Source organism: Oryctolagus cuniculus, chromosome 9 (assembly GCF_051225735.1).
Source record: "Oryctolagus cuniculus isolate XC-2025 breed Fujian yellow rabbit chromosome 9, ASM5122573v1, whole genome shotgun sequence".
Classification (NCBI taxonomy): domain Eukaryota; kingdom Metazoa; phylum Chordata; class Mammalia; order Lagomorpha; family Leporidae; genus Oryctolagus; species Oryctolagus cuniculus.
Window position 1 is genome coordinate 127,681,160 of NC_142875.1, and position 228,168 is coordinate 127,909,327.

The following is a 228,168-nucleotide window of genomic DNA, read 5'->3' on the forward strand; positions in this document are numbered from 1 at the left end:
ACCAGGAGACACAGATGGGAATGCTTAGTCGTGGGAAACTAATTTATTTCTCTTGGCCCAAGTCAGATCAAATGAGCAAAATAAGAATGTGTACAAAAAAGAATAAAAACAATAAAATAAAAACAATAAATAGAGTGTTTCTTTTAAAGTTTTCATATTCCCTACTTCTGGATATGACAGAACACACAGATACCCTTCAGAACAACTATAAATCCAGACACATTTTTTTAAACTCCTATTTTCTTACACATCAGAGAGCTGCAAAAGCAAACGGTACAACAGGGACTACAATTCCCGGGGCTCAGCTGAGAGCCTTTTATAAATGCCGCGAGAGGGTGCAGCTGACTCCTGCAGCCAACACCTGCTAGTTCTGGAGCAGGCTGAGGCCACAGCATCTGGAGTTTGTGCAGTCTCCGCTGAGGGGGACAGAGGCTAGCGCAGCTCCGGGTGGTCCTGCGGGATGAGAATGACAGAACTGAAAACCCGAGGCATGGAGCATTCAGCTAATCCCAAAGATGGGCTTGGTAGGAGACTACAGTGCTAACTTGAAAAACCTCTGGAAGGAAAACCAGATTCCCGCAGCCCACTGGTGCCAAAGAGACAAAGACCTGCCCATCTCTTGGCTGGGAACTGCAAAGGCCGACACCGCAATTTGACCTCAACACAGCCCAGGCAAAGGCTGGATAAAAATGAGTGCCTCCGCCCTCTTCCGCCTGCTCTAATGTCTTAGCAGAGGGAGATGTGAACTTGCTCTGAAGAAGCCAATATCTACAGGAGCTGCCAATCAAAAATTACTAGCATGCGAAGATGAGAATACGAACAAGCAAGAGAAAAGTCAACAATGCATAGAGAGGCTAGTTAAGAAACTCTAATCCCATCTTTCTCAACAAAATGGATGCAACTGGAGACCATTGAAGTTAGTGAAATAAGCCAAAAAGACAGATCTATGTTTTCCCTGATTTGTGGTAACTACCATAGAATACAAAAACCCATAGTCTATGCGAGCAAAGTTGACAGTTTGAAATTTGATTACTGTTTACAGCCCTTGTATATACTCTTGAGGAACAGTGGTTTTTCTTTTAAAATTTGCTGTATTCTGTTCCGTGGAGGGCTCATCTTGTGATTATAAAGTAAACTGAAAGTATGCCATTATAAAAGTTAAAAGAAAAATAAGAAAGGGGGCCACTGCTGTGGCGTAGTGGGTAGGGCTGCCGCCTGCAGTGCCAGCATCCCATATGAGCGATAGTTCCAGTCCCGGCTGCTCCACTTCCAATCCAGCTCTCTGCTATGGCCTGAGAAAGCGGTAGAAGATGGCCCAAGTCCTTGGACCCTTGACCCACGTGGGAAACCAGGAAGAACCTCCTGGCTCCAGATTAGCGCATCTCCGGCCATTGCAGCCAACTGGGGAGTGAACCAGCAGATGGGAGACCTCTCTCTCTCTGCCTCTCCTTCTCTCTGTGTGTCACTGTGCCTTTCACATAGATAAATAAATTTAAAAAAGAAAATGCCCCTCTTGAGAAATGTGACATTCATGATCATGAGGTCTGAGCTCACCAAGGCAGCCAGATCCCCCTACAAACCCCTGTTCCACAAGTGAGCAGAGCTGCACCGAGCCTGTGTCCAAGTCAGTACTTGGAACTCATGGCCCACATTGTGCCACAGCAGGTTAAGCCACTGCCTGTGACACCTGGATCCTAGATGTACCAGCTGCACCACTTCCAATCCAGCTCCCTGCTAATGCACCTGGGAAAGCAGCAGAAGATGGCTCAAGTCCTTCGGCCCTGCACCCACGTGGGAGACCCAGAAGAAGCTCCTGGCTGCAGCCTGGCCCAGCCCTAGCAGTTGCATCCAACTGGAGAGTGAACCAGCTAAGAGAGTATATCTCTTTCCTTTCAAATTAAATAAGTGCATATTTTAAAATCATAAATCAGGGGGAAAAATCATTAAGGATAATAAAATATCAAAGTTTATTGAGAATGGTTTCAATTACCTTTAAAATGCTTTTTGGTTGGGACCAATGCTGTGGCACGGTGGATAAAGCTGCCACCTGCAGTGTCAGTTTTGAGTCTTTTCCATTCTGGTTTGCCTTTTTTTTTTTCCCCATTTTTCTGCAGGGTATCTCACACAGACTTCTTCACTGGAGCTTTTTCTTCCATTTCCTCCTCATCAAAATTGTCATCATCTTCATCTCCATCATCTTCTTCATCAGCAGCAAGCCTGGCTTTGCTCTGTGGTGCCCTGCCACCGTCTCCAGGGCAGGTCCCTCCCCAGGTGTACTTAGTGACGTCACATCCTCCCGCTCTTAGTCTTCCCTCTCTGCGTCTCCCTGCACAGCTGCTAGGTGCTGTCCACGAATATTCACACTTCAACCTTAGAGCACCTGCGGTGTTAGCTCAAAGCCCCCCAGGGAAACTGCTGGCTGTACATTTTCAGAGTTGCCACGGGGACTTTAATTGGACTGCTTTCATAATTCACCATTGACTCTTCCATGGGGCGAGAGAAGGGTGGGAGACTTTTCCATGGGTGGGAGAGAAGGCGGACAGAGATAAGGTGCCCACTGTGGCCAAGAACAATCACGCAGGATAGTGTCACACCACAGCAAAGAGCCAAATTTTTCATCTAGCTTTAACAATCATGAACATTAATAGCCCTTTAACTGTAAGAAATGTCCCTGGATACATTTAAGCAAGGAAGTGGCACAATGATATTTCTGTTTTAGAAAGGGGACTCTCTGGGAATGTGGAACGGAGTTTGCAGGAGGAGAACCCTGGCGGGAACTTCACTGGATCATAACCCGTTACCCACAGAAAACCCTGTCTTCCTCCCTGGGGAGCTCCAAGCAGTGAGCAGAGGTGCACACTCCCGCGTCCCTCTTGTTAAAGGCCAGAGGACATACTAAGGGTTCCAAGTTCTCGAGTGCATCACAGAACCATCCAGGAACATGTGTGGATAAATTACTATCCTCAGTGCTAGAGACAAGCAAAGCCTCCCCTCTCTGCTTGGTGTTAGTAACAGAGAATGAAGACGGCCTGCAGAGCAGCCCAAGAGTGGGACTGCCCCTCTCCTCCACGCGCAAGTGAAATACAAGCTGGTCACGGTCCAGCTCACGGCCATGTTCTCACGCGTTCACTTTTTTTTTTTTTTAAGATTTATTTATTTGAAAGTCAGAGTTACACAGAGAGGAGAGGCAGAGGAGAGAGGTCTTCCATCCAATGGTTCACTCCCCAGTTGGCCACAACGGCCGGAGCTGTGCCAATCTGAAGCCAGGAGCCAGGAGCTTCCTCCAGGTCTCCCGCGCAGGTACAGGAGCCCAAGCACTTGGGCCATCTTCTACTGCTTTCCCACGCCACAGCAGAGAGCTGGATCGGAAGTGGAACAGCTGGGTCTCAAACTGGCACCCATATGGGACACCAGCGCTTCCGGCCAGGGCATTAACCCACTGTGCCACAGCGCCAGCCCCTCATGTGTTCACTTTCAAGAGTTCTTCCCAAATAGATCAAGTTGCCTTCTCTATTTCTGCAAACTACTCTGCATTTCCACAGCATTGCAGAGAGGGGAGTTACACAATAGTTCCATTCCCTTCCATTTTGAATACATTTTCTCATACACATGTGTTGGTACACACCAGTGTATATGTACACACACCAACAACTGCTTCCAAAAGTTCATGGAAAATGGAATTAACAGGTAAGTTTATTTTTATATAAAAATTTTTGAAATCTGTGTATAGATTTTTCACAATAGGCATTTCTATGAAGTTTCTGAAGACAATTTGCATGTTGCTAAACTCCATACTTAACTTTTGCTTTAAAAGTACCAGAAGTTCAAGGTTACCCTGAGGAACACATTTGCAGTTCTACACAAAGTATGCCGCGAGAAAATAAATCCACTCAAAAAATGTGCTTTACAGCATTTTCTAAAACCACTTCTTTAATTATTAGGGTATATGCTCATTCATGCTTAGTACGACTGGATCTTGCTTTCATTCCACTGGAAAATCGCAGTAGTTCAGTCACACCTGAGTGACAGCACAATCCATTACTCCAACTTAGCAGATCTCTGCATGGCACAATGAAATTAACAGGGTCACCAAACAGCCATTGCCAAGTAACTGCTCCACAAAAGCCCCAGAAGCCAAAAGCCCATGCAATTATATTATGTGAACAATCCTGTTCTTGTGTTTAAACCCACGGTCAATCGTAGAGCCAGACGTCTATCAAAATGAGGCTTCCAATTTGAACATAAGCAGAGCCCGGGGACAGAGAGGCATGGTCAGCCTCGTGGCAACTAAGGACTGAGTCCCAGAAACAGCTCTGCAGCAGCCCGATTGTCGCGCACATTGGATTGATCTTTCAAGGAACTGTCTCAATTGAGCGAGTGGGCAGAGCACTACGCAGGGACCAGTGCTGTGGCGTGGCAGGTTAAGCATGCACCTGCAGTTTGAGTCCCGGCTGCTCCACTTCTGATCCAGCTCCCTGCTGAGGGCCTGGGAAAGCAGAAGACGGCCCAAGTGAAAGATGCCCCTACGACCACGCAGGAGACATAGAAAACATGAATAAGCTGATGACCAAGGGAAACCAGAACTGGTAATAAAGACGCTCCCAAAAAATAAAAGCCCAGGACCAGATGGCTTCACTGCTGAATTCTAACACATCTTTCAAGCACTAATTCCAGTTTTTCTCAAACTATTCAAACTGAAAGGGAGGAAATCTTCCAAAACTCATTCCAGAAGGCCAAAATCACTTTAATTACAAAACCAAAAAAGATAAAACAAGAGAACTACAGACTAATATCCCTCATGAACATCTATGTAAAAATCCTCAACTAAATACTGCCTAATTGAATCCAACAACACATCAGAAAAAATCATTGACCAGACTGAATGACACCTATCGCTGATATACAGGGATAGAAGATATCTCTCTCTCTCTCTCCCTCCCTCCCTCCCTCCCTCCCTCCCTCTCTCTCTCTCTCTCTCTGTGTAACTCTGCCTTTCAAATAAATAAATATTTTAAAAAATAAATGTAATACATCTATTAATGAATTGACTAAGGGCCAGCATAGTGGCATAGTGGATTAAGCTGCCATCGGCAGTGCTGGCCATCCCATGTGAACACCAATTCAAGTCCCAGCTGTTCCATTTCCAACCCAGCTCCCTGCTACTGTGTCTGGGAAAGAAGTGGAAGATGGCCCAAATTCTTGGACCCCTTCACCCACATGGGAGACCCTGATGAAGCTCCTGGTTTTGGCCTGGCTCAGCTCTGACTGTTGTGGCCATTTGTGGAGTGAACCAGCAGATAGAAGCTCGCTCTCTCCCTCTGTCACACTCTCTCACACTCTCTCTCTCCCTCTGCCTTTCAAATAAATTAATAAAAATTCTTATTAAAATATTTCTACAGCGAAAATTAGAGAACATTAAGGAAAATAAAAAAACACCAAAAAAATAGCAAAACCTTCCATGTTCATGGATTGGAAGAATTAATCTCATCAAAATGCTCATATTTCCTGAAGAAGTTTACAGATTCAAAGCAATCGTCCAGATTTGGAAAAAATGACCCTAAAATTAAATGCAATCATAAAAGACCCTGCATAGCTAAAGGAATCTTAATAAAAATAAAGCTGAAAGCAACACAGCATCATATTTCTTTTTTAAAAAAAACATTTATTTAGTTATTTGAAAGTCAGAGTTACACAGAGAGAGGAGAGGCAGAGAAAGAGAGAGAGAGAGTCTTCCATCTGATGGTTCACTCCCCAGATGGCCACAACAGCCAAAGCTGTGCCGATCCAATCCAAAGCCTGGTGGCTTGCCAGGAGCTTCTTCTGGGTCTCCCATGTGGGTGAAGGGGCCCAAGGACTTGGGCCATCTTCTACTGATTTCCCAGGCCTTAGCAGAGAGCTGGATCAGAAGTGGAACCGCCAGGTCTTGGACCAGCACCCATATGGGATGCCAGTGCTTCAGGCTGGGCCACAGTGCCAGCCCCAACAATATCATATTTCACAGCATAATACATGACAGTTATAATCAAAACAGCCTGGCACTAGCACAAAAATAGAGATATGGAGCAGATTAGAGACCCCAGAAACTAACCCATGCATCTACAACCAACTAATCTTTGACAAATAACAAAAATCACTCCCTGGAGAAAGGATGGTGTCTTCAACAAATGGTGCTGGAAAAATTTAATCTCCACATGCAGATTTATAAAACAACAGCCCTGCCTTATACCCTACACAGAAATCAACTCACAATGGATCAGGGATCTGAATCTATGACCTGACATCATCAAAACACTAGAGGACAACAGGGGAAAGACATTGATCTAGGAAAGATTTCTTGGACAAGAACCCAGAAGCACAGACAATAAAGACCAAAATAGATAAATGGGATTACATTAAGCTAAGAAGCTTCTTCAAAAAGAAAACACTCAAGAGGCAACTGACAGAATGAGAGAAACTATTTGGAGACTATACATCAGATAAGTGATTAACACCAAGAAACTCAACAACAACAAACAATCCCGTTAACAAATGGGCTAAGGATATGAATAGGCATTTTTCAAAGGATGAACTACAAATGGCCAACAGACATATGACAAAATGTTCAGGACCACTAATCAGGGAAATGTCAATAAAAACAATGAGGTTTCACCTCACACCAGTTAGAATGGCCATGACCCAGAAGTCAAAGATCAGCAAATGCTGACCAGCATGTGGGAAAAAAGGTATCATCAAACACTGACAGTGGGAATGCAAACCAGTACAACCATGATGGAAGACAGTATGGAGACTCCCCAGACAACTGGAAATAGACCTACCATATGACCCAGCCATTCCACTCATGGCAGTTTACCCAAAGCAAACAAAATCAGCATATGAAAGAGTTATTTGTAGCCCCCTGTTTACTGCAGCTCAATCCACATTAGCTAAGAAATTCAACAACCCAGATGCCCTTCGACTGATGACTGGATAAAGAAATTGTGGTATATACACATGACAAAATGCTACTCAACCATAAAAAAATCCTTCTTTCACAAGAAGGATGTGAAAGAAACTGTTAGGCTTAGGGACATAACCCAGTCTCAAAAAGGTAAATATCGTGTTCTCCGTGATTTATGGTAACTAACGCATTGAATACAAAAGAGGGATGTATGAGTGAAATTACATTTTGAGATTTTATTATTGTTTATAGCCCTTCCGTATACGCTTGAGGAACAGTGGTTTTTCTGCTTACTGCTTGTTATATGCTTTATACAATGCAGGGTTAAGCTTGTGATTATAAAGTAAATTTAAAGTATGTCATAGCAAAGATTCAAAAAAAATAAGAGAAGAAAGGGAAGGAAGGGTATGGGAGTGGGAAGAAACAGGAAATATCATTATGTTCTTAAAATTGTATTTATGAGGGGCCGGCGCCATGGCTCCCTTGGTTAATCCTCCACCTGCGGTGCCGCCATCCCATATGGGCACCAGGTTCTAGTCCCAGCTGCTCCTCTTCAGTCCAGCTCTCTGCTGTGGCCCGGGAAGGCAGTGGAGGATGGCCCAAGTGCTTGGGCCCTGCACCCCATGGGAGACCAGGAGGAAGAACCTGGCTCCTGGCTTCAGATTGGCATAGCTCTGGCTCTAGTGGCCATTTGGGGGATGAACCAACGGAAGGAAGACCTTTCTGTCTCTCTCTCTCTCACTGTCTAAACCCTGTCAAATAAAGAAAAAAATTGTATATGTGAAATACAAGATATTTGTTTCCTTTATATAAATTTTTTAAAATTTTTAAGAAATAAAACCTATAAATTGGATAACATCTTTTCATTGTAGAATTTTTGCACACTACAGAAATTGTAGCTGGCATTGTGATGCAGTGGGCTAAGCCACCATCTGCAACATCAGCATCCCATATGGCACCAGTCCCATTCCCAGCTGCTCCACTTCCAATCTAGTCCCTGCTCATGTGCTTGGGACAGCCGCAGAGGATGGCCCAAGTGTTTGGCCCCTGCCATCCAGGGAGACCTGGATGGAGTTCCTGGCTTCCAGCTTCAACTGTTACAGCCACCTCTGTGTCCGCCTCTCCTTCTCTCTCATTAACTGTGCCATTCAAAAAAATAAATCAATCTTCAAACAAAAATTTCAAAAGTTGACTAAGGGCTGGCGCGGCGGCTCACTAGGCTAATCCTCCGCCTGCGGCACCGGCACACCGGGTTCTAGTCCCGGTCGGGGCACTGGATTCTGTCCCGGTTGCCCCTCTTCCAGGCCAGCTCTCTGCTGTGGCCCGGGAGTGCAATGGAGGATGGCCCAAGTACTTGGGCCCTGCACCCCATGGGAGACCAGGATAAGTACCTGGCTCCTGCCATCGGATCAGTGCGGTGCGCCAGCTGCAGCGGCCATTGCGGGGTGAACCAACGGCAAAGGAAGACCTTTCTCTCTGTCTCCTCTCTCTCACTGTCCACTCTGCCTGTCAAAAAAAATGGAAAAAAAAAGAGTTAACTAAGAACAAGCCAGTGCAAGTGACAGGGGAAAGCATGTGTCGCAGAGAGCTAATCCACGACTTGGACACTCACATCCCACAGGGGAGGGCTCCTGACCTCCGGCTCCTCAGATTCTGATCAAGCTTCCAGCTAACGCTGGGGGCGGCTTGGGTCCCTGCACTCACGTGGAGACTCGGATGGAGTCCTAGGCTCCTGGCTTCAGATTGGTCCAGCTCCAACAGTTATGCGCATTTCAAGGGTAAACCAGTGCTGGCTGGCTCAATTCCTGGCTACGCCCAAGTTTCCAATTCAGCTACCTGCAGCTGTGCCTGGGAGGAAGCAGATGACAGCACAAGTATTTGAGTTCCTGCCACCCACAGGGGAGACACAGATGGAGTTCTTGGCTCCTGGCTTTTGCCTGACCAGCCCCGGCTACCGCCGGCATTTGAGGAGTAAACCAGCTGATGGAAGGTTCCATTGAAAGCAGACAACCTTGACCATTTCAGGAAAATTGTTACTGCGTTCATTCTGCAGTTTTAACCTATTGTAGGATAGTAGGGCATGAAGAAGCTTGGAGATCGCCTGCGTACGCCCCCTGTCGTGCGCCAGCACTTGCCCTGCAGGGTGCCGGTGTGAGCACTGTCTGGGTGTGTTCCTAACAGCTCCAGGCAGAAACCTTTACTGACACAGCAGTGAGTTCATGACCCTGGTGAACAACAAAGGCGCTACCTCCGAGCCTCCATGATCCTCGCTGTAGTTCAATACGCAACAGTGATGTTTTCTCGTGCTTGCTTCAAATGAGAAGCCAACATTCTCATGCCCACATTGGAAACAGTTAATCCTCTGTCTTCTGTTCCCTATTTTTTATTTTTATTTAATTTATCTGAAAGGTAAAGACAAAGAGGGGTTTCCCATCCAGTAGCTCATCCCCCCAAAATTTACAACAGTTAGAACTGGACAAGGCTGCAGCCAAGAGCTCAGAACTCAACCCACATCTCCCCCACGGGTGGCAGGGACTCAGCACTTGAGCCATCACCCGCTGCCTCCCCAAGTGCACAATAGCAGGAAGCTGGAATCAGAGACAGGACTCGAACCCACGCACTGGAATGTGAGATGTGAGTCACGTATGTGACACCTTAACCACTGCTCCCAATACCTGTCCCTCACCCTCCACCCTTCACCTTCATCCCAGTATTTCCCACAGATTGCTACAATGTAACAATTTTGCACAAAATCCCATCTCCTTAAAACAGTACACATCTTGAATCCGGTCCCGCCAGGAGTCCATCAGTAGCAAAGGAAGACAGAAGTGACCTGGACTTTGGTTTCTTGATAGACATTCACCTCTGGAGACGGGCGCAGGGCTAAAGGGGCAGCTGTGAAATGAGCAGACTGAGCATCAGCCCCAGTGTGCGATCCACCCCCACCTCGGGACGGCTACAGCCGTGTGGGGAAGGCGACCCGTCCTCAGGAAGCCACCAGTTTCCCTTCCACTCGCACCCACACTGGCTGTACAAAGTGCTTCCGGAAACCTGGAGGCGAGGCAGTGAGGAGCTTCCCACACACACACTTTCTCCTTGGAGCACTGCACATGGAGGAGCGCAGCCTGGCTCCCCTCCGGGGGATGCACGAGTGGAGCCCCGTGTTCCGCGTCCCAGCTGACAGCACAGCCAAGCCCTGCACAGGCAGCCCCCAACCAACCCACGAAGCACTGTGAGACAATCAGTCACTGTTGCTTTAAGCTGCGGACTCTGGGGGTGGGTACCCAAGAAAGGCAAACTGAAACAAGGCAGAGCGCGAGCTTACCAAAAACCTAGCGAAAGCGGTATTGGCTTAGGGACCAGGCGGCACGCTGAAGGCAGAGTTAGCCGGAGAGCTACTGCCAGAAGCTGGCAAAAGCATGGCCCATGTTCCAATCTGGTGGGAAAATGGACCCAACTGTCACTCACGCTAACATCGAAGCTAAAAGCCAGATCTAACAGGTGCAGCCGCTCACCTACCGGGTTGGACAGCCACGCCCCACCGCAGAGAGGCTGGGCTTTAGATCCAGCTCTGACTCCAGCGTCCACCAATGCGCACCCTGGCAGGCACGGGCCTGGCTCAAGTAATTGTGCCCCTGCCACCCAAGTGGGAGACCGGGACTGACTTCCCGGCTTCGGGCTTCAGCCCAGGCCTGGCTACTGCAGGCATCCGAGCAGTGAATTAAATGAAATGAATTAAACATCTAACAGACTGTGCATCTAGCTAAGGAGATGTAGCAGCAAAAATCTAAACCATCAGCTGGGTATTTTAGCTGTTTGAGACGCCAAACAGCAAAACAATCATCAGATGACACTGATGTTGAATCACAGATGTGGCTCTAGCACATTGCAGATATTTAACACAGCACCCTGTACATTCCTCCCAGCTAGATAAAAGACCTCGTAACAATCCTCAAATAGGGGCTGGTGCTGTGGCGTAGTGGGTAAAGTCGCCGCCTGCAGTGCCGGCATCCCTTATGGGCATTGGTTCAAGACCCAGCTGTTCCACTTCTGATCCAGCTCTCTTCTGTGGCCTGGAAAGGCAGCAGCAGATGGCCCAACTCGTTGGGCCCTTGCAATTACATGGGAGACCCGGAGGAAGCTCCTGGCTCCTGGCTCCTGGCTCCGGATTGGTGCAGCTCCAGCCATTGTGGCCAACTGTGGAGTGAGCCACAGTGGAAGACCTCCTCTCTCTCTGCCTCTCCTTCTCTCTGCGGAACTCTGACTTTCAAATAAATAAATAAATCTTTAAAGAGGCTTGTCTCAAACAATTTTCACTGTGGCTCTGGGTCTGCAGCGAACCCAAGTCTCTCGAGATAACTGTATTAAGGAGGGCACAACTCATGTGGACCGAGCGGTTCAAACGGAAGAGGCTGGACCGGAACCTTCTCCCGTTGGCAGACACGTTGCAAAGGCTGCACAGTGACAAACATGGTCCCTTCGTCACTGCACAGGAGAAACATCTCAGAAGGCACCACCATTCTGCAATGGAACCAAGAACAGGGCGGGGAGGTGGGGAGGCGGTTGACAGTATCGGCCGAGCAACCCGAACTGTGCTCCTGCCGGGTCCCCCAGGCAGCCAGCGAGTCTGGAAGTCCTGTGGACTGGCGCTGCTGGGTGCCCTCCAGGCCTCGGGTGCTTGCAGGCAGCGTGCAGTGCCGACTTCCCCCGTTCACGCCTCGTCTCTCCACACCCACCTAGCGCAGGCTGTGAAACCAAGGACTCGGGCTCAGCGGCTGCAGCGAGGCGGCTCTGGGAGGCTTAGGAAGCAGCGGGGAGGGAGTGTATTTTGCACATGCGAAGGACCTGAATTAGGAGGGGGCAGGCTTGTAGATCTTACCCTACTGGCTCCCAGAAGTTCAAACATCCTGTGTCCGCACCCTCGTGAAATGGGACTGCGCCACTCCACCAGCACAGGGCGGGCCCCGTCTTTGTCCCTTCTGTGAAGGCTGTCTCTATTTTGTTCAGTGACACTGCTACTTCAAAGGCTTGAGCAAGACAAGGCACACAGCTTCTATTTGCACTCTTGGGCACACGGCCAGCATTGTGGCAAAGAGCGTGCTCTTCCCTCTTGAGGGCCAGAGGGGCCTGATGGACGCAGATGAGCCCACCCCCAGGGAATCACGGGACTAAACCCAGCATCAAGAGCAGGCCCTCAGGGTGCAGCCGCAGCCCCACCTGACCCAGCCACCCACCAGGGAGGGACAGAACACTGCTATTTTTGAAGTCAAGAAATTCTGGGGTGTTCCGTCCCATAGCAAATCTCCAAATAAAAATAACCAAATCCTGTTTGAAACAGATATCTGACTTCCAACCTCGTTCACCAGGTTTCAGAAGGGCGAAGTTCCCCATCTCTGCTGTTGCTGCTCAGCCCTAATGCAAGACTGGTCCCACGACCCTCACGCCTGCCTTTCAGAAACAGCTAGAGAAAATGCGGCACACTTCTCCCCAGCCTGTCTCCTCCCAACGCTTACTTACAGTTCTTGCTTACTGTTGCACCTCGTGGGGTGGTGATGGCTCAAGGCCACTCAGGAAGTCACTACGAAGCCATCAGCCAGCAACGCGGTTCAGCCCAGGCACCAGGCACCAGGCACTGACCTCCAAGTCTACTGGCTGCAGGCTTCAGTTCCGAACGGTGCCAGTAGGGGCGCTCAAGACACGGCTTGCACCCCAGCCGGTGACAGGGAGAGGGAGCACCAGGATGGGAGTCGCAGCTTTTCACGCCCTCCCCCTGGAGAAGAGGCTCCCCTGGCTTCTCCTGCATGCTGGGGGCACCACAGTCCAGGCATACGGCAGTAAAAAAGGGCAGAGCTGCGAGGACGGCCAGGATCCCTGGGACATCCAGGGAGCCCGCCACCCTGGGCATGTCTCCCACTGCCAGGAGCCCAGCGTGCTGTAAGCCAGCGCAGCCAGCACTCATTCACGTAGAGGGGGGTTTAATCAAAGGATCTTGGTTTCTCCCAAAACTGAAAGGGAAGCTCACCTAAGCCGTTTCAGTCAGCAGTTTTGACCCAAGGTTAAGTTGCAGCTTGGGGCACCAGCATCTCCTCTCAGTGTCTGGGTCCAAGGCCAGCCCCTTCGTTCTGGTCCAGACTCCTGCTAATGCACACACTGGGAGGAAGCAGGTGCTGTCTCATGCACTGGGCTCCCTCCCACCCACATGCAAGACCCAGACTGGGGCCAGGCTCCTGGCTTCACCCTGGCCCAGTCCTGGTATTGTGAGCATTTGGGGAGCAAACCAGAGAGTGGAAGATCTCTATCTCCCTCTCTATCTCCCTCTCTGTATAATCTGCATTCAAGTAAATTCCTAGATTAATCTGAAAAACAGCTTACAAAATAGCAGGTCATTTGCTGAACCAATATGTTAACTTAAAATATAATGTTTTACATGCATTTGGATACTGTATTGAAAAGTGCATTAAATAAAACCCAGAGCATCGAATAAACATGAAATGCTTCATTTTTCCTTGGCAGCGCCTTCCGAAGTCTGAGCCTTGTCTTCCTCAGGCTACGCCTTCAGGTGGTGGCAGGGCTGCCGGCGCCCGGCAGCACGGGGAGAGAACCAGCTTGGAGGAGCCTCCGACCACCAGCTCCACAGCCAGCCACAGGGGCTCGGTGTCTCCGGCACCCCCTGATTCCAGGCTTCTAGCCCCTCCTCTTTGGCTTTTAAGGAAGCTGTGGTTACATTAGGCCCACCTGGGTAACCTGGGTGTCGGGTCAGCTGATAGGCAAACGGAGTTCTCTCGGGAACGTTAATCCCACCTGCCACATAAGGCTGCATAGTCACAGGTCCCAGCAATTAGGACAAAGACATCGGTCAGGGAGGGGGAGGCATTCAGCTTACTATCGCCTGGACTACAGCAGCCGAGGGAAGCACGGCCAGCAGGGACATAGCAGGTGGCAGGAGCAGGAGGCCACAGCTGCTGAGCCCTGTGTGCTGAGACAGGTTGCAAACCTATCAGATGCAGGACGTTGAGACAGTAAACCGTCACTTCAACATGTTTCTTTGGTTTGTTGTTGTTGTGGCAGATAAAATTCTATGTCTTTATGTGTGCAACAGAACGCTTGGAAGTATATATCCTTCGTGGCAGGGCTAAATCTAGCTAGCCAAAGCATTTCCCTGTGTGTGCTCATTTTTATGGTGAGAACACTTAGTGTCCATCCTGGCTGCATTTTCTGAGGCTATGGCATATCCTTGGCTAGGAGAGTCACCACACTGCCCACCACGTCTCTACACGACTCCCCTGTCCACTGGAGTCACATGTCCTGGACCAACACCTCCCTCCTACCGTCCGCAAACCACCCCAGCTTCCGGCAACCACCGTTCACGTTTCTTTGAGATCAGCTTTCCAAATTCCAGACACGTGTGAGATCCTTCTGTCCGTGGCTAGTTTTCCACCATGTACACAGCCTGTATTTTATGCGTCCACTCATCCACTGATGGACACACAGGTTGATTGCACACCTTGGCTATTGCAAACAGCACTGCAATGAACAGGGGAGTCCAAATGTCTCTTGGACATTGACTTCATTTCCTCTGAACACACACCGGGAGTAGGATTGCCAAATCATAACTTTCTCCTTGTGATTAGTGATACTAAACATTTCCTCATATGCCTGCTAGCCATACGCATGTCTTATTTTGAGAAATGACCATTCCGATCTTTTGCCTGATTTTTATTGTTATGGTTTGAATATGCTTTTTCCCCCTGGAACTCATGCAGGTGAGTCCCTAGTCCCATGTCAGTGATACGAAGAGGGTGAGAATGGGAGTGGGTGCTGCTGTACAGCAGCTAAGCCACCACTTGGGGCACCCACATCCCATACAGAAGTGCCTGGTTTCAGTCCCGGCTTCTCTGTCCATGCAGCTTCCTGCTAACGCACACCTTGGGAGGCAACAGGTAGTGGCTCAAGTGCCTGGGTCCCAGCCACCCACGTGGGCTGGGGTTCTGGCTGCTGGCTTTGGCCTGGGCTGGCCCCTCAACCCTGGGAATTTGGGAGTGAAGACGGCAGATCTCTCCGCTCTACTGCTCTACATTTCAAATTACTGAATTAATTACTGAAAGGACACTTGATCTGGTATTGAAGTGGGCCATTGTGGTAATGGAGATTGAATCAGGTAGTTGAGGTCCTGGCAGCTTTAGAAGGAACAGGGAAAGGCCCGGCATGGACAGACACAGCCCCTGCCCCAGCCGTGTGACGCTCTGGGCCACGTTAGGGCTCAGGCAGCAAGCAGAACCCCCTTTGGAAAGCTAGCCTGCCTCAGGCAACCGAGCGAGTCAGACGGCCCAGGCTTCCTTGCACTGCACCGAGCTGCTGGTGTTTGTGCACACCCAGCCCTCCCGGCTGCACAGCTGGAGACGTTCCTCGGGCTCCGCGAGTCCTCCCTCCAGCCTCATTTCGCCGGCTGCGCAGAGCCTTTAGTTGGATGGAATCCAGCGTCCATCTTGCTTTTGAGGTCGTGTTCGGAACGTCATAGAGCTTTCCTCTATGTCTTCTTCTAGGAGTTGTATAGTTTCAGCTTTTACATTGAAGTCTAATCCTTTGTGAGAACATAAAGACATAACTTCATCTTGCGTGGTTCCCCAGTTTTCACAACACCGTTTACTAAAGAGTCTGTTATTTCTCCAACATAGTTCTTGATGCCTTTTTTAGTATGTGGATTTATTTCTGGGTTTATTCTTTTCCAATGGTCTATGTGCCTGTTTTTAAGCCAGTATTATGCTGCCTTGGTCACTATATCTTTGTAGTATGCTTGGGTTTTTTGTATTTTTTTTTTCCAGTAAAGATCTATTCGAGTGAGAGTGCGCCAAAGAGAGCCAGAATGACCCTCTGTCTGCTGGTTCGGTACCCAAATGACCACAAAGACCAGGGCTGGGCCAGGCAGAAACCAGAAGCCAGGAACTCCATCTGGGTGCCACACCTGGGTGCCGGGGCCCAAGCACGCGGTCCGTCCTCCCCTGCTTTCCTAAACGCATTCGAAAGCAGCGGCTTAACCTGCTGTGCCACAGCACCTGCTCCTGTGGCCTCACACCAGGTATCGGGATGCGTCCAGCTGTGCTCCGCTAGCTCAGGAGTGCTTCAGCCATTCGGAGTCACTTGTGGTTCCCTGTAAATCTTAGCAAAGTTTCTCCCATTTCTGAAAGATTTTTGGTGTTCTAATGTGGACTGCACTTTACCTACAGATTGCTTTAGGCAGTATGGATATTTGAACAAGCTCGATTCTCCCAGGGCATGAACGCGAGGGCTCTTTCCACTTTTGCTGTGTCCTCTTCAGATTCTCTCATCAGTGTTCCCCAGTTTTCGCTGTTCATTTCTTACACGTCGGCGCTTCAACTTCATTTCAGCTATTATAAATGGGATTGCTTTCTTGGATGCACCATCGGTATAGAAATGCCATTTTTGTATTCATCTTGCATCCTGCAACTTTGCTGAATCCCTCCTAACAGTGCTGACAGGTTTGTGGTGCAATCTGGGTTTTTCTATATTCGGGATAACATTGCCTGGAAACAGTTTGACTTCCTCCTTCCCAGTTTTAATTCCCTTCATTTATTTCTCTGCTCTGCCTTAGACTTGCAGTACTGTGTAGCCTAAGAGTAGCAATAACAGCGTGGGCTGGCACTGCGGCACAGTGAGTTAAGCCAGCGCATCCAATACTAGTATCCCATACAGGTGCCTGTTGCCCCACTTCTGGTCCAGATCCCTGCTAATGGCCTGGAAAAAGCCGCAGAAGATGGACCAAGCTGCATGGGAGACCTGGATAAAGCTCCTGGCTCCACCCTGGCCCAGCCCAGGCTGTTGTAGCCATTTTGGAACTGAACCAACTGATGGCCGACAGAGTTTTTATGATGAGATGTTTTAGTTTAAGAGTTTTATTCATTTGAAAGGCAGGGCTAGAGAGGGGGAGGAAAATGAGAGCGCGCGCACGAGCAAGAGCGAGCGCTATCTTCCAACCACTGGTTCACTCCCCAGATGGTCACAACAGCCATGTTTCAGCCAGTCGGACGCTCAGAGCCAAGAACCTCCTTCTGCTCACCCACATGGGGGCAGAGGCTCAAGCACTTGGGCCGTCTTCTGCTACTTTCCCAGGCACCTTAGCAAGAAGCCTGATGGGAAGAGGAGGGGCCAAGACTCACAGGATGCCAGCATCGCAGGCAGCAGCTCTACCTGCTGTGCCGCAGCAGCCCAAGATACTGAGTTTTACTGAACACTGTTTGAGTATTTTGAGATGACTGGCGGTTTGTGTTCTTCTGTTGATGTGTTGTGTATGTTGAACCGTTCTTGCACCTGTGGGATAAATCCCACTTTATCATGATGTGCCATCTTTTTGATGTGCTATTGGATTCAGTTTTCTAGTAGTTTCTTGAGAATTTTTGCATCAAGTTTCATCAGGGATATCGCTCTAAAGATTTTCTGTCTGCTTTTGGAATCAGGGAAGTGCTGGCCTCAGTGAATGAGTTCAGAATTCCTCCTGGTCAATATTTGGAAAATGTGTGGTAGCAATTCAGCAGTGAAACCATCCGGCCTGGATTTTCTTCGACGGGAGGCATCTTCTCGATGGACAAGGACACATTACAGCTGATGGCACACAGTGAAGACCACCAAGGACTACAATGAACAATTACCAACTGGATCACCGAGAACTCCTAGAAACAGGCAACCTACAAGACTGAGTCAAGAAGAAATAGAAAGGCCAGCAACAAGTAAGGGGGCTGAACCATCATTTCAGAACATTCCAAAAACAAAAAGCCAGAGAGCCCACTGGAAGAACAAATCCGTAAATGCCAGGCACTGGTCACAGGTAGTCGGAATGTTACAAGGAAGTGGCACAACATGGGAGAGTCAAGAAACAGCCAAATTACTTGAGGAAGTAATGAGCCGTTACAGATTTTTTATTCCTAAAGCCTAAGAAGTCTCAAGTCAGGTTTGTGATACAATCAAGACCTGCATTTTGAAAAATCATCCTATTAATTGTGGGAATACTAGGTGAGGGCACTAGCACACAAGATCTTAGATTTGGGGTACAGCGGCTAAAGCCACCAGCTGCAACTCCAGCATCCCATACCAGCGCCAACTGGAGTCCCGGCTGCTCCACTTCCAATCCAGCTCCCTGCTAGAACACCTGGGAAAGCAGTGGAAGACGGCCAAGTGTCTGGGCCAGTGCACCTACCTGGGAGACCTGGATGGAGTTCCAGGATACTGGCTGCAGCTGGGCCCAGCTCCAGTCCCAGAGGCCATCTGGGAAGTGAACCAGCAGGTAACAGCACACTTCGTCTTGCTCTCTGCCTTTCCAAGAACTAAATATTTTAATTCTCAGATTTAAGGACAGAACATTCTAGTAAAGAGATGGTGGAGGTTTGCACTAAGGTGATACGGAAAGAAGTCGACTCCAAACATTCTCAGGGGGAATCGGGGGCACTGGGGGGGGGGGGGGAGGAGATGGAGTTAAGGATGAACGAACAGAGGGTGAAGCTGTGGGCCAAAGGAAGGAATGAATAGCAGGAGTTCCGAGACAGGAGACAAGGGGAGGAGAGGCCTTGGCGGAGGGAGGCGGGACGGCACCGCCTTGAATGCTGCCGCCCATGAAAACCGTGCACTGCATCTGGTGGCACGCCCAGGGCCCAGGGCTCCACTGTGTCTCGCTCCAGCAGCACAGACCCACACCACACACTCCTCTCCTTCTCAGGGCCAAGTGCCTCCACATAAGCTACCTGTCTCTGGGCTCTCATCTGTGGACTCCAAGCTCACTCGAAGACGCTCCGATCTCCACAGGCCACCAGATGCAGGGCATTATGAAGGCTCAAAACATGGCTACATGTGGCAGACGGCGCTGTGGTGTGGCAGGTACAGCCACCGCCTGCAGTGCCAGCATCTCATATGGGCACCAGTTCAAGTCCCAGCTGCTCCACTTCCCATCCAGCTCTCTGCTATGGCCTGGGAAAGCAATGGAAGATGGCCCAAGTCTTTGTGCCCTGACACCTGCATAGGAAGTCCTACAAGAAGCTCCTGGCTCCTGACTTCGGATCGGCACAGCTCCGGCTGTTCTGGCCTTCTGGGGAGTGAATCTCTCTCTGCCTCTCGGTAACTCCCAGAGTTACTAAAGCAATCATGTGAGCGATTCAAGGGCAGACCAAACACAGGTGCTATGGGAAGGAAAGGATTCTCATTCATTAGTATGTGTGCGTAAAGCCAACTCCAGCGAAGTCAGACCATGGAAATACAGGGGTCAGATCCAGGACAGGGAGTGCCGAGAATGTCTGGCCAGGAAGAGAACCTGCAGGTCACTTAGTCACTCACTGGACAGGAGTGGAGGGACCACGGTGAACTCCTGAGAGCTGTGTGCCGGACACTGGGCCTCACGTATGGTACCCACCTTCCCAAGGTTTCCCCTTCACACAGGGATTGGGGTGGGGTGTGGGGAGTCTGCACAGGGTCAGTCCTGCCAGAGTCGCTGTCCACCTCTGCATACGAAAGCCTCCACTCCCAAGACCCGAGAGGCACGCATCCACCTGCGGGGCGACCTCCAAGGGGAGCTTCCTCCCCGGTCCCTGAAGGGAGCCTGCGCACCGCTCCTGCCGCCCAGGCACACATTTCCTGGGGCTCATGTGCCTCTCTGTGTGCCATGGGACCAGGCCTGCGTGCCCTGGTTCTGCTTCTTCCTCAGGTGCAGCCCAGCCTTTGTTCATTGATCCTGAAGCCTTGCCCGCTAGCAGACCGCCCAAAGAGTTCCCAACCCACCGAAGTCTGCACAGTGCCCCCGTCTCAGTGGACAGATGAACCACGTGGACACACAACACACACACGCACACAGAGGGTCCTCAAGACGTGGCCAAGCTCCCCTTCCTCTGGCCAACACAAAGCTCTGTTCTGATTCACTGTATTACTGACGTGACAATTTTAAGCACCTGTTTTCTACCTTGGGGATTTGCACGGATTAACAAAGGACTGGTGCAGTGTGGTCTTCACCTAACAGGGATGGGGACAGAGACCGCCTGTCCGGTGCTCAGAGCTCCTGGTACAGTTCCGTGAGCTGTGCTACACAGAGCTTCCACCACTCTGCTCTGGACACCCTGGTTAGGAGGGGGCTCCGGCCCCGAGCGCTCCCCGACACGGAGCCCCGCCTGACGAGCCTGGGGCCCTCCCGGACCCACGGCCACGTCGCTCGGGTCCCGGGAGCTCAGGAACGCACAGCTTCAGAGAAACACATCACACGAAGGCTCAGGATCCGGGGAATCAGCCCGCACTTTATTGTACAGTACATTCATGTGAGTTCCTGCATTTGCAAGGGGACCAGGTCACATTCAGGTTAGCACTGCTGGTAAGAGTCCCACACTCCCCTGGCTTCCGCAGCAAGAGCGCGTGCTGCACCTGCACTTCCTCCCCTCTAACTGCAGAAGACAGCACACCACAGAATAAAACCGCAAGGCCTCTGCGCTTCAGACTCCAGTGTGAAGGCGTAAGACTCGTGTGAAAACTAAACCGCACGGGACCCAGCCGGAGCACAGAGCTCCCCAGCTCTCTACAACGCCCACCGCCCGGCTCTCTCCCACCCACATGCAGCTCCAGTGCTGTGGAGGGCAGGGGGTCGATTCCCTCTGAGACTCACGGCCTTCTAGGAGAGTTAACTGAGGGATGCACCTGGGAAAAAATTCCTCCAGCCACGGATGGGAAACTGAAGCTGCAGGCCTTACAGACACGGACAAGCTGCGCCACAGCCAGCAGGAGGCTGTGCGCCGAGAGACTCGTCACCCTGAGGGGTGAACGGGCGGCAGCCCAGGTCTGGGCCTGAAGCAGCTGCAGCACCTCCCCCAGGCTGTCCCACAGCAGTGCCGTCTCAGAGTGCAGCGGACGGGCACGCCCACCCCGAGAACTGCACTACAGTCAACACTGAAACCCACTAGGTGGGAGGAAACACTCCCGGGTGCGAACATCCCAAGTCAGATTTGCTTGGGTTTTTCACTAGATAAAATCATTATAAAATGCTTTGGACCCTGGTCCGCCACAGCTGGAATGGTGAGTTAAAGACACAAACTCCCACCCAGAGACAGGTGCTTCTCAGGTAGCACACGTCTCCCAGAGTTCAGTGTGCTTTAGCGAAGATCAGCGACCCATTGCATAATGAACTCCATGACTCAGAATCCACCTGGAGGCACAGTGAACCCCAGGGACTCACGGGCTGCCGAGTCCTGCACTTACCAGGTTGTGGTGGAACTGATATGCATAATACTGACCCCAAAGCAATCTTCAAGGCAGAAAACGTGACTGGGGGAGGGAATAAGACACTTGTTAAAAAGCCACAACACATCTGAAACCCCAGAGCCAGTGCCTGTGTTGCACCCCTGAAGCGAGCCCCCAGCAGGCCGAGCTCAGGGAGCCGTGATGTCTTGGAAACCAGAGTGACTTGCAGCTGATGCCTAAATTCAGAGTCCAACGCAGAACAACTTGACATTTGACCAAAGTTTGCATTGTATCTAGAAATATGTTTTTAAAAAAAAATGGCAATGCACACCAAAAAAAATTTGTGTGTGGTAATTCATGTACAACAGAAGGCACTGTTATCCGCGTAAAACCACTGAGCCTGCACGGGCAGAACCTGAGACGGGCGAGCCGACGCCCGGGCGCGCAGCCTTGCGGGCTCACGGTTCGTCCTGTTCAACCCAGCCGCCGTGCCGGACCTCACACATGACAGTAGCCGCTCAGGAGGCAGACCTCAGGGGGAGAGAGGTCCGAGCGGGGCCAAGTGCTGCTGCCCAGAGCCAGCGGCCGGCTGGTCCGGCAGGAGGGGCCCTCCAGGGAGCCCGCGCTCCTGCCCTCAGCACTCACACCCGGCGCGCCTGCTCCTTCAGTGGCTGCTGGGCACGGCGCTGAAGTTGAATGCGGAGAGGACTCCTTTGCTTTCGAACGTGAAGCCTCCCTGCTGTTCAATCTTCTTCTTCGCCTCTAGCATCGTCCGAAAGAAAGAAGGAGAGAAAGAGAAGCAGATAAGGCGACCAAGTCAGAAATACACCCAGAGCTGGGCCTCCGTGCACTGCGTACAGGGAGGAGTGGGCCTCGCCGCACGGCTTACTCCTCCCAAGTGAACGTCGGGTTCAGGGAGTGGGCGAATGGCACCAAGTCCCCAAGGCAGCTTCACGGTCCCCACTGCCCCAAGAGCCGAGGACTCCCGCGAGGGGCTGGCACGGAGCCGTGCGTGCTGGAAACCAGGCTGGCAGAAGGCACGGAGCTGCAGCTCCAGCTGCCAGGCCCACCGTGTTTCCTACTCAGAGATTTCAGCAGTCCCAGAGTCTTTCCCACTGGTAACTGAGGAGCGACCACGATCAACATTCAGTATTTCTAAGCCGGCGCCGCGGCTCACTAGGCTAATCCTCCGCCTAGCGGCGCCGGCACACCGGGTTCTAGTCCCGGTCGGGGCGCCAGATTCTGTCCCGGTTGCCCCTCTTCCAGGCCAGCTCTCTGCTGTGACCAGGGAGTGCAGTGGAGGATGGCCCAGGTGCTTGGGCCCTGCACCCCATGGGAGACCAGGATAAGCACCTGGCTCCTGCCATCAGATCAGCTCGGTGCGCCGGCCGCAGCGCGCCAGCCGTGGCGGCCATTGGAGGGTGAACCAACGGCAAAAGGAAGACCTTTCTCTCTGTCTCTCTCTCACTGTACACTCTGCCTGTCAAAAAAAACCATTCAGTATTTCTGCCAGCTTCCAAACTGGCCAGCAGCAGGAAGCCCACAGACCTAGCCTCAGCTCCAGGAACACAGGCTCCTGGCGGGCCTGGGGGGCCTTGGCATCTGCGGCAGGGCACGGGATGTCACTCACTCCCCACCTCTGGCTCAACCCAGGCCGAGGACGTGAAGCCTCATTCACCAGGAAACCCAGACGCACACGTTTCGGCCTAGAGGGACTCGTCACAGCTATCGTACGCTAAAAGCCGTTCTCACACCACGGAGGGCTGGCCTCCAACAGCTGTCGAAGTATTTAGGTGCCGTGTGGCTCATCACACAAGGCTGGCTCCCGGCACGGTGCCCACGCACCCACCTGCCACCGTCCGCCGGTGCTCCGCCAGCGTGTACACCTCCTGCAGCGCTCGCCTCTGGTCCTCGCTGAGCGGCGCCGTCAGCAGCTGGTACCACGCAGCGTCCCGACTCTGCACAGCTGGGGCGTTTCAGGGGCGTGCAGGAGGAGGAGGGAGAGGGGAGAGAGGCCAGTGAACACTGCGCGTCCAGAGAACTAGTGGCTGACCCAATCGCAGTGGGGTGGTCTCAGACAGTGAGAGACAAGGTGCCAAGGCCCACGGGTCCTCAGCTGTGTGGGCGTCACAGGCTCATCTCTGGTAGGCCCGGTTCTAACTTCTTCCCGAGGTTTTTACCTGTACTCAGCTGGAACAGAACAACTTCCTGGGGGATGTTCATCTTACCTAACTTCAAACACTGCTCCTATACCAAGCACTGAATCTGTACCTTCAGGCAAAGCTTCCCCCAGGCCTCTGGATTTTTCCAGTTAAATAGCTCACTTCCATCAAACTCGGCTCAACTAAACCAAATTTCGCATTTTCCTCCCAAGCCCCTTCCGTCTCCCCAGGCCCATGATGAGGTCTGTTCATCTCCCAGGCAACCACTGTAACCCTAACGTCCTTGACCTTGCCCTCTCCACACCCCATCGCGTGCTGCTGTCTTCATGACCTTGGCCTCTGGGCTCCTCTCTCTCAAGCGTCATCCTCCCACTATCAGCGCCCTGTTACTTCTGTGTGAATGCACTCATCGTGTAAGGCCTGGCTCCCACAGCCAGCCCCACTCAGATCTCCTAACTTACCCGGAGTACACGCCACCACATCTGTGGGGTCAAGTCCGCACAGAAAACCATCCAGCAACCCTCTTGGCAGTGGGAACAGACCACCTCAGGACAGAACTCAAGGCTGCTGCAACCCAGCCCTATTTATTTCTTTGCAGAAATTGTAAGGAGCAGCCCTATGGGCTGGTCCAAAGCTAGCAGCCTATTACTTGAGGACTTTTAAGATTTCTTATTTTAAAGACAGAGGACAAAGAGGGAGAGAGGGAGGGAGATGTCCCATTCACTGGTTCACTCTCTAAATGGTCCAACAGCCAGGTCCGGGCCAGGCAGGCTGAAGCCTGAACTCCACCTGGGTCTCACACATGGGAGGCTAGGGGGAGGTACCCGGCCGACTTCCACTGCCTCCCGGGAGCGGCCCGGAGTCAGACCAGCGCTCCTTTACGGGAAGCCAGCATCACAGGCAGCAGCTTAACGGACGGAGCCACCAACAGCCAGGCGAGGGAGGAGCGCTTCTTCAACACTGCGCGTACCCGAGGCCCCAGCCAGACCTGCAGGCTTGCTCGCCGAGTCTGCTGCACAGCCAGCTCTGGAAACCGGCGCCCTGGGGCAACTCCAAGCACCTCCGATCTCCCACCCGCCCAGCCTGGGGACAGCTCCCCCCATGCCCTTACTGGCTTTCATTGCCTGCATGCTGCCCCCTCTGCCTGTCCCTGCTACAGTTCAGCACAGCATGTGGTGTTTGTCTTCATTAATGGTATTTTTCCAACACTAAGCAGTGCCATTATGCTGGTACTGCCTTGTTGGTAACAGTATTTTATACACCAAGGGGTCCGTGTTAATACACTTCTAATGGCAAAAAATAGGAAGTAACCCTCAATGTTCTGTAAGTCATGGTATAACTGTAAATAAACACTATGTGAGCACACAGGAAGTGAAGGTAACAGGATTCATCTAGTAACAATTTTCCAGGGCCTGCAGGTTAAGCAGCCACTTGGGATACCCAGGTCACATCTTGGAGTACTTGGGATCAGCGCTACCTCCACTTCCAGGTCAGCTTCCTGCTGCTGTACCTGGTGAACAGCAGGTAACGGCTCAAGTGTCTGTGTCCCTACCACCCATGTGGGAGACCTGGATGGAGTACCTGCCTCCTGGCTGTAGTCTAGCCCAGCCCTGGCGGTGTGGGCATTTGCAGAAGTGAACTAGTGGATGGAAGATCAATCTCCCTCTCTCCGTCTCCCCCTCTCCCTCCCCCTCCGTCCGTCCGTCTCCCCCTCTCCCTCCCCCTCCGTCCGTCCGTCTCCCCCTCCGTCCATCCGTCTCCCCCCTCCCTCCCCCTCCGTCCGTCCGTCTCCCCCTCTCCCTCCCCCTCCGTCCGTCCGTCTCCCCCTCTCCCTCCCCCTCCGTCCGTCCGTCTCCCCCTCTCCCTCCCCCTCCCTCCGTCCGTCTCCCTCTCCGTCTCCCTCCGTCCGTCTCCCTCCGTCCGTCCCCTCTCCCTCTCCCTCCGTCCGTCTCCCTCCGTCCGTCTCCCTCCGTCCGTCTCCGTCTCCCTCTCCGTCTCCCTCCCTCTCCGCCTCCCTCCGTCTCCGCCTCCCTCCGTCTCCGCCTCCCTCCGTCTCCGCCTCCCTCCGTCTCCGCCTCCCTCCGTCTCCGCCTCCCTCCCTCTGCCTGTCTCCGTCTCCCTCCGTCTCTCTCCCTCTGTCTCCCTCTGTCTCCGTCTCCCTCTGTCTCCCTCTGTCTCCGTCTCCCTCTGTCTCCGTCTCCCTCTGTCTCCGTCTCCCTCTGTCTCCCTCTGTCTCCCTCTGTCTCTGTCCCTCTCTCCCTCTGTCTCCCTCTGTCTCTGTCCCTCTCTCCCTCTGTCCCTCTCTGTCCCTGTCTCTGTCTGTCTCTGTCCCTCTCTGTCTCTCTGTCTCTCTGTCTCTCTCTGTCTCTCTGTCTCTCTCTGTCTCTGTCTCTGTCTGTCTCTCTGTCTCTCTGTCTCTGTCTCTCTGTCTCTCTGTCTCTGTCTGTCTCTGTCTGTCTCTGTCTGTCTGTCTCTGTCTCTGTCTGTCTGTCTGTCTCTGTCTGTCTCTGTCTCTGTCTGTCTCTGTCTCTGTCTGTCTCTGTCTCTGTCTGTCTCTGTCTCTGTCTGTCTCTGTCTGTCTCTGTCTCTCTCTATTGCTCTGCATTTTCTACTAAACAAAAAAAAAGTCAATTTTTAAAAAACAGACTCCAAATCTTAAAGTTGCAATAATTTTTTAAAGTATTTTCATTGATTTACTGCCTTTTCTTTGCATTTTCTATTCCTGTCTCCTATTTCTACGCACGGGGTTACTGGTCTTGCTCACTGGCGGCAGGCCTTTGTCTACTGTGTATCTTATGCCTACGATACACAGGTGCCAGGTATTCTCCACGTCCTCTAAGCTACCCGTGCGTCACAGGGCACCCGCTCACGGGCACTGTCAATCACTAACAGGTTCATGGTTGCAATTTTTAAGCAACATACGAAGCCCGAACTTCTTTCTGTTCTGTAAAACGCCCGCGCGTGTACACGTTGAGGATGGACAACACACGTGATGCTCCGCCTGACGTCATTCCCGAGGACGGCCTCCTGGCCTGCAGCCGTACCATGAAGGCACACGAGGGCTCCTTTCCCTGGGCATCTGTCTGGGAACTTCTCTCATAAAACAGACGCGTTTTTAGAAGAGTCTAGACCAACCTCAGGGTGGAAACCGAAACAACCTGTGACCGGAAGAAGACAGGCAGAGTTCAGAACACGCATCTGCAGGTGCAGGCGGTCGAGGCTTACTGAGCAGAGCCTGGGTGAAGAACTGGTATTCATCCACACTGTTGTCCAGGTCCAGAGGCGTGCTGAAGCCCTCGAGGGCGGTCTCCTCCAGCACCTCGTCGGCCCAGTCGTCGTCGTCCTCCTCCTCGTCTTCTCCTCGCCCGCTGCTCGACTGCACGGCCTGAGAGGCCACGTTCGTCTCCTCTTCGTCGCTCGAAATCTCCTCTGTGGATCCAGTAGTTGGGGGAAAGAAAGCAGAACACAATGATAAGACAGAAAATGACGGGGGGAACAAAAGACATTCTGGAAATGAGAAAAAACACGTAATTCTAGCTGAAATCGTAAGAAGACCTACCTCATTTGGCCCACTGAGAGCGGCTGTGTCCTCACTCAACACAGTGTCCCTGTCTACGGCCCAGCTGCCCACTGCTCCCTACCATGGCTGCCTCGGCCTCCCTGGTAACTGCACATTCCCAATTTCATTTCCCATCATCAACAAAGGTCAGGACATGTGTCCAACCTAACAGTGGCCTCCCATCAACAATTCAAGTGTGGGTTTTTTATTTATTTGAGAGGTAGAGTTGCAGACAGTGAGAGAGAGAGACAGAAAGGTCTTCCTTCCCCTGGTTCACCCCCCAAATGGCTGCTATGGCCAGCGCTGCGCCTATCCGAAGCCAGAATCCAGGTGCCTCTTCCTGGTCTCCCATGCGGGTGCAGGGCCCAAGCACTTGGGCCACCCTCCACTGCCTTCCCGGGTCACAGCAGAGAGCTGGACTGGAAGAGGAGCAACCAGGATTAGAACCCGGCGCCCATATGGGATGCCGGTGCCACAGTCTATTTATTTATTTAATTAAATGCTACAGACAGAGAGCGAGAGAGAGGTCTTCCATCCACTGGTTCACTCCCCAGATGGGCCCAACAGCCAGAGCTGGGCTGATCTGAAGCCAGGAGCTTCTTTCAGGTCTCCCACGCAGGTGCAGGGGCCCAAGGACTTGAGCCATCTTCTACTGCTCTCCCAGGCACAGCAGAGAGCTGGATGGGAAGTGGAGCAGCCGGGACTCGCACCAGCGCCCAGATAGGATTCCAGCACTGCAGGCAGCGGCTTTACCCGCTGCGCCACAGCGCAGACCCCAGCAATTCAAGTCTTCAGAATCAACTAAGTCAACGATGAACAGCTGAGAAACAGCTAAGTGAGGAGGGCACCGCTGGAAACAGTAACACAGCGAGCAAAGCAGCTGCAGGGTGAAGAGACGTGTGTGTACCACCGCAGACTCCATAGCTATATTCAGCGCTGCCCTGCTCCAAGCAGGTAGATCAGTATTGGAACTGGGTGGAATACAGACGCAGAAATGTCAAACCATCATCAATAGAAGAGGAAAACCTGGAGTAAATCCAACCAGCATTACTCATCTGGAACCATACATACCACACCAGAGTGGCAGGACCCAAGATTTACAGGGAGGCAAGAAATACAAGGCAAAAGTATCTTTGCTAGTTAACCACCCCATGGTGTAACAGAAAGTTCAACAAGAAAGCTTGAGTTATTACTAAAAAAACTTCTATCTAGTTATTATATATTATATAGTTATTATATATTATAGTTCTATCTAACCCAATAATTAGTTAGCAAAGCAAGAAATAAACAAAATCATAATCATTTAAAATTTAAAAATTCTATAATTGTTGTCATATACTTAGCAAAAAAAAAAAAAAAAAAACCCTTGGTTAAGAAGCAATAGCTGGGCCGGCACCACAGCTCACTAGGCTAATCCTCCGCCTTGCGGCACCGGCACACCGGGTTCTTGTCCCAGTCGGGGCGCCGGATTCTGTCCCGGTTGCCCCTCTTCCAGGCCAGCTCTCTGCTGTGGCCAGGGAGTGCAGTGGAGGATGGCCCGAGTACTTGGGCCCTGCACCCCATGGGAGACCAGGATAAGCACCTGGCTCCTGCCATCGGATCAGCGTGTTGCGCTGGCCGCAGCGCGCTGGCCGCGGTGGCCATTGGAGGGTGAACCAACGGCAAAGGAAGACCTTTCTCTCTGTCTCTCACTGCCTGACTCTGCCTGTCAAAAAGAAGTAATAGCTCTGGGGGTGCACAAACCACAGTGGAGTGCCTGGATGAATCCCAGCTACTCCACTTAGAATTCCAGTCTCCTGCTAACGCACATCCTGGAAGGTAGCAGATGATAACTCAAGTGGCTGGGCTCCTGTCACCATGTGCACAGCTGGGCGGTGTTCCACACCCCTGGCTCAATGTCTGGCCCAGCCCTCGCTGGTGTGGGCGTCTGCACTGTAAATTAAAGCATGAAAGAGACACCTATCTCCCCCACTAACATGTGGGGCATGCACATGTGTGTGTGTGTGCATGTGTTTGTGTGTCCTCTCTCTCCTGTCAAATAAAAAATGATTTTAAAAATATGCTACTTCAAAACACCTATATAGAATTTAGAACAATTAAGAAGCTGTGATGTATTTTGGGAGAAGGATGGATTACTATTACTTGTATTCAAACAAACTGGAAGGTGTTTTAAACCTGTACCTGTTGGTATCACAGAATTCAGCATGAAAAACAGAACTGTATGCTTTCCGGGAGGAATTGTGACTTTTCTCAGTTGAAGACATGACTGTTTTTAACCAGAAGACGATGGGTGAAGCTACTTCCTGAGCGCCTAGCGATTCACTGCATTATCTCATCATTCAATAATACTTATTCTAATATTCTTGACCACTCAGGAGGTGGGCAGGTACGGCGGTGCAGGGGGCTTAAGCCACTGCTCAGACACGTGCATCCATATCACAGCGCCAGCTCAACTGCCTGCTCCTTCCTGGGCTGCAATCCAGCTTCCTGGCAACACATCCCAGCACGCAGCAGCGAACGGCCCTGTGCCCACAGGGGAGACTCCACCTGAGTTCCCGGCTCCCAGCTGCGGCCACACACACTGAATCAGCAGATGGAAGATCTCTATCTCTCCCTTTCTCTGTCACTCTGCCTTTCAAATAAAATAAATCTTTAAAAATAAAGGTAAAAACAGACACTCCACTAATGTGCTATCCCAACTCTTCTGCCCTTTGTTTAATGGCTTTTCTTAAGGCAGCACAGACCCAGCAAAGCAACGCGACGCTGCAACTGCAGTCACACTCACTCGATGCTGTTACAAATGTACTTCTCAACGAGCAACACCACCCATCAACGGCCGTAACAAATCATGAAGCATTTCACGTGTCACGAAGCACACCAAGGGGCTGGCACTGGAGTTAAGTCACCGTCTGCATTGCCAGCATCCTGTACGGGCACCAGTTCAATGCCCAGCTGCTCCACTTCTGATCCAGCTTCCAGCTAATGTTCCTGGGAAAGCAGCAGAAAATAGCCCAAGTCCTGGGACCGCTGTACCCATGTGGAAGACCTGGAAGAAACTTCTGGCCCCTGACTTCCGCCTGGCCCACCTCTGGCCACTGCGTCCATTTGTGAAGTGAACCAGCAGATGGAAGACTTGTCTCTCTCTTTCCCTCTGTACTTTACCTCTCACATAAATAAATAAATCTTGTTACAAAAAATAAAGAGGGAAAGAAAATACATGCTCAAACAAGAACCAACTCTAGCACTCACGGCAATGAAGACTTTACCATTTTCATCCATGTCGGCTTGCTCAGTTTTTGAACGATCTTCCCGGTTTACCAGCTGTCTAGTGGCACAGATCTGCTTCAGGCCAAGGAACAGGAAAAGAATCGAGGGAATGATCTGCCCCACCACAGCATCCACGGCAGGAGGTCGGTTTTGCAATTCCAAAAGGATACTCAGACCTATGATACACATCTTCCGGTCATGATGCCTACAAATTTTGAAGGAAAAAAAAAAAACAGACTTGAAAAATATAATAAAAATAAATTCTGGAGAAACCACATTCACTGGAGTTACACAGTTATCCCATCAACCATTTTGCACCACATAAAATCCTAAGAAAATCAGATTCTGTAACCCAATTGTTAACATCAAAGCCCCAGGGGAGTCTGCAGTTAACACAGCGAATGCTATGTCACCCAGCCCATGACTGCCTCGTTCTGTGTCCTAGCAAAGCAGGAATGCAGTATTTGACAGCGGAGTCGCTGTATGATGGGGAAGTGCAGAGTTCCGCAGACTTCTGTCGTTACACTGGTCCACGGGTTTCCTGGCAATCCAAGACGCACAACGAGAACCCAGAAGCTTAGCACGTGGTGAGCTCAACTTGGTGGCCACCAATCAGCCTATTAAAGGCCCCTGCTGTAACAGATAATGAGCATTTCTATCTGAAGGAAAAAAATGTTTGGCTAGTATACACGAGTCATAGTTTGCCAGTGAATATTTCCTATAAGCTATTGAAAACCCAAAAATATTAAGAGTTAATAGACTACTGTGTATTGGTGCAACACTTGTAAAATTCCAGGCATGAACCAAAAGATCACTTGCAGTGATTCAACTCATTTAGCATGCGTAACTGTCGATGATGACTGTATTACAGCTTCCTTGACTACTCTTCAGGAGTTGGATTCCCGCCCCGTTGAAGTTACAATGCCAGAGCAGAAGGCTCTAACAGGAACTGTACTTGGCCTGAAGTCTTTCTCTTCTGCTCCACCCCTAACTCGCAGGGCACAGAGCTGTGCAATGGATCTCGGAAAGGCGGCAGACCAAGGATGCCAAGGACATGCAGTCCCAGCGGTCCGGTCCACACACGGCTCAGAGACGGCCTCTCCACCTCCGAAAATCTGCCTGCTGGTGCATACCAACTGCATAGCTGAATGACCACATCTCTGCTTCTTAAGTCTTCACCAGAGAAAGCCCCTACCTCTGTAAAGTACCCTTCCCTTCAAGGCTTTAATAACAAATCTCACTGAAAGACAAACTCCAGCCTCCACCTGGCAGAAAACCAGAACACATGCAGCAGCTTGCCAGTGTTCCCCAGTCCTCGCCCTGCATCCCGACTCAGTCCACCACCCTCACACCCACATGGCAGCATCCTAACTCTTTCTGCAGGAAGTCCATGTCCCCGGGGGCAAACTCTTCTCAGTGTTATGACACTTAGCAAGAAAACTAAGTGTTTTAAAACAAACTCAGACTCTAGCCTAACAGTCACTGCTACGTGACTTGAGCTGAGCACATAGGCATGGCTTGGCATCGCACTCATCCCACGTCTCAAAGTGAGGAGAGCGCTTCCGATCAAGCCAGAAGCTCCCGGACCTCACGTTCCAGAGAAGCTCCCCTGAGACCCGCAAAGAGCTCAACATCGTGGGACAGTGCACTCTATCTGTGCCAGCGAGTGCTTCCTCGGAAACCTGACCCTGTTTAGAATGTGCGCCCTGCAGCCGCACAGCAGACCGGGCACCCCCGACACTTGATTCTTGTTTTCTAGGTATCCGCTGATACACAGCCGACAGCAAGTGGGGAAGACCCACACCTCATTTCAGAGCCTGCGTTCTTCCCACTAGAGTAGACTCTGCTGAAACATACTCTCCATTCTCTCCAATGTGAACATTATGGTAACAAACACAAACAGTCATTCCCAGGAAGTGAAAATTATCTTTCCGCACACTATTACACTGTATATACTAAAAAGCAAACGTCCCAGAAACGGAGAAGCATTATAAAATCCAAAAGACACATACCCAATAAAATAATCCGTGTCATTCATCCACTGATTGATAAACTGTACAGTGATAGGTCCCGGGTTGTGCGGCAGCTGCACTCGCTCTAGAGTATGCAGCAGCAAGTCAGGGCTGTAGTACAAGGCAGCGATTGCCACCTGGAGACACATGGTACGCAGCTCGCTGGTCTTGACCCCTCGAGTTAACCTCTCCAGAACAAGCTGGACAAAGAGCGGAATGCACTACAGGGCAAAAAAGAGAGACAGAGTCAGCCACCCACACGGCAGTCACCTGGTGTGCACAGGTGGCAAAGACTACTATGTAAATCGTCTTCAGAGTTACGTAAAAGACGCACATTCTCAAAAGACCCATCAAAGTTAAATAGACAAAAAGAAGTCCCATAGCAGCGCCAGACGCATCCTCCCTATTTCTAGGTGCAGATGAGAGTCAGCCCAAGACTGTCCTGACAGAATCCACACTTGAACAGCAGCAATAATCTGACCTGGACCCAGCCACTTTCACGGTTAAGGTACCATGATGGGGGTGGGATTTTTCTTTGACAAATCAAACCGCAAATGAATGGGACTACAAGTAAGTGTGATGTCATCAGAAAGTCTCCTAGGACCAATTCCTGTTGACTTACATGAAAAATGAAAAAGAATTGAGAAAAATGTGATGGACCCTTCACAGTCAACTAAGATCATCTGAATCCAACTCTAACTATGGATTTTGTCTGATTCTTACCTGGGGTATTCTGTGTTCTGATTTCAAAGCACAACACGCATGAAATAAGCAACATTCGCAACCACCATCATCAGATAGTGACTGACAGATCAATAAAGCTCAAGAAAATGTAAAGCCATTAAGAATACAGACAAGTTTTCAAACAAGTACAACTGAAAGTATCTCTTCACAGTCTATGAACACAAAATCGATTACAGGGACTGGCTGGATAAACAAACTACAGGGGTCTACAGAGAGCCCTAGGTAGTGAGAGGAGGATCGCGCACTCGCTCCCCATCCCAGTGTGCAGCATCGGCCTGATGCGCCCGCAGTGATGTACGTGCTGAACTGAGGGACCCGAAACTGCGGGGACAATGCGGGAGGAGAGCAAGGGCCCAGGGGAGGCCGGAAGCTCCATTTCCAGGAATATACTTGTTTCGGGAGATACATTTTAAGCAACCCCTAAAAATTAAGATACCAAGAAATAAATGAATCAACCAAACAGAAATGACTTTAAAGACTTTGAAATTGAATTATGTGGCTGCATGTTGGCTGTGTGTTTATCTCCAGATTCTAAACTGCACAGAATAATGAAAATACTGGGATTTTGCTGTTAGGCAACTCAGAAGATGCTGGTAGTTCCCCTATAAACAGCAACAAGCCAGGCCAGCAGGTCATCCTGCTAAGGAAGGCAGGCACCAACAGTAACCCTCCTGGGGCTGGGACAAACCTCCACGACAGGCTGTGAACATTTCAAATCCACCACTATGGAGAATTTTACAAATAAAGGAAACCGTTTCTAAACTAAACAAAGTCATAATGACATCACCTCAAAATGCCAATAAGGATACATACATTTTAATTTTTTGTATTATGTGGCTATCTAAATGATTTCATTTAGGGGTGTGTGTGTGTTTGTGTGTGTATGGCTTTTATTTTTTTCCCAAAGAAACCTTTTATTTAATGAGTACAAATTTCCTAAGTACAACTTTAGGAATATAATGATTCTTCCCACTATACCCATCCTCCCGCCCCCACTCCCATTCCACTTCCTCCTCTCTCCCAATCCCTGTCCCATTCTCCATTACGATTCATTTTCAATTAACTTTATACACAGAAGACGAGCTCTACACCAAGTAAAGATGTCAACAATTTGCATGTGCACACGCACAATAGTTGAAAATATTTTTTAAAAAACAATTTTGGGGGGCCGGCGCTGTGGCTCACTTGGTTAATCCTCCACCTGCGGCGCCAGCATCCCATATGGGCACCGGTTCTAGTCCCGGCTGCTCCTCTTCCAGTCCAGCTCTCTGCTGTGGCCCGGGAGTGCAGTGGAGGATGGCCCAAGTGCTTGGGCCCTGCACCTCCATGGGAGACCAGGAGGAACCACCTGGGTCCTGGCTTTGGATCGGCATAGCGCCAACCATGGTGGCCATTTGGGGGGTGAACCAACGGAAAAACGAAGACCTTTCTCTCTGTCTCTCTCACTGTCTAACTCTGTCAAAAAAAATTATAAAAGAAAATTTCCAAAACGTGACAATAAACAACCCACACATCCAAGAGGTTCACAAACTCTAAGCATCAATGCAAAGATATTCAGAGACTTATAGTAAAAATGGTGAAAAAGAAAAAAATCTTGACAAAAGAGAAAAACATACATCATTATAACAAACCAGAGAATCTCAGTGAAGTTACTAATCGTTTTGTATCAGAAACACCAGGAAGTGATGAGATGGTATGTGCATAAGATGTGCTGGGGAAAAACAACTACAAACCGAAAATCCAAAGTTATCTTTCGAAAATGAAGGCTACGAGCGGGTGTTGTGGCAAAGTGGGTAAAGCCACGGCCTGTGACACCAGCATCCCCTATGGGCATCAGTTTGTATCCCAGCAGCTCCTATTCCAATCCAGCTCCCTGCCAATGTCCTGGGAAAAGCAGTGGAAGATGGCCCAAATGTTGGGGCCTTGCCACCCACATGGGAGACCTGGATGAGGCTCATGGCTGGGCCTGGCCCAGTGCTGACCACTGTGGCTATCTTGGGAGTAAACTAGTGAATGGAAGTTCTGTGTCTGTATGTCGGTCTTTGAAAATAAATAAATAAATCTTTTAAAAAAAAGGCAAAATAAGGGCCAGCGCCGTGGCTTAATAGGCTAACCCTCCACCTAGCGGCGCCGGCACACCGGGTTCTAGTCCCGGTCGCTCCTCTTCCAGGCCAGCTCTCTGCTGTGGCCCGGGAGTGCAGTGGAGGATGGCCCAAGTGTTTGGGCCTCCGCACCCACATGGGAGACCCAGAAGAAGCTTCAGGCTCACGGCTTTGGTCTGGCCCAGACCCGGTCATTGTAGCCATTTGGAAAGTAAACCAATGAATAGAAGATCTATCTCTACCCCCATCTTCTTTTCAAATAAATAAATCTTAAAAATATACGCATAGAAATGTGACATACTTGACATTAACAATATCAAACAAGGTTGTACTGAAGTAAGGAGAAGATACCAGATGGCAACCAGGATCCTCAGGGACAAATGACAAGGACCAGAAACAGTAACTTAGAATATTATAAAAAAAAAAAAAAAAAAAAACCTCCCAAAACATATGTACTTGGTCACTTCTTTTCTCAGCTTCTTTCTTTAACAGATATAAAATTAAGACGAGGAGGAGCAGGGGTCAAGACACCATTCAGATACCCACAACCCATATTGGAGTGCCTGTACTCAAGTTTCCCTTCTACTTCCACTTCCAGCGCCATGCTATGGTGCACACCGGGAAGCAGAAGGTGATGGTTCAAGTAACTGAATCCATGCAACCCAGGAGGGAGACCTGGACTGAGTTCCAGGCTCCTGGCTCCTGGCTCCGACCTGGCCCAGCCACACCATTGCAGGTGTTTAGGGAGTGACCCCGCCTGTTTACCTTTCAAATTTTTTTTGAAAAATTTAATGAATACATTTACAAAAAGGAATAATTATAAAATAGTGCATACAATATACATAATAATAAATTGTAAAAAGCAAGGATGCAAGCTAAGAATACATAGCACAGGGCCAGCACTATGTCTATCAAATCCCAGCCTGGCTTCTTTACTAAAGCCGGCAGGCTGATGTTAACATTCATATGGAAATTCAAGGAAACTTGAAAAGCCTAAACTATCTTTCAAAAGAACAAAGTTGAAGGACTCAGACTTGCTAATTCCAAAACTAACTACAAAGCAACAGTAATAAAGACAGCATAGCAAAGAAATTAAGTAAAGCAAGTAGAATGAGAAAACAGAATAAAAAGAAAAAGAAACTCTCAAATTTGTAGTCAAGTACTTGACAGAGTGCCCAGTCTTTCCAACAAATGTCATTGAAGCAATGCACTATCCACATGCAGAAAATGCATCTGGACTCTATCCACATTCCAAATACACAAACTCAAACCATAAAGCTGTGGTACAGCAGGTTAACACCCTGCCCTGAGGCGCTGGCATCCCATATGGGTTCGGGTTCAAGGTCCAGCTGCTCTACTTCCAATCCAGCTCTCTGCTGTGGCCTGGGAAAGCAGCAGAAGATGCCCAAGTGCTTGGGCCCCTGCACCCTTGGAGACCTGGAAGAAGCTCCTGGCTTCTGGCTTCGGATCGGCACAGCTCAGGCAGCTGCGGCCTATTGGGCAGTGAACCAGCAGACAGCAGATAGAAAACCTCTCTCTTTCTCTCTATTAAAAAAAAAAAAAAAAGAACTTTTGAGTTTCAAAAGACACCACCAAAGTGAACAGACAGCCCACCAATTGGGAGAAAATTTCACAAGTCATATCTGATAACAGAGTTCAATCTAGAAAACACAATGAACACCAAATACTCTAATGCATAGACGAACAATACAACTAAAATTAGCGATGGCAGCCAAGGCGCAAACCAGAGGTTCCGACATCCGTGTCCCCATCGCAGAGCCTCAGCCTGATTCCCGGCTCCGTGTCCTGACTGCAGGCAGACGCTGGGTTCCTGCTGTCCACATGGAATACCCAGTACATGTTCCTCTCTCACTGCTGACATCTGGGGAGGGAACCCACAAATGAGGGAGCACCGTCTGTCTCAGTCTCTCTCTCTTCCCCCACAAATTAAAAGACATTTAATTATGCTTAACGTAATTAGCCATGAGAGAAATGCAAGTAAGAACCACAAGGAGGCACCACTCCACACCTACCAGGAGGCCGAAAGGAAACAACCCCAGCGTGGCTGAAGACATGGCGACGCTGAAACCCTCATTGACTTCCAGCAGGAGCTGACCAGAGTGCAGCCACTGCGTAAATACAGTTCCTCAAATGATTCAGAATTATCAAATGACTCAAAAATTCCAGGCCTACCAAATGAAAACATGTGCATGCAAAGACCTGTACACAAATACTCCTAACAGCTTCATTGACAAAGCCAAAGAGTGGGACCAACCCAAATGTCCAACAATGGAGAAACAGATGAATGTGTTCTATCCATACGATGGAAGAGTATTCAGCGATCGAGAAAATAAATTATCAATACACAATAACAGTTGGAAGTGAGAAAGCCAGACACAAAGCCCACGTGCTTCACCAATAGGCGATGTCCAGAGTAGGCACATCTACAGAGAAGAAATGTTCTATAAGGGTGGTACGTTACACAATCTTGTGAATACCCTAAGAACTGTTAGAACCTCTAAGGCCATGGAGGCCTGACAGACCCCATTAGGTTTTGGGGCCTGAACCCCCAAGCCCACCGAAGCTGGGCACAGAAAGCTAACCTCGAGGCTGGTGAGATGTGTACTGCTCTGGACAGCCCTGCACCTGGGACATTCCAAACTGCCAAGACAGTGCACGGTGAACCTCACTGAGGACTCTCTGCAAACCCCCACCCAGCTCATCAGGGTCCACACAGTGTTCTGCGCCTCCTCCTCCAAGCAGCTCCGACGTCACGAAGCCTGCTTCAAACCCCCTGCCCTCTCTCTGCGCAGCCTCAACCCCTACTCTCTACCCCGTCAACCTGTCCCCCATAAAATAAAGCCACCTCCTCATCTTCAAACATGAAAATCCTAAAATCTAGCAAGAACCACTTTAGAGTACTCTTTAAATCAATGAAATGTATGGTTTGCAACCCATTTCATTAAAGCTATTACAAAAGCCGCATGGGAAAATACAAAACTGAAAGAAAAAGTAAAATTCACAATTTCACTCGATTGCTTCAAGATTTTTTCTAAGTAATTGATCACACCACAGTAGTATCAAGAACTGAATTAATCTTGAGAATTTACAAGTTAACACCATCTAAAAATTACGATGTAGAAATGGACACTTTTAAAATTGTCCAGAGAAACCTTTTCTTCGTAGTATCTGTTTCTGGCTGGAAAACAAATCTGGGAATATGTCAACAGCACAAAAACAAAGCAAAGTGCAAATCACTGGGGCTCTGAGTAGAACTGACATATTTACTTGTAATTTTATTGATAGCTTCTTAAATTATTACATACTTCCTGTGCATGCCTTTCTAAGCTGAAATGCAAGCTCAGGGTTCGAAATGCTTGCCTTTTCTTACTGTCATTTAAATGAAGTTTGCACCGACAAGCACACACTGCAGGCTACTTTTTAGTTTCCCAAATCTAACAGAAGCAGAATGCCAACGGGGCATGCGCATTTTAAACGAGCCGCTCCCACACAGGGGTCACCTGATCGATTCCCCTTCCTTTGCATTGCAGAATGATGACTTCCAGCAGTTTGGCCGCGTGGCACTCTGCGTCTTCTCCCGCGTCTCCGCACAGCACCTGCAGTAAGTACAGTTCAGCTCAGTGGTGAACGACGCTGCCCTGAGTTTAACTAACGCCACACAAAGCAGAGCCCACAGCAACGCGGGGAAGGAGTCACGGCCGGGCTTGCTTTCCAGGTTTACCTTCCCATTCCAGACAAGGAGGTTACCATAAGCCATTCTATCCTCTCTATCTACTCTGATTTCTTCTAAGGTATAACAGCCCACACTTATGTGACTTCAGAAGTAAGCTATGTAAGTTCACTGTGCAAATGAAGCTTCCCTCTAAGGGCACCAAAACAATAAAATGATATTGACAGGAAACAAAGTAACTTTTAAGTGATAAACAATTTGTATGTTCCTGTTTAATTCTTACCCATATGCCCTTATGTTTTTCATAATAATCCTAATGTGGTATTACACATCTTTCAGACTGCATAATTACTAATAGTTCCTATGGAGTCAGGCATTTGGTGCAGCCCAGGCCTAGTGCCAGCCCTTGCAGCCATTCGGTAATTGAACCAGCAGATCGGAGCACTCTGTCTCTCTCAGTCTCTCTTTAGGCAGAGTTACAGATAAGGAGGGAGAGACAAAGAGAGAGCTCTTCCATCCCTCGTTCACTCCCCAATGGCCAAAGCTGAGCCCATCTGAAACCAGGAGCTTCTTTCCAGGTCTCCCATGGGTACCCAAGTCCTTGGGCCTTCTTCCACTGCTTTTCCAGGCCATTAGCAGAGAGCTGGATAGGAAGTGGAGCAGCCGGCACTCAAATTGGCACCCATATGGAATGCCAGCCCCAGCACTATGTAGTTTGACAGTAGATGACTGTAACAAAGTTACCGGACTGTTTGCTGCACTCAACTCTGTATCTTCACCATTGTAAACAATTCTGGAGTGAGCACGCTCACATGCAGGTTGAAATGCAGGCGTCTTGTAAGATTCCCAGAAGCAGGGATGCTACTGAAGAGCAAGCTCATGTTAGAAATTAAGAAAAGTGGAAAAATTAATAAATTAAGGACTAAACACAGACATAGGAAAAAGGTGAGAGCAGGAAAAAAAAAGTAGTGGGGCCACCACTGTGGTGCCCCAGGTAGGGTGACCACTGCAGCACCAGCATCTCAAACGAGCAGCAGTTCGAGTCCCAGCTCCCTGCTAATAATCCTGGGAAAGCAGCTGAGAGCCCGAATACTTGGGCTCCTGCACCCACGTGGAAGACCTGGAACTGGCTCCTGGCTTCGGACAGGCCCAGCTCCAGCCGCTGCAATCATCTGGGGAGTGGACAAGCAGATAAAAGACCTCTTCCGCCCTCCCCCTCTTCTCTCTCTCTCACCCTGCTTTTTCGATTAAATAAATAAATCTTGGGGAAAAAAAAAGTAGTAACAGAGGAATTAAAAGCAGATTCATTGAAAAGACTTAATGCCAAAATATTAAAAGAGAAAAGGTAAGAAGATACAAACAGCAAACAAAAAAAAGTACAAGTTGGAGTACAACAGAGAACAGTAGATCCTTAAAATTTGAAAACTCAGATGAATGTTTAATTTCCAAGAAAAATGTAATTTAAGAATACTGAACTGGGGTCAGCATTGTGGCACAGCAGGTTAAACTGCTGCCTGCAATGTAGGCATGCCATGTGGGCACCAGTTCAAGTCTCAGCTGCTCCACTTTCAATCCAGCTCCCTGCTAATGTGCCTGGGAAAGCAGCTGCCGATGGCCCAAGTGCATGGGCCCCTGCACTTACATAGGAGACCCAGAAAAGCTCCTGGCTCTTGGCTTTGGCATGGCACAGCCCCAGCCACTGCAGCTATTTGGGGGGTAAACTGGCAGATGGAAGATCTCTGTATCTTCCTCCAGATAAAGATGACAGATTGCACATTCTCATCTAATTTCATTTCCTCCTAAAAATCCACTAAAATGACAGTAAAGATAATTTCTTTAAAGATTTATTTATTTATTTGAAAGAGTTACAAAGAGAAAAGAGGCAGAGAGAGAGAGAGAGGTCTTCCATCTGACGGTTTACTCCCCAATTGGCTTCAACGGCTGGAGCTGCAACAATCCAAAGTCAGGATCCAGGAGCTTCTTCCGGGTCTCCCACACAGGTGCAGGGTCCCAAGGACTTGGACCATCTTCCACTGCTTTCCCAGGCCATAGCAGAGAGCTGGACAGGAAGTGGAGCAGCTGGGTCTGCCCATATGGCCAGGGCATTAACCCACTGCGCCACAGCGCCGGCCACAGCAAAGATACTTAAAAGGCATACATCCTCAAAAGCACAGAAAAGGAAACACAGCAATATAAACTTTGAAAGCTGGAAACCAACAACGAGCAGAGCTGAGAGTCGCCTTCTTCAATAAATGTAAACTCTACCTCCAGAGCAGAGAATCAGAATCCACTTCTGAATGCGAGGGGGAAACCGCAGCCCTGCACCTATCAGCTATGTGTAACCCAGTTCTTCCTCTCCCCGTCCACATGATGAGAAGAGCAATAGCACATCCCTCATGGGCTTGTGGGACAGAAAACAGAATTTTCATTCTCTTCTCGTGCAACAACATTTACTTGAGTTTTTGCTAGTGGTGGTTTTGTTTGTCTTTAGTTTGCCAGAGGGAAATGAAATCAGGAATATCTTGTAACTTAAGCCAAGGGCTCTTGAGGAGCAGACATTCAGCCTAGGAGCTGAGACGCCTGCATCCCCTATCAGACACCCAGGCTGTGACTCCTAATTCCAGTTTCCCATTAGTGACAGCAATTAGGGCCAGCGCTGTGGCACAGTGGGTAAGGCCGCTGCCTGTGGCACTGGATTCCCATGAGGGCACCAGCTCAAGACCCAGCTGCTCCACTTCCAATCCAGCTCTCTGCTATGGCCTGGGAAAGCAGTAGAAGATGGCCCAAGTCTGAGTCCCTGCACCCACGTGGGAGACCCAGAGGAAGTTCTTGGCTCCTGGCTTCCGATCTGCGCAGCTCTGGCCGCTGTGGCCAACTGCGGAGTGAACTAACAGATGAAGACCTCTCTCTCTCTGCCTCTCCTCTCCCTGTGTAACTCTGACTTTCAAATAAATGAATCTTAAAAAAAAAAAAAAAAAAAAAGACAGCAATTACTGGCAGCAGGTGATGGTTCCTACAGTTGGGTTAGTTGGGTTCCTGCCACCAGAGTGGAGACCTAGAGTGAGCTCTCAGCTCCCAGTTTTAGCTGAGGCCCAGTCCTTGTTGACATCTAGGGAGTGAACCAGCAGATGGGACAGCTATGTCTCTGTCTTCAAAATATATTAAATATTTTTAAAAGAAGATAGATGAAGATAAAATCAATTGAACGTCAAAAGTAAACTGTGGCAAAGACGACACAGTAGACAATCATGTTTAAGCACAAATGTAAAAATGTAACAGTTGCCATTATGCACATTATTTATGTCAGCTAAATGATTTCTTCACAACTATTACAATTTTTTCTTTTATGGTTAAATTACCGACATCTAGTAGCTTCCAATATACACATTCAATTAAAAGAAAAATCAGTGCCATCCCATCACTGACAAACTGTGTGTTAATTTTCCTAGTATTTTTGCTTTGAAAGAACAAGAGAAGCACTAGCATCTGTGGATTCACCCCACCATGGACTCCAAGTGTTTCCAAATAAAAAGAGCTCCCTGCGCTGTATTCAGCACGTACTGGCTCCTTTCTGGTCTCTATTCCCAAACCCATACAGTGCAACAACGATTACAGAACATGTACATCGTATTCAGCATGGTAGGTGGTCTAGTGATGATTTCAAGTACACAGGAGGGGCCAGCTTCGTGTCCCAGCTGCTCTGCTTCTGATCGAGCCCCCTGCTCACTGTGCCTGGGAAAGCAGCAGAAGACGACCAGGTACGTGGGTCCCTGCACCCACATGGACGATCGGGACACAGTTGCAGCCACTTAGGGAATGAATGATGAAAGATTTCTCTCCCTGTCTCTCCCTCTAACTCTTTCAAATAAATAAATAAATCCTTAAAAAGAAAATTCAGGTGTCCGGGAGGACTGCTAGGCCACATGCGAACACTGCCTCGTGTACAGGACTTGAGCAACGTGCACACTGAGGGAGCACTACTCCAACATTTACCAAGAACCCAGATTACAACGTGGCTAACATCCCCAAGCGTAACACACAACACAACCTAGACGTTACAGCCACCCCAGGCTTGCCTTTGGGAACACAAACGATGGAAGACACAGAGAACGATGTGCAGAGAAACACGGAGACTGCTCACCCGTTAGTGAGGCCCACTGCCGCAGAGGCTTACCTTCCTGCACATCGTGAAGAGGATTTCTAAATGCTTTGGGTTGGACAGGAAAGTAGTTGTGTCAATGGTCACGTAATTGTGTAGGAGAGGCATCATGTCTGGGGAACAAGAAATTCAAAATCCCAGTGTGACGGGAGCCCCAAGAGTAGAGTAAGTTCTTCCCACTGAGACTGCACGCGAGAGGCACCCACACGTTACCATCCTCACCACTACCCCCACCCTGCAACCACAAAACCCCAGCAACTGACCAAGTTCACCTGTCCCCTACACGTGAGGGAGTGTGCACCTGCGAGGTAAAGCGGCCCACCGTGCTGGAGCTTCCGAGCACTGCCCTGCCTCGCCGCCCTCACACCCTGGGCGTCTCGGCCCCGCTTGCTGGGCTAAGTGTCTCCCTGCCCCCGCTACAACGCAAGCCTCAAGGGGCAAGCGCTGCCTGCGGGGTTCCCTGTGACACCGCTGAGCTCAGAACAGTGCCTGGCACGGGGGTGCTGCTCTGAGAACACGCATTCAGTTAACACACGCGCATACACTGTCTGGACGAGACCTGGAGGCAGCACAGTCACCGGGAACTACAGCCCCCTCCTCCGCCTGTGCGGCAGAAGCCCTGCGACTGACTGGCACTGCAGTTTCGAGACGCAGAGACGCAGACGCTGAGCCAAGCCGTACCTGTGAAATATTCAAAACAGCCCTGCTGAAAGATCTCGTACAGGATTCCGAGGAGCTGCCACATCTGAGGGGAGACAGTGCGGCAGGTCAGACTGTACGCCAGCGAAAGGATTTCTTCGTAGAACTCTAGGAGGAAGAAAATCCCCGGTCAGACAGCGGGAAAAGAGCGACGGTGAAGGGCAAGGGCCGCCCCACACACTCCCAGAGCAGCACTCGGCTGCCTCCTCCGCCTTCCACCTCTTACCAAGACCTGCCCTCCACTTAGTTCTCACTCAGCGTTCTTCTATCACTGGAAAATCACAATTTGTTTCTATTTCAGGATACACAAATGTAATTTCTAAAAGCTGTATTAGAAACAAATACAGGCGAGCCGGCGCCGTGGCTCAATAGGCTAATCCTCCACCTTGCGGCGCCGGCACACCGGGTTCTAGTCCCGGTTGGGGCGCCGGATTCTGTCCCGGTTGCCCCTCTTCCAGGCCAGCTCTCTGCTGTGGCCAGGGAGTGCAGTGGAGGATGGCCCAGGTGCTTGGGCCCTGCACCCCATGGGAGACCAGGAAAAGCACCTGGCTCCTGGCTCCTGCCAGGATCAGCGCGGTGCGCCGGCTGCAGCGGCGGCCATTGGAGGGTGAACCAGCGGCAAAGGAAGACCTTTCTCTCTCTGTCTCTCTCTCTCACTGTCCACTCTGCCTGTCAAAAAAAAAAAAAAAAAAAAAAAAAAAAGAAACAAATACAGGAAAGAACAGACTATCGCACGTCTCCCACCTATCTCAGTGTTTAAAAGAACACTGGGAAAACTGGAAATCCACACGTACAAGAAAAACAATGGGAAGCTCATAATATACACAAAATCAAATCAAAATGGGGTAAAGAGGCATTCACGGAGACCCCCAATCATGGGCCTACTGGAAGAAAACACAGGGCCAACGTCAGTGACTCCAGTGTAGGGAACAACTTTCCTAGACACAACCCCAAAAGCACCCCAGTGAAAACTGGCAAATGGGATCACACCAAACTAAGACGCTCTGCAGAGCAAAGGAAACTATCGACAGACTGAAGACACAGCCTCCAGCATGGGAGAACGATACTGCAAGGCATGTATCTGATAAACTGAAAATACAGAAGGAATGCAAACCCAGCAGCTATAATAAATAACTCGATAAAAAAAAAAATAGGCAAAGGGCCTGAATAGATATTTTTCAAAAAAAATACTTAAGTAGCCAAAAATGCATATGAAAAGATGCTCAATATCACTTATCACATACACATTGACACCACAATGAGATACAGCCTCACACCTGCCAGGACAGCCATCCTCAGAACAAAACCAGAGATCAACTTGAAGAGCACATGGAGAAAGGGAGCCCTTGTGCACTAATGGTGGAAATAAACTGGTGGAGTCACTAAGAAAGCAATATAAAAACTGCTCAAAAAAATTGCCAATAGAACCACCACACGCCCCAGCAATCCCACTGCTGGGTACACACCCAACAGAACGGCATTCCCACACTCACTGCAGCATTAGCCACAAAAGCCACAACACAAAAAACCTGAAGGGACAGACATGACAAAGGAAGCGTGTATACGGGGCTGGTGTGGTGGCATAGTGGGTAAAGCCGCTGCCTGCAGTGCCAGTGTCCCACATGGGAGCCGGTTCGAGTCCCAGCTGCTCCACTTCCAATCTAGCTCCCCGCTGATGTGCCTGAACAAGCAAAGGAGGACCCCTGGAGAGGCTCCCGGCTTCAGATGGGCCCAGCTCTGGTTGCTGCCGCCATTTGGAGTGAAGATGGAAGATGGAAGACCTCGTTCTCTCCATGTCTCTACCTCTCTCTGAAACTGTTTCCAATGAATAAAATAGATCATAAAAAAATAGTGAAAGTCTGTACACAACTGCAAGTAATCAGCCAGTTGCCCTGCGTCTTGCTGGGAGCTACACAGCCTGCATCTGGTCACGCCCACAGCACTCGGGGCAGGGTGCTCAGAGCACCTGGATGCTTAGCCAAGTCACCTCCACCACAAACCCCCAGCCGCCCCTAACACGTAGCAGCTTCTGTGACACCACCAGCTCCGAACTCAGGCGCTGTAATAGAGAACAGGACAACACCTAATTCACACTGCTGGTGAGAAACATGCCTGTTGTGAGCCATGAACATTCTTCAACTCCAGGTTAAGTAGCCTCAAAGAAACCCCAAACTAGCTCCTCATTTCTGATTAAAGTAAACTGTCAAATTCTCTAGTCTTTAAAATTTTCTACGACCAAAAACTCTCAAATGGATATTTGAACATCATCAAGCATATCCAAACTCAGAGGAAATACACATTTATCTTTCTCAAAACTGTCACCTTGTTAGATTTAATGGGCTAAAAATGCATTGTGAATTTAGTAAGTATGAGAAGAACATTCATCCCACCTTTACACTTACCAATCACATGCTTCTGTAAAACCAGGTCAATGATCCGTAGACAGATATTCTCTAACTGCTGTGTAATCTAAAGACAGATTTTACATATTTAGTTCAAAGTCGGTGACACTTTTATTCCACAATTTTCATGTTGCAATGTAAAATATCAACAGGACACTTCTACTAGAGAAACTTCACAGGTTAATTCTAAACTTCATGTGAAAAACTCAACATGCAAGAATAACTATGAAAAAATATGGTAATAGAAATAAATTCATAATGAAATTACAGATTAGCTTAGTTCCTTATTTCATATTTTTTATCAAAATAAATTTCTAACAGATTATTTTGATGTGAATAAACCATAAACATACTATAAAGTTTTTTTAATTCTTGTATAATGCTGAAGAGACAAAGTGACTTCAAGCCCAGAAAAACAAAAACTCAAAACTTCTGACAAAAATTAAAAATTTCTAGGGCCAGCACCTGCGGAACCAGCATCCCATATGGGCGCCAGTTCAAGCCCCAGCTGCTCCTCTTCCAATCCAGTTCTCTGCTGTGGCCTGGGAAAGCAGCAGCAGATGGCCCAAGTGCTTGGGCCTCTGCACCCAAATGGAAGACCAGGAAGAAGCTCCTGGCTTCGGATGGGCACAGCTCCTGCCGTTGCAGCCATTTGGGGAATGAACCGACTGAAGGAGGACCTTCCTCTCTGTCTCTCCCTCTCACCTGTCTGTGACTCTACCTCTCAAATATATAAATATAATCTTTAAAATAATTTTTTTCTGCACAGGGCAAGGTAAAGTTGAAGACTTCAATGAAATCCTTTCCAATGTTATCAGAGATAAAGATCAAATTCTTCTACCATGGAGCCAATAACCCCACAGAGCAATAAGCAAAGGTCATGAAAAAGTAACAGACAGACCCTGGCTTACCAAAAAAACGTTCCCAGCAACCCAGCAGCAGCCCAGGCCCCAGAGGCAGCACTCACACGCCTGACCTATCAGGCTGGGAGGGACCCAAGCACTGGGCTGTGCAGACTTGCAGATGCATCAGTGGGATCTACTCGGGTCTACACTACACATCCAGGATCCCCGAGTAACTCACCCACACCCTCCAATCCAGCAGTCTAACCCCAAGGATCCCGAGTGCAGAACCAGAAGAGACCATGACAGCAATGCTGCGATTACTAACAACCGACTGTCCATTTCAACAAGGGCAGTTCAACAGCATCCATTAACCAAAGGCGGGTGAAGCAAATCTGACACCTGCCATGAGCAAGTATTAGGCAACCACTAAGAATATTTAACTTTATTGAAGGAATGGAAGGAGCACTAAGCTATATTAGGTAAAAAACCAGCAGATAAAAACAGTGCATCATATGCTGTGGTTTTCCTAAGAAAAAAAAAATAGAATTCTTTGCTTGTAGGTTAGTAGAAAAATCACACTTGTATTAAATATTTTCTAAGCAAATAAAATTAAAATCTACCCTGAGTTGCATTTTTCATCTAAGTGTCTTATTTCAACTTTTGAATATACTCTAATATCCAGCTTACGTTAGTGTGTGTCTTTAAGATACAAAGTTTCCAAGATTAAAAAATTTTCAGGGCTGGCATGTGGCTCAGCAGGTTAAATGGCTGCTTCTGACACCAGCCTTCCATATAAGAGGGCCAGTTCAAGTCCCAGCTGCTCTGCTCCGGTCCAGCTTCCAGTTAATGCACCTGGGAAGGCAGCAGAAGATGGCCCTATGCCTTGGGTCCCTAGGGGCCAGTCATGTGGGAGACCAGGATGGAGTTCCTGGCTCCTGGCTTCAGCACTGCACAGTCCCAGCCACTGTGCCTATCTGGGTAGTCATCAGCAGATGGAAGATCCGTCTCCCTCCATCATTGCTCTGCCTTTCAAATACATACATCCACAAATAAATCAACATGCTTAATTAAACCCATTAAACAAAAATATTTATGCTTAAGCACCTATTTCAGATTTTCTTTTAAGATTTTTTATTATTTAAAGTCAGAGTTAAACAGAGAGAGAAGCAGAGGCAGAGAAAAATAGAGGTCTTCCATCCGATGGTTCACTCCCCAGTTGGCCACAACAGCCAAAGCGGTGCCGATCTGAAGCCAGGAGCTTCATCTGGGTCTCCCAAGTGGGTGCAGGGCCCTAAGGACTTGGGCCAACTTCTACTGCTATCCCAGGCCATAGCAGAGAGCTGGATCGGAAGTGAAGCGCTGGGTCACAAACTGGTGGCCATATAGGATGCCAACACTGGAGGCGGCGTCTTTACCCACTACACCACAGCACTGGCCCCCCCTATTTCAGGTTTCTAATATTGCTTTTTATACATTAAGTATTTGGACAAGTATTCACATTTAAGGAAATCTTGCCTTCAAAATTTGCTTTTAGCAAGTCAAATTTCAAAATTTAGAGATATGCAGTCCAGAGACCAAGATTCTAGTAGATTTTGCCACCAATTATTCCTGACCTTGGTAAAGCTATGATTTAGCCGAATGCTTTAAGTTTTTCATCAGTAGGTGAGAAAGCTCGATTTCATTGTTGTTTCTCAATTTTAACTCATTTCTCCGTTGAAAATCACAATATATTCACATCCTCCCTCAACATTAGAGAAAATTCAAAATAAATTTCTATTAACAAAAATTAACACAAAAGGGGACCAGCGCTGCGGGGTAGCAGGTAAAGCCGCTGTGTATAATGCCGGCATCCCATGAGCGCTGGTTCGAGTCCCAGCTGCTCCACTTCCGATCCAGCTCTGCTGTGGCCTGGGAAAGCAGTGGAAGACGGCCCAAGTCCTTGGGCCCCTGACCTTGCGTAGGAGACCCGGAAGAAGTTCCTGGCTCCTGGCTTTGGATCAGCACAGCGCCGGCCATTGGGTCCTTCTGGGGAGTGAACCAGCGGATGGAAGACCTCTCTCTGTCTCTCGCTGCCTCTCTGAAACTCTTTCAAATAAATAAATAACTGTTTAAAAAATTAACACAACAAAGTGCTATTTTGTTTCAAATTAATCCTGGAGCTCATTCTATCCTCACATCCCCACACACACAACTGGAAAAACTGGGCCAGGTGACTTCTAAGATACCTCCAAATGTAAGTTCCCAACAAGAGGTAAAAGAACTACCCTGAAATGTGTTTGTCATGTAATTTGGAATATCTCACCATTACCCCAATGATCACATGGTTTCACAGTAAGTCCTTTATGTCAAGGAAGACAAGTTGAGAAGAAAAATATTGAACCACCTGGAGGTGAACCTAGCAGGCAGAGTGCCCACATCTCTTAAGAATACCTAAGTTTCACTCCCAGCTCCAGCTCCCAATTCCAGCGTCCGCCAGTGCAGTGGTGACCGCCCAGGTGACTGTGTCCATGTCTCACACCTGGGGGACTTGGATTGCATTCTCAAGCTCCTGGTCTCAGCCTGGCCCAGTTCTGGCAGGCATTTGGAGAACTGACCACAGATAGAAAAGTTTTCTCTCTGCTGTCACTCAGACTCTCAAATATTAAAAATTAACAAGAAGAATACTTAACTATTTGGAAGAATCTAGTAGCCTTCAACCATATGTGATAAACACAAGATTAATCATCCTCCTAGGTCCTCAGCACACAATATAGGAGCTGCAAGGGCTGGTGTAGCAGAGTAGCAGGTAAAGCCACTGCCACAATGCCAGCATCCCTTATGGGCACTGGTTCTAGTCCCAGCTGCTCCTCTTCTGATCCAGCTGTTTCCTATGGCCTGGGAAAGCAGTAGAAGATGGCCCAAGTCCTTGGGCCCCTGCACTGCCTGGGAGACCTGGAAGAAGCTCTTGGATCCCGGCTTCAGATCAGCACAGCTCTGGCCACTGTGGGCATTTGGGGTAAACCAACAGATGGAAGACCTCTCCATCTGTCTCTCCTTCTTTCTTTCTCTCTCTCTGCCTCTGTAACTCCAACTTTCAAATAAATAATTTAAAAAAAAAAAATAAACTCATCTTGTAATTCCACTTTTCCACAAAGGCTTCAAAGTACCCTCATATACTTCTAAATAGTCCTTGGACTATTTCCCCTCAGCCATTTTAGTAAGTTTATTTAAAAACTAAAGGCCACTTTCCAACCCAAGCAATAACTAAGCAGCATATAAATTACAGTCAGCGTTACTACTATGGCTAAACCAAAGACATCTCACCTCTTTGTGATCTTCTACAACTGTTAAGATGGTATCAATGGTATGTAGGATACCCATTGCCATTACTGTCTTGTCTTCTACTTCTTCATATTCATCACTTTGAAGAACTTTCCCAAATATCTCAGCCTACGAAATAACATTAAAATATGAACAGTTAGCACTCATACCCCATTATACAAGTTATCAAAAGGGCAGTTTCACGTATCTCAAACCTTAAGTTCTGCATTTTGCTAACTAAATCAACTTTTTAAAAAATATGTCATGCTTTGAATAGTCCTTTTTCCCTTTTTACTCACTGCAGTGGAATACATACTAACATTTAATCCATTTCTACATCAGGAAATGGAAATAAAAACTAAAAAAGCAGGGAAAAAACTAAAAGGAAATAGAAGACGTTGCCCCAAACAAAGAAATGAGTTTCCAGAATCAAAGCCCAGAAAAGAGAGATTTAGAAGGCTCACATCCAGGCACATCACCACAAAACCTCAGATTATACATGCTAAGTGGCTATCCTAAAGGTTACTGGACTAATAAGCTTCAGAAATCTTTTTCTATTCGTAGTTCAGTTACAAGCAAAGCTGTGCTCCAAATCCTCGAGTTTCGTCTATTCAGTTTGCTCAGAGCTTCTATGTTAAACCGCGTGTGCCCAGGCTCACCAGGTGCTGAGTCATCTCGACCGCAATGGAGGCCACCTCCGGACTGTACTCGCAAATCATCTTCTGGATCACGTTGGTGACGTCATCGTTCTCAGTTTCTCTGACGATGTGCAACAGCTCCTGCATGATGGGCCTCACGTGTGGCTTCATGAATTCCTTAGCTAACGCAGTAAAAGACACTGGTAAACATAACCCATTCATAGGTAGTGAAAGCAATTACCTTCGTCACAGCTGAAGTGACACAGTGCAGTATCTAGAGAAGGTGCTACGTACACACTTGCTCTTTGGTGAACAAGTTACAAAGCTGTGCCAAATAGCATTCACCAGCAGGTCAACTTTCCCACGAGTAACACGGGGATAAGCAGTCCTGCACAGGAAGAATTGCCCTGTCCAAAATCCTAACATTCTAGTTAGAGTACCCATGCGGTCATCAGCGTAACTTGGGGAACGTATTACATCACTCCTGATGACAAGTCTGACAAGTCACTTACACCAACACGCCAATACTGATGCAGCCCAATTCTTCCCAACCCACCCTCCCTCCTACACACCCCGACAGGACAGTCCTCCCGAGGGCGCACTGTGGGGAGTCCAGGTAGGTCCATGTTCCTCAGCAACCGCTGACTACCACAGGTCTAACCCAACTCTGACCCATGTCTTCACTCAAGAGACACACACCTGCTGCCTGCAGAGCTGCAGAGTCCTGGACGCCTAGGACTCAAAGGAATCCTGAAGCCGCCTGGTCCTGCTCCTACACCTGAGCCTGGGGAGCCTGAGCCCTGATGAGCCCTGTGCCCACCAAGGCCTGACCCTGATGAACCCTGTGTCTCCCATAGGCCTGACCCTGATGAACCCTGTGTCTCCCATAGGCCTGACCCTGATGAACCCTGCGCCCACCAAGGCCTGACCCTGAGGAACCCTGATGAACCCTGCGCCCACCAAGGCCTGACCCTGAGGAACCCTGCGCCCACCAAGGCCTGACCCTGAGGAACCCTGTGCCCACCAAGACCTGAGCCTGATGATCCCTGATTAACCCTGTGCCCACCCAGGCCTAACCCTGATGAACCCTGTGTCTCCCCAAGGCCTGACCCTGATTAACCCTGCGCCCACCAAGGCCTGACCCTGAGGCACCCTGCGCCCACCAAGGCCTGACCCTGAGGCACCCTGCGCCCACCAAGGCCTGACCCTGAGGCACCCTGCGCCCACCAAGGCCTGACCCTGAGGCACCCTGCGCCCACCAAGGCCTGACCCTGAGGCACCCTGCGCCCACCAAGGCCTGACCCTGAGGCACCCTGCGCCCACCAAGGCCTGACCCTGAGGCACCCTGCGCCCACCAAGGCCTGACCCTGAGGCACCCTGCACCCACCAAGGCCTGACCCTGAGGCACCCTGCGCCCACCAAGGCCTGTGTGCCAAGACAGCCTTCCTGGAATCCAACAATTACTAACGTGGGTCCCAGCCTAAAAATTTTTCTGGAAACCACAATCACTAACAATTCGTGAATTAGTCAAGAATAAACCCCAGTGAAATTCGGAGGGGGCAAAAGCTCAGAAATCCAAGCCCTGGACCCTCAGATTTTAAAATTTTTAAACTTGCGACAGGGATTTTGGCTTTACCTTGTATCTGATTAGAGATTAATGACTGGAGAGCAAGAGCGGCTTCAACTTTAACAGGCATCTCCTTATCTTCGATCAGGCTCTTCTTGGCTAATTCAACGGCATTTCTCAGGTTGAGCTCATTGTGAAACTTCAGAGAACTAAATGCATGGAGTACCCAGCACGACTGTATTGTAAGAAGCAAGTAAGTAGGAAGAGATTGGGATTATGGCATTCTGCAATGACGTCACACATACAAGAACTTCTTAGTGAAATACCACCAGGTTTACCAACAATTGCTTGCTTTAGTTTCCTCATTTCTTTTTAAAAATTTATTTATTTAGGAGACAGGGAGGGAGAGACCGAGCTCCCACCTCATGGTTCACTCCCTCACTTCCTGCAGTGGTGAGGAATAAACGGAACTATAGACAGGAGCACCAGACTCAACCCAGATCTCTCCTGTGAGTCGGGGAACCCAACCACCTGCGCCGTCATGGCTGTTCCAACAGGAGGCTGGAATGGGAGCAGAGCCAGGGTTTGAACCCAGGTATTCCGACCCGGGATGCAGGAGTCTTATCCAACTTCTTAATCAGAAGGCTACTTCCGAATTTCTTGTTATGAAAAAGTAGTTTCATTATTTCTAAATTACCTGTATACAGTGATATTTTTCCTAGGCAAGAGAAAATGAAGCCCAATTCAAACATCCCAGGAAAAAAATCCTACTTATGCTTTAAATAAATAAATATTATGATTTGTAACTAACTTGTTTTAAGTAAAAGCTTCTCCATTTGCTGGCTTCACATTTAGATGAACGTCATTTTTTCTCACAAACTTGGAAAAATTCTATTCTCACGTAAGTTAACAAGAACATTAAAACTTGTCTAGATGATCAAGTGTTAAGCTATGAGAACACAGACTCATTGCTCCTTTACTTTTTCCTCTATGTGCATGACACACAACAGAAGTTATTTGTGTTTCTGAAGGCTGGAGGAAGAGAATCTCACCCGTGCCCTAGGCCTTCCTAAATGACAGCTGGACCAGGAATTCTCCACTGGCTGTCACGTTTACAAAACACAGGCTGGCACACAGACATGGCTAACGTGTTTTTAGCATGGCATTTTCTGTGTGGAGCTATTTATAAACACAGGCTCTAGAAATAAACTTCCATTTCTATTTCGCCATAAAATAAATGGATTCTAGAAATAGCACTTAGAACATAAGTTCACACTGGAACGTTACTAAGTTGCCAAACATACTGGAAATCTCAAGTTTGTAGCCCAACTAGAATTTCACGCCATTTTAACTAGATGCCAATTGTTTATGAATTTACATCATACCATTGCTGTAAAATCAACCCTCAACACTGCCTGTTTTACCTATGTGGCCAATGAGGCTCAGCTGATAAAGGAAGTGAACTCAGTAGGAAATAAAATCTACAAGTCTTTTTCTTTAGTAACTCATTCTTGATTCAACTGATGTGACCATAATAAACATTCTCAATCATTCCACTGGTACAAGAACAATTCATCCCTAAACATTTATTCAGTCATTATCTTGCAGATGAAGATCTCATGAAACTTAACAAAAAGGTGAGAAACTTACTCTAGCTCGAAGATATCCCAGGTGAGACAGTAACAATGGGAACACATGATTCTGCAGAAACAACTCAATTTGGTCCTTGAATAAACTCTTCTGTGAAGAAACAAATTACATTTCCACTTTTCAATGTCTTTTTCATGGTTAAGATTCATTTCCTAACAAGTATGTTTATGATGACTTGCATTTACTGTACTTCTATTTGAAGTTTTGTAAAATTATTTGGCCTACAATATAGCATATCTTACAACATGGCACAACTATTACCTTAGATCAATCTGATACTGATTTTTGCAGAATACCAAAGTCCTTCTGTATAGCAATGGTTTCAAAAGGAAAAATTGACCCAAAAAAGTGATCATTTTTAATTAAAGAAATCAGGGACAGAGGGCATATCCAATCATCTTGATTACCCACAGCAGCCACCAGTGTTCAATGAGCCCACTCAGCTGAACTGAGACCACCCTGACCTTCAGTAAAATCTCAGCCAGGGAGCCAATCACGTGCAGGGCTCCGTCCTTCTTCCTGGGATCGACGCTCGGGTCTGTGAGGACTTGGTAGCAGAACGCCATCATTTTTGGCAAGACCTGAAGAAACACAAGAGCCCACTTCAGTCTACGTGAACTTGTGCTGCCTCCCTATGGCATCAAGTGTACAAGTTTTCAAAAAGAAAGCTAGTTTATTGTGTTTTATCAAAGATCTAGATGCTTAATAAGAAATACTCAATTTGCCAAGAAACGAAATGATCAATGCTACTTTTGCCTTTCCCCTTTCCCCTTGCTGGGACAGAATAAAATATCCTGAAGCTGACGGCTACAATCATCTAACTTCTCCAACACTGGCGGTGTACTGGCGCATCAGCACACCACCAGCTGCCTTCATGTCTTGGGTGTATGAAGGTACCCACGTACCTCTTTCCTTTTCTTTGCAGCAGTATACAGCAGAGTCTGGGCTGCTGTGGTGGGAGAAGCATAATCTTCAAAAATATCTAAGATTTAAAAAGGTTAAACCATCTTAGTAAAGGCATAGTAAGTAATTATAGACTTGAGCCCTGACCTACTACTGTCCTGAGCCAAGAAATCCGACAGTGCACACCACACCGACTGGCAGCATAAGCCAGCTCCGGACATGTCACTCACTGTCACCACGACACCCATGAACCAGGCTGCCCCTCCAAAACTCCGCCTGGAAACCAGCACCCGGGAGGCCCCGCTGTTTCACGGAGGACAGGAATAGGGCTTGCTCTCTGTCGGGACACAACCACCACTCTGCCATGCTCACTCGGCGCCAGGCTCTGCCCCAGGCTCTGCAGAGTCCCGGATGAAACAGAAATGCTTCTATGAGGCTTATGTGGTCAGAGGAGAGACCCATGGGATACAGATGTTTGCTCAATAGGTCAGGCAAGGAACAAAAGTGAAGTGGGCAGGACATGGTGAGAAAAGGGGCTGCTACTTGGGGGAAACCTCCCCACAGGCCCATCAAAAGCTGCCATGGGGACCAGCATGGTTGTGCAGTAGGTTAAGCCTCTGCCTGCAGTGCTGGCATCCCACATGGCTCTCGGTTCGAGTCCCAGCTGCTCCTTTTCCGATCCAGCTCTCTGCTATGGCCTGGGAAAGCAGTGAAGGATGGCCCAAGTCCATGGGCCCCTGCACCCACATGGGGGACCCGGAGGAAGCTCCTCACTCCTGGCTTCAGGTTGGTCATTTGGGGAGTGAACTAGCAGATGGAGGACCCCTCTCTTTCTGTGTCTCCCTTTCTCTGTCACTCTGCCTCTCAAACTTCTAGATATCTTAAATAAATACATAAACAAACAAAAACATTGCCCATGGAAATGTAAAGACAAAGCCCTGCAAGCCGAGGGCAGAGAAGGGGGTTTGTGAGGATAAGGCCCGGCTCTGCCTACAGGAGGCATTCCATGGGCACGTGCTCAATGTTAGCCCCTTTAAACTCAACATACCACTTGATCCGAATCCGAGTCGTCACCTGACAATGTAAGATACACACGTAACGATTTAACAACTGCACCATCTTCTTCCCTGGGTACTGTCCCACTTAACCCTCCCAGCACTGTCATGATGACCTGTTGACTGCGACAAACATTCCACTTCAGAAAGGTTAAGTAACTGCTCATGGCTACACAACAATTAAAAAACCAAACCAGTGTTTGTATGTAGGCTGTCTTAACACCTAAGTCTTGGCTCCTATCACTTTTACCTAAACATCATTACTGGAGAAATCAGAAGGTGTTGGTTAAAGGGAACACAACAGGAAAAATAAAGAAAACATTATTATTAATATCAGTCAATACATTTAGATAGGAGTGTTCCATTCATACAAATAGCTGCAACTGACGAAAAAAATTTTAAAGGAAAACACATTAACTGTTCTTCCCTATAGCTATCCAAAAGTAAAATACATAAATAATTGTCACTGCATTCTAGTCCACAGGATAAAGAAAAAGCACTTCAGGGCCAGCGCTGTGGTGTAGCGGGTTAAGCCACCAGCTTTAGTGCCGGCATGTCATATGAGTGCCAGTTCCAGTCCTGGCTGCTCAGCTTCTGATCCAGCTCCCTGCTAATGGCCTGGGAAAGCAGAAGATGGCCCAAGTTCTTGGGCCCCTGCACCCATATAGCAGACCAGGAAGAAGTTCCTGGCTCTTGGCTTTGATCAGCACAGCTCCAGGAATTGCAGCCACTTGTGGAGTGAACCAGCAGATGGAAGACCTCCGTCTCTCCCTCTCTCTAGCTCTGCCTTTCAAATAAATAAATCTTAAAAAAAAAAAAAAAAAAAAAAAAAAAAAAAAAAAAAGAAAGAAGCATTCCAGCTAGTCTTAAGCCACCCATAAAATATTTTAAACAAATAAAATCCAAATAGCCTATTAGTCAACATACACAGCTCTTTATTATCTCAAAACTGAGATAATATCCTATCAGATAGGAAGAATCAGTAACATATGGAGCATTTTAACATGCTGTATATTATAAAAACACATAAGTATTATAGAAAAGCAAACACTGAAAAAATGTCTTCAAACAAAGACGAGCTCAGGGGCTGGCACTGTGGCTTAGTAGGTAAAGCTGCCGCCTGCAGTGCTGGCATCCCATACAGGCACCAGTTTGAGTCCTGGCTGCTCCATTTCTGCCTGGGAAAGCAGTAGAAGATGGCCCAAGTCCTTGAGTCCCTGCCTGCGTGGGAGACCTGGAAAAAGCTCCTGGCTTCTGATCGGCACAGCTCCAGCCATTGCAGCCAACTGGGGAGTGAACCAGAGGATGGAAGACCTGTCTCTGCATCTCTCTATAACTCTGACTTTCAAATAAATAAATAATTTTTTTTTTTTTTTTGACAGGCAGAGTAGACAGAGAGAGAGAGAGACAGAGAGAAAGGTCTTCCTTTGCCGTTGGTTCACCCTCCAATGGCCGCTGCAGCCGGCATGCTGCGGCCGGCGCACTGCGCTGATCCGATGGCAGGAGCCAGGTGCTTCTCCTGGTCTCCCATGGGGTGCAGGGCCCAAGCACCTGGGCCATCCTCCACTGCACTCCCTGGCCACAGCAGAGAGCTGGCCTGGAAGAGGGGCAACCGGGACACAATCCGGCGCCCCGACCAGGACTAGAACCCGGTGTGCCAGCGCTGCAAGGCGGAGGATTAGCCTAGTGAGCCGCAGCGCCAGCCAATAAATAAATCTTTAAAAAAAAAAAAAGACGAGCTCACCATTCCACCAAAGCAGGAAAACAAAGTCACAAGAGGAAACAGTAAACCCTCAATGTGAGTGATGACTTCCAGAGGAGGAAGACAGGACAGAGAGAGAAAGCAGAAGCAGAGGGCAAACGTTATTCACCTCCATTTGTTTTTCCTGCGCTTTGTCACTAAGGCAAGAGGCGCCTCCCCCCTTACTGCATCAATTCATGCCAACACCAGGCAGTGTCCAGACAGTAAGTCTAATAAGTTCAAGGCAGGCAGCTACAGACCCCCCACTCAACACAGGAAGCACGGCCGCCGCTCTGAGCGCCCTCGGCGGCGCTGCTGTGAGCAGCACTGGTTCACCTTCACTGAAGGCGCAGGGAGCCAAGCACCAGCCCAGACGCCAGAAGGGATGAAGAAGCAACGCAGGGAACAGCGTTCCCGCCCTCAGACTGCGAGAGGCAGAGGGACGTAAACTAACATTCTGCTATGCCAGCTGCTCAGTCCATCAATCCATTAATGCCAACTGGACAGGCCCGGGAGGGGGCAGTGACTCGGGCAACCTGCACAGTTCAGCAGCTTCCAGGAAGACCCACGCTGAAAGGACCCCCAGAGAACCTAGGTCAGACAGCGAGGCCCTGGCAGGGAGTTCTATTCCCTCGGGGAATCCTGGTCCCTAGGGTGAGGAGGCAAAGCTAACTGGGATGCTCCTAAAATGTCCTCAATCTCAAGGATCTCCCAGAATTGAGAAGAACCCCATTCATAAACAGGTGTCCCGGCAGCCTGGTCACAACAGGACAATAACACACAGCCCACAGGTGCTGCGGCACCCTGAGGGCTGACTGGGGGCTCATCACGGCCAGATCCACGGCCCCAGCTCTGAGCTTCAGCAGCACAGCCAACTCCCGAGTTTCACGGTCAAGTCACAACATCCGCTTAAAAGTACGCATTTGGTTACATTGCTTTACACGTGCAGAGACCACGGGGCCCACAGCACATGCATTACCAAACTTCATCCTGATGTACTCGTGCGGATCTTCCTGCCACAGCTCCTCATCCTCGTCTCTGTAGCACATCACTGGGAAGATCACATCCTCCGATATGTTCTACGACATGGAAACAAACAGCTCGTGGGCACGGCCGGCTCCAACCGGGGCCAGCACCCGCTCGCCACGCCCGTGGGTGCTGCTGTCCCGATTTTCACGTTAACCTTCCCTCTGCAATGTGTACACATGTTCCTTTGAAGAAACAAGGTAATACACCTTTACTAACAAATGGGTGTTTCTTTCAGGTATAAACAGCATTGTATTATGCTGGAATGAACGCATCTGTAACTCCATCTACCTCTAGGTTTCCCCACAGGAGTGATAAACAAGGAAAAAACCTTAAAATGATAAATTATTTTAAAGTTTTGGATTTGTCCACAGAAAATCTGCACAGTTTAATCGCCTACTTGCAGCAATGTGTGTTTGTTTACACCCTAGAATTCTTGTGTTGGTGATGGTAAGGTGTTTATTTTTATTTTTATTAAAGGCATACGAATTTCATGTATTTCATATAAACAGATTTAGGAACACAGGGCATAAAAATATCAAGCCAAGGTTTTTACTACAATACTTTTTTGTCCACATGGAAATAAATCAACAACAAATTTTCCTTCTTTCATTTTCAAAAATACCATTTTCTACTCCACAAAAACAAATTTGGAGGGAGGATCCTATCTACACTCTCCATAAACCCACTCCTAATGGCACTGAATTCTTCAAATTTTTTCATGTGAATTAACAATTTATCTATTAAGGGTCCATAATTTTCCATTCTGATTTGTTTAAATAATGCTGAATCCTATATTAAAGACAGAGAAGTTTTAACTTCCGCCATAGAAGTTAATGATCCAAAGAAAGAAAGAGAACTTGCTGCTCATACCTGGCAGAGCAAACAGCCACGTAGGCGGCTTCACTCACTGCACAGCAACGCTGGCCCAGCAGAGCCCGCTGCCAGCTGTCACCACGCATTCTCACAGCTCGTCCCGGCCCAGCAACCTCGCAGGAGACGTTCTCTACCCTTACAGAGAAGCTGGGGCAAACAGACCCTAAGCGGAAGGCACCCCTCTTCCCTGATGCTCGGACTCCAAGCCCTGCAGGCCGGGTCTCAGACTGCACTCACTGGACAATGTTCATGGATACAGAAACACATTTCATGTAAGACGTGGGATCAGGGACACCTCGTCAAGAAAACTTGCTTATCACAGAGCGGCTCTCGGACGCTCACCTGCATGTGCGGCTTCATCTGCTTCCAGGTCACAGAGTGGACCACTCCCTGGTTCAGGTAGTTGAATGCCTGCTGAAGAACACGGGGGGCCACGTATTCTTTCTGTCTGTACTGGTCTAAAATTTTTAGTAGTACCTATAAGACGAGAGGAAGAGAAAACACACAGGATCATCAACAACCCGCAGGTTAAGGCACAGCAGGGCAGGTGGTCGGTGTGTGTGATGTCTTGGGCATGACAGAAAATCCAGAACTCGAGAAGACCAACATCAACAGACTTAGGGGGAGAAGAGTAATTAAAGAGAAGGCTCACACAGTCAGTTTTAATTATTACACGGGTCTATGTTATATTAAACCACAGAGTGTCACACTGTAATTTCCAGGCCCTAGCCTATGGAACTACTCCAAATAAGCCTAAACCCTATTCCACTACCAGAACCTCAAAATGAACTAAAACTCCTGTTAAAAGTATCTGTCTAACAGGCATGGAAGTTGCGGCACAGCAGGTTAAGCCACCACTTAGGGTGTCAGCATCCCACACTGGAGTGCCAAGTTCAAGTCCCAGCAACTCCACTTCTGACGCAGCTTTCTGCTGATGCACACCCAGCAGAAGAGGACCTGGATCTCAGGCACCTGAACCCCCCGCCACGCGTTTAGGTGATCCAGACTGAATTCTGGGATCCTGGCTTGGGGCCACGGCTGGCATTTGGGAGGGAACCGAAAGATAAGGTTCTGTATCTCTCTGTGTCTTACACACACACACACACACTTCCTCTCCCTCTTTCAAATAAGCAAAACAGATTTGAATGAATAAACATTAACAATTTCCAGACAGCAAGAGGTGGCACTGACTGGCCCTCTGAAAAAAGAAATTAAATTAGTTCCCTATGCCTGAATAAATTTCATAACAAAAGAAACCCAAATGGGAAAGTATTTCAACAAAAATAAAAAGATTCTTAGAAAAAAATATGGAAGACTTAGACTTTATCATTTCAGACCACAGAAGGACTATCTTTGTAAACCTAACACACAACTGAGAATTTTTTTTTTTTTTTTTTTTTTTGACAGGCAGAGTGGATAGTGAGAGAGAGACAGAGAGAAAGGTCTTCCTTTGCCGTTGGTTCACCCTCCAATGGCTGCTGCGGCCGGCGCACCGCGCCTAACGGAAGGCAGGAGCCGGGTACTTCTCCTGGTCTCCCATGGGGTGCAGGGCCCAAGCACTTGGGCCATCCTCCACTGCACTCCCGGGCCACAGCAGAGGGCTGGCCTGGAAAAGGGGCAACCGGGACAGAATCCGGCACCCTGACTGGGACTAGAACCCAGTGTGCTGGCGCCGCTAGGTGGAGGATTAGCCTAGTGAGCCATGTCGCCGGCCAAGAATTATTTCTAAGTCACAGATGAGAACAACGGTTTCTAAGGAAGGGACCGTGCAGAGCCATCGTGACTGGTCAGGGGCCATAGGCAGAAGCAGCACAGCCACAAACCCCAAGTGTTCCTGCACCCAGGCCTGCTCTCCAGAGCACTGCCCTGTCAAGTCTGTGATAAATAAAAATGGTTCTTACCAAAGTTACAAATCAGAACATCAGTTCCATTCAAGTTACATGAAACTCAGGTTGACGTATTTGTCACGAGTCCTACGGCTAACTCAAAAGCCCTCCTGTGACACCAGCTAAAAATGGAAGATTCTGCTTGACTACTTCCAATAGCAGCGTGGCCCCTGGACAGCAGGGAGGATGGAGCACATGTGAATACATACAGACACATGCGTGTCTCTGTGACACGAGCAGAGTGCAGAGCACAGCTCCAGGGGACATCGACTTTAGGATGCTTAATGGGGTCAGAACAGCTTCCCAGCTCGGAACCCATGTGCACTGCTGAAGAGATGATCTCAGCCATATTCACTGCACGCTGAATCACAGGCCAAGAAAAGAATGCGTGACAGAATCGTAACTACAGCTTTCCTGAACCAGGAAATGGTTCTACTCCGCCCTCGGCTCTCTCCTGAGACACCTGCCTGGTCTTTCAGATGTACTCTCCTCATTAAACTGGGTTAGCACGCTTACTGCTGAAGAGGCACCATTCTGGCTGACAATAAAGACACGAAAATCTGCCATCGCTCTATCGTTAACTCTCTGCTTATGTCTTCAATCTTTGCTTCCTCAGTAGGTTCCCGACACAGCAATCATCAGTAGTAAGTTCTGTTTAGGATACAAACAATGTTGGGGCTGGCACTGTGGCTTAGTGGGTAAAGCGCCTACCTGTGAAGCCAGTATTCTATATGGGCACCGATTTAATACCCAGCTGCTCTACTTCCGATCCAGCTCCCTGCTAATGTGCTTGGGAAAGCAGCAGAAGATGGACCAAGTCCTTGGGTCCCTGCCACCCTTACAGGAAACCTGGAAGAAGCTCCTGGCTCCAGAGCGACCCAGCTCTGGCTATTGGGGTGACTTGGGAAGTGAACCAACAGATGGGAGATCTCCCTCTCCGTGACCCTCCCTCCCTCTCACCCTCTCTGTAACTGTGCCTTTCAAACAAGTAAATCTTAAAGAAAAAAAAGAAAGGGCATAAGCTGATTACCTGCTGAATTCCTACTGCATAGGTTTTCAAAAAGAATTCAGAAAATTCAAAGTATTCTTTTGTGACATTTCCTGGGCTTCCGTATCTTAAAAAGAGGAAAAAAAATTAAATTACTGTAAAGTTTAACAGCAAAGCATGCTCACTAGTGTGAAAAACAGACGCTTGTTAGCAAGATGCACTCTTCCGGGGCAGAAAACAACCTTGCAGCTGCCTTCCACAGCCATCAAACAAGATCATGGTGAGCTCTGCCTCTGTGCCATCCTTACAGCTGCAGACAGACTTTCACCCACTCAGCCAAGAGCCGTGAAGGGCCAACACTAGGGATTCAACTGCCAACTTTGTTCTATAGTAGTGTTGAATCATTTTTAATTAAATTTGACTTTAAGGAGTGGCCATGTACCTTCTTGCATAATTCCTGGGTATTCCCAAGGAAGTGAACTGTATTATTTTTCTATGTTTTCCACACAACTGAAGAGCCAGCCACGGCTGCCCCCTTCTTTATGATCTCAGACGTAGACCTCCACTACACGGAGGCCCACGCCTTGCCTGCTGTGGCTTTAAGACCAACAGTGGACACCATAGAGCATCCCTACAACCGCGCTCTGCTCACGCGCAGCACGGAGATGGCTGTGCGGCGCCACGGGGACCGGCAGAGGATTACCGTTCAAAGAGACGGGCCACGATGTGCAGCGCCCACTTCTTACACTTCCACCACACGAGCTCGGGCCTGTCATCCTCGTCGATCTGCAGGGTCTCCTAGGAGGACAAGAGCACCCCGATGAGGCTCCTGCCCAGAGGACTTCCTGCACAACAAGGCAGGCCTCTGCACATTCTCTCACACCGAATGTCAAGTCGGAGTGGGACACAGGCGCAAATTCTTACTTTATCATTTGCAAAACAGATTTCACCCAACCAAGGCTGTTCTTCACATTTACTTCCTGTCTTCAAAAAGCGCAAGCAAATAGAAAATACAAACCGCGTTGTCCCAAGGAACCGACATAAAGGTTCTACCCTTTGACCTGGTGATGGTTAACACAAGTGTACTGTTGTCCGAGTCACTGAACTGCCCACTAGCTTCTTTGCTTCCAGGTTCATAAATGACAACTCAAAACACTGTTCCCAAGTGCCAGTTCAAGTCCCAGCTACACCTGGGAAGCAGACGATGGTCCCAGCACCTAGGTTGCTACCACCCATCTGGGAGACCTGGATGGAGTTCTTGGTTCCTGGCTCCGAAATGGACAAGCCCCAGTTAACTACAGCAATTTGGGGAACAGACCAACAGAGAGAAAATAACCCAACATCTCTCCCCCTCTCTGTCATCCTGCCTTTCAGATTAATAAATTTTTAAACAAGTTTAAATTTTAAAATATACGTAGTTATTTTGAGAGCTAAAAAAAATACATCCTTGATATTGCAGATCAACATGAGACAGCTTCAACCATCAACCAAGCACAGTAAAACCTAAGTGTGTATGCACACAGGGATCTTCAGACCAGGGCACTCTTCTTGGAAGCACCTGGCAAGGTCTTGCAGAAGCCTGAAACACTTCCGTACATTTGCCCAAAGAAAAGACTAATGGATGTGCACAAAAATTTAAATACGATCTTACAAATACTAAAAAATTTAAAGCGATCTAAATATCCAGCAAATGAAGTGAAGCATTCACCAAAATTTAAACCATATAAAAGTATTCATAATAAGAAGCCCCAAGTTTTAAATGAAAAGTGATTTTCACAGTATCATCTACATATATTTTTATAAAGTATTATTGCATATATATGCACAGAAAAAAAAGCTAGAAGATCAATATCAAGTTGCAAAAACAGTTTTTTGGGGGCAAGCATTTGGTCTCACAATTAACACGTCAGTTAGGAGACCCACGTCCCAGTCCAAGTGCCTGGGTTCAACTCTTTGGCAAGAAGCTGGAATCAAGAGCTTGACCGAAGCAGACCATGGCAGTCAGCAGATAACAGCTCAAGCAGTTGATTTCCTGCCATCAGTGGGAGACTCGGATCGAGTTCTCAGCTCCCTGCCTTGGCCTGGCCTAGCCCAGCCCCAACCTTGTGGGATATGAGGAGTAAACCAGTAAATGGAAGATCTCTGTCTCTCTCCCTCTCTCTCTGCCCCTCAAATAAGTAACACACACACATTTGTATTTGTAAATATTTAAAGCAAAACGGATTTCACCATTTTAATACAATTAAATGTAGCTCTTATTATTTTTGCCTCTGAGCTTTCTGAAATGAATATATAGTATAAGCTGTTTCTTTTCAAGAGTAACTTATTCTCAAGCAGCAGACTGGCAAGGAAGGCGTCCACCAGTGCTCCACACCCGGTTCCCAGCGCGTCTTACGGGAGGGACTGTCCTGTCGACGATCGTGCGGAAGATCTCCATCCACGTGGTCATGGTCTGGTTACTCACCAGCTGCAGAGGCAGCACGTACTGGAAGACAGGCAACAACATTCAGTGACTCCTGCCCTCAGAGAGATCTAGAAGGGGTTCACAAAGGTCACGGACTGGGCGCCGGGAGACACTCCCCAGGGGTGTCCAAGTCTTCCGCACCCCTCCCCCCAGGGGTGTCCAAGTCTTCCGCACCCCTCCCCCCAGGGGTGTCCAAGTCTTCCGCACCCCATCAAAATCCTGCACTAGAGTTTCCCCAGGAGCTTTCTGAAGGGCTTTCACGTGAAACAGCTAATGTAAGAACGTAACGATGGCAACTTGGTGTGGTTCAGCCTAAAACCTAACTTACAATGGATCCAGAAGCCTGTATCAAAGGGATCTTTGGAAAGTTTACGGAAAATGCCTACTATGAAAAATCTATGCGCGACTTCAACATTTTTACACAAAAATAAGCTTCTTTCAATTCCATTTCCCATGAGCTTTTTGAAATATCCTCACATAAAGTTTTGAAATTTTGAAGCAAACATTCCATGATTTGATTCACTAAGCTACTTTTTAAAACAAAACCAAAAAAAGCCAAAAACAAACTTGAATAGCGTTAGTTTCTTGACCGTCCAGCATGAGATCCTAGAAAAGCGATTCTGCCCCTCGCTCCTTTGTGTGTCTGATTTTTGATTAGCACGCCTCAAACACGCAGCTCTTATTTTTCACATGTTTTATGTTTTTGGCACAAAACAGTTTCAGAGAAAAATTTTGGACTTAGCCTCCCAGCAAGCCAAGCAGAGGCAGAGGCTCTGGGAATATGACGTCATCCGCTTCTGTGTTAAGTCTCCGTTACTGGTGGTCTCTCCCAGTAAGAAAGGGCAAGCCGGCCTCCGAATGAGCCGATATCGCACCTACTAGCAAAGTCCTCGCAGCATCAAGTAAGTCTGCCTCAGGCTAACGCAGCCCAACTCAGGCAAGTTTCTACACAGTGCTTTAACAAAGGCACCAAACATCTTCCTTCTTCATTAAGAAATAAGAAAAAAAAAAAAAAAAAGCAGGGGCCAGCACTGTGGCATGGCAAGTTAAGCCACTGGTATCCCATATGAGCACGAGTTTGAATCCCAGCTGCTCCACTTCAGAGCCAGCTCTCTGCTAATGCACCTGGGAAAGCAGAGGAACATGGCCCGAGTGCTTGAGTCCCTGCACCCATGTGGGAGACCCAGAAGCAGCTCCTGGCTCTTGCCTTCAGATCAGCCCAGCTCTAGCCATCATAGCCATTTTGGGAGTGATTTCAGAGGACGGAAGCTGTCTCTCCTGCCCTCTAAGTCTGCCTTTCAAATACATAAATAAGTCTTTAAAAAAAAAAAAAAAAGCAGCAGCAGGGAAATATGAAATACGTTTTCCACGTATCCTAGTTCTTCTCTCTTCTCAGATATGCACCTTTCCCTGCCCCCATAAAAAGGCTGACCTGGAAAAACATACCTGCCTCAGGCTGTCTCTATTGAGACTTTAAATAAAACCTAAGTCGGCGGTGAGCTGACACATCCTGACACTGCACAAGTCCATCAAGTCGGACACAAGGCGCAGGACAGGCCCAGTGCCCCTCTGGCTGAGACGAACGTCACCAGGAGGCAGCGCCACGGCCCATCCGGCTCAGCACCCAGCAGACCAAGCTGACAGCAGTGGTCCGCCTCCGCCCACACGCAATGACCCACCTGCATCTGTCAAGGACTCAAGGTTCAATATTTTATATGTCAAACCTATGCCCCACTTTGTCTATCTACTTTCTAGATTCCCATTTAAGAAAAACATACCATTTTAAACCAAAGAAAGTGAACCACTAAATCATGTTAGCTTTAAGTTGGGTCAAATGCAGAAAATTGCCTCCAATCTATCTCCCAGCGAAACAAGGACTCTCTGCTGCGTTTCCCTCCTTCTGGACAATCCTGTGACCCGTAGCAGAGACGGCATGCTCAGAGCAGCCACACACAGGTTTGAGGGCAGCAGCTACCCCAGTTCCTCCCACCCAGGACTTCAGGCACGGGGCGCAGGCACCCCAGGCCATCTCTGCTCGGTCACTGAGACCATCTGGAGATAGCAGAACGCCTGGGATGGAGTCCCGCCTCCACTGCCAACGCAGCTGCCCGCTGACACCCGTCCTGGAAGGCAGATGGCAGTCCGAGCACTTGGGTCCCTGCCACCCACATGCAAGACCCAGATGGAGTCCCAGGCTCTCGGCTTCAGCCTGACCCAGCTCTGGCTGCTGCAGCCACGAGGGGAGTCCACTGATGAGCGGCTGAGAGATGGATCTCTATGCCCCTCCCCTCTCCGCCACTCTGCCTGTCAAAGAAATAAACACATCCATCTTCCTAGTAAAAGACGACCCTGGTCAGATGAGCTTATCTACAGGCCTGTTTCTCCCAGGCCTCTTTAAAGACGTCTGTGAGAACACACAGCTTTCTGTCCTCACTACCAGCTCCTCCGCACTTCCCTCGTGCCCGTCAGCAATGCCAGGCTCCACACCGGTCTGCAGTGGAGACTGACCTGGACGAGGGCGTAGAATATTTTCAGAATCTGCTTCTGCAGGAGCACAGAGTAGTGGCAGGGGTCGGGAAGGAGCTGCACGATTTGCTGCTGAATGCGGGGCAGAAATATGTGCATGGCTGCTATCAGAGGTTCTCTTTCTTCCGCCTTCTTGTATCTACAGAAAGACGCAGAGAGAAAAGTCATCCCCCCGCAAAGAGCTACGAACAACGAGTGAAAAGGATTCGCTTCCAGCTATCTAAAACTAACAATACAAAAACACTGGCTTACGTTTTCTGTTCAGGTTGCCAGAACGAAGTTACAGACAACCTGAAGAGAATAATTCCTGTGTTAGGCCGAATGCCTAAACTCTCTCCAGAAAGATTCACAATAGTTTACAAGAAGCCAACACTAATTTGCAGCTATTCTACCAGAATCATTCCTTTATCAATTTTCATCAGATGATTCTCCTTATAAAATATGAATTCATAACAATACTTGAAATAGATATTCGGGGCCGGCACTGTGGCAGAGCGGGTTAACGCCCTGGCCTTAAGCGCCGGCATCCCATATGGGTGCTGGTTCTAGTCCCAGCTGCTCCTCTCTGATCCAGCTCTCTGCTCCAGCCTTGGAAAGCAGTAGAAGATGGCCCAAGGCCTTGGGCCCCTGCACCCGCACGGGACACCCAGAAGCTCCTGGATCCTGGCTTCGGATTGGCACAGCTCCGGCCATTTGGAGAGTGAACCATTGGATGGAAGCTAGCTCGCTCTCTTTCTGCCTCTCTCTCTGTCTCTCCTATCTCTGTGTAACTCTGACTTTCAAATAAAAAAATCTTAAAAAATAAATATTCATATGATTTAACATAATGGGGAAAGAAATATTTTTCTATCAGCCAATATTGTGCTCTTAGATCACTTTAATTGCCATAAATCTAAAATATTATGTCATAATTTCTTCCAGAGTATCAACTAACCAGTTTAAAATAGGGAAAATTACAGAACTTTGTATGCAGAACCAGCAACCTTCTCAGAAACCAGAAGCACTGCTCTCCAATGCAGTTCTATTCCAATTCATCAGCTGCATCTACTCCCCCACCTCCCAGGTAACTCACACCCAACAGAACAGCACCCAGCAGAATGTCTACCTCGCACCCACAAAGGGCAGTGCTTGGTTTATTTACCAATATGCCCACCAGGGGACAGACGTTAAGGTGCCCCTGGGTCAGCATTCCCAAGAATGCAGTAAATAACCCAGCAGGGAAGCTCGAGAAACACCGCGCATGGTATCACCCCCTTAGAGACGAGCGATGTCTACTGTAGATCAAGGTTTCTGTAGCTACAGCCAACAACCATGTTCACCCGTGCTGAACCCAGCACTTCCCAGACTAACTCCTCGTGCAGAAAACCCAGGGCAGATCCCTCCACTCGCCGGGCACCATCTCGGCAAGCCGGCCCGGCCAGCTTACTCGTACGTCTTCACCAGCTGATACAGACACAGCAGACTGCCCAGCCAGCCGCTCGTGTCCTGCGACTGCAGGTAGCAGCTGATCTTGTCCACCACCGCCGGCCACTGGCCCGGAAAATCGTGTTTGATGATGACGCGCAGGCACATCGTCAGCTGGACTCTGGAAGTGAGAGAGCCAAGTAGAAAACCTGAGTGAATGCTAACTCCAGGTTTCACAGAACCCCAGTATTTTACTCCAAGTCCTCCGAGTCCTGTTCACCTATATTGTAGCATCACATTGGGAACACAAGGGCTATCCCATCACTGGGTGAGCACCAGGGGGCGCACACACACTAAGATGGCTACTGCATCACGAGGCGAGTCCTCTTGCGAGACCATCATCACACCTGTGGGTCACGCTGACGAGACTCGTTATGTGGCGCACCAACGCATCCAAGCGGGACAGGAGACCAACAGCGGCCCCAGGAAGAAATATCATGAAGGGAAGGCACTGCGTCTCAGCAGGATAAGCCTCTGCTTGCAATGCAGGCATCCCATACTAGAGCACCGGTTCAAGTCCTGGCTGCTCCACTTTCAACCCAGCTTCCTGGCAATGTGCCAGGGAAGGCAGCTGAGGACGCCCCAGGTGCTTAGGCCCCTGCCACTCACATGGGAGACCAGGATGTGGTTTTAGCCTGGATCCTGGTTTTAGCCTGTTCCAGCTCATGCTGTTGTGTCCCTTTGGGGAGTCAAACAGCAGGTAGTTCTCTTTCTCTGTGTCTTTCTTCCAAATAATTTAATTCTTTTTTAGTAAAAAAAAAAAAGTGTAGGGGCCTGTGCTGTGATGTCACAGTGAAGCTGCTGCCACCCCATTTGGCTGCAGGCTGGAGTCCTAGACGCTCCAATTCCGATCCATCTCCCTGGCAACGCTCTTGGGAAAGAAGCAGAGCATGAACCCAGCCCTCGGATCCCTACACCAACATAGGAGACCCAGAAGAAGGTCTGCTCAGCCTGGCAGCCTGGCCCAGCCCTGGCTGTTGCACATTTGGGGAGTGAACTAGCAGATGGAAGACCTCTCTCTTTCTCTCTCCCTGTGTAACCCTGTCAAGTGAGTATTTTTTTAAAAAAAGCAAAGAAAAGCAGATGGTGAAAATGTCAACAAACTGTGACAAAGAACACAGGTTATTTGCAAAATAAAGAACAGTTTCTGTTTAAGCCTATTTTTTACCTCATTTCTTCTTGAATCAACTTATGTTGAATAGAATTACAAATGCAAAGACAAATAAGGGAAACTACCTTCTGCGTGCCCATCTCCATCACGCTACATCATCATACAGACCCCAGCGGCTGGGGCTGAACCGCCCCACCCTCGCCCGGTGCACTGGGCTGCTGCCTCCCAGGGATGGCACAGCTGGGGCCCAGACGGGCACAGCCACCTCACCAAGTCCGGGGAGCAGGTGATGCCCCCCACCCCCGCCGGGCACAGCGCACCTCACCAAGTCCGGGGAGCGGGTGATGCCCCCCACCCCCACTCCTGCCGGGCACAGCACACCTCACCAAGTCCGGGGAGCGGGTGATGCCCCCCACCCCCGCCGGGCACAGTGCACCTCACCAAGTCCGGGGAGCGGGTGATGCCCCCCACCCCCGCCGGGCACAGCGCACCTCACCAAGTCCGGGGAGCGGGTGATGCCCCCCACCCCCACTCCAGCCGGGGCCCTGCCAGGCACAGCGCACCTCACCAAGTCCGGGGAGCGGGTGATGCCCCCCACCCCCGCGGGGCACAGTGCACCTCACCAAGTCCGGGGAGCGGGTGATGTCCCCCACCCCCGCCGGGCACAGCGCACCTCACCGAGTCCGGGGAGCGGGTGATGCCCCCCACCCCCGCCGGGCACAGCGCACCTCACCGAGTCCGGGGAGCGGGTGATGCCCCCCACCCCCGCCGGGCACAGCGCACCTCACCGAATCCGGGGAGCGGGTGATGCCCCCCACCCCCGCCGGGCACAGTGCACCTCACCAAGTCCGGGGAGCGGGTGATGCCTCCACCCCCACCCCAGCCGGGGCCCAGCCGGGCACAGCGCACCTCACCGAGTCCGGGGAGCGGGTGATGCCCCCACCCCCACTTCAGCTGGGCACAGCGCACCTCACCAAGTCCAGGGAGCGGGTGATGTCCCCCACCCCCGCCGGGCACAGCACACCTCACCAAGTCCAGGGAGCGGGTGATACCCCCCACCCCCACTCCTGCCGGGCACAGCGCACCTCACCAAGTCCGGGGAGCGGGTGATGCCCCCCACCCCCACTCCAGCTGGGCACAGCGCACCTCACCAAGTCCGGGGAGCGGATGATGCCTTCCACGATGTGGTCGCGGATCTGCTGGCGGTCGTTCTCGTGGATGTTGAACGGAAACACTGCCTCTCCCGGATGGGGCTCCCGGTCCGGCCAGTACTGCGTCACCATGTTCTTCAGGTAGATGGCGGCTACGTGTGAGAAAACCACTCGTGCGGCAGGCTGCCAACGGGGGCTGCTCTCCGCTACACAGAGCTCCAACGGCTGACCCTTCCGTGTCCACACCAGCAGCCAAGCCTCACTCACAGGCGTCAAAGCCAAGGTGGCGACGGGCCAAGGCTCAGGAACCCAGCACAAACGTGTCCTCACACAGGCGGGAGCTGGCCGACAGCAAAGTGCCCGAGCAGCCGGCAGCCTGCTCTCACGCCGAGTCCCAGCCGGCCAACCCGAGACCACGCGGCGGCAGCCTGAGAGCACAGAACGAGCCAGCCCTGCGTGGGCAGCAGGTGTAACTGCCTGCCCTCGCGTGGGAAACTCCTCCGTGGGTGCTACCCCAGGCCTCGCAGTCCCCAGCTGCCGTCTCGCACTAGCCTTTCACAGTTTGGGGGATTTTCACTTAACTTTTTACAGTATTTGTTACGTGTGAATCCATCAGCCTTCAAATATTTTTGGAAAAAGAGAGATGTTTTACCTGCTTGTTTCCATCAAAGCACCAGTGGATTTTCTGCTGTGTATCTTTTAATGATCTTCAGCATTCAGCGAGGACTTGGGGAAGAGATGAGCTGAGGCCCATCTGCAGGGTTCTGAGAGGGAAGCTGGCGCCCTCCAACCGTGCCAGCTGCAGACTGAGCCGAGCCAATGCTCACTGCGTTCCAACCTCTCTGGGAGGGGCAGGCCACGTGACACAGCCTGCACACCATACTGCAGTGCCAGGTCTATTCCCAACTACTCAGCTTCCAACTTGGCTCCCTGCTAGTCTGCCTGGGAAAGCAGCAAAAGATGCCCCAAGGGCTTGGGCCCCTGCCAACCATGGGGGAGACCTGGATGGAGTTCCAGGCTCCTGAATTTGGCCTGGCCCAGCCCGGGCTACTGCTGCCATTTGGGGAGTAAACCAGCAAACAGAACATATCTCTCTCCCTCTGTCTCCTTCTCTCTCTGTCTCTTTCCACTCTGTGTGTTATCTCCAGCTGTCTGTAACTATGCCTTTCAGATAAATAAAATTAGGAAAAAAAAAAAAAGAAAACAAAATGGGATTGGGGCCGGCACTGTAGCACAGTGGGTTCATGTCCTGGCCTGAAGCACTGGCATCCCATAACAGCACTGGTTTGAGACCTGGCTGCTCCACTTCCCATCTACCTCTCTGCTATGGCCTGAGAAAGCAATGGAAGATGGCCCAAGTCCTTGGGCCCCTGCACCCGCGTGGGAGACTGGGAAGAAGCTCCAGGCTTCTGGCTTCAGATCAATGCAGCTCCAGCTGTTGCAGCCAATTGGGGAGTGAACCAACAGATGGAAGACCTCTCTCTCGCTCTGCCTCCCCTCTGTGTAACTCTGACTTTCAGAAAATAAATCTTAAAAAAATAAAGAAAATGGGATTAAAAGCTAAGCTTATCTGGGTGTAAAACACTTTGCGATGCACGCACACTCGTACTCGAGTGTGGGGAAAGCAGTGTCTGCAAAGCACTGTGACTTCCTCCCTTTGAGATGCTCCTCTCCCTTTGCCCTCCCTGCGAGGACCCTCATCACTGCTTAAAAAAAAAAAAAAAAAAAAAAAAAAAAAAGATTTATTTCGAAGGTAGAGTTACAGAGAGAGAAAGCAAGACACAGACAGAGAGATCTTCCATTTGCTGGTTACTCCCCAGACGGCTGCAAAAGCCAGGGCTGAGCCAGGCCAAAGCCAGGAGTTCCATCCAGGTCTCCTGCATAGGTGCAGGTGCCCAAGCACTTGGGCCAAATTCTGATGTTTTCTCAGGTGCATTAGCAGGGAGCTGGAGCAGAAGTGGAGCAACACCCATATGGGAAGTTGGCATCACAGGAAATGGCTTATCCCACTATACACAATGCCATTGCCATCCCACTTTTAACATAAAACTAAACTAACTGACAAAGGACGGCACCACACATTACAACCCAACATGTCCTACAATTGCTAAACCCTAACAAACCTGATGAAATTATGAACTTCTTGTACTGTAAGCTGTTCTTTCCCAAGTTTGGGCTAAAAAAGACCACTCCAACTAAAATGTCAATTCATCTGCTAAACACAGGAAGTATTTGGGAAGGGGTGCACTTTTGGGTGGTTTTTATTTTTTCATAATTGTTTTTAATTTGTAAAACGTAAGCTCTGGAGTAAACACTACCTTTTATCCCCGTACAATTATTATGTCCTAGAATAATGACTGGCGAATAGCAGACATTCAATAATAATGAGTAGATGGTTGGCCAGCGCCGTAGCTCACTAGGCTAATCCTCCACCTTGCGGCGCCGGCACACCGGGTTCTAGTCCCGGTCGGGGCGCCGGATTCTGTCCCGGTTGCCCCTCTTCCAGGCCAGCTCTCTGCTGTGGCCAGAGAGTGCAGTGGAGGATGGCCCAAGTGCTTGGGCCCTGCACCCCATGGGAGACCAAGATAAGTACCTGGCTCCTGCCATCAGATCAGCGCGGTGCGCCAGCCGCAGCGCACCGGCCGCGACGGCCATTGGAGGGTGAACCAACAGCAAAGGAAGACCTTTCTCTCTGTCTCTCTCTCTCACTGTCCACTCTGCCTGTCAAAAAATAAATAATAAATGAGTAGATGGTTCAAAAACAATGTAATGAACCATTTAAGTTTCAGACCAACCAGTCGGCCGTTCACACTGACTTCAAGGGACTAGTCTTTGCAGAAAGAAAAATCAACATGTACACAACCTCATTCAATCCCTACAGCACTGATCTTGAAGACATAGACAAGCAACTTTCAGAAGGCAAAGATGCAGACAGTATAGAGTCATGGACTTGCGATTTAATCAATAAATGCTGTTAATTCTTTACAAAATGGTGGGTTTTTTGTTTTTGTTTTTGTTATTTTTTGACAGGCAGAGTGGACAGTGAGAGAGAGAGACAGAAAGGTCTTCCTTTTGCCGTTGGTTCACCCTCCAGTGGCCACTGCAGCCAGCGCACCGTGCCAGGCGCCAGGTGCTTCTCCTGGTCTCCCAATGGGTGCAGAGCCCAAGCACTTGGGCCATCCTCCACTGCCCTCCCGGACCACAGCAGAGAGCTGGCCTGGAAGAGGGGCAACTGGGACAGAATCCAGTGTGCCGGCACCACAGGCGGAGGATTAGCCTATTGAGCCACGGTGCTGGCTACAAAATGTTTTTATTACAGGGCACTGTACGAGATAGCTTTCATAAACAGCATAATGATTGGTGGTTGGGTAAATCAACATACAATTGGCTAAAATAAAACAATTTAATTTGCAAAGAGTATTAATAACTCTTAAAGATAACCATGCAGCTGGCGCCGCGGCTCACTAGGCTAATCCTCCGCCTTGCGGCGCCGGCACACCGGGTTCTAGTCCCTGTCGGGGCACCAGATTCTGTCCCGGTTGCCCCTCTTCCAGGCCAGCTCTCTGCTGTGGCCAGGGAGTGCAGTGGAGGATGGCCCAAGTACTTGGGCCCTGCACCCCATGGGAGACCAGGAGAAGCACCTGGCTCCTGCCATCGGATCAGCGCGGTGCACCAGCCTCAGCGCGCCAGCCGTGGCAGTCATTGGAGGGTGAACCAATGGCAAAGGAAGACCTTTCTCTCTCTCTCACTGTCCACTCTGCCTGTCAAAAAAAAAAAAAAAAAAAAAAAAAAAAAAAAAAAAAAAAAAAGATAACCATGCATCAGCAAGGGTAGCAAAAAGAATACCTAAGATAATTATAATCATAATAATCTAAAACCCTCCTTATAATCACCCAAGAATGATACATCTTTTGCAAGCATTTAGGCATAATTATAACTCTTTGAGCACAGAGGTCCTGCATGGAGAGTTAGTGCACAGTGACTCCTGTTGTTAATTTAGCAATAAAAACTCTTATGTATGGTGTCAGTGATCACCTGAGGCTCTTGACGTGAGCTGCCTAGGCTATGGAAGCCTTTTAAATCCACATTATTTAAACAAGGCCATAAGCAAAATAGAAGCTCTCTCCTCCCTTCAGAGCAAAGTACCTCCTCCTTTGATGACCATTCCTTTCCTCCGGGGTCTCACTAACCAGGTCCTTCGTGTAGGACACTTTTTGCTACACTGTCTGCGCTCTCCATGCCTGAAATGTTCTCATGGGCTTTTCAGCCGTGCTGGTTGTTTTTTAAACCAAAGATCACAACGTTCTTTTTTTAAAACTCAAGCTAGGAAACTGACAGAACGGGAGAAATTATTTGCAAACTATGCAACTGTTAAAGGATTAGTGACCAGAATATATATAAAGAGATCAAGAAACTCCACAACAACAAAACACCCAACCCAGTGAAGAAATGGGCCAGGGATTTAAACAGCCATTTTTCAAGAAAGCAAATCCAAATAGCCAACAGACACATGAAAAAATGTTCAGGATCACTAGCCGTCAAGGAAATGCAAATCAAAACCATGAAGAGTTTCCACCTCAACCCCTTAGAATGGCTTTCATACAGCAATCAACAAATAACAAATGCTGGCAAGGATGTGGGGAAAAAGGTAGCCTAATCTACAGTCGGTAGGAATGTAAACTGGTACAGCTACTATGGAAGTCAGTTTGGAAACCCCTCAGAAACCTACAATATAGACCTACAAATTTGCCACAGCCACCCCACTCCTGGGAATTTACCCAAGGCAAATGAAATCAGCATATGAAAAAGTTATCTGTACCCCCATGTTTACTGCAGCTAAATTCACAATAGCTAAGAAATGGAATCAACCCAAATGCCCTCAACTGAAGACTAGAAAAACAAATTATGAGAAGGGCTGGTGCTGTGGCACAGTGGTTAACGCCACTGCCTGAAGTACCAGTATCCCATATTGGTGCTGGTTCAAGTCCCAGCTGCTCTACTTCCAATCCAGCTCTCTGCTAAGGCCTGGGAAAGCAGAAAATGGCCCAAGTCCTTGGGACCCCACACCCTCATGGGAGACCAAGAGGCTCCTGGCTTCAGATTAGTGCAGCAGCTCCACCCATTGCAGCCATCTGGGGAGTGAACCAGCAGATGGAAGACTCTCTCTCACCCTCCCTCCCCCTTCCCCTCTGCATAAGTCTGCCTTTCAAACAAATAAATTAAAAAAAAAAGAAATTATGGGATAAGTACACCATGGAATACCACCAAGTGGTAAAAAAAAAAAAAAAAAGAAAAGAAAAAAAAAGAAATCCTGTTGTTTCCAACAAAATGGATAAAAATTAGTAAATAAGGCAGTCTCAAAAGGACAAATACTGTATGTTCTCCCTGATCGGTGATAACTAATAGAGCACCCAAAAGGTAATCTATAGAACAGAAAGTGACACTTTCAGTTGCAATGACTTTGAACAGCCTGTGTCTCAGTTGTTGAGCAGATCTTCATAAAAAGTAAGAATGGGAATAGGAGAGGGAGGAGAAAGCGGGCTGAGAGTATGGGTATGGTGAAAAGAATCACTATGTTCCTGAAGTTGTACTGAAGAAATATATCAAATTTATATTCCTTAAATAAAAGGTTTCCAGGAAGAAAAAAAATTACACAGGAAGTATGCAAAATATATACATCAAATTACAGTTCACTCAGACTGCCTTTGGGGACATTTTAATTTTTCCCACTTACAAGAAGCATGGTGCTAGAATGGTTTTGTTGTTGTTCTTGGTGGTGGTGGTGGTGTGGAGTGACACTGTGAAGAATAAAGGTATCTTTTTTTTTTTTAATTTTTTGACAGGCAGAGTGGATATTGAGAGAGAGAGACGGAGAGAAAGGTCTTCCTTTGCCGTTGGTTCACCCTCCAATGGCCGCCGCAGCCGGCGCGCTGCAGCTGGTGCACCGCGCTGATCCAATGGCAGGAGCCAGGTACTTATCCTGGTTTCCCATGGGGTGCAGGGCCCAAGTACTTGGGCCATTCTCCACTGCACTCCCTGGCCACAGCAGAGAGCTGGCCTGGAAGAGGGGCAACCGGGACAGAATCTGGTGCCCCCCGGGACTAGAACCAGGTGTGCTGGCGCCGCAAGGCAGAGGATTAGCCTAGTGAGCCGCGGCACCGGCCCAAAATAAAGGTCTCTCTTATCTTTAAAAAAAAAAAAAGCTCATCTAATGGGCCGGTGCTGTGGCATAGTGGGCTAAGCCTCTGCCTACAGTGCCAGCTTCCCATATGGGCACCAGTTTCAGTCCCAGCTGTTCCACCTCTCATGCAGCTCTCTGCTCTGGTCTGGGAAAGCAGTAGAAAATGGCCCACGTGCTTGGGCCCTGCCCTGACATGCAAAGACCCAGAAGAAGCTCTTGGCTCCTGGCTTCAGATTGGCCCAGCTCCGACTGTTGTGGCCATTTGGGGAGAGAACCTGCAGGAAGAAGTTCTGTCTCTCCCTCCAATTCTGCAGTCAAGCCATTATGATAAAGAACATAGTGTACATATACGCACTGACAGAACAGTCCCAAGGACACACGGTTGAAATTTAAAACAAAAAAGGAAACTACACAATAGCACACAGAATAGAAACAGAAAGGAACTGGAGCACCACACACCACAGCAGACTCAGCTCTCTCGTTTGCAGATCATATTAAGAAGACAATACTGGGGCCGGCACTGTGGCACAGTAGGCTAAGCCTCTGCAGTGGCAACAGCATCCCTTATGGGCAGCAGTTTGTGTCCTGGCTGCTCCTCTTCTGATCCAGCTCTCTGCTATGGCCTGGCAAAGCAGTAGAAGATGGCCCAAGTCCTTGGGCCCCTGCACCCATGTGGGAGGCCTGGAAGAAGCTCCTGGCTCCCAGCTTTGGATCAGCCGGCATTGAAACCATGTAGGGAGTCAAACAGCAGATGGAAGACTTTTCTGTCTCTCCTTCTCTGTCTATAACTCCACCTCTCAAGTAAATAAATAAATCCTAAAAAAAAAAATCACCGTAATCAAGTATTCCAAGATCTTTAAAAATACTATTTCTAAAAAGCTTCGCAGGATTATCACAATAGCCCTGTAAATACTTGGCTTATTGAAAAGACTTCCATTCAGCCATCTGTTTTGTCAGAACAGCCCTATTCTTTAAAACCAAGATTAAATTTAGAATGGCAGGTGCAAAAAAAATTTAAGATTTACAAGACTTTTGTGTAAAGTTAAAAATAATTCCAGTACCAATGCTTTTTCTTTATCTCAACCACAAAGGGATCTCTCCAGACATCACATACAACCTGAGCCATGTAACATTTCAGGCGACAGAACGCATACACAATAGGACAAACCACACAGCCTGGGCAAGCAGCTGGCTACCCTACCTGGGTTTGCGTAACTACAGTCACTTTCAGATCCTCACTCGTGGGCTGGCGCTGTGGCGTAGCAGGTAAAGCTGTCGCCTGCAGCGCCAGCATCCCATATGGGAGCTGGTTCGAGTCCCGGCTGCTCTACTTCAGACCCAGCTATTTGCTCTGGCCTGGGATGGGCCCCTGCAACCATCTGGGAGACCCAGAGGAAGCTCCTGGCTCCTGCCTTCATGTTGGCATAGCTCTGGCAGTTGAGCCCACCTGGGGAGTGAACCAGCAGATGGAAGACCTCTCTCTCCCACTCCCTCCCTTCCCTCTCCCTCTCCCTTCCCCTGCCTCTCTTTCCATCTCCCTCTGCCTCCCCTTCTCTTTGTGTGTAACTATGACTTTGAAATAAATCTAAAAAAAAAAAAAAAAAAAAGTTCTTCACTCAATAGCACACATTCCAGAAGAGAAAAGAGAATCCCATCATTACGTGACACACGACTGTGCATCACTACAAATGTTTGCTCAGAGCTTAACAATTCCTCTTGGCTGGAGGTCCCCGACTAAGAAATCTTGCTTTTAAATCTTTGTTTTGTTTGTTTTTGACAGGCAGAGTGGACAGTGAGAGAGAGAGAGAGGAAGAGGTCTTCCTTTGCCGTTGGTTCACCCTCCAATGGCCACCGCGGCCGGCACACCGCGCTGATCCGAAGGCAGGAGCCAGGTGCTTCTCCTGGTCTCCCATGGGGTGCAGGGCCCAAGCACTTGGGCCATCCTCCACTGCACTCCCGGGCCACAGCAGAGAGCTGGCCCGGAAGAGGGGCAACCGGGACAGAATCCGGCGCCCCGACCGGGACTAGAACCTGGTATGGTGGCGCCGCAAGGTGGAGGATTAGCCTAGTGAGCCGTGGTGCCAGCCTGCTTTTAAATCTTTAAATATTGCTTTTCACTGTGCCTTATCCACTTGGAATTTCTTCCATGTCGGACAAAGAACCGAGATAATATTTTCTCTGCTGTTTCATCATAGCATTTTAGTGCCGTGACTCACATAACAACTCCAACACGTGGATCCTGCTCGATTTTGACTCCAGCCAGCATCGGATCATCCTGCCAGATGCGTACTGTCAGGATCCGAAGTGAGGTAGCCGGCGCTGTGGCCTGCAGTGCCGGCACCCCATATGGGCCCCACTTCAACTCTCAGCTGCTCCTCTTCCAATCCAGCTCTCTGCTATGGCCTGGGAAAGCAGTAGATAATGGCCCAAGTCCTTGGGCCCCTGCACCCACGGGTGAGACCCAGAAGAAGCTCCTGGCTTCAAATTGGCCCAGCTCTGGCTGCTGCAGCCATTTGGGGAGTGAATCATCAGATGCAAGACCTCTCTCCTCCTCTGTCTCTGCCTTCTAAATCAATAAATCTTCAAAAAAAATTCCTTATTGCACAGTACCCCACAAGAATATACACACAGTCCATGTTAATCAGAAACTTGCAGGATGGGGCGGGCGTTTGGAGTGTTGGTTAAGATGCCGCCTGTGCTCCCATATCCCTTATAGGAGCGCCTGGTTCTAGTCCCAGCTCTGCTTCCCCTTCCAGCTTCCCGCTAAAGCACATCTGGGAGGCAGCTCTGTTGGCTCCAGAAGCTGGGTGCCCACCACCCACAAGAGAGACCTGGACTGAGTTCCGAGCTTCTAGCTGTTGCAGACACATGGGGGGTCAATCAGTGGATCAAAGATCGATCGATCTCTCTCTCTCTCTCTCTCTCTCCCACTGCAACTCCTGCTTTTGTGTAAGAGGATGTGTAAATAGTATTGCATATCTAGACAGCCCATTCCTTACCTACTGCAGTTGGAGAGCTTCACTTTCCACTTCGGTATCTGACTGCTAGTTAATGCGATCCTGACTGTCCAGCTAACAGTCTGCTGTTTCTAGGTATGGGGTTTTTGTTTATTTTTCATTTGTCCAAGTTTTGATGTTCACACATCCATGACCCATAATCCATTTATGCATCTCAGCTACTTGTTGCTCTGATGAGCAATCACAACACCAGGGTGACAGGCAGGCAACAATGATTCCTGGGGCAGGACTCTGGATGCCCACTTCCACCACCAGAGTGCCGGTTCCCAGCTAGTGCTGTTCCACTCCAGAACCCCGCCAACACACATGGGAGGCAGTGGGTGGTGGTCCAAGCCCTGGAAATTGTGGGCATTTAGGGAATCAAACAGCAGATGGAAGATCTCACAGTCTTTCCCTCTCTGTCACTCTGTCTTTCAAATAAACAAAACTTTTTTTTTAAGTGCTAGTGCCCCTACAACCGACATGGGACCTCCAGAGGGAGCTCCCGGCTCCTAAGTTCAGCCTAGCACAGCCTAATCTGTTGCAACCATTTGGGGAGTGAACCAGAAGACAGAAGAGATCTCTCTCTTCTTCTCTGTTCAAGTAGATGAAAGTTAAAAAAGAAACATTTTAAAAATATTAACTCCTTACATTTTTTAAGAAAAAACAAAAAGATTTACTCATTTATTTAAAAAGCAAAGTTACGGAGAGGCAGAGGCAGACAGAGGTCTTTCATCCAGTGGTTCACTCCCCAGATGGCCTCAACAGCCCAAGTTGTGCCAATCCAAAGCCAGGAGCCAGGAGCTTCTTCCAGGTCTTCCCACGCAGGTTAAGGCCCCTAGGACTTGGATCATCTTCCACTGCTTACCCAGGCCCTAGGCAGGGAGCTGGATCAGAAGTGGAGCAGCCGGAACTCGAACTGGCACCCAAGTGGGATGCCAGCACTGCAGGCGGTGGCTTTACCTGCTATGCCACAGTGCAAGCCCCACTCTTTACTTTTTAGTTCAATGTCCCAAATGAAATTGCACATTTTATCAGCACAAAGCTCACTGTCCTGTTTCTGTCAGACTGTCTGTGTACCCGCTACCCGCACACCTGGGAAGACCACAGTGCAGGTCGGGACGAGGAAGGCCACGCTGAGCGACGCATGCCGGGTGCTTGCTTTCTGCTCTCCTTCCCTACGTGCAGCACCAACTAGGCTGCACACACAGGGTCCGGGGCTCACGACTTCCCCTGCTTGATGCTCAGAGCGGCACATCCTGAGCCAAGCCCAGCTGCACACGGCCAGCCTGCTGCCCTCCCTGGGCCGGCGACAGGCCACAGCGGCTCCGTCAGCCCCCGTCTCCCGTGTGCTCGGGGCTGGGCCGCGGTGCTGGGGAGGCTGGGGCATTTTCAGTTCAGAGGTCTGTTGAGCTGGGATCTCCTCCTCCTGAATCGTGTGTATGTGTCACTCACATAAAATCAGCTGTTTTTAAAAATAAGTCTATTTAACTATCACTTTATGCCCATTAGCTTATAATCAATTATCTTCTCAGGACTTACAATGTTCCAAATCTTTCTCAATGTGCAACCTTCTAGGCTCTTAGCAAGCAGTCCATAAACACACACACACCCCACCAGTCCATGAACATACTCAAGCAAATTCCCAGTCTATACACACATTCTCATACATACAGTCTATAAACACACACATATACACACTCACAGACCCTCACACATATAGTCACACACAACCAATCCATACACTGACAAGCACATTCACGCCTACACACACTCACACATGACTAGTCCATAAACACACACAGTCCATAAACACATTCACAACCAGTGTACACACACACACAAACACACACGGAACCACAGGAGTGCCCACAGAATTAACAGAAGTGCCACGTGGGACACAGGAGGGTGCGCTCCCAGATCACCTGGCTAGGAGCATCCCTCCGATCCATTTTCTCCACACTCCAACTCCAGAATGGAACTCAAAGTCACATACATGAACTTGTGGCCCCAAAGGTATAGCCAGAGTCCCCCACAATGGGCACAGTAAGCCCTGACAACTGAGAAGGCTGCAGGGAAAAGGAGCCGGAGGCTGCAGGCAGAGACAGAGCAACAGCAGGGGGAGCTGAACGCTACGCCAAGAGGAAGGGCGCTTCGTGCCATCAGACACACTCCGTGTGCGTGGCCTACTTCTGCAAGGAAGTAATTCCACAGTAAAATCAAACTCTCCTCCTACTCACCGGCCTGGCGTACTGGGAATTCCACATGATCCGAGACGATGATCCGCAGTAAACTGGGAGCAAAATTGATAATCTTGTAGGACTGCAATCACAAGGAAAGGTGGACAAAGCAGGGCCGTTAGTGCCTCGCCATGAAAACGCGCACTCCTGAGCACTTCAAGTCCGAAAGAGGCCTCAGCGTGAACGCATGAATACAACATCGTGAACACTTAAGATTTTCTGACACATAAGGGAACTTCAAAAAGTTCGCAGAAAAGGGAATTAAAAGACATACTTACTCTGCTATCAACTATATTCTGAAATCCATGCAAATGAAGGGATTTTCAAAAATTTCATGAAAATGTGTATCAGGAAGAAATTATACATGGACTTCAAATGTGGAAGAGACTATCTTTTTTAAAAGTCTATTTTTATTTAAATAAATAGAGAAACAGAGAGAGATCTCCGACCTGCGGGTTCACGCCCCAGATGCCTGCGACAGCCAGGGCTGGCCAGGAGACTGGAATTCAGCCAGAGTCTCCCAAGTGGGTGGCAGGGACCCAAGCCCTTGAGCCACCACCTGCTGCCTTCAGGGGTGCAACACAGGCAGGAAGCTGGGTGGGAAGCAAGACAGCCAGCCCCCCAACCTGGTACTGCAAGAAGGGACCCCAAGGGGCAACCGCACGGCTATACCATGTGCCCTCCCGAAACTCATCTTTTACCTTCATTTTTCCACAAACTTGATGAAGTACCCTTCAGACTGCCAAAATCCTCTCCTGGAAGGGCTTTCTGACTTCCTCACCCAACAGCGGTGCACGGGAATCCACCCTCCCAATGCGGGGGTCACCACTCCTCTGAAACCTTACACACTTATTGCTGTTTCAAATAACATTTCCTCGATTGCTAAGGAGGCTGCGTTTTCCCATTTGTTTGCTATTTGTTCTACAAATTCCTTACTCCACTCCATCCTTTTGTAAACAGAACACTGGTTTCATTCTTAATAAAGTCTAAGATCTCTTTGTGAATTTCAAATCCCAATCTTTAATTTGATCTACACAAGTGTTTCTTTGCAGGTTTCTCTACCGCATCTTTGGCAGAGAGCACAATGTGGGTTAGGAAACAGGAGCTCCCGCGAGCTTGGTAACTCCTGAGCCAAGGGGCTCACAGGTGCTCACAGCCATCACCACCACCTGCCTGTGCTGCTGCAGCCTCCACTTAGCGGCACCTGAGCGTCCACCCAGCTGCCGCCCTGCCGCCCCGGCCGCTTCACCCCACAGCCCTGGCCTCCTCCCGTCTGCTCCTCAGTGTGGCCATGCAAACCCGTGCGATGCCACAAAGTCCTCTGACCACGCTCTGTCCGGATGCCTGGAACCCAGCAGAGCCACATCCCGGGGGGTCTGTTCAGCTTCCCTCCCTGGGAGCCTGGCTCTCTGCCGGCATCAATCCATACACAGCAGGGGTCTGCACACCAGGCACTTCTTGAATGTTAAGGTCACTGTCTGATTAAAAAGTTAATTAAGAGTAAACAGCCATCTTGAAAATACTGACGCTGTCCACCCAAGAGCACCGTGTGTTCCAAATCACCGTATTCTTCAATCAAGTCTCCTCTATCCGCTTTATTTAATGTAAATTCTCATTTGCACATCAATGAAAGCCCTTTAATGTAGTTTTTCAGAAAAACAATCTTCTCAAAGTTTACAGGAGGGAAAATTAACAGACTGAGCCCCATCTTCTCGGTCTTCTACATACACATTTCAAAAGGATGCAGGTTTCTAACACGTTGGATACCAAAGGACTTACAGCGGAGACTAAAACACCTCTCAGGCTCTCAGGTTTGTTCTGATCCTTAGAACGGACCTGTTACTCTTCAAACAGCTTACTGCGCAGAAACACAAAATAACCTTTACACGCACTCGCTACTTATTTCAAAGCGCTTCTGCCGCAACACTGTTGCCATTGCGCACGGGTTGCAACTCCGCTCCCTGGAACTGCTCGCCGCTTTAAAGGACTTTTCAACCTGCTGTTCTCGCAGCGTGGAGCTGCCAGGTGCCTGGAGCAAGAGCGGGCAGCGCAGGGGTCTGCAGCCGCGCGTTTCCCCAAGCCGCGCCCACCGGGCGCTGCTCCGGCCCGGCCCCGGCAGACCCGACCCCGCACCCGCTCATCCCGCGGAGCCGGGGCCACGCTGCAGGCGCCGGGTCCGCCAGGGTTCACCGATGACACCTCGGCCTGGGACTCCTGGAGCCCCCAGAAAAACGCGGCGGGCGTCCATCACGGCGCAGACCAGCTCGCAGAACCCCGGCGCCGGGCGGCCGACGCGGGCGGCGCAGGGGCCGGGCCGGGCGAGCTCGCCGCCCCGCAGGCTCCGCACCCGCGCCCGAGAGCGGGGTCCCCGGCACGTCCCGGCCGCGAGCTCGGCCTCGTCCTGCTCCGGCGCCGGCCCGGGACGCGCCGGACACGGCCGCGGTCGCGCACTCCGCCGGCTCGGGACGCGCCGGACACAGCCGCGGCCGCCGCCCTCCGCCGGCCCGGGACGCGCCGGACACAGCCGCGGCCGCCGCCGCACGCCCAGGGGGCGCCTGCCCTCCGCGGGGCCGCCGCCCGCCCCGGCTACCCAGCGCGTTCCCGCGGCTTCGGGACCCGCACGGCCGGCCGGCCGTGTGGCCGAGCTCCGGCAGCCGCGAACCGGGAGCTTCGCCGGAGCCGGGGGTCCTCCCGCTCCCGATCGCCGGGGAGCCCCGCACCGTGGAGCCCCGCGTGCCCCCTGCGAAGCCGAGCAGCGCAGCGCACAGGTGCCCAACAGGTGCGCGAGCCGCTGCCCAGCCGGGCGCTGTCCCCGGGCCGGGCCAGCCGGCGGGCGGGCGAGACGAGGACGCCGAGCGCCCCGAGCCCGGCCCCGGCGGGGGTCGCCGCGGCCCGCGGCCCACCTGGTTGAGCTCGTTCTCGGCCGCGATCCGCAGCTTGGGGTCGATGGTGCCCTTCAGCGCCTGGATGATCCGGTTGAGGTCCATCTCCCGGGGTGGGGACTCCGCGGCCCCCGGGCCAGCCGCACAGGCTGCAGTTCGGGTTTCCTGCCCACCCCCTCGGCCTTCTCCTCGGCGTCCGCCGCGCTACCTCACTCCGCGCCCGCCGCCACCTGCAGCCACTTGCTGCGCCACTCTGACTCCGTGCCCCCTGGCCTCCCTTTTTCCCCCCCACAACTCGCACTCCATTCACCCTTTTACGACAACCGGTGGGAGGCGGGAGAAGTCAGTAGAGGAAGCGGCGCCTCCTTTACGGCAGTCTTTTCCTCCGGGCCGGAGGCAGCGACCGGCCCACGCAGGCGACCGCCATACTGCTGTACGGAAAATAGCGTCCCTCCTATTTGGGGCTGGGGGCGAGAGGTGGGATGGTGTTTCCAAGCCCCGAAGGGTGATCGCCATGCTGCTGTATGGAACACGGCGTAACCCCTCTTTCCGGGGTGTGTGGGCGGCTAGGGTGCTCCCGAGCTCCGGCGAGGAGCCGCGATGCTGCTGTGGGGAAACAGCTTCCCGCTCCTACTCAGGTAGAGACGGGGTACCCGAGCTCCGGCAGGTAGCCGCCATGCTACTGTACGGAGAGCGGCCTCGGGCTCGTGCCCTTGAGGAAACTGCGCTTCCGACTCCCGCACTCCGGCCGCCATGCTGTTTCACGAAGCACGTGGCGGCCGCCATGCTGCTGTACGGAACACGGCTTCCCGCCTCTTCCCAGGTGGGACAGCTTGAGCGGCCCGGGGTCTTTACAGCTGGCGGCCGGTTGAGCGATTGGGGCCAGGTGATTCTTTCTGTTCGTTCTAGAACTGAGTCTGTTCCAGGCCGACTTCTTGGGATCCGGGAGCAGCCAGTGAGAAGTGAACCTTAAATATGCATTTCTGAACCAGAGGACTAGGGTTCGTAGGCACCACTTTCTAACAAGATGTATGGAGTAATTCACCATCCGGGAGAAGAGAAAAATCATAACGGGGGTGGCGGGAGTTTATTTCCCGAGTGTGGAAACACAGAGGCGAGAGGAACGAAGTGCCTGGGAGTTTCTGAAAAATCCCCGGTCCTCCTCAGAAACGCGGTGGACGGGCCGAGCGCGTCCACACTCGGCGGCCCCGCTGCCCCCGTCCCCGTGTCAGCGGCAAGGAGGGCTGGGGCTCCCCCGAGCGCCGTGGGGAGCGACCTGTCCAGAAGCACACGGTCCGTGACCGGTGCAGTGACCGGGTGCAAGATGGGCAGGAGACACGCCCGCTCTTCAAACCCGGGCCGCCGGCCTGGGGAAGCTTCTGGAAGCCGGAGACTGCCCTCTGTGGTCCGAGACAGACTGCCAGCGGCCGGGGAGCCCGCGTGCCCGTCGCCAGCCCTGTTGCAGTAGCCCACTCTCAGGGCACCCCGCTCCCCTCTCCCGCCGGAACCCGGACTGCCGCCCCCTCCAGGCCCCAGGCCTCGGAGTCGCCCCCGCTGCACAGTGGACCCTTCACACGCCCAGTCCTGTTCCCGTCTGGGTCGGCATCACCGTGCGGGCCCCAGGCTGCCCCGGCCCTCAGGACCCAGGCCCCGGCCCCCGTCTTCCAGAGCCCTGGGGAGAGCCAAGGTCAGCCGACCAAGTCCCAGCCTCTCCATGTGGCCGCGGGTTCCAGCCCCAGATGCTTCCTACGCGTGCACTGGGCAGGCAGCTCGGGCCCCTGCACCCACGTGGGAGCCCCGGAAGAAGCTCCTGGTCCGGCCTGGCCCAGCCCTGGGCCTGTGGCCATTTGGGGAGTGAACCAGCAAATGGAAGACCGACAGATCTCTCTCTCCCTCTCTCCCCCTCTCCCCCTCTCCCCCTCTCTCCCCCTCTCCCCCTCTCCCCCTCTCCCCCTCTCTCCCCCTCTCCCCCTCTCCCTCTCTCTCTCAGCCCCTCATGTCTCTGTAACTCTGCCTTTCAAATAAAAATTTTTTTTTAATTATTTTCCTACATCTTCAGCCTCTGTAGTGACTGACCCTCATCCGTAAACCACCTCCCCAGTTAAAGGCCGCTGTCTCCAGGAACGCTAATTACTGCGCTTTCTTTTCCACCCCTCATTCCAAGGCGCAGCTCCACCTGTTCTCTTCCTTCCTTGCTGTCCGCGCCTCGTCCAGCTCCGCCGGGCTTCCGTCCTCACACCCGTTACACTGATCTCTTCCACACCAAGTGCACAAGACTTCTTGGTTCTCGTATCGTCCGCTCTGACACTGTACTGCATGCTCTTCTTTGTTGCTCAATACCTCTCAGTGTTTTAAAGATTATTTATTTGAAAAGTAAGGCTGGCGCCACGGCTCACTAGGCTAATCCTCCGCCTTGCGGCGCCAGCACACCGGGTTCTAGTCCCGGTCAGGGCACCAGATTCTGTCCCGGTTGCCCCAGCTCTCTGCTGTGGCCAGGGAGTGCAGTGGAGGATGGCCCAGGTGCTTGGGCCCTGCACCCCATGGGAGACCAGGAGAAGTACCTGGCTCCTGGCTCCTGCCATCAGATCAGCGCGGTGCGCCGGCCATTGGAGGGTGAACCAACGACAAAGGAAGACCTTTCTCTCTCTCTCTCACTGTCCACTCTGCCTGTCAAAAAAAAAAGAAAAAAGAAAAGAAAAGTAGAGACAGAGAACTCTTCCATCCACTGGTTCTCTTTCCAAACAGCCACCACAGCCAGGGCTGGGCCAGGCTGAAGTCAGGAGCCAAGAGCTCCATCTGGGTCTCCCGCCCAGGGGACAGGACGAGGTACCCAAGCCATCTTCCACTGCCTTCCCAAGTGCATTAGCAGGAAGCTGGACCAGAAGCACAGCAGCTGAGGGCAGGTGCTGTGGCACAGTGGGTTAAAGCCCTGGCCTGAAGTGCCAGCATCCCATATGGGCGCCGGTTCAAGTCCCAGCTGCTCCTCTTCCAATCCAGCTCTCTGCTATGGCCTGGGAAAGCAGAAGATGGCCCAAGTTGTTGGGGACTCCCACATGGGAGACCTGGAAGAAGCTCCTGACTTAAGATCAGCTCAGTTTGGCCATTGTGATCATTTGGGACGTGAACCAGTGGATGGAAGACCTCTCTCTCTCTCTCCGGCTCTACCTTTTTCTATGTAACTCTTTGAAATCAATAAAATAAATCTAAAAAAAAAAGGGCCGGCGCCGCGGCTCACTAGGCTAATCCTCCGCCTGCAGCGCCGGCACCCAGGCTTCTAGTCCCGGTCGGGGCACCGAATTCTGTCCTGGTTGCGCCTCTTCCAGTCCAGCTCTCCGCTGTGGCCCAGAAGGGCAGTGGAGAATGGCCCAAGTGCTTGGGCCCTGCACCCGCATGGGAGACCAGGAGAGGCACGTGGCTCCTGGCTTCAGATTGGCCATTTTGGGGGGTGAACCAGTGGAAGGAAGACCTTTCTCTGCCTCTCTCTCTTTCTCACTAACTCTGCCTATCAAAACATAAAAAATAAAAATAAATAAAAAGGCAGGGCAGCTGGGAGTCAACACAGGATGCCGGCATCGCCAACCGCAGCTTACTCCCCTGTGCGGGCCCCTTCCTCCTGGGCCTGGCTGACCACCTGGTCACCGCGCCCTGTGCCCCGGGGCTCCCCACACCTCCATTCTCAGACCCCCTTCCTCCCCCCGCATTCTGCCGCAGTTACTTCATCCGCTTACCTAACGCAGCAGAGACAGCTCCCCTAGCTGGTTCTAACAGAGATCTCTTAAACTAGGTGCTCCTAACGCCTGCTACCTTCCTCCCAGGCATACCTCCCCACCCACATCATTTAATGTCTGAAAACGAACTCTGGTCGCACTCGAGATGATGTGCAGTGGGGACAGTCATCATTGCAGTTGTTCCAATAATGGAAAGCAGAGGCGAAATTAAAAAAAAAAAAAAACCACGACTAAGATCCAGAGAAAGCAGATCACTCACACTCTGGTGGTAGGACTGTGAAACGGTACAGCCACCCTGGAAAAGTTTGTCAGCTTCCTTAAAAAACTGAACCCACCACTCTTACATGGTCACTTAGCCCAGAGAAATGGGTACCTGGTTCTTCACCAACGTGCACAGAGTGTGGGCACTGGTGCATGGGTTAAGACTGCCTGGGACGCCCACACGCCAGGTCAGAGCGTGAGGGCTCCCGTCAGCTCTGCTTCCACTCCAGCTTCCTGCTGATGTGCACCCTGGGAGGCAGCAGCGATGCTTCAACGGTTAGGTGCCTGCCACCCAAGGGGGACACCGGGCCTCAGTCAGCCTGCTCCAGCCCCAGCTGTTGCAGACATTTGCAGAGTGAACCAGCAGAGGGAGGCCCACACTCTGCATTAAAGAATGTTTTCTAGAAAACGTGCCCATGAGTTTTTTGTTTTTGTTTTTATTTTTGACAGGCAGAGTGGACAGTGAGAGAGACAGACAGAGAGAAAGGTCTTCCTTTTGCCGTTGGTTCACCCTCCAATGGCCACCGCGGCTGGCGCACTGCAGCCAGCGCACCGCACTGATCCAATGGCAGGAGCCAGGTGCTTCTCCTGGTCTCCCATGGTGTGCAGGGCCCAAGCACTTGGGCCATCCTCCACTGCACTCCCGGGCCACAGCAGAGAGCTGGCCTGGAAGAGGGGCAACCAGGACAGAATCCGGCGCCCCGACCAGGACTAGAACCTAGTGTGCCGGCGCCGCAAGGCGGAGGATTAGCCTAGTGAGCTGCGGCGCCGGCTCCCATGAGTGTTTGTATCAGCTCTGTTTGTCAAAGCCCAAACTGCCGACAGTCCAGGTGTCCATCCGTGGGCAAACGGTTAAGTAACCTGTGTTGTGTACAATGCACGGAACACGAGTGAGCATCAGAAAGAATGGCCACACGGGTACAGGAAACCAGTCCCAAGAGGTCCCATACAGACTGCACTTAGAAAACATCCTCAAAACTAAAAGAAATCACAGAAACACCCAGATCTGCAGTGGCTAAGGGTTAGAGTGGGGTTGCAGCCACGAGGCAGTGCATGTGGCCACGGAAGGGCAGCACAAGGATTCCGGGGGCGAGGGAAACGTTCACCCTCTTCACGGTGTCCACGCCAGGTTCCTGGTTGTAATGCGCCGCTGTAGCTTTGCAGCGACCATTGAAGGAAACTCGCTGGAGTCCGTGGGACGTATCACGTCTTAGGACAACATGTGCATAGCTGGAGTCCATGGGACGTATCACGTCTTAGGACCACATGTGCATAGCTGGAGTCCATGGGACGTATCACGTCTTAGGACCACATGTGCATTGACAGTTACCACAAAAATTTAACATAGTGCAAGAGCCAATGCTGGGGCTGGTGTTGAAGCCACCGCCTGTGACGACAGCATCCCTGTAGGCGCCAGTTCACGTCCCAGCTCTCTGCTGATGGCCTGGGAAAAGCCATGGAGGATGGTCCAGATGCTTTGGCCACCACACCCACCAGATGGATTTCCAGGCTCCTGGCTGGCCCAGCCCTAGCTGTTGCAACCATGTGTGGAATGAACCAGTGCATGGATTCCGTGTGTGTATGTGTGTTTCTCCTTATCTCCATGTGGTTCTTTCAGCTTTAAGTAATTTTTTTAATTAAAGAAAAAGAAAAAGCCAGTGTCCCCAGGAAAACTTTACATGCCTTGGACACTCAAGACAAGTTACTAAAAGCAACACTATCAAAAGAGGGTTTCCAAGACAACAGAAAAAGATCAGGGGAACACACAGACTCCCAGGCTGTGTTCTCTGATGCCTTTACAAGTGTTTCAGCGGCTTGCCCTACACTGTCATCTGTTTAACTGACGTCGGGCTGTTTCTGGGGCCCCTGTGCTACACTCCTCGGGTGCCAGGGCTTCTTCCTGCCGCGACAAGCTCACCTTGTTGGAGGGAGAACGTGAGCCGGCTATTTCAATCTCGGAGTGTCGCAATGTGCGTGTACCTCGCCCCTCTGTGCCTGCTTCCCAGAGCTGTCAAGTCAGCTCCCTGCCCACGGGACAGGCTCAGGAAGCGCTATTATCCTTGAGGTCTGTTTCAAAGGAGACACCCCTCAGTCAACCTTCAGCGACTAAGACATAATGAGGGGGGCTGGCGCTGTGGCGTAGAGGGCCAAGTCTCTGCCTGTGGCACTGGCATCCAATAAGGGTGCCAGCTTGTGTCCTGGCTGCTGCTCTTCTGATCCAACTCTCTCTTTATGACCTGGGAAAGCACTGGAAGATGGCCCAACTGCTTGGGACCCTGCACCCAAGTGGCAGACATGGAAGAAGCTCCTGGCTTTGGATCAACCCAGATCTGACCACTGCGACAGTGGATGGAAGACCTTTCTGTCTCTCCCTCTCTCTCTAACTCTACTTCTCGAATAAAGACATGAGATATAGTCTCTCATTGGTACAAAAAAAGCAATGTGCGAGCACTGGTTGAATGTATAATCCAGTGCAATTCTGGACAAGGGCTCTGAAACAAGGCATCCACAGTAGGAAAGAGAAGGTTTGAGACCCATCACAGGTACAATCAACAGCAATTATGATTAAGTAACCAAGTAACCAAGGGAAGTCAGGAAGTATTCTAACGTCCCAAGCTTTGATGACCGATGAAGTCATTAACCAGGGAAAATGCAACGCAGGTCTGGCAGGGAAGGTGAGCTTTGCCACTGGACATGTTGAACCGGACACACTTGGAGTTCACCCCCGCGAGATTCCCCGTGATCCTCTGGCACTCCTTCGGGAGCTGGGCGAGGGAAGCATAGGGCTGGGATGGAGAACTGGGTGTCACCTGTGTACACACGGGAACCAACAGCATCACCCCAAAGTTAGCAGAGGGGGTGACCTGCATTAGCGCTCAAGGTGCAGGAAGCAGTTTTTACTCAGAGCCCTGCGCCGTCTTGAGATTTGCCATTTACGTCATCGTGGTGTAATACCAGGCAGCTGTTCCCCCGTCTGCCACACAGCTCATCACCTCTCGGCGTTAGACTTCCATCTAGTCCAGACGGTACAGAGGAGAAGTTAGGAACCAATGCACAAGGGTGGGCATTTGACACAGAAGTTCAGAGCCCACCTGAGACATCCAATGCCGTATCAGAATCCCCAGGCTTTCAGCTTCCGGCTAATGCACACCCTGGGGGCAGCAGGTGGTCACTTAAGCTCCTCCCAGCCATGTGGGAGACCCAGATTGCATTTCAGGCTCCTGGCTGCAGCCGGGCCCAGCCTGATTGTTGTGTGGGTGTTTGAGAATCACCAGCAGATTCAAGAGCCCTCTCTCTGCCTTTCAAATAAATTTAAAAAAAAATCAATGCATAGAAATTCCTGTAAGTTTAATAACACATCTTTTAAACCATGTTAAATTATCTGTGGTTGAAGGCTGTATAGCTGGTAACGGTATACCTGCATTCTAAAGTATCTACATTGTCGGAGTTCACTAACAGAGCACCTAAATTCATGCAAAAGCAGACAGATTTCTTGCAAATGAAGCATCTTCAGTATTTTGCTAACGGAAGTCAACAGTGACCTTTTAAACAGAAAACGTGAGGTGCTACAGTGTATGGCACCAGCACCCCACATCCGAGCGGCGGTTCAAGGTCAAGCTGCTTCACTTCTAATCCAGCTCCCTCCTAACAGGTCTGGAAAGGCAGCTAATGACAGCCCAAGTACCTGGGTCCCTGCCACCCACATGGGAGACTCTTGGCTTCAGCCTGGCCCAGCCCTGGCTGTTGTGGCCATTTGGCAACTGAACCAGCCAATCCAAGATCTGTTACTATGCTTTTCAAATAAATCTTTAAGAATAAAAAACGGCTCATGCGAGGTGTGCGTTTGGCCTAGCGAGTAAAATGCCCCTGACCCGGGTCTGACACCCAGCTCCCGCTCCTGACCTCAGTCTGCTACCAATGCAGACTCCGCGAGGCAGCCGTGATGGCTCAGATGTGGGTCTCTACCACTCACACAGGAGCCTGGGAGCGAGTTCCTGGCTCTTGGCTTGGGTCCTGGCCATTGCAGGTATCATTTAGGGAGTCAAACAACAGATGGGAGCTCTCCCAAGAACGTGACAGATCTCCTGAAGACTTCTTACAGAACCGCCATCAGTGACCTATGAGCCCCAGCACAGGAGGGCAGGGACAGCATCACAAGGCTCCTGCGCGGGGGCCTGAACCCCCTGCTCCCCAGTGCCTCTGGCAGTGTGGACGGGAAAGCGCTGGAGACAGCTGCAGTGACTGGCAATACAGACCGTCTCCTCTCACGTCTCTTCTTCCAAATGCTGCTTCTTCACCTCCCGGGCATCCCACCTCCCACTCGGAAAAGCAGGCCACCCCAGCCTCAGCTTCAGGACCACGGCAACCTCAAGGGAGCACAGTTTACCAAGTACAGAGCTGGCCACAGCCCAGCTGAGAGCACACCAAGGCGCGTGTGTGTTTGAGACAGCACTGGGGACCACGGGCGGGCAGAGGCACCGGGTGCCAGAGGACAGAGCAGGCTTAGGAACCAGGGCAGCCAGCTCCGTCCAGGCCTCACAACCCCACGGAGAAGATGAAGGAAGGTGACAGTGCAGGCTACAAGGGGTTTTGTGAGCATCAAGCGCTGTGGCGGTGCAACCCCTCCGCGGGAGCTAGCGCAGGCCTGACGGTCCTCACAACACTCAAACCCTCCCCAGAGACCAGGCAGGGCAGGCACCGCCGCTGCGTCCCGTCTCCTCTGACTTGAGAGGTTTTCACCACGAAGCGATGCACGCATCTCACGCTCCACAGCACGGATGGACAACGCTCCCTCACTCCTCAGACAGCCCCAAACCCTCCAGGCCAACACCATCAGCTCCCCCGTGCGTCGTACCAGGAAACAATCGATGCAAGCACTCAGAGGTCTGAGACTGCACTACCAGTGACCTCTCCCACACGGCGCGCTGAGCCCTAGCACATCAGCCACGGAGCGGCTCAGCGTCTGCTTCTGTAACCAACGCTACGCAAGCCCTCTTTCTGCACGTCGCCTGGCCCGATTCCTCAACTCTGTGTCAATTCCTCGCCGCAGGATGTCTGGCTTTCTCGCCTTGAAGGCTACTGTGCACCGACCCTCCCAGAACAGCCCAGCTCTACCCCTGAGAATACATGGGCTTGAGGCTCATGAGCAAACCGCGTGTGGCTGCAAAAGTGCTTTGCACCAAAATAAACATTTTTAAATTCCAGTTCTGCCAACATGTTCAGGAAGCCCTGAATCTGAGCGCCTGTTTCTCCACGGACAGGTGAAGCCTGCTCATTTGTGCACGTAGGTGTGAGCTGCTTCTGCATTCCCTGTCTGCTACTGACTCCCACTGCACGTGCTTCTGACACTAGCATTTCCCTGCACAAAGGTCACGCGGCAGACGGATCCACACTCAGCAGCATCCGGGTCTTGCATCGCGCAAACTCTTCCGTCTGTGTCCTATGCCTCTCCACAAACCCTGCCTCCACGAAGCCCAGGAGCAGAGTCCCAGCTACACAGAGTTCCCGGAAGCTTTCTGGTGCCCCGTTCGTAATTGAGAACAGTCGGCAACTACCACAAGACCCACGGCCAATGTAATCCAGAGAAGAGCCTGGGGGGGGGAGACAAGGCACCGGGAATACACCACGCAGAGGAGCAAAGTGAAACAACTTTCCACCACACAGTGCCTGACACTCCTCACGTGCCCCGCGTGCAGGCGCCAAGGGCGGGCCGAGGCACCCGGGTGGGGTTTCACCTGCAGGGTTGCACAGAGCTGCGCCCCCGCTGCCAGTTCCAAAGCCGAGCGCGTCTTCCTTCCAAGACAAACAGCGAAACCTTCCCAGCTGCTCAACAGCCGCTCCAGACACCCTGGCCCGGGCAGCAGCGGCTCCGCGCGCGCGCTCCGCACTGCTCTGAGGATACCTCGCGCCTCGCAGGCGTCCCTCTGCTGCTGGGTTTGTCTCCGAGTGTTACTAACTCCACCTGAAACCGATTCAAGTGCCACTGCTTGTTTAAAAACCAGAAAACCCAAAAGACTTATCCTTTAGCAGTCAGAAAACAATGTATCCTAAGTCAACAGGATATATATATCTGGAAGCTAACAAGTATGCTACAAATTTTAAATGTTAGCAGTGATTCCACACACGGTAAAAATACCAGCAAGACAAAACCAGGACAATCTCCCGGGAAGTCAAGCTCAAAAGTAAGACAAAGGTTGAAAAAGTTTCAGCTTCTAAATAGGAACACTTCCAGACAGAAAGACAAAAAAGGTGTGACGGAAACCAAGGAAATAACCAGAGATTCGGTCCCAGAGGTTGACCCTGTTACACCTGCTGTGCCTCAACACCTGAAAGTCTCTCTTGTTTGTAAGAGTCAGGTTCAAGCCAGTAAGCCAGATACTGAAGCGACTAAATTCATTACTGGCAAGGTACAGAACGTGTGAAATAACGCTTGACCAACACCGAGCCTGAGGCCTCCTGGTATGGATAAGAGATGACAGTATTGTATAATCCAGCAGTTACTATCTTGCATTGCTAACTAATGAGCTATGCAATAATCACTGTCAATCCTTGCCCAAAAGCTAAAACAATGAGTACAAAGGCACCACGGCCTCATCACTAAGGAGGTCAGTGGAACACCCCAGGATGGGTGGAGGCGCAAACACAGGAGCCAGAGACATAAACTGAGTTTTTTAAGCCAAAATCATTTAAAGTATTTGGAGGGAGGGCAGAGGAGGAGTCATATGGGAAAAGTCTGGAGCACCTAAAAGGAAACCTGTTGAAGTGAAACAGACACTAGGAGCAACTAGGACTTGATCAGCCCTTGTCCTGTCGAGGAACAACTTACTATTTTATTCCTTTTAGTATTTTTTGTTCTACTTAATACCATTGGTTGAACTCTTTAACACACAATTATTCTTAGGTGTTTAAATTTAACCAAAAAGTGATCCCTGTTAAATGTAAGAGTGAACATAAGAGGGAGGAGATGTACAGTTTGGGACATGCTCAATTGGACTTGCCCCGAATGGTAGAATCAGAAACGTGCCTGGGGATTCCAATTCAATCCCATCAAGGTGGCATGTACCAATGCCATCTCACTAGTCCAAGTGATCAGTTTCAGTTCATAATTGATCATAATGATACAATTAAGAGTCAAAGGGAACACATAAACAAGACTAGCGTCTGCTAATACTAACTGATTCAATTAAAAAAGAGAGAACAATCCAACATAGGAAGTGGAATACACAGCAAACTCATAGAATGGCAGATGTCCTAAACAACACTCTGGCCTCAGAATCAGTCTTTAAGGCATTCAGATCTGGCTGAAGAGCCCACGAGAATATTTTAGGCATGGAAAGCCAAGACACTGTGGAAAAAAAAAAAAAAAAAAGCCTAAATGAAAGATCTCTGTGTGTCCCAGCAGATAGAATGGGCCATCAAAGAAGGAGGTACCTTTCTCTGAAGGGAGGAGAGAACTTCCACTTTGACCATGGCCTTGTCTAAATATGATCAGAGTTGGCGAATTCAAGAGGTTTCCATAGCCTTGGCAGCTCATGACAAGGGCCTCGGGTGATTACTGACACCATAAATAAGAGTGTCAATTGTTAAATCAACAACAGGGAGTCACTATGCACCTACTCCCCATGTAGGATCTCTGTCCTTAATGTGCTGTACTATGTATTAATGGCATAACTAGTACTGAAACAGTACTTTATACTTTGTGTTTCTGTGTGGGTGCAAACTGTTGAAATCTTTACTTAGTATATACTTGATTGATCTTCTGTATATAAAGATAACTGGAAATGAATCTTGATGAAGAATGGGATGGGCGAGGGAGTGGGAGATGGGATGGCGGCGGGTGGGAGGGTGGTTATGAGGGGAAAAAGTTGCTATAATCCAAAAGCTGTACTTTGGAAATTTATATTTATTTAATAAAAGTTTAAAAAAGGAAAAGTCTGTATGCACACAATTATTTCAACATAAAACACATAAAACTTCATCTGGTAGTTATCCCGGGATCATAAAAGAACATCATGTCATTAAAGCAAAGATTTTAAATTTATCTTTGCAAATAGGAAATAATGGTAGAAACATCACATACGTAATGTGAAAGGATTAAAAAATACAGCTGTCATGGAGCTGCGTAAGTTAAACGAGCAGCACGGCTGAGAGACCACGGGGTCCGGGGACCAGAGTGAGTCACACGTGCTCTGCACTCGCGCTGCTCACCCCATCAGAGCCGACGGGAGTCAAACACTCAAAGACTGAGGGTGGCAGCCCAGAACTCAGGGGACACCCGGGAATCAGCGTCGCTGTAGCTCCCCTCCAACTCCTCCTCCCACAGAAGAACCACGTGTCTACAATCACACGCAGAAAGAATGACACACATAGCCTTTCCACTTCAGTCGCACCTACAAGATCTGCCCAGTGAAACTCGCGTTCTTCCCACAAGCTCTGCAAGTGGGCCTCGCGTATCTACTCCCCACTCCACCTCCCGCACACAGAAGTGAAATCTGTTCATGGTCCCTTGTCTGAAGCTACGCGAGCTTCACTATGACTTTCCAGAACTATCTTCAAAAAGCAATCTCACATCACAGTGAAAGATCTTGTCCATTCATCCTCCCAAGTCTGAGAATAATGTACAACACAAAATCTTTAAACCTGGTAAAAGAGAATTTAAATAGACTCCTACAATATGACTGGTAGCATCAGTGGGCCCCCTAGTTAATTAAGCTCTTGTTTGACACTTGTCATAAAAAAAAAAAAAGTTGTCTACAATACTTTAAATGATTACGTGGGGGAGGGGGGGATTAAGCCAAAGACAACTGGTAGAAAATGTAACGGTCACAGCAACATGATGAACTTGATCTCCAACTGTTCAACTTCTGGGTTCCCTATTTTTTTTTTTTAAAGATCTATTTGAAAGGCAGAGTTATTGGGGGTGGTAGTGAGTGACAGTGAATGAGTCTGGAGCTTCACCTGGGTCTCCCATGTGGGTGGCAGGAGCCCAAATACTTGGGCCATCTTCCACTGCTTTCCCAGGTGCATTAGCAGGGGGGCTGGATGGGAACTGGAGCAGTGGGGCTCAAACCAGAGCCCAGATGGGATGCCTGTGTAGCAGGCTGCAGTTTAACCCACTGCACCACAGCACCGCCCCTCAACCCCAAATCTTTTCATCACACCCACAGAACACTGGATGCTAAAGCCATGAACTAGTTTATTTAGGTGGAAAGCGAGCATCCCTAACCCAGAAAGCACCTACCAGAACCGAGGAGGTTCTGCCAACAGTGGCCCCTACGTCCCCTCTGGAGAGAGCACCACAGGAGGGTCCTTCCACAGGCTCATGGGAAAACGCGAGTGCAACACCCATTTACTGTGAACACACACGCAAACTGAAATCCAGGCAGTTCTCTTCTAACACGGAACACACGCTTGCTGTGAACTTTCTCAAGACTCCCTAACAGAGAAGGTATGGGGGGCGGGGGCGATGTCAGCCTCACAGGTAAAATGATTTGCCGAAGATCAGTTACCAAGCGGCAGAGTCGGGACTCAAAACACAACCCTGACCACAGAGCCTGTGCTTTCTGCCTATTCAAACGAAGCATTCACTGTGAAGGCCACGTCTCACCGAGAGTGGGCCAGAAAATCACCTGTGTGCGTCCTACCATACCTTGTGTCGTGGCAACAGGTACCCAAAGATGCCCAACTGAGAGACAGAATGGCTTCAAGGAGACTGCAGGACTGAGTCCACAGGAGAAATCAAATCTTTTTTACTGAACGAGATGTTTAGTATGTGTGGTAATAACCCAGGGGAAAAACAGCTTTATAGAAGTCTTATTTTAAAACAGTAGCAGGAACTTTAAAAATTGGCTATGTCACCTCTCAACGCAATGTTCAATGAACAGGACCACGGCGGGTGCAGGTAACCTTTTTATTGAGGCACAACAAGGCATTGTAACCCGCCTGTACTGGAGGCAGTCAGTTTAGTAAGCTGAACGTTAATACAGTTAAGGATTAAGTGCAAACAATTATACATTCACAGCTTGACTAGCGAGGCTACATCACAATTTATAAAGTGCCAGATTAGTGCTAATTGTCATTCGGCCTGAAATTTTTCACCTTGGGGAGGCAAACAAAAAATAAGGCTCTCCTCCTTCCTCTGGGAAAGAAGACATTTTCCTACACCAACCAGTGCCAAGGACAGGGACTACTCCTCCCTTCAGCCCACTCATGCGAACACCATCCTCTCACTGCCGACGCCATACTTTCAATCCTGATAGAGCAGATAGCCGGAAAACGTGGAATACTTCCAACTGCTGCCGTAGATGGCTCCCCTGTGCAACCGCAGCCAGATCTGGTCTCCCTGGAAGAGCTGCAGGATGGCGTGGTTGCTGGCGGTCTCGTGGTCGGGAGCACCGTCGTTGGCGTAGGCCGACACCAGGACCTCCTCGTTCTTCATGAGGTTGACGTACAGCGGCACGTTCACCGCCAGCTTCAGCATGTGGAAGATGAACACGTACGTGCCGTTCACCGGGCAGTTGAACCGACCGAGCTGCAGGTCGAACGTCTCCCCCAGGTTGTTGAGGAGCAGATCAAACACGATCGGCTGGTCCAGCGTCCCAGGGGCCAGGTTGGAGGTTCTGGCCGCCGAGAAGGCCACGCGCATCTGCTGAGGCAGGGGGTAGACGTGGACTGGCAGTATGGTGGCCGCCGGATTGGTCACGGGCACGTCCACGGGGGTCATGCTACGGGAGTCTCCTTGGCCGGAGTCGCCACTGTTGAAGGTCTCGTTGTCCCGCTCCGGGCTGCTGACCTGAGAAGAATCACTCCACCCTGCTGTTTTATTAGCAACAGTGAGTTTCTCATAAGGAAACAGTTAGCTTTGAACACAACATGTAATATGAGTCGGCTACTGAAACACAGATTCGAGACACATTTTTATAGTCCATTCCAAAGCAGAAGCAGTGAAATACCACTAGACTGCACTTTGCTGGGAATTTCTGGTGCTGGGCTTTCACACTCCTACTCTACAGCCAGGGAGATCTAGAGGGTAAGGAACACTGGGTGACTTCCAGAGGCCGTCTGTATTCTTACCTGAGGCACAAGGCACCGCCCCCGCCTGCACCTGAGCCAGTGTGCTAAGGCCAGCGTTAACACACACTGGGTAACTCAGCAAAGCTGGTTAGAGGCAGCAAAACTAAAGGACAGGCTTGCATGCTTTCTACTCCTTCCTCACTGAGTTCACTTCTCAGCGATGCATCTTCCACTCCAAGTGGCTGCTGTAGGGCAGGTGTCTGGACAACACCGACACCCACGTCCCTTACAGAAGTGCCTGCACTGGAGACCCGGCTCCACTCGCAATTCCAGCTTCCTGCTACCGTGCACCCTGACACGCAGCAGGGGATGGCTCAAGAACTTGGGTCCAGGCCGGCGCCGCGGCTCACTAGGCTAATCCTCCACCTTGCGGCGCCGGCACACCGGGTTCTAGTCCCAGTCCAGGCGCTGGATTCTGTCCCGGTTGCCCCTCTTCCAGGCCAACTCTCTGCTGTGGCCCGGGAGTGCAGTGGAGGATGGCCCAAGTGCTTGGGCCCTGCACCCCATGGGAGACCAGGATAAGTACCTGGCTCCTGCCATCAGATCAGCGTGCTGCGCCGGCCGTGGCGGCCATTGGAGGGTGAACCAACGGCAAAGGAAGACCTTTCTCTCTGTCTCTCTCTCTCTCACTGTCCACTCTGCATGTAAAAAGAACAACAACAACTTGGGTCCATAGCTGGCGCCACGGCTCAATAGGCTAATCCTCTGCCTGCAGCGCCGGCACCCCAGGTTCTAGTCCCGGTTGGGGTGCTAATTCTGTCCCGGTTGCCCCTCTTCCAGTCCAGCTCTCTGCTATGGCCTGGGCAGGCAGTGGAGGATGGCCCAAGTCCTTGGGCCCTGCACCTGCATGGGAGACCAGGAGAAGCACCTGGCTCCTGGCTTCGGATCAGCACAGTGCGCTGGCAGTAGCGGCCATTTGGGGGTGAACCAATGGAAGGAAGACCTTTCTCTCCGTCTCTCTCTCACTGTGCAACTGTCAAAAAAAAAAAAAACTTGGGTCCCCGCCTCCTACAAGGGACACATACACTGAGTTCCTGGCTCCTGGCACAGCAAGCATTCAGGGTGTGACCCAGGGGATGGGAGATCTGTCTCTCCTTCTCTCTCAAGTCAGCAAACCAACAATTTTTCTGGATCGGCTCATGTAGAAGAACTCAGGAAAACTGAGCTTAATAACAGAAGCCAGCTTTCAGGACCACTGGCCTCGAGCCATTCAGACACTGTGGGCTGGTTTTAATTGCATGATGAAAGCCTGCTTTTCAATTCCAAGTTATTGTGACATCATCTATGTGCAGTATAAAAACACTAGCCAGAAATAATGCAAACACATAATGACTACTACATTTTCTTATAAAATAATTATCTTCAGCATTTTTTTTAAGTTTATCGATTTCTTTGTGAAAAGCAGAGAGGGGGGAGGTATGGCGGGCAGGGAGAGATTATCAATCTTTCATCCACTGGTTCAGTCCCCAAAGGGCCACAACAGCCAGCTCTGGGCCACGCGGAAACCAGAAGCCGTGAACTCCATCCTGGTCTCCCACGTGGTGCAGGGCCCCAGCCCTTGTGTCACTCTGCACTGCCATCCCAGGCGCACTCGCAGGAAGCCCAACAGGAAGTGAAGCAGCTGGGACTGACAGCACTGCTCTGACTCGGGGTGCCAGTGTTCCAAGCGGAGGCTTAGCCACTGTGCTGCGACACTGGCCCCTGCAGTAATTACTGATCTTCTCAGGTCTGCTCAGTCTTGCCTCCTCACACTTTAAGAAGTGCTGGGGGCCGGCACTGCGGCTCACTAGGCTAATCCTCCGCCTTGCAGCGCCGGCACACTGGCGGGTTCTAGTCCCGGTTGGGGCGCCGGATTCTGTCCCGGTTGCCCCTCTTCCAGGCCAGCTCTCTGCTGTGGCCAGGGAGTGCAGTGGAGGATGGCCCAAGTGCTTGGGCCCTGCACCCCATGGGAGACCAGGAGAAGTACCTGGCTCCTGCCATCGGATCAGCGCGGTGATCCAACGGCAAAGGAAGACCTTTCTCTCTGTCTCTCTCACTGTCCACTCTTCCTGTCAAAAAATAAAAAAATTAAAAAGAAGTGCTGGGGCTGGCACTGTGGCACAGTGGGTAAAACCGCCACCTACAGTGCCGGCATCCCATGTGGGTGCTGGTTTGATTCCTGGCTGCTGCACTTCCAATCCAGCTCTCTGCTATGGCCCGGGAAAGCAGTGGAAGATGGCCCAAATGCTTGGGCTCCCGCACCCCACCCAAGTGGAACCCAGAAGAAGCTCCTGGCTCCTGACTTAGGATCGGCGCAGCTCCAGCTGTTGCAGCCATATGGGGAGTGAACCAGTGGATGGAAGATCTCTCTGTCTCTCTCTCGTCCTCTGCCTCTCAGTAACTCTGGCTTTCAAATAAACACTTTTAAAAAAAGTGTTCTACATATACTGCTTTTTGAGTCAGTGTGTCTGAACTGTTGATTATTCAAATTTATCAGAGTAATGACAAGAAACTGTAAGTACTTCTTATTTAAAAATAAACTATCAGCCTGAAACACACAAAACTGTGCAGTCAGCATCAGGAGTATGTATCTAAGATTAAATTATGCTCTGGTGTTCAATTAATTTAGGTAACATACACCTCTAAGTAAGCTGACCACGGGATCCATAGCTCCTCTAGTCATGTCACACCTCCCCTAACAAGCAAGCGGAACACCAAGACAAAGGCTGAAAGTGCGCGGCCTGTGGAGGGCGCTCGGCAGGCGTCCAGGGCAAGCAGAGCACTGGTCACCGGCCCTTACCTCGCGAGTTTGTCCGAGGACCGCCAGAAGCTCCTCCTCGCTTGTAACACTGCTGGAAATTATCCTGAAAGCAACACAGGACATCCCCTTCTAGGACTGCAATTAGTGAGTGCCCAGGATTACCGACTGGTCAGTCTAAGATTATCCAGCTCCTCCTAGTGCTCCATCCTGCCTCCCCCAGCAGCCACACACCTGGGAAACCCATCAGCCAGGGGCAGGAACGGCCATGTTGGCTTCTCCTGGTAACTAACCTGCCCAACTAGCTATGTTCACACTTGTAAACCAACGAAGCACTCGGAGAACTCCGTGAAAGGCACAGTGCCAGGGCCGGCACTGTGGCACAGCCGGTGAAGCCGCCACCTGCACTCATGGGGGAGACCCGGAAGAAGCTGCTGGCTGCAGATCAGTCCAGCTCCGGCCATTGTGGCCATTTGAGGGGTGAGCCAGTGAATGGAAGGTGTGTCTCTGTCTCTCTCTCTCCCCACACCCAGATCTAACTCTGCCTTTCAAATAAATAAATAAATCTTACTCAAAAATTCGTAGCACCTCACACCACTGAAGCTTCGCGTGACTGGCAGCCACGTACCCTCCTCTGGGTGATAAGAACGTCCAATTCAACCCTCCCCAGGACTTACAAGCAGTTCCAAGACTCCGCCATGGTTTAATCACAGCCTGGCAGCACCACCTGCCACACTCCCCACGTGGGGCAGAGACTCTTACCCTTTGGGAATAAGGAGTTCCAGGATAATCTCGCCCCTGGAACTGCAACTGGCTGTAATTCCCATTGGAAATTGAAGGGGGTCCTCTGTAAGCATCAAAGCCTAATGAATAAAAACACAGCAAGTTAAACTCAGCCATGGTGAAAACTAACTCTGTACTGCCTTAAAAATTCCACTGATCCTGTAAGGCCATCAGCAGCCAGGCCTTCCGCAGGAGAAGACTACTGACATCGCTTCCACAGAGAAACACACATCTATAAAACATCGCTGACTCTGAGTAAGCTGAGGTTAGAAATCTGCAACTGAAGAAACGCAGGAAGGGGCTGAATGTGGTGCTGTAAGTAGCTGCTTAAGGCCCGTGAAACACTGAACAACCGTAACTAAAACCTAAGAGATATCACTACAGTCTCGACTCCATGCTCTTATCTGTGATATAATATGATCAGTAACAACTAGTTTTACCAAACTCAATTAACTAAATAAAAAAAGCAGTTACTCAAACACGAGGATAAATTCATGCCATCCCAAGCAAGATGGAAGCAGGCCGCTGCGGTGCAGTGGGCTGTGCTTCTGCCTGGGACACTGTAGCCCGCCCCGCAGTGCCACTTCAAGTCCCAACCACTCCAGCTTCCCGCTAACGCGCTGGGCAGGCAGCAGATGACGGCCCAGGCACTCGAGTTTCTTCCACCCACGTGGACTTTCCAGATCCCATCTTTGGCCTGGCCTGACCCAGCCCTGACTGTTGGGGCGTGAACCAGCAGATGGCCGATCTCTCTCTCTCTTCTCTGTCCCTATCACTCTTTCACAGAACTAAATTTTAAAACAAAAACCAACAACAGGCCAGCATTACAGCAGAGTGGATTAAGCCCTGACATCAGTAACCCCTATCAACACACCTGTTCAAGTCCCAGCTGCTCCACTTCAAAGTCTGCTTCCTGACAATACACCTGGGAAAGCATCAGATGGCTCAAGCCCTTGAACCCCTGCTACCCACGTGGGAGACCAGGATGGAGCTGCCAGCTCCCAGCTTCAGTGTGACCCAGCCCTGGCTACTGTGGGCATTTGGGGAGAGAACCAGCAAACGGAAGATCTCTCTGCCTCCCTCTCCCCCTACCACTCTGCCTTGCAAATCAATAAATAAATCTTTAAAGCTCAGTCAACCTTTCACCTTCAGCCAGTCACAGAACCTATGCGCTTTCCTACAGAAAGGCAGTTCCTAGGAAAGAGAGGACAGGCGTATTAAAACGACTTTATTACTTACAAATAAAGAATTCTCTACCACATTACCACTGGCAATGACAAAAGAGAACAAGGTAAGGCAGTAACAGAGCAGGTGTAACTGGGGCTGGCCCAGAGCCTACCTTTGTAGCCTCCAGGGGAGCGGTAGGAGTTGGCCAGCAGCCTGCCCCCACGGGCGCACCCTCGCACAGAGCCCCGGCTCCCGACGAACGGCTGCGCAGGTCTGGGGAACACGCTCGTCTGTGCTGGGTAAAAGGCAAGGCTACCATTGCTTACTTGAACAGCTCCATCAGGAGGATGACTGGCTGCTTAAGGAAATAGTTCAAGAGTCCGAGAGTTAAATGGCAACAAAGGGCCAGTGCTCCTGAGATTTAAAAGTCGAGATATATCCGAACCCTCAGACACTGGCTCCCTTTACAAAAAAAACCCAGAGGTGTGTGTGTGTGTACATGCACACACAGAACATATCAAGTGAGCATCATTTGGCCTTCAAAAGGAAGCTATTCTGGCACATGCCACAGCACGGGTCGCACTGTCAAGACATCATGTCACGTGAAATAAGCCAACCGCACAGGGACCACGTTGTGGATACCACGTGTGTGAGTACCAAGGGGTGTCAAGTTCACACTCCGAGAGAACGGCTGTTGCCAAGGGCTGGAGGAGAGCAGAGGGTGGAGTTAGTGCAGAACAGGGAAGGTGCTGATGACTGCACACTTTGGATGCAGTTAATGCCACCGAACTGTAAAAAGGGTTATTTTTGTGTTATATATATTTTGTAATTTTTTTTAAAGAGTAGGGCAAATACTCCAGATCAGGAAATGTAAGGTAAAGAATTTTAATCAGAACCCGTAACTGGGAAGACATGATGAAAACCTCCTTTATGCAAATCACGCAGCCCAGCCATCAGGAGAGAATGCAGTGACACCACCTGTGGCCGCCAGGGATCCACATGGACTCAGCTGCTTAACTCAGGACTCTGAACACTCGGTGAATTCACTAAGAAGTCGCACAAAGCTCTAGTTTTTTTCATGATTGAGAACAGCATGAAAGATCATAGCGGTCTCCTATCCCTGGGCGAACAGTTCTGTAAGCACATCAAGTTATACCTTCACACTCACAGCTCTGTGTCAACTACGAGGGAAGACGGGCAGGACGGTGCATCATTTAACTGTAGCTCGGGACTCCTGCAGCCCATACCAGAGCCTGGATTCCAGTCCTGGCTCAACTTCCACTTCCGGCTTCCCGCTACCACGCATCCCAGCATGCAGCAGGAGGCTCAGGCAGGAGGGCCCCTGCCACCCACGGGGAGACAGAGAGGGAGCGTGTGCTCCTGGCTTCCGCCTGGCCCAGCTCTGGCTGCAGCGGCATTCAGGCAATCAACCAGGGGACACAAGAGACTGTTTACCTCTGCCTTTTAAATAAATATTTAGAACAGGGAAAAAAACAAAGGCCAGATAATCATTCTTCTGCACTTTGTAAAAGCACTAACAGAATGGTCTCAAAATCTGCACAGAAGCAGGACAGTGCTTCAACCTCAGTCACCGTCTAGGGCGATCAGAGCAACCAGTCTGCAGATTAGGTCCAGCACCTCAGAACTGCCAGTGCAACAAGTAAACGCCCAGGTGAACCTAACCACAGAGGCAGTGCTCGAGGAACACATGGAGACGTGACACGTGCTCGCCCCTCCAGCTGTGGCTGCCCCGGGCACACGTCTTACCAGTCTCTTGAGAAAGGACAGTTTGTTCCACGTGTATGGCTGGCAGCTGGCACTGGGGTGGCGTCTGTGTGCTCGCTGTCGTGAAACTCTGATTGTAGCCCGCTGAGTAAGCGGATTCTTTCATTTCTTGTTCTTTCCGTGGAGGCAGAGGTGCGTTAACATTAAATACCTTAAAAGACAAGGGTGCACTCAGTCACTTGTCAAGACTCACGCGTTAAGCTTGAAGGTGGCATCCCCTTCAACTCTCCAACATTCAAACAAGCCTTTAGCATGGGCCAAGGACCTGGACAGACGACACATGGCAAGTAAGCACAGGAAAACCCTCTCAGTAGGATTAGCCATTAGGGGAATGTCAATCAAAACCGCATTAAGATACCTCTTCCTACCCATTAGGATGGCTGTCATCCAAGAGACAGAAAATGAGTGGTGGCGAGATGTGGAAAAACTGGAACTGCCTGACACTGCCAGGGGTGCGATCCCGGGGGAAGACATGGTGGCTCCTGACCACGCCCAGAAGCGTCACCCTATGACCCAGCAACCCCACTTCTGGGGAAATACCCCGAGAACGGAAAGCAGGGACTCACACAGAACTTAGTACACCAAGGTTCATAGCATCATCACTCAGCACACTCAAAGGTACAAACAACCCACGTATCCGTCACCAGATGGACAGAAAGAGTAAGGGGCATAAATGAAGTGGAATTTTATCCCGCCATAAGAAACAAAATCCTGCCGCACACCTGTAAACTCCATGCTAGGTGAAATAAGCCAGACGATGCGTGGTTTTACTTAGATCAGGTACTTAGAACACACAAGTTCACGGCCACCAGGTAGTACAGAGGCCACCAGAGGCTGAGGCAAGTGGGAAATGGAAGTGATGACGGTTGAGTGGGTAGTTTCCGCTTGGGATCATGACAAAGACAGTGGTAATGGCGGCACAACACCGTGAATACACTCAGTGCCCCCAAGTGCACAAAGCGGCAGACCCTGTATTAGGTACAATATACCGCAGAGAAAAACCCCAACCTTTGTGAGGATACTTTCGAAGTTTGTATACAAGGGAAATTAAAAGATAAACTGATTTTGGTGCAAAAAAAAAAAAAAAAAAACTAGAAATGTATGCATGTTTTTGTGACATGGATTCTTCATGAACTTTTAAGAGTCCTCCTATCTGGGTGCTGGCAGAATTGACACCCAAGAGTAAAAGCTAACCCCCCACTATCATGCCTTCACACTCGTGTCTGCTCAGAACAGGGAAGCGGAGTAGGGAACGAGGGTCTGTCTCCAGTAACTGGAGACACAGCAGTCCACCATTCACTGGACTTCTCCATGTGGAGGCTGCAACCTGTGAGACCCTGGCACTTCAATTAGCCAGCTCCTCACTCTGCTCTGTCCTCCTTACTGCACACAGCCCAGCACATGACAAGCTCCCGTCTCCCCAGATCGCCAACCTCCCTAGGAAAATCCAGCGTCCTGAGTACAAAGTCTCTTCTATTTCCCAGGGCTACAACTCCAGTGACTGCGAACAGGGCCTGGCTGCACAACCTCCTGCCTACCAAAGCAAAGACGAGTTTGACTTGGGTGGCGGTCAAACAGGCAGGCATGAGCAAAAAGGAACCGTGACAAGCATGCAGACGGCTGGCCCAGGGGCCCAGTCTGGCAGCTCACAGCTGACTGCAACACTGTCTGGCTGAGGACTCTATCTCATTCCGCCGGGGACCTCTGCCTGCTTTTAATCAGGCTACACAAAAAGTCGGTAAAACCAGTGTGGCAACACTGCGCAGGATCGCCAGACAGGGAGCGATGGAACAAGGCGACTAACACGTTCCATCAGGGCCAGCATCACGTGGGAAGGCGAACGAGCCGTGGGGTCAGTGGGCAGCCACGTGCCGTGGCTGCGTGACTGGCCCCACCCCCCACTGCGGGACACTGGGCACCAACAGGAGAGGCACCTGTTGGCTCACTGAGATGTTTCTTCCCCCAGAAGAACTACTTTGTACGTGTCTGTGCTTAGAGAACACGCATACACATCTAGCTTTATCAGTATAGCATATCTAAAAACGCCACACATCTGTCCCAACGATGAGAGAACCCCTCAGTGTGCATCTGCACCTCGTGTTCCGGGGGCTGTGGGTCGTCCCCAGGGTGACGTTAGCAAGCACTACGAAGCTGTTGCTGCACAACCATGCTCCTGACCCACACATCTCACTGACTGCATACGGGCCCGCACCCCAACCTGCTGGTTTGCTGGGAGGGAACGGGCTCTCATCAAACACCCTTCGAGAACCAGAGAGGCTGTGCACTGAACACTGATTCCCATGGGACCAATGCCAAATCCACCACCCCCAGTGACCCTGAGACCGAAGGCGGGCTCTGCCCGTGATGCCAGCGATGGATGCAGAGAGCCAACAGTTCTCCGGCAGCAGTGAGCCACGGCCAGCACCACGCTTCATACTCACTGTCTGCAGGGCTTGGAAAGGGGCTGTGTTAATGGTCACAGAACTGCTACTCGCTGGGGGTGACTGGAAGCCCTGCTCAGAGCCCTTGGCCATGGGCACGGCGGGAGAAGACGGTCGCTTGCTGGCGGTTACAGCTGCCTGGGGACGACAAATGCAGCATCAGCCAATCACCTGCCCCGTCACCAGCAGTTAGCTCCCACTAAACCCCAAACCGGTGGAAGTCAGCAAGTTCTTTGGGATGGCATTTGGACACAGGAATGCAGAAGAATGGCTTTTGCTTACCATTTCAAATCTCAACTGCTGAGGCGGCACGGCCCTATTTGCTTTGCACAACCTGCTGACTAAGGGAAAGCGCCTTCCCAGTGAGCGGCGCGGCCGGGCGAGCAGACCAGGGGCTCGGCCACACGGGCAGCTCGAACCTTTCCAACCCTGAAACGCCATCTCCGCCCGAGAACCCGGCTCCGCCCCCAAGCACACGGCAGGACGAGGCTTGGGGGAGGCTCCCTAGGTACACCTCCAGTTTCTCCGCTTTCAGTGCGTACTCGTCGGTTTCCAGGTCCGCTTCTCGGAGAAGAAAACTGACCCTGCCCTGATTTAAATCATCCTCACCTGAGGGAGCCAAGTCTTACCAGATCATAAATCCAAAAGCCACCAGAAACCGCCCCAATCAGAGTGTGCAGCACACAGAGCTGAGTTACCTGACAACCATCACTTCCTCCTCTTACAGGGAGCACCCAAAACTACCCTGAGATCAGCATCCCATGACCTGTTAGCTGTGTCTGCTTCTACTCTCAAGGGAATGCACATGCCTCCACAGTAGTGAGCCCTCAAAGTAAAACCCCAAAGTTGCTCAACCAATGACCCCACCCCTAAAAATTCATGTTCCGTCACTGCCTCTGTCTGAAGCATCTGCTGCAACACAGCGGAGACTAAACTCAGAACCGAATACACCAACACCGTGTTGGAAGAGGCTTTCTGATGAGCAGTCAGCGCTCACCAACACGACAAAGCGACTCAACGGGCAGCGGCCAGATGAGTGACTTGCGCAAAGCAGTCCTGTTTTTTCGCGTTCAGACTTGGCACATCTATCCCACGAGATACGGCGTGAAATCCACTTCATGGCAAAGCCACAAGAAAGCCAGCAGTGCTCGTGTCATGACCGGAAGGAGCAGAGGGCAACGCCTCGGTGACTGAGATGGGCACATCGTGGACCCGAGCACGCCGGTCCCTCCCAAGAGAAGCCGCCTCTGCTACCTCTACAGGAAGCAAAGAACCCAGAGGAATCACTCGTATTACCTCAGGGGTCTCTGAGGTCATAAACTCTGCTTCTGATCCCGAAGACACCTGGTCGGCAGTGACCAAGCCAGCGTTGGTGCTGCGGGTGCCTGGAGAAGCAGCCTGCACATGGGAAGACAGGGAACAGCATCACAGCCACGCCGTGCACACCGGCACCTGCACCTGGCGCTTTCTGGGCCCTGGGTTTCTTGACACCTAACTTTCTTTATCAACCTAAGCACTTTACACGTGCTACACATATTCACATATTTAATCCTAACAATAAAATCCCTGAATGGTTGACCAGCAGGCAGAGCCAAAGAAAGGTTAAGTGACTGCCCCCCGCCCCAACCTCCATCACACTAAAACCCAGCAGCACAACTAAGGTGGGAGCTCCAAACCCAGGCAGCCCCATCACCCAACTGGGCGGCCCCCAACTACACCCTCCCTTTCGAGACCCTTGGCCCTAGAAAGTCGGGTGCACACTCCAGGCACGGGCACCTGCACAGAAGGAGGGAGCAGGAGGTGAGGTGACAGTAAGTTAGGCGTTTCTGACTGGTTGGGTCAACAGGTGCAGTCTTTCCCTGCCCAAAGCTCACCAGTGAATGCCAACAGGGCTCCGCGATGCTAGGGCAAAGACGGAGCAGCTGGGGAGCCAAGCACCGGGAGGAAGCGCCCGGGGACGGAGCCTGCAGCAAGTGTGACCCGCGCGACACTCACAGAGCTCTAGGAAGGAAGCCCAGAACACATACGCAGCCGCAAAAACTGAGAAACACGCAGCCAACAGCGTCCTCTGCCCCACGTTTCAGGTGGTTCTGAGGCTCAAGCAGTGCAGTGGGGAAGGGTTTAGAATTTCTAAGAAACTCAAGTGTCTGTAGAACTAGGCCTTTCTTCTCGCCAACTAAAATAATGAGATGACTACTGGAGCTGCTTGGGGACCAGCTCACCCTGCTGCTGAGCGAAGACTCAGACGCCAACTCGGCGGTCATGCCTAAACACACACATGCTTAGGTAACACCCCTAACAATTCTGCTCCAGTAGGTCTCAGCTAATACCTAGCAAGACGCATTCTTACTGAAGTGACCAGCAGACTCTCTGACACAGCCATGCCACAGCCTCTGCACCAGGGAACAAACTGCATCTATGGCTTCTGAAAACCCTGGTCACTGGACAGCCTTGTGTAGACTGGGGCAACAGATGCTAACTGAAGTAAGGAGTAGAGTGGGGGACCGCGGGGTAAAACCCCACTGGTACCCCAGCCCGCAGACACAGTCTGAAAACTGAGCCTCATCTTAGCAAGCTACGTCCAAACAACCATGAACAAGCGGCATCACGGGTAAGCTCTTGGAGGGGAAAGACTGCACCTGTCGAACCAAGCGGTGGGAAACACCCAACGCGCCGTCAGGGCAGCCACTGTGGAGAACACTGTCACACGGTTTTCAGAGGGAAGCTGACAACGTTTTTTGACAAGTTCAGAGACCAGAAAACTAGTGAGCCTTGAGCAGACCCCAGAGGGAAATGCAACACGACATTCAGAAACCTCACTGCTCTGACGGCTTGGCCCCGCTAAGTGCAACCTGGGAGAATCAGTTCCTGACGGCGTCAACTATTAAGCAGGGAAGGAGACTGCTGAACCACAGGCCACTCGAAGCAAGCTTCTTTCTCGGGACCCTGACTGTTCTAACACAGCAAGTGGCTCACGTGGCTCGACAGCACTCGGGCAAGGTCCTCAGAATCCCTCGGGCTTGCTTGCCCCTGACTAGTGAAGTAACTACTGCAACAGATGTCATCAGAAGTCACTATAGGGCACCAGTGTTGGGGCACAGCAGGCCAAGCTACCGCCTGCGATGCCGGCATCCCATAGGAGTGCCGGTTAGGGACCCAGCTGTTCCACTTCTGCTCCTGCTCCCTCCCTGTGCACCTGGGAAAGAGGCAGCAAACAGCCCAACTGCTTGGTCTGCTGCACCCTTGTGAGACACCGAGACAGGGCTCCAGGCTCCAGCCTGGCCCAGCCTGGTCAGCCATGGATAGAAGTTCTCCCAAACTCTGCCTTTACAAATGAGTAAGTCCATCTTTGGAAGAAAAACAAAGTCATTTTCGGACCAGTTGTGCTTAACTTTAGAACGAGCTAGACCCTAGAGATACTTTCAGAAACTTAGGGACATCACAATCAGTCACCCTCATCATTCTTGCCAAAAGCAAGCGGCTCTTCCACAAACAGCCAGGGACAGTAAGTGAGAAACTAACTTGGAAATGTTACCTGCAATGGCTCTTGAAGAAAGTCACTCTGACTGGACAGATTCTGCTCTGTAGATGCTGCAAAGAGGGAATTAGGAGAATGTTACTGAGGCTGGAGAGGGTCACTGCGCATCACCCAGGGAAGTCTCAAGTCCACACATTGTCATGCAAGTGTGAATGGGAGAGCTGACACTGCGGCATAGCAGGTAAAGCCGCCACCTGCAGTGCTGGCATCCCATATGGGCGCCGGTTCAAGTCCTGGCTGCTCCACTTCCCCGTCCAGCTCTCTGCTATGGCCTGGGAAAGCAGCAGAAGATGGCCCAAGTCCTTGGCGCCCTGCACCCACGTGGGAGATCTGGAAGCAGCTCCTGCTTCGGATTGACGCAGCTCCGGCTGTAGTGGCCAACTGGGAGTGAACCAGCAGATGGAAGACCTCTCTCTCTCTCTCTCTCTCTCTCTCTGCCTCTCCTTCTCTGTGTAACTCTTTCAAATAAATATTTTTTAAGAAAACTGAATGGGAGGGACTAGGTTTCACAGCCACCCACACGTGCTCTCAGACCTTTAAAGACAGCAGACTACAGAAGAGTCGATGCTAGCTCCATCTGTGATGCACACAGACTTTAAGGGTAAACAGAAGCAGAACTAAAGGCAGAAGCTGCACTTCAAGGCTTCCAGAAGAACCCAGACTTCAAAAAACAACTGGTGACAGTCACCTGCGAGATGAAACCCGAGCTGTCACCAACACTAACGAACGAGCCTTCAGTCTCAGCTGCGTCCCTGTCTCTCTAGGTTTTCTTCCTCTCTGGTTCCATTACGAATACGCTTCTCAGCGAGGTTCTTGTCCACCGCTCTCTGGACTCTCCCTGCTTCACCCGGGATTGAGCACACCAGTCTCCCGGCAGGGGTCTGCTGCTGGCTGCAGATACGCCCAGCTCTCCGTCAGTCCTACCCTGAGCAGCAGCCGCGGTGCACAAAGCCCAAGCTGGGAAGCATCAGCGCAGACTCCAGTCCAGGCCCCACGCTTGGCCGCTGGGCTCGGCACTGTACTAACACCACTGCAGCAGCCTCACTCACAGTGGGGATCCACGAGCCCCAGCACCATACAGAGTCCAGGGCAGTCAACAAGCTCTTGTCCGAATCCACCCCCAAGAAGACAGAAAGCTGCAAAAAACTGTTGTCAACTTCACTCACCCACATGGGACTTTCCCAAAAAAATCCAAGTCAAAGGACCCTTACCTCCTAACGCGATCTACCCATACGAAACTGCTAACAGATGGACAGAGCTGAAGTGGCTTAACAGACGTAATTCAACCCTGAGGATACCTCGAGTGCCATCATCTGTGAAACCGACCGACAGACACCAAGCGGTCCCCAGACTCCCTACACTGCCCACTCACCTCCTGGGCTGCCTGGAGCAGTTGAAGGCGGCTGTGACGATGGAATTGCACTTGAAGGTTTGTCAAAATCCAGAACAGATTCCTAAAACGAGATTGTACACGACAAACAGGAACAAAGATTCTTCACTCAACAGCTCTCACCATTAATCACAGTATTCCCACAGCCCAGCCAACTAAAGCAATAGCTCTCCAGCTAACAACCATCTCACAGTGCTAAAAAACAAACTGAAGAAATCCAGAGTTTAAATTAACTGACAGACCCCAAGCCTTGATCAACAGTTCAAACTACAATAGTAGAATAAAACACATAGGAAAAAAAAAAAAAAAAAAAAAACAGCTGCATTAGTAACTCAGAGTGCAAACTTGGAAACAAAGGCCTGACTCAAGGTCCTGGGCCTAAGCACCCGTCCTGGTCCAGGTGGAGCCCTCACGGCCACTATTCCCAACAGTGAGGGCATCGATTTCCCCTCCAACACTTACTAGCCCGCCCTGTTCAACACTGTCATCGTGAGAACTCAGTCTCCTCTACCTAGGTTCTCCCTCAAGATTTCAACACTTTACACACATTCTTAGTTTTTTTTATCTTCCAACAATGTGAAGAGACTGGTTATTCCTTCATTGTGCAAATCCATGGAGGGCTGGAGGTTAATTAACTCACCCCAACTTACACAGCTGGTTAAGAAGTACAACGGGGATTAAAACCCAGGCCTAAAGCCAACGATCAAGAACCACTGTCCTCAATTTTCAATTGAAGAAACTGAAAATCATTTGCCTAAACTCTCGGGAGCAGGCAGAGCCAGGACCTGTACCCATTCAGGACACCAGCATCCTCGCTGTCAACCAGTCTCCCTGTAATGCTTTGGATCCCGATAGCAGCTGCACGTGTCCCACTGGACGCTTCCTAAAGTGACTCATACTTGCATAAAGTTACAGGTTCCTTGAATCTGGGTCATCAGGTCCTGCAGTTTTTCCTTCCTCAGCGCTGGATCCTTCGGGAGGGCAGATGAAGAACCTATGGGCTGATGCATAGGGTTAGGCACCTGCAAGACAGACCCACACCCGGGACAAAGAAATTCAACTTCCAGAAGAGCGCACACTCAGCAGATTCATCTCAGGTGAACAGCTTCCACTTCAATACACTTCCCAATCAGCTAAGCCAACGTTACAGCTTTTCCCACTTCCAGACAGCTTTAATGGAAATCCTTCTGATTCACAGAAAATGTTCTTTTCTTATTTAAAGATTTTATTTATTTATAGGAGAGGTAGAGTTACAGACAGTGAGAGGGAGAGGCAGAGAGAAAGGTCTTCCTTCCGTTGGTTCAAGCCCCAAATGGCCGCTACGGCCAGAGTTGCGACGATCCGAAGCCAGGAGCCAAGTGCTTCTTCCCAGTCTCCCACGCAGGTGCAAGGGCCCAAGCACTTGAGCCATCTTCTACTGCTTTCTCAGGCCATAGCAGAGAGCTGGATGGGAAGAGGACCAGCTGGGACTAGAACCAACGCCCATATGGGATGCCAGCGCCACAGGCGGAGGGTTAACCTACTGCGCCATGGTGCCGGCCAGAAGATACTCTTTTTAAAGAGAGGCCCCAGAAGACCGCAACTTCCTTAAGTTTTCATTTCAGACATAGTTCCCACGTAGTCCTCTGTAAGATGTCACGGACTACTGGGAAATACAAACCACTTATTTTCTTCCCAGGTAAAAATGCATCCTACCACGTTAAACACACAAACCGTTTCATAGATGTCTGAGTTTAAGCTGTGTGTGTGTATATATATGTATGTACCCAACACATCCTGGAAGTGAGGAAGTGAACAGCTGTATTTGCCTCTCAGCTAAGTACACTCTGGAGGGCTTACTGGTGTTTCCAGGGCCGTTAGTCCTCACGCTCATGTGATTGAAACTCCCACAAAGTACACCTAATTTGCAGTCACTCCTTCCAGCTGTGGGCCTCTTCGCCACCTGCTTGCTCACTGAGGAGTCCCACAGGCTGAGCTGACACCAGGTGCATGGGGGAGGGGCTCTTTCAGGGAAGAGCAGGAGCGGTGGGACTCCACATCACCCCTGCCTACGCTCGGGCACAACCCAGGCAGTTGGCATCAGCAGCCCCGAGAGCCCAGGACAGCTCTACAGAGTGCGCCCTCAGTCACGGAGAAACCCTACAACCTCAGCCTTTCCAGCAAAGCATCCCCCGTTTTAAATCCCAGCCAACAAAGAGCAAGTTATCAACACTCTGGTGCAGCCCAGGCTCAGCACTGCTAAACTCAGGGCGGTTCTAAATTAAGTTTTTTAAACAGCTTTACTGAGTTATCGAGCTTTTAAATCTAGGTTTCTCAAGGTGGTTATCGTATTACAATCACTGATGTGCGCTATCTGGAGGGTCAGGAAGATGAAGACGGGAAAGGAGACAGAACACAAGTAACTCACAATTCCTTCTCGCAAGGCAGAACGGAGCCAGGATGCACCTATCTATAAAATGCAATGCTTCGCCTTCCCCCAACCACAGCTTCTACTTGGCTGGAGGACCCAAGACTTAGCAGAAAGCCTTTGACTAAAGCTTCAGCAAAGTACATAGAAAACTACTGCAAAAATTGGGGGTGGGAGATTCACCGCCCATTTCTCAGCTAGCAAGGTAACAAGTCTGCATTTAGCAAAAAGCACAGCCGAACTGTTCGCAAGGGTCATGCCCCGCAGGGCTCACCTCCCTGAAACAGGGTCTTATCATTAACACGTAAGGCCTTATTTACCAGGTAGACTTCACACTCCCACATCTGAAGATGAAATATTTAAAGTCTGCAGCTCACTATTCCTAGAAAAATTCTTATATTGCAACAGAAAGGGTCCAGTACTGTGGCACAGTAGGCTAAGGGCCCGCCTGCAGCATGGGAATTGCATACGGGTGCCAGTTCATGTTCCAGCTGCTCCTCTTCAGATCCAGCTCTCTGCTATGACCTGGGAAAAACAGTGCAAGATGGCCCAAATGCTGGGGTCCCTGCACCGAAGTGGGAGACCCAGAAGACGCTCCTGGTTTCTGGCTTTGGATCAGCCCAGCTCCGACCGTTGCAGTCATCTGGGAAGTGAACCAGCAGATTAAAATCTCTCTGTCTCTCCTTCTGTTACTCTGCGTCTCAAATAAATAAATCTTAAAAACGACAACCACCAAGTAGAGAATAATTTGAAATCTTCGCCCAGCCACATGAGTATCTGTAGCCGCATTGTACCTTCTGCTAAGTGTCAGCTACTCTGAGGAGCTGCAAATGGGCAAAAAGGAAGCCCAGGCCCATGAATAGTCTAACTCCTGCGAGAGCCAGCCGCGGGCAGACAGCAGGCACATGGCAGACAGCCCCGGCCAGCCCCCATCCCTTGACCACCAGTACCCTGCTGACTTACACTTCTCATTGTGCCTGACATCGCACTGCGTCACTGCAGCTACGACATTCAAACATAACTTTAAAACCTCATCTTAGGGGGCTGGCACTGTGGCGCAGTGGGTTAACGCCCTGGCCTGAAGCGCTGGCATCCCATAGGGGCACTGGTTCTACTCCCAGCTGCTCCACTTCCCATCCAGCTCTCTGCTATGGCCTGTGATAGCAGTAGAAGATGGCCCAAGTCCTTGGGTCCCTGCACACACGTGGGAGACTGGGAAGAAGCTCCAGGCTCCTGGCTTCGGATCGGTACAGCTCTGGCTGTTGCGGCCACCTGGGGAATGAACCATCGGATGGAAGACCTCTCTCTCTCTGCCTCTCCTATCTGTGTAACTGAGTCAAATTAATAAATAAGTATTAAAAAAAAAAAAAAAACAACTCATCTTAGGTTACGCACCCAGACACCTTAGGTTAACTTCCAACTTTCCAGGGAAAATAAATCTACCTGTTAAACAGTTAAGTCAAATACTTCATGACTATTACATTTTTTTGTTACTGTTTTTAAATAGAACTAAAAAGTTACCATCACTATAGTTCCTTTATAAAAAGAAAAATCAAAAGCTGTTTTCATCTACCTGAAAGGCAGAGCGGGAGAGACAAAGAGAAAGACCTTCCATCTACTGGCTCTTGCCACAAATGCTCCAGGCTTGCGGAAGCCTGGAGCCCTGAGCTCCGTAGGGGTCTCCCACGTTGGGTGGCAAGGACCCCAGGACTTGTGTGCTCACTGCTGCCTCCCAGGAGCAGAGAGCTCGGACTTGAACCGGCACTCCAATGCGGCGTGTGGGCGTCCGGGGCTGCAGCCTAACCCACTGCGCCACCACCTTTCCACCAGTTCTTTCTACGTGCCTGTGGGACAGAGGCAGGCAGACACAGAACTACTCACATCTTTGGGTTCGGTGTTGAACTTCCTGGGCAGGAGCTGCTCATTTGGTACGAGGCTCGCAGCAGCTGCACCCCAGGACTTTGGAGACGTCTGTGCCTGCGGCGTTGAAGAGTGCTTCTGACTCTCCACACCGTTTTCCCAGGTCTTTGGGGGCTCCAGAGGCTTTGAACCCTGGTCTTCGCACACGGCGGGGCTCCAGGACTTGGACAGGTTCTGTTCACTCTGCACCGAAGGCATCCAGGACTTTGGGGGTTGCTTCTTTGGATCCTGCTCTTTCTGCAGCTGGCCTGGCCACGGCTTTGGGGTCTCCTGCTTCTTCTGCTCCTCCTGGGCGCAGCCTGCCCTGGCCTTGGGCACTTCCTGCTTCCCCTGGCTGGGGGCCGCCTTGGCCTTGGAGACGCCCGGCTTCTTCAGCTCGTCCTGCAGGGAGGACCTGAGCTTCGGGGCCTCTTGCTTCCTCGGCTCAGAGGACACCACAGGCTTCGAGAGCTCCTGGTGCTTGGGAGACTCCCAGGATTTGAAGGACTCCTGTTTCTTCTCCTGGCCATCTGGCTCAGTGAGCACATCCCAACATTTGGGGAGATTTGGTTTTCTAGCGTAATCTGCTTCCCACGACTGCTCCTCCTCTTGTTTGCCTGAATAATCCACTTCTGCCATATAGCGTCTGTTAAGAAACTAAGCCAGAGAAAGAACGTACTGGTCACAAATTTCAAACCAACTGTTAGTATTCCTATACCCAACGTGCAAAAACTCGTTTTCTTTTTCTTTCCAAATGTGCAAAGGAGACAGGGAGGAGAGGGAGAGATCTCCCATCTGCCAAGTTCACTCCCCCAGTGCCTGCAGAGCCAGGTCTGGGCCAGGAACTGAAGTCACGTGGGTAGCAGATGACCAATTACTCGAGCCAGTGCCTGCTACCTCCCAGGGTACACATTACAGGAAGCTGGGTGGAAAGCAGAGGCAGGCAGTGAACCCAAGCACTCCCAGAGTGGCACGCAGGCATCCCAAGCTGCATCGTAACCACTGAACCAAATGCCCACTCATAGCACCCTTTTCTCCTAACTTTAACAGAAATGTGCAGTTTGATACTTCAAAAGCAATCATGTGTCTAACTCGCTCTAGACTGACAGGAAGTGCACACCGTGGGGCCACACCGAGTGGACCAGACGGCTCTTCTGCCCTTCCTGGCCTCAGGCCCTGCCACCCTCCACACTCCCTTCAGTTAAGCCAGGGCACAGGTCAGCGACAAGCAGTGCTGCTGCTGCACCCTCCGCTGGAGTTTCCTACATCATCAGTCTTTCCTGTTTCCTGGAGACATCAGTTATACCACGCTTCTGCTTCCCCCGTTCTGGTCAGCTCCCACACATTTAAATGTCAACAAAAGCCAAGACCCTTTCTACTAGCAGTGCATGTAAAATCTGGACACAGCAAAATCCTGCACCTCTTTAAATCCTAACAGAAAGGTCCAGCAGCCAACGCTGGAGCACTTACTGCAGAGCAGACAACGTTCTAAGTAATTCAGAATCAGGGAACTCCTTTAATCCCCACAATAAGCCCACAAGACAGACAGTATCTCCAGGCCCATCTTACACACGGGGACACCAGACACAGCCAGGCCTGAATTCCTGCCGAAGTCACTGAGCTCGGAAGCTGCAGGCTCAGGCTGTCTGGCTGCAGAGCCTCTGCTCCTGACCGGGACACCACGCGGAAGTCTAAGAGACGCCATCAGCCAATCGCCTCTCGGCATCTTACCTCGCGCGGCTGTATCTCTGGCTGTGCGAGTTCCATAAGAGACTCTGGGAAGATAAGATAATAGTAAATAATCATTAGGTCATCTAGACGCTTGAATACAATTTGGAAATAAATGTATTTATCTGAGAGACAGAGACACAAGGAGAATGCTCCTGTCTAATGGTTCACTTGTCCCAGAAGGCTCCAACTGCTGGGACGGGCGGGAGCCACAAGCTAGAAACGAAATCCAGGTCTGCCAACTACGTGAGCCATCGTCACAGGCACCTCCCAGGGTGTGCATTAACAGGAGGCAGGACACAGAAGCCAGAGCCAGCTATCAACGCCAGTACTCGGCAATGGGACGTGCAGCCCTCACTCGTCAGGCCAAACGCCCGCTCTCTAAGTTGTTAGTCTGATTACAATTCCATCAACGTATTTCAGATGATTCAGAAAAGCAATTTTTTTTAAAAAAGCATAAATACAATGTTGGTCAAAAACATGTGTCCCAAAGCTAGTTGAACCTAGGAGGATGAGGCTTCAGAAAGTTCATGCAAAACTAATTTTATGAAAAAATAAGGAGGCCAGCATTGTGGCACAGCAGGTTAATCTGCTGCCTGCAATACCAGCATCCCAAATGAGCGCTGGTTCAAGTTCTGGCTGCTTCACTTCCAATCCAGCTCCCTGCTAACACTTTTGGGAAGGCAGCAGATGATAGTCCAAGTGGGCCAGCACCGCGCCTCACTAGGCTAATCCTCTGCTGTGGCGCCGGCACCCTGGCTTCTAGTCCTGGTTGGGGTGCCATATTCTGTTCCAGTTGCCCCTCTTCCAGGCCAGCTCTCTGCTGTGGCCCGGGAAGGCAGTGGAGGATGGCCCAGGTGCTTGGGCCCTGCACCTGCATGGGAGACCAGGAGGAAGCACCTGGCTCCTGGCTTCGGATCAGCACAGTGCATCGGCCACAGCCGCCATTTGGGGGGTGAACCAACGGAAGGAAGACCTTTCTCTCTCTTTCTCTAACTCTGCCTGTCAAAAAAAAAAAAAGACAGTCCAAGTATCTGGGCCCCTTCCACTTGTGTGGGAGACCCGGATGGAATTCCAGGATCCTGGCTTCAGCCTGGCCTAGCCAGCTGTTGTAGTCATTTGTAAAGTGAACCAAAGAATCAAAATTCTCTCCGGAATTCTGCCTTTCAAATAAATAAATAAAAACACAAAACAAGGAAAACAACCTGAATTTCAAACACTTTTGGACCAAAGTAAACTTATCATTTAATTCCATTTTCCAGGGGCCAGTGCTGTGCCAGCATCCCATAAGGGTGTCAGTTCGAGTCCAGGTTGCTCCACTTCTGATTCGGCTCCTTGCTAATGGCCTGGCCAAGCAGTGGAGGATGGCCCAAGTCCTTGGGCCCCTACACTCACATGGACGATCTGGAATAATCTCCTGGCTTCGTCCTGGCCTAGCTCTGGCCACTGCAGCCATTTGAGAATGAACCAGCAGATGGAAGATCTGTCTCTCCCTCTGCTTCTCTGTAACTCTGCCTTTCGAATAAATGAATAAACCCACCTCTAAAATAAATTTCCATTTTTCCATGAATGTTTTGAAGTACCCACTGGCTCTCACATACAAGACACTTTGCTTTAAGTTTCAGTTAAAAACTGATCTCTGCGGAGATGCTGTCACTCTGAACAGCCTTTGTCTCTACTGTTGAAAACAGTTTTTTCCCACAGTTCAACTATTTGTTGAACTCTTTACTTAGTATAGAGCTACTCATGTGAATACAGTTAATTCAAAATAGATCTCAGTAAAAATAAGAATGGGAATAGGAGGAGGAAGAGGAAGCGGGCTGGGAGTAGGGGTGTGAAGGCGGGCACGGTAGGAAGATTCACTGCTTTCCCAGTTCTTCTTATGAAGTGCGTGAAGTCTGTACTCCTTAGATAAAAGGTTTCTGGGGGGAAAAATACAAGTGATTTCTGGTAGAAAATACACTGTCTCTTCTTTTTAGAAACTATTCTTTTCCCCAATTGGGATCACAGCTCAGATCTCATGGAGTAACAGGGAGTTGTCTCCACTTGAAAGAGGACTGTAAACACCTCCCACAGGGCATGTTAGGGTTTGCAGAGGACCAAGCACAGGCCTGGATACTAAGAACTAAAGGAGAGAGGATGTGAGCGATGACTTGGCTTTTACCGGTGGCTCCAAGAACCTGCCTCCAGGGCTGGCACCGTGGCATGACGGGTGAAGCCACCACCTGTGGCACCGGCATCCAACATGGGCACCAGTTCCATTCCCAGCTGCTCTACTTTCTATCCAGCTCCCTGCTAATGCACCTGAGAAAGCAGCAGAGGATGGCCCAGGCTCTTGGGCCCCTGAACCCACATGAGACCTGGATTAAACTCCTGGCTTCAGCCTGGCCCAGCCCTGGCTGTTGTAGCCATTTGTGAAGTGAACCAGCTAATGGAAGATCTCTCTCTCTCTCCCTGTTTCCCTCTCTCTCCATCACTCTCTCAAATAAATAAATAAACCTTAAAAAAAAAAAATACAAACTAGGGGCCAGCGCCCCGGCTCACTTGGTTAATCCTCTGCCTGTGGTGCTGGCATCCCATACGGCTGCCAGTTCTGGTCCTGGTTGCTCCTCTTCCTGTCCAGCTCTCTGCTGTGGCCCAGGAAGGCAGTAGAGGATGGCCCAGGTGCTTGGGCCCTGTACCCGCATGGGAGACTGGGGGGAAGCACCTGGCTCCTGCTTCGGATTGGCATAGTTCTGGCCGTGGCGGCCATTTGTGGGGTGAACCAACGGAAGGAAGACCTTTCTCTGTCTCTCTCTGTCTAACTAGCTGTCAAATAAATAAATAAAATAAATACAAAAATACAAACTGCCTCCACCACCTCCTGGGCAGAGATATTTCTTATTTGATGGTATTTGTTTAGGTTAAAAGTGCCAATTGCTGCAAATATTTCTTTCCCCATTAAATGCTAATTTGAAAATCATATTTCCTTTAAAAATTTTGATGACTTTTTCCCCTGAATCAACATTCTACTATAATATTGTAATCGCTAACTTACATATTAAATAATTTTAAATGGAATTATCTTACCTATAGTTTAACAGAGAGATTCACTCAAATTTCAGACACACTTAATTTTAACCCATGCATTATACTGGAACAAAGTTGAACCTAATGTTTCCATTAAGGTTCACTCCATAAACCATGGGAATAGGGACTAGAGATGTTCTCTAAACTTAAATTTTCTTGCCCGTTTCACCTGCATGTAGAACCTAACACACTAAAACAAGGCCACAGGGGCAGGCGTTGTGCCACCACAGCTCAAGGTTCTACTTGGGATGCCCACATCCACGCTGCAGGGTCTGGTTCAAGTCCTGCCCACTCAGCATTCCCGACCCAGCTCCTGCTAATGCACCTGGGAGCAGCAGGCGACGGCCCAAGCACTTATTTTCTTGCCACCCATGTGAGAGCCCCAGTTTACTCAAACTCCCACCTCCTGGCTTCAACGTGCACTACCCCAGCTCTTTCTGGCATGTGGAAAGGGAACCAGCAGATGGAAGACAGCTCTCACCCTCTCTCTGTCTCTCCTCCTCTGTCACCCTGCCTCTCCAATAAGTCTTAAAAAAAAAAAATCATGCCATCATTTCAGGATGATTCGACTCATCACACAACTACTAGACAGAGTATCGACAATCACAACAAACCTGACTCTTTGACAGGTTCAGTCTTCAACAACTGTTTTTTCTTTTCAGACTGTATCAGCAGTTCTTCCTCCAAAGATACTTCTTTCTCTTTAGCATTTTTGGGAACTGGGATACTTTCAAAATAGCCTGAGTTCAGCAGTTTAGACAGTAGATCTTTCATGTGTTTATCTAAGAAAGACGGATTAAGACTTAGTATCACATCAACTACTAGTCCACTGAAAATTAAAAGGAACAGAAACCTTAATTCTAGTTGCATCATTACAGTACTTTTGGGGAGACTCAGAAAACTGGTCGGTTCTATGAAAAGGACATGTACAGTCCATCTTGGTTTTATGGTTCGTAATACAAAATTTTAAACATCCAAATCCAAAAGTTCAGTGCATCATTTAAGTCTCTCCGGATTTATAACTAAAAACCAAAGGTCCTAATCAAGAACTCCAGTATGTCACACGAGAACTCCCTCCCTGAGCTGTTAAGTCCTGTTCCTCTAAGACGTCACAACTAGCAACTTCTCCACCCCCCCATCATGAAGGGCTTGGAGCAGGGAAGAGCACTGCTCCGCTGGAGGAGTGCCCGTCTTAGAAAACTGCCAAGTCTGTCCAAACTGCGAGATGCCTTGATTAAGATTTCAGTCTTGGATTGTGATCTGCATCTCTCTTGGCACATCACCATTTGATGATCAAGAAAAATCTTAACGTGACAGTCAAGTCACTGCACTAAACACAGGCATGAGGGCCAAGTCATTCTCCATAGCCAGTAAGAGCTTAGTGGTCCTCCTTTCGCAGAAGTACCATGTCACGTGAGTCCGTTCATCAGCTGATGCTTCACCAACAACATGCACCGATTTCAAGTGCACGGCTTGTACAGATGCACCAAGTTTCCACCAGAACCGTGATGCAGATCATCGTCACCAGCCATCAGAGCCCCTTCGGAGCCCTGTGTCTACCCAGCCCTCCCCAGTCCCTGGCAACTAGTGGTTGCCAACTGCTCTTGGCAGTTGCTCTTGTTCTAGCATTGCCGTTCCTACAATTTCATGCAAATACAATAGGGACTCATTTTGGGGGGCAGGGGGTCTGCCTTCCCTCACCCAGAGTAATTATTTTGGAGATTCATATGTGCAGTTATGGGAATCAATTTTCACTCCTTTTTCTAACTGCTGAGCAGATTCCACGGTTACACATTTTGTTTGTCAGTTTTCAGTTGATGCACATCTAGGCTATATCCAGTTTGGGGCTATTATAAATAAAACTGGTACATTCATGTACAAGGACTTATAAACATGTTTTCATTTTTCTTGGGAATTAGAAATGTAATTGTGGGGGCTGAAGCTGTGGCATAGTGGGTAATGCCACCGCCTGCAGCGCTGGCATCCCACAGGGGCACTGATTCAAGTCCTGGCTGCTCCACTCCCAATACAGCTCTCTACTATGGCCTGGAAAAGCAGCAGAAGATGGCCCAGCTCCTCGGGCTCTTGCACCCACATGGGAGACCCTGAAGAAGCTCCTGGCTCTTGGCTTCGGATCGGCCCCGCTCCAGTTGTTGCAGCCACTTGGGGAGTGAACCAGCGGATAGAGGACCTCCCTCTCTCTCTCTGCCTCTGACTTTTAAACAAGTAATTGTTTATTCATACTAAACACATACTTAATTTTACAAGAAATGTCAGGGGCTGACAAGGTCGCATAGTAGGTTAAGCCTCTCCGCCTGCGATGCTAGCATCCCTTATGGCCACCGGTTCGTTTTCTGGATGCTTCACTTCCAATCCAGCTCTCTGCTTATGGCCTAGGAAGGGAGTAGAAGATGGCCCAAGTGCTTGGCCCCTTGCACCTGTGTGGGAGACCCGGAAGAAGGGCCTGGCTCCTGGCTTCAGATCGGCCCAGCTTGAGCCGTTGCTGCCATGTGGGGAGTGAGTCAGTGGATGGAAGACCTCTGTCTATAATTCTGCCTCTCAAATAAATAAATCCTTAAAACAAAGAAATTGTGAAACTTTTCCCTGATTTTCCTAACCAAGAAAGAATTTTTAATTGATATTTAAATTTGAAAGGACTTAGAAATCTTAGAACAGTTAAACATACTTGGATTTTTTTTTTAGAAAGGAAACAATCACTAGTTAATAAAACATTCTGCCAGCTCCTAGTGACTTCTCATTATCCTAAGCGAATACAACAAAGCTATGTACTTGATGCCCGGCCCTTGGTACTTGGTCATTTGGCCAAAGGCTCTCTAGGAAGGCAAAAGGACTCACTCCCTGCACTGCATTTCCAGACGGAGAAAAAGCAATGCTCCCCCAGCAACACCGCTGACCTATCATACTCTGTCTTGGTCTGATCCGGTCACTAAGCCCTCACGCTGAAGATGTGTGGATGTAGCATTCTTGAGTAGAGTAGGTTTTACCATGCAGAATAGAGAACCGAACCCCAAAACATTCAAGGTAGGATTGAAGCCAGAACTGGTGCTGAGCTCTTGTCCCCAAACCACACTGATCCGCCACTTCCAAGCTCTCTCTACATTCTGTTTTTGTGAACAATATTATACGATTAATTAAACCAAGGGACCCCTCTCCCAAAGACTCCAGTCTTGTGAGACCCGTAAGCTCTGATGGACACGGTGTAGCCCCTCTGCTTCGTACTAAACCTCCAGACATCCCTATATCCAGAAGAGAGGAGACTCACATGTCGTTCCTACTACTGCTTTCTCGCTACCTTCCAGAAGGTCCCAGAAGTACAAGGACGACTGCTCCATCTGGTCTTCAACACTGACAAGGAAAAGCAGCAGCAGAACACAGTGGCTTCAGAAGCACATAGAGCGCCGGGCAGCACAGAGTGCAACGCGGCCCTTCAGTTACAACATTCCAGCGTTAACTTTGTCTTTTCACTCTTTGGAAATAACCAAAATTTATAAAAGGTGACAATGCTCATTTATGCATTTCAAATGAGATACTTTTTCCTTAAAATACCTAAAACAGAGATTTTACCAAATACAACCACCCAGCAATAGATGAACAAGAGGGGACAGCTGCCAATGCGGCATCATTAGCCACCACGTGCGCGTCCCAGACACAGCAACGGCCGAATGGACACCTGAGCTGCATTTCTTAAAGAGACCAGCCTACTTTGCTAATTGTTTTTCTTATATGTCACTTGTTACAGTAAGCTGCACCCACCTAAGTGAGAAGGAACCAGCAAGTGATCCAACAGGTAATGATAGAGTACACACGGCCGAGCCCGGTGCTGTGGCATAGCGGGGTAAGCTGCCACCAGCAACGCCAGCATCTCAGGAGGGCGCCGTTCACGTCCCGGCTGCTCCACTTCAGACCCTGCTTCCTGCTAACGGCCTGGGAAAGCAGTGCAACACGGCCTAGCGTTTGGGTCTGTGCTACCCACATGAGACACCCAGGCGAAGCTCATGGACGCAGCCTGGCCCAGCAGTGGCCGCTGCAGCTATCTGGGGAGTGATCCAACAGATGAGGAGCCCTCTTCTCACTCTCCCTCTTCCCCTCTAACTTAAATTCATTAAATTAAATGAATAAATCTTAAAAAAAAAAAAAAAAAAAAACGGCCATGCACAGGTAGCTCAGTTTCACGAGGCTTCTCTGTGAATGACTTCCAGTAACAGCTCAAGTCTGACTACTTAACCACGGCTGGCAGATGCCAATATGGAACAACCTGGGTTTCACAAAGCTGAAGTAGAAAGATCCATTCAACTCCACTGAACAAAAACAGCTTATGGGAAACCACAGGGTAAAAACTGAGGGCATACAATTTGCTAGACTTATATTTTAAATGATCAGAAGGCTGTCTCAGCATTGGCTCACAGCACAGTAAACACACAAAATAATCTTAACTATAATTTTGGCCAACTTAAATTTTCTTTTCCTCTACAGAAGTAGAGCAGGTACACAAAGCCAAAGACTCTGAAATTAAAATAACGTTCTATGGGCCGGTGCTACAGCAGTGCACGTTAAGTTGCCACCTGCAGCACAGGTATCCCATATAGGCGCCGGTTCAAGTCCCAGCTGCTCCACTTTGATCCAGCTCCAAGCTAATGCACCTGGGAAGGCAGTGGAGGATGGCCCAAGTGCTTGGGCCCTTGTGCTCACATGGGAGACATGAAAGAAGCTCCTGGCTCCTAGTTTCAGCCTGGCCCAGCCCTGGCCATTGCACCCTTTTGCGGAGTGAACCAGTGGATAGATCTTTCTCTCTTGAGGTCGGCCAAGTGGCATAGTGTGTAAAACTGCTGGCATCCCATATGGGCATCGGTTCCCATCCCAGCTGCTCCCCTTCTGATTGAGTTCCCTGTTAATGCTCCTGGGAAAGCAGTAGACGATGCCCCAAGTCCTTGGACCTCTGCGCCCACATTGGAGATCCAGAAGAAGCTCACAGCTTTGGACTGGCCCTGCTTGGAGCAGATGTGGCCATCTGGAGAGTGAACCAGCAGGTGGAAGATTTTGGTTCTATCTCTCCGTGTGTGTGTGTGTGTGTGTGTGTGTGTGTTTCTGTCTCGCTCTCTCTGTTCCTCTTTCAAATAAATTTACACCTTTTAAAAAAAAACTCTCTGCCTCTAACTCTGCCTTTCAAATAAATAAATCTTAAAAACAATGTTCTATGAATATTATGTATAACAGGACTTCTGTATGGTTATAACCTGATCAGACATTATTAAACTCAGTTTTATAATTAAAAAGCATGATAAGAGACCATTCAAATTCACATGCCTTCTAGACAATCTGTCCACTCTATTGAAGTATGAGCCAGCCAGACTTCCCAAACTGATCAACGCGGTCTCAGTTAACTCCTAACTTCATGCGTAACTACACAGTCCAAGTGCTATGTGACCAACTTCAGGCAAACCTTCCCCAAGCTTACCTCAGACTTTCGTTCCTCTCGGGGCAGGTCAGTTTTGAAAATTTAATGAGGTAGTCGAGTTCTTTTGAAGGCAAATACACTGCCCCATTCAAGCCCCCTCGGAAGTCCTTCTGCACGTGCTCCTGCGTCAGGTTCTGCAGCACGTACTGCACCTGCAGGATGGTCCGCAGCTTCTTCTTCTCGGCCTCCAGCTTGATCAGGTGCTCCCTCCTCTGGGCCTTCTTCTGCGCTTTCAGCAGCTGTGGAAACCGACAGTCACTGAGCGGGACAACCCTCCACCCGCTTGGGAGCCACGGGCGCTCACAAAACCCCACAGCTGGGCCAACAGGCCACTGAAACCACCGATCAATGAACGGCTGAGTCTCGGGGACCCAGGGCACAGCGAGCCCCGACAACCGACTCCGCACCCAGCACCTCCAAGCCCCCAGGAAGGCGGGAAGCAGAGCATCCAGCTGTGGACTGCACGCTGACCTCGAGTCTACCTCTTCCTAGGAACGTGCATCAAGCCTTCGCAGGCCAACTCTGTTAGCAAGTGCTTTGGCGTCAATGTGGGGTACTGTTCATGTTTCAGAGGAAAAATGTCAACTCAAATGGTCTATTTCCAACTGACCAAAGGTTTCAGGCTAAAGCATAAGGAAACAAAAACTAACAGACCTGTCTCACGAGTCAATGCAGAAAACCACAGCAAACGTGTTCTTCAAAAGGAGGAAAAGTGGAGATTTTATTTTGTAAGTTTGCCCTCCAGCCTGAAGACAGCTGTAGCCTCTAATACTCAGCTAACGACAAGGATATGGAAAATTAGAGCCACTTAGGTTTTCCCTTAAATACTGTGTGTGTGGTGACAGCAGCTCTGGGTCTTCTCCATGCCACAGGACAACAGCACAGTAAAGCCTTGTATCATCAACACTGTCACACAATTATGCCACCTTAAAACCTCGCATCATCCCAACTCTGCCACCTTAACCCTCGCCTAAGGCATGGGCCCAGGAACGGCCACCACTTAACGACCCCACACCACAGCTCGTATGGCACCAAATGGCTTCATTCTCGTATCCGCACCCATGTCACTCACCAGCCCGACACCAGCGCCTGCCACGCAGCAGCCGGACACGCAACAGGACAGAAGATTCCTGGCCAATGACTCAAGCACCACAAAGCACATCATGTCCCACATCAGGATCGTCTGTCACAAAAAGCCATTTCCTTACCGAGGCAGACCCTCACATGAAAGCGTGCGTCTTTCTTCTAGCTGAGGATACAGGGAATGTTCTGCTCCCAAGCAACACGACTGCCCAACAGAATTCATTTTCTGACCCACGACTGAGAACGAAGAACCCCAGCCAATGAATGGCAAGCTTCACACCAACACAAGGAGGACACCATACGGGCGCCGGTTCTATTCCCGGCTGCTCCACTTCTGATCCAGCTTCCCACTAATGCACCTGGGCAAGCGGCACAAGATGGTGCTTACGCTTGGGCCCCTGCATCCACACAGGAGACGCCCCATGCTCCTGCCTTCAGCTTGACCCAGCCCCAGCCATTGCAGCCATCTGGGGAGTGAACCAGCATACGGAAGACCTCTGTCTCTCCTCAACTCTGCTTTTCAAATAATTAAAATAAATTAAAAAAAAAAAAAACCTCAGTGGGGAATAATAAAAAGTGGCAAGCTGAGAGCTACCTCTACACCCCAGAAGAACTCGGGGTCCTACCCTGCCTCTCCCACTCAGCGACACGTGACTTTCAGTAAGACCCAAGACTCGGGAGCCTTATCTGAACAAAGACTGTTTACAGTCACATCCCAGACTGCTGTAGGAATCACGTGGAGTGACCTAAGTGCCTGGCACAGAAACGAGTTTCAATATAAAAAGGAGTTGGTGCTGGGCACAGCGGTGAGGAGCCTGCTTAGAATACCCACATCCCGTCCTGGAACGCCTGCCGCAGATCCTGGCTCCTCTGCTGACCCAGCTTCCTGCTAATGGGCACCTCGGGAACCAGCAAGTGGTGGCCTCAGATACTGGGGTCCCTGCCACCTAGGTGGAGACCCAGACCGAGCTCCTAGCCATTTCTCTCTGTAACTCTCTCAAAAAAATCAATTTAAAAGGGGGGGGGGGCAGTGCCATGGCATACTAGGCTAAAGATCCACCTACGGTGCTGGCATCCCATATCAGGGCTGGTTTGTGTTCTGGCTGCTCCTCTTCCACCTCTTCCAAGCCAGCTCTCTGCTACGGCCTAGAAAAGCCGTGGAAGATGGCCCAGGTCCTTGGGCCCCTGCGTGCAAGACCCAGAAGAGGCTCCTGCCATCACATCAGCTCAGCTAGCCACTGGGGCCACATGGAGAGTGAACCTACAGATGGGAGGTCTCTGTCTATAACTCAACCTCTCAAATAAATAAATAAAAAAAAAAATGTTCCTGGCTCCTGGCTTTGACCCTGATGGCTGCAGGTATTTGGAAAGTCAATCAATGAATGGAAGATGTCTCTGCCTTTCAAATAAATATTTAATAACTGTGCAATTAGCAAAAAACTAAAATAAAGTGATAAATGTGTGAGCTAAAATAGGCTGTGGTTGACAGGAAAAGCTAGCGTCTTGGACCTGCATCAACAGAGCACCAAGCAAAACAGCTTGATGGCTCCGTGTGATTCCACCATAGATCCGTGTGCTACCTCTTATCCCCTCCCAGAAAACCCAGAACTGTACTATACTCCACGGACTGTGATGACAGACGTCTTCGGCCTAGACACCATTCTTTGTATTCCAGTGGAGGAAGACGGAAGAGATTCTTAGACCACTGTAAACAATGGGTAAGACTCATGGAATGCCCTCCCCCACCACTGGCAGAAATCATCAAGAAACTTCTTCAAATTACTAGAACAAGACTTTTAAAGGGCCTTTTTTTTTTTTTTTAAGATTTATTATTTATTTATTTGAAAGAGCGAGAGAAGGAGAGGCAAAAAGAGAGAGAAAGACAGAGGTCTTCCATTCGCTGGTTCACTCCCCTATTGGCGGCAAGGACCAGAGCTGTGCCAGTCCCAAGCCAGGAGGGAGGAACTTCCTCTGGGTCTCCCAGGTGGGTGCAGGGGCCCAAGGACTTGGGCCATCTTCCACTGCTCTCCCAGGACATAGCAGAGAGCTGGACTGGAAGTGGAGTGACTGGGACTCGAACCGGCACCCATATGGGATACCGGCACTGCAGGCAGCAGCTTTAACCTTCACACACTGGTAAGGGCCTCCTAACGCTAAGACCCTGACCCAGGAAGAACACGTCCTCAGTGAAGAACGCGGCTCCACTGTAACTACTGAGTGACGTGGTTAGAGGTCGGAGTCTGACCGCCAACACGGACCACCTCCCAAGCAGTGAGGCCACACTTGAGCTCTCCAAAACATGCATCTGGAACTCCTGGTAGTAACTCTTCACGCTTCAGAGGAGTGCAAACCCGGTGCACCCCCCACGGGAAGCCCGTATGATAAAGCACCACCACCACACATAACACTTCCCTCAGGACTAGTGGTTACAGCGACCAAGAAGGCAAAGCAAACACACTCACGTCTTGGCTTAGTCCAGAAAAGGTTTTCTGTAGCTCCTTGGCGAATTCCAAGTTATGCAGCACTTCTTCGTATTTCTCTACGGCTTCCTACCACACAGAGAAGCAAGCATCAATTCCATGACGTTCTGAGCATGAATACGTCAGAATCAGTGCTCCTTCAACACAGAGCCGACACAGCAAGGTACTTACCTTCCACAAAACAGTTAGTCCAAGTTACATAAAGATGAACTTCAAAACCGAACTTTCATGTGGAAATTCTAATGTTAGAAATTCAGGGGCCGGCGCTGTGGTGCAGCAGGTTAAAGCCCTGGCCTGAAGCTCCAGCATCCCATATGGGTGCCGGTTCGAGACCCGGCTGCTCCACTTTCAATCCAGCTCCCTGCTATGGCCTAGGAAAACAGTACAAGGCTCAAGTCCTTGGGCCCCTGCACCCACGTGGGAGACCCGGAAGAAGCTCCTGGCTTCGGATCAGTGCAGCTCCGGCTGTTGCAGCCAACTGGGGAGTGAATATGAGATGGAAGACCTCTCTCTCTCTCTCTCTGCTTCTCCTCTCTATGTAACTGTGACTTTCAAATAAAAACAAATTAAAAAAAAAAAAAAGAAATTCAATTTAACTTGGCATTTTGCTCTTTTAACTTAATAGCCACAATTCGTTAGCTCATTTACTTTGATTTATCTGAAAGGCAGAGTATCAGCAAGAACAAGAGAGGTATCGAGGGACCTCCCACCTGTTGGTTCACTGCCCAAATGCCCCCAACAGCCAAGGCTGATCCAGGTAAAGCCAGGAGCTGGGAACTCCATCTGAGTCTCCCACGTGGGTGGCAGAGGCTCACGTACTTGGGACGTGAGCAGGTGGTCTTCATCCCAGAGATTCCAACACGGCATACGGATGTCCCAAGTGGCAGCTTAACCCACTGCGCCACAACACTCACCCCACAAATTCAGTTCTTGGGGTAGAAATCTGCCCCCTCTATGAAGTCAAGGTCTGAAGAAGGTAGCTGTTAAGATCATTCAGTCAGCAGGATTCGTCTCTCAATATTCACTACTCAGGTTTATTACGCAAGTACCACCATGAATCACAGATGAACAATTTCAAAATGATTAGGAAAAGATGTGAGAACTAAGTATCTTAACATAAAAAGTGTGCAATGTCCTACCAGAAAATTAAATGAGCAAATTTTGGAACTGGCAGTTGCTGTACCCAAGACACTACTTGGGACCCAAGCATCCCACATTAGAGTACTTGGTTCAAGTCCCGGCTCTGCTTCCAATTCCAGTTTCCAGCAAACGTGCACCACGAAACCCAACATATGATGGCTCAAGTACTTGGATCCCTGCCACTCAAGTGCAAACCCAAACTGAGTTCTGAGGTCTTAGTTTCAGTCTAATCCAATCCCTCACGTGTTGCATTTGTCGAGTCCATCAGCAGATGGAAGATCTCTCTACACATCTCTGCCCCTCAGATAAAATAAAATTTTTAAAAATATTTGATTTATTTACTATTTGAAATGCAGAGTGAGAGACAGAGATAACTCTTCTACCCAGTGGCTCACTCCTCAAATGCCTCCATCAGCCAGTGCTGGGCCAGGCCGAAGTTGGAAGCCAGGAACTTCATCCAGGTCTCCCACATGGGTGGCAGAGGCCCAAGTACTTGAGCCATCATCTGCTGCCTCCCTGGGATGTCAGGAAGAAGCAGGATCAGAAACAGAACAACCAGGACTTGAGTTGGTACTTTAAGACGCAGGCATCGCAAGCAACACTTTAACCCAGTGTGACACAACATCTATCTACCCCAAATAAAATCCAAAGTCAAAGAAGCTAGATGTACAAGACTTTATATGAAATTTCCAGAATAGATAAATTTATATAGAGAGAATCAAGACAGAGTATAATAGTGAGTTTTTCAGGGTGATAGAACCATTGTAAACTGGTTGTGATATGCACCATTATACCTCTTCACAGTTATGGGGAATACAATCCGGGGGCAGTCAGCACGGCACTGGGTGACACCATTGCTTGGGACGCCCACATCCCACGACAGGGCTGGCTACTGTCCCAGCACCTCTGTTTCCAAACCAGGCTCTTGTTAATTTCCCCTGGGAGGCAGCAGAAGAGGTTTCAAGCGCTTGGGACCATGCCACCCTTGCAGGAGACCCAGATGGAGTTCTGGGCTCCTGGCTATTGCAGGCATTTGAGGAGTGAGCCAACAAATGGGTGGTACCTCCTTCTGTCTCTGTCACTCTACCTTTCAAGTAGACAACAAAAAACAACTATTAAAAAAAATTCAAATATTGCACATATACATTTATAAAAACAAAAAAGGCAGAAGTTTGATAATACTAAGTCTGTGTGACACTGTAGAGCAATACCTTCTCCTGTGAACTACCAGTATCAGTAACCGCCAATACGATGATTCCGGAGAACAGTTTTGGCATTTTTACCCATTAAGTTAACCAACGGGCATATCCAAAAGCCCAACAGTAAGCCAACTCCTTAACACAGCTCCAGGTCAAACTGTTCATAACACCAAGAAACTTAGAAGCAACCAACGCATCCACCTTTCACGCACTGCTACTGAGAGAACAAAACACAGCTGCCTGCACTGAGATAACTAAGAAAGCCATCTTTCATCTGTGTACCTCTAACAGTGGAACCTGCAGGTGACAGACGGCTGCCTGTGTCTGCTCACTCCCCACCTGCTCACAAGCTGTCCCCGCGGGTTCTAACCCTACCACCAGACACAGGACCTCCTAGAGGAGGTACCGAAATATGCTTAGGATTCTGATCGGATGTTAAAACTTTTCAACCGAACCAGACACTAACACTTCTGTTCCAGGGAAGGGATGCTCGAGGCCACGGCAGTGAACTGGAAAACAAAGTCTCAAGAGAGGAGATCGAGTAGAAGGCTCACGTGACATTGAGGCGACCACCTCTGCAGAAAGGGAGAAGCACAGAGGATGTCATTCTCCTCAACGGGGTTATTATCACAGCTCAGCACTAAGGAATTAATACCAATCCTAACTCATTTTATTTCTCACAATGTTTTTTCTTAATTCATCTCACAGAGGGAGGCAGAGAGTGCTCCCCTCTGCTGCTTCACTCTCAACTGCCTACAATGGTGGGGAGAAGGGGCCAAGGGGAACCCAAACCTGGAGTCAGAAACTCAATCCAGGCCTTCCAGGTGAGCGGCAGGAACCCAGTCCCTCGAGCCATCACTACTGCCTCCCTTAGCAAGCTGGAACGGGGAGCCAGAGCTGCAACTTATCCCTGGGCACTCAGGGGCAGGACGTGGGCATCCTCACTGGTGGCTTAACTGCTCCGGGGGCTGAGCTTCTCTGCCAAGGGGCATCTACAGATTCACACCTTCACTCACAGACATCAACAAATTATCTGCTTACAAGTCAGCCTGCTTCCCTGTTAGAATGGCTTTCATACAGAAACCAACAAACAACAAATGGGGAAAAAGGTACCCTAATCTACCGCTGGTGATGTAAACTGGTACGGCCACTATGGAAGACAGCACGAAGACACCTCAGAAATCTGAATACAGACCTAACATATATCCCAGCCATCACACTCCTGGGAATTTACCCGAGGGAAATGAAATCAGCATATCAGAGCTATCTGCACCCCCATGTTTATTGCAGCTCAATTCACAATAGCTAAGATAAGGAATCAACCAAGATGCCCATCAACAAGACTGGATAAAGAAATTATGGGATATGTACACCATGGAATTCTACACTGTGGTTAAAAAAAAAAATGAAATCCGGTCATTTGCAACAAAATGGATCAATCCGGCAAACATCATACTTAGTGAAATAAGCCAGTCCCAAAGGGACAAATATATGTTCTCCCTGATCTATGGTAACTAATACAGCACCTACAAGGTCATCTATAGAAGTGAAATCGACACTTTGTGATGCAATGACTTGGAACAGCCTTGTCTCAACTGCTGAAGAAGTTTTTTCCTCCCACTGTTTGTTGAAAACCTTTACTTAGTATAATCTTATATGCATAAAGTTAATTGAAAAATAGATCTTAGGGGCGGCGCTGTGGCACGGCGGGTTAATGCCCTGGCCTGAAGCGCCGGCATCCCATACAGGTGCTGGTTCGAGACCTGGATGCTCCATTTTCCATCCAGCTTTCTGCTATGGCCTGGGGAAGCAGTGGAAAATGGCCCAAGTCTTTGGGCACCTGCACCTGCATGGGAGACCTGGAAGAAACTCCTGGCTCCTGGCTTAGGAACAGCGCAGCTCCGACTGTTGCAGTCAGTTGGGGAGTGAACCATCAGATCGAAGACCTCTCTGCCTAACTCTGACTTTCACATGAATAAATAAATTTTTAAAAAAATAGATCTTAGGAAAAAATAAGAATGGAACAGGAGAGGGAGGAGGAAAAAGGGTGGGATGTTCCTCAAGTTATATTTAGGAAATACATGAAGTTTGCAGACATTAAATAAAAGATTTCTGTGGGTGGGGCAAGTTAGCCTGCTACAGATTTATTGAATTTCAAATCCCATCTACAGCGGCCTTAGATCTCGCACGCTAGATACAGTCCACGGGTGGGCCAGCCGTTCCCCACCCCTGCATGAGGCCCAGTGCCCACCTCCTTCTAACTGTTTCTCAGAATTTCTGAGTGCCCCCTGCCAACAGCTCAAAACACACTCGAATCTTGGTTCCACATTTCCAATTGTGATCCAATGAAAGCAAAATTAAGTTTGTGAAAGACACAAACTGTGAAATTTCTCCTGGGGCTGGGTGTCGTGACACAGGGGGTCAAAGCCATCGCTTGGGACACCTGCATCCCATAGCATCCTTGTGGTGCCAGTTCCCGTCTCAGCTCCTCCACTTCCGATGTTCCCTCATGCTAATGGGCCTGGGAAAGCAGAGATGATGGCCCAAGTATTTGAGTTCCTGCCACCTACATGGAGACCTTGACTGAGTGCCAGGTTCCTGGCTTCCATCTGGCACAGCCCCCGTGGATGCAGGCGTTCAGGGAGTAAACAAGTGGACCTAAGACCTCTCTCCCCCTCTTTTTCACTTTGCCTTTCAAAGACACAAATATTTTTACACTATCTTTCCCATGAACAATACCGAAAGTGCAGTATCAAACCTGATACAGCTAATGTGATAAAGGAAAATTCACTGTCTTCAAAGAACTTTAGAAAACGAAATTGTCATTAGAAAAAGCAAATAAACCGAATGAAAGCAAAAAGCTAAAGTGAGTTGAAAAGACAAAAAAGTGGAATAAACCAAAAAAGTTTATTATTTTCAAGAAGTTTATAAAAATTGCCTCCAAAACAAGAAATCTAAACACAATGCATTTTTAAAGAAAAACAGATTATTTCCCAAGAGCTCACTCTGAAAACAGATTACAAGAGGAGGAGCAGACTCCGATGGTTTCACACAGGAAACACAGCCCTGGAGCCAAAGGAAGAGGGGAGGGGGAGGGGCAGGCAGAGCGCAGGGTCTTTGGGGAGAGAACTCCACTTTACACTGCCACTGCACCTGTCAACACCCACAAGGGGCATCTCTCAAGGGAACAGCATGGAGCAGACGACCTGTCAGGGCAGGTTCATCACACCTAAACCTGCTATTCTAATGACAGACGCTGACAGCGGAGGCGGATGCGCCCGTGTTAGGTGCAGGATGCCCCAGTTCTCTACTTCCTGCTCAACTGTCCAATAAAACAAAGCTTGAAGGCCGGCGCTGTGGCTCACTAGCGGCCTAGCGGCGCCGGCACACCAGGTTCTAGTCCCGGTCGGGGCGCCGGATTCTGTCCCGGTTGTCCCTCTTCCAGGCCAGCCCTCTGCTGTGGCCAGGGAGTGCAGTGGAGGATGGCCCAGGTGCTTGGGCCCTGCACCCCATGGGAGACCAGGAAAAGCACCTGGCTCCTGGCTCCTGCCATCGGATCAGCGCGGTGCGCCGGCCACAGCGCGCCGGCCGCGGCGGCCATTGGAGGGTGAACCAACGGCAAAGGAAGACCTTTCTCTCTGTCTCTCTCTCTCACTGTCTACTCTGCCTGTCAAAAAAAAAAACAAAAACAAAAACAAAGCTTGAGGGGCCGGTGCTGTGGCGCAGCGTGTTAACGCCCTGGCCTGAAGCACCAGCATCCCATATAGATGCCAGTTCAAGACCCAGCTGCTCCACTTCTGATCCAGCTCTCTGCTGTGGCCTGGGAAAGCAGTAGAGGATGGCCCAAGACCTTGAGCCCCTGCAACAGCGTGGGAGACCCGGAAGAAGCTCCTGGCTCCTGGCTCCAGATTGGCGCAGCTCCGGCCATTGCGGCCAACTGGGAAGTGAACCAGCAGATGGAAGACCTCTGTGTGTGTGTGTGTGTAACTCTTTTAAATAAATAAATAAATCTTAAAAAAAAAAAAAGTACATACAGTAAGATGAGAACCAAACAGGGTAAAGACAGGGCTGAGAGGAAGTGTTACATCTTCTTAAGTATTTCCTCATTTCAGAACCATGTACCAACTTTAAACACTAAACTTCGAGCTTTTTAATTAAATGCTGAAATATTTACATCAGTTCTCACGTTTCTTCTCACCTTAAATACACCTTAAACACACACTGCTCTTGAACGGGGATGTGCTTTCTCAAAGCAGCACAAACTACACGGTCAATCACATCCAAAGATGAAATATTCAGTCACTTTACACTTAATCAATCTGTATGCAGCAAGCATTTTAATGCCTACTAGATGCAGTGCACCAGGCATATAGCAGGAACACACAAAATCCTACTATCACAGAGCTTGTACTGAGAAAGACAGAGATAAACAAAATAAAACAGAATTTCACCGTTTCTCGGAGAAATGCTAACTTCTGCTACAAAAAGGAAAAGGATCTGAGGCGTATGCACAGGGCGTGGTGGTCATGTAGTCACGCAAGGCCTTCCTGAGGTGACCTTCAAATACAAAGCTGCAGGAGGGGCCGGCGCCACAGCTCACTAGGCTAATCCTCCACTTTGTGGCACCGGCACACTGGGTTCTAGTCCCAGTCAGGGCGCCAGATTCTGTCCTGGTTGCCCCTCTTCCAGGCCAGCTCTCTGCTGTGGCCCGGGAGTGCAGTGGAGGATGGCCCAAGTGCTTGGGCCCTGCACCCCATGGGAGACCAGGAGAAGCACCTGGCTCCTGCCATCGGATCAGCGCGGTGCGCCGGCTGCAGCGGCCATTGGAGGGTGAACCACTGGCAAAGGAAGACCTTTCTCTCTGTCTCTCTCTCACTGTCCACTCTGCCTGTCAAAAAAAAAAAAAAAAGAAACAAAGCTGCAGGAGGGCAACACTGAGCCACTGACACACCGAGGAAGGGCCCAGGCAGTAGGACGAGCCCCCAAGTGTGCCTGGGGCATGTGAGCAGCATCAAGAGGGCCACAGCTGCTGAACGGACCTGGCAACGGAGAGCTGGGTGGCAAACGCAGCTCAGACAGACTGCAAAGAGGGAGCACACTTTGTAGGGTCTGCAGACCACACTCAGCACACTATGCCATCCTAATGGGAACCGGTGGGGGAATTTTTTTCTTTTTATTTGAGAGGCAGAGAGACAGAATAAAGAGAAGTTGGCAGACAGAATTCCCATCCACCAGCTCACTCCCCAAATGCCTGCAACAGCCAAGCTGGAGCCGGGCCAAAGGCAGGAGCCAAGGGCTCAATGCAGGTTTCCATGTGGGTGGCAGGAGCCCAACTGCTTGAGCCATAACTGCTGCCTCCCAGGGTCTACATTAGCACAAATCTGGAGCCAGCCCCTGGAGCTGGGAATGAAGCCCACGTCCCCTGACATGCCACACAGGCATCTTAACTGCCAGGCTGAACGCCTGCCCCAGTGGGGACTTTTAACTGCTAGGCTTAACAGCTGCCCCAGTGGGGACTTTTAAGCAGACAAGTGACTATCTCCACAGGATCACTGAGGTTACTATGACAAGAAGACTTACAAAAGAGGAGAAAGGGAAAAACATTTAGAGAGCTTTGACAGCAATGTGGATGGAAGATGACCTCACTTGGACCAGGATAACACAAGTGGAATTAAAAAAAATGGTCAGTTCCAGTTATTTTGATGGTTCAAACCGTCATATTTGTTGATGAGACGCATGCGAGATACAAAATTAAGATGAGAAATTCTCCAACGTTTTCAGGCATCCCTTCCTTGTAGTTGATTAAGCCACTGACTTATGTAGCCAAAATTAAAGGAAGGAGGTTTGGGAAAACAGCAGGAAAGCAGAAACAAGGGGCCATCAGCCAAAGTCTGATAGGCAACAGGACACGGGAATACAGCGTGCAGGGGACTCATCCATCAGTAATACGAAGCTGGCAACTGTCAACTTACTGCCCAACAACTGAGGCTCAGGGCCAGCATGGCGGCACAGGAGCTCGAGCTGTTCCTTGCGATTCCAGCGTCCCAAATTGGAGTGCCAGCTACTCTGCTTCCAATGCAGCTCCCTGCGCATGAGACCAGCAAGGCAGCAGCACACGGCCCAAGTACTTGAGGCCTTCCTTGCAACCCACACGAGACCAGGATGCAGCTTCTGGTTTTGGCCTGGCCCGGACCTGGCTGTCGCAGCCATATGGGGAATGACCCAGTAGATGAAGATCTCTTTCTCTGTGTCTGACACTCTGCCTTTCAAATAAATCAACTTTTTTTTTTTTTTTTTTGACAGGCAGAGTGGACAGTGAGAGAGAGAGACAGAGAGAAAGGTCTTCCTTTGCCATTGGTTCACCCTCCAATGGCCGCCGCGGCCAGCCTCAGAGCGCCGGCACACCGCGCTGATCCGAAGGCAGGAGCCAGGTGCTTTTCCTGGTCTCCCATGGGGTGCAGGGCCCAAGCACCTGGGCCATCCTCCACTGCACTCCCTGGCCACAGCAGAGAGCTGGCCTGGAAGAGGGGCAACCGGGACAGGATCCGGCGCCCCGACTGGGACTAGAACCCGGTGTGCTGGCGCCGCAAGGCAGAGGATTAGCCTAGTGAGCCGCGGCGCCGGCCCAGATAAATAAATCTTAAAAAGAAATCCAAGTTCATATTTTTATTACAGAAGCAGTATGTTGTTATAAAGACAGTAATCAAACACAGAGACTGCAGCTTGCCTGGCTGCAGGTCTCAAACAGGGCATGTGCTTGGCATTTCTTACAGAGCCACCATGAGAACCACCGCCTGCCCCCTCCCTCCTTTCCCCAAAAAAATCAAGAACACAGCTGTACCAGAATCCTTCCTTCAAGGATCCCTACGCAGAGAGAAGCTGTCCCACTCTAAGAATTACCGGACACACCATGACAACTGAAAAGCAAAGCCAAGTCCAAACGCTGGGTGTTCAGCTGAGCGAGCACACCACTCTCGGAGCTCACACAATTCAAACGTGCAGCTCAGCAAAAGCGCACGCCACCACGTCACCAGAATTCTGGGTCAGTGGAGAGGGGAGCCCGCAGCGCAGGGCAGCAGGCCTTGAATGCCAGCAACTATGACACACAGCCAAAAATCTCGGCTGAAAAAGGCGAGACAATGAACTCACAGGCTACATCAAGTCACTTCTAAGTGAGTTTTGCCCCTTCTCAGCCAGGACATGTGATCAGGTCAAAAGGGCATTGATGAACCTTTTTTTTTCCCTACTGTAAAAATTCTTCGTCAATTAGATAAAATCTGCCCCTCCCTATTAAATGTATCACGGACAACTTACAGAATGTCATACAGCATTGCCAAGAGTCTAATACTCGGAGTTGTTCCTTAGAAGGCTACACACCTGTCAGATAACACCCCACCACCACCACTGAGACGGGGTACAGCAATGCAGGGCAAGACATCGGGAAATCAGGAGAGGAACTTGAGGAAATGAACTGAAAACTCGAGGCAGCCAGGCCAAATATTCGCCGATATTCCAGAGCACCAAGGCACCCACGCCGGAACCCCCCAGGGACGAGTGGAACGTGGGAGGGTGCCTGCTCCCCTCACTTCTCCTGAGTTTAAGCCTAGCTTACATCCGTAGCCTGACTCCTGGTGAACGTCTATGCTGCCACTCGTATCTGACTACTTAGCCCCCATCCACCTAATCCCAACAGCCAAGACTCATTCATGAGATAAGACTATGTGTTCCGAAAGAATCCCGGAGATTCTAACCCATTTTGTGGCCTATCAAGTCTCCAGCCTCACTAAATCCACCCAGAGCTTTCTGAACAAAGGGAGACCGGAGCCCGACAAAGGATCACGGGACACTCACCAACTGGTCTGGATTCAGCTGCTCTCCATTTTTCAGGCGATCCTTGTAATCTTCCAGTTTGAGCTACGAAAGAGAAACATGTGTCTACTACAGTCTGATACAGAACTCGACAGCGAGAAAGCTCAATACCAGGTCTTGCTTCCCATGAAAACACGATTCTCAAGTCAGCAGTCTGCAGGAACGCCAGTGACAGGGAACAGGCTCATCAGACACAGTAACATTAGTCTGGAACTCTACAAGTTCAGCAGTGATAAAGCCTTGATCTCTTCATTTCTTCTATTTACAGTTAGAGAGCTTAACAGACCTGGACTTACCTGGTGCCACTAACCCAGTGGTGTCCATCTAGGCCAATTCCGTCCCCCAGAGAAACTTGGCCGGGTCTGGGGATACTCTGGTCACCGTGACAGGAAGTGGGAGGAGGGGAGGGGTGGAGGTCAGGGCCACCGCCCAGTGCACCCAGGTGCCCCGGGACAGAATTCCCCATCAGAAAATCACCCAGCACGAAGCGTGTGGAGGTTCAGAAGTTCCACTCTAACCTCTAGCTTCAACTGTTAGTTCAGTTACCTGCTGAATCACGTAGATTTTCCCAACAGGAAACTTCCTAACGGAAGTATTAAGTGGGAAGGCAGACAGACCTCAGCCTCCGTGTGCTCAAAGGGTCTCAGGAACAGAACCGGGATTCTGTTTGAATGAGGGAAGTAATGCAGAACCACGCCCGGGAGGCAGGCCAGCACTTGCACCCCGAAAGTCCTGCCTATGTTGGGGGGGGTAGACAACTTCCAGGGGCCAGTAGACCCAGTGACCCTGTGTTCATTCCCAGGAGGAATTTCATGAATTCCATGCCCGGAAAGCTCTGCACCCAGCCCCATCCCAGAAGAGGAAGGGTGGGGGGGAGGGAAGCATGGGCTGTATCTATAAAAACTGCAGGGTGCATGCAGACTGCACTCTGGGCTCTCCACTGGCCTGTCAAGGGTACTCTTCCTCAACTGCGCTACCCTGTTTACGGCTACTGTGTCTCACAGCTGCAATTCTTCTCTTGCAGGAAGACAGGGTCTCTGAGCAAGCCATCTCCAGTCACAGAACCACAGCAATGTCACAGACTTCTAGGACTGTAGTAACCTCAACTCGAAGCGGTTTTTCACAGAGCATTTGGTAGACAAAGAAATCCAGCAAAGCTAAATTAACTCCACCAGCCCCATAGCAATGGCATATACCCACTACGGTGGTATTCTTTTAATATTATATTTATTTATTGGAGATGCAGAGAGACAGAGAAAGGTATTCTAAAAGCCTTTTTTCAGGCTTTTCTTGAATTGGCTTCATAGTCTTAAAATGCTTTCTCAGAATCTTGAAACAAAGATTGTTTCCAATTCACAGAACCCATAATGGAAGCCGGAAGGTTTAAATGCACACGAGGTAACTACACTACAATACAGATGCAGCTTCCCCGCCCCAGCGAAGCCCTTCCACAGACCCTGCTCTGGGAGAGGGCTGAGCCCAGCGGTCGACACCCACGCTCCCCATCACAGTACCTGGGCTGCACATTCCGCCCGCGCCCCTGACTCCAGCTTCCCGCTAACGCACACCATGAGCTGGCACGTCCCCACTCCAGCACTCGGGTTCCTGCCACCCACGTGGGAGCCTCGCACTGAGCTCCAGCTCCAGGCTGGACTGCGGGCATTTGGGGAGTGAAGCATCAGATCACAGTCCTGTCCCTGGAGGTCCCTCACTCTCAAATAGTAAAATAACATTCAAAAATGAAAGGGGAAAAAAAAAAAAAAAAACCCCAGATGCTGCTTTGACTAGTTTCCCTAGGGCAGCGCAACTGTGCTGACCCGGCCACACTCCCCTTGCCACAAGTGCACGTTCCAAAGACAGACGGGGAGAGCTGCAGCAACACTGCTACACGGGCCCTTCTCATTACCTTCCTAGCTTAAGGGGAAATGGAAAACGCAGAGAAACAGCATCAACCAGACTCTTAAAAACCTCCCTTAAAAAAGACAAAGAACGGCGATTCTCTGGACTCACTGCAGTCATGTTGAAGAGCACCAGGGTCCCAAGAGTTAAGCACACGGCCTTCGCCGTCAAAGCAGGGAAGAGCCGTGACACAACACAGCAGCGTGCAGCAACGTTTCCCGGGCTACATGACTCAGGAATTGAGACACGGCTGGGATCCTGACATCAGCTTCGACTGTACTGTTCAGCACCAAGACCCCACGCGTGAGTCCCTCCCCAAGGCTGTGCAGCACACTTCCACCTACTCTTCAACCATCGCCTCCCAGAACAGAATGCAGGGCCACCACATGGCCTGGCGGTGCCACAGTGAAGCCTACGGACTGCAGCAGCCACACTGCAGTACCAGGTGCTGCACAAAGTCACTGCACAGCAGCAAGCTCAAAACCCGGCTGCCCTTCACCTCGGGAAGGAGGGAGACAACACCCAAGCAATCCACCCGGCTGGAACACCCAGCCCTACAAGCCTTCCCACAGCAGGCACCGGTTTCGCCAGGTAGAGTATCCTTATTCCCTGTGTCGACAAACGAAACACAATGTTGGATACATCCACTATTCAGCCTGCCTGCTTAATTGTTCTCAGGCAGTTAAATCCCAAGGTTAATTAGGAAGGAACACCCACAGCCCAGCTGTAATAGAGACCTCGGCTGCTTAACCCCTTGTTGAAGTTCATGCATTTTCAGGCTTGGAGAGACAAAGAGGGGGGGAAAAGGTTACCTTCTTTTTCTCGATGTTTCTGATCTTGTGTTTAAGGCATATGAGTCCGTTGTCGATATAGGTCTCGTAAGCCTGGGAAGGAGACGCAGAACTGACGGTGGGCTGCAGGGGGCTCATGGCCCGCGGGCCCTCCCCATGCGGGCTGTGGTTCAGCTGGGGCTTGGCCGCCTTCATATTCGCCACCGTCCCCTCCTCGGCGAGGCCTGAAGGTGTCTGGTAGCCAAAAGCGGACGAAGACAGCTGCACCATTGAAACAGAGGAGGCTGAAGGGCAGAAGGGGGACCTTAAGTGCGCGAGTGAATGCGGGCACAGCCCCGCTCCCCCGGGGAGCACGGGCGCACTCGCCCAAAGCCCCCTCCCATCTTCCACCCAAGGCCGGGCTGGCGCCGCGCTCCGACGGAACCACTGCCAAGCCCGGACCAAGGCCTCTCACAGGCCAAAGGCTCCTCCAGGGGACGCTTCCAGAAACAGCACCGCTCATCCCGCAACGGCTCGGGAGCCGCTCTCCGGTCGGAAGCGCAAAGCACGCTCCGAGCCATTTCCAAGACCCGGGGGTGAGCTCGAGGCAAGCTGCCCACGCCCGACCCTCCCCACCAGCCCAGGCCTCGACCCCAGCCGACCTTTCCGGGGAAGCCCCCAACGCCGTCGGGGCCTCAACAAGAAGGCTCACTTCCCTCGGGGCCTACGGGGCGCGACCCTCGCTGCCGGGCCCCCCGGGGCCGGGGCCTCCGCAAGGTGCCAGCGCCCCAAATTCATTCTCCGAGGCGCCCCTGGACTAACCCGTAACTAACCCATAACCCCCAGCCCCAGCCGGTCTCAGGGAACCTGCGCCCCGAGCCACGCAGCTCAACACCCCGCGCGCATCTGCAGCAAGAGCGCAGGGCAGGTCCCGTGCGCGCCGCCGCGGACGCCCCGAACCCGCACCGCGCTCCGAGGGCACCCGCCGGCTCCGTCCGCCGCGCAGAAACACTCGCCACGCCCCACCCGGACACCGGGCCCCTCTGCGCCCCCGCGCCCAACTTCACCTCCCCAGGCCGCCGAGGCCACCGCCGCCGCCGCCGCCGCCGCCGCTGCCGCAGCCTGGGCCCGCCTCCGAAGGCCGGCGGGAGCCAGGAGAGCTGCGGAGGTGGACCCGCGCCACCCGGCACCACGTCTCCGCCTCCCGGCCGCTCCCGCCGCCCCGCTCCAGCCCGCGCGTCTGCGGCGCCGGGCGCTCCGCCGACCCCGCCGCGCGTGCCCAGGCCCGCCCTCGCCGCCGCGCGGGGCTCATATAGGCCGCGCCCGCCCGCCGCCCCGCCCCCTTCCGACGCGCCCGGCCCGGCCCGGCCCGCGGGGCCTCCTCCCGGCCCAGCTGGGGCGGCGGCGGCGCTGCGGGAGTGGGCGCGTACGCTGCGACTGCGCGCGGTATCCGCGGCAGGTGCGCCCGGGCGAGGGGACGCGCGCGGGCGCGCGGGGGGCGCCCAGCGGCCGGCCGGGCCCTGCTGATTGAGCGCGGCGCCCACTCGCCGCGACACCTGGAGCCGATGACTTCAATCACTGCAGAAGCGCAGCGCGCCTCGGCGGAGCTGCCCAGCAGACGTGGGGCGCTCTTGCAGGGCAGGGCGCCGCTGGCCCCGGGAGAGCATCGCTCACGGCAGGAACGGGAAAAGCACCCGTAAGGGACCCGGTTTGCGGGAGCAGAGCGGCCCGCAGCGGCGCAGCCGTAACCGGAGGAGGTGACTCTGCAGCCTTCAGTACTGGGGCTGTGTCTGTTAGGCTGGGCTGTTCGCTGCTGTGCGAAAGATGGATTCGTTGGCATCCAGAGGAAGAGCTGGCTAGAATCTTAGTAAGGTTGCACGAAATTAACAGAAAAAGCTGGAAACACTTAGGATGGCGCGGCTCTTGCAAAGCCTCTGTTTTATAAGGAACAATCACTACCTCGCCCCCAAGGTGCCCAGCTATTTCATCACATAGAGCTGTTCTAGGTCGTGTTCCTGCGCTCCGATAAAAGTTACTTAAGACTAGCAAGAGGAGGATAGAGAAAAATCAAGCGATTGACCAACAAAACAAAGGCCAAGTCTGCAAGTCTGGCCAGATCCACACAAATGTGACTGTGATGTTAATATTTTGATACAGTATCTGCCCCCTTCTTTTCAGTCCCTGGTGCTATTTGTACCTCGATGTTGCAGTTTCCCTTTGGGTCTCTGAATCCCACGTGAGACCTTGAAGGTCAGACAAACCTTAGCTTGTCCTTTTGTCTGTTTGTAGCCAGATCAAGAACAGACGTTGCAGAACGTGAGGGCAGGCACACCACGCCTTCACCCTTGGCAATGCAGAAGTCTGGACTTAGTAAGAAATAATGTGAAGGGCACACTTTTGGATCAATGATGTGGCACAGTTAGAACACAGGCAATGCCTGTTGTAGCCTGAGCTACAATGAACTTGAAACAGGTAACTGGGCAAAACCCAGCCCTTGGGTCATACAGATCTGGCCCTAGATCCCGAACATTCCACTGAGTGCAATAATTCTGAGTGATTGTATACAGGCTGACTTCCCACCATGGGCCGTGAAAATGAATCAAGAAAAAACGAAAAGGTAAAAGTAATTAAATTTCAAATCCAGGAAGGGGCAGCGTGACTTCTGAGAGAAAACGTCTCACAGTAGACAATGCTGCAGAAATGTTTTCTGAAACAGTGACAAGGGTGACTCGGACAGGAAAATGCTTTCCTGCTGGCCGAGAACTTTGAGGCGGGTGCCCCTGGCCTGTTGTGACAGCATGTGCCCCCACAATCTTGGCAGTCAAGGCTCCTGTTCATTCCCTTCCACCCCTCCTCCACTATTCTCCCCAATGCCTGCATTTGTCTTGGCCACCATGAGGCAGTATTTGTGGCATGCCACCTCCAAGCTTTGCACGGATTTACTGTATTCGGAATGTAATTTCAAATATCCTGAATCGGTGAGGGACGAATGCATTCATTCATTCAACAGCTATTATTGGGTAATAGGGCAATACCGGTGCATGAGGCAGTGTAATCTCTGCCTTCCTGGGACTGGAGTGGGCAGTCAACAAAAGCTGCAAGGTGTAAATGGAAAGAAGAGAAAAACAATGAGAGAGAAAGACAAAGTCCTAAAGCGTTATAATGCATGGTTTGATTTTTGCAAAAGCAGCCAGACTTGACATCCTTTGGAAATCTGGTGATCTTAATAAGCATTGTCTAGCAAACACAAGGTTCCTGCAGTGATGGTTAAACCACAGTTCCTTTGTATCAGCGCAGTTTCATGTTGTTGGACCTGGAAAGATTAATTCACCAAGGGACAAGAAAGCCGGTAGCGTATGATGGGAGATGCTGGAAACTGTCTTGCACATCTTGTCATGGGTGACAGACATCTGCTTCTAGTGGCTCTAAGACAGTTTATGGAGCAAAATAGTAACCCCCAAAAAATGTACAGTCCCAGGTAACAGGTAACCTAAGGTTGTTAAAAATGATGCGTTTTTGATGACCCAAGTGTTTCGGCCCCTGCACCCACATGGGAGCCTGGAATGGAGTTCCATGCTCCTGGCTGTGGCCTGGCCCACCCTGGACACTGTGGCCATCTGGGGAGTGAACCAGCAGATATAAGATTCTCTCTCTCATGTTCTCTCTCTCTCTCTCTTTCTCTCTCTCTCTCCCCCTGTGTTTGTGTGTGTGCCCCTGAACTCTGCCTTTCCAATAAATAAGTCTTTTAAAAATATATTGCAGTTTCACATACTTTCAGATTCAGTCTTTTCAAATAGTTAAGGGGAGACTTTTCTTGAAAGTAAAGAGCTACGCAATATAGACCTGAGCTAGGAAAAAAAAAAAAAGTTGTCGTAATAGTTTAGAGCATTTTTAAGAAAAGTTCTAGGGACCAGTACTGTGGTGCAATGGGTTAAGCTGCCACCTGTAGCGTCTGCATCCCATATGAGCACTGGTTTGAATCCTGTCTGCTCTACTTCTGATCCTGCTATGACCCCTGCCACCCATGTGACAGACCCAGAAGAGGTCTGGGCCCCTGAACACAACTTGGCCCAGCCTTGGCCATTATGGCCATTCAGGGAGTGAACCAGCAGATGGAAGATCAATCTCTCTTTCTGTAACTCTGCCTTTCAAATAAATAAATCTTAAAAAGAGATAATCACTAGTTTCTAATATTAATATTCCTGTGAGTTTATATTTTTCATGAAGTTGAAATTACACGTTCCTAAGAGTCTCGATTAGAATTCATCATTGTTTTGGCCTGGGAATTAGTGTATTAGTGGTGTTTAAATGAAAGGTGCTAAGGAGAGGGGTCCGCGTAGCTGGCTTCATCACGCACACTTCCTTGGCCGCCTCACCTGCAGGGCCCCTCCCTGCTTGCTTTCCCAGGATGCTGCAGCTGCCCACGCTGATGTGGCCACCAGGGGATTCTCCGTGAGTAACATCAGGCAGAAGCAAGGTGAGCAGGCTCCACCTCCCAGAGGATTGTGCTATTTGAATGCCCTACGTCTGTTCCACGGGCATCGTTATGCTGGTATTTTTCTGGCGATTGGAGAGTAGCCTCTTCAGAACCATGCAGTGTTAATTAGAGCTTTCAAGCAGATGTCTGGGCCAGAATAAATCCAGTGAATTGCTTATTTTAAAAATAAGAATATGTCCCTTAATCTCAGCGGGAATCCTGTAGACTGGCAAGAAAATGATTCTGAGGCCCGGGAGGAGGCAGGGAAAGGTTGATTGCCACTGGAAAAACAAAAAGATGCAAACTTGAAAAACCTACTTTTTTTTTTTTTTTTTTCAAAATGTCAAACAACTGATAGGTAAAACAACATGGCGGTGAAGATGGGGGGAGGGGTAAGACTGCATGGGCCTGCACTGTTTCTGCCTTGAGGCAAATTGTTTTTTCTAGGAGAAATTTCCCATTGGATACAACAAGGGGAGAGTTCCATCTCAGGGTAAATCAGCATTACCTTGAAAATGGGCTAATAGGGTTGGCATTGTGGTACAGCAGGTTAGGCCACAGCCTGCAGACATCAGCATCCAACATGGGTGCTGGTTCCAGTCCCAGCTGCTCCACTTCCAAATCGGCTCCCTGCTAATGCACCTGGGAGAGCAGCAGGAGATGGCCCAAGTGCTTAGGCCCCTACCACCCATGCGGGAAACCCAGAAGAAGCTCCTGGCTCCTGGCTTCCGCCTGACCCAGCCCCAGTCATCACAGCCTTTTGCGGGGTGAACCAGCATATAGAAAGTCTCTCTCTCTCTCTCTCTGTGTCTCTCTCTCTTTCTCTCTTTATCTCTCTCTGCCTTTTAAATAAATAAATCTTAAATAAATAAATAAAAAAATGGGCTAAGAATTCACAGAAGTGTTGTAATGGCTAAAGGAGCTGATAGATGTAAAGTATTTAGCCCATTGCGCAGCCCATAGCACAATGATTGGTAGTGGTTCTTAGAAAAATTGTTTCCACTGCTAAAGCCATTCCCTGCTCCTAAAGACTGGTGAGGAGCCAGAGAAACACACGTCGCAGGGCAACTGCTGACTGTGAGGACCACTGAGGAGCGCTCAGGCAAAGAACATGGGCACTACATGAAGGGCCGGCTGCTGCATTTCCAGTCCAGCATCCTGCTAACGCCGCCTGGGAAAGCACCAGAGGAATGGCCCAAGTGCTTGGGCCCCTGCACCTGCATGGGAGACCCAGAGGAGGCTCCTGGCTCCTGGCTTCAGATTGGCTCAGCTGTTGCGGCTGTTTGGGGAGTGAACCAGCAGATGAAGGACCTCTCTCTCTTTCTCTCTGTCTCTACCTCTCTCTGTAACTATTGCAATAAATAAAATAAACCTTAAAAAAAAAGTGCATGAGACAGAAAGTCCACATCTCCAGAACTGCAGATCAAGGGACAGCACTGCCTCCTTCGCATGCCTCGTGCTGCTCAGCTGCTGCAATTCACAAACAGGGTCCCGGGGGCAGCACAGCAGCTGGAACATGGAGGAACAGGCCGGGTTCCCTGCCAACGCTATAGCAGGCATTTTGCTAAGACAGCTGCTTTCTCTAACCCACCTACCACCATCACTAACGATGCCACCAACTACAAAATCATGTTTGAGAGTTACAGCCATGTCACTTCCGTAGCAGCCTGTGCTATGTTTGTTGATTCAAAAAGAGTGAAAAGAGAGGGGGAGGGACAGAAATAGAGAGATCTTCCATATCTGGGTCACTCCCCAGAAGGCCACAAGAGCCAAGTCAGGGCCACGCTGAAGCCAGGAGCTGGGGACCCAATTTGGGTCTTCCATATGGATGGCAGAAACCCTAGGGCTCGAGTCATCACCTGCTGCTGTCAGGGGTGCACATTAGCAGGGAGCTGGAGCAGAAGTGGAACAGCCGTGACTCAAACCAAGCCTCTGATAACGGATGCAGCATCACAAGTGGAGGCTTGACCTGCTGTGTCACCGCACTGGTCCCTGATGGTCTGTTTAAAACAAAACTTGGAGGTGAGAGATAGAGGGCAGGAAATGAAGGCTGGGATACAATGTCCTGTCGATATCATGGCACATGTAAAGGTCCAGTAGAAAGAGAACTGGCTAAGAACCAAGAAGGCAGAGGCCCAATTTGTGACAGTTTGCGAACCTGGGCAAACGACTTCACTTGTCTGTGAACAGCCACACATACATTACCAGCAGGTGCTATCAACTGTACCTCCAAAGCATATCTCAGTTCTGTCCACTTCCTGTGCATACCAGCACCCAACTCACATCCTCATGTACCCATTCCTTCCTGTGTACACCAACACCCAACCACACCCCAATTCTATTCACTTCTCCCTGTGTGCAATACCACCTAACTATATCCTCATCCACCCACTCCTCCCTGTATACACCATACCCAAGCCACATCCCAATTCTACCCACTTCTCCCTGTGTGCACCACCACCCAACCACATCCCAATTCTACCCACTTCTCCCTGTGTATACCACCACCCAACCACATCCCCATATACCCACTTCTTGTGTATACCACCACTGAACCTCATCCTATTCTCCCCACTTGTTCCTGTGTACACCACCACCCAAGCCACACCCCAATTCTACTCCCTTCTCCCTGTGTGTACCACACCCAAGGTACATCCTAATTCTACCTACTTCTCCCTGTGTACACCACCACCCCAGCCACATCCCGATTGTACCCACTTCTCTCTGTGTGTACACCACTGCCCAAGCTACATCTTCATCTAGCCACTTTTCCCTGTGTGCACCACCACCCAAGTCATATTCTCCCCACCTCTCCCTGTGTACACCACCATCAAAGCCAGGCCACTGTCTTCTCTCCAGGACATAGCAATGTCTTGTCTGGATTTCTTGCTGCCCTCCTGACTGCACTACAGTTTCTCCCAGACACTGAATTGGAAGGATATTTAAGAAGTTTGAATCTGCCGGCGCCGCGGCTCACTAGGCTAATCCTCCGCCTTGCGGCGCCGGAACCCCGGGTTCTAGTCCCGGTCGGGGTGCCGGATTCTGTCCCAGTTGCCCCTCTTCCAGGCCAGCTCTCTGCTGTGGCCTGGGAGTGCAGTGGAGGATGGCCCAAGTGCTTGGGCCCTGCACCCCATGGGAGACCAGGAGAAGCACCTGGCTCTTGCCTTTGGATCAGCGCGGTGCGCCGGCCGCAGCGCGCCAGCCGAGGCGGCCATTGGAGGGTGAACCAACGGCAAAGGAAGACCTTCCTCTCTGTCTCTCTCTCTCACTGTCCACTCTGCCTGTCAAAAAATAAAATAAAAAAAATTAAAAAAAAAAGAAGTTTGAATCTGAAATAATCCCCTGCTCAGAACCCCTAAAGACTTTCTATCCTACATAAGAAAAAAAAACCTTACTATTTAAGATGCTCATGATATAAATTCTCCCCCTCCCACACCTCTCTTTATTGTGGCAGACAGTTAAAGTGGCCCCTCAGTCCCTACCTCTAGGTACTCATTCTGTCCACTCCTCTCCCTCTGAGTGGGCAGGACCTGGATGTGTTTCCATGCAGGGTACCCCAGCAAAGGTGGCCAGAAGTCACCTTCATGATAGCATCCCATCGGCTGTAACCCAGCCTGGCAGGGACTCTTCCTCCCATGCCAGCTTTCGGAAGCCAGCAGCCGTGGTGGGACGGTCCACACGGCGAGCTAGTGAGGGCAGCCTCCAGATTACCGGCAAGAGGCTGCGGTCTCAGTCCCACAGCCTGCGAGAAACTAGATTCCCCTCCAACAACTGGGGTTTGGAAGTAGCACCTTGGAGGAGCCTGGGATGGGTCTTCTGTCCTGGCCCTGGCCAGCACCTTGGTCACAGCTTTGCGGAGAGCCCAGCTAGGCTGTGCCTGGGCTGGGGACCCACGGGAGCTGAGATAGGCAGTTGTTCTAAGCAGCTTAATTTGTGGCAATGTTGTTCCATAGCTGCAGATAACTCTTCTGCCCCCACATTTCTCCTCATCCCCTGTGGGCTCCTTGCTGCTCTCCCTGGCACCAGGGTTGTTTCCTCTGGGGTCTTTGACATGGAAAGCCCTCTGCCTAGGAGGCTGCTTAACCCAAGTCTTGATTCAGCTGACGTTTTCTTGTCATGCTGGATCTCAGCTCTAACGTTCATGTTCATCTTCCTAACCTGCAGAAATGCTCTGCCAGGAGGACTTAGTAAGGGTTTACTTCTCTCACAGGGCTTTTGCTATTTGCAAATAAATAAATAAATCCTTATTCTGTTCTCTTGCGAGAATCTGAGCTCTTTGAGAGCCAGGACCTCACCCACCTTGTTTCCCACTGAAACCTAACACAGTGCCAGCACCGTGTGAACGTCCAGCAAACACTCGCTGATTCTCGCTGAATGAACACCGGGCAGCCTGTGAGTTCCTTCCTGAGCCGAAGCCGACTCCGACCCACAAGCGGAGACGTGCACGGAAGCTCACAGCAACAGCGTTTCGGGTACAGTGAGTGGGAGATACTGCTGCATCCTTCACCGGCAGAGCAGGTTAGTGAAACGTGGGTGCACACTAGGTACAGCAGTCAGAATCGACAGATCACGTGCACACCCTGTGACGTGGCTGACTCAAAGCATAGTGCCCGAGAGCAAGGTGCATGAGACGCACATTTTTATTAACATAAATGCATCAGATTAAGCCACCGCCTGCCACCCTGGCGTCCCATAGGAGCACCAGTTCTGGTCCCGGCTGCTCCACTTCCAATCCAGCATCCTGCTGATGTAAAAACCTGCAGAGGCAGCAGTAGATGGCCCAAGTGCTTGGTCCCTACTCCCAACTGGGAGACCTGGATGGAGCTCCAGGCACAGCCATTTGGCTATTTGGGGAGTGAATAAGTGGATGGAAGCATTTTCTCTTTCTAACTCTGCCTTTCAAATAAATAAATAAATCTTAGGAACAAAATAAATAACAAAACAAATAAATCTTAAGGAAAAATACATGTAAACAAAGACAGCTGTTCTCTAAGAACCACACACACAAACAAGGAAGCAAAGCCACTTACATAACATCAAATAGATTGGAGTGGATGCTTCTAAGCAGGGAAGGGCGTGCATATGGGAAATGGGGTTAATGAGGGATAAATAAAACAGGAGGACCTGGCACTGACGAGTAACGATAATATCCTAGTAATTAAACTCTGTGCTTAGCCCAATCTTCTGCATCCGAGAGCCGAAATTCAGACAAAACAAAATGAGTGATCCAGAGATCCTAGAGCTATCATGGGACACCAGCAGCCCAGGGGTGGAGAGTACTGCATTAGATGCTGGAGAATGACATTCCCGGAAGTGTCACTACCATCCTTGACTCTGCCTACCCCTCCCCGCCCTTATGGAAACAGACATCCGGCTGCTTCCTCACTGTATCCCAAGTGAGTCTCCACTATCTTAGGTGTCCATCATGACACACAGGTGCATTTGTCATGACACCGCTGCTGCACAGGTAGCATGGCCTTGTACTGAGAAGTACGTAACAGGTGGTTGTCCCTCTCTTTGCAATACCACAGCTACACACGCCCGAGGGCACCAGGTTCTTTGTCAGGTTTCTTTGCTCATTTGGATGATCTGAGGCGACTTCTCTATCATGGGAACAGTCCCTGAGCTCTTCAATGTGCATAACTGGGGTGGGCGTTGAGGCACAGCAGCTCAAGCCGCAGGTTTGGATGCCCACATCCCGTCCCAGAGTGCTGGTTTGAGTCCCAGACGCTCTGTTTCTTTCCATTTTTTTTTTTTTTAAAGATTGATTTATTTATTTGAAAGGCAGGGTTACAGAGAGGCAGAGGCAAAGAGAGAGAGAGAGAAAGAGATTCTCCATCCACTGGTTCACTCCCCAAATGGCCACAACATCTGGAGCCGAGCCGATCCAAAGTCAGGAGCCAGGAGTTTCTTCTGGGTCTCCCCTGTGGGTGCAGGGATCTAAGCACTTGGGCCATCCTCCACTGCTTTCCCAGGCCATAGCAGAGAGCTGGATTAAAAGTGGAACAGCTGGGACTCGAACCAGCACCCACATGAGATGCCAGCACTGCAGGTGGCCGCGTTACCAGCTACACTGCAGTGCTAGCCCCTAGATGCTCTGCTTCTGATCCAGCTCCCTGCTGATGCACCTGGAAGCAGCAGCTGATGGCCCAGTGCTTGGGCCCCTGACATTCACCCTAGATCAGAATGCAGCTCCTCATTCCTGGCTTCAGCCTTGCCCAACCCTGGCTGCTGCACGCCTCAGCAGATGGAAGACTTCTCTTCTCTCTCTCTCTGCCTTTCTAATAAACAACCTTTTTTAAAATATTCATAACATGGGCCAGTGCTGTGACACAGTTGGTTAATGCCCTGGCCTGCAGTGCTGGCATCCCATTTGGGTGCTGCATCGAGACGCAGCTGATCCACTTCCAATCCAGCTCTCTGCTGTGGCCAGGGAAAGCAGTAGAAGATGGCCCAAGTGCTTAGATCCCTGCACCCACAGGGGAGATCCGGAAGAAGCTCCTGGCTCCTGGCCTCGGATCAGTGCAGCTCCGGCCATTGCGGCCAATTGGGGAGTGAACCAGTGGATGGAAGACCTCTCTCTATATATATATATCTGCCTCTCCTCTCTGTATAACTCTGACTTTCAAATAAAATAAATAAATCTTTTGAAAAAAGAAAAAGAAAAGGAGGTTTAAAAATTGTCAAATGTCTACCTACTTTTCTAGGCAACAAAAGAGATTGGTGTTGGCTGGCACTGCAGCTCACTAGGCTAATCCTCCACCTGCGGCCCCGGCACACCGGGTTCTAGTCCCGCTTGGGGTGCCGGATTCTGTCCTGGTCGCTCCTCTTCCAGGCCAGCTCTCTGCTGTGGCCCGGGAGTGCAGTGGAGGATGGCCCAAGTGCTTGGGCCCTGCACCCGCATGGGAGACCAGGAGGAAGCACCTGGCTCCTGGCTTCGGATCAGCGCAGCGTGCCGGCTGTAGAGGCCATTTCGGGGGTGAAGCAATGGAAGGAAGACCTTTCTCTCTGTCTCTCTGTAAAAAAAGAGAGAGAGAGAGAGAGAGAGAGAGAGAGAGAGAGAGATTGGTGAGATTCACTTCATCTTTGGAAAAAGTTTTCAACTGTCCTGTCACCCCCGAACTCTGAGCCTCCATGTGTGAAGCCCTGTGGGCACCACAGGCATTCAGCATCCCAGCCATGCCCTCCCAGGGCTTTCTAAGCTGCTCTTGTCCCAGCGGCTGCCCCCCAGCCATGCTGCTCAGCCGCCCTATGACACTGCCCTTCACCATTTGCCTCAGAATCCATAGCCCCTTTTTCATAATGGTTTCCTGGGGCTGGCATTGTGGAATAGTGGGTAAAGCCATAGCCTGCAGTGCCAGCATCCCATATGTAGATGCTGGTTCGAGTCCAAGCTGCTCCACTTCTGATCCAGCTCCCGGCTAATGCTCATGGGAAGGCAGCAGAGGATGGCCCAAGTGGCTGGGCCTCTGCACCACATGGATCCTGGCTTTGGCCTGGCCCGGCCCCAGCCAGCCATTATGGCCATATGGGGAGTGAACCAGCAGATGGAAGATCTCTCTCTCTCTCTCCAACTCTGCCTTCCAAATAAATAAATCTTTGGGAAAAAAAAGGAAGTAAGCATATTGGACTTCCTGCTTTCTAGATCTTATGTTAATCCTTTTCCTGTTAAAAAAATTTTATTTATGTATTTTTTTTTTGACAGGCAGAGTGGACAGTGAGAGAGAGAGACAGAGAGAAAGGTCTTCCTTTGCCGTTGGTTCACCCTCCAATGGCCGCCGCGGCCGGCACGCTGCTGCCGGCGCACCGCTGCCGGCGCACCGCGCTGATCCAGTGGCAGGAGCCAGGTGCTTTTCCTGGTCTCCCATGGGGTGCAGGGCCCAAGCACCTGGGCCATCCTCCACTGCACTCCCGGGCCACAGCAGAGGGCTGGCCTGGAAGAGGGGCAACCGGGACAGAATCCGGCACCCCGACCGGGACTAGAACCCGGTATGCCGCGCCGCTAGGCGGAGGATTAGCCTAGTGAGCCGCGGCGCCGGCCCTATTTATGTATTTTTTTAAGATTTATTTTATTTATTTGAAAAGACAGAGTTACAGAGAGAGGTTGAAACAGAGAGAGAAGTCTTCCATCTGATGGTTCACTCCCCAGTTGGCCGCAACAGCCGGAGCCCCACCAATCCAAAGCCAGGAGCATGGAGCTTCTTCTGGGTCTCCCACATGGGTGCAGGGGCCCAAGGACTTGGGCCATCTTCTACTGCTTTCCCAGGCCACAGCAGAGAGCTGGATCAGAAGAGAAGCAACCAGGACTAGAACCAGCGTCCATATGGGATGCTGACGCTTCAGACCAGGGCGTTAACCCGCTGCGCCACAGCGCCAGCCCCTATTTATATATCTTTACATTCCACAAGGGTTTTATACATCTTTTTCAATTAACACACAGTGACTGCGTATTTATGGTGCACAGCATGATATTTGAAGACACTTGCGCAGCCTGCACTAAACAAATCACGGAGACCAGCACCCCGTGTCACTTCTTCACATCTGAGGTCTTCAGCTCCTCTCTGCTGGTTCTTGAAAAAATACGTAATGGCTTCTTCTGAGCTGAGCTCACGCCCACTATGCTGTGAACACTCGGGCGCTCGCCTTGGGCCTGTTTTGGTCCCCATTACCCACCTCTGCTCAGCACTGATTTGCGGCCAGCTCAACTTTCTTCTTCTCAGCTCTGACACCTAAGTAAGAACATGCAGGATCTTTGTGTGTGTGGCTTCATTTGGCATAACATCCTCCAGTCCTGCCCATGCCACTGCACTTGGCAGCATGTCATTCCTTTCTTCTGTCTGAATAGTATTGCACACAGTGCATATGTACATACCACATTCCCTTTCTCCATTCCTCTACAGCGGGCACCAAGGTTGCACCATATCCCAGCTACTGAGAACACGGCTGCTCCAGGATCTCCTTCAGTGTGCGATTTCATGTCCTCCGTCACTCTTTTCTTGAGTTCCTTTTCTGTGACACTTTGAGAAAAGGAACAATAGAGACAAACAATTAGAGATAAAAACTTGCTCTGAACTCACATGTGATCTGTAGAGTGGTCACCGTTTCTCTCTTAGAATCTGTAGGTCCCTGTTTGGTTACTGCCCACTCTCCAGAGACAGGGCTGAGTTATGTGAGCCCCAGTGACTCCAAACCCCTCACATGCTACCAGGAAGTTCCTTGGATTCTCTTTTTATTCCACAGTTCTGACATTGCCAAATGAGTGGCCAGTGTTGTAGTGCAATGGGTAAAGCCACCACCAGCGAAGTTGGCATCCCCATGGGCGCCGGTTCAAGTCCCACGGCTCCACTTCCAATCCAGCTCCCTGAAAATGCACCTAGGAAAGCAGGGAAAGATGGGTCAAGTACTTGGGGCCCTGCCACCCATGTAGGAGACCTAGAAGAAGCTCCTGGCTCCTGGCTACAGCCTGGCCCAGCCCTGGCTATAGTAGCCATTTGGGGAATGAACCAGTAGATGAGAGATCTATCTCTCCCCATCTCTCTGTAACTCTGCCTTTCAAATAAATAAATCTTTTTTAAAAATATGAGATGCCTTAAAAAAATTAGCAGATAAAATGTCAGGTGTTTTCACCAGAAAGAATAGTTAAGTGAGGAGGTAGGTATGACTACTGATGTTGGACATTAAGCAATGTACACATGGATAAAACACCACACAGTACCCTACAAACATGTGCTGTCTTTACATGTTTAAATATTTTTTAATTTAAAAAATGGCATTAAAGAAAAAAGAAAGGTAGTGCCTGGATGTTCTTAGTGGACAGTACCAATCAGAAACTCAATTCTGAGATGAAAAAACAATTCTCTCTCGACAGCTTCCCCCTGTGCTTCTTTTTCTCTTTCTCTTTGGAACCCCTAAAATTCAAATGTTTTATCTTCTGGGCTGATTTTCTAATTTTCTTACCTTTGCTTTCCTATTTTCCTATTGCTGTCTCTTTATCTTTTTCTTCTACATAAAATTTCTTCACTTTTAATTTACAACCCTACATTTTACAAAAGTTTTTCAGATGGATATTTACATATATATTTATACTTATACATTTAAGATGATTTTTTTAAATTAATTTATTTATTTGAAAGAAAGAATTACAGAGAGGCAGAGGCAGAGAGAGAGAGAGATCTTCCATCTGCTGATTCACTCCCCATATGGCCCCAATGGGGAGTGAAGCCCAAGAGCCAGGAGCCTCCTCCGGGTCTCCCACATGGGTGCAGGAGCCCAAGCATTTGGGCCATCTTCTACTGCTTTCTGAGGCCACAACAGAGAGCTGGATCGGAAGTAGAGCAGCTGGAACTTGAACGGGCACCCATATGGGATGCCGGCACTGCAGGTGGCGGCTTTACCCACCATACCACAGCACTTGCCTGCAAGGCCTCACATTTCTAACAGACAAATAAAAAAGCAATGGCAAAACCATGTAAATTGTCAGAATATTTGCATGGCAATAACACAAAATCTTAAAAAAATAAAAAGCCCAAATGGAGATATCATGAGATTCTTTCATATTTATCCCTTCGAAACTAATAGTTGCTATTATCAGAACTTCCTAGCAGTATAACCATATTTGTAGCTCATACACTTACCAAAATTCAGCAGGATAAGGACTGGCATTTAACTTAGTGGTTAAGATGCCCACATGCCACATCAGAACAGCTGGGTTTGATACCTTGCTCTGACGCCTGACTCCCACTTCCCACAGGCACTGGGAGGCAGCAGTGATGGTTCAAATAGCTGGGTTCCTGAGACCTGGACTGAGTTCCCGACTTCTGCTACAATGGGCATTTGGAGAGCGAACCAGCAGATGAGAGTTCTCCCTGTTTCTCTATCCCCCCCCAGTGTATATGTGCCTCTCAAGTCCGTAAAATTTTTTTTTTTTTTTTTTTGGGCAGGCAGAGTGGACAGTGAGAGAGAGAGAGACAGAGAGAAAGGTCTTCCTTTGCCGTTGGTTCACCCTCCAATGGCCACTGCGGCCGGCGCGCTGTGGCCGGCGCACCGCGCTGATCCGATGGCAGGAGCCAGGAGCCAGGTGCTTTTCCTGGTCTCCCATGGGGTGCAGGGCCCAAGCACCTGGGCCATCCTCCACTGCACTCCCTGGCCACAGCAGAGAGCTGGCCTGGAAGAGGGGCAACCGGGACAGAATCCAGTGCCCCGACCGGGGCTAGAACCCGGTGTGCCGGCGCCGCTAGGCGGAGGATTAGCCTAGTGAGCCGCGGCGCCGGCCTCAAGTCCATAAAATTTTTAAAATTTAGTGGGTTAGATTTTTCCAGGCAGTATTACTTTCTTTCTTTTTAGATTTTTATTTTATTTATTTGAAATACACAGTTACAGAGAGAGGCAGAGGCAGAGTGAGAGAGGTCTTTCATCCGCTGGTTCACTACCAATTGCCCACAATGGCTGGAGCTGCACTGATCCAAAGCCAGGAGCCAGGAGCTGCTTCCAGGTGTCCCAAGTGGGTGCAAGGGTACAAGGACTCGGGCCATCTTCTACTGCTTTCCCAGGCCACAGCAGAGAGCTGAACAGGAAGTGGAGCACCCAGGACTAGAACCGGTGGCCATATGGGATGCCAACACTGCAGGCTGGGGCTTTAACCCGCTGTGCCACAGCACCCGCAGCTACTTTTTTTGCTGATATTCTTCATATGCTGATTTTTACAGCCATTTCTCTTAGTAACTGATTATTTAGTGAAAACCAGGCACAGAAGAATGTTGGCTGTTATTAAGCATTTTGTTGAACAAGGAGGGTTTGGTGCAGGCCTGTGGCATAGTGGTTAGAATGCCCATTGGGATGCCCTCATTCCCATATCAGAGTGCCAGGGTTCAAGTCCCTACTTCACTTCCAATCCAGCTTCCTGATAACATGCACCCAGGAAGGCAGTAGTGATGACTCGAATAGTTGGGTCCCTGCCACTGCATAGGAGACCCAGATGGAGTTCCTGCCTCCTGAATTTGGACTGGCTCCAGTCCTAGCTATTGCAGCCATTTCTCTCTCTCTCGCTCTCGCTCTCTCTCTTGCTCTCTCAGTCTTTCTCTCTCTCTCTCTCTCCCTCTCTCTCTCTCTCTCTTGCTCTCGCTCTCTTGCTCTTTCAATTTTTCTTTCTCTCTCTCGCTCTCTCAATCTTTCAATCTTTCTTTCTCTCGCTCTCTCAATCTTTCTCCCTCTCCCTCTGTTGCTCTGCGTTTCAGAGAAATAAAAATAAATTGTGGATTAGACAGTTTGGGTCTGGACTGTATAATTTCATCTTTCCCTCATTCTGGACACTCCATCATGGTTCTAGAACACATTTCTTGCTAATGACATCGATGTTCTGGCTAATCTCTTTGGCTGAAGTGCACCATGAAGCTTAGCTTGTTGTAGACTTGCACCAGTGGAAAAAAAGCTGCTTGTGAGCTTAATTCGGAGTTGTCGTTCATTTAGAGGAGTTGGTTACTGCGTAATTCGCAGATCGGATAAGGTACCCAGTTGCTGAAGTGACTGTGAGCACTTAATGACTCAGATGGAAAAACACAGCCCAGATTCATGAATAAAAGGTAAAGCAGAATTTCATCATTCCTGTGTGATGACAGGACCATCAGGGCAATCTGAAAATTAACTTAATAAGAAACATTGCAAAATTATTTTCAACATCATATGTTAAATTAAGGAACTCTTTGATTGCTACATGGATAATAGAAAAAGGCAAATTAGTAGGGCTTGTTAAAATTGGGCAAATGCTTTACAAATTGCTTATTGCCTAGTACTATCACAACACAATATTGGCACATTTCACAAGGGTTCAGAGTTCAAGTGGAAATAGATGACAGTTACGTAGACATTTTGAACAATTTGCTCAAAAATTTCTCTGTGTTTCCTCTTTGTATCTGGAGAGCTAAAAATATGTTGTCCAGAATCCAGTGATTTCCCCAGAACATAACTGGCATTCAGTAAACATGTGTAGAAAGAGGAAAGAAGGAGTGGTGACAGTTTTTTAAAAGACGTTTATTTTAAAGGCAGATTGACAGAGAGAGAGGGAGACAGAGAACAGAGATCTTACAGCCACTGGTTCACCACCCAAAAGGCTGCAATGGTCCATGGTGGGCAGAAGCCAGGAGCCAGAACTCCACCTGGATCTCTCATGTGTGCATATAGGTGGATCCAGCCAACAGTCTAAAACAAAATTCATTTTTGGTTCTTCTTTTCTTCTCAACTCCTCCTCTATATAGATCTGCTTCATGCATATCTGAGTGAGAGTATTTCAGGATTACAACTCCAAGGGGGCTTAAAGCAAAAATAAGCTTGGGTTATTTTAAAATCAGATAGGGGGCCAGCACCATGGCTCACTAGGCTAATCCTCTGCCTGCGGCGCCAGCACACCGGGTTCTAGTCCCAGTTGGGGCGCCGGATTCTGTCCCAGTTGCCCCCCTTCCAGGCCAGCTCTCTGCTGTGGCCAGGGAGTGCAGTGGAGGATGGCCCAAGTGCTTGGGCCCTGCACCCCATGGGAGACCAGGAGGAAGCACCCGGCTCCTGGCTTCAGATCGGCGCAGCGCACCAGCCATAGTGGCCATTTGTGGGGGTGAACCAATGGAAGGAAGACCTTTCTCTCTGTCTCACTCTCTCTCTGTCTAACTCTGCCTGTCAAAAAAAAAAAAAAAAAAAAAAAAATTCAGGGGGCAGTGGGCATTTGGCACAGCATGTAAGACTCCACATGAGGGCGACATTGTGGTGCAATGGGTTAAGCTGCTTTCTCAGGTACATTGGCAGAGAGCTAGAACAGAAACGGAGCAGCTGGGACTTGGGCCAGTGGCCATATGGGATGCCAAAATCACAGGTGGCAGCTTTACCCACTATGCCACAGTGCCAGGCCCATAGTGATCACTTTCGAAGCTGTACTACTTACATGTCAGAGTCTAAAGAGTGACAGTCATATCCAGTATAATAGACTAACCAGGAACACGTGTTTGGTGTAGCGGTGAAGTCGCCACTTGGGATACAACATTCCACATCAGAGCGCCTGGATTCAAGTCCTGCCTCTGCTCCTGATTCCAGCTTCCTGCTAACGTGCACCCTGGGAGGCAGCAGTGAGGGCCAAGTGGTCGAGTCCCTGCTGCTCATGTGGAGACCTGGACGGAGTTCTACGGCCCTAGATTTCACTTGGTGCAGCCTCAGCTGTTGTAGCCGTTTGGGGAGTGAACCAGCAGATAGAAAATCTTGATCTGTCTCTATGACTTTCAAATAAAATGAAATTTGAAAAAAAAAAAATTGTATGGAAAACAATTACATGCAATGTTACATGTACACAATTAGCCAGATTCTTTCTGTGTCTTTATACAAATATCAAGAAGGAAGGAACAGAAAGAACAGGACAAGGAGGGAAAGCCTCCATCCAACCCCAACAAGAGAAGACGGTGCCAGAGACTGGGTCCTTCTGACCCTAAAGGGGGCAAGACTGTTGGCCTTCGGGTGAGAGAACAGAGGGGAAAGCGATCAAGAGGACAGCCGCTCAGCTGAGAGCGCGAGAGGCAGAGGCAGATGAGGATGGGGGTGGGGGCCCCAGGAAGCCTGCGGGAGCTGACTTCAGAGGACGGGGACTTCCTGGTTGCTGGGAACAGTGAAGGATACAGGTGGGCTGCGGCCTTGTCCACAGGGGCTCCTCCCCGTCTGACCAGCACAATCCCACACTAGCACCTGCTGCACCGGGAGCCTCCAGAATCCAGAGTGTGCAGCACTCCGGGAGGAAGTGGTGGTGAACTCCATGCCGTGGGTGACGGAGGCACAGGGGCTTAGTGGCTCTCAGCATCCCTGTTGCAAACAGCCTCCTGTGCAGACGCGGGCATGGATAAAACGCGGTCTCAGTAACAGAAAATGCGGTCGTGAGACACATTTCAAATAAAAACAGAGAACTTGCCCAGAGAAACATGAGACCTTGCTGAGCTGATGCAGTGACCCCTGAGCCAGACACCCAGTCCTTGCGTGCTCACAGCCCCGAGATCTCAGCTGCTCATGCCCATGACGGGGCCCACCTGGCCTCCACTGCGAGCAAGTCACCGCCAACAGGAGCCCAGCTCTGCATCAGCGCCTCCTGCCATCACCCCAGCCCCTGAGGCCTCTCGCAGCCACCACAGAGCTTCCCGGTGACCCGGCCACCAGCACAGCCTCTGGGCCTCCTACGGCGCCCCCCTGACGCTGACTGTGGTGTGGCGTTTGCAGCCCTCTCTGCCCCTTCTCTGCACACGGACTCCTCCCTTCACCCTTGGCCGTGGCACTTCCTCCTGCACCACTTCGCTGGAGGTGGCCGGTGCTTTTTCCAATCCTCTAAGAGGAAACCTTGCAGAGTCCCAGGGCCGTGTCCTGGGTTCTCGCCGAGGTGTGAGTCCTGCACCACGGAAGAACATTCTCACAAGGACACTCTCTGCCCCTTCTCCCGTTTCTGTCCTCTGCGAGTCAGCAGTCTCCAGACCCAGCCACACTCGGCACGGCGAGCTCCCGGCGGCACGGACTGACCCGGGCCCACCGTGCCTGCTGGAGCTCATCCCTGAACTCCCTCTGTGCCTGGACCCATGACCCCAGCCGAGGGATGGGGGGATCGGGAGGCATCCACAGCAGTGCGTGGGTTTCCCTGCAGTGCAGATCCTTTGTAGGATAAGCAAGCACACAGGAGGCCCCAGCCTGCACCAGGGAGCAGCAGTCACCCCGCGAGCCAGGAGGGTCAGTGCAAGCGGCTGATAGAGCGAGGACCCAGATGTCGCCATCCAAAGTCTCTTAGTCTTGCTCCTTCCAAACCAGGACCCTGAGCTGGAACCACAGAACCAGCTGGAGGAGAGAACTCAGTGTTCTCCAGAACTTGGCTGCCTGCGTGATGTGTAACAGCTCAGCTTTGCCAGCCCCCAGCTTCGGGAGAGGACACAGCCAGGAGGACCCCCGGGGCCTCACAAGTCCCCTTAGCTGGGTGATCCCACACCTCAACCTTGCATCGTATTTCTCCCAAGCAACAGCCATCCGACTCCAAACTTCCTTCTATTTACTTCATTTCCCCAGAGCTGAGAGGCCACACTTGCCCTCACAGTGGATGCCATCCAGCCCAGCACCTGTCCCAGTGTGCCACCTGGCTGCCTCAGGGAGCTCTGTAGCTGGGATGGCCACTGCAGGAGCTCCCAACTGGGGGACAGTGGCAAGTCCTGCGAGCCACAGGAGGAAGCCACTGCACATGCACTGACCCTGGGGAGGAGAAAGCCCAGTGTTGGGGCCAGGAGAGCAGCACAGCTGGGGGGCATTGGTCATCAGGCAGTCCCTCGGTCCAGAGGGGGAAGCCGCACCCAGCAGTGTCCACCATACAGGGTGCACCACCTAACTCTCTGAGGCTGCTCCCTGACTGCAAGAATAAGGATGCACGAGCTGCCACACAGATGAGAGAGCGCACACGCAAGAGCGAGCAGGCTGTGACCAAGGTCTGCTTCCAGCTGAGCTCTGGAGTGTCCTCACTGCCCCCCTCCTCCTGTGCCCCACCCCCACTTCCCATACCGCGATTTCGCTCTGAAGTTCCGCTTTACGGCTTCTCTAAGAAGCTGCAGTTAGTGTCGAGACACAGCTCATTTATTATGTGTCTTTGGGTTATTGTTCATCGTAAATTAGCTTCTGAAATAGCACCTATAACAAAAGATCCTTTAGTCTATCATCTAAATTCTACAAAGAACAACATTCAATAATTTGTAGTTTTGTTTTCTTTAAAAGTTTACTTATCTGTTTTTATTATTCAAAAGACAAAGTGGCAGAGAGAGGAGAGAGACATATGGGATGCCAGCATCACAGGTGGCAACTTTACCTGCTGAGCCCCAGTGCCACCCCTCACCCTATTTTTAAGCAATTTTTAATTTTTAAGAAGTACAAATTCTTGGGGGGACATTGTGATGCAGTGGGATGGGCGTGGGACACCTGAATCCCATATCTGGAGTGCCTGGAATCAAGTCCTACCTCCACTTCTGATACACCTTCTTGCTGGTATGCATCCTGTGAGCAGCATATGATGGTTTAAGTACTTGGGTCCCTACTATCTGCATGGGAGACCTGGATGGAATTCTGGGCTCCCAGTTTCAGCCCAGCCCAGCCCCAGCTGTTGCAGTCATCTAGGGAATTAACCAGCCCAGCTCTCTACATATAGTTCTTTCAAGTAAATAAATCTTTGAAAAATTTTTAAATTGCTCCCAAAAGTTTTTACCAGGGGCCAGCCTGTGGCACAGCAGGTTAAAGCCCCATGCTGCAGCGCCAGCATCCCACATGGACGCCGGTTCATGTCCCAGCTGCTCCACTCCCAATCCAGCTCTCTGCTATGGCCAGGGAAAGCAGTGGAAGATGGCCCAAGTCCTTGGGCCCCTGCACCCACATGGGAGATCTGGAGGAAGCTTCTGGTTCTTGGCTTCGATCAACTCAGCTCTGGCCTTTGTCTGGAGGATAAACCATCATATGGAGGACTTCTCTTTCTCTCTCTCTCTCTCTGGCTCTACCTCTCCCTGTAACTCTGTATTTCAAATAAATAAAATAAATCTTTTTAAAGAAAAAAAGTTTTGACCAGTTCAGAGTGGGTGTTGTGGCCTAGTGGTCGGGATACCCAGGTCCTGGAGCTCATGGGTTGCTGCCACAGCACCTCCCCTGGTCCCAGCCTCCCACTAATGCAAACCTGGGGAGGCAGAAGCAACAGCTCAAGCAGTCAAGTCGTCGCTACTCATGCAAGCGTTTACGGAGTGAATCAGTAGAAGGTAGCACACTCTCTGTGTTTCTGTCTGTCTGTCTCTCTCTCAAATAAAAACTTTTTACTGTCACCTATGGTAGTTTCTAAAACTTTTTTAAAAAATTCACCACTTCAGAGGATATTTGGAAATGCATTATGTGATTTTCAGCAATTCTCACCAGATGGAGCTAAGTTTAAATAAACTGTACCACGTAGCCTCAGTTTCTGAGTTGATCAGACCTGTATACACTGTGTGTCTAAATCTCTCTGCTCAGTATGACCATATGGGGTGGGCATTACAGTACAGTGGAGTTAAGACGTCACTTGGGAGACCTGCATCCCATATCAAACTGCCTGGTTCATGTTCTGGCTCTACTTGCTAATGCACACCTTGGAAGGCAACAGGGGATGGTTCAAGTACTTGGGTCCCCGTCAGTCACATGGAAGACCAGATCAAGCTCTGCTCCCAGCTTCAGCCTAGCCCATTCCTGGCTGTTGTGAGCATTTGAAGAGAGAAACAGTAGATGGAAGATCTCTCTCTGCATCTCATCCAGACTGCTGGAATACTGTATAGGATTTTTATTTCTTTGGCTCTTGGAAGGTTAAAGTGTTTTTCTACCAGCTCCACAGACCCCCTGATCTGGATAAAATCCTGCATTAATTTATATTTCTCTGTGAAGGCCACTTAATCCTTAAACATCTGTAAATGGCATTTGATGGCATTCTGGAAAACCCTGTGGCATTGAGACATCACGTGGCCCCACTTCTTAAGGTCATACCAGTAAATCATCTTTTCAGTTACTAAAGCATTGTAAAACCAATGCAATTAAAACAGGGTAACACACAAGAAAAGCCTTTCAATGAAGCAGAGAGCACAAAAACAGTCACTAGATTTTTTTTTCCTAAAATGTATTTTATTCACTTGAAGGACAGAGAGAGAGAGTAATTTGCCATCTCTTGGTTCACTTCCCAGTTGGCTGCAACAGTCAGGTCTGAGCCAGGCTGCAATCAGGAGCCTGGAATTCCATCCAGGTCTCCCACATGGGTAGCAGGGTCCTGAGAACTTGGGTAGTCTTTTGCTGCCCTCCCAGGTGTATTAGCAGGGAGCTGGATGGGAAACAGAGCAGCTGGGACTCGACCCAGTATTCATGTGGGATGCCAGTATCACAGGTGGCAGCTCCACCGGCTGCACCACAATGCCAACCCCACTTACTAGATTTTGAAACAATACAATACTTATTAATCAATAGGAAACAGAGAAATTGTTCTTTTCAATGTCTATCTAATATCGTAAAAACTGATCAGCTATCTGATGATACGAGACACTAAATAAGTAATTGCAGGTGACTTAAAGATTCAAATATAAAACTAAACCAAAAACTCTCCAGAAATATTTGTCTTCTCTTTGAATAGAAAAGGACTTTCTATTCTTTTTTTTTTTAAGAGAGAGAGATTTTTTAATTTATTTAAGAGGCAGAGAGAGAGAGAGAGAGAGAGGTCTTCCATCTGCTGGTTCACTTCCCAGCTGGTCACAATGGCCAGAGCGGTGCTGATCCAAAGACAGGAGCCAGGAGCTTCAGTCCAGGTCTCCCGCATGGGTGCAGGGGCCCAAGCACTTGGCCCATCTTCTTCTACTTTCCCAGGCCAGAGCAGAGAGCTGGATCGGAAGTGGAGCAGCTGGGACTCGAACCAGCGCCCGCCCATATGGGATGCCAGCACTGCAGGCGGCAGCTTTACCCGCTATGCCACAGTGCTGGCCCCAGGACTTTCTATTCTTAAACACAAGAGAAGACATCACATTTCACTGACTGCATATAAGTTTAAGACATATAAATGAAAAAAAAAAAAAAGCAATAGCTAGAGACACCCCTGCAGTCAGCTGTGAGCCGCCATCTTACCACGTCAAGGTAGGAAAGACTGCCCCGTGCCTCACCCTGCCACTTGCACTATTAGTGAGAGGGAATTCCACAGTCACCCACTCACTGTTACTTCAGCCTGGAGAGCTGACTGGGGTCTAAGCAACTGCCGGACAGGGAAGAGGGAAGCCACCCACAAGAGCGCCATACTTGACAACAAAAAGCCAGGCAGCACGCCTCTATTCTGCTCCTACCAGCATCGGAGTCAGAGTTAGGGCAACGCGTGGGGCAAAGGACAGATCCCCTGCATCCTGCACCTGTGGGGGCTTTGAGCATCAGCCCCAGAGCCATGCTCACACCCTCTACAAGATCTGCCGAAGTTGCTGGGGGCTAATGCTAGAAGCAGCCTATTAAAAAAAAAAAAATCTGCTCCATGGGGCCAATGCTGTGGCACAGAGGCTTAAAGCCCTGGCCTGAAGCGCCGGCATCCCATATGGGCGCCGGTTCTAGTCCCGGCTGCTCCTTTTCCGATCCAGCTCTCTGCTATGGCCTGGGAAAGCAGTAGAAGATGGCCCAAGTTCTTGGGCCCCTGCACCCATGTGGGAGACCCAGAGGAAGCTCCTGGCTCCTGGCTTTGGATCGGCACAGCTCCAGCAGTTGCAGCCATCTGGACAATGAACTAGCGGATGAAAGACCTCTCTCTCTCTCTGCCTCTCCTTCTCTCTCTGAGTAACTCTAACGTCTGACTTGCAATCAAAATAAGTAAATCTTAAAAAAAAAAAAAAAAGATCTAATGGGGACCAGCACTCTGATGTAGTGGTATAGTAAGCCAGAACTGTGGAGTAGTGGGCCCAGCCCTTATGGGCACCAATTCATGTCCTCCTCCAATCCAGCTCTCTGCAATGGCCTGGGAAAGCAGTAAAAGATGGCCCCCTGCACCTGCATGGGAGACACCCTAGCTTCTGGCTCCAAGCCACTGATCAGCTCAGCTCTGGCTGTTGCGGCCAAATGGGGAGTGAATCAGCGGATGAAAGACCTTTCTCTGTGTCTCCATCTCTCTGTCTGTAACTCTGCCTCTCAGATAAATAAATAAATAAAATATTTAAAAAGAAAAAGATCTAATATGCATCTTGAAGACTTAGAAAAACAAGAACAAACCAAACCAAACCCAGAGTGACCAGACCAGAAATAATAAAAATAAGAGCAGAAATAAATGAAATTGAAACTAAAAAACAATACAAAACATCAACAAAACAAAAAGTTGCATTTTTTGAGAAGATAAAACTCTAGCCAGACTAAAGAGGGGAAAAAGAGAAAAAAGTCAAATAAATAAAATTAGAGATGAAAAAGGAGACATTACAACCGACACCACTGAAATACAAAGACCATAAGAAACTCTATAAATAACTATATGCAAATAAACTGGAAAACCTAGAAGAAATGTATAAATTCCTAGATTCATACAACCTACCAAGGTTAACTCAAGAGGATAGACAACATAAACAGACCCATAACAAGCAACGCAGTTGAAGCAGTCATCAAAAGTCTTCTATCAAGGCTAAGTGCAGGACCTAATGGTTTTACTAGTGAATTCTACAAAACATCCAAAGAGAAAATAACTCCAATACTTTTCAAAGTATTCCAAAATATTAAACAGGATGGAACTTTGCCAAACTCTTTCTGACACTGGCATCATTTTGGTAGCAAAACTAGACACAACACAAAAAGGAAACTATAGACCTATATCCTTAATGACCATAGATGCAAAGACTCTCAACTAGCAAATCAAATTCAAAACCACATAAAAAGATCATACATCACGATCAAGTAGGATTCATCCCATAAATGCAAGCAAGGATGGTTTAATATTTGCAAATCAATAAACGTCATAAATCACAGGAATTGAATGAAGAACAAAAGCCATATGGCAATCTCAATAGATGCAGAGAAAGCAGTTGATTCAACATCACTTTGTGACAAACTCTCCACAAATTAGGTATAGAAGGAACATACCTCTAAAGTATAAAGAATATATATCACAAACCAACAGCAAATATCATACCGAATGGGGAAAAGTTGAAAGCATTTCCTCTCTGATCTGGATCAAGATAAGGATGTCCACTTTCACTACTCTTACTCAATATAGTACTGGAAGTTTTAACGAGCGATTAGGGGGGCCGGCGCTGTGGTGTAACAGGTAAAGTCATCCCATATGGGCACTGGTTCGAGTCCCAGCTGCTCTGCCCGACCCAGCTCTCTGCTATGACCTGGGAAAGCAGTAGTGGATAGCCCAAGCACTCGGGGCCCCTGCACCCATGTGGGAGACTGAAAGAACTTCCTGCCTCCTGGCTTTGGATAAGCCCAGCTCCACCGTTATAGCCATTTGGGGAGTGAACCAGTGGATGGAAGGCCTCTCTCTCTCTTTCTCTCTCTCTCTCTGCCTCTCTATAACTCTGCCTTTCAAATAAATAAATAAATCTTTAAAAAAAAAAAGAGAGAGAAATTCACTGATTTTGGAAGAACATTACCAAAATAACTTCATTTTCAGTCCAAAACACTGCAAAATCATCTTGCGGAAGGTATAACATGTATTATGTACACAGGTGAAAAAGAATGACAACCAATATGTTCAGAGTTTCCTGTTGAGTTTTCAACACACAATCACAGGGCCATCCACGTGAGGAAAGGGAGTACTGTGCAATTACCACCCTTCCCAGGCATTCACACTCCTCTCACGGTGTCTGAAAACTCAGTTACTTGTAACTGAAGGGACCAAATTCTTGCTCCACCACTGAGAAAAGCTACCAATTGTGTGTGTACACCCCAGGGCAGAATGTGCTCATGAGAACTGAAACACCTTCCAGTTGAATCTTTTCTACTCCAGCTAATGGTTATCACACTCTCACAGGGCTTTAAAAGATCTATGGCAGGCCTGGTGCTGTGGCGTGGCAGGTAAAGCCACCGCCTGCAATGCCAACATCCCATACAGGCACTGGTTGAAGTCCCGCCTACTCCACTTCTGATCCAGCTTCCTGCTATGGCCTGGGAGATGATGGCTCAAGTTCTTGGGCCCCTGCACCCGTGTGGGGGACCCAGAAGAAGCTCCTGGCTCCTGGCTTCAGATTGGCTCAGCTGCAGCCATTGCAGCCATCTGGGTGTGAACCAGCAGATGGAAGATCTCTCTCCCTCTCTCTCTTTTTCTCTGCCTCTGCCTCTCTATAGCTCTGCCTTTCAAATAAATAAATCTTAAAAAACAACAACAGCAACAACTCTATGGCACAGGCTGTAAAAAGCCAGAACTTAAGCCTACTGACAGAAGCTGGTAATCTACTCACTCTCTCAAGGTGCACTACCTCCTTCAGGTCAACAGGGGCATTGTAAAACCCTGACAGGGTCAGCACAGCTGGAGTAGAAACCTCACCATAGGATCTGCCCAGCCCCCTCAGTGAGCCAGCAGTCCCCTGAGAGCAGGTGTTCTCCTAAGTTCTTGCTAGATTGCTAAAGTGTGCAGGGGGCACTGCTAAGACTAAGCAGTGCTCCCATGGAGGGTGTGTGTGTGTGTGTGTGTGTGTGTGTGACAACTACCATAGCAGTCATTAGGTATCCTCATTTTACTTACTTCAGAAAGCATAAAAGGTACTGCAGATGCATCATACGCTTTATTCTGAATGTAAATGACACAGTGATCTTTCAAAAGGTGTATAGCCAAGAAAAAGAAGGATCCGGTGATTTTCCCAAGGACTGAGGGCACAGGTGCAAGCACAGGGATCAAGGGAGGAGCCAGCCACCTAGGCAGCAGCTTTGCTGTCTGCCTGAGGTCATGGCAACTCTGATAACAATCAGGCTTCCAAGGAGGATTTGTTTCCTCACTTGAATTATCTGGTTTGTCTTAGGAGCTATGTAATCACCAGCTTGCCCCTTCATGTTAAAAAGCAACAAGGTAGGGGCCAGCGCCGTGGCATAGAAGGTAAAGCCACCACCCATGGTACCACTTTAGCCCCAGCTCCCTGCTTCTGCTTCAGCTTGGGAGAACAGTGGAGGATGTTCCAAGCACTTGAGCCCCTGCACCCACGTGGGAGACCCAGAAGCTCCTGGCTCCTGGCTTCAGATAGGCCTAGGCCTAGGCCCAGCCATTGTGGCCACTTGGGGAGTGAATCAGCAGATGGAAGCCCTTTCTTTCTGTCTTTTCCTCTCTGTGTGTCTCTAACTCTGCCTCTCAAATAAATAAATAAAAAAATCCTAAAAAAAAAAAAAAAAAGTGAACAGGCATTTGATCCAGAGGTTAAAACCCTACCTGGGATGCCTGCATCCCATATTGGAGCGCCTGGGCCTGAATCCTGGCCCCACTCCCAATTCCAGCTTCCTCCTAACACACACCCTCGGAGGCAGCAGTGATGGCTCAGGTACTTGGGTCCCTGCCACCCATGGAGAACTGGACTGAGTTCCCAGATCCTGGCTTCAGCCCAGGCCCAGCCCCAGTCAAAGTAGGTATTTGAGTAGTGAACCAGGAGACGGAAATGTTCTCACTCTCTGCCTTTCAATTTTAAAAGCAAATACATTCTTTAAAAACAAAACAAAAGAGTACTACAAAGAACAAGAAATGTCAACAATTGGTGAACCTGTGTCTAGGGTGCAGATATCCATTGTATTAACACAACAACTTTCTGAAGGTTAAATTTTCTGGTCAAAATCAAAAATGTTTTAAAGACAAGAGGAAGACAAATGGAATAAAAATGTTATTTTCTCACATAATTTAGGAAGTGGTAAAAGTACTTAATTTATATTAAAATTTTAATTAATTGAGGATTCGTGCTATAACCTCGTAGGTAACTATCCGAAGAGTAGAGAAAGAGTGAATGACAAGCTGAGCAGTGAGAGGTGGGTAACAACAAGTAATTAAGAAGGCAAGAGGGGCCTTTGCTGTGGTGCCGCAGGTTACGCTACCACTTGAAATACTGGCATCCCACATGGGCACTGGTTTGTGTCCCAGCTGCTCCACTTCCTTTTTTTAAAATATTTATTTTAAAAATTTGAAAGCCAGAGTTACACAGAGAGAGGAGAGGCAGAGAGAGACAGAGAGACAGAGAGAGAGACAGAGGTCTTCCATCCACTGGTTCATTCCCCCAATTGGCTGCAATGGCCAGAGCTGCGCTGATCTGAAGCCAGGAGTCAGGAGCTTCCTCTGGGTCTTCCCATGCGGGTGCAGGGGCCCAAGAACTTAGGCCATCTTCTACTGCTTTCCTAGGCCACAGCAGAGAGCCAGATTGGAAGTGGAGCAGCTGGGATTCGAACTGGCGCCCACATGGGATGCCGGCACTGCAGGTGGCAGCTTCACCCGCTAAGCCACAGCACCGGCCCCTGCTCCACTTTCAATCCAGCTCCACACTAATGAGCCTGGAAAAGCAGCAAAAGATGCCCTGAGTACATGGGCCCCTCCCAACTGTGCAGGAGTCCCAGAAGGAGTTCCTGGTTTCTCTTTCTCTCTCTCTCTCACTCTGTGCCTTCATATCTGTGCCTTTCAAATAAATAAATTTTTTCTTTAAAAAATAATAGAGTCCGGCCGGTGCCACGGCTCAATACGCTAATCCTTTGCCTGCAGCACCGGCACCCCAGGTTCTAGTCCCGGTCGGGGCGCCGGATTCTGTCCGGTTGCTCCTCTTCCAGGCCAGCTCTTTGCTGTGGCCCGGGAGTGCAGTGGAGGATGGCCCAAGTGCTTGGGCCCTACATCCGCATGGGAGACCAGGAGAAGCACCTGGCTCCTGGCTTCGGATCAGCACGGTATGCCAGCCACAGCAGCCATTGGGGGGTGAACCAACAGAAAAAGGGAAAAAGGAAGACCTTTCTCTCTTTCTCTCTCTCTCTCACTGTCCACTCTGCCTGTCAAAAAAAAAAAATAATAATAATAATAGAGTCAAGGAAAGTGAGGAAAGAACACCCAACAGGTGGCACATAAGATAAAACAGTATGATAGTAGACTTAAATCCAAATACGTTCATAAGTATGTTAATAAACACACACTTGACTAAAATGAAATGGTGGTCAGACTCGGTAAGACACGATTTGCCTTTTTCACCCCATTGACGTTTGCACTGATGGAGGAAGAAGCAACAGTGGCAAAAACCTGTGGCCTCCTTGGCCACTCCAAGGTGAAGGCACCAAATGGGTCACTTTACTCTCCACTGCCCGGCAGCTACAGCAAAGCAAAACAAAACAGAGCAGTCCCTTATGCTAAAGAATGCCTGTGACGATGCGGGATGAACGCACATCACAGTCCTTGGGCCGTCCTCGCTGCCTGCCAGGTGCATTGGCACGGAGCAGGAGACGTGGATGCTAACACAGGAGCTCCATGCTGTGGCCTGAAAGCACACACTGGCTATGGAAGGTACCTTCTCCAGAACATTCTAACTAATACTGTGGGGAAAGTTGGTCAGCACAAATACAGATTCCATAGAAGTCAGAAACCAGGTCACACCAAAACACCCAGGCATTTACCACATTTAAGACAACCAGGCCCAACGTGTGATCTTACAGTGTATTTAACCACATGACAAACACAGTTCTAGTCTCCAACACACACACACACACACACACCCTCAGACGCACACTACCTGGTCTGGAAAGTCCTGACTGACACTGTGATACAGATAACAGCATTGCAAGAAGAACCTTCACCACAGCTTCCACTAGACTCAAGTAAGGGAACTACAGCAGGTCTGTGCTGAAGGATATACCTGTCATGGGAGGCCCCTCATACTTAGGGTGGCTCCTGCCATACGCATGCAAGGCAGCAGAAGTCGGGGTGGCCAGAGGCTGTCCCTTACAATTCAGACTACCCTCCACGGAGCACCCTTGTAACTGCAGCATGCAGTTAGGGTGAGTTTTCTCTGGTCCAAGACAGTTTTCCCAGGGTAAGTGATTTGCATCTCTGGGTGGAGCTGGAGAGCTGTATCCCTTTCTTCTCAGGGGACTCCGCCCCCACCCTTACCTGTGCTCTGCTCAGTTTTGTTCTTTGACCAACAAGCAAACTGCACAGAATTTGGCTCACTCTCTTCTCTCTCCCCCCTTGAAAGGCAGGACGAGAGAGAGAGAGAGAGAGAGAGAGAGAGAGAGAGAGATCTTCCATATGCTGGCTCACTCCCCAAAGGCCACAACAGCCAGGGCTGGGCCAGGCTGAAGCCAGGAGCCGGGAGATCTATCGGAATCTCCCGTGTCGGCACAAGTGCCCACGTACTTGGGCCGTCTCTGCTGCCTTCCCAGGGGCATTAGCAGGGAGCTGAACTGGAAGCAGAGTAGCCGGGTCTCCAGCTCGTGCCGGGACACGGGATGCCGCGTTCCAGGCAGCGACAACCTGCTGCAGGCACACTGCCAGCTCTAAGCTAACATGCTTTTGAAGGCCAGTGCCTGCCCAAAATGCTCAGTAAGTCGGATGCCTCCCCTAACGCAGTGCATCTTGCACTTGTTCTGTCTTGGCATTTCTTGCTGTTTCCCAAGACTGCGCAGCTCTTGAAAGCAAAGGTGCCCCTCCTCCCCCTCTCTAGGGACTGCTGGGACTTGTGGGTGCCCAAAGGAAGACAGTAAAAGTCCCGAGGTAACTGGCAGGCGCTTCTGCGTCTGTTTTTGCTTCTTTTCCACCTAACGGCCCTGGCCGGGGAGGACACCCCAGGCTGACACACACACCACGGCTCCGCCCCTCCCGAGTTCCCAGGGCAGGGTCTTCCCGGAGTTCACAGGGACGCACACACGTCTGTCCAAACGTTAATGATCTCTCACCACCCAGCAGGCTCCCCTCCCGTGACTTATGTTTCTGTAGATGTCATGGTAAAACACGCACTACACGGATAGGCGAGGGCCTGCGTTGTGGCTCAGCCAGTTGAGCTGCAGCCTGGGACACCTGCGTCCCACATTGCAGCGCTGGTGCACGTCCTGGCGCCTCTGCATCCGACCCAGCTCCCTGCTGGTGTGCACCCTGGGAAACAGCGAAGGACGGCTCAAGGACCCAAGTCCTTATCCCCCACATGGGACACCCAGATGGAGGTCCTGGCTCCTGGCTTCATCCTGGCCCAGCCCTAGCTGGTGCGGGCGTCTGGGGAGTGAACCACCAGATAGGTCTGTGTGTGTCTCCCTCTCGGTGTGTGTGTCACTCCGCCTTTCACATAAATAAAAGGTTCTTTTCTTTTTAGCAAAGAAAAAGGAGGGTCCCAACCAACCAAAGCCTGCAGTGCCGGCATCCCATGTGGATGCTGGTTCGAGTCCTGGCCGCTCCGTTTTCCTTCCGGCTCCCTGCTAATGCGCCTGGGCAAGCAGCAGAACATGGCGGCATTCACAGCCAGATCAATGGGCACGCCGTGGAGGCAGCGCGGGAAACCCTTCGGCCCCAGTCGTTTAACAACGACCCAATCTCCAAATGGTCTGGACAGAAATCCAAGCTTCTGGGAGGGTTCGGAACTGGGGTCGCAGCATCCGTGACATCCCAGAGCTGCAGTCACACTGTGTCCTGGCCAGTGGCCCATGATGGCATCGCCTGGGAGGAGGAGGAGGAGGAGGAGAAAGAGGAGGAGGCAAGTGCGCTTCCTCCTGACAAACTGGAGTTAGCTGCAGAAGAGGACGTGCTGATTAAGGGCCAAAACTGGGGTTGGCACTCGGCACAGCAGTTAGGACGCCACTCGGGAGCCCACATCCCGCGCCACAATGCCTGGTGCGAGTCCCAGCGCCGCTCTGACTCCAGCTTCCTGCTCACGCACACCCTGGGACACAGCAGGAAAGGGAGCAAGTGCTGGGGCCCCTGTCCCCGGTGCGGGGGACCCGGATGGAGATCCGGCTCAGCCCTGGCCGTTGTGGGCATTCCAGAAGCGGACCAGCAGACGGAAACGGGATCTCTGTCGCGTTGTCCTGCTTCTTCTGTATTTCTGCCTCTCAAATACATTACACATTAGTAATAATAATAAATTGTGCCTGTCACGTGGTTAGGAAATATACACAGGAAAAAAAAAAAAGAAACAGGATTCTCCAAAGTGCTTTAAACAACTTTCTAAAGCTGACGTCGGAGCTGAGGCGATCCTTCTCCTCAGTGTAGACGGAGCCACGCTGACGTGTGAGCTGAGGCGATTATTCTCCTCAGTGTAGACGGAGCCACGCTGACGTCTGAGCTGAAGCGATTATTCTCCTTCCCAGTATAGACGGAGCCACGCTGATGTCTGAGCTGAAGCGATTATTCTTCTCAGTGTAGACGGAGCCACGCTGACGTCTGAGCTGAAGCAATTATTCTCCTCAGTGTAGACGGAGCCACGCTGACGTCTGAGCTGAAGCGATTATTCTCCTTCCCAGTATAGACGGAGCCACGCTGATGTCTGAGCTGAAGCGATTATTCTTCTCAGTGTAGACGGAGCCACGCTGACGTGTGAGCTGAGGCGATTATTCTCCTCAGTGTAGACGGAGCCACGCTGACGTGTGAGCTGAGGCGATTATTTTTCCCAGTATAGACGGAGCCACGCTGACGTCGGAGCAGAGGCGATTATTTTCCTCAGTGTAGACGGAGGCACGCTGACGTCGGAGCAGAGGCGATTATTTTCCTCAGTGTAGACGGAGCCACGCACGCGCTGCCGTTCTCGCTGCACACCCGAGCGGCCCGGCAGCCACCCGTGATCTCCCCTTCGGTCCCACCGCGGCGCCGGGGGCGGTTCTGACGCAGCGACTCAGGCCGCGCCGCGTGGGGCGAGCGCCACCTGGTGGAAGTGTGCGCGCACAGCCACAGGACAAGGGGCGCGGCCGGCGGACCAGAGAAGCTGCTGGCTAAAATTAGCAGCAAAAAAAAAAAAAAAAAAAAAAAAAAAAAAAAAAAAAAACAACGAATTACGCATTTTAGAAACCGAAAGTAGCTGCAAAGGGCTGAGTTCTTCCTGACAGTCCTCCAACTCGGAGCTTGAGTTCAAGAAAATGAAACATGTCTACGTGTATGGAGACAGATTTCTGTCAGCCGGGACTGGCACCCCCAGGATGCGTCCGCTCCGCCCCTCACTGCTGGCTTTTCTGCAAAAGAGGAAGCCGGCTGGGACCCGGAGCCGTCCGCCGGGCTGTCCAGACGACGGCGAGCCACGCCGCTGCCCACCGTCCTGCAGTTCCCAGAGCAGAAAATGAACTCCCAGAACCAGTGCCACAGCCAAGGCGCGAATTCAGGGCGTCTTCACTGCTTGCGTTAGCTCTTCAGTGCCCACAGAGGCTGACGGACCGAAGGAACGTATGTTTGGCTCACGGTTTCGGAGGTTCAAGTCCAGTGATTTGAGGTCCGGTGAGGACGCGGGCTGGCAGTGGCCGGCGTGGGCAGAGCAAGGAGCGCAGCCTCAGTAACAAAGCCGCCCCTTCCAAGGGCACGCACCTCCCACCAGACCCACCTCCCAGAAAGACAGTCTAGGCTGTCACCCTCTTCCTGCCTTTAACTTAAGACTTGGGGGGTGGGGGAGTAGCATCCCCGTGCTCCACTTCCAAGCCAGCCCCCTGCTGATGCGACTGGGAAAGCAGAAGATGGCCCCGGGTTTGGGCCCCTGCCACCCACCGGGGAGGTCTGGATGGAGCTCCTGACTCTTGGCCTGGCCTGGTGCTGGCTGCTGTGGCCACTTGGGGAGTGAACCAGCAAATGGAAGCTGTCACTCCACTTCTGAAATAGATAAATCTTATTATTATTATTATTTTTTTTTTTTTAACAGGCAGAGTGGACAGTGAGAGAGAGAGAGACAGAGAGAAAGGTCTTCCTTTTGCCGTTGGTTCACCCTCCAATGGTCGCTACAGCCGGCACGCTGCGGCCGGCGCACCGCGCTGATCCGATGGCAGGAGCCAGGTGCCTCTCCTGGTCTCCCCTGGGGTGCAGGGCCCAAGCACCTGGGCCATCCTCCACTGCACTCCCGGGCCACAGCAGAGAGCTGGCCTGGAAGAGGGGCAACCGGGACAGAATCCGGCGCCCCAACTGGGACTAGAACCCGGTGTGCCAGCGCCGCTAGGCGGAGGATTAGCCTAGTGAGCAGCGGCGCCGGCCGATAAATCTTATTAAAACAAAACTCCTGCATGAGTCTGGGAGCCCAACCACAGCACTGTGGAACGGGAACCACTGAGAAATCAAGACAGTAAAAGTCACTGGCAATCAAATGGCAGGAACAGAGCACAGCGAGCTTGAAACATCAGGAGTCTCCCATAAAAGGACTTAAGAGATTCCAGCCACCTGCTGAGAGCTATTTACAATACCGAGTAGGCAGAGCCCAAGTGCTCAGGGACTGCTTGAATGAGAAGTTGTTTAAAAACAGCATCACTCCACAATTCTTTTACTCATTTACAAAATAAGGGAGCCCACCTTGTGGCATAGCAGGTTCAGCCACTGCCTGTGATGCCGGCTTCCCACCAGAGCACCAGCTCAAGTCCCACCTGCTCCACTTTCGATCCAGCTCCCTGCTCCTGTGCCTGGGAGAACAGCAGAAAGTGGTCCAAGTGCTTGGGCCTCTGCCACCCACGTGGTTTGTTAACTGCTGCACTAAAGGCTTACCCTGACATTGAGCTTCACACATATGAAGGCAGAGTTAGAGGTCTTCCATCCACCGGTCACTCCCCAGATGGCTTAACCCCACTGTACTACATGCTGGCCCTTCAACTATTTTTCCTTTAAAAGCTCCAAGTCATGGGTGGGTGGGGGGCATGGAGCAGGGGAGACTATTTCAGATGGAGAGGAGAAACATGACCAAATGTATACACGAACCGTGACAGCAACCTGGATGAGGGCAAAGGGTTTAAAAGACTTGGGGACAATGTCTTCACACAGATCCATCATATTCCTGGGGGATTAGGAATGCTCAATGCATGGCTGGGTAGGCGTCCATGCTCCTGCCCGGGAGATGGATGCCTAAGTATTTGGGAGCGGCAGGTCCAGATGTCACAGCAGCAAACTAGAGAAAGTACACGTGGCATGATGTTAGCAGTCTCTGAGTCTCTGTGGAGGCTATTAGCTTATTGTGCTATTCGGTTCTTCTGCCTATTTAATTTTTTTTTTACAAATATTCTTTTAAAATTCATCAAGACTTAGCATAAATTCAACTTTTCTATGCACACAATTTCTGAAAATATAACACTATCATCAGCCAACTAATCATATTATTTGTTGTATTCCTGCTACATGAATCCACCCCTGTGAACAGATACGAATAGCAGAGTGACAGAGGGAGACAGTGATCTTCCATCCATTGGCTCGGGGCTGAGCCAGGCTGAAGTCAGGAGCCAGGAACTTCATCCAGGTTGTCCATGTGGATGGCAGGAACCCAAGTATCTCCCACTGCCTCCCAGGTGCATTAGCAGGAAGCTAGATAAAGTGAAGAAATGAGCACCAGTTCAAATCCAGGCTGCTCCACTTCCAATCCAGCTCCCTGCTATGGCCTGGGAAGGCAGTAGAAGATGGCCCAAGTCCTTGGGCCCCCACACCTGTGTGGGGGACCAGGAAGAAGCTACTGGCTCCTAGCTTTGGATTGGCTCAGCTCCAGCCATTGCAGCCATTTGGAGAGTAAACCAGAGGATGGAAGACCTCTCTCTCTCTGTCTCTAACTCTGCCTTTCAAATAAAATAAATCTTAAAAAAAAAAAAGAGTTGCATCTTTAAAAACAAAAGAAGATGGCACTCCAACTGAGGCAACTCATACAGACACACACATCCCCAGAGGTGGTTCAACCCCATGCATCACAACGACCATTACCAACTCACACCTTCACAGAATCGCTCCTCATGAAACTACATGTGAACATGTATTTGCGTGCATGTATATCTGTGTGCACATATATGTATGTGGGTATGTGTGTGTTGGGGGAGGTGGTTTTGCAAGGCTTCCCTGAGGGGTGCCTACACTGAAGCCAGGACAGTTGGTGACACCTAGTGCCAGCATGGTGGGCACAAGGGCCCAGGGAGAGAATGTGCGGGACTGGGTGGGCCCGGTGGCGGAGAACAACTATTCCTACTCTGCCCAAGCCCCCAGCCTTCTTACACAGCCTGCTCGTCTCCCAGTCCCACTGACCACCCTCTCCCCACCACCTTGAGATCTAGGACAGCGCAGGACATGGCCGCCTGGTGCTTTCCCAACCTCCTACACCCACCTGCGTATATAGCCCCTGCATTCATATTTCCTCAGATTACCCCGTTTTGGTGAGCTGCCATTTCCGGCCAGCAGCCTGCCATTACAAGCACCTCTAGGGACGCACTGCAGAGACTTAGCAAACACACATACTGCAGAAGTGCATGGAAAACGCAACTCCCAGTGGTGCGAAAGTTCAGACTCACGCAGTGTTTCCGTAACACACATCTCCCATGAACTTCTGAAGAGGTGTTTAGAATGGGAACGGAGGCCTGGGAAGAGGCCCAAGACGAAGCCTGGGCCAACAAGGTTGGGTTAAGAGAACCTGGGGCGGGCCACTTGCCGTAGCTGTTACGTGGCCACTAGAGACACCAGCATCCCCTATCTGCGTGCCTGGGTTCACGCTCCAACTCCTGCAGTTCCAGGCCAGCCTCCTGTCGGTGCACACCCTAGGGCACAGCCCGTGATGACCCAAGCTGTCCACGAGACCAGGACAGACACTCTGCTTCCTGGATTTAGCCTGGCCCAGACCTGGCTGTCGCGGGCGTTTGTGGAGTGAACCAGCTGATGGAAGCACACTTACCCTTTGCCTTTCTGATAAAATAAAAAGAGGAAAACTTCGAAACCAGTGTCATCAGTCTACTCCCAGAAAACAAGAGCTGGGAGAGGCTGGAGGAGCAGGCTGAGGTGTGGCAGGAGGCGGGACCAACCCTGGAGTGGCTTATGAAGGTAGCTGGAGGCCAAGAATACACTCTGTACCCTCTGAAAATAAACAAAGAGGCATCACTGTGAAGGCTCCTATTCCCCACCATCAGGGGAAGACCCTGAGATGTCTGAGTCTTCCTTTTAAAGCATCATAAACTGAGTGTGAAACACCCATTCTTCCCGGCAGGTGCAAAAACCCCAGTGCCTGGACGAAGTGACACTAACGTAAGCTGAGCCCGAAGGCAGGACCCAACACCCGGGACAATCACTTGCCCTGGCGCAGACCAACACAAAGGGCTGTGACACCATCTTCTCTACACAGGACATTCAAGCTCTTTCCCACCTACGCTTGCAACTCAAGTCTTCCCAAGACCCTCTCCCCAACACGCAGTAAGAATAGTCTCCAACCAGCATCCGGGTACTTGATCCCCAAGCACTTCTGTGGTTACAGTGAGTAACCAAACTCCACCACTTGAGAAATTGCTGGAACCGTCAGGTCCCTTTCTTTGAGAACATGAGCTGTGGAATTAGCTATGATCCAGTTTGGCTCTCTCCCCCCTTCCCAGCTCATGGAACACCACCCACAAACGACACCAGTGCAGTGCAAGGTGGAATCTAGGGCACTGGTTAACCATCCCGTGGCTGCCTGGGCCACCCGGAGCACGCAGTGGCTTCCGGCTTGGCCCTCATGGAGACCATTTTTCTCTACAAAAACAAAAAATATGTAGCTTTCAGTAGGATCAAAATTCCAGAACAAAACTGACCAAGACAGAGTGCAAGACCCCTGTGCCTGTACACGGCCGGGCTCTCTCAGCCTTCAGAAGAAAAGCAGAAGAGAACCAGGCACTTGCTTCCGGGTGAGATGAGGATGTGGTCAGGATGGTCCTCCGGCAGCATAGACCATGGGGACTGGGCCAGAGGGGCGGCACACGTTGGCTCTAGCCATCACCCAGCCATAAACACAGGTGCTGTCACCTTTCTCACAGCGACTACATTAGGTGCCAGCAGTCATCTGGACTATCAAAGCAAACGTAAGCCCTCACAATACCTACCTCAGCTCAGAGGACCTGCCTTTTAAAGGTAATAAAACAACTTGATTTTAAAACTTGCAACTCTATGAGGTTATTTTCTAAGTTATTTTACTCCAATGGCTAATAAGGGACAGATACAGCAATCTGAGAACTCAGGTCCTACCCGCTATGCAGAAAGAACCCCTGCTTCCAATCTTTGTCTCCCAGTCCCAGTGATAAAGACGGTTTGAACAAGCCTGGTTCTAGTCCTGGCTCCTCTGCCTCGGAGCCAGCTTCCTACTTACTAATGCATACCCTTGAGAGGCAACAGGTGACAGCTCAAGTGCTTGGGTTCCTGGTTCCTGGCTTTGGCCTGGCCCAGCTCTAGCTATTGGAGGCATCTGGGGAGTGAACTGGTGGACAAAGGATCTTGTCTGTCTTTGCCTTTCAAATAAAACATGAAAAATAAATAAAATGAAGGTCCCTGAAGTCTCAGTGAGGCTCCCCAGTCTGCCAATAAGAAAATCAAATCCCAGACAACAGCAAATCCACAGCACAGACATTCCCGGGAAGCTTGCTTCATCCTTGTTCAAACTGTCATATCACTGGGCTAACAGCAGTGCACCTTGGGTAAAATGTCCTTTATTCTAAAGTCTTTATTTTCGTGGGCCAAGAGGTTTTTTCCTCTTCCTGGCTTTGATAATACTGAGGACTCAGCTGGATGTTCTGTGAAAGACCACTGGTTGCTTACCAAAAACCTCTGAGAACAAAGCCATGAGACAGCTCCCTTTTATTTTCTATTAAGACTAAATTTATTCAATACCCTAGTAAAAGTTTTGATTATAAGTATCCAACAGTATAAAAAGTACAAAACAGATCTGTAGATGTCTAATATATTAATACAAAGTGCATGACTACACACAGTACGTCCTACAGGCAGAGAGGGGGCGGGGGAGAAGACGGTGGCTGAGGTCTAGCAATAAATAAATAAATACAGAAGTAGAGATGACCCACGTTATAGTATATTCTACCACCAGTACTGCAGCCAACATGTACAAAAAAAGAAAAACAACAAAGCCATTTTGAAGTAACTCAGGATGGAGGATGATAACAGCTGGACCCTTGCGTCCCCTTTTGAGGCAGGGGGAGTCGGGGGTGTGTGGGGTCGGGAGCAGGCAGGCTTTTTCCCACAAGGGAGAAATGCAACCTGTTATGTTCAGACAAGAGCTGGCGGACTACAGGGCTCACTCCTCGGTTAGGCTACCCAAAACCTCAAACTCCAGTTCTAAAATTAAGCGCCAAGTCGCGGCACCGTAAGCGTGATGCTCCTTCTGCAGGGGGGGCATCCGGACAGGGCTTTTTGTTTTTCCTGGACTTCTAGAAAAGAGGCAATGAGAACACTTCGGCGTGGATACAAGTGAGAAGCTTTAAAACTGAGGATCTCTTGGCCGGCGCCACGGCTCACTAGGCTAATCCTCTGCCTTGCGGCGCCGGCACACCGGGTTCTAGCCCCGGTCGGGGCGCTGGATTCTTTCCCGGTTGCCCCTCTTCCAGGCCAGCTCTCTCCTGTGGCCAGGGAGTGCAGTGGAGGATGGCCCAAGTGCTTGGGCCCTGCACCCCATGGGAGACCAGGATTGGAGGGTGAACCAACGGCAAAAGGAAGACCTTTCTCTCTGTCTCTCTCTCACTGTCCACTCTGCCTGTCAAAAAAAAAAAAAAAAAAAAAAAAAAAATTACAAAGACCAGGATCTCACAAGTGGAGGGCCTACGGTCACATCTGGAGATCCAGAAAGCCAGACTAAAAAGTCAAAGCAAAGCCAATCTTAGTATTCACGCACGCCTCTGTCCTTTTACTCAATTTTACGTTAATTATAACGAGAAAAAAAAACAAAAAAACCAGAAGCCCTAGGCAGCTACAAGAAGTTAGACGCCGGCTCAACTCTGGTAAAACCTTCGCAAAGGTCACAGGAGATAAAAGCCAGAGCCGAATGGAACGGCCCGGACTGGCGGTGAAGTAGCCCCCAGCCCCCAAGGCGAGCCCCCAGAGCAGCGTGCCTTCCCGCTGTTTCTCAACCAGCTGAGCCTGTTTAACCCGGGATCCGTGTTCCCCGGGGCGGAGCTCTGCCTCCGCTGTGGGACCTCGCGGAAATTAAAACCTGGACCAAACATGAACATGAGGGAGGTGACATGGATGCAACACATACAGCTAAGTGACCTCTCTCTCTGCTGAGAAGTTACCGTCTCCTGCCCGGGACGCGCTCCCGCTTCGTCGTCAGTAGTACGGGTTTGAGCCCCCAGATCCTGGGCCGGACCTCAGGATTACAGCGCCAGGGGTCAGTCCTGTAACCGGGTTACCACCAATTTGCTGTCGGGAGGGAAAACAAGGGCCGCCAGCCAATGAGAAACTGCCCCAACCACTGCTTCTCAGTACAGAAAGACTACAACTACATACGGCTTATCATACAACAGATCCCATCTCTGTCCCCTGAAATTCCCCTAATTCCATTCATTAGAAGGGGATTTAATTAAAAAAAAAAAAAAAAGACTTAAAGAGCACTTTACAGCAGCATTCAGCCTTCCTATGAGATCCTCAGCATCTTCAATATTATGTACACGCATTCTTTCTTTCAGGAAGCGAGACACTGGCTTCAGAACGTGTGGACCTGGGGAAGAACCCATTCAGAACTAGTCTAGGAATTGTCTTTTGGCAGAATAGCAGGTATCCGAGTGAAAACGTTAAGAGGGTCAGTTTGTCGCTTCGTGGTCTTCGCAGAATCTCTGCTGCTCTGCCGCCGGGCCGTGGGCGGCGGTCACCACTCCTGAGGGGCCCTGGGCAGCGGCTCGGGGCCCTGGGGCGCCGGCGAGGGCTCAGCGGCCGGCTTCTTGCTGTTGCAGCAAGGCTTGAAGAGGTGCGTGTCGATGAGCACTTCCCCAAAACGCCCCTTGTAGATGATCCCACAGCAGATCTTCTGCCTAAGAGGAGGGAAAGAGACGCAGACACATCAACAAGGGGGCCAGGGGAAACAGCATCTCCTCCTCCTCCTCCTCGTAACCCGACCAGCGGGAGCATGGCGCCCCAGTCCTCCCACCCTACCCCTGTCAGCCAGGGGACCCTCCCAGACCCCCTCCAGGCCTGCCCTGGAGTCATCTCCAGGAGGAAGGAGGACGGAGAGAGTTTGACACACAGCAGCCATCTTCAGCTGCCACTCAAGCTGTTAACTTTTCTCCAAAACTCACCAACTCCTACAGAAAACCAGCCCCCCAGGAACAGGTGGACCCAGCAGGTCGCTTTACTGTGCTTAAACACTGAGTAAACAAAAATGTTTTTTTCTAAGCTGCAGAGCTGGGATACAGGAACACCTTCAACGTGACTGGAAGATGGCAACCATTTACCAACACGGTTCTAAGTGTTTTCACCCAGAACCAACAGCAATCTCTTCATTGCATACCTTATCTCCAACAGCTATGACCAGATGCATACCTAATCTCCAACAGCTATGAACAGATTTTATTTCAGTTTTCACCAATCTAGTGGGTATAAAACCACATCTCACGGATATACTAATGCAATCAACCTTGATCCTTTTTTTTTTTTTTTGGACAGGCAGAGTGGACAGTGAGATAGACAGAGAGAAAGGTCCTCCTTTGCCGTTGGTTCACCCTCCAATGGCCGCCGCGCTGTAGCCAGCGCACCGCGCTCATCCAAAACCAGGAGCCAGGTGGTTCTCCTGGTCTCCCATGCACTTGGGCCATCCTTCACTGCACTCCCAAGCCATAGCAGAGAGCTGGCCTGGAAGAGGGGCAAATCCGGCGCCCCGACCGGGACTAGAACCCCGTGTGCCGGCGCCGCAAGGTAGAGGATTAGCCTATTGAGCCACAGCGCCGGCCCCTTGATCCCTTCTACTCCTCGTCATAAGAAATCTTTTTGGCACTGGTGATGTGGCATAGCTCCACTTCCAATCCAGCTCCCTGCAAGTGCTTGGGCCCCTGTACCCACATGGGAGACCCGGAGGAAGCTCTGGATCCTAGCTTCGGTCTAGCCCCAGCTCTTGTAGCCATGTGGGGAGTGAACCAGCAGATGGAAGATCTCTCTGTCTCCCTCTCCCTCTCCCTCTGTAACTTTGCCTTTCAAATAAATAAAAAATCCTTTCCTACCCAAAAGCCACTTTCGATATTCCAGCATCCATAATTGACGTGTGTTTGGGATCCAAGCTTAACTTTTCCATATACATGACTACGTTGTAGCCAACACCCTAACAGCACTTACTGCTTGTCCATGTCCCCTCGTTGGTCCCCACGTGGCAAGTATGTCCACACTCAGGCTCTGCACTCTGTTCCAATGGCGTCTTTTCCAATTTCTAGCCCAAAACCACACTGTATTGATTACCATGGCTTCGTATGTCATGATCTCCCTTAGGGCAGACGTATTTACACCTTTCTTACTCTGCTGAAGACCACGTGGGCCCTTTGCTCTTCTACACAGATCTTAAATCCAGCTCACAGAGTTCCCCAAATACGCTGCAGTTTCGGCTGCAATTACCAGTTTACGAGATCCATCAACGTGCTGGCCCTCTCAATTCGTGGGCATTTTCAAATGTCATCCAATAACGTATGGTTTCCAAATCTCTCCATAAGGAGCCCCGGACATTCCTCACTGTGTTATTTCATATCCTGTAACGCTATGTAAGGTATGTTCTAACGCTAAACTATATGGGGTTTAAACCCTGCTCTACTTCCGTGTAACTGACACGTGAGACACACGTGTGGACATGTGCAGACACTAGACAGACGACTCCCTTTGTGCCTGTTCCCACAGAATGCTTCACAGAGGTTGTAAGGATGACCTGAATCAGTACGGCGCACTGTGTGCGAGGCCCTGGCCTAAGAGGTCACACTGCTTACTGTCACCAACACCACCGGACAGAACCTCCTGTCTAACAATGAGGACAAGCAGTGCGGTGAACACATGTCCATCTGTTCCTGATCTTACAATGCTTTCAGCTCATTACAACTACATCGGATGCTGACTTTTTCCTTGTTTGGTTTTTTGGTAAGCAGCCCCCTTTACCAACCATCATGCAGTAAATTTCCCATCCGACATTCTGAGGATTAACCCACTCCCAGGGTGCAGTTTCGGTGGTAGGCCTGGGGCCTCTGGCCCCTCGCTCACGGTCTGGAAAAGCCAGTGCTGCTCCCGTCCGGGACTCACTTTCCATTGTACGCTCAACGTTACAGCTCGATTTTTCTGGTCAGACCTTCCTCAGAAATCAACTCTTCCCTTCAGTGATTTTCTCCACTGTTTATCAACCCTTCTGTTCCATTTATTTCTACTCCTATCTTTAGGATTTCCTTTTTCTAATGTCTCTCTGTTGGGCTTTCTCAACCTCCATTATTAGACAGTTATCAATTCAACTGTTTTAGTCTTTCTTTCAGAAGTGCATTAAAGGCAATAAAGTTTGCTTCGTCTACCTTTTCAGCTTCGGTCCACACATTTTAATCTGTGGTATTTTTCAGTTAGTATTCAGTTATAAATATTTCCTAGTTCTGGCCCAGTGCTGTGGAATCCAATACTGGTGCCAGTTGGAGTCCCGGCTGCTCCACTTCTGATGCAGCTCTCTGCTGACTGCCTGGGAAAGCAGTGGAAGAGGGCCCAAGTGCTTTAGCCCCCACACGCACGTGAGACCTGAAAGAAGCTCCTGACTCAGGCCTGGCCCAGCTCCGGCCATTGCAGCCATTTGGGAATGAGCCAGCGAATAGAAGACCTCTCTCTCTGTCTCTCCCTCTCTGTGACTCTGCATCTCAAATAAATAAATCATTTTTTAAAAATTTCCTAATTTATGTACCTTTTACAAATATATATGATATTGGCTATGTAGGTGTGGTTTTTCCATCCCTTTATTTTTAAACTTTGGCCTCTTACCCCTGGAAAGCAGAATAGGCAGATTCTACCTGGGTATCCAGCTGCTGGCTCCTCACATGGACCTCTACCCTTCAGTCCCACTTCGGGGTCTGTGCCGCTGCAGGCCCGGGCTCCCCTGCACATCCCACTCTGCCAGGGTCTCTCTCAGTTGTGTGCATCTTCGCTCTGATTCCTTGCCCTGCCCTTCTGGTCTCCAAGCTTCACACTGTTACCTACACCCAAAAGCTAACACCTACACGAGCCACCCAGTCCTAAATCACTCAACTTACTTTTTTCTAACAACGCAAAGGGGCACTGGACACATCAATTCCTATCACCTCTATTCACAGTTTCCCTAGAGTTCCTAATTTTTTCTTTTTTACGACCACAACTACAGTCATTTAACACAGTGAGTGTCTGTTTAAATTTACCTAAACATGCACTATTTTACTTATCTTGCTCTTCCTCTTCGAGTATCAATCTGGGATCTCTTTCCTCCTGCTTTTCACAGAAAGTCAACTTAGAGCAAACTCACTCTTCTGTTACAGTGTCTTATGCACTTGTACATAAAAGACATTCTGCTACATCTGTAATTTCAGGTGGAGAGTTTATTGCTTCTTGGTCCACCACAGATACTAATCTTTTGCTTTCTGCCTTCCTTTGCTCCCAGCTTTGGGTATTTGTTGCTCCTTAGAAAATAATGTATTTTCTCATTGCTTACACACCTGTTTTGTTTACTGTGTAGTTCCACTATGATGTATCTTTGGTTGAGATTATTATTATTATCTTGTTTTTAATTTCTTCGTCTTCCTAGGTCTAAAACCCAGAAAATCCTTACCCACTTTCTCTTTGACAGTACTGTCCCTTTTCTACAATCTCCTTGTGGACTCTGGGGCCACTTATTTGGCCTCCACATCTTACTGGGACCCTCACTCATCAAATGAGCACTTTCATCTTTTTACAGTTGGAAAGCGACTGTCAATATCTACTCCACCCCATTACAAGAAATGAGGAACAGGAGGGGGGAGTTTTTAGTTTAGATGCATGGGAGTAAGATGAACACACAAAACCCCAACCCTGCTTCACCTACGTCCAACAACGTGTGCTACAGCTGTTTACCAAATGCCATTAACTGCTAAGTGGGGACGCTGCTGCCTGTCACCAAGATGGCTCGCTGATCAGAGACACTTTCTGTCGCTTTTACCTTTTCCAGTAGGTGAGATCTAAAAAGGAGAAGACCGGTGTTCTGCTGGAGCCGGAAGCCATCTCTGTATCTGAGCCGTCATCTGACTGGTTACTGTAACAAGGGGACTGAGCTGGAGAGGCACTTGAGGTGGTGCTGTGAGCGTCCGAATCTGCAGTAAAGACAAAGGCACAATTTCATTACCTGTAACTGGACTTGCAGACGTTCCTCAACTGACAGTGGAGTTCCATGCCGACAAACCCAGCCTACAGTGCAAACGTCCCAAGTCAGAAACGAACGCAACGGCAGGTGCTATGGCGCAGAGGCATAAGCGACCACTTTCAAGGCCAGCACCCCTTACTGGAGTCACAGTTCCAGTCTCGGTTATTCAGCTTCCAATCTAGCTTCCTGAAAATGTGTAGAAGAGGCAGCAGAAGATGGCCCAAGGGCTGGGGCCCCTGCTACCATGTGGGAGACAAGACAGAGTTCCTCGTTTCTGGCTAGAGCCTGTTCCAGCTCCAGGGACGTGAACCATAGGATGGAAGATCTCTGACGCTTTGTCTTCCAAATAAATAAATAAATAAATATATATTTTTTATTTGACAGGCAGAGTTAGACAGTGACAGAGAGAGAGAGAAAGGTCTTCCCTCCGTTGGCTCACCCCCCAAATGGCTGCTACGGCTGGCACACTGCGCTGATCCGAAGCCAGGAGCCAGGCGCTTCCTCCTGGTCTCCCTTGAGGGTACAGGGCCCAAGCACTTGGGCCATCCTCCACTGCACTCCCGGGCCACAGCAGAGAGCTGGACTGGAAGAGGAGCAACCGGGACAGAATCCTGCACCCATATGGGATGCTGGCAGCGCAGGCGGAGGATTAACCAAGTGAGCCATAGCACCGGCCCCAATAAATAAACATTTTTTAAAAGAATGCATACAGTATACTACATAATATCATAGCTCGTTGACCCTCATAATCGATTACATGGCTGGCCTAGAGCTGTGAGTTACTGCTGCTGCCCAGTAGGGAGAGAGGGAAAACCACTAGCCTAGAAAACCCTAAAATTCAAAAGTAGAAGTTTATCACTTTTATATCACAATGTCTAACAATCTTACATTGAGAGCCTCCTGCAATCCTCAGCAAAAGACTGTGAAGAAACCGGTAAAACGAAGAAAAAGCAAAACAGAACCTTCTGTTCACTACTGAGATTTGAAGATGTTTATTCTAAAATACTTTGTTTTTTTAAAGATTTATTTATTGGTGCCGGCTACAGGTAAAGCCGCTGCCTGTAGTGCCGACATCCCATATGGATGCCAGTTTGGGTCCCAGCTACTCCACTTCCTATCCAGCTCTCTGCTGTGGCCTGGGAAAGCAGCAGAGAATGGCCCAAGTCCTTGGGCCCCTGCACCCGCGTAGGAGACCCAGAAGAAGCTCCAAGATCCTGCCTTCAGATCAGCAGAGCTCCAGCCATTGCAGCCATTTGGGGAGCTAACCAGTGGATGGAAGACCTCTCTTTCTCTTTTTTAAAAAAGGAAAGATTTATTTATTTATTTGAAAGGCAGAGTTGGAGAGAGAGACAGAAGACAGAGATCTTCCATTTGCTGGTTTACTCCCCACATGGTCTCAATAGCCAGCGCTGGGCCCATGGGAAGCTAGGAGCCAGGAGCTTCTTTTGGTCTTCTACTGCTTTCCCAGGCACAACTACAGGAAGCTGAATCAAAAGTGGAGCAGCTGGGACTCAAACTGGAGCCCATATGGGGTGCTGGTGCCGCAGGGGGCTGCTTTACCCGTCACACCACAGCACCAGCCCCATCTAAACTACTTTTAAGACAGAATGAGGATTTCCACTTACAAGAAGATACAGCAGACCTATTCTCTCCTATTCCTGCTTATACAATGAAAACCCTGCACACAGCATGCAAAGCAAACGGAAGACTCAAAGATGATGACCGCCCGGAACCCGAGACCCAAGGAATGACATGGTGCTTGGTTTTCCTGGATTTTCTTTTGGTCTTTTTGAAGATGACAGAGCAACAACACAGAAATATAGTACGAGAGGAGGAAGGAAGGAAACGCCAGTGAAAGCCAGCTTTCCCCTGGCCAAAGGGCAGTCTAACAAGATGTGGCGCTTTATTAGACAGTAACCTTACTGCCCCAGACAACACCACACCTGACTCATCCCAGGAGCCACGAATCCACCCTCAAGACTGTTAGCAGGCACCTCCATCAAGGTGGTATTGAAAGAGGCCTAGGGGCCGGTGCTGAGGTGCAGTGGGTTAACCCTCTACCTGTGGTGCCGGCATCCCATATAGGCACTGGTTCTAATCCTGGCTTCTCCTCTTCTGATCCAACTCTCTGCTAATGACCAGGGAAAGCAGTGGAAGATGGCCCATTGGTCCCCCTGCACCCATATGGCTAGCCGAGGAAGCTCCTGGCTCCTGACCAGCCAGCTCCAGCCGTTACAGCCATTTGGAGAATAAACCAGCAGATGGAAGACCTCTCTCTCCATCTTGCTCTCTCATTGTCTGTAACTCTACCTCTCAAATAAATAAATAAATAAAATGTTTAGAAAAAGAAAAGAAAGAAAAGGAAGAAGCCTAGAGCAGGGCCAGTGGGAGGATGGTCACCCTCACCGTGTAGGAGCCAGAACTGCACCCCCAACTGGCACCCTTCCCACGTGAGCGGAGGCTGAGTCAGGAATCTGACTCAACGAGGCAAGGGGAAGCTGGCTGTACCCTCAGTCTTCCCTGGCTGTAGCAGTGTCCCAAAATCCCCAATGACAACAGAGGGTTTGAATTAGATCCAGAGTACCACACCATAATTGCTACATGTCCACATGGCAATCAAAAATCACATCCTGGGGCTGGAGTTGTGGCATAGTGGGTAAAGCTACTGCCTGTGTGACACGTGCATCCCAAATGGCCACTAGTTTGAATCCCGGTTTCTCCACTTTTGACCCAGCTCCCTGCTAATGCACCAGGGAAAACAGTAGAAGATGGCCCAAGTGCTTGGGCCCCTGCACTCATTTAGAAGACTTCAGAAGAAGCTGCTGGGATTGGCCCAGCTCCAGACTTCTGGGGAGAGTGAACCAGGAGATGGAAGATCTGTCTGTCTCTGCCTCTCTCTCGCTTTAAAACTCCACCTTCCAATTAACTTTTAAAAACATTAAAAAACAAAACAAAACAAAACAAACAAACAAAACCCACATCCTACTCAAACCAGGGTGCAGCCAGGATTTTTCTAAAGGAAACAGCGAGTTCGCGCCAACACCCAGAGGACAGACATGGGAGTTATGACAGCGGTTAAGCAGCCGTGACGGAGATCACTCAAAAAGTGATAGAAACAAACAAAAACACAGTTTCCAACAAGAAATTGGAGTTTTTAGTAAAAATGAGCAGAAACTACAAAGAAGCAACAAATGGGAAATGCAGCAAACACACTCAACTGTGGAGCAGAGAGAACAGAAATGACCCACTGTGCCCAACACAGAGACAGCACAGGACCAGAGCCAGGGCAGCGCCAGGCGCCGGCACAGCGGCAGGAGGCTGCATTCGTGTCCCTGCAGGCACAGAGGGAGAGGGGAAAGAGGGACAGGCGGAAAAGCACTCACACACAAGCTGAAAATCCCCCGAATGGCCAAGAGACAGGAGCCTAATAGAGTCAACGGGCCGAGCAAATGGACCGGCGCGGCAGCGCAGCTGGGTTAAGTCACCTGTCGAGTCACAGCTGCTTCACTTCGGGTCTAGCTCCCTGCCGCTGTGCCTGGGAAAGCAGAGGAAGACGCACCCACGTGGGAGACCCAGAAGAAGTGCCTGGATCCTGGCTTCAAACCAGCCCAGCTCTGGCCATTGCAGCCATTTGGGGAGTGAACCAGTGGATGGAAAATCTCTGTCTCCATGTCTTTCTCTCTCTCTCTCCTTGTGTAACCCTGCCTTTTAAATAAATAAATAAATAAATCTTTACACAGCGAGTTACACAGCAAGAGGAGAAGGCGGGGGTGTGTGTGTGTCTTCCATCGGATGGTTCATTCCCCACATGGCCACGACGGCTGGAATTGTGCCGATCCGAAGCCAGGAGCCAGGAGCCAGGAACCTCTTCCCGGTCTCCCACAGTGCACCTGGGAAAACTGTTTCAGTCTCAGCCTACAAAGTCCACACATTATCAAAGGGACAGCTTTGCAGCTGCAACCAACACACAGCACTACTTTACCATAAAAATCTCAAAGTACACCAGACATATTCCTCAGATAAGGCAAAGTCAGCCAGACACTACTTTCCTGAAAATTCAGGGAAAAGGTAAGAACATATGAATAATGATCCAACCCTCAACTTCTCCAATGTTCATTAAAATATCTTCTAGGGAGGGAGGGAGGGAGAGACAGAGGTCCTCCATCCACTGGTTCACTCTCTAGATGGTTGCAATGGCCAGAACTGCACTGCTCAGAGGCCAGAAGCCAGCAGCCAGGAGCTTCTTCCAGGTCTCCCACGTGGGTGCAGGGGCCCAAGGACTTGGGCCATCTTCTATTACTTTCCCAAGCTACAGCAGAGAGCTGGATTGGAAGTGGAGCAGCCACGATTCGAACCGTTACCCACACGGGATGCCGGCACTGCAGGCATTAGCTGTACCCTTTACACCACAGCGCCGGCCCCACAATTACTCTTAAGTACTCAAGTTCTGGGGCAGCACTGTGACACAGCAAGCTACACTGCTGCTTGGGAAGCAAAACAGAGTGCCTAGCTGGAGTCCCGGCTGCTCCCCTTCTGACCCAGCTTTCTGCTAATGCACCTGGGAAGGCAGCAAATGGCCCAAATACTTGGGTTTCTGCCACCTGCATGAGACCCCAATAGGAAATTCAATCTGGCCCAGCGCAGGCTGTTGTGACATTTGGAGAGTGAATGAGCAAATGGAAGAAAGACAGATCATACAGATAAACAGACAGAGCTCTCCTTTTCTGTCATTCTAACTTTCAAATAAATAAAATAAAACAAGGGGGAAAAAAAGTTCCATAGCTCCAGAACTGAACTTACTGTGACGTTTAAATTCCTTCTGCAACTTGCTAATCTGGTTGCTTTTCATCCTGCTTCCAGACAGAGTCTTCACTTTCTTTGGTTTCAGTGTGGTCTTCAGACTGGGCCCTGCCCTTGCATCTACCACCTGGAGAGAAAACAATGGTTATTAACACCATTTTAAAAATGACATTCATGTACGTAGGAGCCACAGTATCATACAGCGTCAAAAGGTCTGTGCACTTTTATCATCACATGATATGAAAAATAAATATTATTTATCTAGTGAAGCTTTTTTTTAAAAAGATTTGTTTATTTGAAAGGCATAATTACAGAGAGGCAGAGAGAGACAGAGAGGTCTTCCATCTGCTGGTTCACTCCCTAGATGGATGCAATGACCAGAGCTGCACCCATCTGAAGCCAGGAACCAGTAGCTTCCTCCCAGTCTCCCACTCAAGTGCAGGGGCCCAAGGACCTGGGCCATCTTCTACTACTTTCCCAGGCCACAGCAGAGAGCTGGATCAGAAGTGGAGCAGCTCAGACTCCAACCGGCGCCTATATGGGATGCCAGCACTGCAGGTGGCGGCTTCACTCACTACACCACAGTGTTGACCCTTAGTGGGGCTTTTTAACTCTTTGAAGAAGAATACGCTGAAAAAAATCTAAATAGATTTCTATATGGGAAATCATGACTGCGAGTTTACAACAATCAACCCACCAAAGCTAACATTTCTGCAGGATGTTTCACAGTTGGCAAAACAAAAACTTTCGTATACTTTTGATTTCACTTTTACTATACAGTGGTTCAGGGGACTATTTAGGTTTTCCCAATCTTAGACTGTAACCAAAGCAAAAGTAAAGTCTGTATCTTGCCTTATTTCCCTAAGCTGGTGAGGAGAGAAAGCAGGCAGGAGACAAGCCAACCCAAGGTTTTCATTCCCTGTGCTCTCTTCAGACCACACCTTAACCTCGCGGGTCTGCTCTGCGAGGGTAGGAACAGACTCGCGGGTCCGGCCCAGCCAATGACCTATAGCCCTGGGATAGTGCTGCTTGTCAGACATTCATTCTCTTTTCCTACTCGCAGACTTTTAACCCTTCTCCAGAGAAGGTATTAAAGAAAAACTCATTTTTAATATTTCAGGGGCAGGACAGTGGTGCCACTCCACAGCTTACAACGCCTGTGTCCATTTAGGAGCGCCCTGCAAGTCCCAGCTAGTCTACTTCTCATCTAGCTTCCTGCAAACGTGCCTGCGAAGGCAGCAGATGACGGCCCACACACTTAAGCCCTCCAACCATGTGGGAGACCAGGATGGAGCTCCTGCCTCCTGGCTTTGGCCTGGCCCACCGTGGCTGATGTGGCCATTTAGGCAGGGAACCAGTGCATGAGTATCTCTGTCTCTGTCTCTGCCTTTTAGACATTTTTTAATTATTTCAGGAGGAACTTGAGGGACAAAGCAAAGTCAAAAGGAAACACCTTTCCGTGTCAGTTTGTTCTCAACTAGAGGTAAATACAGAGAACTGCTTCCACCCAATGGCTGTGTGTTACACTGTGTAGACAGCACCTCATTCACTTCTCAACAGCACTATCAGAGAGCTCCTATCTTCACACTCCATAAACAAATATAACCTGCCCAAAGCTCACACCAGTAAGTCACAAAGGAAGCTTCAAACCCGAGTCTGGCTGTAACACCCACTTGTTCACTAATAACCTGAGTTCAAAGTCATGGATCACTAAGAGAAAGAAGGGGGTCCGGCGCGGTAGCACAACGGGTAAAGCCTCCTCCTTTAGTGCGGGCATCCCACATGGGTACTGGTTCGAGTCCCAGCTGCTCCACTTCCAATTCAGCTCTCTGCTGTAGCCTAGGAAGGCAGTGGAAGATGGCCCAAGTCCTTGAGCCCCTGCACCTACTTGGGAGACCCAAAAGAAGCTCCTGGCTCCTTTTTCTTTTTTTCTTTTTTTTTTTTTTTGACAGGCAGAGTGGACAGTGAGAGAGAGAGACAGAGAGAAAGGTCTTCCTTTGCCGTTGGTTCACCCTCCAATGGCCGCCGCAGTCGGCGCGCTGTGGCCGGCGCACCGCGCTGATCCGATGGCAGGAGCCAGGAGCCAGGAGCCAGGTGCTTTTCCTGGTCTCCCATGGGGTACAGGGTCCAAGCACCTGGGCCATCCTCCACTGCACTCCCTGGCCACAGCAGAGAGCTGGCCTGGAAGAGGGGCAACCGGGACAGAATCTGGCGCCCCGACCGGGACTAGAACCCGGTGTGCCAGCGCCGCTAGGCGGAGGATTAGCCTAGTGAGCCGCGGCGCCGGCCCGCTCCTGGCTCCTAGCTTCGGATCAGCGCAGCTCCGGCCTTTATGGCCATCTGGGGAGTGAACCAGTGGATGGAAGACCTCTCTCTCTCTCTCTCTGCCTCTCCTCTCTGTGTAACTCTTTCAGGTAAATAAATCAATCTTTAAAAAAAAAAAAAGAGAGAGAGAAGGAGGAATCCACGTCCAACTCTGGGGATGGCAGCACTGAATCTAAAACTAAGTAAGTGTACCCTGGGGATCTCAAAATGGGGTCCTGCACACAGCCTTAGGCGATGTCCACTGGGTACTCAGCCCCAAACCTGCCAAAATGCAAAGTGATTGTATCTGAGAAGCTACAAGTGTTTTTTATTTTTTTCATATTCCTCCAGCCTAAAAATATATTTCTTCCTAAATCAGGGGAAAGTTAATGTTAGTTTAAATGCATCAGACGTGGAGACCAGTGTTGTGGTGTAGTGTAAAGCCACCACCTGAGACACAAGCATCCCTTACAAGCACCAGTGTGAATCCCGGCTGCTCCACTTCCCATCCAGCTCGCTGCTAATGCACCTGGGAAAGCGACAGAAGATGGCCCATGTGCTTGGGCCCCTGCACCCATGTGGGAGACCTGGAAGAAACTCCAGGCCCTCAGCTTCGGTCTGGCACAGACGTAGCTGTTGTGGTCATTTGGAAAGTGAGCCAGCAAATGGAAGACTTTCTCTCTCTAACTCTGCCTTTCAAATAAAAAATAAATAAATAAATCTTCTAAAAAATATGTATGTATCAGATATATAACTGAGAAAGAAGCAAAATGAACTAACGTGATTCCAGTTTTTTTTGGATCCTGCCGGTAGCTTCTTCCATCTTTTCACCAGCAGGACGCAGGCGTTGCAGATGTCTCCGGAACGCGTCTCATGCAACCTGGCGAGAAACAACCCCACCTGTATGAGTCTCTTTACCCCAAAGAACTCATGTGAGCACACGTCTCCACAGCTGATCGCTCGGGATGATACAGTCCCAGCGATTCCGCAGTGTATCTCAGAAATATATTTAAATTCTAGAGCCAAAGAACCAACTCTCTGTACTGCAGTTTGCTCATTTAAAATAAACGCTGTTTAAACTCCACCAATAAAACTTAAGAGATGCATGGTTTTAGACAATGCTGTTTAATTCACCTGTCTTGAAATACTGATAACTCTCATTATGTGTAAGACTAGAAATCAAGACGACTAAAAGAAAAACATAATTTATAACAGCACAGTCAGCATAGCTTCTTTCTAACAACCTTCAAAACAACAGAAGTCCAGGATGCACAATTAACCATCAACAACATTTCAGCAGGAAAAAAGCATACAGTTAATTTCTAAAAGAGGAAACGGTTCAACATTTAACACCTTATTTTATACAAGTATTTGCTGGAAAGTAAATTCCATTTTATCAAGCAGAGGATTATCATCCAAAGATGAACTAAGAATAAAATTCTGAAACAAAAGCTAACCAACCCTGACAAGTTCCAAGGCAGCACATTAAGTCTTGGTACAACCACCTTCCTCAGCAGGTGGGGTTAAAACACTTTTCTATCATTGAGGGAAAAAATCAGTGAAGACAGAAGGATACAGAGGACCACTACCACGAGAGAACGAAGGTAACTTCTAAAAATCCCTCTATACACCTGCATGCTAACAACAAAAGGGCTGTCCAGTTACAACTTTCAGGGGCTTCACAGTAAACTTGGTCGTGGTTTGTCGCCTGGACAACAGCAGCGTGTCATGTTGTTGAATTCACTCTAAGAGCGGAGGGCTTAATACCCGGGATTGGAACACAGTGACTTAAGCAGCACCTCGCTTCAAGGCTCTGCTCGGCGGTGTTTCCTACACTGCCATTTTTTATTTTGTTCGCTCTAAGAACGGTACAAACGTTGAATGATCTTACCCAAAACAGCTCTGGAAGTCCTTCTCGTAGCGCTTACTGTCGGTGAAGCGGGAGCTAGAGGACTTGGCCCGGCAGATGCAGCAGCCCTCTATGCTCCGGTACATCTTTGGCTTGTGGAAACCAAACATCTTCGCTTCTGGCCAGGTCTGGAAAGACAAGGCAACAGACACAGCTCTGCCGAGGCCCTCACAAGAAACCATCCGGGGAGCCTGTGCTGCTCCACCCCGGGCCCACCCAGCGCCGTCAGACAGCAGGACTCTGTGGAAGGTGGCCTGGACCCGCCTCCGCTCCTGGCGCTGGCACGGCAAGTGTATGACACACAGAAGAGCTCAGGTGTTTAGGGAGGCCCCCCGCTCTCAGCACTCCCCCACCCCTGCCCAGCAAACATCCTTTCTGAAAATGAGGAAGGGGAGGCTGGTTGGTTTGTTGGCAGGGAGCCAAGCACTTGAGCCATCATCTGCTGCTTCCCAGGGTCCACGTGAGAAGGAAGCTGGAATCGGGAGTGGATCAAGGATTGGAACCCAGGCACTTGCGTACAGGATATGCTACAAGCTCTCCCGATAATCCTGTAAAATGATGAAATCATCTAGGATGTATCTTGAAATCTGAGACAAGGCATACCTTTTCTTCTTGCATCTTTGAAAGTGACCCCCCCCCACGCCCATCCCTGGATGGTAAGTACGCAAGCAGCTCAAGAGCTACCAACCACACACGACCTCACCCCCTGGGAAAACCAGAGGGGGTTTCTCCTGTGAAAAGTGGGAAGTGCTAAGCAGTCAGGCTCAATTCTGAATTGAAACTGCTCAAAGGAGGATGTAAATTTCATAAAAACCCAGGGTTAGATCTTTAAAACAGTAATTTTGTAAGTCACTAAGACAAAAATAAGCCTATGCCACCTGGCCGCTGCCGTGAGTTGTGCAGGTTTCTGAAAATCCTCTATGAGGCTTTGAGCCCAAGAGAGCTTGATGGAGATAAATGTCCAAGAAACATAGAATGAGATTAACTAAATTCCCTGCTCAAAAGAAAAACAAAACAAAAACCACATGGAGGAAGAAAGAAACTGCTCTACGTTTGGTTGCAAAAATGCAGCTGCCAATAAATCAGTATCTTAGCAGAAATAAATTTGGAATATCCAAACCAAAGGCCAATTTCACCAGAACATCTAGATGAAGAGATGATGACAAGGCATTGAAAACAAAAATAAAAACACCCAATGGACAAGTTCAGAGTTGTTGTGTGTATCAAGGACCAACTACAAATTATCACAAAAATATCAGTCACAAAACATCAGCAAGAGAAAATTATTAACACTGCTTACCGTCATGACCATAGTCAAGAGTTAAAAATCACAGAACACCATCCTTTTAAAGTTGTTATAGGGGCTGGCATCATGGTGCAGCGGGTTAAGCCCCAGCTTGGCAACACTGGCGTCCCCTATCAGAGCGCCAGCTGGCTGGAATTCTGGCTGCTCCACTTCCCATCCAGATCTCTGCATATATGCTTGGGAAGGCAACAAAAAATGACCCCAAAAGCTTGGGTCCCTGCCACCCATACCTGGATGTACTTCCTGGCTCCTGGCTCCTAGCATTGCCTGGCCCAGCCCTGGCCATTGCAGCCACCTGGGGAATGAACCAGCAGATAGAAGACCTCTCTCTGTCTCTCCCTCTTCGTAACTCTCTCAAAATAAATAAATAAATGTTTAAAAAAGTGACAGAAAATATTTAAATTTTTATTAACAAATAATTTGCCAAAAATCGAAGCATTCCTTTTAAACTTGTATATATCTGCATGTATTTGAGAGGCAGAGAGAAAAGGAGTAAACGTGGTCCCCTCTCTGCTGGTTCACTCCCCAGATGCTTGCACCTGCTCCCAATCCAGTTCTCCCACTTAGCCGGCAGGGACAGGAAAGCAGAGGACTGGAACCCAGGCGCTAGGAACTGGGATGCCAGCATCCCAAGGCAGTCTTGAGGTCTGTTTACAACGTTCATCCAGGGCTCCTCTTCCAAGTGCTTGTTGGCCAGGGAGGGCGGAAGGCAGCGGAAGCAGGGTAGAGGCCACTGATGCACTTCAGTAAGAACAATCGTACCTGATGACCCTTTCAGTCACAAGGCTGGGGACTGGGTTTTCCTGAGGCAGCAAGGCATGCTACAGGAATACACTCTTAGGAAAGGCCGCCTGGACTACGAGGCGGACTCCTTTGCTCAGTCCAACAACAAACTCATGTGGCAACTGCGAAGAACATGGTCACGTGTTGCTTTGGGAAAGAACAATGTCAAGTGACAGGATTACAGAAACGAGAACCTGCAGGGCTGCTGCTGTCCTCTGCGTGGGCAAAACCTTGTCATCTTCTCGGAGGCCCCTCACCCGCAGGCCAGAGTGCACAGACGCTCTCGGAAACCCCGCCTCCCTCAGCAAGGGCAAAGGAAGCACGGCAAAAGGGGCCAGTCCACTGCGTTAATAACCAGACCAAATCCTATTAGGACAGATCCTGCCTGTGCCCCCGCCCCCACCAGCACGCACGGGAACAGCACGGCTCACAGATCACCTCTGGGACACGCGCTGGACTCGGGGACCATCGCTCTGAGCCAGGGACCACACAACTGCAGCTGCACGCGGGAGCTTCCTTTTTTAACCCATGGCTGTTTCCAGTCCAGTGTCCATCGCCAGGGATTTCCTGTTGGTGGCGACCTCACACATCTTACTTACTAGCCCCTGACAAGAGGTTCCACTCTGCCTATGAGGAACAGGGGCAATAGCCTGTTGTCTCCTGAGAGTTAACCCTTCCCTGTGCAGCTGTGACCTCACTCTTGCTCCAACAAAATTCTTGCCAAACACCCGGGAGGGGCAGGGGCAGGGGCAGGGGCATCTGAATCTCGAAGCTCCCCCTGCTCTTCTGGCGCAGGGAGGTGGCACAGAGCAGAAGCACAGGACCCGCTTAATGCATGACGACATAACAAAGCTATTAAACCCTCCCTGGCTCGCCCTGCACTACTTGAGCAGCACCTGGGAATCGGCAGCAAATCCACAGGGCTTTCATCTGGGGAGTTTGTTTACAGCCACCCAGTTAAGCCACAGTTAGTATTTAACCATTTTCAATTTGGGGAGCCCTGAAATTAACTGCAAACATTTTCACTAAACCTACAGAAAGGTGGGGCGCAGTGAGCTGGCGCTGTGGCAGAGCAGGTAAGGCCACCTCTGACACCAGCATCCCATCGGGGCGCAGGTTCAAGTCCCGGTTGCTCCACTTCACATCCAGTTCCTTGCTAGTGGCCTGAAAAAAGATGATGACCCAGGTGTTTGGGCCCCTGCCACCCATGTGGGAGACCTGCAAGAAGCTCCTGGTTCCTGGCTTGGGCCTGGCCCAGTCCCAGCTGTTGAGTGGTTGAATGGATCAGTGCATGGCAGATCTCTCGCTCTCTTTCTCCCTCTCTCTTTGTAATGCTGATTTTCAAATAAATCAATAAATCCTAAAAAGAGAGCAAACAAAATCCGAGCTAAACTCTAGAAGAAAAGCAGGAACACAAAATGGCCTCTGAAACCAAATCACCCTAACGCATCCAAGGAGATGGTTGGCCACTGCACACTTGAGTAGAACTGGCGATTCCTGCGATTCCGAGCAAGCTGACGGCCTGTCCTGGTGCCACGCTCGTGCACTATTTAAATGATTCCTGCAAGACCCTCTGGTCTTTACCATCTTTACACCCAAACCGTATCTTTTAATTCCGTCTTTTGTGAACGTGGAGCTGCCTGTGACTCCTGCACCGACTCTAAGCATCCCATCATGCCGCACCCTGGGCTTTTTCTCACTAGATGGACGCCAAGGCCATCTGCTTCCTCACTGAGGAACGGTTACAGCTGAGAGCAGACTGCACACGGTCTCACCCCTAAGCGTGTGTTGAGGGAGAGCCCAAGAAAATGAAGCTTTAGATGAAGCCAGAAATCAGCAGGACTTCAGACGCTGATTAGAAACCATCTAAAATCACATGGCGGTGCTGGTTCAAACACTTTCTGAATACACGAGAAGCCACTGAGTTGTACACACTGCAAGAGTGCATTTTGTGGTATGTGAATGACATCTCAATAAGCTTGCTTCAAAGATACAATAAAAATGACTGGGTTAGGCATTCTGTCTTCCTCACCTTTGTAATCTCAGCATCTAGGGCAGTACAAGGCTCCTAGGTGCTAGACAAGCATGGCGATTAAGCTTCTAAAAAATGTTATTGTGTGTACAGCTCTGTGTCATTTCCCAAAACACTTTCACTAACAGTATTCCTTTGGCTACTGTCAGCCAATACCCATGTATTTTTAAATAATGTTAATGGTTACAAATAAATCAGCCATGCTAGAATTACATTTCTGACCAACATAATCAAATCTCACAAAATTAAAAAATTAAGGCTAGTAGCTAGATCAGCCAATGTAGGAAGAGAAATAACTATATGAACAAAACAGACCAAAAAGGGGGGGGGGGATAGTGGAGGGGGGATGAAGTTTTTTTATTAATTCTCAAGGTCTATTTTGGCTGATTTGTTGGTTTCTTCTACTTTGAAGCTGGGAGTTTCATATAAATCTAATGATCAATTTAATGCAGGCATGGGGACTGTAACCTTGGTGTTACAGGTCAAGAACAGGATGAGGTAACCACTGAGTATCAACAACACAAAAGGGCCAATTCTAATCTAACCTAATGAGACTGCGAAGCCCAGGACCAGGCGTGATGTCCAGTTTCACTGAGTGCAATACAATGTAAGAAAGAAAAAGTTGTCACAGCAACAGACAATATTTAAGAAAAGTTTTCTCATCAACCTCTTAGAAATCTTAACAATTTGCAAAGTTTAAGCTCCAACTAGGAAACAGTAGGAAGAATACTGAAATGGAAATGTGCGCCCTTTGTAATAAGGAATTGGGTGTGAAGGTGAAGAATTCAGTTGTCCTTTGAATCCTACAAGGATGTTAATTCAACATCTTTGCAAACAGGAATCTTAAGATAAAGTTGACATCCATTAGGCCCATTTGGCTGGTATGTAAGCTCTACAGGATACAGTTACTCAAGACAATAACCTTCCTTTGGCTTTTTAATGTTTAGAAGTTAAGGCTTTCTTAACAGTCAAGAAACATGTCTTTCAAAACTCAAAAATGTCAGTGAATGGAGTAGATGGAAGAAAACGGAGAGGCAAGTAAGACTGGTAAATCACAAGTTAACCATGTAACTTGTGCTAAATCAAAAGTTAACCATGCAACTTGTCCATGCCATTTTGGGAACTGAAATTCTGCCAGACACAAATTAGGGAAATCACCTTCCATACGGATATACTTTTAGTTTTCAGTAGACCAAAACCCTACAGCTTCTAATCATTTTTTTTCCCTAAAACTCCACTGATGGAGACCTTTAAAAAAAAAAATCACAAGATATTGGCAGCGCCCTATACTGTCTGTGATTTTCAGACTGATTAAACTATGGTATCTGCACACTACAGCCCCTAAAAAGAACGCAGCATGCCTATGACATGTGTGTGGCAAGGGAACCCTATTCAAGATCTCTTGTTCTGTGACACAGGCAAGTTGAATAAGTTTCCCAGTACAGTCCCACGCAGTACATTTTTAAAATGAGACCTTAAACGTACAAACTTTTTAAAAATAGGTGTATAAAAATAGTAAATGGCTGCCTGTGCAGAGTGCAAGCAGGAGGGAGCTTACTTTCACTTTACTGCCTCTAGCAGAGCCGGTTTTTTTCGTTAACCAAGCGCATCACACCCCAATAACCTTGATTACCATCACACACCTTCATCTTTCTGAGGAGGAGCCCGGAAAAAGCCCCGCATTTGAATAAACTTCCTGCAAGACACACAGATGGGGAGACCCGCATTAGAAAAACCCACTGCACTGGAGTGAAATCAACAGACACAGCAGAATGCAAAGGAAACTGTAAAGTGGGGAGGAAGCGGCTCTGACCAAAGACAAAAGGAACCAAGCAACCAAAGACAACTTTGAAGTGAAGGAGATGCATTTTAGAGGCGGCCCTTCAGCGACAGGAGGATGAGAAAGGAAGAGAAGCAACACGCAAAGACACTTGTGATCTGAGCGTGGGGACAGCTGAGTCTGCTGTAACTGCTAGCCAGCGACAGGCTCTCTAATCACACAGAAGCACCGGAGCCAGTAAACGGACAGCGTAACTGGAGCAACGCGCTTCACAAAGGGTCAACAGGACCAAGGGTTTTGTATTCCCCTGCTGCTGGGCCCCTTGGCTGCAGAATTCAGCGACACATGTTCCATCAGTGCTTAAGGAAAGCCACGGGGCAATAAAACATTATTATTTCCGCTCACCTGCTTCCAGATAGCAGCCTACTTCCCAGCATCAAAGGCTCTGAATTTATTTCATCACTTCCAAGGAGCAAAGTTTAATGGGTCTAGAAGACAGAGAAAGGGGCAGCCGACCCAACAGCTACTCCAAGTATGCACTCTCTCTCTAAGAAATGGCATGGTAAGACACCTGTAACTTGCTCTCTATGCAAGCTATTCTTCTTATTTGACAGGAAACAGGTCAAACTCTGAAATCTGCTAAAGCAATACAGGTGAAAACAGAACTCACGAGCCCAGTCTCTGGGTTTTAGATAGTGGAAAAACAACAACACTGGGTGTGCCAATTCTAGATTAAAAGCAAGTCTAGTGGGCAGAAAGTTGCAAAAGGTTAGAGACACAGTATTAGCTTTTAAGGGATGATTATTACTTAGAAAATGTAACTCCAGTGAGTCTGGGGAAAAACGCACTACAAAGACAACTTGGGGTGTACTTCTGCTTCTGTCTTTACATCTGACTAGGAAGTCACTTCTAATTTCATTTGCCTCTCTGTAACATCATGGTGAAATCTCACTTCTACTTTCCAGGGACGCTGTAAAGCAGGAATAAGAAAACTATATTCTTGTTTCCTTTACGTTGTAGGACTTACGCATTACAGGAAGATAAGCTGTGTCCCAGGATACATCCAACAAATTCAACCGAGGGTAGAATCCAGAATTTTCAAAGTTTTCTTTTAAGCTCAGGTCCGTGGGAAAAGGGGAACTTGGTCTTTTCAGGGAGATTTCATGGTCATAAAACAAGCCTACATTTCTTTCTATGAAGCTGCCCTCCCATTGCCAAGCTTGATAAAAATGTTAAGGGGCAAGCACTTAACCTACAGTTAAGACATTGGTCCCATATGCCTGAACCTGGTTCCAGGCTCTGGCTCCTGACTCCACCTCACTGCTCACGCAGACGCTAGGAGGCAGGAGTCGGGGCCCAAGTCACTGAGTTCCTACCACAGCATGGGAGACCTGGGTTCCCAGTTGCTGGGCTTCAGTGCCCAGCGTGGCTGGCATTTGGAGGGTAAACCAGATGATTGGACTTCTCCCTGTATCTCTCTGCCTCTCAAATAAACAAACAAACAAACAAAAGTTTAAGTTAGGAAAAAGAGTGTGGGAGCACACAACGCCACGCAACCTGACCCAAACCTCAGAAGCACTCCTCAACCCTTCTGCCTGTCCCTCCTCCCAACTCTTCTGTAACGCACAGCACAGAGGGAGCAAGGCAGGCACTGGGCCCTGACATTCCTTCCTACCAGCACGTCTTTCCCCCTTTCTCTTTGTTCCTCTCTCATGTCAGGGATGGTTTCAATCCCTGTTTTGGAGCACTCCACCCTCAGGAAGTCACTGATAGTTCCCAATATTCAGCTCCTGATCCAACCTCTCTACATTCGCATTAGGATCAACATGGCAAACTGACCACCAATCCATTCTGCCCTTCGAAGGTGCTAAATTAGCTACTATTCCAAGCCTCATCCTGTGGTTACCTATCTTGGTTACCCTACACGCAGGTACACAAGAAAATCTGGAATTCAACTGCTCCTCACAGCTCCCCATCAGGCTCGTAATGAGGTCCTGATTCTGCTGCTGCCTCCCATCCTGCTCCACGGCTGGGCTGGCTGTCCATCACCAGCACTGAGGCTCTTGTTAGAAATTCATTCCTGACTTCCCTGCATCCCTAAAGCTCAAATGTTAATCATCCTGACTTCAGGATAGGATCTGAACTCCCAGGCAGGGAATTCAAAGCTTTCCAAGATGTAGCCCTGCCTACCAGCTGTTCCCAACTTGGAATTCTGATGTTCCAGGAGTGACAGACCTACAGCCAGTCGGAGACAGCTTCCCCTCCATCCCATCAACTTAGGAAATTCTCTTAAAAATTACTTCTTTTGGAGCCGGGGCTGTGGTGTAGCAGGTAAAGTAGCCGCCTGCAGCGCAGGCACCCCATATGGGCGCTGGTTCATGTCCTTGATGCTCCTCTTTCTATCCAGCTCTCTGCTACAGCCCAGGTCCTTGGGCCCCTGCACCCGCGTGGGAGACCTGGAAGAAGCTTCTGGCTTCAAAACAGCTCAGCTCTGACTGTTGCAGCCATATGGGGAGTCAACCAGTAGATGGAAGACCTTTCTATCTCTCCCTCTGTCTGTAACTCTGCCTCTCAAATAAATAAAAATCAATTCTTGTAACAAAATGCTTTTGTGACTTTAGAACACCTAGCACACAAGATTGCAACCTACTTGTTTACTGTATTATCTCTTCTACTCAACAGTAAACGCTGCGGGGCAGGCACTAAGTCTTCCCTTACCACCAGGTGCTGAGCGCACGTGGTGCACTCCAACAGGTGGAAAGCGCTAACTACCCCAAGAGTGGGGCGGCCAAGATGAACTGAGCAGTAGAGGAAGGTGAGGGCATGGAATGGAAAACGGTGTTTGTCATAAAAATGTGAATTAAAATATCGAGGGTCTGAAAGCAGTCTTATTTCTTTAATACTTAGTCTACAGCCTTTTTAGAAAAAAAAAAAAAACCTGCAAGGTTTAAAGATTTCCAGGAAATGTGAACCAAATGAACTACTTTAATTAAAGAAGATTAATGGTAAACAATTTTCTTAATTGGTAGAGAAGGAGGGGTAGACTGGAAGTGCAAAGCCTCCCGATAAGAGCTACTTCCACCCAGCATATCAGCACTAACTAGATTTAGCCAAATCAAACTTTCAATAGGACATTATCAGAAATGGATTATTTTAGCTCAATTGCAACTTTTGTACTTGAACGTGTAACAGCAAATATGTGCATGATTTTAGTATTTCCTGTGCATAAAGAAAATTTCCCTACCTTAAAACTTTTTTTTTTTATTTTTGGGAGAGTAGAGGCATTCCAAGATTATTTCTGTAATAGGAAAATCTTAGTAGCAGACTCAAAAGAAAACCTGGAAGGACCAGCACTGCAGCATGGGATAGGTTAAAACGCCAACAACCCCCATCTGAAAGCCTAAAGTCCGGCTGCCCTCCATTTGTGAACCAGCTCCCTGCTGATGCGACTGGGAAAGCAGTGGGAGACTGCCCACTCAGGCTCAGCCACCCATGTGGGAGGCCCAGTTCCAGGCTCCTCTCTTGGGCCTGGCCCAGCCCTGGCTGTTGGGACCATTTGAAGAGACAACCAGTGGATGGAAGATTCCCCTTTCTCTGTCACTCTGCCTTTCAACCAGATAAATAAATCTTTAATAAAAAAGAAAAAGAGGGAGAACCAAAACATTAAAAAATATTCTCAACTTAAAACCCTCTGGAGTCAAAACTAAGCATGGGAAACACCGGACACTCGCACACACAAGAGAAAGCAGGAAGAAAGAAAATGACATTCTCCAGGTTTTCACAGGGCTGTGTGGTGTAACAGTTCAATCCGAATTGGAAAGGCAACCAGTCTTCCCGGGAGGTGCTGAAGGTGGGGGAAGGGACCATTCCTTCCACTGAAGGCGAGAGCCTTGGGTCATCTCCTGTGAAGGGTCAGTTTCCCAGCCGGGTGGTGACACTGCTTTATTATCCACAACCTCTGAGACAAGTGCTCTCGCCATTGCAGAGGTGAGAGGACCGGGCCACAAATCTAGGATCATCACTGCCTTGCAACCTCCTCAACAACAAACCTCCTCCCACACCCGGGTTCCCTTTGTCCTGGGCCAAGCAGGTCCCCACAATTTCTTAGAGAAAAAAAAGAAAATGACAAATATGTATTTTTAAAGCAATCTGCCATGTGCCTGGCATGGCAAACTAATATATTTCCCTAAATAACAGCTTCCTTAAGTTAGTTTAGGTTTCAAATAATTTTAAACTTTCACCAATGAAAAACTTTTCTTTTACAAGTAAAAGCATTCTCAAAACATTCTTCTGACATGAACATGACTGAGTTTGAGTCCACTGAATCAGGTTTTCCCAGCTTTAGCGGGGAAAAGATCCTGGTTTTAGACACAAAGAATTAGAAAAACTGAAAAAGCAGCCCCGCAGCCTGCTTTCTACGAAGGTTCTAGAACACACTTAGCACCTACAGAACTTCTCACCCCAACCTTCCACAGAGTAATACCAACAGAAGGCAGTGACGACCGGGTTCTTTCCTTCCCCTAACTCATTCACCTCACATCTGATGTGCAGATCAGATTATTGAAACAAAAACCATTACACTCTATTCGCTAAACTAAAACTTCCCCACATACTGAAATTCTAGCTGTAACTTGGCTTTAAAATAGGAAGAACTTGTCAAGGAATGTCAGCGTACTTGCAAAGCACGTCATATGCATTTCAGACATGACACAGAAATAACTGACCAAAAGAAAGTCAAGGTAATCACACTCCACGTTCTTCATTTTCTTAACATGCTCACTGCATTCACTTAAGAAATCTAACAGTATTGATTGCCTTTCAGTATTATGAATTTGGTCGACCAAAACTTGGGAAAAACGTAATTCTTTAACAACCAAACAATCAAAACAAAAAATGTATCTGAACTTGTGTGGACTTTTGGGAGTGTGTGGGCAGGGCATTCAAGGTTATTATTTTCCAGTCATGACCACTTCTAACCTTCAACAAGACCCAAACGCAGCAGAAATGAGGAGAGCAGCAACAGATCCGGAGCTGCTGCTTATCGGACGTCTAGACTGCAGGCAAACCCCGGATTCCAAAGAAGCATCCATGTGTCAAACCGGCATAATTTCTGAGCTATGCCTGGGGCCGCATACCAATAAAAAAAAAAGTTGGCTTGAAAAGAAAAGCGAGGAGGGGTCAGCAGAAGGTCAAGCCCGGTTCACAAGAACCGGAGAGGAGACGGGGCAGGTTGCAGAGCCTCGACCATGTCATCCTCCCCAAAACCCTGGCTTCCCTCAAGGTCACCCCAAGACAAGGCAGCGAGCCACCGCGATACCCTCCCGGCCAGAGAAGATGCCGCGGTCCCTCATCGTTCCCAAAACACTTGAAATGCCAGCAGGCTCTTCTCGGAACTCCACCATCAACTCTAGGACTTGCATTTAATTCCGTTTGGGGCAACGGCACGTGCTGGTCCTGCAAGGCGCATCAGGAAAAGGCTTCAGGGGCACCCTCCGGTCCAAAAGCAGGTGCTTTTTTTTTTTTCTTTTCATTATGAAAAGCGGAGCAGTGAGTTTCCTGACCCCCTCCTCAGTGGGGACACAGCACAGGGGCGAGGAGGCAACTGTCCGGCGGACAGTCGCTGCTCACCTCCCGGGTGGCTGCGGGAGCCGGAGGTGAGCGCGTGAACGGAACAACAAAGGAGCCGAGTGGGAGCGGATCCCGGGCGCCGGCACGGACCCCGCACCACCCACGGGCCCCGAAACCTACCTCGCCGGCCGCCTCCCACGCGTCCACACACAAAGAGCCCGCGGCGCGCTCGCTTCGCCCCCGCGCCTCACTTCCCCCGCCGCGCCGCGGGGAGCCCCGAAACTTCCCCTCCGCGCCTTTCCGGGCGGCGTCGGGGCTGCGTCCCCGGGACGTGCGGGGGCCCGGACGGTGCGGGGGGCAGACGCCCGCGCGCCGCGGCCCCGGCGCTCTCCCTCACGCTGCGGGTCCACCTCGGGCACGCGGCGGCCGCCGGCGGATGTGCCGGTCAGCAAGACGGCCGCGGCCCGGGGCGAAGTTCCTGCGGGGCCCGGGGCGGCCGCCGGGGAGCCGCGTCCCTCGCCGCCGCCCCCCTCACCTGCGCCGGAACCACGGGCCCCCCGCGCCCGCCCTCCGGCCCGCCCGGCGCGGCGCCTCCCGCAGGCCGCGCCTCCCGCACGCCGCGCTGCCGGGGCTTGTTCCTCCTCATGGCTTTGCCCTGACGTAATTCAAACATGGCAACAGTTCGACTTCAAAGGCGAAGCCACAGACCTCCCAGACGCAGGCTCCCGGGCCGCGGCTAACGGGCCGAGAGGTCCGGGCTGCGCCCTCCGGCCCCCGGCGCAGGGCCCGGCGCGCGGGGGGCTGCCGCCGCCGCCGCCTCCCCCGGCCGCCCGCCCGCCCGCTCGCCCGCCCGCGCCGCGCCGGGGCGGGGAAGCACGCCGCCTCCGGTGCTCCAGCATGGCACCGCGCACGAGCCGCGCCGCCAAAGTTTCCCCGCGAGGGGCTGAGGGACAAAAGCCCTCCCGAAACTCGCCCGAACTTAGGGGGCCGCGCCCCGCACGGGCCTCGGCGCCGGCGCCCGCGGCGGGGCCCGCACGGGCACATGCAGCCCTTTGTTTTCCGTCCAGCCGGGCGCTGCCTACGTGCGGCATCAGATGTCGGAGCGCCAGTCGGGGGCCGGGCGCGGGGCCGCCACGCCGGGGCAGGGGCCCATCCCACCAACCAAAGTTTTTGCAGCGCCCTGGAGGAGAAACGCCCCGGATCGCGCACCCCCGGCACGGGCGGAGGGCGAGTTGGCGACTTTCGCTCTGCTTTTTAAACTGGCAGGACGCCATCATCGGCGGATCACATTGTCCTGCGGGGCCGGGGGCTGCCCGACGGGTCGCCGCTCCGGAGCAGCGGGGCAACCCGCAGCACGTGGTCTGTCACCGAGGCCACAAAAAGCAGTGCCCCCCCACCCCCAGCCCGCGTCCCCCCACGAGCGGCGCCGCCGCTGCCTGCCTCCTACCCCCCCACCCGGCCGCCCCCGGCTCGGCTCCCCGGGCCATCTTGGACCGCAGACGGCGCCCGCGCCACGCCGCGGCGCCCACACCTACGCCACAGGTGAACGCACGGGTGGCACAACTTGGGGCTGCGCGGGCACCGCCCCGGGGCGACGGGCGCGTGGGAGCCGGGCCGTCTTCGGGCGACCGCGTGTGGCTCATTGTCGCGGCCGCATCCCTCCGGACTTGGGCGGACCGCGCCGTGCCGCGTGCGCCCCGGAGGCGCCCGGCGCTGCACCCAGAGGCCCATTTAAACCCCCCTCGCGGAAGCGGAAGGCAACTTAGTTTTGGGGCGGATGGCGCTCATTGTCCACCCTTCGGCGAGACACGCGAGAGGGGCTGCCATGGGCTACACCACGAGGTGCGGCGCCGGAGTGTCCCCCCCCCACCTCCGCCACCGGCCAGCGTCCACGCGGACGCACCGGCCCCTGCCGCCCCGCAAGTCCCTTTCCGCCCGGGCCTTGCAGCCTCCGGGGCACGCTGCGGCGGAGAAAAGTCATTGTCACCTTCAACGTGGATCCCTCAACTCCGCGACTCCCCGGTCATTTCCAGGCTCCGCGCACTCCCCCCACCCCAGGACTTTCGGTTTGCCTCAGATACCCGCCCCGGTGGGGGAAGCAGGCACCCGAGACGCGTGTATACAAAAGGACCCGGGGGCTGGCGATCGCGGAAACGGGGCGCCCGGCATGCCACCTCCCAGACAAAACTTCCTGTGTGTGCGTGTGCGGTGAGCGTGTCGGCTGTGTGTGCAAGGACGGGGAGGTGGGTGAGCTGGAGACAGAGGACACCCCACTCGGAAATCAAAGCCTCGGCACGCAGTCCTGCAGCCCAGCGACCGTCAGAGTTCGCTCACCTTCCCGAGGCAGCCGTTCCACGCGCGATCAGGCTCCCGAGGTGCGCGGTGCACGCAGGCCGGCCCCCTCCAGGCACTCCGTCCTCCTCCTCCGCCGCCGCCGCCGCCGCCTTGTCTAGAAAGATTGTCTCCTGCAGTTCTGCAGTTGCTACCGCGGCCCGGGAAGGTGTAGATTCCGCTTTCGTTCTGCGCACGCGCGCTCCCGGGGCAAGAAATTCTCTTGAATCGGGCTCATTTGCATGCGGGCGCGCGCGCGTCGCGGGCGGGGCGGGGAGGAGGCGAGGCGGCCGCGCGCGCTCCCGGGGCCTCTATTGTCCTTTTAAGGGGAGAAGCGCCGCGGCGCGGGAAACGCGGCGGCCCGCGGGCGGCGGGGGCGGGGCCTGCTTACTACGGCAACGTCGCGTAAACAAACGCCCGCGGCGGGACGCGGTGGACCCGTGGGCCGCGGCGGGGGTGGGCGTGGGGAGCGCGGAGTGTTGGAGGCCGGTTTTGCTGGCACCTGTGACTTGCGACAGCGCGCGGGCAGAGTGCACACGCTGCCTCGGTTTGGCTGCAAGTTGCGTGTTCGCAGCTTTTTGGAAACGCGTGCGCGAGTCCCCCGGAGCCCGCAGGGAGCCCGTGTCCGCGCGGTCACGCTTGGACTCCGCGTGTGGCCGCCGGCTCCCGCTGGCCCCTCTCCCCCAGGGTAGCCCACGCACCCCAACTCGTGCAACTCGGAGACCTCGCCACGAACGGGCGTGCTCGTATGGGGACGCAGCCGGGGACGCGCAGGCTCTGTGCACCCGCACCCACGCCCGGAGGATCCCCTCGCGGAAGTCACCTTGCTCCGGTGCGCGGGGCACCTGCCCCAGGCCGCGGGAGGCTGCGGGGAAAGGCTGTTCGTCCCAGAAACGGCATTCTAGTCCCCAGCCGCAGACGTGAGACGGTCAGCCGTGCCGGCCAGTGTCCACGCGCGGAGTTAGGTCGATACTTGGGAAACGCGGGTGTGACACAGCCAGTGCCTGCCGCCGACGCGGAAGCGCCCGAGCCCCCGCGGCTGCTTCTTCCTCAGGTCCTGCACCTGCAAGCGGAGCTCCCGCAGGGCCCACGCCTCGCCCAGGAGAGGGGCTCCCTCGCGGCGTCTGGCTTCCCTGTTCCAGGGCCTGGGTCCGTCCGTGGGCAGTGGGCAGTGTGCTCCTGCGGACCGCAGCTCGATCGCGGGCTCCCGCAGCCTCGCAGTCTGATAGATGACCTAAGTCACTCTGCACGTGCAGGGTCAGCTTGACCCACAGGAAGCAGCCCTCATCCTAACCGAGTGACCAGGACTGGTCGCAGGAACTTCATGGACAACCTGGACCCCAGGGGGAAGTCTGTGCCTCCCTCGTTTTGAAGACAATTTTAAAAGTTGTCCTTGGCGGTCTCAGATACTGACTCGGTTTATGAAAAACCCTCCAAAATTAACTTCTAATTATTACATGCCTCTGAAAATGTGAAAGTTCCAAGTAGATTTTTTTTTCTGGTGGAAGAAAAGTAGTTTATTCTGCTACGCAGAGAACAAGAAGTCGGGCAGCTATTGTTCAATACCAGAATCCCAAAAAATAATTTGTAAACTTCAATTACTGTGTAATGGACATGGAACACAAAGGACCTTAAATGTCTTTGTCTTGAAAGTTGATGTAAACATGTACATTGTAATCCAGGGTTGCAGCACGCTTGAAGGTGCAGGCAGTGCAGGATATACGGCTCCTGGAAGCTACATAGCTACTGAGCTACTATCATGTATCAAGACTTCCTGTGCTCGCCCCACAGAGGTCAAGAAGTAATCTGGGGAGGTTTTGTAGGAAGGGCAGTAGCAAAATCCTTAAAGAGAAATTTGAATTCCTTAGAGTCTTGGCTATTTTTTTTTTTAACGACCACGTGCTATTTTTGAGAAACCAGGTGCATTCCAAAGGTTCTTTTGTTCATTTTGTTGCTTGAACATGTTGTTACGGCTGGCCCTACCTAGGGCCGATAGCTCATTAATGGACTACTTTAAAATAGTATTACCTAAATAGCTCTTTTTCATCCAAAGGAAAAGAGGGATACAGAGAAACAAGGGAAGAAATAGAAATTACATTGAATTACAACATACCAGGAAAATAACTGGGTTTTTGTTTTGTTTTGCTTGTAAGATTTATTTCTTTGAATGTCAGAGTGACACAAAGAGGAGATATACCATCTGCAGGTTCACTCTCCAAATGGCTGCAACAGCCAAGACTAGGCTAAGCCGGGCCCAAGCCAGGAGGCACGAACTCCATCCAAGTCTCCTACGTGGGTAGCAGGCGCCCAAGAATTTGAGCCATCATCTGCTCCCTCCTGAGCTCACTGGCAGGAAGGTGGATCTGTAGCAGAGTGGCCAGGACTCCAGCCAGACACTCCAGTATGGCACGCAGGCGGCACGAGCAGCACGTCAACTCACTGTGCTGCAATGTCTGAGAATTCTTTTAATGCCTTTAATGCTATGTTGAACTCATGAGTTCTCAAAAGTTTTGAAAAATATATCTTGCAATAAGATAGCCTCATACTCAAACAGTATATTTCACTTTGTGTTTCTATGTGGGTGCAAACGATTGAAATCTTTACTTAATGTACACTAAACTGATCTTCTGTAAAAAAAAAAAAAAAAGAAAGAAAGAAAGAAAAAAAAGAAATTATCAATTCCCAACTTGACTCTCACTGGGATTAAACATGACAATAGGTCTGATCTGATTTCATCATCATTTAAAAAAAATCATCTATTATTTTTCACTTTATGTTTCTGTGTGGGAGCAAACTGTTGAAATCCTTACTTAAGGTATACTAAGCTGATCTTCTGTATATTAAGATAATCGAAAATGAATCTTGATGTGAATGGAAGGGGAGAGGGAGTGGGAAAGGGGAGGGTTGTGGGTGGGAGGGACGGTATGTTGGGGGAAGCCATTGTAACCCATGAGTCATACTTTGGAAATTTATATTCATTAAATAAAAGATAAAAAAAAAAAAAGATAGCCTCATAGCCAGACACTGTAGGTAAGCCGACTGCTTTGATTACAATGGATTATCCCACTCTGGAATTACTTCCATGCACTTGGCAAACATTTACTGGTCACGGCTGTGGGCCCGATTCCTGGGGTCACTTCAGAACGAGAGGGGCTCTAGCCACCTCACTACTATGTTTCCTCGTAATTCTATTAAAAGATTTTTTTTTTTTTTTGTAGAACAGATTGCCTTCTTTAAAAAAAAAAAAAAGATTTATTTATTTGAAAGAGTCACAGAGAGAAGCCAAGCCAAAGCCAGGAGCTTCTTCCAGGTCTCTCAAGTCAGTGGCAAGAGCCCGAGCACTTGGGCCATCTTCTAGATTCTCCCAGGCCATTAACAGGGAGCTGAATCCGAAGTGGAGCAGCCAGGACACACAAACTGGTGCCAGTATGGGATAACGGAATCTCAGGCAGCAGCCCCTGGTTTGTCTTTTGAGAATTAATGATGACTATTAACTTTAGAGTTTATTACAGTATTCTTAGTCGATGCTTATATATAAGTAACCGAAAAGACAATTCTTACTTGGTAATGAAGAATATTTTCAACAGTTTAGTGATGTTTGTATTGACAGTTCCAACTCCTGCTTGTTACTTAGTATTTATTTACCATTTATTTGAGAGGTAGAGTTATAGACAGTGAGAGAGAGAGAGAAAGGTCTTCCATCTGTTGATTTACTCCCCAAATGGCCACAACGGCTGGAGCTGAGCCAATCCAAGGCCAGGAGCCAGGAGCTTCTTCCGGGTCTCCCACGTGGCTGCAGGGGCCCAGGGACTTGGGCCATCTTCTACTGCTTTCCCAGGCCACAGCAGACAGCTGGATCAGAAGTGGAGCAGCCAGGACTCCAGCAGGCATCCATCCATAATCTGCAGGCAGTGGCTTTTACCCACTACACCACAGCGCTGGCCCCCCTGCTAAGGTTTGAGTGTGCCCCCTAAAATTTCTGTGCTGGAAATTTATCCACCAGTGCAATGTGTGGGCCTTTTAATGGGGGGGGGGGGGTCAGGTCAGGAGAGCTGTGAGTGCAGGAGTGCAGTTAGAAAGGGAGGTACTCAGCCTCTCCCCTCTCATGCCTGCTCTCACCAGTGGTGCCTTGCACCAGGCTACGAGGCAGAAGAAGGCGCCCACCAGATGTGAGCCCCTCAGTCGTGGCCTCCCAGCCTTCAGAACCAGGAGCTAATGCATTTCTGTTCATTACCCAGCCTCAGGTATTCTGTTACAGCAGACAAAACAGACAAAGAGGCTGCCTTAGTGGGCAGTAGCTATAACAACCAAGAGCTCTTTTCCTCACACCAAAACAAGTACAGTATTTTGTTACTTATTTGTTTAAATCCCTTTGAAGTTCAAATAGCAAGTGGTTAGAGCAAGTCAGATAATTTTACGTTGTAAGATATAGAATTGGCTATGCCATCTAAGACACCCTAATCCTCCCACAAGCATTGACAGCTGCCAGGAAAAAGGTATCGATTACTTCGTTGAAGTTAGCTTTTCAAATTTCTGAACGTAAAGACTAAACAGTGTCACAGACTTAGAAAGACAAATCTCTGATTTTATAAAAATTTTAAGCTTGCTTCTAAAAACAAAATTAGGAGTGGTCTTTGTGGGGTAAGGGTTAAGCTGCAGTTGGGGACCCTTGCATCCCATAGTGGCGTGCCTGGTTGGAGTCCTGGCTACCTCCGGCTAAGGCCATGGGAGCAGTGCATGATGGCTCAAGTACTGGGGCCCTGCCACCCATGTGGGAGGCCAGGGTAGAATTCCTGGCTCCTGGTTTGACTGGCCCTGTCCTAGCTATTGCAACCATTTGGGAAGTAAACTGCATACAGAAGCTCTCTCTAATTCTGCCTTTCAAATCAATCAATCAATCTTTTTTTTTTTTTTTAAAAGAATCCTTCAATTAGAGGATGGAATTCAAAGTTTATATCAAATAATTTTTAATCATGGACTAATGGAGCAGAGAGGAAAATACTTGAAAGATTAATAAATTTCATTACATGAAAATTTAAAATCTGTATATGGGGAAAAAATAGAGATAATTTCTCTTTAAAAATATTGATAAATGTATTTATTTTCTGTGTGTGTGTTTGTATTTCTAAATAAACTCTGCTGGGCTACTTAACATTAAAAAAAATATATATTGATTTATTTATTTGAAAGACATAGAGACAAATCTATCTGCTGGCTCCTTCCCCAAATGCATACAAGGGTGTGGGTTACTGAAGACCATCCAGGAAGTCAGCTACCTGAGCCTGCACGCTGCCTCCCAGAGTGCAGGAAGCAACGATCAGAAGTAAAACCAGGACTGGAACCCAGGAACCCAGATACGTGACACAGGCACCCAAGGCAGCAGATGAATTGCTGAGCCGAAGGTGTGCCCCAAATTCACTGCTTTTTGTCCAGATGTGATCACTAACCATTTCTCACAATATCTAGGGTTGATGACCATGTATGAAAAAATAAGTTCTTAGGCTTTATTTTCGGAGTATCAATTATTTGTCCCTTTAGATAGCAATTTAATGCTACCTATCAAAATTTAAACTGCCTGTACTTCCACAAGAACAAAGGCATATAGGAATATTCACCCCGGAGCTGGCGCTGGCCGCCCTGGCCTGAAGCACCGGCATCCCATATGGGCACCAGTTCCAGGCCCGGCTGCTCCACTTCCAGTCCAGCTCTCTGCTATGGCCTGGGAAAGCAGCAGAAGATGGCCCAAGTCCTTGGGCCCCTATACCCACGTGGAAGACCCGGAAGAAGCTCCTGTCTCCTGGCTTCAGATCAGTGCAGCTCCAGCCGTTGTGGTCAATTAGGAAGTGAACCAGTGGATGGAAGACCTTTCTTTCTCTCTCTGCCTCTCTTCTCTGTGTGTAACTCTGACTTTCAAATAAATAAATAAATCTTTGAAAAAAAAAAAAAAGAATATTCACCCCAGCAAGACTCAAAATATAAGTAAAAAATGGAAATAATCCAAGTGCCTATCAATATGGAACTGGTTCAATTAAGTGATGGAACATCCAAGAAATAGAATTCTGTACTGCAGTTACAAAGACTGTGTCTGCTCCCTACTTATCAATAGAGGTATTAACAATATGCTGAGTGAATGCAGAGTAATGTACAGAATAGCAGATAAGGTACGATTTCATTTGAGGGGCAAAAAAAGCAATGAGTGTATACTCATTTTTAGACTCATATTTACACATACACACACACACACACACAATATGTAGGGTCTTGAAAAAATTCATGGAAAATGTGCATCACAAAAAAATTTTGCATGGATTTCAGGACTGTTTTGCACCGTAATAAGTTTGTACTAACTTGTTATACCGAAAAAGGATCTAGTCTGAGGCACTATGAAAAACAGGAGAGGCAGGAGTCTGGTGCGGAGGTTAAGATGTCTGTGACACAGCAGATGAAGCTCCACTTCCACTCCAGGCCCAAATCCTTGGGCCCCTCCACTCATGCGGGAGCCCAGAGAAACGCCTAGCTCCCGGCTCCTGCCACTGAGGCCTTTGGAGGAGTGAACCAGTAGCTGCAAGATCTCTCTCTCTCTCTCTAACTCTGCCTTTCAAATAAATATATCTTTAAAAAGAGACACAATTTGGGATGCCATATTGGATTGCCCTGGGGGTTGGAGTGCTGGCTCTGTCTGCAACTTTCTGCAATGCATCACTTGGGAGGCAGCAAGATGGCTCAAGAACCTGAGTCCCTGCCTCTCACATGGGAGACCCAGGCCAAGCCCCCAGTTTCCGGTTCCTGACTTCGGCATGGCCCAGCCCCAGCTGTTGTGGCATTTAGGGGAGCGAATCAGCAAATGTAATGTCTGTCTTTGTCTCTCTGCTTTCAAATAAAATGAAAATGAAGGGAAAAAAAAAAAAAAAAGACATGCTTCTGAAAAGGGTTCCTAGAGAGCATCAAGAATTCTGCTAAAATTGAAACAAAAACAAACACAGAATTTATGGTAACGCTTGGGTGCCATGATGATGAAATCACTGAGACTTCATGAAAATTTGTGGGGACAATGCCCCCAAAGAAAGCAGATTTTTAGTGGGTAACCTGTCTTAAGAAGGAGTAAGGGGTAGGTGTTTGGCATAGAGGTTAAGATGTGGCTGGGGATGCCCACACCCCCTACGAGAGCACCTGGGCTCAAATGCAGGCTCTGCCCCTCATTCTGCATCCCGTGGCGATGTGTTGTACTGGGTACCTGCCACCCCTGTGGTAGATGCTGATGAAGTTCCTGGCTTCAGCCTGGCCCAGTCCCATCGGGTATGGGTACCCACCAGGTGAACCACTGAATGGGAGCTCTCCTCTGGCTGTCTCTCTGTCTCTCTACCTTCCAAATAAATTAAAGAAATAAATTACAATTTACAAAAAGAAGGGACAAAATTACGTTTGAGATGAAGCCTGCACTAGCAGACCACATCAGTTTCTGAGGAAAAAAATGAATCTCATTCATGCTCGGACTGAAGCGGCCTGAGAGATTAACAGCAGAAACAACACCAACACCCAAGACTTCTCAACTGGTTCCGCCGACAAAATTCTGAAAAATTAAAGGGGAACAAATTTTCTGTACAATGGTTGCCAAAACGTATGCACCCAGTTCAGGTGCAGACAAGAGCAGGGCTTGCGATGCGGGTTTTCGGTAGGGGAGATCGGGATCCCGAAGCATGTCACCCAAGAACCAGAACAGAAGACGAACGCACAGCTTTACGGCCGTGATGCTGAGGACAGCACACCCAAAGCAAGGCGACCAAGAAGGGGAAGTGGACCAGCCGAGGGAAGAAGTGGGGCCGGGTTTCTGGGATGCTCGGGGCATTTTGCTTGTTGACTTGCTGAAGGAACAAGAAATGATGACATTACTTATCGGCAGAGTATTCTGAGAAAGCTGGCCAACGCTTTAGGAGAAAAATGCCCGAGAAAACCTGACTGGAGAGCCCAGCTCTGCCACAGTGCCCGTGCTCACTGCCCATCAAACCAGAGCACTTCGGTGGGAGTGTTTTAATGGGAAATCATCGGACACACACCCTACAGCCTGCGTGTTGCTCCCTCTGACTTCTTTTTCGTTTCTTAATCTTTAAAAAAAAAAAATTATAAATAGCTCACATCGGGGCTGGCGCTGTGGCACAGTAGGTTAAGTTCCCACCTGCTGCACAGCATCCCATATGGGAACCACTTCAATTTCTGGCTGCTCCATTTCCGATCCAGCTCTCTGCTAATGGCCTGGGAAAGTAGCAGAAGACGGCCCAAGTACTTGGCCCCATGGGAGACCCAGAGAAGGCTCCTGGCTCCTGATCAGCCCAGCTCTGGCCACTGCAGCCATGTGTGGAGTAAACCAGCGGATGGAGGATCTCTCTCCGTGTCTCTCTCTCTCTGTAACTCTACCTCTCAAATAAATAAATAAATAAATATATATCTTTAAAAAAAAAAGAGCTCACATTTTACTTTTATTAATAACTTAAAAGATTGCAGGCTGCACTGACCTTGTTGAATTCCCAGGATAAACTACATGGCTGGTTTCATTTTCATTACTTCTAAAAGTATCTTGAATTTGATAGAGCTGATGTTGAGAAATAAAGTTTATATTTTTATTTTAAACTTTAAGCTCAATTTTCCCACAAACTTTATGAAATTCCCTTGTGTGTGTCTATATATATGTGTGTGTATATATATATATACATATATATATATGAGATACGTGCATAAAAATGTCACAGAAGTTAACCAAAGTGGGACCAGCATTGCTGCACTTGCAATGCCAACATCTCTGACCAGAGTGCCGGCTTGAGTCCTGGTTGTTCTTCTGATCCAACTCCCTGCTAATGTACCTGAGAAGGCAGCAGGTGATGGCCCAAGGACTTGGACCCCCGCCACCCACATGGGAGACCCTGATGGAATTCCTGTCTCCTGGTTTTGGCCTGGCCCAACCTTGGCTGCTTTGGGCATTCTGGAAGTAAGTCAAAAGATAGAAGATTCTCTCTCACTCCTGATTTTTTGCTCTTTATCACTCTGCTTTTTGAATAAGTAAATAAATTAAAAAAAAAAAAAAAAACGAGGGGGAGGAGGGGCCGGCGCTGGTACAGTAGGCTAAGCCTCTGCCTGTGGAGCCAGCGTCCCATATGGGCACTGGTTCATGTGCAGGCTGCTCCTCTTCCAATCCAGCTCTCTGCTGTGGCCTGGGAAAGCAGTGGAAGATGGTCCAAGTGCTTGGGCCCCTGCACCTGCGATGGAGACCCAGCAGAAGCTCCTGGCTTCAGATCGACCCACCTTAGGCCGTTGTGGCCTTCTGGGGAGTGAACTAGTGGGTGGAAGACCTTTCCCTCTTTCTCTCCTTCTTTCTGTCTGTAACTGCCTCTCAAATAAATAAATCTAAAAAAACAAACAAACAAACAACAACAACAAAAACCACAGTACTAATAACACATAGCCGTTCTCAGGCACTCACCTGGGTAAAGGAGACATGGTTAAATGCACCAAGAAGGTCAGAATCCTTGATAAACTCGGACCTTCTATGGAGCTTCCCTCTGGAAAATGAAACCAGCAGCGCAGCAAGTACACTCGCTCCTTCTGCGGGGCAACACCAAGGTGAAGAGCAAGCTCCGGGATCTGGCACTGTGCGCCCGCCTGAAAACTGGAGCCGCTGGTGCCTGGGCCCCCAACACCACTCTGCCCTCACAGCGACGTCTGCAATAGGAAGACCAGCACAACCTCCACCACTGGAGGCAACACTAGCTGATAATGAACAGGTTAATATAAAAAACACGCACACACAAGACACATGTAGCACATTAGGAATGCGCACAACATTACTTCAGAAGAGTGTCTGTATTAGTTTAACAAGTGAATTATTACAGTAACTGTTAGTTTCTTGAACCCAAGATTCACATTTGGTTTGTCTATAAAACTTTGAAAGTATATTAGACAGTACCGGGCTCACATAGATGGTACCTACCTGGTTAGAGTCCTGGCTACTCCCTCTCCCCCTCCCTCTCTCATGTTGTCTTTCAGATAAAATAGACATTTTAAATTTTAATTTACTTAGCTGAAAGGTAGAGATACAGAGAAGGAAGTGTTACCAGAGAATGGCCGGGTCCTTGTCTTCGTGCAAGAAAGAATTCAGGCGTGAGACAGAGTAGTGGAAAGTAAAGTAGCAAGGTGTATTAGGGTAGGGACATCCGCACGAATGGATGAATGGATGAGCGCCTCTCCAGACAGAACCTGAGAGAGAGTGCCCAGACGCTCAGGAGAGCGAGGTTACATGGTTGAGTGGAGAATGCAGGCGGCTCAGCAGAGAGGCAGAGGGCTGAGTGCACAGTCTGGTGGAAGCCAGGGGTTTTTAAGGGGATGGGTCCTGCCTCCCCACCTCTGCTCATCCTGAAACAAAGGACTTTTCGGATGTAAATACGAAAAATTCCCCCCTGAAGTTATCAGGCAGGAGGAAGGCTGGGCGGGACCCCCTAGAAGATCTGTAGGATGTTTGAAGTGCAGATCCTGGGCTGCACCTGGAAGGTTATCAGGCAGAAGGGGCCGGATGACTTTAAGATGCATTTGCTGGGCCTAGATGTCAACTCTTTAGGCCTTTGTCACACACAGATAAGTTCTATCTGACTTCCTACTTAACAGGAGAGAGGGGGAAAGAGAGAGGAAGAGAGAGAGAATCTTTCCTCTACTGTTTCACTCCCCAGATGGCCACAACAACCTGGGCTGGGCCAGGCTGAAGCCAGGAGCCAGGAGATTCCTCCAGGTCTCCTATGTGGGTGCAGGCACCCAAGTACTTGCACCATCTTCCACTGCCTTCCCAGGCACATTAGCAGGAAGTTGGATTGGAAGTGGAGCCGCTGGGACTCCAACAAGCACGCATGTGGGATGCCGACACTGCAGGTGGAGGTTTAACCATCTACACCACAGAGCCAGCCCCACTAAATAGACATTAGGAAAGGAAGCCTATTCCTGCAGGCTCTCCTCTACCTGGCTGCTCATCTCTGAGACTTTAGATCCCACCTGTTAGGAAAAGAGGCGCCGAACAGAGACCAGGCAGAATACAAGTCTACAGCCAGACTGCATTTACTCAGAAAATAAATCTACAGAGATGGGTGACCAACTGCTGGAGGGCAGGAGGCCCCGGCAGGTGGCCCGGACCGGAAGGTGGGCTAGGCGTTGGGGTGGGGGTAGGAGGCAGCAGGCAGAGGCGAATTCCTCAGAACTGGTCTTTCTGAACCACCTGGCCTCTGAAGCTGGGGAAGAATGCGGGGGCGGGGTGTGAAGACAATAGGGTGTGAGACAGAACTGAGATGCAGAGGCAAGGAATAAATTCCGATGTTTATCTGTCTTTTGGGCAACCAGGGAGAATGGCTGAGGCTTATGCCTTTGTTCCATCACCACCTTTCTTCCAAGCCCTGGCTCTGGTGCCAGCGGAGGTGCAGCTCAGCACGCCGCATCACTCTACGTGTGGCACATGGTGTATCTCTCTCTTTGTTAACTCGCAGTCATCCTGGTGCATAGTGGGCCTGGACATGAACTTGGCAGCTGGGCAGCTGACTCAGTGTCCAGAGGTCAGCAGGCAGGTGTAGGAGTGATAGGAAACCACGGCTCCTGGCCTGGCTCATTCCCAGCTCCTTCCACTTTTGCTCCATGGACTTCAACCTCGTCTCTCATACAGGAAGTGTTTCTTCCTCTGTTATCACCTTATCAGTGCCCCCTAAGGCACATATTAACTTCTACTTTATAGTTCAGTTAAATATAAAGCCTACAGTGAAACATTATGGCACAGCAAGCTAAGTCACCACTTGGGATATCCCATCGCTATCAGAGTGCCTGGTTTGAGTCTCAACAACTCTGCTTCCCATCCGGCTTCCTGCTAATGTGCCTGGGAGGTGGTGACTGATGACTCGCGTGGCCCCTGCCACCCATGTGGGAGACCTGGACGGAGTTCCTGGCTCCTGGCTTCAGCCTGGTCCAGCCACGGCAGCTACAGGTATCTGGGGAGTGGACTAAAGATTTCTCTGTCTCTGCCTCTCTCTCCCACCCAACTCCCTCAAATGAATAAATATACAGCCTGTGTCTGTGCGTGTGAGAGCAGACTTCCACTGCTTCAAGGCGTTGGGGGCCTAACGATTTCCAGTGAACTTCTATAAAACATTCAGGCCACAGATGTTGCAAGCCAGAGCCTCTGCAGCTGGCGCCTGGCTACCTGCATCTTCAGATGCTGCAGGGGGGGTTCTGATACACATCGAGGGGAGGACTGCCCGGCTCATCCACACCGGACCTGCCTCTGAATTCCTATAGTGCCTTGCCGGAAGCAGATACCTAAACATACTTGTTAAATGACTCATAATCATTAGAAAGTTTTGCAAATCAAAGTATGGACCCAGAGCTGCCTTTTAAGTGTTGGGCGATGGGGACAGGGGCCTGAAGCTCTCAGGGAGTCTCTGAGGGTACAAGGTGACACACCAGGTGTTCCAACTGCAGCAGCCCTGGGGAATGCCATTGGGCTTATCTTTGGGCCAGAAGCTGTCCCTCCTTGCCCAACTCACTTCCTTTGAAGGCGGCCTTATTCAATCTGATCCCACCTGCTTCACTGTCTCCCATCCAGAAAGAGCGTCTGCCTGGCTTCCCTGAACTCCCTGGTGCTGTGAGGGTAACAAAAGAGGACAAGACCACGCCGGCAGTGCTTTGAACAAAGGAAGAGTGGACTTGGGACTGGGAGGGGGGCTTAAAGGGACCCCAGCAGGAATGCGGCTGAACAGGCCTGGCCACAAATGCACCCTGGAGGATGTGGGAGGGGCTGCTGAGGGAAACATTTGGGGTGGTCAGCCCTGTTCTTCCCCAGACTTTCACAAGTGTGTGTGTGTGTGTGTGTGTGTGCTCGCATGTCAGATTAGCTCGTGTGTGTGTGTGTGTGTGTGTGCACGCGCGCACATGTCAGAGTAGCTGACTCTTCAGTTTTCTCAATCAATCTTTTCTATTAAATACCAGCATAGGCAATCTCGCTGGAAATCTCATCGGAGGTTGTTACATAGATTTGACCTGAGACGGACGAGTTCATCACACGGGAAGGCCCTCTGGACCCACAGTTAGGAGGGTGGCTGTTTTCACCTGCTGATGGTCACAGCCACTCATTCAAGTTTTCCTGCGTGTATTCTGCTATTCAGTACGCACATGCAATGTTATAAAACATTCTTCCTATCCTCAATAACTTTCCAGCCCCGGAAAGGAAAACTCACAGTGACATAAAAATGCCAAGGGGCGGGCTCGGTGGCGCCGCTTCGGACTCCCACACTCCATGGAGAACGCCCGCCCTTGAATCCCAGCTCCACTTCCAACCGCAACACCCGGGAGGCGGCAGGTGATGGTTCATATACTTGGATCCAGGCCAGCTCTGCTGTGCAGCTGGTTAAGTCTTTGCTTGGAATACCAGTGTCCCACATCCAAGAGCCAGTTCAATCCAGCTTCAATCCTCTTCCAGTCCAGCTACCTGTTAATGTGCCTGTGAAGGTACTGGATGATGGCAGGTGCTTGGGTCTCTACTACCCATGTGGGAGACCTGGATGGAGTTCTGGGTTCCTAGAAGAGTGACAGAGAGGCACACACACAGACACACACACATACACACACATCCTTCACTGGCTGCAACAGCCATGGCTGGGCCAGGCTGAAGTCAGGAGCCAGGAACTCCATCCAGACTCCCACAGGAGTGGCAGTAACCCAAGCACTTGTGCCACCACCCACCGCCTTCCCAGGTGCATTAGCAGGAAGCTGGATGGGAAGTGGA

General features: G+C 50.1%; 3 protein-coding genes and 1 long non-coding RNA gene across 24 annotated transcripts; 1 reads left to right on the plus strand and 3 right to left on the minus strand.

Moving 5' to 3' along the window:
• Positions 1-20,194: 20,194 nt before the first annotated feature.
• IPO8 (importin 8) lies at positions 20,195-85,876 on the minus strand. Of its 2 annotated transcripts, none has more exons than XM_051850377.3 (25): positions 85,463-85,876; positions 82,560-82,641; positions 71,138-71,294; positions 68,843-69,001; positions 67,399-67,555; positions 64,822-64,911; positions 63,130-63,224; positions 62,469-62,553; positions 59,895-60,029; positions 58,630-58,729; positions 54,857-54,933; positions 54,416-54,532; positions 53,952-54,041; positions 52,371-52,536; positions 50,756-50,916; positions 50,100-50,225; positions 45,952-46,018; positions 43,532-43,657; positions 42,866-42,963; positions 38,522-38,617; positions 32,155-32,375; positions 30,142-30,347; positions 26,542-26,745; positions 23,004-23,120; positions 20,195-21,916 (listed from the first exon to the last, which is right to left on the minus strand). In XM_051850377.3, exons 1-25 carry the CDS (start codon positions 85,544-85,546, stop codon positions 21,819-21,821), a joined length of 3,114 nt encoding a protein of 1,037 aa, XP_051706337.3. In that variant the 5' UTR covers positions 85,547-85,876; the 3' UTR covers positions 20,195-21,818. The 2 variants fall into 2 exon arrangements, with proteins under 2 accessions (XP_051706337.3, XP_089160066.1); XM_089303940.1 differs by lacking the exon at positions 85,463-85,876 and adding an exon at positions 84,339-84,362.
• A 13,450-nt stretch (positions 85,877-99,326) lies between these two features.
• On the minus strand, positions 99,327-146,648 carry CAPRIN2 (caprin family member 2). Of its 15 annotated transcripts, none has more exons than XM_051850392.3 (19): positions 146,431-146,648; positions 145,406-145,668; positions 142,677-142,739; positions 132,469-132,555; positions 128,924-129,162; positions 126,731-126,813; positions 124,062-124,229; positions 120,382-120,425; positions 118,633-119,307; positions 115,244-115,366; positions 114,327-114,408; positions 112,952-113,007; positions 110,713-110,814; positions 109,417-109,554; positions 106,958-107,126; positions 105,363-105,545; positions 104,003-104,103; positions 103,283-103,346; positions 99,327-100,245 (listed from the first exon to the last, which is right to left on the minus strand). In XM_051850392.3, exons 2-19 carry the CDS (start codon positions 145,652-145,654, stop codon positions 99,677-99,679), a joined length of 3,195 nt encoding a protein of 1,064 aa, XP_051706352.1. In that variant the 5' UTR covers positions 145,655-145,668; positions 146,431-146,648; the 3' UTR covers positions 99,327-99,676. The 15 variants fall into 15 exon arrangements, with proteins under 15 accessions (XP_051706352.1, XP_008257659.1, XP_008257664.1 ...); XM_008259437.5 differs by having other exon boundaries at positions 105,363-105,548; XM_008259442.5 differs by having other exon boundaries at positions 105,363-105,485; positions 146,431-146,647.
• Positions 146,649-185,041: 38,393 nt separating this feature from the next.
• Positions 185,042-214,561, minus strand: SINHCAF (SIN3-HDAC complex associated factor). 6 transcript variants are annotated; one of them, XM_089303945.1, is made up of 9 exons: positions 214,481-214,561; positions 213,861-213,909; positions 212,403-212,425; positions 203,298-203,309; positions 200,553-200,688; positions 199,442-199,541; positions 196,358-196,484; positions 191,357-191,507; positions 185,042-187,226 (listed from the first exon to the last, which is right to left on the minus strand). In XM_089303945.1, the coding sequence occupies exons 5-9, from the start codon at positions 200,678-200,680 to the stop codon at positions 187,064-187,066; spliced, it is 669 nt and encodes a 222-aa protein (XP_089160071.1). In that variant the 5' UTR covers positions 200,681-200,688; positions 203,298-203,309; positions 212,403-212,425; positions 213,861-213,909; positions 214,481-214,561; the 3' UTR covers positions 185,042-187,063. The 6 variants fall into 6 exon arrangements, with proteins under 6 accessions (XP_089160071.1, XP_008257658.1, XP_069904615.1 ...); XM_008259436.5 differs by lacking the exons at positions 203,298-203,309; positions 212,403-212,425; positions 213,861-213,909 and having other exon boundaries at positions 200,553-200,698; positions 214,374-214,561; XM_070048514.2 differs by lacking the exons at positions 203,298-203,309; positions 212,403-212,425; positions 213,861-213,909; positions 214,481-214,561 and adding an exon at positions 214,027-214,297 and having other exon boundaries at positions 200,553-200,698.
• LOC138843721 (uncharacterized) lies at positions 200,698-210,465 on the plus strand. The gene is made up of 2 exons (XR_011378681.2): positions 200,698-207,033; positions 208,879-210,465. It is a non-coding gene; the product is annotated as an uncharacterized LOC138843721 (long non-coding RNA).
• Positions 214,562-228,168: the final 13,607 nt, after the last annotated feature.

Excerpts from the sequence above, each read along its gene's own strand:
- IPO8 (XM_051850377.3), bottom strand. The coding sequence starts at position 85,546 with ATGGACCTCAACCGGATCATCCAGGCGCTGAAGGGCACCATCGACCCC. Across the intron at positions 63,225-64,821 it reads TCGACAGGACAGTCCCTCCC|GAGACCCTGCAGATCGACGA; the intron begins GTAAGACGCGCT and ends TTGTCCTCCTAG. Across the intron at positions 21,917-23,003 it reads GCACCGGCGGACGGTGGCAG|AGGCGAAGAAGAAGATTGAA; the intron begins GTGGGTGCGTGG and ends GGACGATGCTAG.
- CAPRIN2 (XM_008259437.5), bottom strand. The coding sequence starts at position 145,654 with ATGGTGCAGCTGTCTTCGTCCGCTTTTGGCTACCAGACACCTTCAGGC. Across the intron at positions 114,409-115,243 it reads GAACCTGTAACTTTATGCAA|GAATCTGTTCTGGATTTTGA; the intron begins GTATGAGTCACT and ends ATCTCGTTTTAG. Across the intron at positions 107,127-109,416 it reads CTTTCCAAGCCCTGCAGACA|GTATTTAATGTTAACGCACC; the intron begins GTGAGTATGAAG and ends TTGTCTTTTAAG.
- SINHCAF (XM_089303945.1), bottom strand. The coding sequence starts at position 200,680 with ATGTTTGGTTTCCACAAGCCAAAGATGTACCGGAGCATAGAGGGCTGC. Across the intron at positions 199,542-200,552 it reads GACTTCCAGAGCTGTTTTGG|GTTGCATGAGACGCGTTCCG; the intron begins GTAAGATCATTC and ends GTTTCTCGCCAG. Across the intron at positions 196,485-199,441 it reads CCAAAAAAAACTGGAATCAC|GTGGTAGATGCAAGGGCAGG; the intron begins GTTAGTTCATTT and ends TTTTCTCTCCAG.